Below are 251472 nucleotides of genomic sequence, written 5' to 3'. Positions count from 1 at the left end.
GTACACAAAAAGCACTAGGGGCCTCTACAGCTGGGATAGCAAGAAGTTCTTTATTGTGAGACCCGACACGGCTCTGTTTCAGTATCTACGCCTGTGTCAGGGTCTGATAAATATAGCTATCCCAACTGTGCATTAATGTGTTGTAGCAACGCCGGTGGAAAGCTTTTCTGGCATAGTTGGGATTTAGCAGCTTTTTGATTTGGATAGCTATCTTTATCTGTAGTGCGTTTTTTTCTAGCAAAATAAGGTGCCGGTACTCAAGTGTTAAGGCTATCATTCAGGGGTGGGGGTGATCACTGAGGAACCCACCCCACAATAGCCAGGCCCCCTACAACCAGTCACAGAATATATGACAAGGCAGAATTTGTGTGTAGAGCCTGAGCTCTTTCATTAAAAACTGGAGTCCGTGGGTCAAGTTTAGCAGACAATGGAAAAGGTGCCGGTACTCAGAACCCCCTCAAAACAAGCCCTGTTTATTGCACCCCACCCCTGACAGACCATACAGTGGTGGAAATGAGTATTTGATCCCTTGCTGATTTTGTAAGTTTGCCCACTGACAAAGACAAGAGCAGCCCATAATTGAAGGGTAGGTTATTGGTAACAGTGAGAGATAGCACATCACAAATTAAATCCGGAAAATCACATTGTGGAAAGTATATGAATTTATTTGCATTCTGCAGAGGGAAATAAGTATTTGATCCCCCACCAACCAGTAAGAGATCTGGCCCCTACAGACCAGGTAGATGCTCCAAATCAACTCGTTACCTGCATGACAGACAGCTGTCGGCAATGGTCACCTGTATGAAAGACACCTGTCCACAGACTCAGTGAATCAGTCAGACTCTAACCTCTACAAAATGGCCAAGAGCAAGGAGCTGTCTAAGGATGTCAGGGACAAGATCATACACCTGCACAAGGCTGGAATGGGCTACAAAACCATCAGTAAGACGCTGGGCGAGAAGGAGACAACTGTTGGTGCCATAGTAAGAAAATGGAAGAAGTACAAAATGACTGTCAATCGACAAAGATCTGGGGCTCCACGCAAAATCTCACCTCGTGGGGTATCCTTGATCATGAGGAAGGTTAGAAATCAGCCTACAACTACAAGGGGGGAACTTGTCAATGATCTCAAGGCAGCTGGGACCACTGTCACCACGAAAACCATTGGTAACACATTACGACATAACGGATTGCAATCCTGCAGTGCCCGCAAGGTCCCCCTGCTCCGGAAGGCACATGTGACGGCCCGTCTGAAGTTTGCCAGTGAACACCTGGATGATGCCGAGAGTGATTGGGAGAAGGTGCTGTGGTCAGATGAGACAAAAATTAAGCTCTTTGGCATGAACTCAACTCGCCGTGTTTGGAGGAAGAGAAATGCTGCCTATGACCCAAAGAACACCGTCCCCACTGTCAAGCATGGAGGTGGAAATGTTATGTTTTGGGGGTGTTTCTCTGCTAAGGGCACAGGACTACTTCACCGCTTCAATGGGAGAATGGATGGGGCCATGTACCGTACAATTCTGAGTGTCAACCTCCTTCCCTCCGCCAGGGCCTTAAAAATGGGTCGTGGCTGGGTCTTCCAGCACGACAATGACCCAAAACATACAGCCAAGGCAACAAAGGAATGGCTCAGGAAGAAGCACATTAGGGTCATGGAGTGGCCTAGCCAGTCACCAGACCTTAATCCCATTGAAAACTTATGGAGGGAGCTGAAGCTGCGAGTTGCCAAGCGACAGCCCAGAACTCTTAATGATTTAGAGATGATCTGCAAAGAGGAGTGGACCAAAATTCCTCCTGACATGTGTGCAAACCTCATCATCAACTACAGAAGACGTCTGACCGCTGTGCTTGCCAACAAGGGTTTTGCCACCAAGTATTAGGTCTTGTTTGCCAGAGGGATTAAATACTTATTTCCCTCTGCAGAATGCAAATAAATTCATATACTTTCCACAATGTGATTTTCCGGATTTAATTTGTGATGTGCTATCTCTCACTGTTACCAATAACCTACCCTTCAATTATGGGCTGCTCATGTCTTTGTCAGTGGGCAAACTTACAAAATCAGCAAGGGATCAAATACTTATTTCCACCACTGTAGATGCCAAATCATGGCCCATGTCGGGTCTCGCAATAAAGAACTTCCTGCTATCTGGAGGCCCCTAGTACTTTATGTGTTTCTTGGTTTGTATTTTGTACTTTGGTTTTCCTCTCTCTGTCTTTCCCTTATGATGTCAGTGTACATACATACACTGACATGTTTAAACCTTCAATCTAGGTGTGATTTCTGCAGATTGGTGCTAGTGTTTTATAAAGTATGAATCCAGCAGGTATCTGCTGTGCAGTCCGGGTCTAGAGTTGCAGATACCCTCTTGGAAAGAGCTGAAAGGAATGAGGCTGAGAAGCAAGATGTCTTCTGTGATGACACCCACTTGGTGGAGCCAGCTTCCCTTGGACTACTACTACTACTCCTCATTTCTATAGCACTACTAGATGTATGCAGCACTGTACACTTTATATGCAGGTACTTTTTCTGTCTCTAGAGGGCTCACAATCTAACGTTTTGGATCTGGGGCAATGGAGGGTTAAGTGACGTGCCCTCGGTCACCAGTGCAGGATCCCTTGCTTTGGCAGTGAAGTGTCGCAGGCCCCAATTGGACTTTCAATCTAAGTATGCACAGCAAGGTGAGGGGTCCTTTAACTAAGCGGTGACAAAAAGTGGCCTAAGCGTGCCTTTGTGTGGGGTTTTCCCGTGCGCCAAGGCCACTTTTACTGCGGCCCTAAAATGGCCAATGTTCTATTTTTTTGTATTAATGGCCATGTGCTAATGTCATTAGTGTGCAGCCATTAAATACAACTAATAATTGCTGTATATTTACTTACTGCCACCCATTTTGTAGGCAGTAAGGATCATGCAGTAATCCTACACTAACCAGTTATAGTGCGCTAATGTGGATGCACTGTTTAGTGCAGGAATGCCCACTCTCCGCCCCTGACACGCCTCCCCCAAAATACAAACACTTTTAGCATGTAGATTAGTGCATGCTAATTTGGCAGTTACCAAGGACATCTGAGCATGCCCTGCAGTACGCCATTTTAAGCGGTGTTAGGTGTGTGTTAGCGCCTAATGCAGGTTAGGCAAAGGGCCACTTACAGAATGCATTTTTTAAAATTAAATTTTCCACTTCCTTTTGTAAACAGTGTACAGTAGAACAAAATGATAATGCAATACTTTCAAATAGTTGCACATTTTTATTTTTATACAAAACATAAAATGGTAAAGACAAAGCATCATATCTCAATATCTTTGGTCATTTTACAAAAAAAAAAAAAAAAATAATGCATGGTCTCTTGAAGGAAATGCATAGCTCGGCTTTATACAGGTAAGTATTTAGAACTGCTGCCTCTCCCAAAACAGGTCTGGAATCATTGAACACAAACTTTTTAGTAACTTAATACCAATACCTTAATGAGATACTCAAACGCTATCGAAGAAGCAAAGTATAGGTTGAGTTGCTGAGAGCAAAGCATGTGAATGAAAAGAATAGTAAAAGCTGACATGCTATTTCAACAGAAAATAGTTCTGGTTCTTTCTTTCTGCTATGACAGATTCCCTGAAATGAAGTAAAGGTGTTGCAAATGTCAAAAAAGATGTACACGTCCTTTTGATTCAGAATCATATCGGCCAGTTGGGAAGTAATATTGTTGCTGCTAGTTCCACTGTACACAAGTACCAAGCCATGAATGACTTATGGGGGCTGCCACATGTGTGATGGATTCCATGGTAGGCCCAGAGCGAGATGGGTTGCTAGTGCCATCCCAGGGCAATGGAGGGTTGGGTGGCTTGGCTGTGGCCATAAGGAGTCACTGTGGGATTTGAACCTAGGCTCTCAGATTCCCAGCCTGCTGCTCTAACCATTAGGCTGCTCCCCCACCCGAAAGTCATATTTCATCTCATTCACAAGGGGGGTTTCCCTCCAGAAATGCTCCAGTATGAGGGTTTGTGCTAATGTGGGGAACATAACTAGGCAAGAGGGAACAAGCTGGGATGTTGTACATATAGTTTAGCCAGAGTCTTGCAATGGATATAATATTTGGGACTCTTTGACCAAACTGCATTAGGCAGCTAGCATGGATTTTGCCATGAAGTAACCATTAGCATGCATTAAAACCCACACTAGCTGCTTAACATGGGTAGGGTAGATTACGGAGGCATAGCAGGCTATGACAGCTAGCGTGCAGGTTGATGCTGAGCACTACTTTGCATGACTGCTGAGAGTGCAGTTGCACTTAATGCAGGCCCTCTACTTCTTATACCCCCAACAAATCTGTGGAGGAGTAGCCTAGTGGTTACTGCAGCGGACTAGTAGCACTATAGAAATGATTAGTAGTAGTAGTAATTCCCACTGCAGCTCCTTGTGATTCTGGGCAAGTCATTTAACCCTCCACTACCCCCAAGTACAAATAAGTACCTGTATATACTATGTAAACCACTTTGAATGTAGTTGCAAAAACCACAGAAAGACAGTATATCAAGTTCCATTTCCCCTTCCCCCTTTTAAGCAAATTGCTCTTTATATGGAAAGATAAACGCTAGCGTTGGTACCATAAATCTACCACTAGAGGTCATCAGTGCCATTTTGACACCTGGAGCCAAATGGGGAAAAAGGATATGAACCACTCTGGTTCAGTTTCTCTAACCTACCAGGGAACCCAGTGAGACGTTGGGGAGTCTGGTATCAGAAGGGGGTGGGGGGTGCGTCACAGCTTTATCATTGACAGCTGGGCAGCACTGGGGAAACCATATTACATGTACTTGTAGGGCAGGTGCACTCATGTCCCCCTGCATCTACTGCATGGGCTTTGTACTTAACTGCAAAAGTTAAGATGCAGTAAGTGCAAAACCAATCCCCCCCACCAAAAAAACCCCAAAACAATAACTTACAGCACTTTAGTAAAATACACCCCTTTATTATCAAACAAAGGATGCAACTACTACAGTGCTTTTCCCAATAACTGTTTAAGGCCTAGCCAGATCACATCAAGAGAGGTAGAAGCCTGTGTGTGCTTGGTTGGGCGGGGGGGAGGGTGATTTACAGGTGCTACATTAAAGTGCTCTCTCCATCCTCAGCCTGTTTAGGGCAAGGATAATACACTTGTGGTCTAAGAGGCAGCAGAAAAATATGCATGAAAATTATTCACCACATGCTGTTTTTTGTTTGACCAGACACTTTCTGTAGGCATGTTTTAGTGTATCTGATCTTATGCACAGCTCTTGGGTGCTAACACAAAAATAAGTGCATAGGTATTAATAGCTTAGCATGTTACAATGAATATGCTGTTAAGAAAGTTTATTAAACTATGGTGAGAGTCCATAAATTCCTATTGTGATTATTGCTTTAATTATTTAAAAAAACTGCATTCAAATTCTAAAACACTTGTATCGTTAAACTTATATTGTAGACCTGTTAACATCCCAGAAACACAATTTAAACCAATGTGCTCAGTCTGTCACCCTTTTCTCTGCTTTACCGCAGGTGCCTTCTTTCTTGAAGGATTGCCTTTCATTTTTAGCCATAACCGAGTGTTTCAATTGCTAAAGGTTTTGGTACACAAAAGCAGAGCATAATGAAACGGCACGTTGAAATAAAAGTCACAATATGGCACTGTAAACAAAATCAAAAACTATTTCTTCTTCATAAGCTGTGTGGAGCAAAGCCGCCCCTGAAAAATACTGCTTTCTAAAGTGATCAGTAGAAATCAAACAAAATAAAACATGGAAAAGAAAATAAGATGGATACCTTTTTTATTGGACATAACTTAATACATTTCTTGATTAGCTTTCGAAGGTTGCCCTTCTTCGTCAGATCGGAAATAAGCAAATGTGCTAGCTGACAGTGTATATAAGTGAAAACATTCAACCATTACTATGACAGTCTAACAGGGTGGGAGGATGGGTAGGAGGTATGCATGGGGACATCAAATGATATGCTTTGATGTCCCCATGCATACCTCCTACCCACCCCCATCCTCCCACCCTGTCAGACTGTCATAGCAATGCTTGAATGTTTTTCACTTATATACACTGTCAGCTAGCACATTTGCTTATTTCCGATCTGACGAAGAAGGGCAACCTTCGAAAGCTAATCAAGAAATGTATTAAGTTATGTCCAATAAAAAAGGTATCATCTTATTTTCTTTTCCATGTTTTATTTTGTTTGATTTCTATTGATAACCTTAAGAGTGGACTAACACGGCTACCACACTCCTCTACTTAAAGTGATCAGGCAATTCTCATTTCACAGAGGGCATTAACAATCAGACCTTTTAGTCACAGATTTATATACAACCTATCATCTTTGAATATTTTCTGACTGAGGCTGCAGACTGTGGGCATCCGATTTTAAGTTGAAGCGGCATTTGGGCAGGCAGTGGATGAGAAGGGCACTTCTATAAACTACACACGTAAAGGTTATACATTAGTAGCATGCACGTAAATGTACACTTAACCTTGAAAGTGCCAGAAGTATGTTTAAGTAAAATTCTGTAACATGGAGGGGACAGGGAATTCTATATATAGTGCCGAAAAGATCAGTGCTGAGGCCCCATTCTATAAAGGCTCCCGACCTTTAAGAATACCTGCATAGTGCGCAGGTTGCGCCTAACTGGGTGCTGGACTTACACTTGATACAATGACAAAAAAAAGAAGGAACAACCCCCAAGCGAAACAGCAAGGCAGGAACAAACAAAAACAGACAAAGAACTGAAAGAGGGGGGAAGGACGTTGGAGAAGTGATGCTTTGGGGTCGTTTGTTGCCAGCCTTAATGACAAGTTTAAGGCGATTTCTCCTAAGCTTATGCTGAGACACTGGAACAGCACTTTCTTCCGAGTTTACACTGCAGCTTTCCTGAGCTTACGTTGCAACATTTTAACATGCTTTTCTGATCATTCTTTTGGACTAGTGAATATCCCATGCTCAATTGCTCATTGAATTGAATTGTGCGACTCCCGAGGCAGGCGCCTTCAGCGCCAAAATGAAAAACTGCGTCAAGTCTTAGATCAAGTATACATATGTAGTATCACATCATACCTTATATGCTATGAGTTTATCTTGTTGGGCAGACTGGATGGACTGTACAGGTCTTTATCTGCCATCATATACTATATTTTAATAAATGTTTGCCCTTTGGTTGTTTTAGTTTATTCCTGCCTTATGCCCGATACGAACAGGTGTAAGTCCGGCTCCCAAAGTCAGGAGCGGATCGGCACTATTCCATAACGTGGTGCCTAACTTTTGGGAATGCCCATGAGCTGCCTAGGCCCCTCGCATGGGCACGTCCCTTTTGGGTTTTGCGTGGAAAATGTTAGGCACAGGGGAGATCTACGCACAAATTCAATTAGTGCCAATTAAGTGGCCAATTGGTGCCCGTTACCTCGTTAAGTTGCGTGCGGATCTGATGCTCACCTCTGGATGACCTATTTAGAATCCGGGGGTTAGAGCATAAATACAAAGGGGTGTATACAAGGGCAGAACATAAGCGGGACTCCCATTTATGTATGCATGCATCCCTGCTGCATTTACATGCTCCTAGTTACACAGGTCAACGGCTGGTGTAACTATGGGCATGTAAACATTAGGTGTTTTCCGATACCAGTTTTTGCTAATATTCTATAACAGAATCTGGGCGCTTGGATTCCATTATAAAATAGGTCCCCATTGTGCATCCTTGGGGCACCTGAATGGAGGTGCCTGGTCATAGAATTGCTCCCTTAGAGCCAGATTTTGTAAATGGCGTCTAAAATCTAAATGCGTCCAGAAAAAGTGCTTACGCTATTCTATAAACTGCACCTAAAGTTAGGCTCGGTTTATAGAACAGCACATAGAGCCATGGAATGTGCCTACATTTAGGCGTGGCCATTTATGCCACTGAAAACCTGGTGTGAATACCCGCGCCTAAACAGACACGTTTCCCTCGAATTCTATAATAATGCACGTAAAATTGAGTAATGCCCTGACACGCCCACACTGTTCACAAGGCCGCGCCCCCTTTAGAGCTACACACATTGGGATTGAAGTGGATTTAACTTGTGCTACTCACCGCATCTTATACAGAATTTAGGGGTTCATGGCTAATCTGTAGGGCCTTATATCACCAGGACATGAATAAGAAAAGACAACACCTAGAGCCCACTGGTCAACAAGATGAGCCACATTTTGTAATTTTTTTTAATTGGGACAATTTAAGCTGCTATGATAACGCTGTTTGCTTCTGAGGTGTTTATTCATCAAACAATAGTAATTATTAATACTAATAAAGTAATAAGAATATTGGATGTCAGCCAACTGACAAGCAGAATGGATGAAAGAACAATCTATGGTTCAGGGCCCCACCCATGAGGTTTAGAATCAAACAGCAGTTCCTGGAAAAGGATGGCAATTAGTACCCTCTGCCTAGCAGACAGAGTTAGCACCAGTGCGGTATAACACAAGTCAACTATTTTCTTCAATTAATCAACAAGAAATTGCACATATAATCAAAGACGCTCCTGCTGTGGCTTTCGGAGTCTTTCATCCAGAAGATTACCTACATCTTGCGGAGTACTTTTAAATGCAACTGTGCAGTGTAAGCTCAAAATCTTATCGCACTTATTCCTTAACATCCACTGATCTTCCATGATGTTGAATGTGTGGGAATTTGATTTGTTTTTGCTCACAAAGCCCTTTAAAAACAAAGCAATGTAACATTTTCCGGGACATCAGCTGAAGGAATCAAAAATCTAAGCAGGTATCCCAAAGAAGCAGGAAAAGCCACTTCACCTTGGTATAGGAGGGAGAGGTGGTGCACCTCGTTCTCGCCTGCTTGAGCCACCTAAGGAGCAAGACAAAGAAAATGCTTTGGCTTTTTTTATATATTAATATTTCAGTTACAATTTATAAAAGAATAGTTTAAAGCAACTTTCATAGGGAAGACAAGTTTTCAGAAAATGTCCAGAATGTATTTACAAACCCATCCCACATTTTTATATGACAAAAAAAATACAAAACAGAGCTTCACCTTAGTTTTTGGCCTTATTTCCCTATAACTGTCACCCTTCATCCTCCCACACACATTCATTTCTTCTTTTCTGATCCCAGGCCTTCTTCCTCCCTAGTATTTACTATCCTCGTCTATTTTCATCACCCAGGCACTGCAGTACAAGTGTTTTGAAACAGAGACCAAAGACTGAGGTTCTCTCTCTATTTCCCTTTCTAATTAGATTAAAATGTTGCAGAAAATGTCTTCATCTGCATACACTACCAGGTGGATGGACTAGGGTTCAATTCCTGGCTGCACTTCCCAGTTCAATCAGGGCTGTAGATGTTGCAGAGGCAGCTTTCACAACCCCTGGGAAATGCCAGTTCATACTCGTTGTGCACTGCTGACACCTAGTGGTTGGATTTTAGGAACCATGATTGCCGGGATCTGTAAGGAGCCTTAATATGTGGCCCCCTGTCAATGACTAAATTAAGTAGAGCTGGGGAGGATATAAAATAGGCTCAAAAAATCCCCAGGTAGTTCTGAATGAAGTGCCAGATTTCAGCCTTGGTTCCTATTAACCTGAAAACCCAAATAAACAGAAAGAAATGGCTGGCTCAAAAAAAAAAAAAAAAAGAGTCTGAAAATAGTTTTAAGTTTAGTTCAGTTTAAGTTTAGATATGCTGCCCTTTGAAGTTGGGTGAGGACACAGCTAGGCAGTTTACAACAAAACAAATGGTTAAAACAAACAAAAAAAAAAGAGTGAGAGAAAAAAAAAAGAAAAAAAGTTACACTGTTAAGAAAACATGGGCAAAAATTGCAGTGACATGCACTGCATCCCCGAGCTGCAGATGAACCCCAAAAGCCAAGCCAAATAAATATGTCTTCAGTGCTGATTGGAATATTCACAACCAAATACTATATTATATTAACATTAGCTTAAAACTACCTCTCCCATAACATGATACATGTGATTTGAAAATATCCTCTCAAGTTGGCCTTTTTACTTTTTCTTTAAAAAGTTTCAGACAGGCAAAAGGAGCATGAGGCTCTGTGAAAAAGAATAAATCATTTCTATTGGTGTGGACTGCTTATATGAATACCTTGAGTCCTAGGGGGCGAAGTTTCTTGTTGAATCAGTTGTAACTAAGGGAACAGTATTATGTCTGGGAGTTGGTACTGGGAGGACTGTGCCAAGGACAGGTTGTGAGCAGGGGTGGCCCAAGGCAATATGCCACCTGAGGCAGGGCTGAAATGCCACCGTCCCCGTCCCCCCCCCCCGGGCCAGGTTCTGGCATTTCCCCCCTTCCTTCCTCCACCCCATTCCCGATTTTACTTCTTTTTATGTTTTTTTAAAAGCTGATGGTGGCAGCAATTCCCATACACTGCTCTGCTACAGGCACAGGCCTCTTTTCTACTGCAGCCGCCTCTGAAGAAACAGGAAGTTACACCAGAGAGGTGGGCTGCAGTAAAGGGTTAGAGGCATTTGGGAATCGCTGCCACCGCTGGCTTTTAAAAAACTTAAAAAGAAGGTAAAATTGAGGAACGGGGTGGAGGAAGGAAGGGGGGGATGGCACTCCCAAAAGAGTACTGCCTGAGGCCCCTGCCTCAGGTGACTTAATGCTCAGGCCGCCCCAGTTGTGAGTTTGCGGAAGGGAGGGGTTCAGGGGGGCACGGTGAGACTGTTCTATGGTCCCACTCATTTGGGTCTGGGGCTTCAAGATAAAGACCCTTGGCCCTAGTGTTTTCGTTGGTACTGTGTTCTGGGAGGTGGGGGTGGGGTGGAGGGAACAATCTTGATGACTGGTTCCTGTATTTTAGGGGTTCTTTGTCTGTTGTATACCTTTTCTGTAGCTGTTATTCTTGCCCTGTGCTTACATTTGCTTGTTTTTGGTATGTCATCAATAAAATTGTTGAAACCTTAAAAAATTTCAGACTCTTAACAAAACTTTCCATTAAAAAGCAAAAATCAATGCAACAAGCTGGAAAGAGTCCTCTGTTGGAAATATTCTCTTTTATAACATTTGTGGCATAACAGGGGTTAAAGGCAAATTGTTAATGGAATAAAAAGTGGTCACTTAAGGCAACAGCTTCTTGGGGTCAGCTGCAGACAAAGCAAAACATAGGTCCTGATTACAAACTTAGAGAACAATCAGCACCCATTTTAATCTGCAGTTTTGTAGAATTTTTGTGTGACGATCACAATTGTTGACTTTAATTTTAAAAATCTTGGGGGAGGAGGGTGGTTGCTAATTGGGGGACCAGGGACGGGTGGTGGTGGTATTATAAGGTTGTAGGTTCGTCTACGGTGCCCACTACCCTTGCACTTGGAACATACCGGACTGCTATTATAACAAGGTCCAGGAACAGGGATCAGATTCAGAGAGCACTGCAAGTTTCGTATCCGCAGCAGCTGAGTGGGTGATGAAAGCAGAATAGTTTGGCTCCGATTCTGCCATTCTAATAGATTAATAATTTCCTATCCTTGGATGAGTGAAAGGTCATTCTACAACATGGAAATAGTGTTGTCTGCTATGAAATCTAGCCACATTATTTACATCATACTCACTTCTGCTCTCATTCCTTGCAAGTCTGCTGGGGTAGCTCTTGTTTATAGGCACATAAGGCTCTGGTGGTGGTAAATCAGATAATGGATGAAAGGAGAATCTACTTTCCCAGTCATCTGTGGAGGAAAAAAGGAAGCCATCTTGTGATCTCTCAGGGAGCCAAATGCCACACAGGCCTCTGGGCACCTGAATGTAATGCTCCTTTAGCATGTGCTAAATTCAAGTAAAATAAATATAACAGTGGCATAATTGGTGAAGGATACAAAAGAAAAACTGGATAGGACAACAGGTAAGGACTGGGGCAGTAGCGGGAGGGGGAGAAGAGATTGGGGGTGTGTGAGGTTTGGCTCCTCATGCTACAGGGGACTAGAGTTGCACAGGGACAGAAACTTCACCCATTCCCATTGAAATCTAACCCATACTCACCCGTACTCACTAAGATGCATTCCATCCTCACCCATCCCCACAATTAATCTCCATCCCCAACCGTACCCCCCCAGGTAGTTCCTTCAACAACCCATCCAAACTTTACTTCAGATTCTAGAGTGTATGAACATTAAAAGAAACAATGGAAAAACATTTCTTTCTTAACTGAAAGTAGTTATTTCTTAAGTCCGTGAGAAACAATAAGTGTTCCAAGCCTCAGTATGGTGTTTCGGTTGCCTCTCTGGGCCTGTGGTATTTTTACAAGAAACACATTTTTTGAAGAAACATGAGGGCTTGCTGTTTCATTCTAGAGATCCTAATGCATAATGTGAATCACACATACATGGGGTGGTGATTTTGTTTCATATAGATGTTCAGGTGCAACATTTGCATGTTAAGCGTGACCCTGAAGGGCGTTATATATTTTTGAAAGTACTATTGGAACAGGAGGAGGTGACTCTTGGTGTATATGCTCCAAATGAACATCAGGATTGTTTTTTTGAACAATTGTTATTAGCTCTTCAGGCTTTTGCTAGGGGGAGGATTATTTTGGATGCGGAATTTAATGCTACCATGCAGCCAGGTTTAGACTGCTCTGTCCCTCCTTCTTCTGCTGATCATACAATGTCCAGAGCTCTGGGTCACCTGGTTGATGGCTTAGGCTTGTATTAGGTGTGGAGATTTGGTCACCCATCTGTCTGAGATCATACATTTTATTCTCATTCCCCTGCACTGTAATCACGGTTAGATAATAATATATATATAATATATATATATATATATATATATATATATATATATTTTATAAAGCACTGCCTGATGTGGGATACTCTTCCTCTATAGGGAATATTATTATTTCTGACCATGTGCTGGTGTGGGCCACCATTCCCTCCTTAAGTAAGTGAGGAGGTTAGAGAACGTAGATGGTCCTCTAATAATGTCTTATTACAAGTCTCTGAGCTCTACAAGGACTTTATAAAAATGCTGAAAGAATACTTTGATCTTAATATGGACTCTGGACCTTCATTGGGTATTGTTTGGGATTCCTTTAAGGCTGTCTCTAGGGGCTTCTTTATCCAGAAGGCTAGTCAACGAAATAAGACTCAGCGGGTCCGTATGGCTCAATATTTTGAACAGCTGGGCATTTTGGAGGCTCAGCACAAGGCCTTAGGGCTGGTGGCAGACCTTCAGAAACTTCAGGCAGTTAGACTGGAGTTAGCTGCTCTGTATGAAGATCATTTGAAATTTATTAATGCACGTTTGAAAAAACTAATTGTGACTGTAGAAATAAGCTAGGTCATCATTTAGGGATTCGGGAGGGTTGTTCCTGACTAAATCTTCTCAGATTAGGGAGAGCTTTCATAATTTCTATTGTGCTTTATATATGGCAGATGATGCCATCCGGTTGGAGGATATAGACAGTTATTTAGCAGCTCAGGCTTTGCCAGAGTTGTCTTCTCAGCAAAGGGAAACTTTGGAGGCTCCAGTTACAGTGCTTGAAGTTCTCCATGTCATTAAAGACCTGCCAACTAGAAAAATCTCCTGGCCTTGATGGTTTCACCAATGGGTTTTTCCATATGTTGGCCGTGGAGTTGGCACCTATCTTGACTTTAATTATTAATTCTGTTAGGGAGGGTGCACCCTTGACTCCGTCAATAATGGAGGTATGGCTGGCCGTTATCCCCAAACCTGATAAGGATAAGACAGATTGTGCATCATACCGTCCCATTTCTATCCTAAACACTGATGTAAAATTTTTTTTGCTAAAGTCTTAGTCAATTGTTTAGCTGGGTTGCTTCCTACTTTGAAAAATCCAGACCAGGTGGGGTTTGTGGCCCAGCATCAGGTGATGGATAATGTGCGTCAGATGGTGGATTTGCTGCATGTGTCTCAGGTCTTAGGTCTATGTGCCTATTAGGCCTGGATGCAGAAAAGGCCTTTGACAGGGTCCATTAGGACTTTCTAGATAAGTTATGGACAAATGCGCTTGGATTGGGGCTTTTTATGATTCGCCCAAGGCTTGTGTCCGGATTAATGGTGGGAACTCTAGTTTATTTTCCCTCCCCTCTCACTCCTTTTGTTTGCTCTGGCCATTTGGACTAATCCTGATATTGGAGAAGTCTGTGTGGGAGATTGGGAATTTAACATAACGTTGTTTCTGGATGACGTTCTATTATCCCTTACACGCCCACTGATTTTTCTTCCTAATTTAATGAAAGAGATTGTGGTGTATTCGGCGGCTTCAGGATATAAGTTGAATGCAACTAAGTCTGTGGGTTTAGCAGCTGGGTTGGCACTTTGCACTCATCTTTTCTGTTTAAATGGAACTCTCAGGAGATCCGTTACCTGGGGGTCCAACTCTTGCGTAATGTCCGGGACCTCTTTGAGGCTAACTATCCTGCTCTTCAGAGGGCATTGATTTGTGACCTGGATCGGTGGGCAACTGTGGAACTTTCGTGGTTTGGTAGGATAGCAACTCTTAAAATGAAAGTACTTCCTCGTTTTTTATATTTATTCCAAGCTCTCCTACTTCATCTACCTAGATCCTTTTTATTTGGTCTTCAAGACTGTGGTTCCACACAAAGTGAATAAGGCAAACGACCTTGTTTACCCTAAGCATAAAGAGCATCTACAAATTAAAAAAAAAAAAGAAAAAAGGAAAGATAACACACAAAAAGAAACGTGCAAACCTTTAAATAAACAAATTATGTTGGAAATCCCAAGTCAAGAAAGAATACCTCACTGAGAGTTAATATTAAATGCAAGCAAAAAAAATGTGTTAAGCAATATCTTAAATTTTTTAATGGGAATTTACATAACATTCTAGCAGTATTTATGCACAAAATATGCATTGGGCATTCCAGATATACATTTCCAATGCACTTAACCTGATATTCACATATTGTGGCATATAGACACGTAGCACTCCTCCAGGTCTTGGTACAATCTCTGTGCAAGAATATTTATTCTGTGGCTAACTGTATAATATGAATGTTAGCATATTCCTATGGTGATTCGCATGCTTTTCGAGTACATTTTTGGTTAAGATATGTTTATTGCATCGGACATAAAATGTTTCACACATGTATTAGAAAACTGTGCTTTGAACTTTAGCACGCACCTCTGCTACATTGCTTATTACATTGGCTCCTCAGCTGAATATGTGAACATCAACGATGCTGTACATTTATAAGGCAGGGGTTCTCAACCGAGTCCTTGGGGCACACCCAGCCAATCAGGTTTTCAGGATATCCACAAATGAATATGCATGACATTGATCTGTATGCAATGGAGGCAGTGCAGTGCATGAAAATCTCTCTCATGAATACTCATTGTGGGTATCCTGAAAACCTGATTAACTGGGTTGAGAGTCCCTGCTCCAAGGTGATCTCATGAATCAACCCATTCTCATACTGGCCACAGTCAAGAGCAAAAATTCTCATGTTTCTGGTGTAAAACATTTTTCTCTTAACTGAACAAGAATCTTGCACATATCTCACCTTCACAGGAAGAATCCTGAAAGCCATTTCTCATCGAGGAGGAAGTTGGCGGTGGAGGAGGAAGAGGTGGGTTTCCCGAACTTGGCCTGTCTGGAGGCAGTGGTGGCCTTGATCCAGTCCTGTGATTTTCTACGCCTCCTCTGGCAGGGGGTGGCACTACCCGTGAAATGCTACCATTTCTGTTCACAGGGGGAGGTGGTGGTGGTAAGGGCCCTAGTGAATAAAAAACAAAAGACATTCAGTAGTAAATTACACCTTGAACATCAGTTCTCTACTAACAATCTTTCCCTGGTTCACAATTCAATCAGCTTGTTGAGGAGTCATCATTAGTTCCTGTACTAAAGGTGAGGGATGGTTCCTAAACTTATGTAAAACTCTGATTCAAGGAAGGAGCTTTGTCTTTCCTCTTCAGGTGCAGAGTGTAAAGCGGTGCTGAGTGGGTATCCTCCTCTGGGGCTCACAGGAGCCTTGGCTCTCTGCTCTAGGGGTGAAGAAGAAGAATCTTTATGTAACTGCTTCATTTTATTTTTATGGACTGTTTGCCTTATTGCGTTCTTATCCCCTTCTTTTGTACCTAAAGGATCCTTCATAAATGACCAAACATCAAAATTTTACTACTACAAGTTAACATTGAACTCTTTTTATTTGCTTACTTTATTCACATTATTACTGTTGAATGTTTTACATTTACCCTTGACCTTTAATGCCTGAATTGAACTGTATATCTACTTCTTATAACTTATTTTTATTTTCTGTACTTCAAATGTAATAATATTCTGTACTTCTCATTCCGAAATGGCGATCACCATTACGGCATAATGTAAGCCACATTGAGCCTGCAAACAGGTGGGAAAATGTGGGATACAAATGCTGCAAAATAAAATAAAATAAAAATACATTACTGGAGAGCCCATTAAAGGGGAGTCTCATTCTCGTTCAGTACAGCCTCCAAGTCCCTTTTTACCTTTTCAATTTACAGTGCCTAATTATTTAAAACTAACCCTTTCAGCTCACTCTCAGGGGACCCTTAACATACTGTGTGCTCTGAGAGAGGTTAGAAAGAACTGGAAGTGCATTTTTGGCCACAGAAACTACTATATTGTTTATACACCAGCCGCTGGGGTATCCATCAGCCTGTCAATCTGAGAGATCCCCTATAAATGCATAATCGAAGAACTCCAGCTCTGGTCAGGGGAGGCTGGATGAAGGTGAAACAGCACAAAAGTCTTTGTGAGCCATAGCCTTTTGCATAATTCAGGTAGTCACTACATGTCCTGCCCTCCTGCACCATCAAAAAGAAAAAAAACATACATAATAAGATCCTCTCTGTCTTTTTTTTTTAAAATAGTATCTTGGAGTCTAAGCTGTATATCCTGCACCTGAGAGTAAAGCAATTGAAGCAGACTAGGAGATTAGCTTCTCCTGTGCTTTAAGGGAAAGAAGGGGACTTGATATACCGCCTTTCTGAGGTTTTTGCAACTACATTCAAAGCGGTTTACATATATTCAGGTACTTATTTTGTACCAGGGGCAATGGAGGGTTAAGTGACTTGCCCAGAGTCACAAGGAGCTGCAGTGGGAATCAAACTCAGTTCTCCAGGATCAAAATCCACTGCACTAACCACTAGGCTACTCCTCCATAAAACATTCAAAGTAAGCACAAGTTATCAATGTACTTCAGGAGGGCATTCTCCTTACTTTCACCCTGCAAAAAGAAAAGTCCGTTCAAACGGACAACAGCTTTGAATTATACTGACAGAATCAAGTCCCTACATAAGGAGCAGGGTTATTTAAAGGCTATTCTCATCTATAAGACACCAGCCCCCTGATAGTCTGCATTATTTAACTAGCCAGGGGGATTAAACAGCACTTAACTGGCTTTCTGTGACTATTCAGTGGATAAAGCCAGCTATCTCCTGCAGAATATTCCCGGTTAGCAGGGGTGGACTGAGGGTGGTGCCACTGCCCAACACCCCCCCCCCCCCGCCGACGCCCCCACTACCTAAGGGGTCCTGGTGGTCTCTGCGGGGGGGGGGGGGGATGTCCTTTCATGCCTGCTGCACTGCCGCTATTTACCCGCATGCTGGCGCCGCCGTGTTTTCAAAGTGGTGGCTGAGACTTCTGCAGGGAGTCTTGGCCGCCATTTTTAAAATACAGTGGTGCCGGGTGGTGGTGGTGGTGGTGGGGGGAATAGCAGCAGACCGGGAAGGAAAGAACATGTTCCCCCCTGCAAAGGCCACTAGATCACCAGCGGTGCCCTGGGCATCCAGGCAGAGCCTCTGGGTCCCCTAGAGCCTCTGGGCCTTTTGGCACTACCCAGTTGCCCGAATGGTTAGTCCGCCCCTGTTGGTCAGCGCTTAGCGACTAACCAGTTATATTGCGCAATATAACTAGCTATCTGCTAATATTCAGTGCATCACTGGCTAAGTTGGGCCACTGAAATAGCAGGCCTATCTTTGGTCAGTTTAAACTCAACTGGCCAGTACGGAACATTGGCTTGGCCAGTTAAATTTAAACCGGCCAAAAATAAACTAGATATTCAATGACAGTCACTGGAAACGGCCTGGCATGGAATATCCGGTCTCACCGCTGACTGCAGGAGTAAGCCAGACTGCCTCCCGCGGTCTGAATATCAGCCCCCAGGAATTCAGATAAAACACTGAACCATCAGATTCTAAATAATCATTTGAGAGGGATATGAAGGTAGTGCCTCTAGCCACTTTGGACAATTCTGGAAAAGTTATATATAAGGAGGTTGGTTTAGGTGCTGTGGTTCATAGCAAGGCTTTGTTTTAAAAAGGATTGGAAACATACATGGATTGGGAGAAAACTGGTTTGAACAGAAGCCCATCGTTGTTTGCAGTACCATCCATCAGCCATTTTGCTTCTACCTCACATGAGAAAAGGCCAATGTGGGGACACAGCTTCACTTCAGTGGAGGCTAGCAGACATCCTACTTTTGATTCACATGCTGTTGCTGAACAAAAAACCAAACACACACATATATACACAATCAATATGTACAGTTTGTTCAAAACATCCCATACCTGATCTACCCGGAGGATCCCTTACTGGTGGAAGTGGCCTCTCAACTGGAGGTGGAGGAGGAAGAGGCCCAGAACGACCAGTCACTGGGGAGGCAGATGGAGAAAGACCGATTAAGGAGGCATTCCTCTGAGTAAGTCGAGGCATTTCTTCATTTCCGCTGGATGTAGGAGGGACTGGAGGTGGGCCTGGCCTGTTAGGGGGTGGCGGTGGAGGAGCAACAGCCTGAGAAGTAGGAGGTGGCCGTGGTGTGGAAGGAACAGGTGGTTTATTGTTTGAGGTATTGGAGGTGGAGGAACATCTCTGTTGAGTGATGGTCTGCCGCCACCTGGAAGAGGTGGAGGTCGGTCATCTGTTGGTTTGCCATGTAAAGGAGGAAGGGGTGGTCTATTCATGAAAGGAACAGGAGATGATAGAGAAATCTGACGAGTAGGTCCTCCCAATCCTGGATTTCGGCCTGATAGGAAAGATGGAGTTGCAGGTGCTGCACTGGCTTGGCGAGTTCCTCCTGGTAGAGGGAGAGGGCCTCTGTTGTGCTGACTTGATGGAAGAGGTCTTGGAGTATTTGGCACTGGAGGGGGAGGTGCTCCATCAGGTTTGGAACCAAAATCTGGTCTTGGAGGTGGTGGCATTCTGTTTCTTTGTGGTTCAGCAGCACTACTTCTTGTCCCCAGTGCTGGTCCTGGCCCCTTTGGTGCTCCAGCTGAAGATGTGAATGGTCTAGGAGATGTTGTTTTTCCTCCAGGGGGTAGAATTGGAGGTCTGCTTCCTCCAGAGTCTTTAAAAAAAACAAGAAGATAATATTAATGGAGTTCACAACAATGGGCTCTTCAATACCACGGAAAAACAAACAGTAATGTGGCCCAGAAAAACATACTGTAAAGATGTCTGTCTATTTGGTACTAATAAGTAAACTTCTTATCAATTAACCATCACGGGGGGTAATTCCATAAGAGGGCATTTCCATTTAGGCACCCCAGTGCTGTGCAGGGAGTATCTATTTTATAACGACATCCCAACACCCTACAGAATACTAGCTTAAATGTTTAAACCTTGAATCTCTTGGCAAGTAAACTCTGTCTCCCTTTTAGAGAATTGCATGGAGACGGAAATCTAACCTGTCCCTACCTGAATCTAACCCGTCCTTGCCCATCCCCACCGCAAGTAATCTCTCCATCCCTACAACTGGCTTGCCCAGCCCCACCACATTGCACCCCACTGCACAGTCACCTTCACTGCCCCCTACTAAGATTCTACAAGCAGTGAAAATACTGGGAAAAGTAACATATATGCATTTTCTCCCGTACTCTGCAAAATACAAAATTAAAAAAGATGTACATTTTCAAAAAAGCAAACATCCATGAGCAGCATATCCCCCTTTCTTCTCCTCTCTATCCCCTTCTATCCCATATGCTCTATTTCCCTTTTCCCTTCCCCCCTCCATGTACATCCCCCTTACCAATCTTTTTTCCAGCACCCCTTCATCCCTGCACCCACATTCCATCCACCCTTTTTACAGCCCCCTCCCATCCATCCACCTCCCCCTCCAGCACAGAGTCAGGGTGTCCTCTCTCAATGTACTTCAATGCACCCTGGTGATCTAGTGGCCTCTTTGGGCAAAAAAGATCCCCACTCTTTCCTGCCCTCTGCCATTGATGCATTTGCTGCTGCTTCTTTAAAATGGCTGCCGAGACTTCAAACGGTGGCCTTGCAAGACTTCCATTCTCAGCAGCCATTTTAAAGAAGCAGCAGCAGCAACACAAAGTGAATTCCTGGTGAGGCCCAGCTTTTACAACATATGTAAGTATGACACGAGGAACTCAGGTTCAATATGGCTTACATGGGAATTAGAAAAAGATAGTAATCATGTACATTTAACTGCAAGTAAAATACATCATAAAGTGGTATGACAAACTTGATAAGAGCAGTATAACTGGAAAAAGGTAATGCTTTGTGATCTCTGGTAGACTAGTAGGATGAGATAGGAGTGGTTCTCTTCTGTTTCTGCCCTATTGGCTCTGGGTCCAAACATGGAGGGCTCTAACCCCTAGTGATATACCAGGAGGGGGGAGAGGGAGGGTGTATGTGTCAGTCTTCTATATAGAGCCATGAGTCTTGGTGAGGATCAGGGAAAGAAGGTAAGGGGAAAGGGAATGGGACTATATAAACTGCTTTGAATGTAGTTGCAAAAAACCACAGAAAGGCGGTATATCAAGTTCCTACGTGCAGGACATCAGGAGGACTCACTGAAACAGAATCCTTCCAGATCAGCAATGTGCCGGAGACCGGCGCTGAAGTGGAATTTGGCTGGCGAGGGTTGGGGACCCCCGCCAGCAAAGGTACCTGACGGCGGTGGCGGGGGAGGGTTGGCGGTGGTGGGAAGGGGGGGGGGGGTAAAAATGTGCCCCCTCACCTCGGGCTCTGGACCCCCCTTCCTGCCAAAGTCTGGCTATGCACCTGGTTGACAGTAGATAAGAACCAAATGGCCCATCCACAGCAACCACTATCTCTTCCTCTCCCTAAGAGATCGCACTTGCCTGTCCCATGCTTTCCTAAATCCAGACACAGTCCTGGACTCCACCACTTCCACCAGGAGGTGATTCCACACATCCACCACCCTTTCCTTGAAAAAGTACTTCCTCAGATTATTCCTGAGCCTATAACCTCTTAACTTCATCCTATGCCCCCTCATTCCTCAGTTTTCCTTCATTTGAAAGAGGCTCACCTCCTGTACATTAAAGCCACAGAGGTATTTGAACGTCTCTATCATATCCCCTCTCTCCCGCCTTTCTTCTAATGTATACATATTGAGAGCCTTAAGTCTGTTCCCATATGCTTTGCGACAAGAGACCATTGACCAATTTTGTAGCCGCCCTCTGGACCAACTCCATCCTTTCTATATCTTTTTGTAGATGTGGTTTCCAGAATTGCACACAGTATTCTAAATGGGGCCTCACCAGAGACTTATACAAGAACACCTGCTGGTAGTAGATTTGGCTTTACTCCTTGGGGAACCGGGCCAGAAATATTTCATAGGAACCACATTTTCCAAAAAAAACCACCAGTTCCACCTTTGCTTACTGTTTATTTAAAAATAGATTAAAGTGTGGGACTCCAGAACTGGTGGCTAGAGATTGGTGATTTGAGATTTGACACTAGGTGAGGGGAGCCATAAGTACTAGCGCTTCCCCTACTCATGCTGGTATTGTCTTCTGGTGGGGGGGGGGGGGGGGGAAGGGATTTTTCACTGATGGAATAGAGGGTAGAGATGGCCATGGGGGGGGGGGGGGGGGAGGGAGAGTAAGAAGTTTTATGACAGATTTTACCATGCTACTGTTCTTGTGTATGCTATCTGACTTGCTGTATACATATATTATTGGAAGTGTTTTCATCAGTGGCGTAGCCAGACCTAACATTTTGGGTGGGCCCAGAGCTAATATGGGTGGGCACTGTGTATATAGGCGTGAGTAGTGTTTCTTGCTACAAAATAATGCATTAGAATGCACTTGATGATGGTTTTCTAAGTAGTATGCCCAGCATCAACATATGGAAAAACCAATATTTTAAAATATAGTTTACACTGTCGCACATCTTAAACTTGACCAGGTGTAAGTCTACTATAATGGCAAACATATCAACACATGACAGGATCCTACAGTATAATTTCAGAAATGATATCCTTCAAACTTTGCTTCCCTACCCCTTCATCCAACGCTGTAGCTCGGCATCAGCCCTTCTCATCTCTACCATACCCCCCCCACACACACCCCAGCATCAGCCAGACTCATATTTGGAAAAGCGAAATATGAAAGCGCCAGTACCCTTAGAAACAAATTACATTGGCTCCCACTAACAGACCGAATTACATTCAAAATCTGCACCCTGGCTCATAAAATCATCCATGGAGAGGCCCCGACGTATATTTCAGACCTTATAGACATACCAGCAAGAAACACAAAAAGTTCCTCACGTACTTTTTAAAACCTCCATTACCCTAACTGTAAGGGACTTAAATACAAATCATTATATGCATCCAGCTTCTCCTACATCTGCACGCAACGTTGGAATGCATTGCCGATTGCCTTAAAAACAACGCACAGTCTGACAGCCTTCCGGGGGTCCCGGCGCCGTGGTCTGTCTCTTTCCTGTTCCTGTGTGCCGGGACCGGATTATCACATTAACGCCATCACCCGGGTCCTGGCAGGAGCAGGAGAGACATAGATCTCAGCACGGGCCCTCCTTGGAGGCTGGGCCTGGGGAATTTTGTCACCCCCCCCCCCTCAGCAGCCCTGGGCAGGGCATGGGAGTGTCCAACATATCATACACAATTTTGTAAACTATGCGCTAAAGTGCCGTGTTGAGGCTCATGCACTGACATGGTATAAGTGGATGCACCTAAATACAGGTCCATAATGCCAGCTTATGCTAATATTCTATCATAGAATCCTGGTACACAGACGGCCTAATGTAATTTGTGCTCCCACCTACGTGGAAAGATCAGTTGAAAATTGAAATGATTTACCATACATGCTTCAGTCTATTTAAACTAATACTAAGCCACTCTCCCTGCCATCTCCCCTCCTATGCTGGAGAGAGACAAAGAGTTAACCCCAGGGCTGTCCCTCTGACCTGATCCCTCCCCCACATCGACAACCTGCTTTTTCACTGTTCTGGGTACATTCTTTGCAGCACAGGAAAAAGAAAACATGTGAAGGCAGCGCTGGCACTGCTGATTGAAAGTAAATCACTGCCCACATTGAATTGAAATAAAACATTTCAAGTTGCAATTAGCTGTTGAGTTCATTGCCCTGATCAGCCAGAGAGCAGAGTTATGAGAGACTGAATCTCTTAGAGTCTAACAGTGTCATGCAAATGTGCTCTCTCACCTCTGTGCTGCGGCTCGGACATGTCTGTGAACCAGGAACCCAGCTCTGCTGCAGAGACTGTAGCTGCCTCCGCTCCTCCAGCACAGGTGAAACCAAGAATTTGTGGCCATTCTTTCTCTCCCTCCAGCCCCGTGCTGCCTGGTATCATCCCCTCCCCCTAGTCGCCCCGCAGCTTCATTGAGAAAGCAGTACAAACACTGCTTTAGACCTGTCCCTGCCTGGAAGCCCTTCTCTCTCCTACAACTTCCCGCCTACACGGGAACAGGAAGGGAAGTTGAAGGAGAAAAAAAAGCTTCGTTCTCGGGGCAGGTGTAAAGCAGCGTGTGTACTGCTTTCTCCTGAGGCGACCAGGGGATTTGAAGGCTCGGGGGACGGGGGGGGCGATACCTGGTGCCGCGATGCTGGAGAAGAGCTGCTCTTTCGGCTGCGGGGCTAAAGGTTGGCTTGCACTGATTGGAGGAGCAGGGAAAACTGAGTGGGCCTAAGCAGAGATTGGGTGGGCCTGGGCCCACCCGTAGCTACGCCCCTGGTTTTCATTATCGTGTCATCAAAATAGATTAAAACTGCTATGTATAGACAGCATAGAAATAAAAGTTTGTTTTTATTACGTTCCACTTCAAGACTTCATGGTAGATATGTAAGCAGATTATCAAACTGAAATAAGAATGTTAGTCCTACCATATTATATTTATAATAATAATCTTAAACACTGGTATTTCAGACTTTGCTTGCCACCCATTGGAGTACCCTTTTGCTTGTGTGTGGATTGATTGGATTAACCACATGATGCAGGGAAACCAAGTCTGCCCCTCCCCTCAGAAGTTACTCCCCAACAGAAAGCTTGAAAATGTTAAAAATAAAATCACCGTTACTTAGCCACTAGGAAGAAGCCTTAATAAGAATGCAGCATCTGTGGTTTTTGTTTTATATAGCAACTTTCACCCAAACCGGATCCCAACAATGTCATGGCTTAGTCCAAAATGGCAGCAGAGCAAAGGCATGGCTGCAGGTTTCTAGGGCCTGGATGGCATGAAAACTTGCAAGGCCATCCAGGGGCATTAAACACAATCCACCCAATATTTGAAACCATTTAACCGGCCAGGAACGGCTCCTGGCTGGTTAAATGGCACTTAACCGGCTATCTGGTAATATTCAGTGGGAGACAGCCAGTTATCTCCCACTGAATATTGCTGGTTAGTGCTTAGTAGATAACCGGATATATCGTGCGATATAACCAGCTATCTGCCGATATTGATCGCATCACCAGCGATGTCTGGTGGCCACATTAGGTGCTGGAATATCTTTGTCTGGTTTAAACTGGTCAGCTGGCCAAAGAACACCCGGATATTCAATGTCTGTTACCAAAAATGAATATCCGGGCTCATCACTGCCGCGGGAGTCAACCTAGCTAACTTCTGTGGTCTGACTATCGGCCCAATGAATGCAACACTCATACAACAAGTGCATTTCTTCTCTTGGACCCTGCAACAGCGGCAGGTTTTATTTTCTAATCTATCTTATTGTCTGCTTTTGAACACTGTGGGGCCTGTTTACTAAAGTGCAGTGAAATCTGGGCTTAACCCATTTTAACATGGGACTTTCCCCGCACACTAAGCCCAGGTTTAATGCAGTAATTATGGGGGGGGGGGGGGGGGGAGATTAAAAAAAAAAAAATGCAGGTCATGCACTAATGTTGTTATTAGCATGTGGCACCTGCATGCAGTTAACATAGGAGCACTTACTGCCTCAAATTTAGGGGGGCACTAAGTGCTTGCTGCAATAACTGTATAATTCATTCAGTGAATGTTCATCAGGAACGCTCATTCTCTACCCACGACATGCCCCCTACAAAAATATTTTTAAAACTACACAGGCTTATATTTGGAAAAACACGTTTTGACAGCGTCAAACCACTCAGAGAAAAATTGCACTGGCTACCAATCAAAGAACGTATCAAAATCTGCACGACTGTTCATAAAATTATTTATGGCAAGGCACCGGGATACATAACAGACCTCATCGACCTGCCAACCAGAAACTCCACAAAATCTGCACAATCATACCTAAACCTTCACTACCCAAGCAGCAAATGACTCAAATACAAATGCACCTATGCAACCAGCTTTTCCTACCTAAGCGCACAACTATGGAACGCATTGCCAAAAGCAGTAAAAACTACACTCGGCCACCTAAATTTTCGGAAAGCACTAAAGACAGACCTGTTCAGAAGAGCATACTCTACCGACCCAACATAAAAATACCTGGTTACCTGTGACGCAATGTAACCAAAGACCGTAACGGACATTATGTGACTCTTCTTCCCCCTTTCCCTTTCTAAGTTCCCCCCCAACTGTACCTACCATACATGTACCTTATTCTACCACAATATCACTTTGTATTCATTCATACCATGTATTTGTTCAGACCGTAATCGGCTAACGCCGTTAATGGTTATATGTAAGCCACATTGAGCCTGCAAAAGGTGGGAAAATGTGGGATACAAATGTAACAAATAATAATTATAATAATAATGTGCGGGTACCGCATGCTAACAGGCAAAACATCGCAAAATACTTTAACCTGTTTTGCAGGAGTCTGTTCTCATGCACTAACCCCACACTGAGGCCTTAGCACCCTTTACTAAAGGGTCCTTGTGAAAATCAAGAGTGCAGAGACAGTTTGTCGGAATGTCACAACATAGTGTCAGCAGACAGTAACAGGGCACAGATGACTGCAGACAAAACACTGCTTCTTTTCAGAAAACAAACTGGAAAAAAAGGGAACAGCTGGTGCCCATCAGAATAGGGGAAATTCCATCGAGTATAAAACCAGTGGGAAAGAACTTGCCATTGTCTCGGCTTGCTGCAGATCGAAGTTTTGGCATGCCTCCTTGAAATAATCCTCCCAAACCTGCTGGTCCACCTCCACCATAACTGCTGCTGCCACCTCCACCACCACCACCACCACCACCACCACCACCGCCGCCGCCAATACTACCACCACTGGATTTCTTAGGAGCTGTCAAAATACAAATACACAAAAAATGTTATAAAAATGTTAACATATGAACAAAATAAGCAGTATATTTAACTGATGAGAGGTGCTGCCTATTACCCCAAAGGGATTCACATGACCTATTCATAGTCCACAGAATAGCCATTTGCATTCCTGTGGTTCTGTGCATTACATGACTGTGGAGAACAGATATGTTGCAAGGAAAATCACAGCTCATGTACAATGCTTGAAAATGAAGGAGTCCTAGTTGGGCAGCTTTTGTATCAGCCTAGCTTATCCATACTGCTCCCACTACAGCGGGGAAATTAATCCACAGTCCTTAATGGCTGTACACTGGTCATGTTTCCAAGAGAGAGAGATCTGCAAATGATGGAGGCAGTGGGTATGCAAATGTCATATGCAGATTTGTTAGGAGTATCTTGACAACTAGTTTGTGGCCCTCGAGGATTGGAGGACTTTATTTTTTAAACAAAATTTTATGTCACCTGTCATTTAAAAGCATAGCCACTTTATACAGACAATAGACAGAATTAAACATATCATACCAGGATAGGAGTGCATGAGATTATACTTCACCTTGAGCGTGAAGTTGGAAAGACAACTACATAAATATAAAAGTTCAAATCCAAATTCAGAAACCACACAGGATTACTACAAGTATCCCTTATTACATTAAATCAATTGTTCTGAAGGTTGCCTCTGAGGAAGCACCAGCCAGTAATGTTTTCAAGATATCTGCAGTCTATATATATGCATTTTATGTGTTGTTTGAATTTACAAGATCTTTTAAATGTGGGTTGGGTAAGGGGATGGGAAAGAATTGACTGGGGATGGTGAGGGGCCTGTAGCAATATGATGGGGATAGGGTGGGGACAGAAAAAAATTGACTAGTGATGGTGAGGGGATGGGCACTACTGCTGCATCAAGGTCTGCTTTTTCTTGCGGGACACACATTTGTGCAGCTCGGGTGTGAAGATGCCAAACATAAGCTATTTTAAAGTCTTTGGCTCAATGTGAGTACAAGCTGGATTATAATTAATGACTGTGTTCTACAAATTCATATGAGCTGGAACAATTACAGTGGTGGAAATAAGTATTTGATCCCTTGCTGATTTTGTAAGTTTGCCCACTGACAAAGACATGAGCAGCCCATAATTGAAGGGTAGGTTATTGGTAACAGTGAGAGATAGCACATCACAAATTAAATCCGGAAAATCACATTGTGGAAAGTATATGAATTTATTTGCATTCTGCAGAGGGAAATAAGTATTTGATCCCCCACCAACCAGTAAGAGATCTGGCCCCTACAGACCAGGTAGATGCTCCAAATCAACTCGTTACCTGCATGACAGACAGCTGTCGGCAATGGTCACCTGTATGAAAGACACCTGGTGTTAAAGGGGCGATCAAGGAGGACAAAGCCGTAGCGGAGAAATTAAATGAATTCTTTGCTTCGGTCTTCACCGAGGAGGATTTGGGGGGGACACCGGTGCCGGAAAGAATATTTGAAGCGGGGGAGTCGGAGAAACTAAACAAATTCTCTGTAACCTTGGAGGATGTAATGGGTCAGTTCAGCAAGCTGAAGAGTAGTAAATCACCGGGACCTGATGGTATTCATCCCAGAGTATTAATAGAACTAAAAAATGAACTTGCGGAGCTACTGTTAGAAATATGCAATCTGTCCCTAAAATCGAGTGTAATACCGGAAGACTGGAGGGTAGCCAATGTTACTCCGATTTTTAAGAAAGGTTCCAGAGGAGATCCGGGAAATTATAGACCGGTGAGTCTGACGTCGGTGCCGGGCAAGATGGTGGAGGCTATTATTAAGAATAAAATTGCAGAGCATATACAAAAACATGGACTGATGAGACAAAGTCAGCACGGATTTAGTGAAGGGAAGTCTTGCCTCACCAATCTAATGCATTTTTTTGAGGGGGTAAGCAAACATGTGGACAATGGGGAGCCGGTTGATATTGTATATCTGGATTTTCAGAAGGCGTTTGACAAAGTGCCGCACAAAAGACTCCTGAATTAATTGCAGAGTCATGGAATCGGAGGTAGGGTATTATTATGGATTAAGAACTGGTTGAAAGATAGGAAGCAGAGAGTAGGATTGCGTGGCCAGTATTCTCAGTGGAGGAGGGTAGTTAGTGGGGTCCCGCAGGGGTCTGTGCTGGGTCCGTTGCTTTTTAATGTATTTATAAATGACCTAGAGATGGGAATAACTAGTGAGGTAATTAAATTCGCCGATGACACAAAATTATTCTGGGTCGTCAAGTCGCAGGAGGAATGTGAACGATTACAGGAGGACCTTGCGAGACTGGGAGAATGGGCGTGCAAGTGGCAGATGAAGTTCAATGTTGACAAGTGCAAAGTGATGCATGTGGGTAAGAGGAACCCGAATTATAGCTACGTCTTGCAAGGTTCCGCGTTAGGAGTTACGGATCAAGAAAGGGATCTGGGTGTCGTCGTCGATGATACGCTGAAACCTTCTGCTCAGTGTGCTGCTGCGGCTAGGAAAGCGAATAGAATGTTGGGTGTTATTAAGAAGGGTATGGAGTCCAGGTGTGCGGATGTTATAATGCCGTTGTATCGCTCCATGGTGCGACCGCACCTGGAGTATTGTGTTCAGTACTGGTCTCCGTATCTCAAAAAAGATATAGTAGAATTGGAAAAGGTACAGCGAAGGGCGACGAAAATGATAGTGGGGATGGGACGACTTTCCTATGAAGAGAGGCTGAGAAGGCTAGGGCTTTTCAGCTTGGAGAAGAGACGGCTGAGGGGAGATATGATAGAAGTGTATAAAATAATGAGTGGAATGGATCGGGTGGATGTGAAGCGACTGTTCACGCTATCCAAAAATACTAGGACTAGAGGGCATGAGTTGAAGCTACAGTGTGGTAAATTTAAAACGAATCGGAGAAAATTTTTCTTCACCCAACGTGTAATTAGACTCTGGAATTCATTGCCGGAGAACGTGGTACGGGCGGTTAGCTTGACGGAGTTTAAAAAGGGGTTAGATAGATTCCTAAAGGACAAGTCCATAGACCGCTATTAAATGGACTGGAAAAATTCCTCATTTTTAGGTATAACTTGTCTGGAATGTTTTTACGTTTGGGGAGCGTGCCAGGTGCCCTTGACCTGGATTGGCCACTGTCGGTGACAGGATGCTGGGCTAGATGGACCTTTGGTCTTTCCCAGTATGGCACTACTTATGTACTTATGCACAGACTCAGTGAATCAGTCAGACTCTAACCTCTACAAAATGGCCAAGAGCAAGGAGCTGTCTAAGGATGTCAGGGACAAGATCATACACCTGCACAAGGCTGGAATGGGCTACAAAACCATCAGTAAGACGCTGGGCGAGAAGGAGACAACTGTTGGTGCCATAGTAAGAAAATGGAAGAAGTACAAAATGACTGTCAATCGACAAAGATCTGGGGCTCCACGCAAAATCTCACCTCGTGGGGTATCCTTGATCATGAGGAAGGTTAGAAATCAGCCTACAACTACAAGGGGGGAACTTGTCAATGATCTCAAGGCAGCTGGGACCACTGTCACCACGAAAACCATTGGTAACACATTACGACATAACGGATTGCAATCCTGCAGTGCCCGCAAGGTCCCCCTGCTCCGGAAGGCACATGTGACGGCCCGTCTGAAGTTTGCCCGTGAACACCTGGATGATGCCGAGAGTGATTGGGAGAAGGTGCTGTGGTCAGATGAGACAAAAATTGAGCTCTTTGGCATGAACTCAACTCGCCGTGTTTGGAGGAAGAGAAATGCTGCCTATGACCCAAAGAACACCGTCCCCACTGTCAAGCATGGAGGTGGAAATGTTATGTTTTGGGGGTGTTTCTCTGCTAAGGGCACAGGACTACTTCACCGCATCAATGGGAGAATGGATGGGGCCATGTACCGTACAATTCTGAGTGACAACCTCCTTCCCTCCGCCAGGGCCTTAAAAATGGGTCGTGGCTGGGTCTTCCAGCACGACAATGACCCAAAACATACAGCCAAGGCAACAAAGGAGTGGCTCAGGAAGAAGCACATTAGGGTCATGGAGTGGCCTAGCCAATCACCAGACCTTAATCCCATTGAAAACTTATGGAGGGAGCTGAAGCTGCGAGTTGCCAAGCGACAGCCCAGAACTCTTAATGATTTAGAGATGATCTGCAAAGAGGAGTGGACCAAAATTCCTCCTGACATGTGTGCAAACCTCATCATCAACTACAGAAGACGTCTGACCGCTGTGCTTGCCAACAAGGGTTTTGCCACCAAGTATTAGGTCTTGTTTGCCAGAGGGATTAAATACTTATTTCCCTCTGCAGAATGCAAATAAATTCATATACTTTCCACAATGTGATTTTCCGGATTTAATTTGTGATGTGCTATCTCTCACTGTTACCAATAACCTACCCTTCAATTATGGGCTGCTCATGTCTTTGTCAGTGGGCAAACTTACAAAATCAGCAAGGGATCAAATACTTATTTCCACCACTGTACATAGACGACCCCTGACATAGGCATACAGCCAAAACATGGCCTATGTCAGGTCTCTTAATAAATTTGTTCCTCATACCAATTCTTGAGGCCCATTGTGCTCTTTTGTTGTTGGACCAGATTATATCCCCATGCACACCTCTACTTTAGACACACAGAGGTAGTGGTCTCAGCAGAAGTGTGTGCACAGATTATATTTTCAAATCTATGCATATTAAATATCTATTTAATATTCCATTAAAAAATATCTACATAAAAAGCAGGGGCAAATGCCTGCAAGTACATATACCCACAGCAAGTTTGAAAAGCAAAGTATGTGAAAATTGATTTGAAGTCCCAATGTAAAAAGCACCCATGCAAAGAGTCCTGGAACATTGTGCTTCTTGGACTTCAGGTGGAGTTAGGTGTTCTAGGTGAACCTCAGAAGAGCTTGTACATTTCTGTACTTCTTAGTTTATGAACTAAACATCTGCTAGTGAGAAGTTCCTTGGCCGCCTTAACCAAGTGAAGAGGAATGAGGCAGTTCAAGCAATAATCAGGAAGTGTTAATGAAAAAGGAAGAAAACTTTCAGACATTTTTGAAAATTTTATGCTATTTGCAAACATATGATATTTACAGATTAAATGGAAGTTTTATGTTTTTTTCCCTTTCTACTGTAGCTCGTCCCCTCCAAACAGATTCTCACTCACAATGAACAATTTAGAAAAATAAAGTTTGAAACTGAAAGGCTATCAGCTTATATTGTCTGCTATCTAAACCTTTGCTGCTTTTCAGATGTCTTTCCTCACTTGGACTAGTTAGAAGCTCCTTGTGCAACCCAAATCTGGTCTATGTATGGTTTAATTCTTCCTGAGAGCTGGGCCTCTCTCTCCTATCTACCAGTTTTATAAGCAAAATATCTGATGTCTGCATCTAACAACTATGGGCAATGAACATTAAACCTGACTCTGGCAGCCTGAGAATGGGTTCCATTCCCACTGCAGATCTTTGTGACTCTGGCCAAGTCACTTAACCCTCCACTGCCCCAGGTACAACATAAGTACTTTGATTGTAACCACAGAAAGGCAGTATATCAAAATCCCATCCACTGTCCCCTGTACTTCCCCTCTCCTACACACTCTACATTCTGGTTCTTATATAGATTGTTTTGTGGAACAACAATTTGATCTTATAGTTTTGCCCAATTTGATAAAGTGATCCTTGCTTAACTCCCACATTCACATCTGATGATACTATCTAAACTCTTCAATTTAACCCCACTTAACTACTTACTTTAAATTTTCTCACACAGGGCCTTGTCATCTTAATTTAGTGCCTCTTGTTCTTTGTCATGTGTCTTGTATGTTGGTGTTGACTAGATAGTAAGCCAAGGACTAGAGTCCGTCCAGTTTAAGGGTCATTTTACACTGAGCCACCTAGTCTTTAGGCCGCAAGACTGTGCGTAAATGCTGGCATTCTAGTCACATGCATACATGAACACACACACACATGTAAATGAGCAGTTCCTGGCTAAAAGGTATTCTGTGCCTAGATTGTTGGTGTGTACTTTGTGGGTGAGCTGGACACATATTTACACATGTAGACCATAAAATCTCAACCAACAGGCGGTCTTGTGCCATCTAAGCAAGTGCAGTTACACCAGTTTCTTGGCTAAGTGTCTGTGCCTTCAATATAGGCTACTTACGTTGGAATTCTATGGAGAAAAATAGGCAACTACTTTTATTTACAGAATAGGCTTCAAATAAGCGCTTTCCTAGTGCCTCCTTACAGAATTAGCCTCCATCCAGGCAATATTTAAAACAATTAAAGTAGGCAGGAGAGATAAGATGTTATATCAGTGGTACTTCACCCCACATAGATTGTCACAAATCTTTAAGATGGGATCAACAACTTGCTGGTGTCAATGCGGGGAACCAGGCACTTTTTGGCATATATGGTGGTCATGTCCTATCATTCATAACTTTTGGACTGCTCTTCATTCTCAACTCCTGCAATGTAGACCAGGGCTTCCCGCCATTAAACCAGATACCTGCCTTTTGAATGTGCGGCAGCTGGGAATAAAGAAGGAACTTCACCAATTCTTACCTCATGTTTACACAGCGGCTCGGATTTGGGTGGCAAAACATTGGAAACAAACTACAGTACCATCTGTGGTTCAGGTTTTCAGCAGGTTTTGGCTGGAGGGGGTCCCCAACCCCCCCCCCCCCCCCAGCTGAAGCGCTTTTTCCATCGCTGGTCTCCGGCGTCACCACCGCATTTCCTGCCCTGCTCTCTCTTCCCCTCATGTCCTGTCCAGCATGCTCGTTTTAATGAAATTGAGAATGTGCGCATGCTCAATTTCACTAAAATGAGCGTGCCAGATGTAAGAGGAAGAGAGAGTAGGGCAGGAAATGCGGTGGCGCCGCCAGAAACCAGTGCTGGAATTAACGCTTCAGCTGGCAGGGCCCCCTGTGCCCCCCGTAGTTACACCACTGATACTTAGAACAATTAGAATTGTGACAGCTATGCTGTAGGTCCTAAACTAAGAACAATTGCTGTACTTACTGTCCAGTACTGGGGCACTCCTGTCATTAGTAACAGCCTTCTTAAGCCTCTTTCCTTTGTTGATGTCCGATAAAAGAGCATTTCTGTTGACTTGTTCAGACTTATTTAACGAGGGCTTTTCTGTATTTGCCTAGAATATAACATTGCAAAATTAATGTTTGGAAAACTAATCAACCACGTACTAATTTCTCTCACTTCAGTGGATCTCATTCTGGACAAGTACAACCCAAGCTTATGGGGGGTGGTGGGAACGGTGAGAGGACGTGTGTAGAGAGATGAGTCCAGTGGCGCCTCCAAAGAAACTACATCTGCTACTTCCTCAGGGATCAGCTGCCGCTCGGAGCGTCAAACTGCGCTATGTTTATTGAATGGGAAAGTTAACAGCTATATGAAGAAATTCTGTGGGGAAGTAAGAAAAAGTTTGGGGACCTTTGCGTGGTGGTGCTGGGTTTGTTTAAGACGCTGTTATTTGTTTATCTGGGAAAGCTGCACAACAGGGAGGGGAGGGACCTTAGAGGGGTAGGTTTGGTGTTCTGATATGCTTGATGGAGGAAGAGGGGAAAATTTAAACCTATATAAAAATGTTAAAAGTGGAAGCTATTCCTGATTTGTCCTGTTTATCTGTCTCAGATTGTAAGCTCTGTTGAGCAGGGACTCTCTCATACATGTTTAGTGTACATCGCTGAGTACGTCTAGTAGCGCTATAGAAATGATAAGTAGTAGTAGCAGGTTATCATTGCTGAAGACAATGTCATGATTGTTTAGCCTTAGCTGGCTTCCACCCTGAAGAGTGCTGTAGCAATTGCTATTTTTCTCAGGTGTACTTATGGCATGCCTTTGGATGTTACGAACATTCATTGTGTTGTAAAGCTTTATTAATATTTTGAATAATGGATTATAAATAAAGACCGCCTATAAATAAAAGAAGCAAGGCTGTGATCTGCTGGACCTATTGAACATAAAGAGGCGTGTTTTTAAAGCACTTAGACTTACAAAGTTACATGAGTCAGTCAAGCCCAAAGTAGAGGCAAAATCCAACAAGAAAGAACAGGAAAGAGAAAGTTGGAAATCAGATGCAGACCACAACAGTATGGTAATCACTTTATTGAAGATAAACCTGATGTGGTCATGTTTCAGCTTATGCCTGCGTCAGGGCCACAGACATCCAAGAATTATGGATGTCATAATTCTTCAGTTATAGATTGTTCTTCCAAAACACTCCTATGGCTCCTTCACACAATGAGCACTGTAAGATAACTATATCCAGTGATTAGCTGTTGATTCTGTATCTTTCGGTCCACCAAAGTTATCTTACAACACTCATTATTTGAAGGAAGCCGAAACGTGGCCAAGTTAGGTTTGTCATCAATAAAGTGATTGGTTTGCATCATTTCTGACTTTTCCTTTCCTACTCATCAAAGATAAACCATGGGTGAAATAACACCCTTATTCCTTGCCCTTCTTGCACCATGGTTACAGGGAGACAAGCAGCATGTGGACAGAGAGAGTAATTTTACAAAATAATGTGTGTTTATAATGCATCTTCTAAAATTACTCTATGAACAATGACAAGATCACACATACTTGTATGCATGTCCTGGGCGGAGGGAGCACAGGCAGAGCTGCTCATACTTTATAAAATACAAATCATGTGTATTATATGCCTGTACAGTACATTTACATCAGCTTAACGGGCAACCATTTTAGGATTGGAAGCAGTATAAGCAGGAGGAATCTCCAGTCGCTCCTGCTTATGCTGTTTCCAATCCCAAAATGGCTGCCGGGACCTCCGCATATATTTATGCCTGCAGTTTCTGTAGGATTTGTGCTGGTACTTTATAAAGAGCATGGGTGCCTATGAGGCATATTTTCAAAGCACTTAGTCTCCCAAAGTTCCATAGAAAACTATGGAACTTAGCCTCCCAAAGTGCTTTGAAAATATGCCTCTATGTGTCTTTATAAGACAGGCATCCTTTTGCCCCCTCAATCCAAGTGACCAGTTATAAATTTACCCCCAGAAAAGGCATGTGCTGTAAGTCTGTCTGCTTCTACCTTAGCTCACAAAAGGGGAAAATGAAGAGAAAAGAAGCACCTGGCATGGGGATATAAGGGGATATATGTTTGATCCCTTCTATGTATTTTGCGTTTTTAGCATTACTTTCCAAAACAGCATCCTACCTACTAAAACTGTATATTTTTATTAGTCTTATTTTAAAACAATTGAGTTATGAATGCTTATGAAAGATGCATGAAAAGTCACAGATGTGAATAGTGGTTATAGTACTAAACATTAGTGGTTGAAAGCATTGGACTTGCAAGAAGGCTGGGGTGACCTGTATGGAGGGACCATGAAGACCTACTTTTTATCCACTGTGGTAAAAGGGGGCCTCGGCGCATGTCAAAAACACACACCGAGGCCAGCATAGGCCCCCTTTTGTCGCAGCTTGGTAAAAGGGGCCCAAAGTTTGCACCAATGCGTACAGTTTAAAAACTGGCCTCTTGCAATAATTTTGAAATCCAATTTTGGTGGTAAAAGGCAATTTGTCTGATTAAAATGACTTATCTGAAAACAAATTACTCTCCTCCACTAAAGATGCAAACGCAGCGGTTTCACTTTGGGTGGGATTGGAAAAGAACGTGCAGAGTTTGTGAGATTAATCGCCACATGTTTTCCATAGAAATTTTATCCAAAGAAAAAACAGGTGCCGCTGGTCCATGTGCACTTCGGGGTCAATATTTGAAGTGATTTAACCAATTAAAAATTGCCTGTGCGGGGCTATCCGCTGATATTCACCAACACTGAACCATATAGTGCTGCTGAAAATCCCCTCTAAGGGGCCCTTTTACTAAGCTGCGGTAAAAAGTGGCCTGCGGTAGTGTGGATGTGTGAAATTGGTGCGCACTGGGCCATTTTTTTAAATCGCGGCTGGGAAAAAAAGCTTTTTTATATGGGGGCAGTAAATGGCTGTGTGCTAAGATTAAAAGTAGTGCATACCGCCTGAGCCCTTACCACCACCCACTGACCTAGCGGTAAGGGCTCACATGCTACTCGCGCAGCTGATGCCAATGTGGCCACACTAACGATTACTGCTGGGAACAGCCACCGCGATAGAAAGCAAAAAAATTACCATCTACCGCAGGAAACAGCGCATGCCAACCTCCGAATTACCACCAGGTGCCCGCACTACCCAAGTGTTAGCCTACTATTACTTAGTAAAAGGGTCCCTAAGAGGAGCATAATCAAACGGCGCCAGCCAAATAGATGGCCAGCCATCTTTGGGGCCGGCTCCGCAAGGGGGCGGAGCCAACCGTATTTTCGAAATACGGTTGGGGCTGGCTAAATCGATCGCGGGTTTAGAGGAGATGGCCGGCTTCGTTTTCCAGCCATAATGGAAACTGGGCCCAGTCAACTCAAACCCGGCGAAATGCAAGGCATTTGGTAGTGGGAAGAGCCAGCATTTGTAGTGCACTGGCCCCCCTCACATGCTAGGACACCAACCGGGCACCCTAGGGGGCACTTCTAGAAATTAAAAAAAAAAAAGCTCCCAGGTGCACAGCTCCCTTACCTTGGGTACTCAGCCCCCCAAACCCCACTCCCCACAACTCTACACCATTACCATAGCCCTAAGGGGTGAAGGGGGGCACCTACATGTGGGTACAGTGGGTTTTGGGGTTTTTTGGAGGGTTCAACATTGAACACCACTAGTGGAACAGGTGGGGGGGGGGGGGGATGGGCCTGGGTCCATCTGCCTGAAGTGCATTGCACCCACTAAATACTGCTCCAGGGACCTGCAAACTGCTGTCGGGGAGCTGGGTATGACATTTCAGACTGTCAAAAAAACGTGTTTTTTTTAATTTTGTTTGGGTGGGAGGGGGTTGGTGACCACTGGGGGAGTAAGGGGAGGTCATCCCCGTTTCCCTCCGGTGGTCATCTGGTCAATTGGGGCACTTTTTTGTGACTTGGACCTAAAAATAAATGGACCAAGTGCAGCCAGCAAAATTTTGAGCCGGCCATCTTTTTTCCATTATGGGGTGAAGCCAGTTATCTCGTAACCACGTCCCCCCATCCCAACCCACCTTCTGTACCCTCCCTTGAAGGTTGGCTGGCTCCACGACGAAAAGCAGTTGGGGCCGGCTAAAATCGGCTTTCGATTATACCAATTTGGCCGGGATCAGGAGATCGCCGGCCATCTCCCGATTTGTGTCGGAAGATGGCCGGCGATCTCTTTCAAAAATAAGCTCATAAGTGTCTCAGCCAAAACTGGCTATATTGTGGGTGGTCTGGGGGCAGCACTGGCGCTTAACTGGATAAAATGGACAGCATTAAACACAGTCCTATCTTTATCCGGTTTCACCTATCTGGTTAAGGGCTGAATACTGGCCTTAACTGCATACGTGCTGGCTGTCTGCACATACCCAGATATTCAATGCTGGCGCCTGGATGTGGCCTGGCATTGAATACTGGACAAAAAGCAGCCGCTGGTTAAAAAAAAAATGCTCACTACAGTGGCTGAGTATTTACACGTTCCAGGGCATTTTCAGAGGGAACTTAATCCTGTAAATCCTGAGTACAATAAAACATCCACCATTTACATCTTATACATAACCTTAAATATCACACCTGGGCAAATGTTGCTGGAGGGGGAGGAGGAGGTGGAGGCGGAGGAACAGGCATTGTTTACCAACTCTGCTTTGGGTTATTTCAGCTCTGAAACCTACCAGTGAGAAAACAAATAAATCAAATTAGTACATTTTTACAATACAATATGGGTATTTCTATATCACAACAGCCAAAAAAATTTAGTTCAGTGCAGATTTACAAAAATGTATGAACCAGCTATTTCTGAGAATTACAAATATTAATATATAATAGTTAAGAACTATCAGAAAAAAGCATACAATGCGCTTCAGATCTAATAAAAGAAGGTAACACATTCCAGCACGTTACAGCCTGATAGGAAAATGTAGAGGAAAATACACATTTGTATTTTTAACAGATGTATAATTCAAAGAAATTTTGTTTTGTAAGCTTTAAAACCTTACAATTAGAGGGAGGGTTTATAAGTTGGTTCATACAGTATATATAGGTCACTATCACCGACTTGCAAGTATTTCACTCTCAAAACAATTAGTTAAATGGGGAGGAAAAGACTTCAGATGCTTGGCAACCACATACACATCTTTTGTTGTAGATACCTTGCTGCTCAGAGTTTACTTTTGAAAATTAGTTTTTTTCGGATGTAAACTACTTGCGAGCGTCGTCATGAGTCAAAAAACCTCTCCATATGTGTCTCATTTAATTTTTATTGTTTTAAATTTTTTTGAAAAGATTTTCTGTTATTATCTTGACTAATACTTGATAAGAGATACAAAAAGGAACTTATCTACCCAGTAGTTTGAGCCACATACCAGATAAGTGCCTTTCTGTATCTCTAATCAAGTATTAGTCAACAGAATAATAGAAAATATCTTTAAAAAATTTTTTAAAACACTCCCAGTGGTTCCCCCAGTTTTCAGAAAGCACTCACGGACCCAATACACAAACCACCAGGATTCTTTACCAGTCCAGACAGGGAGAGGCAATAAATAATTATTTATTGTCTTAAAAATTGAACAATGAACAAAAAATGTGTAATCAGCAAACAATAACAGGTAACTGAAATATGGATCAATTATAAAACTAACTAAATGTTTGCTTACTTTCTAGGAAGTACCTGGGGAGATCAGGGCATATATCTGTTCACAGAGCTTCAGCAAAAAGAGATCTCTTTTTCTCTCTTCTCCTGGGCTAAAACTCAAGCAACAGCCAGCATTTGCTGGGTAATTTCAAACTCCAGGCCAAATCAGAGCCCAGAACAGTCAAGTTTCTAATAAAAACTGGTTAAATCACTACAGGCACTTCCTATTATCTGTGTGCCAACTAAAAGAAAGAGAACTCAGTCCTCTGTAACAGCTTTAAGCGTAAACATTCACCATCTGCTGGCCAAATAGGAGAAATACACTTCAGAACGTAATCAATGCAGGAAAATATCCAATACATTTTACAGGTTTAAAACACTGTTTCTTCACAATATGTACCACATTTAGTGGGCATGTCCCAAGGCACAGTGATATTGAACAATGGTCTTACATTTTATCCAGCAAATGGTGCAAGTATCTTACCCTGCTAAAAGCAGACCATTGTTTGCTACATTTTAAACCATATGGAGTGAAAGTGGAAACTCATCGTTTAGTGACTAATGTGTTTATGGCCAGTAAGTTGGCTTTGGCAGCTGCCTGGAAGCAACCATTTTTGGCCTCCTTTGGACACAATTTTGAGGAAGTTGGATCACAAATGTCTAAATTGACAGAAATACGGAATGGTAGATTGATTTCGTTTCATACAATTTGGGACATTTATTATAACTGAAAACTTCAGAGGGGAAAAATTGTCTTGTGAAACACAACTTATATGGTTCTCCTCTGGGGTTCTTTAGGCCTTGCTCAGGAACGATGTGGCACTTGTTTTGGATCTTGACAGTACTCCTGGGAAGGGGGAGGGGGGTTGGGGAAGGGTTGGTTATCTTTTTGTATAGGTTGATGGCGAATATTAGCTGTCAAATACTTTTCAAAGTTAATTATGCTCTTTGTATTTGACTGGTCTTTTAATCACCTTTAATAAAGAAAAAAAAAGAAAATCAGCATCCTTGCCATATTCCAGAATTTGGTTGGATTTTCTTTTTCAGAGTGTCAATAGGGTCGTGGTTCATCAGCACATGAAATGTTCTGACAACTGGCGACTGCTTTCATCAATGCAGTCTTGATTATCCAAGACGACAATGGCTCCCCCCTTTGTTGGTTGGTTTGATAATATTGACTCTTTCCCTGATGTTGGTAACTGCCAACTTCTCTAGCTTGGTAAGATTATAGTAAATTGTGTGAGGTCGATATTCAAAGCTCCTAGATATCTTGTCCAGGGCTAACTGGGTACATTCAGCGGCACTTAACTGGACAGTGCCACTGAAAATGCCCGGTTAGCACCCAAGTTTAAATTGGCTATTTTGTGGGTATTCTGGGGGCAGAGCCAGTACTTTGCCAGTTAAGTGCCAATATTCAGTACTTAACCAGCTAAAATAACTGCATAAATAGAACCGCCTAAAACACAGTCCAGTCTTTATTCAGTTCTTCTTAACCGATTAAGTGCTGAATATCACACTTAACCGGCTAAGCTTTAGCCAGACACGCATACCCGGATATTCACTGCCGGAGCCTGGACATGTCCCAGCGATGAACATCTAGGCATAAAGCTGTTGGTGGTTAGCAAAATGCTGACTACCACCAGCTATCTACTCCTGTGTTTCCTTCTCTTTAAATCTATAACATCTTTCATGACCATTTGATGAAAAGCATGCACCCAATGAGAATTATGATTGACAACTGAAATATCAGGATAAACAACAGACTGTTTAGAGAAATGGTGATTGACTTGTAATTTCCTGGTGAATTAAACAGGTTGATTCTATTATGTAAAGAGATCTACCTGATGGTTGGTACAAAGACTTTTTTTTTTCTGGATTAGAAAGGGTCATTTTAGATAAGTTTACTATGGGGTGATAAGGTAAATAATGGTCTCCTGATCTCCTTCTGCCATGTACAAGGGAGCTCCTCCAAATTATCAGTGATCCTCCTCTGTAATCCCTATTTCAGGCCATTCCATATTCTCTCTAGAAAATCTTTGTCTCTGTTATCTTAATTTTGAATCAGTGATGGCAAGAACAGAGAAGCAGAGATAGGAAGAGCATCACCTGAATTGCTTCCAATTCTTTTTCTTCTTTCCTCATCCATGTCTGGAATGTCTTCCTCTCTTTCCCTAACATTCCTAAAAAAATCATTCTTTATTTTCAGTATTTAATAAGACTTTCCTATGGTCTCTTAATAACCTGTTTGTTTTGGTGGTTATTAACTCCTAAACCTTCAGTGTTGGATAAACGGTAAATAAAGCCCTTCTGATAGTCTGTCTTGTCTCTTTAGTATTATTTTTACTTATTTTTTTTTTTACAACCTTTTAAAAATTTAACTAAGTTCTTACTAAACACTTCTAGCAAAACATTAATAAAGGCAGCATTCTCCTTAAGATATCTCTTTTTGCTCAAATCCACATGCAACTTTGACCTGACAGTATTTGAGGAGAGTAGCATAGAGAAGCTGTGATCTGATGAGTTGCATCCCAAGGCAAACTTGGTCGATCCCAGTTGGTCATCTTGCTCTGAATCGTCATGAAACAGCGATAATCTCAAGGATCTATCTTGTAATTTCTCTTCATTATAGCTTAAAATATTGTCACAGATTGATGTAAAATAGTTTTCCCCCCTCCTGAATTTCTCTATTACTACATATATGTCCAATCCTTAAATAAAATGTAATATTAGACAAAGGGAACCTGAGCAAACACAACACTTTTAAAATTATTACTTCAAGGTTATCCAATACCCATAATCACCAATATTAAAAAGTAACTGTCCCCCTTAATCAACCATTTGTTGATTAACCAAATTTAATTGATTGAACAGAGCAAGGCTTGATTGCAGCTAGCCCTGTTGAATCGAAACCTCACTATACAGTGAATCTTAACATAAGAGCAAACTAGGTACTACAACGTTTCTTTAACAATGCTATGCCATAATATGAAATATATCAGTCTGGAAAGGGTTACAAAGCCATTTCTAAAGCTCTGGGACTCCACCGAACCACACAGAGAGCCATTATTTCCAAATGGAAAAGACTTGGAATAGTGGTGAATCTTCCTAGGAGAGCTCAACCTAGCAAAATTGCTCCAAAGGTGCAGCTACAATTCATCCAGGAAATCACAAAACATTCCAGAACATCCAAAGAACTGCAGGCTCAGCTAAGTTCAGATTTCATGACTCTACAATAAGAGGGACTGGGCAAAAATGGGATTCATGGGAGAGTAGCAAGGTAGAAACTGCTGCTATGCAACAGTACTATCAACGCTTGTCTCACGTTTACAAAAACACAACTAGATGATCCCCATGCCTTTTTAGATAATGTTCTATGGACACATGAGTCAAAAGTGGAACTCTTTGGACAAAACAGGTTCCTCAATGTCTGGCATAAAGCAAATACATCATTCCATAGTAAGATCATCATACGAGCAGTCAAACATGGTGGTGGTGGTAGTGTGATGGTGTGGGGATACTTTACTGCCTCAGGACTTGGAAAACTTGCTACTACTGAAGGAACCATGAATTCTGCACTGTACCAGAAAATTCTTAAGGATAATGTCTGATCAATTGTCCATGACTTGAAGCTGAAGCATAATTGGGTTATGGGTTATGAATCAAGACAGTGATCCAAAATACAAAAGTAGTCTACATCTGAATGGCCGAGAAACAAAATTAAAGTTTTGGAGTGGCCTAGTCAAAGGTCTGACCTGAGTCCAATACAGCTGCTGTGGCAGGACCTCAAACAAGCAGTTCATGTACGTTTTAGGAATGTGTCCAAATTAAAGCAGTTCTGCACGATAAGAGTAGAGGTTTGGAAGGGGGGGATGTGGTGGAGGTGGGAGGATAGGGGATCGATTACTTATTGTAAAAACTATGTTTTTTATCTTGCTTCTTGTTGAGTTATTTAATCAATAAAAATATTTAAACATAAAGCAGTTCTGCAAAGAAGAGTTTGCTAAGATTCTTCAAAAGTGAAGAAATAGACCGCTATCAAACTACAGACAGAATTTGGTTGTAATTATTGCTGCTGAAGATAGTTGAACCAGTTAAGTTTAGGGGGCAGTTACTTTTTCACATAAGTGATATAGCTGTTGGATAATATTTTTTTGTTAAATAAATGAAATAATGATTTTAAAACTGTGTTATGGATTTATTCAGGTTTCTTTTGTCTATTATTACCTTTTGTTTAAAGACCGAAACTATTCGGTGTAACATATTTGCAATAATGGAAATCAGTAAGGAGAAAAGCTTTTCCATATCACTTGTATGTGTTATCAGAATTTTCTTTTATTTTCCATGCTTTTTATGCATTACTGCTTTTTCTTTTTATATATCTCACGCTTCCATCTTATATTTATGTAATTTTTTTTTCTATAGTATACATCCACCCAGACACAGCATGGCCATGCCCAGTATTATATGCTTTTAGTTTGTATTTATTAGATCTTATATACATCTCAGTTCTGTTATTTTTGACTGTATCTCCTTGATTTGGTCAGGCACTTGCCTCTCTTCTTGACCAAATCCTTTAAAAACAACAGACAGTTGGCAATCCAACCTCCTGAATCCTGAGTACATCTAACAGGGCCCCCCAGGGGCGTAGCCAGACAGCAGATTTTGGGTGGGCCTAGGCAAGAAGTGGGTGGGCACAAAATATTCTCTCCCCCACCCCTACATCAAAAAAATATCTCAGCTGGTAGGAAAAATGCTTCTCTCCAGTCTCCACCTTGGTAGTCTGCAGCAGGCATGTGCTGAAAACTGAGCATGCAAAGGTGCCAGTATTGTGGAGAGCAGCATTTTCATTACCATGTGCTACTGTTGGATGGGCCTGAGCCCTAGGTGGGTGGGCCCTGGCCCACCCAGGCCCACCTGTGGCTACGCCACTGGGGCCCCCCATAAACATCTGGGCTGCAGGCAGGTGCTTAGTTTGCCAATGCCTTAATTCTGCCCTGTCCACAGCAACAGATATTATTTGACAGTGTATATGGCAACCAACAAGAAAATTATATGATCCAGTTATTTGGTTTAACAGACTAAAAACAAAGAAAATGAGACACTGAAAGGAGCATAATCGAATCGGACGCCCAAGTTTTCATAAAGGCATCCTCGCAGGACGGCCCCATCAAGGGGCGGGGCAACCCGTATTATCGAAACAAGATGGCCGTCCATCTTTTGTTTTGATAATACGGTTGGAGACGCCCAATCATGAAATTTAGGTCGACCTTAGAGATGGTCGTCGTTAGGTCGTTTTTGAGATGGCTGGCTCCGGTTTTCGGCAATAATGGAAACTGAGGACGCCCATCTCAAAAACTACCAAATCCAAGCCCTTTGGTCGTGGGAGGAGCCAGCATTCGTAGTGCACTGATCCCCCTGACATGCCAGGACACCAACCGGGCACCCTAGGAGGCACCGCAGTGGACTTCAGAAAAAGGTCCCAGGTGCATAGCTCTCTTACCTTGGGTGCTGAGCCCCCCCAACCCCCTCAAAACCAACCACTGTACACTACTACCATAGCCCTTAGGGATGAAGGGGGGGACACACACATGTGGATACAGTGGGTTTCTGGTGGGTTTTGGAGGGCTCACATTTACCACCACAAGTGTAACAGGTAGGGGGGGATGGGTTTTAGTGGGTCCGCCTGCCTGAAGTGCACTGCACCCACTAAAACTGCTCCAGGGACCTGCATACTGCTGTCATGGAGCTGGGTATGATATTTGACGCTAGCATAGAAGCTGGACAAATATTTTTAAAAACGTTTTTGGGGTGGAAGGGGGTTAGTGACCACTGGGGGAGTAAGGGGAGGTCATCCCCGATTCCCTCTGGTGGTCATCTGGTCAGTTCAGGCACCTTTTTTAGGTTTGGTCGTAAGAAAAAATGGACCAAGTAAAGTCACCCAAGTGCTTGTCAGGGATGCCCTTCTTTTTTCCATTATCGGCTGAGGACGCCCATGTGTTAGGCATGCCCCAGTCCCATCTTCGCTATGCTTCCGATACACCCCCGTGAACTTTGGTCATCCCCGCGATGGAAAGCAGTTGAGGATGCCCAAAATCGGCTTTCGATTATGCCGATTTGGGCGACCCTGGGAGAAGGACGCCCATCTTCTGATTTGTGTCAAAAGATGGGCACCCTTCTCTTTCGAAAATAAGCCTGCAAATCTCTCCAAAACTTTCTGTACCCTATGGAAACTAAAAAGAATTAGGTCATTCTTCCCAACCAAAATGTTTAAATCCATAATCCAATCGCTTGTGCTACCCCAAATAGACTATTGTAATGTGGTATGTGCAGGAAATAAGGAAAGCCTCGTAAGGAAACTACAAACAACGCAGAATACAGCAGCACGTGTTATCTTTAAAGTCACTAAATTTGAAAGACCACCTCCGCTCCTTATAAGACTACACTGGCTTCCAATAAAGGCTAGAGTTATCGTCCAACTTTGTATATTAGTATACAAAATATTATATGGTATGTCCCCAGCTTACATGATTGATTGATCTACCGCTTAGAAATGACTCTCTCATCCTTCATTTTCCCAACTGTAAGAAAGAGTCAAATCTATTCTCACTAATGGTTTTACTTACTAAGAGCCTTGTTTACTAAGGTGCGGTAGCATTTTTAGAACGTGCTAAAAATAAGCATGTGCTAACCGTGTAGATACCCATAGGAATATTATGAAACAACACAAAATCTCCCCCCAAAAACTCTTTAAATATATAATAACAATAAGAAGTCTGAACGTATATAGAGCACGTATAAATAAAGAAAGCAAAGGTATTGCTGTTGGCAGACATCAAGTTAAGGTCTTTGGTTTTGTGATTTATTATCATAGGAATATTATGGGCATCTACACGGCTAGTGTGTGCTAAAAAAAATGTTAACACGCCTCTAGCGAAGCTTCGTAAACAGGGCCCTTAAGCATTAAATGGTGGAATGCATTCTCAAAAATAGTAAGATGCATACCAAATGATCTTCTTTTCCACAAGTCCTTAAAGGCATTCTTGTTTAAAAAGATTTTGTCGTTGGATGCCATTTAATCTGTAACTAATTGAATCTGATATATGACTTTCAGATCAATATATTGTACTTCTATTCATGCTGATTATACCTACTCCTTGTTATTTCCATATGTCCACCAAATTGCACCTATTCCCTTCATTAATTACTTTGTTGCAAACTGTGTATCTTTTCCATATTACTCAATGGTCTGTTCTAATAACATGAAACAACAAAGAAAGCGGAAGAAAAACCAAAATAGACCAGATAAAAACCACAAAGAGAACCAAAAAAAGTTTATTAGGACCCTACACGGTCCGTGTTTCGGCCAACTGGCCTTCTTCAGGGGTCTAAAATGAAACAAAATGCAACATATCAAAATGTATATATAAATATCAAAATGTATACAATCTTACGTATGAGTTTAGACCCCTGAGGTTGGCCGAAACACGGACCGTGTAGGGTCCTAATAAACGTTTTTTGGTGCTCTTACTCTTTGTGGTTTTTATCTGGTCTATTTTGGTTTTTCTTCCGCTTTCTTTGTTGTTTCATGTGATTTTTGCGGGAGACTTGGACCTTCTTTTTGTTGGTTTGACTGTTCTAATAACATGCATATTGTTCTGTATGACTTGTAGAGGGGCAAAATCCGAAAAGGAAAGAAGGTCATTTTCAAAAAAGAAAAACTTTTTTTTTTTTAAATACTGTTTCGAATAAGGTTTGGTGCTTTAGACATTTTTGGTCATTAAAAAAAAAAAAGTCCAAGTGCAACACACAAAAAAAATCAAGCCATCAGGATGTAGGAGGAGCCAACATTTTTAATAGACTGGTCCCCCAGACAAGTACTGCAGTGGATTTCAAATAAATGCTCCCAAGTACACATCTCACCATTGCTCCCTTATCTTGTCTGCTGAGTCCCCCAAAACCCACTAACCCCAACTGTATACCACTACAATAGCCCTTATGGGTGAAGGGGCTCCTATATGGGGTAGAAGGGGGTTAGTGACTACTGGGGGAGTAGGGGAAGGTCATCTCTTATGCCCTTCAGTGGTCATCTGGTCATTTAGGGAACGCTTTTGTACATTGTTATAAAAATAGGTCTAGCTCAAAACCGTTTTAGTCCTGGATGGTTTTGTTTTGTTACATTATGGCAGAAAAATGTCCAAGTGTTATGAACACCTAGATCCTGCCCCTTAACATGTCCCCTTGTGATTTGAACGCACTTCTGATGGACTTCATATAAAAACGTCTAAAAACTGGTTTCAAAAATACCAATTTGGATGTTTTTGTGAGAAAAACGGCCAAATGATGCTTTATGCCACTTTTTTCTCTTTCAAAAATGAGCCCAAAAGTAATCTTTGTCACTCACATTGAACTATTTGATGTTGGATAATGTGGGATATAAGTACAAATAAATAAAATGTTTGTGACCAGTAGAGAGGATGGAAGAGACAATTTAAGAGAAGCCAACTACCTAATTGCTATTTTTCACTGTATTGAGGTCTCTACGTTCCAGAATCCAGACTTTTCCCAAAGAAGTGCACTGGGCAATTTTTTTAGGGAGCTTGTGTCTCTGGAGCCTCCAGTCCAATCTGGCCCATTTTCAAAATTAATATACCTTTTCATCAGTTGTTCTCCCTTGCCAGATTCGGTTCCATTCCATAAACTTTTGAGAGAGTTATTTTGCCCCAAGGCAGGCATTCTCAATACCATATGTATAATGTTTTCCAATATGAGTTGGAAAGAATAAAAAAAAGGCAGAGGGGAATGGAAAGACCAGTATTACTCAGGCTTCTGAAATGTTATGTCTTATTTGATTCCGCTATTCATGAGGATTCAAGTGTGTGGCCTATGAAAAATAAGTTCAATCAATTACTGGTAAAACTGCTTAGAAAAGTTGGTCAAGCACTTTGGCAACAGTTACTGAGGTAGTTTGGAAAGAGCATTATCTGGCAAACAAAATAAAGTAGAACTCCAAAATATTGGAGTACCGTGGAAACCTGTGCCAAGCATTTCCTGGGACTTAGACCCACTATAGCAACAAATCTGGACATCGTGACCAGAGCAGCCAGGAATACAAGGCACATGCATTTTTAATTTATTGCATCACTAGTGAACGACCCAAATTAATTTACAGCCTTAATTGAAACAACTGAAATAAACCAGTGGTCACACACATCCACATTCATAAATATATCAATAGAGGTCTATAAAATAATGAGTGGAGTGGAACTGGTAGACATGAATCATTTGTTTACTCTTTCCAAAAATACTACGACTAGGGGGCAGGCGATGAAGCTACAAAGTACTAAATGTAATACGAATCGGAGAAAATGTTTCTTCACTCAATGTGTAAGTAAACTCTGGAATTCATGTAATTAAACTCTACAAGTCGTTGGTGAGGCCCCACTTGGAGTATTGTGTTTAGTTTTGGAGGCCGCATCTTGCTAAAGATGTTAAAAGACTGGAAGCGGTGCAAAGAAAAGCTACGAAAATGGTATGGGATTTGCGTTGCAAATCGTACGAGGAGAGACTTGCTGACCCGAACATGTATACCTTGGAGGAAAGGAGAAACAGGGATGATATGATAAAGACGTTCAAATATTTGAAAGGTATTAATCCGCAAACGAACCTTTTCTGGAGACGAGAAGGCGGTAGAACTAGAGGATATGAATTGAGGTTGAAGGGGGGCAGACTCAGGACTAATGTCAGGAAGTATTTTTTCATGGAGAGGGTGGTGGATATGTGGAATGCCCTCCAGCGGGAGGAGGTAGTGATGAAAACGGTAATGGAATTCAAACATGTGTGGGATAAACACAAAGGAATCCTGTTTAGAAGGAATGGTTCCGTGGAATCTTAGTGAAGATTGGGTGGCAACGCCGGTAATTGGAAACAAAATGGGAGCTGGGCAGACTTCTACGGTCTACGCCTTGATCGTGACTGAATAGATAGGGATGGGCTGGAGTGTAAATTTTAAGGGGCTTCGATGTTAGCTTCAGAACTTAGAACAAGAACAGTGCTGGGTAGACTTCTACGGTCTGTGCCCTGAGAAAGGCAAGGACAAATCAAACTCGGGTATACATATAAGTATCACATACCATGTAAAATGAGTTTATCTTGTTGGGCAGACTGGATGGACCGTACAGGTCGTTATCTGCCATCATTTACTATGTTATCAGAGAATGTGGTAAAGGCGGTTAGCTTAGCGGGGTTTAATAAGGATCTGGACGGCTTCCTAAAGGAAAAGTCCATAGACCATTATTAAATTGACTGGAGAGAATCCACTGCTTATTTCTGAGATAAGCATCATAAAAGGTATTGAGCTTTTCTGAGATCTTGCCAGGTATTTGTGACCTGGATTGGCCACTGTTGGAAACAGGATACTGGGCTTGATGGATCTTTGGTCTGTCCCAGTGTGGCAATATTTATGTACTTAAAACATCATACATTAAGTACACTATTGACAATTTTTTTCTCCAAACCTCCCCATTCAAACAGTAAATCTCAAACTTCTTTCCTATACCCTACTCCCATTTTGTCTTGGAAGGCCTGCTAGCTCTTAAGACTCTTCCAGTAATGTAAGGTAAGCTATTCTACAGGGCAGGTGAGAAAGATCGCTGTCTAGTCTATTCCAATGTACACACCATCTTTTCCTGGCAAATGAACTTGGTGCAGGGTTGTTTGATGTCTGCATAGCTCCACTGTGTGACACAAAATGTTTGAGAAAGGAAATAAAAAGTCACGTTATTCCCCGTCAGAGAGGCTACATTGGTGTTTTCAACAAACTTCAAAACCAATTTGTTTCTGTGGAAGAAGCTTTTAATCCCTTACCAAAAAAATGGAAAAATTTTCAGACCAGCATAATTATTTAAAGACAAATGTAATAAAAGATATTCTTCTAATCCAAGGAAAATGAACATTCTCAGCTGTAAAAGCAGACAGTACAGCTTGTATTAGCTCAATCAGCATATAAGTACTTCTAAGCAGCTCTGAGAGTTAGTGTACCTGCGGTTATGGATTTCCTGTAACATTTCATATTTCCTTCTGCCTTCATTTTGATTTGCAATTGCAAAATGAGAAAAGAAAAAAAAAAACCTTAATTCATTGTTTTTTTCAACATTAGAGAGGGGAGGGGGAGCTCTCAAATAGACTTATGTTGCTGCTGCAGATTCCACGAACACAGCAAATGATTCCACACACAGATTCAAAGTTCAGCTCCTCCGCCATGCTTGCTCAGTTAAAGAAAGACAGCTGAAAGTCAGTTTACCTCCTCTCTCATAGCATTTCAATATACCCCAAAAGACATGGGATGATCGCTCTGGCAGTGTTGAAAATCCCTGGACAGGATTTTATGAACACTACATCCCACTTATATGTAACTTATAAAGAAAATAAATATATGTGATAAACCAGAATGATGATCTCCCCAGAAGATCATCCATGTCTCTATTTACTAAGCTGTGTAAATGTGGCTTTTGAAGTAATTAACGAAGCTTTCAGGGAGGAGGAAAAAGTCAGGGGCAAGGTGCAGTAGCACAGAGGCCAGTTTATTAAACAGAAGTAAAATTTGCAGTTACTGCATCCTTAACGTGGGATTTTACTGCACGGAAGCTATTGGGGTCATTCATTCCCACTATTTTCTGTTGCAGGTTGTGTATTAACATTCAGACTAACACGCGGTACTGCTCTTCGTTAACCCAGAAGCACACAGTGGCCTTTTTACCGTGTGCCCAGGGTGGTAATTCCATTTATGACATGGGTCCAAAACACGCAGTAGAAAAGAATCCTGGTAGCTTGTGTGTTGGGTCTGTGAGTGCTTTCTGGGAACTGTGGGACCACTGGGAGTGTGGCCTCCAGTAACCTAGAAGTCACTGGGGATAATTTGAGAGCAGGAGACTCGCCCAGAGGTGGTTATGATCCAGTCCGTGGGAGACGAGTGCTAGTATAGAGCACGAAAGGCAGGTGCAGGCGGACCTGAGGCTAGCCGTTTCGTGACACCTAGTAGCTGAGCATGGGCTCCAGAGGCCTGTGATATGTTAGAGCCATAAAAGGACATCTGTGTAGGTATAACTGGAAACGAGAATAGCCCATGCTACTGTAAATGATTATCTTTTAGTCTGCCCGTACCTCCGTTCAGCTTGCAACAAGGCTTTTTTTGGCATAAGCAAGTGTATGAATTTGATCCTATATAGGCACTTATGCGAGGACAGCTCCTACACCAATAGGGCTGGCATCCAAAAGTTTGGTCTTCTTGCTAGGATCAAAGTAAACCATAACATCAATGGCAAGAAATTTTAGCTCAGCAAAAGCATGTTTGTGTTCATGTGTCCATTCCCTCACCTGCACTTTTTTGGTGAGACTCCAGATTCTGTTTAATTGTAGACAGCTGCTGTGGTATGAATCTGCCATAGGAGCTGGCAAGCCCTAACAGGCTGCAAACTTCTGTGGGAGGTGTGGGCATGGAAACATTCTTTTTTTTTTATGTCCAGCATTTTTAGGGTCTGTGAAAAAAACCATACTTGGAAAAATATATTCCAAAAACACTAATTTGTATGTGTTGTAAAATTCTTGCTGGATTGATTCAAGTCAAATGTTATGTTCCTTAGATATGGTTTCAAAGACTATGTCATCACTCACATTAGGAACTTCAGGGAGCTCAGCAAACATCTCCTGGACCCTAAATTGAAAGACTTCTGCAGTTGGAAAAAAAAACTGAGGCAATTGTAGCAACTAAAAGCTCATATGACCAGGATATAGAAAGACTGGAGGTAATCCAGAGATGGGTCACCATAACAGTGCAAATCTGCACCAGGAGTCAAATAAGATGAAGGGCCTAAATATCTCTACCATAGATGAAAGAAGAGACAGGAGTGATACCTCCAAAGGCATAAATAATGCATAAGTAGTAAATCTTTAATCAGAGGAAAGACCACTATAGTAGACTCAAAAGCAACATCAGAAAATATTTTTTCATCAAAAGGGTGAAAGAGCATGGAATGGCCACGACAGAGAAAACCAGAAACAAAATCCCAGAAAACATAAGCTTGTACTTAAGGACATTCTCTGTGCAAAGAACTGTTAGAAAAGCTAGAGATCTACTGTAGTCTATGGCTTTGTGTCTGGGCCAAAATAAGACAGAAGAGATGGACTTGATGTCCCTATCTGAAATTATTTGCTATGCTTCCATGTTCCGTGTGACGCAAGGTGAAGCTCAAGTTGACTGTGTTTTGCTGTGAATTTGGAAAAATACTCTTTCATTCAGATCAGCAAGGTCATCATCTAGAATGGAGGTGATGTGTTGCTCATATATTATGGCCTGTTTTGGTAGGCTTAGGTGAACATATATCTGGATTTTGAATAATTGCTTTGATTTATAAACAACTGGTACGGAAGATGGACACCTCTACCTTGGAACATTCTAAATAATCTATAATGTCACGTCTTTCAAATAGACTTCTTCATATTAGTCACCTAAGTCAGTGTGGCATAACTATCAGCTGCCTGTGGTCAAGTGAAGGAAGGGACAAAGCTAAGCAGTGACTCTTGAGACCTCCACATTCTGCAGGAGATGGTCCTCCAAAGTAGAAGTCTCCTGGTCAATGTGGGATACTTGGTAGGTTTGCTGTAATGTGATGAGTTTCACGGCTACCACACTCCTCTACTTGCAAAGGAGAATGGAAGAGAATCTAGAAGCTGAAAAATCCATGTTGCTTTTTCTGAGTTGCCATCTATCTCACTTCAAGCCGAACTGTGCTTTTTATATGCTCTGAAAATAAAATATCCAGTAGAAATGCCTTTAATTTGGATAATTGGCTTTTTTACATATTGAGTGTGCTGCCTAATAGTGGGACAGGAGTCCAAAGAGCAGCCCAACAGCAGAGCCTTGCAAGCTTGTATATCCCCATCCAACATGGGCCCAGGGGTCAGGGCACAAACAACCTTTGCTCTGCTCAAATAATATTTTAGGATTATACATACGTTATGCATGTTTCATACATAGGGTCCTTTGAAGCCAAGAGCAGCAGGTTAATCCCCTTGCTTGTCTGGTTACAGCAGTGGTTCCCAAACCTGGTCCTGAGGCACCCCAGCCAGTCACATTTTCAAGATACCCACGATGAATATTCATGAGACAAATTTGCATGCACTGCCTCCACTGCATGCAAATATATCTCACAAATATTCATTGTGGATATCCTGAAAACCTGATTGGCTGGGGTGCCTCCAGGAGCAGCTTTGGGAACCACTGGGTTACAGGGGTCACCGCATTTCAGTAAAGATATAGTGAAATTAGAAAAGGTACAGAGAAGGGCAACGAAAAAGATAAAGAGGATGGGATGACTTCTCTATGAGGAAAGAATAAAGAGACTAGGGCTCTTCAGCTTGGAGAAGTGATGACTGAGGGGAGATAAGACAAAGGTCTATAAAATACCAGAGTGGAACGTGTAGACATGAATCACTAGTTTACTCTTTCCAAAAATACAAGGAGTAGAGATTAGCAATGAAGAATCAAGTAGTAAATTTAAAACCAGAGAACATGTTTCTTTTCTTAGGATTAGATTCTATATATGGCACCTGAAAAGCTGGCACTGAAAAAAAATATATGCCTAGGCATATTCTATAAAGTATACCTAAATTTAGATACACTTTATAGAACAAGCCTAAATTTCCCTGCAGATTATAGAATATGCCAAGCACCTGTCTGCATGATAAATTTAGTCGCAGGTAGTTACGCCAAGTTGGTGTAATTGCCAACGCCTAAATTAGGTGCGGACTGGGTGTATTCCATAACAACGCACATAGAATTTAGAAATGGCCATGACCCGCCCATTCCAGGCCCATGACCACACCCCTTTTCAACTATGCGACTTAGAATTTACATGCATCACATTACAGAATATGCTTAGACAGTTGTGCGCATAAATTCTAATGCCAATTAGTATTAATTGCTTAAGTGGCAATTATTGGCATGGACTGGCTTATTAATTACTTAACTTGTGCAAGCAAATCCAGAATACATCTGGATTTGTGCACGCAACTTAAGTTGTGCTATATAAAATCCAGGGGTTAACGTAATTAAACTCTGGAATTTGTTGTCAGAGAATTGGTAAAAAGCAGTTAGCTTAGCAAAGTTTTAAAAAGCTTTCAACAATTTCCTAAAAGAAAAGGTCATAAGCAATTATCAAAATGGACTTCTTTCTGGGATAAGCAGCATAAAATCCGTTTTACTTTTTAGAGATTTTGCTAGTTACTAGTGACCTGGATTGGCCACTGTTCGGAGCAAGATATTGGGCTTGATGGATCTTCAATCTGTCCCAGTATAGCAATGCTTATGATCTAATTATAGTCTCTTTCTCGACTGCATAGGGAGGAAGGTCTTAGGGCATGTGAAATGTCCCTTTCCAACAGTTCCTAAAATATTAAAGCACTAATTGTTCTGTTTTATATGAGTTTTGTTTTTTGGTTAGATTTTCAAGGTTGGTCTCACTCTCCACCCCCAGGGAGATACCATAGTTAGGATACATCATCAGGTCAACTTTTCAGAAGTAACACAGACCACCTGGCTTAGGTCAAAGCTCAGTTCTACCAGTCTTTCACTTCCCTTTTACATTCAGATTAGAATTGTCCTTTTAATTTTATGCAAAGTAGCTGGCCAATGGAAACCCCCCGTTCTTTCATTGGCTGCCCTATTTCCTCTACATACATATTATGAAATCAGTACTTAACAGGCTTCTGCAAACCATGCAGTCAGTGCATGCAGAGGGATTTCCCAATAGGCAAAACAGACCACTGCCTAGGGACCCCTCCCTATCACAGGAGGTCTGGTCCTCCCACTAAAGTGGTGATCCTGCATGGTCCCATCCTCATTTTAGACTGGCTAGCTGACACAAAACCAGTGTTAGATGTGCTAAGGTCCAGAGGCAGGCTCCAAAGCCACCTGGCAGACTATATTTTCTTCAACCATGGGCAAGTTTGGGGCCCCTTATGGTATGAGAGCCCAAAACAATCTTTTTGTTTGCACCCCAATAGGGAGATTTTAAATGGGTCTTGTGTTAAAACAAAAAAAAAAAAACACAAATTACTTAGGGGCCCTTTTACTAATGCTCTAATGCATACTTAGGCTGGGAAAAGCAGGCTATTGCCACAACATGTTAAGGCATTTTGCGGTATTGTGCTTGTTTGTGCAGGCTAAGCCCATGTTTACTTAAAAAAAAAAAATCTATATATCTATCTCAGGGGCATAGCCTGACACCCGGCTACTTTATTTTAAAAGGGTTAACATTCTTTCTCTACCCACAGGTTCCCATTTGCTGCAAATGTAGTTTTCACAGCAGGAGGCATCACCCACTTAAAACATTTTCAAGTGGGCTTTAAGCATATTCATAATATAACAGAATTGAGACCAGATGCTGGGTTCCTGGCGATATGCCACCTACTGGATTACACAGAAGAAAAAGTGGACATCACCAGAAAACATTTTATAAAAGGTGATCTTTAATTAAAAAAAAAAAAAAAAAGTACAAGGACTACGGGACCAAGCTTATTCAGGGGGCTTTTTTCATTGAGATGCAAGTCAGCACACAGCAGCTAAAAATGTCTACAATTTCCTGTCAGCATCTGGCATGGAGAAAGCAACATGGGAAATATAGTTTGGCAGCTCATTTCCACCAAGGGATATTTCGCTTTCTGAACTGCATTTCCCATGTTCTGTCTGCAAATGAAAAGCTCGCATTTCAGGGAGTAGAAGACACTTGGTAACACTGGGGTGGGCAACCTTTATACACAGATGGGCCACATGAATGTCAGTACTATCCCTGGGCAGGCCACAGCATTAAATAATGTCAGAACAGGAAATGTACACAGCTCCACAGCCCTTCTGTGATAAATAAGTAAAAATTTAAAAATAATGGAAATAAACTGCAACAGTGGCTATTCTGAAAATATTTGCAAACTACAGTATTTAGAAATCACCGAAACTGTGGTTAATGATGTTTTCTGTGTATACTTTCCATGGTCTTGCAGGCTGCATAAAATTCAATGGCGAGCTGTGGATTGCCCACCCCTGTGCTAGCAGATGGTGCTGCAGGATGTGAGTACCATGCAGTGAGGTAGACACTCCTTCTGGCTAGGTCCTTGCAGGCTTAGTTCAGCAAAAGCAGGTGGGGAGAGATGTAAAATGCTGATTTGAAGAAAGACTATGACAAGGATACAAAAAGAGAATACCTGAACGAGGAAACCAGTAGCATAGCCAGGGTTTAATTTTTAGGTGGGCCTGGAGGTGGACTGGGTGGGCACAGGCCTCACATTTCCTCTCCGCCCACCAGCTGGCCGCCGCATTTCCTCTCCATCCGCCCGCCGCCACATTTCCTCTCCACCCGCTACCTACCCCCACCCCCCCATGACAGCCCCCTACACATGGTCAGTTCTGGTCATTTTTACTGATCTGAAGCACCGTTCTCCCTCCAGCACCAGCGATTCCCATAGCCAGCCTTCTGCCAGCGCGCGTCGTCGGAGCCTCTTCTCAGGCGCATCCCGCCTACTCTGCAACTTCCTGTTTTCCGCAAAGGTGGGACGCAGGAAGTTGCAGAGTAGGCAGGACGTGCCTGAGAAGAGGCCCCGACGACACGCGCTGGCAGAAGGCTGGCTATGGGAATCGCTGGTGCTGGAGGGAGAACGGCGCTTCAGGGCAGTAAAAATGAGCAGATGGGGAGAGCGGGCAGAAGAGGCTGGGCGGGCCTGGAGCAAAAGTGGCTGGGCCGGGCCCGTCCAGGCTCACCCATAGCTACGCCCCTGGAGGAAACAAGAAAACAGAGGAAAACCTGAGAAGAAAATAGAGAAAGAGGAGGAGACAGAACTGAGAGGGAAAACAGGAACCAGTAAAAGGAAGATTAAGGGATGTCAATGTATAGTTTATGCTGGTAGTTTGGAGACTTTGGAATTTTCTTGGCTCCTTATCGAATGTACAAATAGCATTGGCAGTGGTGCTTTCCTTGGTAAAGAAGTAGCCTAATGGTTAGAGTGGTGGGTTAAGAACCAGAAAAAAAAACAGGGTTCAAATCCCACCGACATTCTTTGTAATCTTAAATCACTTACCCCCAGATTCTGTATAGTGCGCCTAGAGATCTGCGCCAATTCTATAACAATGTGATTACTTAAGCTAATGAGCACTGATAACAGCACTTAGCAAGCAATAATGAGCAGTAATTGGCACTGAATAGAATTTATGCACACAACTCGCTAAGCATATTCTGTAATGAAGTGTGCTGAACTAACGTGTGCAGGCAAAAGGGGAATGGCGGGGAAATGGGCGTTTTGTGGATATTCCAAAATTTTTGCAAATAGTTAGAGAATATGGCCCAGTGTGCCTAGATTTATGCACAGGGATTTATGCCACTTTTTCATTGGTGTAAATGGGTATGCGCTGAGATATCAACTAAGCTTATTCTATAATCGGCACCTAGATAAGAGAATATGCTTAGCTGGCACCGATTTCAGTGCCACTTTTTTAGGTGCAATATACAGAATCTCCCCCTTAACCCTTTGTTGCATCAGGTACAAACTCAGACTGTAATCCCCTCTAGGGGCTGTATCTGAATGTAACTTGCCTTAAGCTACTACCAAAAAAAAAGTGTGAACTAAAGTCAAAATCCTTCTCTTTGTACAGTTATGAAAGATCTGTTAACTTTGGTGTTAGTTTCTATTGTGTAGGCTGTAGCGGTTACAAGGAGAGGCAAAGATTTCAATTACTGCAGAACACAGTATTACAGAAGGCTTGCATTTGAGAACCCATTCTAGCTTTATGCTCCAGCAACTTAACTGGTTGCCTATTACTGGATTTAAAATTATTAATATTAAAGGGGTCCTTTTACTAAGGTGCATTAAACAGATTTAGCGTGTGTTAATGATTAGCAGGCACTAAATGATACGACACTCATAGGAATATAATGGGCATCTTTTCATTTGGCATGTGCTAATCATTAGCACAACCCTAAATGCATTGAATAATCTACATTAATGTGCAATTTAAGAGGAACATTCCACCAAGGAAGTTAAGATCAACAGAAAAATTCTTTTTTTTTAGGGAAGAAGGTAGTCTGATTAGAGTCTCTAGAATGAAGGCCTTTTCAAATGTGGTCCCAGTGGTATGAAATAGCCTGCTTGATGATATTAGATCTTTCACAGAATCATATGCCTTTGAGTCTTCTTGCGTGCTTTTTTTTTTTGTCGAGGTTTTCCTATTAGGTGTAGGGGAAGGGATGAGGGAAGTAGGTTACTGTGGAGTACTTTATGCATGTTATCCTATCCATTTAAAAAAAAATGAAGGTTATGCCATTTTTATTTTTTAGGATTTATTTATTGCCTTTTTGAAGGAACTCACTGACAGCAGTGTATAGCAAGAAAAAGCCCAACATAAGCAGTATACATTTACAGCAGTAAAAATATTCAAATAATACAAGGTGTGGCACACTATGCTACATTACAATGTCAACACAATATGTAATGAAACATTTTATAGAAAGCATATGACGTCAGCAAAGATGGAACATATCGTAAGATAAGGCAGAGTAGCAAGAAGAAAGTAAGGGGACTAATTTAAAGAAAGTTGCACATGAGGTCAGAAAGGTGTTTGAATATTATCTTAGCTAGGGTAGGAGTGGATAAATATATCCTGCTACAGTATGTGCAGCCAGTGCCACTCTGTGTTCGAGACTAGAAAGTTAAGTTTCTTCTTCCATTAAAGGCCTAGGCGATCAGCCAAGCTTTCACCTGCTTCTTGAAGTAGAGATAGCCTTGTGTTAAGTGAAGCCATTCAGGGAGTGCATTCCAGAGTGTGGGGCATAGGCGTAGACTGGGGGGGGGCGAGGGGGGGCAATGCCCCCCCAAACAACGCGAGGCGCCGCTGCGCCGTTAAAAAAAACCAAACAAACCACATGCAGGCACGCGCTCCTCTCCATCCGCTTGGTTTCCCTGCCCTCTCTATCTGCGTCCCGCCTTCCTCTGACATCATTTCCTTTCGAGCGGGACGCACACAGAGAGGGCAGGGAAGCCAAGCGGACGGAGAGGAGCGTGTCCGTCTACCCCTCTCTCTTCCTCCCTCCCTCCGGCGCAGGCAGCAGTCTTTTCCAGCGTTCCTGGCAACGGTAGCATTGTACACGCTGCCTTCGGCTCTGCCCCGAAGCCTTCTCTTCAAGTTCCTGTTCCCGCATAGGTGGGAACAGGAACTTGAAGAGAAGGCTTCCGGGGCAGACCAAAGGCAGCGTGCACATCGCTACTGCTGCCAGGAACGCTGAAAAAGCTGAAGACTGTTGCCTGCACCGGAGGGAGGGAGGAAGAGAGGGGGTAAACGGAGTCACGATCTTGGACCTCGTGGGGGGGGGGGGGGGGAGCAGAGGGAAGATGGATGGGACGGAGGGATGGTGAGCAGAGGGAAGGAACAGAAGATGGCTGGGACTGGGAGCGTTGGGAGCAGAGGGAAGGACCAGGAGATGGATTGGACTGGGAGGGGTGGGGAGCAGAGGGAAGGAGCAACAGATGGATGGGACTGGGAGCGTTGGGAGCAGAGGGAAGGAGCAGGAGATGGATGGGGTTGGGAGAGTTGGGAGCAGAGGGAAGGACCAGGAGATGGATGGGACTGGGAGCGTTGGGAGCAGAGGGAAGGACCAGGAGATGGATTGGACTGGGAGGGGTGGGGAGCAGAGGGAAGGAGCAACAGATGGATGGGACTGGGAGCGTTGGGAGCAGAGGGAAGGACCAGGAGATGGATTGGACTGGGAGGGGTGGGGAGCAGAGGGAAGGAGCAACAGATGGATGGGACTGGGAGCGTTGGGAGCAGAGGGAAGGAGCAGGAGATGGATGGGGTTTGGAGAGTTGGGAGCAGAGGGAAGGACCAGGAGATGGATTGGACTGGGAGGGGTGGGGAGCAGAGGGAAGGAGCAACAGATGGTTGGGACTGGGAGCGTTGGGAGCAGAGGGAAGGAGCAAGAGATGGATGGGACTGGGAGGGTGTGGAGCAGAGGGAAGCCTATTGGAAAGAAGATACTGCATAAAACAGAAGACACTGGGATCAAAGCGAATAGAAAAACTAAATGATCAGACAACAAAGGTAAATACAAGTATTTTATTCATAATTTATTAATTGAAATGTGTCAGCTTTTTGAAATGTGCATCTGTGATATTTTGCCTGTAAATTTCATTTCCTTCCTCCATATTAGCATATTCATTTGCATATGTATATATGCAAATGATATGCTAATATGCTCCGCCCATTCTTTGCCCCCCAAATGAAACAGTCAAACTACGCCTATGGTGTGGGGGCTACTCCAGAGAAGGCTCGCTGGCAAATATCACATTCAGTATAGTCCTTTGGAGAGGGTGGGTTAGGGATACTGCTTTGGAAGACCTTAGTGACCTTGGAGGTGTGTAGAGGCCCCATTTACAGTACTGGGTGCAATTCTGGAGACCACACCTATGGAAGGATATAAACAAGATGGAGTAGGTCCAGAAGACAGCTATGAAACTGGTAAGCGGGCTAGGTCATAAAACATATAGAGACAGGCTTAGGGACCTCAACATGTATACACTGGACGACATACAGGAGAGAAGGGCTATGAAAGAGACGTTTAAATACCTCAGTGATGTTAATGTACAGGAGGTGAGGCTTTTTCAAATGAAGGAAAACTCTGGAATGAGGGGGCATAGGATGAAGTTAAGAGGAAACAGGTTTAGGAGGAATCTAAGAAATACTCTTTCACAGAAAGGGTAGTGGTTGCGTGGAATGGCCTCCCAGTGGAGGTCATGGAGATGGGGACTGAATCAGAGTTTAAGAAAACATGGGACAGACATGTGGGATCCCTTTGGAAAGAGTTAGTGGTTACTGAGGATGGGCAGACTGAATGGGCCTTTCGGCCCTTATCTGCCGCATGTTTCTATGTTGGCACCCCAGCCAGTCAGGTTTTCAGGATATCTACAATGAATATTCATGAGAGCGATTTGCATGCACTCCCCTCCACTGCAAGCAAATCTCTCATGAATACTCATTGTGGATATCCTGAAAACCTGACTGGTTGGAGTGTCTTCAGGACCAGGCTTAGGAACCACTGCATTCAAGGCTTAACGCTTTTAATGCAGTGGTTCACAAACAGGTAAGCTCTGGAACTCTTTGCTGGAGGATGTAGGAACAGCGGTTAGTGTTATCTGGATTTTAAAAAGGTTTGGACAAATTCCTGGAGGAAAAGTCCATAATCTGCTATTGAGACAGACATGGGAAGCAACTGCTTGCCCTGGGATTTCTAGTATGGAGTGTTTGGGTTTCAGTCAGGTACTTGTGACCTGGCTTGGCCACTGTTTGGAAAATAGGATACTGGGCTAGACGGGCCACTGGTCTGAGCCAGTATGGCTACTCTTATGTTCTTATACTTGTAATGTACCAGGATTCTAAATTGTAAATTGCTTGGGGCTGTTTAAATGAAAGCATTTAAGAAAATGAATGGTAAAATAAAAGATGACAAGAGAGATGAGGCAAGTGTTATAAAAACAAAAAGCAGCAACAAATATTGGAAAATATACTAAATTATCAATAAAAGTCAAGAGTAAATAAGAAAGAACTAACATTTTTATTTAATCAATACTTAATATACCGCTGTTAACTGACCAGCAGGACACAGCGGTTTACAGGCGGAAAGGAACTGCAATTGTATAATAGTAGATCAACATGGAGATGTCTTGATAAAATCTGCATAAGGGGTCAACAGGATACATATAAATGTCAATTCTCATCTTCAAACAATTAATTTCTCTGAAAAACAATCAAAAAATGTCTCCACTGTCTCTCCAGTGGCAGTGCCCATACTGCAACTTTATTAATAGCAGCACACAGTTTTTTTGCTTGCAGTTCATAGGTTCATGTCACGGATAGCAGTCACAGTACTATGAACTCACTGCCTTTGGGATATAAATGGATCCATTGTATGCAGTAGAGCAAGCTTGCTGCTGTGGATCAGCTCATGCTGTGGACGGGAAGTGTGCCTTCTCTTCATGAAAGAAATCCTGCCTTTATTAGCAGGTTCAGCCAATATAGTACAGTACAGTCTCGATTATCTGATGTAAACAGGACTGGCCCCTTGTCAGATAAGTGAGAAGTCGGATAACATGGAAAACAATGGTAACCCTTTAAGAAAGGCATATAAAGTTCTCGATTTTCAAAAATTCTTTATTAACATCACTATAGCATAGTCTGCAGCATGATTGGAGCACCAAACATACCATAATCACTGTACTATACCATAAAATAAGACCAATACAGAACTGTAATAACACAATCAGGAGTATGTACTGTAGTAATGCAACTGGTAAACAAGTTATAAAACTGTTTTGTAAAATTTTGTGATTAATGTTTGTTTTCCCATTTTACTTCTCTTCCTCGCAGCAAGGCCATGCCAGCATCTCAACAACATTACATCAGTATTTGTCACTTCATCTTGTTGTTCCACATATACCAGTGCAGCCTCAACTGCCTTGACACCTTCACCATGACTGACTTTTACAATTTTATGTTCAGCCTCACTCGAGGTATGTTCATCACCATCATCCCCATTCACCAGAGAAATCACATCGTTAGTTAGCTCTTCTCGCTCGTTTGCTTGCATGTCATCCTCACAAGCATTCTCACAGCCCAGTATTTTCTGTAACAAAGGAAGGCGATCTTCCTCGGCTGCTCTGTGTTCAGTGTTTATGTCCTTGTTCAATTTCATTCTGAGGAATTAACTTTCTCCCGAATTTTTCTAGCGTTGGAGGCTTGATTTCATCCCATGACGGAGCGATCCAGTAGATAGCACCTTTGATGCTCACTTTCTTTAAAACGTCAATTATTCATAGTAACGTAAAGGGGCATAATCGAACATGTTTTCCTGAGGACGTACTCGCAGGATGTCCCGGCGAAGGGGTGGGGAAAACCATATTATCGAAACATCTTTCGTTTCGATAATACGGTCAGAGACGCCCAAATCTCAACATTTAGGTCAACATTAGAGATGGTCACCCCCAGTTTTCAGCGATAATGGAAACAGAGGACGCCCATCTCAGAAATGACCAAATCCAAGCCCTTTGGTCATGGGAGGAACCAGCATTCGTAGTGCACTGGTCCCCCTCACATGCCAGTACACCAACCGGGCACCCTAGGGGGCACTGTAGTGGACTTCAGAATAAGCTCCCAGGTACATAGCTCCCTTACCTTGGGTGCTAAGCCCCCCCAAAACCCACTCCCTACAACTGTACAACACTATCATACCCTAAGGGGTGAAGGGGGGCACCTACATGTGGGTACAGTGGGTTTCTGGTGGATTTTGAAGGGCTCACATTTACCACCACAAGTGTAACAGGTGGGGGGGGGGGGGGTGGGCCTGGGTCCACCTGCCTGAAGTGCACTGCAGTACCCACTAAAACTGCTCCAGGGACCTGAATACTTCTGTCATGGAGCTGGGTATGACATTTGAGGCTGGCAAAAAATATTTTAAATTTTTTTTTTAGGTTGGGAGGGGGTTAGTGACCACTGGGGGAGTAAGGGGAGGTCATCCCCGATTCCCTCCGGTGGTCATTTGGTCGGTTTGAGGCTTGGTCGCAAGAAAAAAATGGACCAAGTAAAGTCGGCCAAGTGCTCGTCAGGGACGCCCTTTTTTTTTTCATTATCAGCTGAGGACGCCCATGTGTTATGCACGCCCCAGTCCCGCCTTCGCTATGCTTCCGACACGCCCCCATGAACTTTGGTCGTCCCCAAGACAGAAAGCAGTTGAGGATGCCCAAAAATCGGCTTTCGATTATGCCGGATTTAGGCGACCCTGGGAGAACGTCCATCTTGTGATGTGTGTCGAAAGATGTGCACCCTTCTCTTTCAAAAATAAGCCTGACAGTAACATAGTAGATGACGGCAGAGAAAGACCTGTATGGTCCATCCAGTCTGCCCAACAAGATAAACTCATATTTGCTACTTTATGCGTATAGCTGACCTTGATTTGTATCTGCCATTTTCAGGGCACAGACCGTAGAAGTCTGCCCAGCACTAGCCCTGCCTCCCACCATTGGTGCTGCCACCCAATCTCCGCCAAGCTTCTGAGGATCCATTCCTTCTGAACAGGATTCCTTTATGTTTATCCCATGCATTTTTTAATTCCGTTACCGTTTTATCTCCACCACCTCCCGCAGGAGGGCATTCCAAGTATCCACCACTCTCTCCGTGAAAAAATACTTCCCGACATTTTTCTTGAGTCTGCCCCCCTTCAATCTCATTTCATGTCCTCTAGTTCTACTGCCTTCCCATCTCCGGAAAAGGTTCGTTTGCGGATTAATACCTTTCAAATATTTGAACGTCTACCATATCACCCGTTTCTCCAGGGTATACATGTTCAGGTCAGCAAGTCTCTCCTCATACGTCTTGTAATGCAAATCCCACACCGTTTTTGTAGCTTTTCTTTGCACTGCTTCATACGGCCTCCAAACTTGAACACAATACTCCAAGTGGAGCCTCACCAACGACTTGTACAGGGGCAGCAACACCTCCTTTCTTCTGCTGGTCACACCTCTCTCTATACAGCCTAGCAATCTTCTGGCTATGGCCACTGCCTTGTCACACTGTTTTGTTGCCTTCAGATCCTCAGATACTATCACCCCAAGATCCCTCTCCTCGTCTTTGCCTTCAACAAGTGCACAAACGTTGTAAGAAGCTTACAGCAATATCTTTTAAGGCTTCCAGTACGCCCTGGTCCATTGGCCAACACACTGACATGACATTGGGAGGCAGAAAAAGCACTAATTTCAGGACTTCTCAGTTCGCCCTTGTCAGGATGAGATGGTGCACTATCCAAGAGAAGGATTGCTTTCCTAGGCAGGTTTACTATTCTCAAGAGGTTTTCTACTGATGGAACAAATTCTTTGAAAAACCAGTTAAAAATGTTCCTCTGGTTCCTATAGGACACTAGAAGAGCAGCAGAAGCCATGTCTTTAAAGGCCCTAGGATTTTTCAATTTTCCAATGAAAGTCAGTGGTAATTTATGATTACCAGTTGCATTGCTGCAGGCCAGAATAATCACTCTCTTTCTTTACTCCATTTATAATATGGAGCTGAGGTCTTGAGCTGTGATGCAAGAGGTTTTCATGGCAACATCTTAAAATTTAACCCAGTTTCATCAAAGTTGTATATATCTAGTCCCATGATACACTTTCAATTTTAAGCAGCCGCTGAAATTTTGCTTTGAATGTAATAAATTCTTCAGAATTCGCAAACAACTTTCCCCCACCAATGTAGAGATGCCTTATTTCATATCTTTTCTTCCAACGATCAAGCCACCCGATACTAGTAGTGAAATCAAGGTCACCTTCACTGAATTTCTTTAAAAAAAAAAACCCCCAAAACAAACAGGGCTTTCTCTTGCGATATAGGCATGCCCTTGTCTCTTTGCTGTTTGAACCACAGGAATAAGGCTTTGATCACCTTCTTGTATTCATATTTTTTCATAGCTTTTCTAGTGTCCAATGAAAAAGTATAGGCACAATTTGAGCCCCATTTCTCCAGTTCACTGCATTGCCGTTTCCACTGCAAAGCGCAAGAATTGCTGATGTGGCAGCCAAATGGGTATGTGCAGATACACCTCCTTGAGGTCCAAAGCGGTAAGAAACTCTCCCGCCTGAACTGAAGCAATGACTAAACGCCGAGTCTCCATGCAAAAAAAAAAAAAAAAAGTAGGAGACGCGGAGGCAACGGTTCAGGCTTTTGAGATCCAAGATCAAACGCACCATGCCCTCCTTCTTCCAGACAACAAAGTAGACGGAGTAGCTGCCCTGTCCCCGCTCTGCAGGAGGAAACGGCACTAATGCCTGAAGGACCTGAGCCACCTTGGCTCCCTTTGACACAGGGACTGCAGGAAGGAAGGAGCGACTGGAAGGGAGAACTCCAACTTGTACCCGCCCCCCCGCCCCCCCAGAATATCCAGTACCCACTGATCTGAGGCAACAGTGGCTCACTTCTCCTAGAAAGCCTTAAGGTACCCCACCCCAACAGGAAGGGAAGAGAGGACAAGCCTGGCATCACTGCAACTGTCTAGAGGTGCTAGGTGCTCTTGCGGCCTGCAAGGCGGGCTTCTTGTCCCTTTGAAAGAAGGGCTGACTGGAAGGAAAGTGGGACCTCTGATGTAAGCCTGTTAGCCCAGCCTGTACTTCCTGCTGTCCCGAAACCTTGCCCGCATTGGTCCCGCTGAGCGAGCCGAAGGTTTTGGTTTGTCCTCAGGCAACAGTTGAGGCTTAATCTTACCTAGCTCCTTAACCAAATTGCTAAGGTCCTCTCCAGCCACTTGACCCTAGATGGCAACTTCACCAGGCAAGCCTTAGAGGCAGAGTTTGCCAACCAGTTCCTCAACCAGAGCTGTCTCTGGGCTGTAACCATGCCCTTGGTAAATATCCAAAACATATCACACACGGCGTCTGCCAGATAGGCTAAACCAGCTTACAACTGCATAGCATAGGCAACCTCCTGCAACCTTGCATGGCCTGAGCCACAAATGAGCAGCAAACTGCTGCATGCAGCCCCAGGGCTGCCGCCTCAAAACATTTCAAGGCATGTTCCAATTTCCTATCTTGCGGATCCTGAAGGGCAATGCCTCCTTCAACTGGAAGAGTAGTCTTCTTTGTGACTGCCACCACCAGGGAATCCACCTTAGGCAGCTGTAGCTTGTCTATCTCCTTTGGTACAAGGGGATAAAGGTGTGCCAAGGCCCCCCCTCCCCCCCGAAGGCTAGTGTCCAGAGCAACCCATTCAGTGGAAATCAAGTCCTGAATATCCAGATGCATGGGGAACGCTTTTGACGGGTCCCTAAAGACCCTTCATAAGAGTAGAAGACTGACACCGCTCCCCCCAGTGGGAGTCCATGAAGGCTCCTCAATGGAGAAGACTGCATCTCAGAAATAAGTGAGCGCACCTCTTCCTGGTGAAATAACTGGAGTACCCTCGGGTCATCCCCTTCTTCAGGAGGGAGCTCACTCCCCTCCAAGGGCTCCTTCAGAGAAGGCCCTTCCGAGGATAGGGAGGCCACCTCTAAAAAGGGGGACACCTGGGAGAACAACTCCTCTTGCTCCTCCTAAAACACCAACCTGGATCTGTAAGGAGCTGAGGGAGTAGCCTGAGCCCCACAGAGACTGGCAGCTGAGCCCCCTGCTTGAGAAGAAAGGCCTGGTGCAGCAACAACATGAACGGCAGAGAAAAGGAAGTTCCCTGCACCAGTGCCGAGCCTGCAGACTAAAGAGTGACTCAGGGACAAAGATTCATCCCCATTCCCTCCCCGCAACCAAATTTTTTTCCCATCCCCACAGTCAAGCAGACTTTCTAACACCATCTCCACATTCTCCTTCCCCGTCCCCTCACTAGTTTTAATTTTCTTGCCCGCATCTTCCCACTCAAAGCTTTGAAAATTGACTCCAGCATAGATAAAATAACCCATATATATATATATATATATATATATATATATATATATATATATATATATAATACTAATAATACTACCAATATTATAACACAGCAGAGTTTAATTTTACTTCCAATTACAATATATTCCACATCTTTATAATACCAGGCTTCCCAAGGCAGATTACAACAACAGCCAGGAAACAGGATATCTTTACTTAAATTTGGACAAGCATTACTGTATTCTATAGAACAGTGTAGAAAAATGAGCACGAAATACAGTTTATTACTGTTGTTTCTACCAGCTACAATAATTTTTGAAGCTGTTTTAGTGATATACATCATGAAATAAAATTTGATATCTAGATATGGGAAGCTGTCAAAATAAGCAAAAAAAAAAAAAAAATTCTTTTATCCTCTACCTTTTAAGGCACTGCCTATCCAACTGGAACAGCTTTAGACTTTTTACAGATGGACCACACATAGGCAGTTCCTTATTTCTAATAATAATTTGCTATTAGTTTGGGTGAACTAAAATGGCAGCAACATCCACCTTCTGCCAGCAAGCTCCAGCTACTAGCTTCAGCCCACATAATGGGCTAGATAGGCTCATGCCGTCTCCTGTCTCAATCTAACCTCCTTGAGTAGCCTCTTCAGGGCAGGAAAAAAGCCCATTCTTTCCTGTCCATTGCCACTGCCTGCCCGATACCGCCGCTTCTTTAAAATGGCTGCTGAGACTTCCGCTTGAAGTTTTGGCAGCTATTTTGAAGAGACGGCCCGTATTGGACAGAGCAGCAGCCCCAAAGAAGCCACTAGACCACCACAGCAAGTTAAGGTAGGCTCAGGGGCGGGGCAGAGCTGGTCAGCCAGATCTTTATCCCTATTACTGCGGGGATAAAGTAATGGCAGTCCCCACTCCCACGGCCCTACCGTGCAATGTCTTACCATTAGTACAGTAGTACTGTACTGCCCCCCTCAGAATGCTGGCTTGCACACCTTGCAGCAGCCAGAGGACAAGAGGTGGCCTCCAGAATGGAAGAAACATTTCACTCCCTCTGCTGGCACTATCACACCATGTGATCTGAGCTCCCTCTTATTTTTTTCTACTGATGCTGAAGCACAGGCGTTAGCGCTCCTCACACAGGAAAAACTCAACCTTGGTTCTGAGTCAGGACCTCTCCCTCGCACCCCGCACATGCTCTCCACCAGGACTCCTGAGGAACTGCTCTTACCTCGCAGCCCACCCCCTCTCCCCGATGAGGACTGCACCGGAGCTCCACACAAGCGCAGCCCTGTACTGTCCTGCTTTGCTCCCTGGTAAGCCGCTTTAATTAAGGGTGCAGGCAATAAATTTAAAATTTGATCTGTTCTTTTTTTCCAACTTTAAAGTTGTTGCAAGGCTGCCAGAAAACAGAAGGGAGACAAAGGGTAGCGAGGGGCTCTATGTGAACCAGAGACCGAGATCTGGCACCACTAGATATAACTCCCACTAGGATGTCACCTACTAGGCTCGACTGGGAGACCAGTTGACCAAATGTGCCAGTAGCAAGGACCTCAGAACCAGGAGTTGAACAGCATGTCCATTCACCTGCTGAAGATAGAAAACCCAGAACTGAGCTGCCACAATATTTTCTATCGATGGACGTAACTATTCCCACGTCCTAGAATAGAGGGAAGTAACATAATGGCAACGGACATTTTCCTTCCCCACCCCCCCCATATGCTACTGTATATCTACCCTACTCAAAAGGCAAATGTAGCCTAGTATTCTTATATGCCATACTTTTTTTCCTAGAAGAAAAGGTAGGGATACTCGTGTGCAGTGTGTTCTTAGGTGGGGCCCCACCGCATAGCAGCCATGTTCCTTGCAACTGGATCCTTTCCCTTTATTGAAAAGAACACATTAGCAAAATCCCTCCCCCTGAAATGACATGCACAGAACACAAACAGATTCTCAAATACAGAATAAATGAGTAACTACAAATTAGAAACAGAAATATGCAGACAGAAACTGAACTGGAAACCACAGGAAGCCAGATTCTGCATACAGTGAAAGGCTGGATAAACAAGCAGAAATGCATTTCCTTCTCCAACATGCAGATATGTTACTCGCATTCCCAAAACTGACTCATTTGAATCATTAAACAAAATATAATGGGGCCGATATTCAGCCAGCATGGTGAATGAGTAAATATAAACGCCAAACCTTTAACATAATCCATTTATTCGGTTCCACTATCTGCATAGGTAGCTGTGCTGAATACAGGGGTAGTGCAACCACTGTTCTGGCGTTATCCATTTAGTTTAGGCCTGAATTAAATGTATAATTGATTAGGATATCAGCTGAATACTGCTCTTACTCATGCAAATGTTTTTGCCCACCCTTGCCCTGTCTCTTTTGTATACACATTGCATCAGGCTATTTAGCAATTTAAAATAAACAGGTAGGCAAGTTATACGTTCACTAGCAGCCAATAAATGTATTGCTTACTAGGATATCATCCTGAATGTTTCTCTATCTTTGTCTGAACATTTTGGGTCTTAACTTACTCCCTTCCCACAATAACAAGGGCTTGGCAGCCCTAACTTAACACCTCTCCCCTCCCCCCTTCCACTTATACAAACAACAAGGACAACTAGGCTTGGTGGTTCCAACATACAATCTTCTGCTCCACACACAAAAGAATGCTGTGGCCTTGTAGGCCCCAACAAGATCTCGCCCCCTACACACAAATGGAAGAAAAGAAGGAGAGATGGATGAACTCTCCTCAAAAGGCACTATTGCTTAAGGGTAAAGGGGGTCATGGATTTGATATACTCCTTTCTGTGGTACAACCAAAGTGGCTTATATTTATTACTAGCCGTTAAGCCCGTAACAACGGGCTAGTTTTTTGTTTTCCTATGGCCTCCCTCCGTCCACCAACCCTGCTCTCTCCCCTGCCCTCCCCCCAGCGTTTGTTTCCTTCAGTTTCGCCCCCTCCTCCTCCGATTTCCACGCCCATGTCCAAGCCCTCCTCTCTATTGGGCTGTACTGCTGGTGGAGGTGGGGCTTGGACTTCTACACTCTCAGCGTTCCGACTCTACTGCGCATTTGCAGGTGAGTCGGTCACTTGCCGTTTATATGTTTGATATGTAGGTACTTTCCCTAATCCTACTGGGCTCACAATCTAAGGCAGTGTTTCCCAAGTCTAGTCCTGGAGTACCCCTTGCCAGTCAGGTTTTCAGGATATCCACAATGAATATGCCTGAAATAGGATTTACATATAATGGAGGCAGTATATGCAAATCAGGTTCATGCATATTCATTGTAGATATCCTGAAAACCTGACTGGCAAGGGGTACTCCAGGACCAGACCTCGGAAACACTGATCTAAGGGGCCCTTTTATCAAACTATGGTAAAGAGTGGCTTTGGTGCGTGCTTACCCGGGTCATTCCTGTGCACTAAAATGTGTAAAATGGCTAAATTTCTGCTTTTTTCTATTAATGGCCACGCGCTAATTTTCCTATTAGCCCGTGAGCCTCTACCAGCGCCTATCTTGTAAGAGATAAGGGCTCACGTGCAATGTGGTAATTGGTTAGCACATGGCAATGTAGCTGCGCTGATTAGTGCGGAACAAGCTTACTCTCCGCCCTCCATCTCACCCCCAGACCTGCCCCCCAGCGCTAACAAATAAAATCTATTTTTTAGCACATGGGTTGGGCATGCCGATGTCAAAATTACTGTGGGATGCCTGAGAGTGCCCCATGGTAAGGCATTTTAATCTGCAGAAAGCACACAGTGTTTACTGCAGCTTGGTAAAAGGACCCCTAATTATATTTTGCCCAGGGTCACAAGGAGTAGGAATCAAACCCATTTCCCCTAGGCTCCTTAGACCCTAACCATTAGGCTTCTCCTCCACACCTACAAATAACACAATAAATTAATCAACAAAAAACCCAACATGGCCATGTTTTGCGCCTGCATCAGGGGTTTACAATATAAAAATTATATAGATGCTCAATACTAAAAAGTCATATATACAAGAACAATATCACATATTCTCCTATAGAAGAAAGAAACGACAAAAAGTATTACACTCTAGACAGTAGTCCATATCTCAAACATGATGTTAAAAATGACTGAATATCATATACTGTACATATGCATGAAGCATAGAGAAAGCCATGTTTCTAGAGCCCATTGGTCCTAGGTCTGCAGATACACTGAAAAATTCCTACTAATCAAAAAATACAGATGAAAGGGTGCAAGTGAGACATGAAGAATCATCGTCAGATTGCCACAATCATTCAACTCATTTGGAAGAATGTGTCACTTGGCTACATACACAACAGCGTTTTGCAAAAAATCCTGGTTTGCAGGAAGTGGTGAGCTAAAGCTGTTCATTCTCTATAACAAGAACAGCAAATAAAATAATGATCGGATTTATGTCAAGCAAGGTTAATATTATAGCTTCAGCATAGCAGCCATCTGCTTGCAGGCCACTTTGTTAAACCATATAGGTAAAAGTGTTAACATCAAAGGGCCCTCCACGGCCAGCAGAGCATAATTAAGGGGCCCTGTTTACAAAGGTGCACCATGCTAATTTTTAGAGCACAAATAGGGCCCTAAGTCTGAAGTATCCTTAAAAATGCCAAGTCTCTTCATGGACACTCAAGAGGCCAAGTTCGGATGTGGCGACAATACATGTAGTTCACAAGAGCTTGGCAGGTTACTGTATACAAAGGCAAATGGATTCTCAAAGATTTCCCAAGATTCAGGGATCCCTACATTCCCTTGGACAGTGATGTGCCAATACCAACCCAATGTACTGTACCACTGAAAAATCCTCTTCTCAAGTACCTTTGACAAACTTTTACTAAACTGCAGCAAACTTCTGCAGTTACTGCACAGCAATTCCCAGATTCTATATATGATGCCTAAAGTTACATGTGCAAATTTGGCAGTGTGGCCAAATTGTGTGCGCAACTTAATCAACAAAGCAATTGGCACCAATAATCGGCCACTAACAATTATTGATGCTAATTATGCATGCAGCTTTCTAAGCATATTCTGTAAAGTAGTGCGTGTAAATTCTAACGCTCGGATCTCAAAAAGAGGCGTAGCCATGGGAGGGGCATGGACATTCCTAAAAATTACATGCATGGTTATAGAATATGCCTGATCCACGCTTAAGTTAGACATGGGCATTTACACCAGATTTTAGTTGGTGTAAATGGTAGCGCCTAAGTTTTAGTCATGGGAACTGGTATTCTATAATCCGCAGCTAAAAAAAGCATTGACTTCCTATGGAAAGGCAAATATAAAGTTGCTCTGAGCACATTTAAAGCTTTTCGAATTGATACTCCTAATTTCTTGTCCTGTATGACTATCCCTTATTGACCTTCTAGGACCCTTTGGTCCATCAATGATCATCAATTGGTTTTACCCAGTCCAAGGTCAACCCATCTGAAATCTACGCGATGTAGTGCTTTTTTCTTTTTTTTCTCCACATACTTGGAACAAGCTCCCCCTTTCTCTTCATGGTAACACTTCTTTCAAGAATTTTAAGCCTGAATTAAAAACTTGTTTTTTTAAGCAAGCATTCTGAGAGACTGACTGCTAATACTAGCTACCTATTTTTACTCTATGTTGTTTTCTAGACTATATTGTTTAAATGTTTATACCCTACCTACCCTGACCTTTTTCTTTTCCTTTAGTTTGACTCCTGGTGTGATTGTTAAGCTTTCCTATTTTTTAAATGAAGTTCCTTTCTTCTTTCATTTTAGCCCGTTCACCGCACTGCTAGTCTTTTAAGAGCAGTATAGAAAGTTTTGGAAATCAATAAAGAAACTTTAGGCGAGGTTTATAGAATAGCGCTAAACACAGGTTTTTTTCAGTGCCATATACAGAATTCACCCCTAAGCGGGTAATGATATGTTTAGTATAAAGTGCTATTCTGTATACACATATCTTCAACAGCACTTAATTTGCAGGTGGACATATACATGGGTTGCACCTTGCAGAGCATGGACAAGTCACACCATTACACACGTAACCTACAGAATATTCTAAGTTCTGCACATCACTGGAACTTAAGGCACGAACATTTACACCAGCTCTATGGCTGGCATAAGTGTTGTACCTAAGGATAATTAGTCCATTAAGAGGAATCAATTGCATTACTGGTTACCCCTTTTTGGAAAGCAGAAAGGACATAAAGGACTAAGGAGCATCATGGCCATCAGGCTGGCCCTAGCACTGGGCTACTGTTCTTTTAGTTTAGTTTACTGGTGCTGGATATACAATCAAAGCGGTTTACAAAAAATAAAAACCAGCATGAAATGAAAGAAAGAAAGAAACTACAGCCGATGACAAGATAGAAAAGCTGAAAATGGGGAAGAAGGAGTAAAGTAATAGAGGGGAATAGAATGCACTCCATTGCATCACTGTGAGCTTGTCACCCAATCTATGGGACACTGTCAAATGCCATAATGTAGGTTGTAAGAGAAGGCTTAAAACACGAATGGAAAACCTCAGCTTGGAAGTCAGGTGGGACAGAGTTCCAAAGTTTAAGGGCACTAAAGAAAAAAAAGCAGAGTGGGGCATGGATTCAAGCCTAGAACAGGTGACAGAAGGGATGGATAAGTGGTTAACAGTAGAAGATCAGAATGGACAAATCAGTTACAACAGATAAGTTTTGAGTTATTGTCAAAATCTAATGCTATATTTGGAAAAAGAGAGAGAAAGCCAAGGAAAAAAACAGTGGTGAGATATGATCAAAGTGACAGGCACCTGAAAGTACATGAATAGCAGTATTTTGAATTATCTGGAGTTTTTTTTTTTTTACGAGAAAAGCAAGAAGACCGCTATATATGATATTGCAATAGTCAAGTTTGGATGTTACAAGAGTATAGAGGAGAGTGGCACAGGCATCCAAGTCTAAGAAAGGACGGATAGATCGTATGGTCTGCAAAGACAAACGACAATCACAGAAGAACAGGAGTCCTCCGCACAATCACACTAGATAGGCAAACACAGCGGGGGTGACACGAAGGATGATGCAGAACTAACACTTCCAATGGACTAAAAGGTTCACATCAGATGCTTTATTCAAAGTAAAATGGACCAGACACGAATCGTGTTTCGGCCACAATGGCCTGTTTCAGGAGTCCCTGTAGGTTGAAGATATATAGCGTACTGCAAATACACTATATATTGTACTATTGCACAAAGCCACAACTTTATGCAACACCGCTTCTGCATTTTTGTATACTTAGCTGAGGATTTTTGCTTCTGTGATTTGCAGTACGCTATATATCTTCAATTTACAGGGACTCCTGAAGCAGGCCTTTGTGGCCGAAATACGATTCATGTCGAGTCCATTTTACTTTGAATAAAGCATCTGATGTGAACTTCAGTCCACTGGAAGTGTTTGTTCTACATCATGCAAAGACAGAAAACAGGACCACACTACAGACGCAAGTAGCGAGAAGGAAAGCTGGGAGTCAAAGATTACTCCCAGGTATTTGAAGGACTCCACTGAAAAGAGAGGAATATTCCGAACAGAAGGAACAACAGTAGCGTGAGTAGCATGACCAGTTATCCAGAGCAAGATGGATTTGGAGGGATTGAGGATCAAACAGTTGGAGCTAGTCCATTGATCACAGAATCAAGACAGCTTTGAAGAGCAGAAAGATCAGGTGAACAGGGTCGAAACCAGCAAGATGTCATTCACATAGATATAACTCTCAAACACAACTCCACTCCACTATATCACCCACACTACAATCCCTTCAACACATCTCTTATCACTGTCCCACTCAATGTAATTATCCCACTCTATGAAATTATGCCGTCCCTGCGACACTTTGTTCTATACTTTGTATCATTTCTGTGACACATCGTACCATACCGAACCTAATCTAAGTAATTATGTCAACTCTTTGATACATTGTTTCCATCCCCGTATTATCTCTATGATACTTTGTACCATACTATGTAAGCCGCATTGAACCTGCTATTGAGCGGGAAAGAGCGGGGTATAAATGCCACAAGTAAGTAAGTAAGTAAATAAATAAAACTAACACCTGCCACCTCAGCCACTTGGATTAAATTTGCTAATGGCGTTAGAAAAATATTAAAGAGAAGTGGAGATAGCAATGAACCCTTTCAGCCCCTACTGAATAAAGCAGGAGAGGCCCGGCAACTAGGATTACCATACATCCTCTTTTAAGAGGACATGTATTTTTCTTTTATGTTTCTGCCTATGACCCACATAATGAAAGAAACCATCTCTGGACACATGGGGGTGCTAATGAGACTGAAAGGAATTGCTGATCTCTCAGTTTCCCTGTCGGTTGAATCTGTCAAAGGAATTTTGTTCATGCAGCACAACTTTAAGCCAAAGTTGTTGAGGGATATCCGCTCTTCTGATAAGTACGCTTGGGCTCAGACTCAAGTCAAACTCAAATCTGTAAGTTTTTGAAACGCACATGGTCTACTGCTGTACTGTAAGTCGGTCACTGTTTGATGTGTGTTCATTAACTAAAACCCATTTGCTATAAGTTAAATATTTCTTTAGCAAAAGCAGCAACCATTTTTTGTCTCCTTTTTAGTCTCTGCAAATATGGTAACCCTACCCACAGTGAATCTCTGCATGTGGCCCTGCATTCCTCCGCATCCCCCATGGGCTACCCCGATGGCCACAGTAGGACCACAGCATTCTCTAGGCCAGGGGTTCTTAACCAGTGGGAACGTGCAAAGAGGTCAAATAGGGTAAAGAGAAGGGTCTTGAAATCTGATGCAATTTATCAAAACTTTCTAGACAGAGTGAAGGCAGTTATTACTACTACTTAACATTTCTAAAGCACTACCAGGGTTACGCAGCGCTGTACAATTAGGACAGTTACTGTTAGTATAACTGTGTACCACTGTAATTTTGACGTGGTAGCAGTTAGCACTGCTAGTAGCTAACCAACATATACAGCTGTCAGTATTCACTTGTGGACACATGGTTTAGGAAGTGGGTGCGAGGGTTTCATTGTTCTGTTAAATGGGGTGTGAGAACCAAAAAAAGGTTAAGAACCCATGCTCTACGTACAGAATGTAAACACGTTTGCCAACAGAAATGAGGTAATCTGGGGAGAGGAAAGGCAGAAAAAAAAATTAATAAATGGGATGCTAAAAATGAAACAAAATAAAAACTGTCCGGCTTGCAAATGGATTTCATTGTATTAGGGGACACCAGAGGCCAGGAGTCTGGGGCATAGTTTTAAACTGGAGCAATATTAAACAGGGCCTGGCAGCCTCAGGAAATTTTAGTGATTCTTAGTAGACAGGGCGACACTGAACTCATTCATGTGGATTCCCAATTTGGCACAAAATTTTACACTAAACACTAACAATTTAACACAGGTGAATATTTAGAATGTGTGCTAACAGCATCCTTTAGTGATGCAGCCCCATAATTTAATTTATATCAAGCCAGGGGATGCTCAACCCAGATTGAAGGTGTATCTATAGTTTCACTATTATTCTAGGTTTCTCTCTCTCCCTACAAAATAAGCTCATATGTATTAGTATAGAATTTGGTTGAGTAAGGCTCCCTCCCCCCCAAAAAAATAAATCAGCAAAATCAGAGCTTAAAAACATTCCTGACACTTTTTACATCTTCCATCTTCTATAATCCAAATCTTCAAATCTAATGGCTGCACTTTAGGCCCCTGACTGCAGGAATCTGGAAGGAGCCCTGAGACACAATCCCTTGCTCATGACTGTCGCTACAATGATGGACAGTGCAGTAGCCCAGGGCACAAGAGAGATAGGAACATAGAAATTGTTCCCCGCCCGTCTTCCCTGTGGTAGCTGTGGCATATTGGAAGGGGGGGGGGGGGTGCTAGGATGTATGTCACACAGGGTGTAATTCCAGCTCAGGACGCTCATGAAATAACACAACAGAATCACTGTTTTGAAAAATAATAAAACTACAATACAGAAATAATCTGCAGTGCTTTCAATTTCGGGTACAAAATTCCCTCAGTAATTAGGACTTCAGGTTTCTGGGGCATTCTGAACTGCAGGCTGTGCTGCCGATACTTGTGGCAATGCTGTAGTGTCTGTGGCTGCTGCTATGGATACCAGCAGTTGCAAGAAGTCAGAGTTTTCCGGAAGCTCAGAAAGCAGCTACAGTCCTGTGGATGGCCCAATTCAAACGCAATTAAAGTAGAAGCCCTAAGACAGGAAGCCATCTATTCTCAGTCCACTTCCCATGCTCATCATCTCCTCCCACTCTATCTCCCATGTTCTCTCTATATACTCAGCTTTGACTGTACCAATCTCCCCTCATGATCTCTCTATCCTCAGCCATTCCCACTATTTCTCCCCAGCCAGCCCTCTCCAATCTGTCCTTCCTAGCCAATCATTTGCTCTAAACTAGCCAGCCTGCTCCCTCCCCCTTGGAGTTGCATTCAGTCTCTTCTGCAATGCCCCTATAATACCTCATGCCTTCAGAAACCATAGGACTCTTACAACAGAGTAACGTGATGCCTATTCTTCAGACATACCAAATCACACACATTAAGCACATTCAACCACATTCACCAGCTTACATACCAAGGCCCCTCCTCTCATGCATTTGAGGGGATGACTTTTCATCGGTGAAGGTACTTTCTCAGCTGGCCTCCTCTCCCGTCTTTCCCCCTTCTCTTTCTCCATCTTTCCCAGCAGACCTTTAAATCTTGCCTAAATACACACTGTACACTCTGCCTCCAACTAGCCTGGGGCCTTCCCTTGATGCATCATCCTGTTTTTGGTTGGGCAGGATGCATCAGACAGAAGATGCCAAGGACTGCCAGAGTAGAGCGAGGAAGAGACAATGGGTTTGAGGAAGAAGGGGATGAGATGTCGGGATCTGCAGGGAAAGGATGGAGAGATGTTTAACTCACACGGGTGGTGGGAGAAGAGAGTGCGATACATGCTGGATTGCAGAGATAGAGGCAGGGAGGAAAGAGGAAGAGATACTGGACCCCTGGAGAGGAGGGGAGGATGGGGGAATGCGAAAGGGGAGGAATGAGGGGAGAAGCTGGAAATGGGGAGGGATAGGGACACAGAGAGAGGGTAAGGCCACGAGGATAGGGACAGAGGCAATTCTGAACATGGGGGGGGGGGGATAGGGATACAGAAGAGTGATTCTGGACAATGGGGGAGGAATTTCAGACAGAGGGCAAGAATAGGGGACACAGAGGGGAGATGCACAACATAGCAGGAAGATAGAGGCAGGGACACAAAGGGGAGATGTTGACAGGGGTGGATAGAGACAAACATCAAGAAAAAAAATGCCAAATGGACAAGGAGATCCTGAAAAGAAAGAGTTAAGAGAAGACAGAGAGGAAAGCAGAAACCAGAGACTGCAACCAACACGATTAGAAAAATAAAATGATCAGATAACAAAAGTTAAAAAGAAGAATTAAAAAAAATGTATTTATGGATTAAATGTGTCAAGTTTTGTGTCAATAGCAAATTTAATTACCTCATTAGTTATTCCCATCTCTAAATCATTTATAAATATGATTAAAAGGAGAAGTCCCAACACAGACACCTGGGGAACCCCACTCTTTATCACTCTGAAACCTTCATGCAATACCATAATTATTCTTCTCTACCATGTATGTACGCACATGGTATATATATATACCATGATCTATTCAATATATGTTATGCTCCATGTATGTTATCATGTACGTATGCACCGTACGCAATAACATTTGCAATTCTATTACCCGGAAATGGCATCCGCCATTACAGCAAATGTAAGCCACATTGAGCCTGCAAATTGGTGGGAAAATGTGGGATACTAATGCTACAAATAAATAAATTTACTCTTCTCCATTGAGAATACTGACCATTTAACCCTACTTTCTGTTTTATATCTTTTAATCAATTTTTAATCCACAATAGGATATTACCTCCTATCCCATGACTTCTCTGATCACATATGGTTGGCACTTCTGTTAGCAGAGGATCCTGGAAGGCATTTCACTAGGTTGGGACCCTTGATCTGTGTTCCTGTTAATGCCTCTTATAATGAAGTCTCCTAGCAGTATGAATTTTCTGCTTTGAGCTGATCTGCCATTATTTTTTTTTTGGGGGGGGGGGCTTTGGATTGAGTTATTTTCCTTGCCTCTGGCTCCACCTCCGTACTTTTTTTTCTGAGCATCGTAATGCTCCATTGCAGCAAAGGAATTATATAGGGGACAAGGTTGGGAGGGTGAATGCCTCTGACACAGGTCTTAATCTGCCTGAGCCTACTGTGACCCATTTATTTCTCTGTTGCTTTATTCTCTGTGGCAGAGCTGCTGGTAAATTGACAGGGAATTATTGGGTAGTCCTGGATGCTTCCTTAATTGCAGCCAATTCCTTCTAGAGTTTATTGATTTCATCTTTCATAGCTGATATTTGGAAACAGATGGGGCAAGCTCTAAGGTTCCAGATGGTTTGCCTTAGGACTAAAGCACAACATATATTGCATTGAATGAAAGTCTTATTGATATGATTAACAAGTATGAAAAGATGTATTATGTTAAGGCATATCAATGACCAGGATTGTCCATATAGGGATTACTGAAGATAACTGTCTCTTGGTTTTCCTATATAGGGAGAGCTAGCTGGGGGGGGGGGGGGTAGGGAGGGACTATAAAGTCAGAAGGAGGACAGAAACAAAGAAGCCAGCAGCTGCATAGGATAGATGGAGGTAAAGGCAGCAGATTATCAAGGAAGACATTAACAGAGAGGGACACACAGATACGAGAACAGTTTAGAATCTATGAATCAATTCAAAAAAACACACAAATCTGAAAATATATAGATTCAGAAAAGCTTAATTTTTAGGCATGCAGTACTCCAAAACACAAGTGTGTGCGCTTCTCAAGAATTCCCAACTTTCCAGGAAGCGTCCCTTCCTTAAAAGACAACTGCTGTTTCAATGAGGTGATCAGGAGGGGACAGATGCCGGAACACATGAATAAGGCTAATATTACGGTAATATTGAAGCCACATAAGCAGGCACACTTACCGGAATCTTACAGACCTATATCTTTGCTGAATTCGGAGACGAAATTTTTAGCTAAGATTCTGGCGAATAGACTGGCACGGTTTCTGCCGACACTGCTGGAAGAATCACAGGTGGGTTTCGTGCAAGGTCGAAAAGTGGTTAGGAATCTGAGACGAATACTTGGGGCACTGGAGCGAGTGAGGGACGCAGGCTTGCAAGCCATGTTAATAAGCTTTGACGCCGAAAAGGCCTTTGATAGAGTGGACTGGGGTTTTATGTTTGAGACCTTAAAGGCCTATGGCATAAAAGGCTTTTTTGGAAAAGCGGTAAAGACGTTATATACAAATCCTAAGGCGCGAATTAGTGTCAATGGGTTATTCTCTGACTGGTTTGATATAGGGAGGGGCACCCGGCAGGGATGCCCGCTCTCGCCGCTCCTATTTGTATTAACACTGGACCCGCTATTGCGGGAAATTAACAACAACGTAGAAATTAAAGGTGTCCGGATCCTGGATCAGGAATTTAAAACTGCAGCATTTGCAGACGATTTACTGGCTCTGATAACGGAACCGCAGAAATCGTTGATCCGGTTGTTGGAAAATATGAGGGAATACGGGGAATTTGCGGGCCTTAAACTGAATCTAGAAAAGTCAGAAGCCCTAGTTAGTGCGGGGGTAGACCCAGAGATATGGAGTCGGTCACAGATCCGCCAAGCACATACGGAATTTAAATACTTGGGAGTGCAACTGTCAATGGACCCGGCACAACTATATAGAATTAATGTCCCTCGTTTAATTGGGGAAACTAAAATACAACTGTCAGCTTGGGTTTCTCTGCCGCTGTCTTTTCTAGGTAGAATTCATTTATATCGCATGGTCATATTCCCGAAATGGCTGTACATGTTGCAGATCTTACCTATCAGGCTGTTGGTCAGAGATTTGAAAACTCTGCAGAGGCACATAGCATGGTTCTGCTGGGCGGGGAAAAAATCGAAAATGAAGTGGAAATATGTGCTTGGGGCTCAACGTGAGGGTGGGTTGGGCATGCCTGATTTAAAAGAGTATAACTGGGCTTGTATGGCCAGACACTTACGAGATTGGGTCATGCATTCGACAACATACACTGACATAGGATGGGAACAAGCTTTGTTTCGACCATGGTCTTTAAATTGCTTATTACACATTAGGAAAGCGAAGATACCAACTCCTTTTCAAGATAGTGTACTTTTACAGCCTCTACGCTACGCCTGGAGGTTGTTGCTGGATATCTGGGGGCAAGACCCGGAGGCCAGTGTGCTGCTAACGTTAAGGGGGAATGTAGATTTCCAGGCGGGCAGGGAGAACCGAATTTTCAAAGATATGGAACGACAGGGAGTGACACTATTGGAGAATTTTCTTCAGATGGATGGGTCGCTACTGCCCTATAGGGAATTTGAAAGGAGGTGTGCGGGAGGTCCACTGGCGAGATTGGCCTATTTACAATTGGAACACTATTTCAGAAGCTTACCCAGATCTGCACTCACATTGGAGATTGGGAAGAAGGTTCGGGATTTTCTGAAAGGGGGTGAATTAGAACAGACATCAATCTCCTGGTTTCACAAGGCGCTGAGGGATTTAAAACCCCCCAAAGATGTCACAGAGGTAGTGGGGAGATGGGAGCAAGAGCTGGGAAGTTCCTTTGCTATAGAGAGGGTGATGACAGCACTAAAAGGGATGACAGGGGTAGTGCATAGTGCAGAACTGCAAGAATGTCATTTTAGAACAATACATAGAGCATACTTTTCGGGCAAGCAAGCATGGCATGCAGGGATAGTGGAGGCTGATAGATGCCGGAAGTGTGGAGTGGGCATGCCTTCCTTGGCACATGGCTTATGGCAGTGTCAGCGAATTCGGGGTTTCTGGACAGCTCTCGCCCGGTCTGTATCAAGGATCTTGGGGTTTAGAATACAGTTCACTTTTGAGCGAGTCATGTTTAGCTCGCCAAGAGTGTGGACACGGGGAACAAAAGAAGAGAAGCTATTCCTGAGTAAGTCTTGCATTCTGGGGAAGAAATGCATACTGAATCATTGGTTAATGGACATACCGCCCTCCTACTGGTACTGGAGGAACAAATTGCATGCGCTTATGTTGTGGGAGGCCAGAGGTGCTCGTCTCACCCCCAAAAGAAGGAAACATTTCATAAAAATTTGGACAGCATATTTGAATGTAATAGCGCCCAGAGTTAGAAGTCAGGTGTTGAATGAGTTGGAGTGAATGGGGATGACTGTGGAGATAGAGCGAATGATGAGGTAGGAAGAAGTACTGGGGGGGGGGGGGGGGGGGGGAAGGGTGAAGAGGGAGAGAAGAGGATGGGGGATAATCCTGCGACAAATACCGCCGACAACTGATTATAGGGAAAATGTTTTAGTTTTTATGGGTGCTGATGTCGGAAATAAAGTTGTATGGTTCATGCATGAGGCGGAGAAGCTAGATGAAGGGTTATAAGAAACAAGGCCCTGTGCGGCAGATCTTGCCATTAATCTACTGTCTCATGATGAAGAGTATTCCTGCGATCAATACCCTGAACAATGTACCCTATGGGTGGTAGCAATGTAAGAAGTTGATGTCGTGCATAACTCGAGGGGGGAGGGGGGGAGGGGAGAGGGGATGGGAAGGGGGATAAAGCCAAAACATTATTAAGCTGAGTTGAGATATCACGTTGATATTTGGATTTACATACTTTCAGTGTAAAATGTACATGTTTCGTTGTTCTCAATAAAAAAGATTTAAACATAAAGACAACTGCTGTACCAGGCACCAGGTACAACAGGAGCCAAATTAATTAAACCTGAAGTCAACTCTGCAATAGGAAAAAGATTCAAAGACAGATCTGGAAATAAAGCACCCTTACTGAAGGGTCAATTTCAGCATAAAAACACAAAGTCAGGAGGAGGTCAGAAGTATAGCAACTTATAGGAACCAGCCGCTCTGCAAGTGAGAGGAAAGGAAGGGTTTTTTTTTCTTCTGTATAGGATAGATGGAAGAGAGAGGGACACACTGGTAAGAGAGCAGTTTAGAATCAATGGCTCAACCCAAACACAAAAGTCTGAAATTCCTAACCTATGTAGTCACGTGCACATATATTCACGCAAGTGCTAGTATTCTAAATATTCACATGCATGATGTGAGCCCTTAGGTTATAGAATTGCCCTTCGCATATCTAGATATCATGGACTTTGATACCAGACTAACTTAATCACACCTAACAAATAAAAATGTAGAGTTTCTTGTAAAGAATAGCAGCTTGACTTAGCCAAGTGGATCAGTGGTAATGCTGCTTTATGGAAGGACCTGGGATCAATTCCTAGCTCCTGTTTCCCACTGCTTGAGCTAGTTAGGAGTGCTGCAGAACTAGCATTCACAGCCCCTGCAAAGACTAGACCTTGACAACATTCTTCTGGAATCTAGGAGTCAGCCCAAAAACTTTAGAAGCCAACTGTCAAAAGCTCTCTGAACTTCTCCATCATTCCCACTGAAGCTGAAAAGCAGGGACTGGACAACGGATAGGTGGGGAAAGGATGCAAAATTTGTTCCGCTAACATTGGGTTTCCCCCTTTGAGGTCTGTCGCAGCTACTTTAGGATCTGATTTTTAGTTCTGTATCTAAGGGGCAAAATAAGCTTACTAAAACCAGCCCTTTATTGCATTACTGCTTCACCTATCCCCATGCCCAGATCCCCATCAATATCTCTCTTTCGTCTTCCCTTAACCTAACCAGTCTTCCCCCTTTCTCAACCCCTCCTATCTGCCCCGTCCCAAAGCCTCCACCCTCACTCCCAGCACTTTCAACCTTACCAACTCCAGACAGCCCCTTCCTCCGTCACTCAGCCAGCCCCCTCCCTCCCGCTCAGTCACAGCCAGTCTCAATCACCTCCAGTCAGTATGAGTCAACCACCCTTTACTTTGTAGGCTGCTACTGCCTGCTCCTGAAAACAGTAGCTCTTTTTGGTTCAGTACCGCACAGCTCTGAACCAGTTTGGACCATGTGGGTGCTCAAACTTCCATGCAAGTCTTAAGTCTCATGTCTTAGAAGACTGCAACATCAGTACAGAACATTGTCGACCATGTGGCTCTAACTGACTGACAACTGTGCAGTTCTGGGTGGCAGGGAGCAACAGCAGCTACTGCAATTATGGATATGGATTTCAAATTTTTTCCTGTAGGAAATTCATGCTCAATCATCTCTTATATTCTCAGTATACAATGCTTCCAGAAAAAGCATCACATTTAAAATCTGTGAACCATTTCATCAGTTCAGAAAAGTTTATACACATGGACCAAAAAAAGGGCATTTCCAAAGCAGAAAATAAATACCGAAGACAATGTTAAACACAGAGATGCCAAGTCTCACTCATCAGGAGTGTGTCTCATTCATTTAGGGGCCCTTTTACTAAGTCGCGTAGGCCCAACGCACTTCAATTTGGAGTTACTGCGAGGCCCGGGTGGTAATTTCATTTTTTACATGTGTCTGAAAATAATTTTTAAAAAATTTTCCTTGATTACCACACAGTTACCACCTGAGACGTGGACGCTGTTCAAAAATACCATCCTGGAGGCCCAGGCCATACATATTCCGCAAATTAGAAAAGAAAGACGGAAGTCCAAAAGACAGCTGGCCTGGTTGAAAAGTGAGGTGAAGGAAGCTATTAGGGCTAAAAGAAACGCCTTCAGAAAATGGAAGAAGGAACCATCTGATGGATGACCGAGGGGTAAAAGGGGCGATCAAGGAAGACAAAGACGTAGCGGAGAGACTGAATGAATTCTTTGCTTCGGTCTTCACCGAGGAAGATTTGGGTGGGATACCGGTGTCGGAAATGGTATTTCAAGCGGACGAGTCGAAGAAACTTACTGACTTCACGGTAAACCCGGAGGACGTAATGAGGCAGTTCAGCAAACTGAAGAGTAGCAAATCTCCTGGACCGGATGGTATTCATCCTAGAGTACTGATAGAACTGAAAAATGAGCTTGCGGAGCTACTGCTAGTGATATGCAACTTATCCTTAAAATCGAGCGTGGTACCGGAAGATTGGAGGGTGGCCAATGTAACGCCGATTTTTAAAAAAGGCTCCAGGGGAGATCCGGGAAATTATAGACCGGTGAGTCTGACGTCAGTGCCGGCCGGGGAAAATGGTAGAGGCTATTATTAAAAACAAAATTACAGAGCACATCCGAGTACATGGATTACTGAGACCGAGTCAGCACAGCTTTTGTGTGGGGAAATCTTGCCTGACCAATTTACTTCAATTCTTTGAAGGAGTAAACAAACATGTGGACAAAGGGGAACCGGTTGATATTGTGTATCTGGATTTTCAAAAAGGCGTTTGACAAGGTACCTCATGAAAGGCTACAGAGGAAATTGGAGGGTCATGGGATAGGAGGAAATGTCCTATTGTGGATTAAAAACTGGTTGAAGGATAGGAAACAGAGAGTGGGGTTAAATGGGCAGTATTCACAATGGAGAAGGGTAGTTAGTGGGGTTCCTCAGGGGTCTGTGCTAGGACCGCTGCTTTTTAATATATTTATAAATGATTTAGAGATGGGAGTAACTAGCGAGGTAATTAAATTTGCTGATGACACAAAGTTATTCAAAGTTGTTAAATCGCGACTGGATTGTGAAAAATTACAAGAGGACCTTACGAGACTGGGAGACTGGGCGGCTAAATGGCAGATGACGTTTAATGTGAGCAAGTGCAAGGTGATGCATATGGGAAAAAAGAACCCGAATTATAGCTACGTCATGCAAGGTTCCACGTTAGGAGTTAAGGACCAAGAAAGGGATCTGGGTGTCGTTGTTGATAATACACTGAAACCTTCTGCTCAGTGTGCTGCTGTGGCTAGGAAAGCGAATAGAATGTTGGGTATTATTAGGAAAGGTATGGAAAACAGGTGTGAGGATGTTATAATGCCGTTATATCGCTCCATAGTGCGACCGCACCTTGAGTATTGTGTTCAATTCTGGTCGCCGCATCTCAAGAAAGATATAGTAGAATTGGAAAAGGTGCAGCGAAGGGCGACTAAAATGATAGCGGGGATGGGACGACTTCCCTATGAAGAAAGATTAAGGAAGCTAGGGCTATTCAGCTTGGAGAAGAGACGGCTGAGGGGAGACATGATAGAGGTATATAAAATAATGAGTGGAGTGGAACAGGTGGATGTGAAGCATCTGTTCACGCTTTCCAAAAATACTAGGACTAGGGGGCATGCGATGAAACTACAGTGTAGTAAATTTAAAACAAAATCGGAGAAAATTTTTCTTCACCCAACGTATAAATAAACTCTGGAATTCGTTGCTGGAGAAAGTGGTGAAGGCGGTTAGCTTAGCAGAGTTTAAAAAGGGGTTGGACGGTTTCCTAAAGGACAAGTCCATAAACCGCTACTAAATGGACTTGGGAAAAATCCACAATTCCAGGAATAACATGTATAGAATGTTTGTACGTTTGGGAAGCTTGCCAGGTGCCCTTGGCCTGGATTGGCCGCTGGCGTGGACAGGATGCTGGGCTCGATGGACCCTTGGTCTTTTCCCAGTATGGCATTACTTATGTACTTATGAGCCCTTACCTCAATGGTTGGCAGTAAGGTCTCAGACCCAAAATGAACACGCGCCAATTTTTATTTTGGTGCACGTCCATTTTTGGCAAAAAATTTTTAAAAAGGCTTTTTTTTTACAGGCATGCTGAAAAATGGATCTGTGGATGCCCAAAACACACGCCTACACTAGCACAGCCGATGTTTCAGCGCACCTTAGTAAAAGGACCCCTTAGAGAGCTCTTTAGCTCTCACACACTAAGCCTTATTTCTCACTCAGAACTTCAGTACCAGTGCACTCATCTTGATCACCTGCTTTCATGACATGGGAAATCTAGAGAAGTAAACCAAGTGGTCCAACCAGTAAGAAATCTGAGTGCACCTTCCTGTCAACTGTCCCTTTTCCCTATACTGCAAATACATGTGCTCTGAAACCGCTGTACATACCTTTAACGATTGGGTGGAAGACAATTTTCAGCTCAAAATCTACCCAAATTGCTCCCCACTTTTGTCTGTATTCTTTCAGAGGCTCCAAAGAACAGCCAATATCATCATTTAATGCTGCCTTGATTCATTCCAAAACAATACAATACTTAATCATTCTAGATTTATACCCTGGATGTACAAGCTGAAAAATCTCACTCTTTCGCCTTCAATCTCACTCCATGCTTGGCTTGGTAAATCTCATTCTTTGATATAGTTCACCCTTGACATCTCTGTAAACAGTGTAAAAGTAAGCACCATTTCAAAATTAAGAGCAAACTTTTTTTGTATGAATTAACAGATGAGTTATTTTTATCAAAAGCCATACATCTATGGGCAGATTACAAACCATTAGTAACGCCTAAATCGACTGCTGTACAGAAAAAAGGCTTTCTTTATAAATATCAAGTAATTCCTTTTTAGAAGTTATTAAAAAAAAAAAAGGAGAGATGTATAACCCACTGGCAGTTTTGCACTGCTCAAACCTTCCTGTTACAACAGTTACTCATGCAAGTTCCTCTAGACAACTTGTGGCCAGAAAGCAGAGGCCAGATAAAGGGAACGCTGCAGACAACAATTTAGAAATGAAAGGCCTTTAAGAAAAGTTACAGCCATCCACCCAGTCTTGAGAATGCTGTAATGGAGAAGGGTCAACATGCACATTCAGAAAAGACTAACCTGCACTTCAGCTGGATTGATCCTACAAGGTTGATGCTGTAGAACTGAACATGTAGCCTGTTTCCTGTAAAAGCTGCATGTGATGTCACACTTCCTCACCGCACCTTATTTAAACTTGCTTATTTTTTTTCGCTTTGTTAGTCAGATGTTAAATAGAACTACTTCCCTTTATTTTTTTAAGCAAGCAAGCATGCATGCATAAGAACACACACACATTGGAGAGTTGGAACAATACAATTCTTATAGTAGAGGTGTTGAAACTGCTTTCTAACTGGTATATTACAGCAGCCTGCACTTTGGGGGCTAGCCGAGCACTCTCCATACCCTTAATTCAACTGCTGTGGAAGGGGCCCTTTTACTAAAGCATGTTAGAATGTGGATTTAGCGCATTTTAAAACCTGACTATCCCATGCACTAAGCCCATTTCTAATGCGGTAGTATTTAAGGCAATTTTACATTTTTTTCAGGTTGTGTGCTAAGGTTCATATTAGCTTGCATTACCTAAAAAAAGTTAATGCGGGAGCACTTACTGCCTCCCATTTAGAAGGCCTTAACTGCTCCCATGTTAATTCCATGTTAACCAGTTAGCATGTGATAATGCGAACTTGCTAGCTGACTAACATTTATGCAAACTTGCTAGCTGACTAACATTTCCACTCCCATTCTCCATTGCTGGCATGTCCCCTTGGGGAAAAAATTATTTATATATATATATATATATATATATATATATAACAAAAAACTCACCACCACCAGCGGAATAATCTACCCCTACAAAAAAAAATGGCAATATCAAAACCTTATAAAATTTTTTTGTTGTTTTTATTCTGAAAACTCCACAAAGCCTTCCCCCCCCCCCCCCCCCCCCAAATTGTACAGGTAAATTCCATAACTGAACAGCCCCATGTTCTTGTGACTTCCTTTGCGCACTTTAGAGAATGAACTACCAGAAGATCCTGTCACTAACCCTGGATTCTATAACAGTGACTGAAGTTGTGTGCACAAATTAGCGTTAGAATTTACACGTGCAACTTTCTAAGCGTATTTTGTAAAGTGGTGCACGTAAATTCTAATGTGTGGATCACAAAAGGGAGTCTGGCCATGGGAGATGCATGGGCATTCATGAAAGTATGTGCACCTTTACAGAATATGTCCAATCCGTGCCTAAGGGCCCTGTTTACTAAGCAGCGTTATAGGCACGTTAACATTTTTAACGCACGTTAACCATGTATGTGCCTACCATATCCCTATAGAAGCCTATATGGTTAGTGCGTGCGCTAAGTGTAGGAACGTCAAAAACACTAATGTGTCTTAGTAAACAGAGCCCTAAATTAGGTGTGGGCATTTACACAAGGTTTTAGTTTGCATTTTTTTTTATTCAATTTTTATTAAATGTCACAATCAGAACATTTTTAGCAAATTGAAGAAAATATACAGAACAATAAATCAATTCACATTATTCAATCTAGCTCACATTATGGAGAACTCCCTAGAACAAATCAAAGTTGTCCTTTTACTAAGGTGCGCTGGCGTTTTTAGCACGTGCTAAAATAGGCGCACGCTAAATGCTAGAGATGCCAATATATTCTTATGGGCATCTTTAGCGTGCACTAAAAACGCCAGCGTGCCTTAGTAAAAGACCCCCCACTATAGGAATAGATAATAATATTCTCTTACTAAAGCAGGTACAACATCAACGGCAAATTCGTAAACCCTATAAGTTATCAACCTATTGGCATATCTAAAACAAACAAAAACAATTCTACATGGTCTTAGATGAAAGAAAACTCTAAATGACAAGGATTTAAGAAAATTGCTGTTACCTTAGCTTCACTTGAACAGTTGCTAATTCTTAAAGCTCCCCCCCCCACCCCACCCCAAGAAAGTTCTTTTTTGTGGGTAAACAACAACTACGTTTCCTGATGTAGCAAAGTCTACCCAATTGAGGAGGAAGGCTTTCCTTCAGCTAAAAACTAATGTTTTGGCTGAGGGGGGTACTTTTTTTTCTTAAAATTTCCTTATAAATGTTTGGTTACAATTGAAAATAATTACTAAATTTTCTCAGTTTGCATAAATGGTTGCGCCTAAATTCTAGCCGCAGGGACAGCTGCTATGTGTATTCTGTAAACCAAACCTAACTTTATGTTAACTTTATAGAATAGCACTAAGCACGTTTTTTTGGACACCAATTTTTTAGGCACAATTTATAGAATCTAGTCCTAAGAGTGTAAACTACAAGTATAGTCTTGCAAGTGCAAAGATAGCATAAGTGGTCTAGAGAGTCTGAGGGGCCCTTTTATTAAGCCACGGTAGGCTCTACGCGCATGCAGCGCACACCCAAATGAGACTAGCGCCAGGCCAGCACGCCCTCCTGGCAGTAATTTCAGATTTGGCACACACCCTTAATGCGTGAATGAATTATTTATTTCCTCCCACACGCGTGACCCTTTACCGCCAGATCAATGGGTGGCTTTAAGGGCTCAGGCCGGTTTCGGGCGCGCACCAGTTTCATTTTTACCACAGGCCCTTTTCCTACCCCATTTAAAAAAAAAAATCCATTTTTTGTAGATGCGGTAACAACTGGCCCAGTGCACACCCAATACACGCGCTTACACTACCACAGGCCCCTAAGAAACTGAATTTTAAACTTTGCACATCCCCATCATTTGCAACCAAGGAAGACTGAAACCAGAATAATATGCTCTCCATAAGCAGTTCCTGCTATATTAGGAAGACGGACCAAATGTTAAAAATACAACATTTCAGAAAATACACAAAAAGAAATCCAGTTCTAACACATTCCGAGCCATAAATTTGCTTAGCTTGTTACCTTCAATCACCTTCACACAGTTTCCCACCATCACTGAAATGCTTTTCATGATTCACTCTGATTTTCAAGCAATGTCACTTTCGGCTCATTCTATTCTGACCTAAAGAATGTCAGCTCCTCAAACCTAGTCTAGAAACATATTAAGTTAGTTAAAAAAAAAAACACATTATTTTGTTTAACCTTCAGTCCACTTCAATGCAAAGAAACAAAATGATAAACATCTAACAGGAGATAGAGTTTTACCTTGAACTGCTTCTTTTTACAGAAACTTTAATAATTAAAACCACCCAATTTGCACCCTTAGCATACAGGGCCAGTGGTAGGGGCTTCTGGCATCTTCTTCCTCCTCCCGCCCAGTACAGCATTGCAGAGAACGTGGTTAGCTTGGCAGAGTTTAAAAAGGGGTTAGATGGTTTCCTAAAGGACAAGTCCATAAACCACTACTAAATGGACTTGGGAAAAATCCACCATTCCAGGAATAACATGTATAGAATGTTTGTATGTTTGGGAAGCTTGCCAGGTGCCCTTGGCCTGGATTAGCTGCTGTCATGGATAGGATGCTGGGCTCGATGGACCCTTGGTCTTTTCCCAGTGTGGCATTACTTATGTACTTATGCCCTAACTCCCCCAGCAGGTTCTTCCATCGGGCTCTGCTTTATTCTCCCCCCTCCACACACTGCATCATGGACCCTTCTCCCGGAAGGACGGCAGCGGTGGCTATAATCATGGGCCAGTACTCCAGCTACAGTTTGTTTCACTACCAGGATGGTGCAAGTGAACAAAGAGTGAAGGCTGAGCCCCCCTTCTCTCCCATGTTGGCTCTCCAAGTTGTGTTGTGCCAGCCCAAGCTTCTCTGGGTCCCTAACATCAAAATCCCTTTTGGGAAGTATGAACTCCCCCTCAAATCACAAGTCAGGAACCTTGGAATACAGTTAGATTCAACACTTACTCTGATTCCCCAAATCCAAGCAACCTTTAAGAGCTGCTTCTACTATTTGCGACAGCTACGCTGCCTCTCTCCTTACATCGAGAAGGTAAATCTTATTCCAGTTGTGCATGCCATGGTAACATCAAGACTGGATTACTGCAATGCACTATACAATAGTCTGACTACAAAGGGCCTGCACCAGCTCCAGTTGATTCAGAATGCAGCAGAAAGACTCATAGAAGGTTGCAAGCGACGTGATCACATCACACCATTTTTGCAAAAACTTCATTGGCTACCTGTACAATACAGGGCTAAATTTAAAACTCTTATGTCTGATCTTCAAGGCCCTGAAAGGAAATGGCCCTGAGTATCTGAAGAATAGGATGATCCTCCACACACCGGCAAGGACACTAAGGTCCTCCCAAGGACTTTCACCAACTACACCCTCTCCAAAAGGCATTGCACAATCTGATACCCGCAAGCGAGCCTTCTCTGGAGTAGCCCCCACACTGTGGAATGCATTGCCTGAAAAGCTCCGCTTAACACAAGACTCTCTACTTCAGGAAGCAGGTGAAAGCTTGGCTCTTCAACCAAGCCTTTAATGGAAGTAACAACTAACTTGTTACCACACACACAAGGATTGACTCGGGCTGCACATGTTTATCCACTCCTAGCCTGAGATAATATTTAACCATCTCTCTGACCTCATGTGCAACTTTCCTCAAATCAGTCACCTTACTTTCAAATTCTTCCTACTTTCTTACTCATCTATATGTTATAACTTTGCCTTACTCTTCACTACCAATTATAATGTCCTATTACGTATTGTGTTGTCATTGCAAGTAGTATACCATGCCATACTTTATATTGTTACTTGAATATTTTTACTGCTGTAATTGCCTATTGCTCATGTTTGATCTATTCTTACTGTACACCGCCTTGAGTGAATTCCTTCAAAAAGGCGGTAAATAAAGCCTAATAGGACTTTTCCAAAGGACCCTCTACATCAGGGGATCTCAACCCAGTCCTCAGGAAACATCTAGCCAGTCAAGTTTTCAGGAACTCCATGATGAATATGCTTGAAATAAATTTGTAAATCTCTCTCATGTATATTCATTGTGGATATCTTCAAAACCAGACTGGTTGGGTGTGTCCCAAGATTTGGTTGAGAAACTCCACTCTACATGATTTGCTTTCCAAGTACTAGCTGTCTTTCCCTGGGGCTGATTACTAATTTTGAAAGGACTAGCTTCTCATTTCCTTCAACTTCACATACATGATATGTAAGATTCTGTCACACTTCCCCTTTCCTTCAGAGCATTTATTTTTAAAGATCCATTTGAAGCCATCCATCAGTAGATAATATACAGATACTCTAAGGATTTGGATCTTAAGAAGCTTACACGTCTTTCATTTATAAAGTGAAAGCCATAAGGATTTATTGGGGGTATGCCCACACTCAAGAAGATGTCCCATTAACTGTTTAAATAAGGGTCTCTTATCAAGCAATGCTAGCGGTTCCCGCACAGCAATGCCGACGGAGCCCATTGAGTGAATGAGTTTTGTCGGCATTACCGCACCAGGAGCCGCTAGCATGGCTTGATAAAAGAGGCCCTAAGCTTTTCCACTCTAAAATGACTTCAGATTAAACACTGTTTTTGGTGTAGAATGGCAACTGCTTGCTGTTGATCCATATGGTGTTCATCGTTTTTCTGCTTTAGTTTGTCATTTGCCAGCAAATTCATTCAAATCTAGTATTTATACATTTTTGTGGTATGTTACTCTATTCTGTCAGTACACCAGCCCAATAATCTTGGAAGCAGGATTTCAGACTAGCTGTCCTCTCAAATCTGAAATAGGATGTTGAGGGGGAGACACAAAAGAGGCTTCTAAAATACAGAGTGGAGTGGAACAGGTAGATGTGAATCGCGTTTACCCTTTCCAAAAATGCTAGGACTAGAGGGCATGCAATGAAGCTACTAAGCAGAGGCGTAGATAGGTGAGGTGCAAGGGGAGTGACTGCTCCCCCAAACAGATTTTGAATAAAACGTCGCCTATAAGGAGCAGCCCTTCAGCTTCACACCAATGCCTATTTTACAAGAGGTTTGCTCCCCCGTCATCAAAACCCGGCTATGCTTCTGCAACTAAGTAGTAAAATTTGAAACAAACCAGAGAAAATATTTCTTTACTCAATGTGTAATTAAACTATGGAATTTGCTGCTAGAGAATGTGGTAAAAGCAGCTAGCTTAACAGGGTTTAAAACGGTTTGGATAATTTCCTAAAAGAAAAGACCATAAGCCATTATAAAGATGGACTTGAGAAAATCCACTGCTTATTTCTAGGATAAGCATCATAAAATCTGTTTTACACTTTTGATATCTTGCCAGGTACTTGTGACCTGGATTGGCCACTATTGGAAACAGGATACTGGGTTTGATGGACCTTCGGTTTGTCCCAGTATAGCAACGCTTATGTTCGTATGAATCATTTTATTTGGATACACAAACTCTTCAACCTCGTGAGCAAACTGCTAGACACCACACCAGTTACAAATAACGGCAAAGATATACCAGATGTCGACAACCTTGCGAAATACTTCAAGGAGAAAATTATACTATTATGACACAAAATACCCGCTAGTCCTATAGAATATGCCACTCTTCTAGACTGACTAGATCCAGAAGAAGGAACACACCCAGCAGACAGAACCTGGACCGAATTCGAACTACTATCAGAAGACCTCATCTCTAAAACTCTCAAAAGATATGCCAAATCTAACTGCAAACTAGACACATGCCCAAATAGCCTCATGAAATCTGCTCCTCAACAATTCATAATAGACCTAACGAACCATGTAAATTATATGCTACAAAACGGACTCTTCCCAAAAGAAAAAGGAAAAATCTTACTCACCCCAATTCCTAAAGATATAAAGAAAAACACGAGCGAAATAACCAACAGGCCAGTAGCATCCATACCACTAATAACCAAGATAACCAAAGGAATGGTAACTAAATAACTCACAAACTCAAACACTCAATACTGCATGATGCCCAATCAGGATTTCGGTCGAACCATAGCACAGAAACAGTATTAGTCACCCTTATGACCAAATTTAAACAAATAATAGCAACTGGTAACAATATACTCCTACTACAATTTGACATGTCAAGCACCTTCGACATGGTCGACCACGGAATCCTACTACACATACTTGAATACTTTGGCATTGGAGGAAACGTCATGAACTGGTTCAAGGGATTCCTAACCCTGCATTTGTATCAAGTCACATCAAATTCAACCACATCCAAGGCATGGACACCTGAATGTGGAGTTCCACAAGGATCACCTCTCTCACCAACTATCTTCAACCTAATGATGATCCCTTTAGCAAAACTTCTATCAAACCATAGCCTCAACCCATATATATACGCCGATGATGTGACAATATACATCCCTTTCAAACAGGACATCAGAGAAATCTCCAACGAAATCAATCAAAGTCTATACATCATGAACACATGGGCAGATGCATTTCGTCTGAAATTAAATGCAGAAAAAACTCAATGCCTGATACTCACCTCCCAATACAACACAAATGAATTCAATGCGATAAACACACCAAGCCTAAACCTTCCAATCTCAGAAATGCTAAAAATCCTTGGAGTCACTATCGACCGCCACCTAACACTCGAAACCCAAGCAAACAACACAACTAAGAAGATGTTCTACTGCATGTGGCAATTGAAGAGGATAAGACCATTCTTCCCAAGATTCGTCTTTCGCAACCTAGTGCAATCCCTCGTCCTCAGCCATCTGGATTACTGCAACTCACTATACGCAGGCTGCAAAGAGCAAATACTGAGGAAACTTCAAACAGCCCAGAACACAGCAGCCAGACTCATCTTCGGAAAACCAAAATATGAAAGGGCAACACCACTAGTCCACAAAATCATTCATGGCGAAGCCCCAGCCTACATGTCCGAGTTGATAGACCTACCACCCAGAAATGCTAAAAGATCATCCCGAACATACCTCAACCTCCACTTCCCTAATTGCAAGGGCGTGAAATACAAGACGCTACATGCGTCAACCTTTTCTCACGTGAGCACGCAGCTTTGGAATACACTGCCGCGCAACTTAAGAACGATTAACGAACAAGCTTCCTTCCGCAAATTATCGAAGACCCATCTGTTTGAAACAATTTACGGAAAGAGCCAAAACACATAGAGTCCACACTCACTGTTCATCATGCATCATACATCCACTTCTGATATCTCAACCCCCGTAATTCCACATCACTCATACATTTACTCACAGAAATATATACACCATATGTCTTTGTGTCTTAATACTGCCCTTTATGCTTCCCATTGTCTCCTTCCAATGTATCAATGTTGACATCCCATTGTTATATTCCTAACGATACTTCGATGATCTCGCATAACTTGTACAATGTAACCCATAACCAAATTGTAACAAATGTATTTCCATTATTCATATCTTATTGTAAGCCACACTGAGCCCGCAAAGAGGTGGGAAAATGTGGGATACAAATGCAATAAATAAATAAAATAAATAAACGCTTATGTTCGTATGAATCATTTTATTTGGAATGTCTTGCATCTGCAGATAGGCTATCAGTATGGGGCGTAGTGTGTTTGGAGTATCTATTATTGCTGTTGCAATTCTTGGCTCTGGACCTGTTGCTGATGGACCAGGATTCTAATGTGTTCCTCCATCTTGCCTTCACTGAAACAGAATAGAAATACTAATTCCAATATACTGGAAGTAGATCTGTACCAAATAGCATACTTTAGTATTCGACAGAATACGAATACCAAATAAAAATAGTGGACACTGAGCTTTAACTCATAATAAAGAAGCAACAAAGAACCAACATGAAATCACAGATCAAGTGTTTATTTCAGTAGAATTTAGAACAGTAGAGCCCTGGATTATTCATATTTCACTTTAAAGCACTATTTCCCTTTCTTTTGCTATGTAACCTCTCCTTTTCCCATCATCCTTTTGTACTGTCATCTTATTATGTTGCCCCCCCCCCACTTTTTTATTATATTATTGCATTTGTATCCCACATTTCCCCACCTATTTGCAGGCTCAATGTGGCTTACAAAACCTGTTATGGCATCGCCATTCCAGGAGACAGGTACAATTGGTGTTAAGATCATGGAAGAGGAAAAAAAGGGGCTGAGCAGTTATAGAAAAGTGGCTATCAGAATAGGATGAAGTGGTTAGGTGTTATAATAGGCTATGAATTCTCATTGTAGGCCTTGTTGAAGAGATAGGTTTTCAATGATTTACGAAAGTTTGTTATTTCGTTAATCGTTCTCAAGTCAGTTGGTAGTGCATTCCATAGCTGCGTGCTCATGTAGGAGAAGCTAGTCGCATGTGTTAGCTTGTACTTTAAATCCTTTGCAGTTGGGGAAGTGCAGATCAAGGAATTTGCGGGCTGATCTTTTGGCATTTCTAGGAGGGAGGTCACGAGGTCTAGCATGTAGCTCGGGGCATCTCCGTGGATGATTTTGTGAACAATCGTGCAGATCTTGAACACGATACGCTCTTTGAGTGGGAGCCAGTGGGTCTCTCTCTTAGGGGTTTTGCACTTTCATATTTTGCTTTGCCAAATACGAGTCTGGCTGCGGTATTCTGGGCTGTTTGAAGTTTCTTAAGTCTATTCTTTGCAGCCTGCGTATAATGCATTGCAGTAGTCCAGGTGACTTAGCACCATTGACTGTACCAGGTTACGGAAAATGGATCTCGGAAAGAAAGCTTAGATTTCTTTATAAAAACTTTTGGTATATCAAATAACTTGAACTTACAAATAATGTAGTCGGGGCCACATTGAATCGAATATGAATATTCGCTACAGCTTTAACTGGAACATTTATTTTGAGGCTTGACTAGCCCTGGGTATCTTTTAACCAATACTGGACATTTATTTATTTAAAATATTTATACCAGCTTAAACCTAAAACATATATAAAAATAAACAAATCACATAACCTCCAGGAGTCACAACTTTGACTGTACGTATCTTTCCATAAATTTCCTGAAATGTTTTTTTTTTTTTTTTAAATACAATATATTCCCTTCCTCTGGAGAGATTTTGGCAGCATTTTCCATTCCCAAGAACCCTTACCATATGCCAAGAGAACAGCAGACACTTCAGTGTCCAGGGCTATCTGCAGAGAGGAGACTCAATGCCTCTGAGGCTGGAGATGCCACTACAGTACTCTTAGTGCAGAAATCTCCAGGAGTTTGAAGGACAAGCAAATCCCACAACTAGCATCAGTGGTGCTAGTTACAGGTTTCACGGCAGGCAGTAGAACAGGGGTGTCCAACCTTGGCCCTCCCCAGGTCAGGTTTTCAGGATTTCCCCAAGGTATATGCATGAGAAATATTTGCATACAGTGGAGGAAGTGCATGCAAATAGAACTCATGCATATTCAACAGGGGAAATCCTGAAAACCCGACTGGGATTGCAGCCTTTGAGGACCGAGCTTGGACAACCCTGCAATAGAGTATGCTAGCTCTGGCTGTATTCTTCACTAAAGACAAAAACTTTATGAAAATAAATTACTACTACTTACTACTACTTAACATTTCTAGAGCGCTACTAGGGTTACGCAGCGCTGTACAATTTAACAAAGAGAGACAGTCCCTGCTCAAAGAGCTTACAATCTAATAGACAAGTGAACGGTCGGTCCGATCGGGGCAGTCAAATTGGGGCAGTCTGGATTCACTGAACGGTAAGGGTTAGGTGCCGAACGCAGCATTGAAGAGGTGGGCTTTAAGCAAAGACTTGAAGATGGGCAGGGAGGGGGCTTGGCGTAAGGGTTCAGGAAGGTTGTTCCAAGCATAGGGTGAGGCGAGGCAGAATGAGCGGAGCCTGGAGTTGGCGGTGGTGGAGAAGGGTACTGAGAGGAGGGATTTATCCTGTGAACGGAGGTTACGGGCGGGAACGTAAGGGGAGATGAGGGTAGAGAGGTAGTGAGGGGCAGCAGACTGAGTGCATTTGTAGGTAAGAAGGAGAAGCTTGAATTGAATGCGGTATCTGATCGGAAGCCAGTGAAGTGACCTGAGGAGAGGGGTGATATGAGTATATCGGTTCTGGCGGAATATGAGACGTGCAGCAGAGTTCTGAACAGACTGAAGGGGGGATAGATGGCTAAGTGGGAGGCCGGTGAGGAGTAAGTTGCAGTAGTCCAGGCGAGAGGTAATGAGAGCGTGGACGAGAGTTCGGGTGGTGTGTTCAGAGAGGAAAGGGCGAATTTTGCTGATGTTAAAGAGGAAGAAGCGACAGGTCTTGGCTATCTGCTGGATATGCGCAGAGAAGGAAAGAGAGGAGTCAAAGATGACTCCGAGGTTGCGGGCAGATGAGACGGGGAGGATGAGGGTGTTATCAACTGAGATAGAAAGTGGAGGAAGAGGAGAAGTGGGTTTTGGTGGAAAGACGATAAGCTCGGTCTTGGACATGTTCAGTTTCAGGTGGCGGTTGGACATCCAGGCAGCAATGTCGGATAAGCAGGCCGATACCTTTGCCTGGGTCTCCGCGGTGATGTCTGGTGTGGAGAGATACAGTTGGGTGTCATCAGCATAGAGATGATACTGGAAACCATGAGATGAGATCAGGGAGCCCAGGGAAGAGGTGTAGATTGAGAAGAGAAGGGGTCCAAGGACCGATCCCTGGGGAACACCAACAGATAAGGGGATGGGGGTGGAGGAAGATCCATGAGAGTGAACTTTGAAGGTGCGGTGGGAGAGATAGGAGGAGAACCAGGAGAGGACAGAGCCCTGGAACCCAAATGAGGACAGTGTGGCAAGAAGTAAGTCATGATTGACAGTGTCAAAAGCAGCGGATAGATCCAGGAGGATGAGGATGGAGTAGTGGCCTCTGGATTTGGCAAGGAACAGGTCATTACAGACTTTAGAAAGTGCTGTTTCTGTCGAGTGAAGAGGGCGAAAACCGGATTGAAGCGGATCAAGGATGGCATGAGAGGAGAGAAAATCAAGGCAGCGGCTGTGGACTGCGCGCTCAAGTGTCTTGGAGAGGAAGGGTAGGAGGGAGATGGGGCGGTAGTTGGAGGGACAGGTAGGGTCTAGTGATGGTTAACAATAAAAATAAATAAGGAAAATAAAACCAGAAAGGGCAGATATTCAGACCACTGGGAGGTAGCTAGGCTGCCTCCTCCAGTCAGTGTTAAGCCCATTTCCGGTGATCGGCGTTGAAATATCTGGGTATATCTTGGCTGGTTTAAATAAGCCGATATTCCGCGCTGGCTGGTTAAGTTTAAACAGACAGTGATATACCTTCTTTGGCTGCCAAATTTAGCCAGCAATATGATGACTATGGGCGGACAGCCTGTTGCATCACACAATATAACCGGCTATCCACTAACCAGCCTGCTATTTCCTGTTGAATATCGCTAGATAGCTGGTTAAGTACCGTTCCTGACTGGTTACATGGTTTTAAATATCATCCGGCAAGTGCCTACAGTTCAAAAGCAAACAAAATGTAAACACACACCAAGTTTAACAGCAAGAGGATAATTTTATAACAGAGCACCTAGGTTAACAGAGCAGGAAGGCATCTACTTTACTAAGACACATGGAGGGGCATAATCGAAAGGGAAACCCAAGTTTTGTTAGGATGTCCTCACAAAACGTCCCGATGGAGGGGCGGGGAAACCCGTATTATTGAAACAAGATGGACGTCCATCTTTCATTTCAATAATACAGTCGGGGACACCCAAATCTTGAAATTTAGGTCATCCTTAGAGATGGTCGTCCCTAGACTTGGTCATTTCTGATTTTCGGCGATAATGGAAACCAAGGACACCCTTCTCAGAAACGACCAAATGGAAGCCCTTAGGTCGTGGGAGGAGCCAGCATTTCTAGTGCACTGGTCCCCCTGACATGCCAGGACACCAACTGGGCACCCTAGGGGGCACTGCAGTGGACTTCAGAAAATGCTCCTAGGAACATAGCTCCCTTACCTTGTGTGCTGAGCCCCCCCCCCCAAACCCCCCTAATACACAACTACCATAGCCCTTACAGGTGAAGGAGGGCACCTAAATGTGGGTACAGTGGGTTTCTGGTGGGTTTTGGAGGGCTCGCCGTTTCCTCCACAAACATAACAGGTAGGGAGGGGGATGGGCCTGGGTCCACCTGCCTGAGGTGCACTGCACCCACTAAAACTGCTCCAGGGACCTGCATACTGCTGTGATGGAGCCGAGTATGACATCTGAGGCTGGCACAACATATTTTGAAGATTTATTTTGAGGGTGGGAGGGAGTTAGGGACCACTGGGGGAGTAAGGCGAGGTCATCCCCGATTCTCTCCGGTGGCCATCTGGTCATGTCAGCCACCTTTTTGTGCCTTGGTCGTAAGAAAAACAGGACCAGGTAAAGTTGTCCAAGTATTCGTCAGGGACACCCTTTTTTTTCCATTATGGGTCGAGGACGTCCATGTGTTAGGCACACCCAAGTCCCGCCTTCGCTATGCCTCCGATACGCCCCCTTGAAACTTTGGCCGTCCCTGCAATGGAAAGCAGTTGGGGACGTCCAAAATCGGCTTTCGATTATACTGATTTAGACAACTATTTTCCGATTTGTGTCGAAAGATGGGTGTCCCGAAAATGAGCCTGATAGTTGCCTACGCGTCCTTCTAAAATAGCAGCATAAAGTCTGCAGAAACTGTGCCTAGATTAAAGGCTTGAGAGCAGGTATATGGACATGTCCATATTTCTTCCTGTATAATATGGATCATAAGGAAGGTAAAATTATGTATCATACCTGATAATTTTCTTTCCATTAATCATAGCTGATCAATCCATAGACTGGTGGGTTGTGTCCATCTACCAGCAGGTGGAGATAGAGAGCAAACTTTTGCCTCCCTATATGTGGTCATGTGCTGCTGGAAACTCCTCAGTATGTCGATATCAAAGCTCCATCCGCAGGACTCAGCACTTAGAGAATTACACCCACGAAGGGACACTCTGCCCAGCTCACCACCACCGAAACGGGGGAGGGGAATTAACCCAGCTCATCCCCACACAAGTGGGGGAGGGGAATCCGTCCAGCTCATCCCCGCGGAGCGGGGGAAGGACACCACACCCGCCGATGCGGGGGGATCTGGCTTATCCTGCAACCGCAACCGCGGGAGGAGCTGACTGACCCTAACACCGCTGAAGCGGGAGGGGTACAAAGCTGCCCTACAGCCGCACGAAGCGGGAGGGAGTGCCGGCAGAATTTAAATCTCAATCCAGCCCCGTAAAACGGAGGGGAGAGGAATGCAGCAGCTCACTGTAACACAAACTCGTCTCAACTCTTGAAGAATCCAAGTGAAAGAAGAACTTGAACACGAAGTCCTCCTGAAGTAACTGAAGGCTAAACTTGAACCTAAAATTCAACCAGAATATAAACAGTACAGATATCTGGGAGGGGCTATGGATTGATCAGCTATGATTAATGGAAACAAAATTATCAGGTATGATACATAATTTTACCTTCCATATCATCAAGCTGATCAATCCATAGACTGGTGGGATGTACCGAAGCAGTACTCACCCAGGGCGGGACATAGAAATCCCTGACCGCAACACTGAAGCTCCAAACCGGACCTCCGCCCGAGCAGCCAAAGTCAAGCGGTAATGCCTGGCAAAGGTATGGGCCTTCCCCGCGGCCACCCAAGCCGCTGCAATGGCTTCCTTGCCCATCTTGCCACTGTAGGCTTAGAAGCCTGCAGACCCTTACGAGGACCTGTAAACAGGACAAACAGATGATCCGATTTCCGGAAATCATTGGTCACTTCCAAGTATCTGATGATGACTCGTCTCACATCCAGAAATTGAGAGCAGAGTATTCCTCTGGGTAGACCTCCCTACGAAAGGAGGGGAGACAAAGCTGCTGAATCACATGGAAGCGAAAAACAATCTTGGGCAGGAAGGAAGGCACTGTGCGAATAGTCACTCCTGCCTCAGTGAACTGCAGAAAAAACTCTCGACATGAGAGTGCCTGGAGCTCGGAAACTCTTCTGCCTGAAGTGATAGCCACCAAAAAGACTGCTTTCAACGTCAGGTCTTTCAGAGATGCCCTCGACAAGGGTTCCAAAGGCGGCTTCTGCAATGCTCTTAGCACCAGGTTGAGATTCCACGCAGGCACCACTGAGTGCAGAGGAGGGCGCAGGTGATTAACTCCCTTGAGAAAGCGCACCACATCTGGCTGCGAAGCCATGGAAGCACCCTTGAGGCGGCCCCTGAAGCAAGCCAGAGCCGCTACCTGAACTTTCAGGGAACTGAGCGACAGGCCTTTGTCCAGACCTTCTTGCAGGAACGCCAACACTGAAGAAATTGGAGCAGTGAAGGGAGAAAGTGAGCCTGCTTCACACCACGCTGCAAAGATACGCCAAACCCTGGCGTAAGCAGTAGAAGTAGAGCGCTTCCTCGCTCTCAGCATAGTGGCGATGACCTTGTCCGAGAAGCCCTTCTTTCTCAGACGCTGCCGCTCAATAGCCAGGCCGTAAGACCAAAGGGGGAGGGATCCTCCATCACCACGGGACCCTGATGTAACAGGCCCTGCTCCACTGGCAGCCGCAGAGGATCGCCGACTGAGAGCCTGATCAAGTCCGCATACCAGGGACGTCTGGGCCAATCCGGACCCACCAGGATTACCCTGCCGGGATGCTTTGCCACCCGGTCTAGCACCCTGCCCAACATGGGCCAGGGCGGGAACACATAGAGAAGCTCTTGTGTCGGCCACCGTTGGAGAAGAGCATCTACTCTCAGGGATCGAGGGTCCCGTCCTCTGCTGAAAAAGCGCGGCACTTGGCAATTGGCCGATGACGCCATCAGATCTAGACTCGGCTGGCCCCAGCGCTTCGTGATGCCCAAGAACGCCTGAGCAGATAGCTGCCACTCTCCGGGCTCCAAGGTATGGCGACTGAGAAAGTCTGCCTTGACATTCATGACTCCGGCAATGTGGGCCGCTGACAGCTGTTCCAGGTTCGCTTCCGCCCACTGGCATAGATTCATGGCCTCCTTGGCTAGAGGGGCGCTCTTGGTACCTCCCTGGCGGTTGACATAGGCCACAGCCGTGGCATTGTCCGACAGGACCCGTACAGGCTTCAACACCAGTACCGGGATGAACTCCAACAACACCAACCGAATGGCTCTGAGTTCCAGGAGGTTGATAGACCACTTGCCTCTGCAGGAGACCAGAGCCCCTGCGCTGTCCTTCCCAAGCAGTGGGCTCCCCAGCCCATCAAAGAGGCGTCTGTCGTGACGACAATCCACTCCGGGGTCACCAGAGGCATTCCTGCAGACAACTTGTCTGTCTGCGTCCACCAGCTCAGCGCCTTGCGCACTGCTGGGTCCAAGGGAAGGCGCACAGCATAATCCTCCGACATCGGAGTCCAGCGCAGCAGCAGAGATTGTTGTAGTGGTCTCATATGAGCCCTGGCCTAGGGCACTACTTCCATCGTGGCCGTCATAGAGCCCAACAGCTGCACGTAGTCCCAAGCCCGAATAGGAGAGGCTACTAGGAACTAGTCCACCTGAGCCTGAAACTTGACAATCCGATTGTCTGGCAGGAACACTCTGCCCACTTGGGTGTCGAATCGAACTCCCAGATACTCCAGGGACTGAGTCGGGCGCAGCTGGCTTTACTCCCAGCTGAAGATCCACCCCAGGGAGCTCAAAAGAGCAACCACCCGGTTCACAGCTTTGCCGCACTCTGCATAAGAGGGGGCTTGGATCAGCCAGTCGTCCAGATAAGGATGGACTTGAACTCCTTCCTTCCTCAGGAAGGCCGCGATGACCACCATTACTTTGGAGAAGGTCCGCGGAGCAGTAGCCAACCCGAACGGGAGGGCTCTGAACTGGAAGTGTCGGCCCAGTACTGCAAAACGCAGAAAGCGTTGATGAGGAGGCCAGATGGGAATATGCAAGTACGCTTCCTTGATGTCCAAGGATGCCAGGAACTCTCCTGCCTTCACTGCCGCTATAACAGAGCGGAGGGTCTCCATGCGAAAGTGCCGAACTTTCAAGGCCCGATTGACCCCCTTTGAGGTCGAGGATAGGCCGTACAGAACCTCCTTTCTTTGGTATCACAAAGAAAAAGGAGTAACATCCCTTGCCAAGTTGATTTTCTGGCACCGGAACGACCGCCCCCAGGCGGATCAGATTGTTCAAGGTCTGCTGCACTACCACAGCTTGACCGGAGACTTGCAGGGAGAGAGTACAAACCCGTCTTTTAAGGGTCGGCAGAACTCTAGCTTGTAGCCGTCTCTGATGACTTCCAGCACCCAAGCGTCTGAAGTTATTGTGGTCCACTCGCCCATAAACGAGGACAGCCGTCCTCCAATCTGCACTGGGGCGTGGACCAAGGCCCCATCATTGGGTACGAGACCCTGGGGGAGGACCGGAGGGAGCACCTCCGGGACGGCGGTCTCTGCGAAAGGAATGCTGCTTGGGGGAGAAGTTCCTCTTGAAGGAAGAGGGGGCAGAGGAGCCTGACCTGCCCGGGCGGTACCGACGGGCTTCCTGAAACCGTCCTCTGGAGGTACCAGGGCGAGTACTAGCCCGAGCCCTGACCTCTGGTAACTTCTTGCCCTTAGACGTGCTGAGATCGGTCACGATTTTGTCCAGCTCGACCCCAAAGAGCAGCTTGCCTTTAAAAGGTAATCTAGCCAGGCGGGATTTAGAGGCGTGGTCAGCAGACCAATGTTTCAGCCAAAGCCACCGCCGCGCAGAGATTGTCTGAGCCATGCCTTTCGCTGAGGCCCTCAAGACATCATACAGCACGTCTGCCAAATAGGCTAAGCCCGATTCCAGGGCCGGCCAATCAGCCCTCAAGGAAAGATCCGAGGGGAAAGCCCGCTGCACCATAGTCAGGCACGCCCTGGCCACATAGGAGCCGCAAATTGAGGCCTGCAAACTTAAAGCAGCTGCCTCAAAGGACGACCTTAAGGCCGCCTCCAATCTTCTGTCTTGGGCGTCCTTTAGGGCCGTGCCACCTTCCACCGGCAACGCCGTTTTCTTAGTCACCGCAGTGATTAAAGAATCCACGGTAGGCCACAGATAGGCCTCACGTTCACTTTCAGTCAAAGGATAGAGGCGGGACATAGCCCTAGCCACTTTAAGGCTCACTTCCGGGACATCCCATTGAGCCGCAATTAAGGTGTGCATGGCATCATGCACGTGGAAGGTTCTAGGCGGGCGCTTCGTCCCCAGCATAATGGCAGAGCCAACAGGGGCTGAGGGAGAGACGTCCTCCGGAGAGGAAATCTTCAAAGTGTCCATGGCCTGTACCAACAGGTTGGACAAATCCTCTGAGCTAAAAAGCCGCGCTGCAGAGGGGTCATCCGCTCCATCCGAGCGGGGATCCGTCTCCTCCAAGGAATCCGCAAAGGACCGTTGGGAGACCTCAGATACGCTGCCCTCATCTACATCGGAGGAGACAAAGTCCTCCAAGGCCTGGGAATCAACCCGAGGGCGTTTACCTCTGGGAACCTCAACCTCTTTACCAGACGAGGGAGCAGGGGCAGCGTTTTGCATAAGGAAGGCCTGATGCAGCAGCAAAACAAACTCGGGGGAGAAACCCCCCAGACTGTGTACTTCCGCAGCCTGGGCAACAGCCCTAGACGCACCCTCAACCGGCGCTCGCAAGAGTGGGGGAGAGACATGCTGCGCATCCAAAATGGTGTCCGGCGCGACACTCCGCGAAGGAGCCGCGCGGGAAGAACGGCGCTTAACTTTAGCCGCTTTTGTGCCGTCGCCCAAATTAAGGGCGTTCATGGCATTAATGTCTCCAACCTCAAGGGCGGCCCAAGAAGAAGCCGTCCGAGCCGCGTGGCCGGCCAAGATGGCGGAGGCGAGGAGCGGGGGATGGGCGTTTATGGCGGGAAAAATCGCCACGCCGGAGGAAGGACCGGGACATTCATCGGCCACGAAACTGTCACCCAACAAGGGCGAATCAGGCTTTAAGACCCCCGCATCCCCTCTAGAAGCGCCCAAGCGATCCGGGGAGCGACTCTTTACGCCCTCGCCCTCCGACGCCATATGCCACGTGGAGATAAATCGGGGAACCCCCTGCCCGCTATAAAAAGGTAAAAATTACCTGCTGTCCGCTCCGAGCTGTAACGACCTGGTGTCCCAGTGAGTAGCTGCAATAAACGTTTAAATAAACGTCGAAATAAACGCCTTTAAGGACGTTCAAAATTTTTTTTTTTTTTTTTTTTTTTTTTTTTTAACGGAGCCAGCGGGAGGGGGGAGAAAAGGAGGGACCTGGCACCACCAGGTTTGCACTTGCTCAAAAGAGCCCTCAACCCCAGGCACTCAACAAAACCTAAAAATTAGGCTTGGAGGCCTAGCCAGAGCTGCTGCTGTGTGTGACCACCACCTGCTGAGATAGAGAACATACTGAGGAGTTTCCGGCAGCACATGACCACATATAGGGAGGCAAAAGTTTGCTCTCTATCTCCACCTGCTGGTAGATGGACACAACCCACCAGTCTATGGATTGATCAGCTTGATGATATGGAATGTGCTATTTTAGGTTTAAAAATGAAAGATATGATTAAAAGATTTCCAAGGAGCATGGAAAACAAACAAATCCTTAATACAAAACAAAATCTAAAAATAGGTAAGCAAGAGGAACTGATGTCATTCATAGGATGTGTCATCTCTAGCGGAAAAAAATGTAAATTCTGGTTCCCTATACAAATTCTCACTAAAATCTGTCTTGCTGTTATTCAGCACTCATGTACAGAATTACTCATTATAATGTAGAAAGACTCATGGTATATTTCCAATTATAATGGGATTTGTTATCAAGGTAGAGCCTGCTAGTTCTGAAGCCCTCTTCCCAGTTATGGCTGTGAATACATTTTCGTACAGGGCAGAGGAAAGAGTGCCATTCATTGCTGGAGAGATTAAAATTTGGCTGCTGCATTTAAAAGCAGAAGTATGTAATCTGTTATAATGCTCCTCAGTGGGGCTGGTTTTATGACGTTGACTGTGGTGCGTGTTGCTGTGCTAAAAGTTCCGTTTTTAAACCCAGTTTCTGGTTCTGGGGATGCCGCAGCCTTGAGAGGGGGAGTTTCAGCCAGCTGGCGAGCACGTTTTAGAGCTATTTGGCAACATAATTTAAATTACTCCTCCCATTTCAGCTTTCACAACACCTACACTTTTAGCCAGAATAAAGAGAGGCATTCTCTTATGTGTGTTTAGGTTGCAGGAGCAAACATGTGCATTTTGAAAATGCAGGTAAGTTTTACCCAGTGGGTATTTTTTTGTAGGAAGAATGGCACGGTACTCAGACAGGGCAATTTTAGGGGCGGGGGTCACAGTCTATGGCCCCACCCCTACAGAAGCCACACCCCTTTTACCAGACATGGAGCATATAAAAAAGCATCATTGAAAATATTACACCAGTTCCTAGAATACCAACACATTAACTAGGAAAATAATAAACAGAATTTTCTACATAAGAAATTACATTATCAGCAGAACACTGCACCTCAATACACAGAACATGGATAGGGCCTCACCAACTACAAAATAAGTGACCACAAATCACTTTGTGCTGCTGTTGCCATTAGGAGAACAGTCTTGCCAAATCTGAAACACAATATTTTACCAAATCTCAGTACCAAACAAACCTCACATAGAATGAAAGCACTAACTTCTGATTCAAGGCAAAAGGTTTTATTTTAGTTGGACAGTCCAACTAACTCTCAGTACTTAACAGCAGCAACTATAGGAAGCACTGTGAATATTACATGGTCTATATACTTTGCTTTTCTACATGGGCCATATCGTACACATTTGTGCTTTCAAATAAGAAGTAAATTAAAATGAAAATAATTTACCACATGACCCATTCCAAGTTTCTTTTTTTCTTACCCGGGCTGCAGAAGAGACAAACTTCAAACAACAAGGCAGGCAGAGCAAGGACAGAGCTGCACCAGGTTCACAAAGGGCCAGTCCTTCTCCATCAGCTTTTCAATGCTGGTGATGCTGGGATGGGTCCTCAGTACAGAGGATGTGAAGGCAGGACTGAATGCCGTCCTGTTCAGGCACTGGTTTGGGCAGAGCACAAGGGGCTTCAAAATGGAGGCTTGATGCTTGCAGTGCCGGAGGTGTGTTGTGTGAGGCCAAGGCTCAGACAGACACACAACACAAGGAGCCGGCTGGAGCGGGACACAACATGCAACTGTGACTGGTCACACAGCTGAATGTGGCGCTTAATAGGATGCCCCTGATTGCTTACTGCTGCTGGATTGTGAATTGGGTCTCGCTATTGATTGCTGTGGAGCCTGCTCAACAGTCAAAATAAACTTGATTGACAAGGAACAGGTAAAAAAAAAACCAAAAAAAAAAAAAAACTACTGGTATGCCGTACTGGCACAAAAAAGCCCTGGTTTTACCCCAATTGGCCACAGATTAGCACTTATCAGGCCCTAAGCAAAACACTTTTATGGGCCCCTCCTTATTTCTTTTGAGCCAACTTCTTGGCAGTCTCATTCACTCTGCCCCCAGGATCCTCATTTATGGCCTTCCCCTACTCCCAATGTTGCCCCCTCCCCTTCCCCCACCAAATTCCTTCTCTCTTGGTGGCTTAAGGGCTGGTTCTGAGTGTGGCAGGAGCTGTAGGCTAGCAAGCAAATGCTTTGAAATATATGCCCCCCCCCCCCCACCTTGCTGAATTATCAGTGTTGGAAACTGATGAATGTTTAATGGAAGTAGAACAGCCAATTTCTTGAAGTGGAAACCAGTTTTGCTGAGATCAGTAGGGTACTATGAGAATCATGGCTGTTGGAACTTATGAAGAGTCTGCGCAGTGAAAGGTTCCGGGGCTATGCAGGAAGGACTAGGCCTGTAGACCTGACAATGCATTCCAGGCTAGGTGTCTTGGAGATGGCAGGATGGAGCAGTAGTACAGAACTTTGACATCTTCACCACCAACAAAAATGCCAATCTGAGGCGTCTTCCATTCTTGGAAAATGGAATAAAAGAAACAGTTTTTCCAGAGACGACTCCTGAGGTTGAAGGTTTCTGCTGAGCTTGAAAGCTATATGGTTTTGCTCTTCCAGGATATAAGCCACTTGAATCTGAATGTGATTACAAAGTCCCAAATTCTTGCTGCTTCTCAAGCACAGGAAGCAGAGTTTTAGTATGAGCATCCCAGCCCAGGGTCGATGCATCTGTAGTCAGAACTGACCAATACTGGTTCTGTGTTTAAAAAAAAAGCAAAAAAAACCAAAAAAAAACCCCAACCCTATCAGAGAGGTTGGTCTCAGAAGTAATATCTCTAAATGGTTTAGTTTTACACAAAAAAAACAGACGAGAAAAACCCCTATGTAATAAGTCAGCAAAACATAAAAAGGAGTAGGGGTGGACCAATGGCTCTCTAGTTCAATTAAAATGAAGGGACACCAGTGGATAAAAGATGGAAGCAATTTATTGATATTAAACAACAAAAGCAAAAACCCCAACACACTAACAACAATAATCCAAAGGGAAATAATAATGAGAATTCAGATAAAAATATGCACTCAAAAGTGCCTGATGAATCATCGGTGTGGCAGCCTTGTAGAATTCATGCCATGTGTTGGATGTCTCGGACTGTGACTCCTGATGCAGGCGATCACCACCAAACACGGCTCCACGTTAAGTTTAATGAGTTCATCTGTGTACATCTGAACATATTTGCTTTTGAACCTCCTATTAGCCCACCTGGGCACTTTTAATTATACACTTTTTATCTGGACTCTCAATATTATTTACATTCTGACTATTGTTAGTGGGTTTTTTTTTTTTTTAATATACCAAGATATTGCTTCCATCTTTTATCCACTGGAGTCCCTTCCATTTCAATTGAACGAGAGGGCCACTGGTTCACCCCTACTCCTTTTGTATTTTGCAACGACGACTCTCACTCCCGTCAAGATACATGGAGTATAATAACAGTAAATTTGACAGACTGAGAAATCATACCATAGTACTTGCATCATGCCAAAGAACTTCATTCAAGACTACATATGATGTAAAAATGTATAGGCAACCTATCCCGGTGCTAATGAAAATGTTTAAAAAAAAAAAAATCAAAACCTGTGGATCCCAAAACAATGAAAAATGTTTCTGTATCTTTCTGCCCCATTCTCTTGCTCTCCGACTGCATTTCTTGGTACTTGAGAATTTTCAGTAGAATGAGTGTGTTTGTTTGAATTTCTCCTTGTGCAAGAAAAATCAAGATGTCTTGAGATCCAGAATGGGATGCAAACTTCCTGACTTCTTTGGAAAAGACTTGAGGATTATGGGAAATGAGTGTAGGTTTGACTGGTACATGGTTTTTCTTCTTTTGGTATATCCTAAGAAGGGCCATTGCTGGGATCCTGTGGATGATGTACCACCTTGCCTCTCTTGTTAAAATGTTATATTGTCGATGAGCAATGTACCCGATACAGCATGTCAAAGAATGTGTTATCCGAGTTGAAACTTGAATTTGAGCAGGTTTACTTTTTTTGTGTATATTTTGCAGTTAAAATAAACATTTTTTTTAACACACACAACAACAACAACAACAACAAAGTATCTGGAATTGAAACCCCAATTTCTCTCCTGTGGAGGGACAGGTTGTATGGCATTGGAGGGCAGCAAAAGAAAAACCTCCTCTTGCAACAGTTGACATGAGAGTTGGGTCCAGTGCAAAGATTGATCTGGGGGTCCACCAAGGCAGTAACCTCTATAGATTATATTCCAGATGCCAGAAATGTATGCAGATGGTCTGCCAAGCCTGAAATACTAATAAATCACCTGCCATTCAGTGTTAGCATTTAAACCCCTGGTTCCTTGGAAGTTACGGTAATCATATTTCTGAAACAAGTGGATTTCTTGTAAAATTATGTTTATAGCTTAATAAAAATAAAGTTTTTTTTAAAAAGGGCTCTGAGGGTGGGTGGTAGGTGCCTAGGCACAAGCATAACCCAAAATTGACACCATAGAGCTGGCACTAAAGTGGAGATTCCTAAATGCAGCAGAGATGTGCATAACTTACACGTACTTAAAATTATATGGGTAGGTGGGGGCCCTGCCTATGTATATGCTCCCTTGCAAATACTCACTATGGAACATAGTTGTATATTTACAGAATAGCACTTACACAGCATACTGGCATATATGTACCTGTGTGTGCATACATAGTATTCTAAACATTTACGTTTATAATGTGCGTATAAATGTTAGCACCCAGTTTATAAGATTGCTCTTAATATGCTGAAATCTTCTGCTCAGTGTGTGGCAGCGCCCAAGAAAGCAAAACATTTAGGAATCATTAGAACAGAATGAGATAAGAGTGTATCATAATGCTTCTGTATTGCTTCATTGTCTGACCACTTTTTTAGTGCCGTGTGCAATTCTTGCTGATGCATCTCTAAAAAAAAAAAAAAAAAGATGCAGCGGAATTAAGAAAAAGGTACAGATAAGGGTGACAAAATGATAAAAGGGGATGGAGTAAGCACAGGCTAAACAGCTTAAAATCATAAGTGAAGTGGAACAGGTAAACACAAATCACTTATTTACGTTTTTATAAAGTACAAAGACTGGGGGGACACAACATGAGGTTACTATGTAGTACTTTTAGAACATATTACAGAAAATACTTTCCCCTCTATGCATATACTTAAGCTCAAGAATCTGTTTCCTGAGAATGTGGCAAAACAGTTAACATAGCTGCCTTCAAAACAAGGTCTGGACAAGTTCCAGGAGAAAAGTCCATGAACAGTTATTAAAAGACAGCCTTAGTGAAATCCATTGCTTATCCTGGGGGGGGGGGGGGGGGGGGGGTAAGCACCACAGAATCTACTTTTTGGGATCCTGCCAGATACCACTGACCTTGATTGGCTACTGTTGGAAGTAGGATACTGTGCCTGATGGACCTGTCGTCTGACCCAGTCTGTCGATTCTTATGTTCACCTCTTCCCCTTCTCCTCCTGTGCCTTTGTAAAGTGCTTCAGAGCACAGTTGCTTCATTCACACCACCAAAAGTCAAAGCAGGTCAGCCACTGGGAGCAAGAAACCACCGTGTACTCAGATATCTTTCACCAAACCTGGTTTCCTCTTTAGCTTTCCTGTCATTAGGCCAGAATCAGGGCACATGAGGATCTGATGCACGAGAGAAGGGTTAACTGTGTGCAAATATGAAACATTCTCCAAATTCATATATGATAAGAGGCCTAGTACATGAGACCTGGCATGTCTGGGCTTTTCATCCTCCAGAGAAGCTGCACAGTAGCCTATTTTTCTATAAAAGGAGCTCTCAACCTCTAAATTTCACCATTTAAAAACCACAAGGACTTCAGGTGACATCAAATCTTAAGTCTCAGGGTTCTTTTATATCCCTGCATTACAGTAATAGTGGATCACATTTTAGTGACAGGGCCACACATGTAGGCCAATGCACAAAATAAAAATCATCCTGGAATAGGTGAAGAAATTTGAAACGTTACGTATCTGTACTGCACACTGCAAGTCTGTTAAAAAGGCTCAAACTTAATCTGCTTTTCTAATATTGCCCAGAATAACAGTAGCTCCAGCTTCTGAGCTTCTTAATGGATTAGAAAGAGGATAGCACCGACTGAGAAAACAATGATTCATTTGTACTGTTTCATACCTACTACAGCAGCCTTCCAAAACAGTCAACACAAAATAAAACAATGACAGATTTAAAATCTGAGCCCAGGCCCAACAAGTAACTGCGGTGGTGAATCATTTTCCTCCTCTTGCTACAATTCAGCATAAATTATATCCGCACATCTGAATAGTCTCTTGTCTGCAGGGAATGGAAAACAGAGACCCGGTTAACTATGCAGACGTAACCCTTTCAGACGTTCGCCTTTCCAAATGAGGAAAACAAGATCAAATCGAGGCTTATTAGTTCGGCATCCTCTAGTAAACTTTCATTTTATTATAACTAAGACAGCTTTCTTTTTTTAAAAAATAGGGACTTATGGAATGGAGGGGGCAGTGGACTAACCCAAAGGATTCAGAAACTCTACTCCAGCTGAGCAGTTCAAATCTAACTCAGTCGCAGCTTGGTCCTGTTTATGAAATAAGTTGGTGTCTGTTACTTCTCACTGCACAACATGCCTAAATCTACACTGTGATTTGTGCATGTGCAATTCTACTTGCCCCATCTCAAACATAAAACAACAGAAATAAGTTAAGGTACAGAGAATGGCAACAAAATTGAACACAGTTCAGAGTGATTCCCTTATAAAGGCAGGATAAGCAGATTAGGACAAGTCAGCTATATGAGAGGAGACAATGGCGAAGGATGAAAGTTGTGAGTAGAATGGACAGCTTAATGGGAACCAGTTACCCTTTCGGATAGAACCAGGATGGGGGGGGGGGGGGGGGGGGGGGGCATTACCACAGAACTTGGTTTTATCCAAATTTTAAGGTGGTTTTTTTTCCAGTCAACCCTGAACATTTAAACAAATGCATGTTGTGGAATTTGTTGCCAGAGGATGTGGTGGGGCTGAAATATACTTGGGTTTATTTGGACACGTTTCTGAAGCACAAGTCACTGGTGCAGTTTATTTGCCTACTTTGGAGGGAGGGGGGAGGCAAAAAGTAAGGAAGTCATAGTGCCAGAGGGAGGGACACAAATTCAACATTAGTACTCATAACATTTAAGGAGGGTGCCCGCTATATTACACCTAGGGGACAGGTTCATTAATAATTATTAGTCAAGTAGATGTGGATATTGGTATCACCAATGTCTGGAAATGGCCAAGAGGGTAGATTTGCTTCCAAGTGACCTGGACTGGCTACTACTGGAGAAAGGAAACTGGGCTCAGTTGATCTCTGGTTTGATGCAGTATGGCACTTCATATGGAGGAGTAGCCCGATGGCCAAAGCACTGGCCTGACAACCAGGGGAGCCCTGTTCAAATCCTGCTGCTGCTCCTTGTAAGTCACTCATTTCCTCAGGTACAAACTTAGGGCCCTGTTTACTAAGGTGCGCTAACGTTTTTAGTGCGTGCTGCGTAGGCACCCATGGGAATATTGTGGGCGCCTACATAGTTAGCGTGCACTAAAAAGCACTAACGTGCCTCTAACGTGGCTTAGTAAACAGGGCCCTTAGACCATGAACTTTCCAGAGTCAGGGAAATACCTTGAGCTATTGCTGAAAAAGGTGTGCGGTACATCCAAATAAAACATTTTTGCATTATTTCCAGATTTCCTAAGGTTACAAATGTTTTACTTCTCATCATTTACTGTGTTGCTACCCAACAGATCTGTTCCCAGGTCAGGTCCACCACTGGGAGTTCCTAACATAAAAATCCTCCTGGCACCAGTTGAAGACATTTGAAACTTTCTGTACCTACACTATAAACTGCAAGTCTGTTACATAGGCAGAGATTTAAATATCATGAACAATATATCTGACAAGCAGACTAACTCCAGATTTTAAACTTGTACACTTAAGCAGATAGTACCTTGATAATAAGTTTCTATAGGAAAGACTGTGGCAGTTCCTTTAATATGAACTTACTGGTCAACATTCAAACTGATTTAAGTGGCCAGAAACGGCTGCTGACAGGTTAAATCGCTTGTTTGGGGCTGCCCATTAATTTTCAGTGGCACTTAATCCGTGGTTAGTGCCTAAGTACTAAGCCACTTAGATTACTGCAATGGAATCTACGCGGGATGCAAGGAACGGACCTTAAAGAAGCTTCAGACCGCCCAGAACACGGCAGTTAGGCTTATATTTGGAAAAACGCGATATGAAAGCGCAAAACCCCTCTGCGATAAACTACACTGGCTCCCAATCAAAGAACGCATTACCTTCAAAATCTGCACCATGGTTCACAAAATAATTTACGGAGAAGCCCCTGGATACGTGACGGACTTGATCGACTTACCAGCTAGAAACACATCAAAATCAACTCGAACATATCTAAACCTACACTACCCAAGTTGCAAAGGCCTCAAATACAAATCAACCTACGCATCCAGCTTTTCCTACATAAGCACACAACTATGGAACACATTACCAAAAGCCATGAAAGCGACATACGACCACCTAACATTCCCGAAATCACTAAAAACTAACTTATTAAAAAAAGGAATACCCCGCTGATCCAACCTAAATGCTTGATCTCTGTGACATCAAAATTAAAGCACGTAATGGACATAACTCAACTCCTCCGCTGCACAATTCCCAAAATATTTTATATCCTACCACAGTATCTGTACTCATCGGAGCTGACAAACGCCTCCCAGTACTATGTAAGCCACATTGAGCCTACAAATATGTGGGAAAATGCAGGATACAAATGCAACAAATAAATAAATAAATAAATAAATAGTGAAAATCAGCTATTTTGGGGACAGAGTTGGCAGCTGGCCAGTTAAGTGTGATATTCAGCACTTAGTGGCCCTTTTACTGAGCTGTAGTAAAAAGTGGCCTGTGGTAGTTTAGACGTCTGAAACTAAAGCACGCTGGGCCATTTTTTTACCGCTGCTGGGGAAAAAAAGGGTTTTTTTTGTTTATTGGGGCAGTAAATGGCTGTACGCTAAAATGAGAAGTAGCATGCAGCTATTTAATACCCGAGCCCTTACCACCACCCACTAATCTCGCAGTAAAGTCTCACACACTACTCAAGCGGTAATCATGTAGCATGCGCTAATGCGGCCGTGTTGTTGATTACCGATGGGAACGCCCCCTGCGGTAGAAATTAGAAAAATATTTTCTACCGGGGGAAATAGTACACACCAACTTCGAAATGACCACTGGGTGCCGGTGCTAGCCGGACAGTAGTGTCGATTTTGCGCACGCTACCTGAGCGTTAGCCCTACTACAGTTTAGTAAAAGGGCCCCTTAACCAGCCAGGGTAAAAGTATAAATGGAACCACATTAAAAAAAAACCAAAAAAAAACAAAAAAACAAAACAGTCCTATCTAAGGGCCCCTTTTATTTATTGCATTTGTATCCCACATTTTCCCACCTTTTTGCGGGTTCAGTGTGGCTTACAATATGAGTTAAATGTTAGAAATACAATTTGTTACAGATTGGTTATGGATTACATTGTGCAGAGTTATGCGAAACAATTGAGGTGTCATTAGGGAATGTAACAATGGAACATAAACATTGAAACTTTGGAAGGAAACACTGGGAGCTTGGAGGGCGATAAAAAGGCATGAGGACATATGGTATATATCTTTCTGTGAGTAAAGGTATGAGAGATGTGATATTACGGGAATGAGAATTCAGAGGTGAATGTATGATGCATTAGTGAACATTAAGTATGGCCTTTATGTGTTTTATTTCTTTCCGTAAATTTTTTCGAAAAGATGGGTCTTCAATAATCTGCGGAAGGAAGCTTGCTCGTTGATTGTTCTTAAGTTGCGCGGCAGTGTATTCCAAAACTGCGTGCTCATGTGAGAAAAGGTTGACACGTGTAGCGCTTTGTATTTCACGCCCTTGCAATTGGGGAAGTGGAGGTTAAGGAAGGTTCGGGATGATCTTTTGGCGTTTCTGGTTGGTAAGTCTATCAACTTGTACATGTAGGCTGGGGCTTCGCTGTGAATGATTTTGTGGACTAATGTGCATATTTTAAAAGTGACGCGTTCCTTGAGTGGGAGCCAGTGCAGTTTCTCTCGTAATGGTTTTGCACTTTCATATTTTGGCTTTCCAAAGATGAGTCTGGCTGCTGTATTCTGGGCTGTTTGAAGTTTCCTCAGTATTTGTTCTTTGCAACCTGCATATAGTGAGTTGCAGTAATCCAAATGGCTGAGCACGAGGGATTGCACTAGGCTGCGAAAGACGGATCTTGGGAAGTATGGTCTTATCCTTTTCAGTTTCCACATGCTGTAAAACATCTTTTTTGTTGTGTTGTTAGCGTGAGTTTCAAGCGTTAGGTGGTGGTCGATAGTGATTCCAAGGATTTTTAGCGTTTCAGAGATTTGAAGGTTCAGGTTTGGTGTGTTTATGGCTGTGAATTCTTTTGTGTTGTATTGGGAGGTGAGAATCAGGCATTGAGTTTTTTCTGCATTTAATTTCAGACGAAATGCATCCGCCCATGTGTTCATGATGTGTAGGCTTTGATCGATTTCGTTGAAGATTTCGTTAATGTCTTGTTTGAAGGGGATGTATATTGTCACATCATCAGCGTATATATATGGGTTGAGGTTATGGTTTGATAGGAGTTTTGCCAAAGGGATCATCATTAAGTTGAAAATAGTTGGTGACAGAGGTGTTCTAGCATTTTTAGCATGCGCTAAAAATTAGAGCATTCTAACTATGTAGATGCCCGTAGGATTATTATGGGCATCTATATGGTTAGCACACACTAATGTCTAGCGCATTCTAAAAACGCTAGCACACCTTTGTAAAAGACTCCCTTTATGCAGTAACCCAGAGTCGCTTAAGTTCTAAATTTCGACTTAAAACTGGCACCAAATAAATCAGAGATTCAATGCCGAAGCCCAAACATGGCCCAGAACTGAATATCCAGGAATAATGCCAGAGGAGGCGAGCAAAATGCTAACTACTGTTGGTTGAATATTGACCCCTTAGTATTTATTTGCATATTAATGAAATATGACGTGGTGATCCCTTGCACGGGAACCTTTACTTGTTAAGAAAACAAAGAACCCTTTTACTAAAGGATGTTAAGCCTGAGCACACGCTTAGCACATGGGAAAATGCTGATCGCAAAGGGGCCCTTTTACAGAGCAGCGGTAAGCCCAATGCAGGCTTACTGCTCACTCTTCCGGGAATACCGCTGACCCAACAAAGCTGCTGGCAGTAGTCCCGCCCTCAGCACGCACCATTTCCACGGGAAAAAGAAAATCCCCGGAAATGGCTTGCGCAGAGGTAACCCTGCGGTAATCGGGCATTGCTGCACGCTGCCAGGTTACCGCGGGTGCCCGTATCACCACCTCAATAGGTGGCGATAAGGGCTCCTCGCTGCATGGCCACGCGGTAAGAGTTTTCTCACCGCGTGGCCATTTTGGGGGGGGGGGGGGGCTTTTACTATTGTGGAAAAAAAGGGCCCTGGCGGGCAGGAGAAACAGCCCCTGCTGCTACCGCAGGGCCATTTTCCCTGCAGCTTAGTAAAAAGGACCCCAAAATGTGTTAAAGCGTTTTGTGGTAATTTTGCATTTTCCCTGTATCATGCCCATGTTAATGAATTTTTGCAATTATTTTTTGGAAGTGGGCATGCCACAGGTAGGGCACAGACATGTCTACGTTAACCAGCTGGTGCGTTTCAATTAGCAAACACTAAATGGCAACCCAGAGTTAAAGTGAGAGCACACAGCACCTCCTAAAAGGAAGGCAGTAAGTGCTCCCACATTTTTGTTCTAAGTCTCATGCACCAATGGAAAATTAGTGTGGGACTTACAAAAAAGCCCTATTTTATGGCTATGTTCAAAATGGATTTAGCACATTTTAACATGGGATTTTTCCACATGATTTACCAAAATGCATTAAAAAATGGACTAAGGGCCCCATAGTGTGCCCATAAATTGCCTCACAAAATGAAAAGTACAGTTTTAAAGCAAAGCAAAGCAAAATCCAGATAGCTTTGTAAAACATCGTTAGAATATATGGTTGGATATGGATTAGAAAATTGTTATTAAAGTCCTAAAGCAATCATAATATAGTCATGTAATCTTTACAATGAGAAACTCTAAGAAAACGCAAAGGAAATAAGCTCTTTTACATATTACAGTGCAAAGTACTTGTCACTACAGCACCTTTATTAAGCCAAAAGGAACAGCCGTCCATTTTTAGGGATTGATCAAACAATTTACCTGGAATATTACAAATCCCCATCACACAGACCTAAGTATCCTGCCCTAAAAGCATATCCTTAGCATCCCGCGTCACTTTCTAATTACCATCTTTTACTGTTCTTTCCTAGGTCTTCAACGTTCTGACTGAAAAATGGAAAGAGAACTGTCAGTATACAAAAAGGGTAACTAGATCTGATGGTGCACAGCCACCCAAAAATATTGAGCCTTGAAGGTATCTATCTCTTAAAATGAACCCCCTTTTCCCCCTTAAGAAGGGAAACTTCAGAAGCAAGTTCTTTGGCAAAATGCAAGAACTACAGCAAGCCCTAGCAGTAAATTTGAGAGCCTGAGATCATACCAAAAATATTCTAGAAACTACAGGCCATTCTGGTAGATTCACAGTAGTGCTGTTTACTCCCATGAGGACTGGGGTTCTGATCCATGGGATGGTTGAGGATTGGGATGTTGGAAGAGCACACGTAAACTTCAGCCATGAGCTACCTTCCCTCTCTCCCTCCCCAAGGGCAGTTCAAGGCAATCTGTTGCCTGAGGTAAGAGATGAGATGCCCTTCCCTTCCTACACCCAAAAGGGACTGTCCCCTAGGAGCAGGCAGAGAAAGTCCCCTCCCTCAGAATACCTGCTAGGTGGCTGCCGTAAGAAAACAGAATGGAATTTATATTCCCAGGCTATTTAAAAAAAAAAAAAAAAAACCCTTTCCATTCACTGCTTATATTCAGCAAAAACTGTAGCAGTTAAACTATGTAGCCTAGGATTCTAGCACTTTATAAATGCTATTAGTAGTAGTAGTAATAATAATAAAAAAAAAAAAAACTGACCTCTGATCATACCCACTGAACTATTAAAGAAGATATTTTCACAATTGATACCGTTATCTACAGAAGTTAGCCTTGTCCAAAAGTGGGAGTAGAGCAGAACTAGAACACGCCATACCAAAAAAACAAACAAACAACTGTTTCTGGCTTCATCTCAGTAACAAACCCATTCCAGTACCAAACATACTGTAAAGTAACAAAGCTCTAAAACAAAACAAAAAAAAAAAAAACAGGTCACTCAGGATCAGAATTCCTACAAGGAGCCCACACAGAAAAGGGCAGCACCATAAATATTGCAATGGCTTCTACAGCATCCATACATCTAGGAGAAAAACTGAACAAATTCACTACATAGCGCTATAAAAGAAACTTTATGCTAATGCAATATCTAGCCTCAGTCACACATGCTGACAGACAGACCCTCTCCAATTACCATCAAACTAAAAGACATATGTGGGTCATTCCGTGCCAAGTGGTCTAAACCTTTCCACCATCATGTCTCCAATTTTGTTCAAATTTTATCTGTTGTGCGAGTCAGGTGTTAAACAAAGTTTCCCAAAATTTGAGGTCTCTAACTGCAATAGTTGCAGATCTAGACCCCCTTTTCTGAAAGGTTGTCAGTCCATGAGCACGCGACATTTACCGAAATGCCATTTTTGGGGTCTAATAAAATCCAAACACATTTATAAGAATGGCTAAAAAATTCAAATCCTGTACAGTTTTTGATGCTAATTCCGATGAAATACATTTTAACATTAAGGATGCAAAATCCAGTCAAATAAGTTGACTAAAAGTGTGCATCAAAATTGGTTGCGAATCATCGGAACATATTTGGACCAATATTCAGACCGCAACAACTTCCATGCAAACAAAGATATGGACTTGAAATTTTGAACAAGCATTATGCTTGTGCTGGACATAATACTTCCAGATTTGCAACTAACCAGCATTTATAACCACCCTGCAGGATCTCTTCAAAGTTGGCACTGTCAGCGCAAATGGTAAAATGTACCAAAGTTCAAAGCCAATTATTAAAAAAAAAAAAAAAAAAAAAAAAAAAAAAAAAAGAGTCTGCCTGAATCAGCTTGTGAACAGTATAATCTGAAAGAGAAAATTGTGCTCTACAACACTGATATGTTTTTGTTTTGCAATGCCACCATTAAGTAGCCATTTACTCAGGTCAAAGTATGTTATAATTAGTACTCTTGTGCGCTAATTTTTCTTCATGTCTAGGAAACTGAGTCTTAATAGTCACTTAAAAGTATTAATATCATTATTTATTCATTCGTATTTTATTCGTTGATTGTCCAATCGTTTACTGTGCGCTGTTATCAGTTTGGTCGTGCCATCTCGGGTGAATATTCCAGCTTAATAAATTAGTGATGCTGAACAAATAGATAAAGTCACAAATCTTCAGCCTGGGCAGTATGTTGCTTGCATTTATGGTGGATTGGAAACGATTGGACTGGGGTGGGAGTGAGCCTTTTTAGTCCACTCTAGTTTTTAGGTTAGCCTCTATTTCTACTCCCCCGCGCAGCCGTCATTGCCATACACTCAAATCAAGCAACAAACCTGTATGTTGCTGATCCACGTTGTCGTTCGCCATTGTTGGTCCATTTGTGGCAAAAGTATATATGATGTACTAAAGGTTGTCAATGATGAAATCTCTCTTCTATACTGGACATAGAGCCATTTGGACTCCTTATCCATACTAGGCTCCTCCCAGCTCTGTGCAAATTCCGGCACTAGAGGCAAGAGCATATCCTATTGTGTGGAGCGGCTTGTGGTTTTTCAGGGCTGCAGAGGCAGTCTGATGCATTTCAGGGGGGGTGGGGGGGGGGAGAGGGGTTTAGGCTGGGAGGTTTAGTGGCTTGGGAGGGAAATATAGGTTTATTCTTCCATTCACAAAATGCTATTATGTCAATTGTCATTGTTTCATTATTTAATAAGAATACATTTACCAAAAAAAATTAATAATATAAAAAAAAGAAGTATTTGCGGTTCTAGTTCTACATGGTTTTTAAAACGTTATTGAACTCGTTTTCATGATGAATTTAGAAAAAGGAGTTAGTAAGGATTGTGGCTTCCTATATTTTCTCAAGCCATATCTACATGTTTTAGCAGCTAGGGCAGGATGCAGTATCTGTGCGCCCCCTGCCTTCATCCCAGTCTCTGCTTCTCTCTTCCTCTGCTTTGAGCACCCCCACTTTCTTACACTGATCCTTTCCTCCCCACCCTGCAGCCTGGATGGTAGGAGATAGCGTCATGCTTTTTGGCTTTTCATCCACTACCAGCCCCCACATGTATTTTTCTACTCCCCAAAGGCTTTGTGACCTGGGCACTGCCCCTCTTGCCCACCCCTTGCTTGGCTTTGCCTCTTCCCTCTAGAAGCTCTTTGTTATAATAGAAGCTCTTTGTTATAATAGTCTTCATCTTTGCCCTTTCAGCTATAAAGTTGGTCATTGCAACATACCCTCACTTATCTTTGTATCGGAGCTTTTAAGCTTCTTTCTCAAAAGTTTGCAAGCATGTAACTACCTTTCTTCCAATTCCACCTTGCATGTTTACATTCCTTGTAATATAACCTTATTCCAGTAGTAGCAGTAAGACAACTGCTGCATGAATAAACTTACAAAAGCCAGTATTTTCCCACATTTCATTGCTCCCATGATAATTTGGAAAAATAACTACCTGACATCAGGAATCTGCCACACTTACTGATCATTTTCCATATCAGGCAGGACCAGAGTAACAATTGGGCAAAATGTTAGTACAGAAACAGAAATGGTCTATGCTCAGAACTACCTTGAGGGAATCGAGCAGGAACAAAACATTTCTGCTGCCTTCAGCCGAACTGTTTCCTGTCTGCCTCTCTCCTCTAATCTATTACATATATGGCATAATCTTGACAAAATATGTAAGCAACTTGGGTCCAGTACAGAAAAACATTGGAGTGGAAAGTAGCCAGTAATGGTGCAACAATGTTCTGCAGTCACTTTAAAAGGAAAGTTTTATATCTTTCACCAGCAGACTCTTAATGCATTGCTAAAAGCATTTTCAGACTTGGGTTTGATTGGTAACTGAGGTTACCTGTGTCATGATCTTAATATCTTCCTGATAAACTATTGACTCCTTTATTCTATTTCACCCCCTTTTTATTCTATCCTATTAACACACAAAAAAAACCTGTCCTTTCACTTCCTCTGTAAGTTCCTTATCTGTCTCTATCCTATTGCCTATATTGCACTGTAATTTTATATTTTTATGCTGGTATTGTCTTAAAGGGATTTTAGAGAATTGTGTTTTGAATATCTGTGCTAGTGATTTCATCTTTTTATGCTGTAATTGTCTTAAAGGTGTTTTCATTGGAACTGTGTTTTAACCTGTGCCAAGTGTTTTAAACCTGTGACTTTGGGCCAGATGCACTAAACTTAACGAGCAAGTAGTAAACCCCGGCATGCACTAAAGGCCATTTTCCGACGACGGTAGCAGCTAACGAAAACAGAATGCAGATGAGCAAATTGTGTAGAAACCCCACTATAATAAGATGCACTAAACTTTTCCGATTGCCTTAACGCTGGAAAATCTAACGCGAGGTCTGTACCTGTCGCTGGGGCTGCGCGGGATTGAAAGGTTACAAAAAAATGGGGGAAAAAAGTTCTCGACCTGGAAGTCTCACAGCGCGTTTAACTCACCCCACCCCAAGATCGTCCTTCACTATATATATATATATATATATATATATATATATTAGCTGTGCCTATGGACGACATCCTTTATGAACGTCCTTTGCCCCCCCCCTCGAGATTGCCACCCATCCCCCCTTCCCATGCATTGAAATGATAGCTTCCCGAAGCCCCGGCCTCCCCGCCATCCGAGGCACCACCCCCGCCGCCCCCCTTGAGGTCGTCGCCGCCGCCGCTCCCCCCTTCTGCCACCGGGCCAGGCCCTCACAGCGCCTCTCACCTCCGTGTGAAGACGCTGCAGCAGGCAACAGCTGATCCCTTCGGACTTCCCTCCTTTCCTCCCTGGCTCGCCCTCATCTGACGCAAGATGAAAGGAGGTAAGTCCAAAGGGATCAGCTGTTGCCTGCTGCAGCGCCTTCACACGGAGGTGAGAGGCGCTGTGAGGGCCCCGGCCCGGTGGCAGACGGAGGGGGAGCGGCAGCGACGACCTCAAGGGGGGTGGCGTAGGCGGTGCCTCGGATGATGGGGAGACCGGGGCTGCGGGAAGCTGTCAGTTCAATGCAGGGGGGATGGGCGGTGATCTAAAAAAAAAAACGTTTTTATTATTGCCGGGGGGAAGGGGGGGAGATGACAGCCAAAATGGACGCCCATCCAAAAAAACGTTCCCCCCCCCCGCAATAATAGAAACGTCTTTTTTGGCAGTGCTTCACTCAGCTGAGAGACCTGGAAGTCTCTGAGCCAATCACAGCGTGTTTAGCTCAGCTCTTGTAAAATCTGGAGGAGGATGATCTTATAGATAGGCTGATGTGTTGCTCATCTACCAGTTCCCCTGAAGACGCCAGTATCTCTGCGAAACATGGCCCATGTAGGGAACCAAAGATAGAGATCAAGGAAGATTGAACGCTGTTCATTTGATGTATCATGGAGTGTTTTGAAATATATAAGCATTACTTTGCACCGGGGCTTGCATCGTTTTCTGCATATGACACCAGTGTTCACATCAGCCTAAGCTCATCCTCCTCCAGATTCTACAAGAGTTCTCTTCCCACGATTATACAAGCTAAGTAGTTGTTTTTTATGACTGTTTTCTTTTTTGGCAGCCATTTCATAGGTTTGGAGGCAGGGTGTGCGATGATGCTGGAATGGTGTTTTTATTTATTTATTGCATTTGTATCCCACATTTGCAGGCTCAATGTGGCTTACAGAGTTTTGTTATGACATATGCAGCCTTTGGGTCGCTGTAAAGTGCCAAAAAAAAAACTGAGCACAATTCACTGTATATAATTTTAATATCTAATTTACATTTATATATTTTATTAAAGTGTGATTAGCTTTGCATATCACTGTTTTTTCTTAAACACATTTGTATTTTGGTTTCTGGAATATTAGCAAGTTAAAATTTAATGCCAAGAAGTGTAGAGTGATGCACTTGGGGTGCGAAAACCCAAAAGAGAGATACCGGATAGGAGGGGAGAGATTAGTAAGCTCGACTCAGGAGCGAGACCTTGGAGTGTTGGTGTCGGAGGATCTGAAGGTGAAGAAACAATGCGATAAGGCGGCAGCCTTGGCCAGAAGGATGCTAAGCTGCATAGAGAGGGGCATAACCAGCAGAAGAAAGGGAGGTGTTGACGCCCCACTTGGAATATTGTGTTCAGTTTTGGAGGCCGTATCTTGCTAAAGATGTAAAAAGACTGGAAGCAGTGCAAAGAAAAGCTACGAAAATGGTATGGGTGCAAACCATACGAGGAGAGACTTGCTGACCTGAACACGTATACCTTGGAGGAAAGGAGAAACAGGGGTGATATGATACAGACGTTCAAATATTTGAAAGGTATTAATCCACAAACGAACCTTTTCCGGAGACGGGAAGGCAGTAGAACTAGAGGACATGAATTGAGGTTGAAGTGGGGCAGACTCAGGACTAATGTCAGGAAGTATTTTTTCACTGAGAGGGTGGTGGATATGTGGAATGCCCTCCCGTGGGAGGTGGTGGAGATGAAAACTGTAATGGAATTCAAACATGCGTGGGATAAACAGAAAGGAATCCTGTTTAGAAGGAATGATTCTATGGAATCTTAGTGGAGATTGGGTGGCGACGCCGGTAATTGGAAACAAGACAGGAGCTGGGCAGACTTCTATGGTCTATGCCCTGATCGTGACGGGCTAAAATGTAAATTTTACGGAGCTTTGATGTTTTGCTTCAGAACTTAGAACAGTACTGGGCAGACTTCTACGGTCTGTGCCCTGAGAAAGGCAAGGACAAATCAAAATCGGGTGTACATATAAAGTATCACATACCATGAAAAATGAGTTTATCTTGTTGGGCAGACTGGATGGACCATACAGATCTTTATCTGCCGTCATTTACTATGTTACCATGTAAATGCAAACATGTGAACATTACAATGGAAGAACTATATCTGAAACTTTTTTCACCCAAAAAATGGTATCAAATGGGGGTAGGGTCCACTATATATATATATATATATTTTTTTTTTTACAGAGAATTACTCCAGTTTCTGCTCTATCATGTTTTGAAAGGGAAAAGGGGAGTCATGGATTTAATATACCGCCTGTCTGTGGTTACAATCAAAGCGGTTTACATAGTTTAAAGAAGCAACATCGTCATGCGTGCGTCCCAGATTGCTGGATACCAAACTGATGGCAAGCACACAGCCTTTTAAGGAAATCATTAACAACTCATCCCTTGCAGAACTGGAGAAGCATTTAAAAGAAACACCATTCAAACCTCCTACATTTGAAAGTGCAGAAGGGTTTCCAAGTTACGACACGGCTTCTGAACAGCTTCATGAAGCGGGCTACGATGCATACATCACAGGACTCTGCTTCATCTCCATGGCAAACTTCCTAGGTTCCTTCCTCAACCCTCCCAAGCTCAATGTCTCTGCTCGATCAAAACTCATTGAACCTTTTTATAACAAGTTATTTCTTATAAGGGTTATGGACATACCATATCTATTAGATTGTAAGCTCTTTGAGCAGGGACTGTCTTTCTTCTATGTTTGTGCAGCGCTGCGTATGCCTTGTAGCGCTATAGAAATGCTAAATAGTAGTAGTATCTCAATCTACAAGGGCCAGACTTCCAACCAAAACGAGATCATGTCCTTCATGTTACCTTTCCAAGAGAATGGAAGACAAGTGATCTGTATCAGCTTTTCAGTGCATTTGGTAACATTCAAGTATCCTGGATTGATGATCCATCAGTGTTTGTGTCACTTAGCCAGCCTGAACAAGTTCAAATAGCCGAATTCAAACCTACGCAGAGTATGTGGAGAAGAAGTATGAGCAGAAACAGCCAAAGAGAAAATGGTCTGAGAACAGCTGGAAAGAAGAGGAAGAGCGTCTCAGCATCTGGAATTTCCCTCAGCCTGGCCTCTCTCAGAAAGCCAACTACAGAACTGCCACATACTACCTACAGTCCATCCTAACATGTCCAAGGACCTTTTTAGTCTCTAACTCCCTTTCCTTTCTTCCCAGTTCCTTCTATCCTATTTTATGTAATTATAATTGTATATCCACTGGTCTGGCGATGGCCTTATCAGTACATTGTAAGCCACTTTGAGTCCGCATGCAGGTGGAAAAAAAGTGGGGTATAAATGTGCATAAATAAATAAATAAATAAATTATATACACCTACTTATTTAGCCGTCTTTTTCAAAGAGAAAGTCTAAGTTACTTTTCCTGCTTCCTTTAATTCATCCATGCCCCCCAATCCCTCTACCCTCTGCACCAAGTGGAGTTCTTTTCAATTGCCTTCCTTTACTACTTCCACCATTCTGCTCAGTCATATGTGCTTAACAAGCTGTTCCCTTGATCCGCTACCCTGCCATGGTCTCATGCCTCTTCTCTTACACCTTGTAACACTCAGCCTTACATCTGGAACTATCCCTGCATTCTGGGGGAAAAAAAAAAAGCAATCAACAAACCATTTTTCAAAAATCCTTCAAGTGACCCCACTGTTCCTGCCCATTATAGACCAGTTTCCAATGTGTGCTTTGCTTAAAAAAAAAAAAATCACTGAAAAAATTTTGATTTGACCAGTGAATTTCTTTCACGTACAGCCTTTCGAAAGGCTTGCAGGGGAGCTTGATCCAGAAGGTGGCACTCCTAGGGTGAGGCTCAGCCATTGTATTAAAGCTGTGCTGACCCCTGCGATTTCCCCACATGCGGGAAACTTGACTGCATAATTTCTAGATTGGGCCAGCCTTTCGATCTTACACCTCAGACAAACTGGTTTTTGTTCTAATCACAATACCGAAACAACCGTTCTTTCTATGCCCCTGATCTGGGCACATTACGCATTGCTTTGAAGGCTCTTTCAGATTGGTTCTTTAACCATCAGCTTGTTCTTAATCCCAGTAAGACTACTGCTTGCTGGGGTCCTCATTCCATTCATCTCCAGTTTTTCAATCACCCCATTAGTCCAGTTCCTTTTTTTCAGTATCTAGGATTCATTATCAATTCCCACCTTTCATTTGAACAACAGGTTTCTTGGACGGTTAAATTAGGTTTCATTTGGTTGCATCGTCTTAGGTCAGTACACAAACGTCTCAATTTTTCTGCATTGCGTACTTTAGTTCATGCTTTCATTATATCCCATTCAGATTATGGCAACCCTGTATATGCAGTTTGTCTTTTACTTCACGAAAGAAGTCATGATCACGTTACTCCCTTGTTTCTTCAGTTACACTAGCTTCCTATCTTATTTAGGCCCTGGTTTAAGATTTTAGTTCTCACCCTCAAAATTCTTTGCTCCAGTAGTCCAGCTTATCTTTCTTCTGTTATCCCCTACATCCCGGACTTTGCTCCTTGGACGGGCACTGCCTAGTCCTACCCTCCCCGTATTTTGCCCACTATGAATCGACCAGGACAACAGCCTTTTTCTATCTAGCCCCTAAACCACTGAATGATCTACCGCCTTCTCTTCGATCTGAAAATTCCTTCCCTAGATTTAAAGCATCTCTAAAAGCCCACTTCTTTAGCCAGGCATTTGGTACTGGATAAGCTTGGCCTGGGGTTTATTATTCTCTATGAGGAGAAAACGTAAAAAAAAACCCCAGAAACTGATATTTTAACATATGCTTTTATTTATTTACTAGTAATGAAGGCCCGTTTCTGGCAGCAATGAAACGAGTGCTAGCAAGGTCCTCCGATGCCTGGCATAGGCCCCGCCCATCCCGCGGACGTGCACGGCGGCCCCCCTCCAAAATCGGCAACCCCCCCTCTACTACCCTCCCCTACTCTTACTGGGGTCCCAGCCGCAGCGACAGAACTGAAGGGCAAGGTAGTTCGGAGATTCTGCTGCCTTCCGTTGTGTTCAGTATGAGCTGTGTGCCCTGAATGTCTGGTCCCGCCCTCATTTCCTGTTGGGCGGGACCAGAGAGTCAGGGCACAGAGCTCGTAGCGAAGACAACGGAAGGCAGCAGAATTTGCGAGCTACCTTGCCTCTCAGTTCTTGCGCCGGGACCCCAGTAAGAGGAAGGGAGGGTAGCAGATGGGGGCTAGCGATTTTGGAGGGGGGCAACCGTGCACGTAGGGGGATGGGCAGGGCCTATGTCGGGGAGAGGAGTGTCATTGTGCGGGTGGAGGGATGGCTGAGAGACAGATGGGAGTGGTTTGTCATTTTTGGAGGGGGGTGATGTGCAGGGGTATCTCTGAGAGTAAGACGGGGGGGTGGATTTTGGAGGGGGGGCGACGCGTAGGTACTGCATGGGAATGACAGCTGCGTTGGGGAGTGGAAAGAGAGATGACAGAATGGGCTTCCTACCTTCGTGTACTTCTGTTCATTATGACCCGCCCTCGACATCATAACGTTGTGACGTGAAGGCGGGGCACAGATAGATGGTTACTAAAAGTGGTTCCAGAGCTTCGAACTTACGAACCCTGAAGCCACAAAGTGAGCCTTAGAACGTTGAGGTTGCTTTTTATGTGCAGATGGGGCGTGGCTGAGGGCGATAGCCTAGCCTACAAACAGTACAGGAGTTCAGTGCTTCAGTGTCAGGGAGTGAGCTTCAGAACGTTTGAGGGGGGATTTGAGCTTCAGAACGTTTGAGGGGGGATTTTATTTATATAGATTTTTTTGGTTTATGCATACATATCTGTAGTGCTAGTCCTGTCTTTCTTTGGCATTCTTTTCCTCCTTTTTATTTTACCGAATTGTGAAATACTTTGATCTTACCCATGTAAAGGCAGTATATCAAGCAAAGAAATAAACATAACAGACTTATTTTGTACCTGAAGCAATGGAGGGTTACAAAGAGCTGAAGCAGGCAGTTCTCCTGGTTCTCAGGCTACTGCACTAACCACTAGGCGACTTGTCCACTCCTTGATCTCTCTTGCATGAGAACTATAGACCTCACATGTTTCTAGATAAAGGTTATCGCAGGCTAATAAGAAGCAAGTATTTTCACTCTCCAACAATTACTATAGTCAAAACCATTTCCTGCCTGATTGGCAGCCTCAAAATATACACCATTGGAATCAAAAAGGTTAGAGAACAAAAGGGGCCAATGCAGAAAGCAGCCATGGGGTTAGTGCAAGTTGAACACAAGTTGTATGTGACCAGCGATGCAGAGTGTAATTTATGTGCGGGTGTTAACTCATGTAGGGAAGACACACAGCGCAAGCTTATTAAAATGCACAGAATATGTTAATTAGCTTGCATGCTAATGCCAAGAGTACGCCACCCACTTTTGGCGTATGCACAACCTAAGAATTTTTTCACCAGACCTGGGGCAGTGTAGAAGGTTTTTGAGGAGAGGATTTCTTGTCGATCTTTCACACGCAAGTGCTGGTTTGGTCTTGTTTTGAAAGTGGATGGAAGCCCATGCAAGTTTTAAGTGCGGATAGTAAGCAAACGTACATACGTCAGAACAAAACTGAAACTGTCAACATACATGGCACCTGTTCTTCTGCCCCTAAACACGAGTCTTTCAAAAACTGTTTGCAACTGAAATTTTTGAAAGGCTCATATTTAGACGCAGAACATGTTCCAATGTGTGCTGACACTTTTGGTTCAGACATGTGCACAATGAACTGTGCTTACTGCGAAACCCTACGCACATGCATCTGGCATACTCTCCCCTTCCCCATTTGTGGTAGGATTTCAGTGCATAAACTGCATTCCTAACTATTAGGCTTGACGTGGAAGACACACGCTCAGATATCTGTGCGTGGCTCTACCATGAGCCTTCCTGAATTGGTCTCAGAGAGGGAAGAAAATCAGAAATCGGCTAAGATCAATCCATAATATAAATATCTACGCATGAAATGTGAGCATGTGATCCAAGTGGGTAAGAAAAATAGCTTTATGTAATAAAAGTACTAATTTAACCTATACAAGCCAAGCAGAGAAGGCCAATGCAGAATGCCCCGCAACCATGGTTGATTACACAACTTCTACCATGAAATAAACAAAAAATGTGGAAGGACATTTGAGAGGACATCTGACTGTGGACATTTTGCTCAAAATGTCCAGAATCCAAATAGCAAGTATAGCGATTTTCAAAATGTCCTTTTTTTTTTTTTTTTTCCAAAAATTGCCACTTGCTATATGTTTTCGTGCTCTGTGCATTTATCTTTTTGGTCCATTTTCGAAAAAAAGAAAAAAAAAGAGTCCAAGTGAAAAATGTACAAAACCAAGCCACTAGGATGTAGAAGGCACCAGCATTCTTAGTAGACTGGCCACACAAACATCCCAGTAGTGCAGTGGGGCACCTTAGGGGGCACTGCAGTACACTTCACATAAAAGCTCCCAGGTACACATCTCACCGTTACTCCCTTATATTGTACGTGAGCCCTCAAAAACCCACCCAAAACCCACTCTACTCAACTATAGACAACTACAATAGTCCTTACATAGGTACATAAGTATTGCCATAATGGGACAGACCGAAGGTCCATCAAGCCCAGTATCCTGTTTCTAACAGTGGCCAATCCAGGTCACAAGTAACTGGCAAGATCCCAAAAAATTACAATACATTTTATGCTGCTTATCCTAGAAATAAGCAGTGGATTTTCCCCCAAGTCCATTTTAATAATGGCTTATGGACTTTTCTTTTAGGAAGCTAGCCAAACCTTTTTTTAAACCCTGCCATGCTAACTGCTTGTACTACATTCTCTGGCAAAGAATTCCAGAGTTTAATTACACGCTGAGTGAAGAAATATGTTCTCCGATTCGTTTTAAAATGTACTACTTTGTTGCTTCATTGCGTGCCCCCTAGTCCTAAAGGGTAAACAATCGATTCACGTCTACTCATTCATTTTATAGACCTCTATCATATCTCTCCTCAGTCTTCTCTTCTCCAAGTTGAAGAGCCCTAGCCATTTTAGCCTTTCCTCATTGGGAAATTGTCCCATCCCCTTTATCATTTTCGTCACCCTTCTCTATACCTTTACTAATTTCACCATATCTTTTCTGAGATGCAGTGACCAGAACTAAACACAATATTCTAGGTGCGGTTGCACCATGGAGCGATATAAAGGCATTATAGCTAGCGTCCTCATTTTTGTTTTCTATTCCTTTCCTAATACCTAACATTCTATTTGCTTTCTTAGATGCCACTGCTGCACGCTGAACAGCGAGTTTCAACGTATCATCAACAATGACACCTAGATCCCTTTCCCGGTCAGCGACTCCTAATATGGAACCTTGCATTACGTAGCTATAGTTCAGATTCCTCTTTACCACATGCATCACTTTGCATTTGCTCATATTAAACGTCATCTGCAATTTGGATGCCCAGTCTCCTAGTCTGGTAAGGTCCTGCATGCAGATGTCACCTATAGGTGGGTATAGAAGGTTTTAGGTAGGTTTTGGAGTGCTCAAACTTTCCACCACATGTGTAACAGCTAGAGTTTACAATGGGTTGCTGCTCTAATAGGATTGGCCATAACATCTGAAGCTGTCATAGAGGAGGCTGGTATGTACTGTTTCTTTCACATCTTTGGGGGGTGGAAGGGGGGGGGTCATTCCTTTATTCCTCCACTAGTCATCTGGTCATTTGGTGCATTTTTGTGTGTCTTATTTGTTATTAAAACAGGTCTAGCTCAAAACATCTTAGTTTTATACTTGGACATTTTTGTTTTGTTCTATTATGGCAGAAAAACATTCAAATGTTAGGAACACCCTAATCCTGACCTTAACACGTCCCTTTGTGATTTGGATGCATTGCAGATGAAATGCATAGATAAATGTCTGCAAAATAGGTTTTGAAAATAGTGATTTAAACTTTTCAGAAGCAAAACATCCAAATGCTGCTTTATGCCACTTTTTAAACATTTTTATCTTCAGAAAATGAGCCCCATAGCATGGCAATACAATGAACAAGCAAATTCCTGCCATGCTAAAAAAAAACCAAAAAAAAATGCAGCAGTAACCATAGCTCATTGTGAATTAAATGTCCTTTCTGTCAGTGCATGAGTGGCTCACGCACTGAGTGACTTTATAACACTCCCCCCCCCCCATGACAGTTTTCTGCATTGGTCCCTGATATCTAGGACACCCCCTCTCCCTCCCTGAGCCCCCCCCCCCACACCACCATAAAAAAAATATCCCTGGTGTCTAGAGCACCCCCAGCTGTAAACCTCCTAGCTCCTCTATACCACATATTTTTGAAGAGGCAAGGCCTACTCGCTCCTGTCTCCGTGCTGCCATCTTGAAACATGGTAGCACCTGATGCTGTGTGGCGCACATACACTGACCCTGCTGGGTGCATCCTAGGATGCACTGCACAAGGTAAAGCACCACCATTTTTCAAGTCAGTGGTGCAGAGGCAGGAGCAAATGGCCATCACTCCCGTCTCTGAAGGTATGCAGTGGGGGGGGGGGGGGGGGGTCCAGGGGATATTGCAAGGAGCATGGGGGTACTTATATATTGTTTTTAATGACAGGGCAGGGGGTCAGATTGAGGGAAGGGGTACCCCAGATACCAGGGATATTTTTTGGAATCATTCTTGGGGGGGTTGGATTCATCACAGGAGGGATGGGGCAGGGGGATAGGAGTGCTAAGGCTTCTCGGAGTGGTACAGGAAGTGGCTATTAGCCATTAGCCCTGTGCAGAGGGTGACCCAATCCTATGCTACTTTAGACTGGCAGTAAGATTTTCACATATTGAGCTCCTCTTAAAAAAAATAAAAAATCAGCGCTGTACGTTTTTGCATCAGGGTAGAATAGCTAACAGCCCAAGGCTTAGCATCGATCGATCTACCAAATTAACCCTTGCGCTACTGTTTCTGCATCGTGTGGCCGGTAACCTACACGCATCGGATTTAACCCTGCCATAGTGAAGGAGTGGAACGCCGGTACTACCTGAATACTACTGAGTAACAGGACAACCTCATGTTTTGTACCTACTGATGGACTTTTACTTATGCACTCTACCTCTGCTTTTGGCTGTTTGGCCACACCTTATTACTGCACTGGACATTTGTGCCTTATCCAGTTTTACTGTTTACTAACAGTAAAAGAAGTTTGCTGTTTACTAATGTACAGACAGAATGCAGGGCTATTAGATATATAGCTTGTAACAGTAGTTTGCAAGGCCTATACAAGACCAGCTTGCACGTAGCAACGCCATCTGAATAGGCGACCTTGGAGGGTGCTGACACCCCCCTGCATTCCTGAGCCGCACCTTATCTCCTGTGCTAGAAAGGAGCATTGTGTGTGTACAGAATAAGCTGCTAAGTTTCGTTTTTCTTGCCAGTATCATTTCAGTGTTATGACGTGTGTACGTACTGGGACTACAATTTTGTACTGTAAGAACTACAAATGTTTACTGCGCATGACAGGTATGACGTGTAAGGGGCCAAATGCGCAGGCCCAGTAGGGAAGTATAAATGTAAGCGTCAGATGATTTATGACACACAGTGTCCCGAGGCTACTCGGTGCTGTTCACTTGCTAGCAATAAAGTTGCCTTGTTTGGAACCAAAATTTGCCTTTCGTCTCCTGATTTCCCACCTGTTTCATTGGCGACCCAGATGGGACAGAAGTAGAAAGGGGAATCGGATTATATTCTTCCCCTCCCCCACTGCAGTCGGATCGGGTCATCGATTCCCACCCGAGGAGGTGGTGAGTGGCCACCGCTGATTTCAGCGTCCATCTCCCGGAGGAGGGCCGATCCACTCCGCCTGACTGCAGAGAGGGCTGTGTGGTTCCGACAAGGCACCTTTTTCTATTTCAGAAAGAAGCGTACGACGGCGCAGCCTGCGACCCCGGCGGACAGGCGAGTATACTCTACGTAGTGACCGGCCCAGTAAGGACCGAAGAAGAGGCGTGATCACCCTCTTTTAGCCAGTGACTAATACGGACTATTGGTATCCGACTAGGTCCCGAAACTCACTAGGCTCCGGCGACGAAACCGAGCGGCGAACGAACGGGGGGGTTTCTTGTGGCGTATGAAAGTGTGTGAGTGGGCTTGCAGTTCCAGGCCGGGCGACCGCGTCCTGGTCAGGCCGAGTGTTGACCCTTCTGTGTCTGGTGGAACGAGACCCCTTACTCCTCCACCTCCCCTTTCCCCCTTTGTCCGTCACCTGTCCTTTGGCACTCAGGTTAGGATGGGCGGGGGTGGGTCTTCACCGTTAGATTTAATGACGGAACACTTTAGCGAAGTGTTCGACCTCGATAAATGTAGCAGGGCCGGGATGATACAGAGATGTCAATTTATGTGGCCAGGGCTAGGAATTGCTGGATGGCCCCCGGAAGGGTCATTCGAGTATGAGAAAGTGGCGGCGGTCATGAATATTGTTATAATTGAGGGGAACCCAGGCTGTCCAGAGGACATTCCATACATAGAAGCGTGGTTGGATGTAGTCCGGGATCCGCCGGCCTGGGCCCAACGGAAGGTAGAAAAGGCCGCCCTTATGTTGGTAAAGCAGAGAAAAGGCCGGAAAACCAAACTTAGAACCCTGCCGACCCATGCCTTCGCTCTCCAAAGCTCGGCAACCGCTGCCGTCCCGAAGGCCGCAGGGACCGCCCCCATACGGCCTACCGCCCCTAGCACTGAAGCCACTGAGGCCACGCCCCCTGCTACCAGAGTCAAGGCAGGAACTACGCCCAGTACTACCAACACACTTTCTAGAAAAAAACCCCCAAAGAAAACCACAGGGAAAGTTCAGGGTTTGGCCGAGAAGAAGCCTCCAAAAGCCCCGATACTTGCTACGGCGGAAGCATACGAAGACGACATCGCGCCACCGCCCTATGCTCCTATGTACCCTGACCTTACGGGCCTAGCAGAAGGCCCCGCTGATGCCGGGACTTCCGGGTCAGAGTCGGATGCCGGGGAGACGTCCCGCCCAGCCTCACCTGAGTCACCTGGCCCCGCAATCACACGGAAGAGTAAGCGGGTGGTGAAGAACATTACTCGGTTCCCCCAATCGAGTCCGCAACAGGCCCTTCCGTCCAGCCGAAAAGAGGGAACCTCCCACTTATTCCCAGTTCGACAGTCCACCACCTATACCCCTAACCCGGCGGAAGGGGGGGGCCAGCCCATCGAATCAACCGTCTATAGCCACGTTCCCTTCTCAAGTGCCGATTTGTATAACTGGAAATTCCATGGGCCGTCCTACGACCAGAAACCCGAGCAGCTGATAGAGCTGGTGGAAGGTATTATATACAGTTATAATCCAACTTGGGCAGACCTTAGGCAGTTGAGCGCCCACATCCTGACCTCTGAAGAACGCCGCCTTTTACAACAAAATATGGAGCAAGCCATCCGGGATGCGAATCCGGCTCATGCCAATTTACAGAACCTACTAGAAACGGAGGCGCCCATCGCTGCCCCTACGTGGGACTACCGAACCGCCGAAGGCCAAACCTTTATCCGCCGATACCAGCAGGCGTACCTGGCCGCCTTAAAGAAGGGGAAGCAGAAGGTTACCAACATGGGAAAAATCCACAGTGTGGTTCAACAAAAGGACGAGAGCCCAGGGGACTTCCTTGAACGACTTATGGAAGCCTTCAGGAGGCACAGCCCGATAAATCCCGAGGACCCTAAGAACCTCCCAACCGTGGTTATGAGTTTTGTTAGCCAGTCGGCACCGGATATACGAAGAAAGCTACAGAGAACAGAGGGGTTCGAAGGGATGAGCCTCAGCCAACTGAAAGCTATAGCTGATCGCGTATTCGGATATCGCGACCAGGAGGAGAAGGTGGAGGCCCGGAAGGAATCGACCAGACGGATGCGGGAGAAGGCAGATGTGTTGGCCACGGTGCTGGAAGAACGAATGAGGTCTAGACCAAAGGGGAGGGGCAGGAGAACAAGAGGAACGCGGTCCCCCATAGGGCGTAACCAGTGTGCAAATTGCCGACAAGAAGGACACTGGTGGGCTGATTGTCCAGAGGAGATACGGGACAACCCGAGAGAAGAGGAATCATGGGACCGGCAGAGAGAGGAGGAGACCGGCGACCGCACGGGGGCCCCTAGGCGAGGCCGTGGAAGGGGCCGAAGAGAGAGAGGACGGGATGACCGGAGGGAATGGCAGATGGCTGTGGACGCTACCCGAGACGGCACAGCATGAAGAAACCGGGAGGGCAAAGTCCCCACTGACCCTCTGGTGGAAATTCGGGTGGGGACAGAATCTATGAAGGCCTTACTAGACACGGGGGCCCAGCGATCTGTTATCACCACTGCCATAGCCCCAGCCACGAAAGAAACTATACCAATTGTGGGAGCCTCCGGGAAATCCCTTGCGGCCCCCCTCCTCAAAGAGCGCCAAGTCCAGATCGGAGGGACGATGGTGTCCCATCAGTTCATACACATCCCTGGATGCCCGGTCCCCTTGATTGGTCGAGACCTACTCTGTAAGCTCCAGGCCACCCTGAAGTTCAAGACTACGGGTGAAGTGGAAGCTCGCTTTGAAGATCGGCCAGTAACACTTATCTGTCCAGTAAGAGAAGAATGGAGACTACACGCTCCCCCAACTGTGGGACCCGGCGACTGCCGTTACGACCAGAACACCCCTTTCGCCCAGCAGAGGCGGGCCATAATGGATGAAGTGCCTGATGTATGGGCGGAATTGAACCCCGGCGGAATGGCCGTAAACGCTATCCCCATCTGGATTGAGCTCAAACCGAATGCTCAAGTTGTTAACCAAGGACAATACCACATCCCCTATGCAGCCCGGCATAGTATGCACACACATCTACAGAAACTCCTTCAACAGGGAGTCCTTAAACCAATCAGATCCGCATGGAACACCCCATTGTTGCCCGTTAAGAAACCAGGAACATCCGAGTACAGACCCGTCCAGGACCTGAGGAAAGTCAACAACCAGGTAGCCGACATAGTTGCCCTCGTACCAAATCCATACTCCATCCTAGCCCAAGTGCCATCTCAGACCAAGTGGTACAGTGTCATTGATTTGAAGGACGCCTTCTTTTCCATCCCTCTTGCTGTCGACAGCCAAAAGTTGTTTGCCTTCACGTGGGAAGACTTGCAGACGGGAACCAAGCAGCAATATACATGGACCCGTCTTCCCCAGGGGTTCAAGAACTCCCCCACCCTCTTCGGCGACCAACTCGCCCAGGACCTGAAGACGTATCAGGACGAGTATGGGCCGGTCGTCCAATACGTGGATGACCTGTTGGTGGCCCGTGAAACGTACGCGGGCTGTGCAGAAGCCACTTTTTACCTCTTGAAGACCCTGGAAGCCCAGGGGTACCGGGCCAGTCGCAAGAAGGCACAGATATGCGAAATCGAAGTCGAGTATCTGGGGTTTCGCCTCCGAGAAGGAACCCGAAGGCTCGGTATCCCCCGAACCCAAGCCATCCGCAACCAACCCACTCCTGCAAATAAGAAGGAACTCCGGGCACTCCTCGGAGCCGCTGGATATTGCCGCATTTGGATCATCAATTTTGCCATCCTGACCCACAGTTTGTACGCCAAACTGAAAGGACCTGAACTCGAGGGCCAAAATCTCCAGTGGGAGAAACACGAACTGAAAGCCCTTCAGGACCTCAAGGAGGCCCTTGTGGGCCCACCAGCGCTCGGACTGCCAGATGTGACTAAGCCGTTCTACTTGTTCATCGACGAAAAGAAGGGATTGGCACTTGGAGTCCTCACCCAACTGGTCGGTACCTGGCAACGCCCTGTAGCATACCTCTCCAAGAGCATGGACAACGTGGCACGAGGATGGCCGGGCTGCCTACGAAGCATCGCGGCTGCTTGTCTCCTGATACACGAGGCCAATAAACTCACGTTCGGCCAAACACTTTTTGTGACCACACCCCACACCATCCGCGGCCTACTCGAGAGCCACGGACCCAGATGGATGACCAACTCCCGATTGGTCAAATACCAAGCCCTCCTGTGCGAAAATCCGGAGGTGCGGATCCTGGACACGACCAACCTCAATCCTGCCACCCTCCTTCCGGCCCCTGAACCACCACTCCACGACTGTGAAGAGGTAATGGCCACTGTGCACTCGAGCAGACCTGACCTGAAGGATCAACCCTGGCAAGGGGGCATCACCCTTTTTACCGATGGAAGCAGCCAGGTGATAGAGGGAATTCGAAGAGCTGGCTATGCGGTGGTGTCTGAGGACCATGTGATCGAGGCTATGGCTCTGACACCCGGAACATCAGCCCAGAAAGCGGAGCTGATCGCCCTCACCAGAGCCCTCCTGTGGGCTGAAGGGAAAGTTGTCAACATTTACACCGACTCCAAATACGCTTTCCTCACCCTCCAGGTGCACGGAGCCTTGTACAAGGAGAGGGGATTCCTGACAGCTGAAGGGAAAGGACTTGCAAATGCCGCTGAGATCTGCCAATTACTCGAGTCGGTATGGAAGCCGAAGAAGGTGGCTGTGATGCACTGCAGGGCCCACACTGGAAGAACGGACCCTATCGCCCGGGGAAATCAGCGGGCAGACGACGCTGCAAAAAGGGCAAGTCAGCTCCCCTACTCCTCTCACCCTTCTGACCCCGTACTCGTCGTCCAGCTCCCTACGGAGACCCCTATCTACACCCCCCAAGAAACGGAATGGGCCCAACAAGAGGGTCTACAGTCACGCAATGGCTGGTGGATACTACAGGATGGGCGCATATGGATACCCGAAGCCTTGGCCTGGACGGTGGCCAAGGAGGCTCACGACCGCACACACCTGGGAAGGGACGCTCTGGGGCGCTTACTGGAGAAGACCTACTACATCAACAAACTATCCCTGTGGACCAAAAACGCTTCCAGCCGCTGCGCGACTTGTGCCCGGAACAACCCTCGAACGGGGCCCGGCCCTATGCCAGGACATGTTCTCCGAGGAACCAGCCCTTTCCACGTGTGCCAGATTGACTTCACACACATGCCCCCGGCGCGCGGCTACAAAGCCATCCTCGTCGCCGTGTGTACCTACACCGGATGGATTGAAGCCCAGCCCACTAGAACGGAAATGGCTAAAGAAGTCACCTCCCTACTGCTTCATCAAATCCTACCCAGATACGGCCTCCCCAAGCAAATAAATTCTGACAACGGCCCCGCCTTCGCTAGTGAAGTAACACAACAGCTCAGTACCAGACTGGGCCTCGATTGGAAGTTGCATTGTGCCTGGAGACCCCAAAGCAGTGGAGTAGTGGAGAGGGCTAACCGATCCCTGAAGAACCAGCTTGCCAAGCTATGCCAAGAAGCAAAAGCCAAGTGGCCCGACCTGCTTCCACTGGCCTTGCTGCATCTTAGGTGTACCCCCAAGGCTACAGGCCTTACTCCTTACGAGATGATGTACGCTAGGCCACCACCACTACCCTCCTTTCCCGACTCCTTGCAGATACAGGGTGAGAGTTCCTTAGTAAAACAGATGAGAGCCTTACACCAGGTAGTGCAAGACATCCAGCAGTACACTGAAAGAGTAGCTCCCTTGGTCCTCACCAATCCGACGCACAGGTTCAGGGTGGGAGACGAGGTATGGGTAAAAGAGTGGGATGAATCTGACTGCCTAAAGCCAAAATGGAAGGGGCCCTCCCTTGTTCTCCTAACGACCTCCACCGCTGTTAAAATTGCAGGAAGCCCAGTGTGGATACATTGGACCCGATTGAAGCCTGCTGCTCCCACTAGCAGCACCCTGAAGCGTTGGACTGCGCACCAACATCCTGACGCTCCATTACGGCTGACTCTAAGAAAGACGTGAACCACCAGATTCATGCCTGCCCAGCGACAGGAACTCAGTTTCTGGACCCACTGCGTTTTTGGCTCTCTCTTTATCGCAGCCATAATCGTAGGCCTTATCATCTTCTTGCTGCAAAGGCTCGGATACCTTCCACCGCATATATGATGCTTAGCCTACTACTCCTCCTTTGCTCAGTCCCGAGCTCTTACCCCTTGAGCCAGAACTGTACTGAATGTTTGCGCCTCGTGCGCCACCGTATAGAGGGAGGATATCACCTAGTCACTACCCTCATTCACCAGACGCAGCCCCCGGAAGGCGGTTGCCAGTTTCTCCCGACCTGCGCCCTCATCACTCCGAATGGCCTCCAACAGTTCCACAGATGCCTCCAAGGAAATCTCACTATCTGCCACAGCCCTACCAAACCAAGATACTACAATGTCACCCTCAGCGTAGGACTCCCTGCGTATGTGGCCGGACCTCCGGGAGTCGAGGGAGATGGCATCCTATATTACATTAATTCCACTCGTATCCTTGTCGGTGGCATCCAAACTGTGGCAACCCTCACCTTCGACGTCTGTGCCGCCATGGACAAGCACCCTTGGTCTCGCAAGTGTGGTAGCCAGAGTTGGCGAGAGGCATACGTTAAGGACCACAAGTATGTCTGCCCCTTCAGTCCAGACATGAGATGCTGCTCCCCGTGGGTGTGGCTCCCATGCGCCGGCGACACTCGAGCCTCCGGCTGGGACCGAGTATGTGCTTATACGGGAGGAGGATATGCCGGATGCGCCGGCCTAGGTGAATTTCGTCGAGGTTCTGGTAACTATGTGTCCCTAGACTGGCCCATCCGAGGACACGACATGCCCTGGAGAGGAACGTGGGGCCTCGGCATTGACGGCGGAGGAATGGATCCGTTGACATATATTACCATATATCAGAGTCTCGAAACGAAGCCTCCTACGCACTACCAGACTACTGTTGTCGGCTACCAAGACGTATTTGATGAAATTGCTCGTGCTGAGCAGACCGAGACTAAATTCCCCATCTCCCCAGAAGCCCGAAATATGTTCCTCAATTTGGCTGAAAACATCGCCCTCTCCCTCGGAATTGCCAACTGTTTCGTCTGTGGAGGCACCGACATGGGTGAACAATGGCCCTGGGAAGCGAGAGAGATCCGACAACACACATGGGATGCACTCAACACCACTAACATTACCTTTCCCCAACGGCCGAAGCCGTACGAATGGGCCCTGAGAACAAATATCATAGGTACCCTCTGCGCTAGTCGAGCGCCATCGAAGCGTTACTCTGTACCAGTGGGAGACTCTGCCTGTACGGGGGTTCTTCACTATAATGGCAGCCGGACGACCTGGTGGCAAACGGACAACCTGCCCGCCCCGGAGCCTATCTGGACAGAACCCACCTTGAACATGACATGGACCTACGGAGGGAACGCTTCCCTCAAGTGGGTAGCCCCGGCGGGCTACTACTATATCTGCGGCCGCAGGGCCTACGAACAGCTCCCGGCCCGCTGGTATGGTACCTGTCTCTTGGGCACTGTCCGCCCTAGTTTTTTCCTTCTGCCCATACAAGTCGGCGAAACTTTGGGTATCCCCCTTTACGTGGAAAAGGGGCCTGATAATCCTACCCGACGACGACGGTCTTTCCCACCCGTCAAGCCCAAGGTCCAAATTGGAGACTGGAAAGACAATGAGTGGCCGCCTGAACGCATCATTCATTACTATGGACCGGCCACGTGGGCTGAAGATGGTACATGGGGGTACCGTACCCCTATCTATATGCTAAATCGCATTATTCGCCTACAGGCCGTACTCGAAATCCTCACTAACGATTCGGCCCTGGCCCTCAATATCCTAGCTCGACAGAACACTAAGCTCATTACCGCCGTCTACCAAAATCGCTTGGCTCTTGACTACCTCTTAGCCCAGGAGGGCGGGGTGTGTGGCAAGTTTAACCTCAGTAATTGCTGCTTACAGATTGATGACCAGAGCCATGTCATCAGAGAAATAACTGACCGGATGGTCAAACTAGCCCACGTCCCCGTCCAGACCTGGAACAGTGCGTGGGATTGGACTTCCTCCCTCACCAGCTGGCTCCCAACCTCCGGGAGCCTGCAAGGCCTCCTCGTCATGGGTGGCCTGTTTTTGCTGTCCTGCCTAATAATACCTTTGTCTCTCCCCTTAGTTTTCAGGTGTCTCCGCTCCACCATGGAAAGCATCGCTGACCGCCGTGCTGCTGCCCAACTTATGGCTCTCCAGATGTACTCCCCCATTCCCCAGTCTGATGAAGCTGACGATGAAGCACCTTGTGGCTGATGTGCACTTTGAACCCCCTGAGTCACTCAAGGGGCCATCACCCTTGTGCCAGCAAAAGACCGGCTACAAAGGGGGGGGGATTCCACTAGGGGCCCTCCGTCTCAACCCCGGCGAAGCAACCTACGGCTGCGCAAGGGCTTAGGGCTCGCTTGTTGCCTCCCTCGCTAACTATCCTTGTCCTTTCTTTCCGTTTCAGGGTTCATGGAGGTGATACTCTCCACCAGAATGGATGTTCAAGTATCAAAAGGGGGGAATGAAGGAGTGGAACGCCGGTACTACCTGAATACTACTGAGTAACAGGACAACCTCATGTTTTGTACCTACTGATGGACTTTTACTTATGCACTCTACCTCTGCTTTTGGCTGTTTGGCCACACCTTATTACTGCACTGGACATTTGTGCCTTATCCAGTTTTACTGTTTACTAACAGTAAAAGAAGTTTGCTGTTTACTAATGTACAGACAGAATGCAGGGCTATTAGATATATAGCTTGTAACAGTAGTTTGCAAGGCCTATACAAGACCAGCTTGCACGTAGCAACGCCATCTGAATAGGCGACCTTGGAGGGTGCTGACACCCCCCTGCATTCCTGAGCCGCACCTTATCTCCTGTGCTAGAAAGGAGCATTGTGTGTGTACAGAATAAGCTGCTAAGTTTCGTTTTTCTTGCCAGTATCATTTCAGTGTTATGACGTGTGTACGTACTGGGACTACAATTTTGTACTGTAAGAACTACAAATGTTTACTGCGCATGACAGGTATGACGTGTAAGGGGCCAAATGCGCAGGCCCAGTAGGGAAGTATAAATGTAAGCGTCAGATGATTTATGACACACAGTGTCCCGAGGCTACTCGGTGCTGTTCACTTGCTAGCAATAAAGTTGCCTTGTTTGGAACCAAAATTTGCCTTTCGTCTCCTGATTTCCCACCTGTTTCAATAGGGACCGATGCAGAGTCTGAAACTAACAGCCGGTGCAGAGCTTTTGGTGCCCGTTTACTGTAATTGATCGAACAAAAAAAAAAGGGGGGGGGGGATGTCAGGAAATTCCGCAGTCCTGCCCACCCCACCCCTCCCCCTCCAGAGGAAGAGAGTTCCTGTGGGCTCTCATGTCTTAAGTTCAGACACATATGAGTTTGTTTTCAGTCTCTTAACAAGGACGTGGACGTAGCAGGCAGTACCCAAAACAAGCCCCTCGCTGCCTGCCAGGGAGAACACGGACAACCAGATGAATGCCCAAACTCCAAGAAAAGTACATGTCGAAATGACTCCCCCCCTCCTCCACCCCTTTGCAAATGCAGCAGCAGTGGTCAGGAGGGCGGGCGATTTGCACAGCAAAAGTTTTCCATCAGGTAGCAAAGTTTGTGGGGCGGAAAGAGAGCGATGCTGCCAGGCCTGCCACAACCGCCCCCCACCCCTGCGCTACAGATTTCTCCCATCCCAAAATCTGACGCCTCAACTCTTGTTTCTCCAGACTTTCAAGCCCCACCCACGCACGGCAGCAGCAGAAACCACCCGGGGTCGACAGCATCGTCTTCCTCCCCCCACCCTTTGCAGAAATGGACTGTCTGACCTGGCCGGCTTCTTCTAGGTTCGCTTTCTTCACATCCCCGGGGACCGAGTGTTCGTCTTTCCCGGCTGCTTTAAGGCATTTCTGCTGCAAAACTATTTATAGCGGGCAGGAAAAGTTCAGGCTGGCCGAGCATCCGGGCACCCGGCACCATGTGACGCGGCACTTCCCACATGTGGCCGTCAGATGCTGCTGCTCTTCTGGCAGAAGGTTGGAAGTTTCCTTTCTTGCGGGGGCTGACGCCTTTTGTTTTGCTCCTCTCCTTTCTGAATGCCACGTGCTGGGGTGGAGGTCAGACACTGTGTCATTTTAATGAGGGGTTTCCTTCATCACAGACCAGAGACACCAGGGAAGAGATGGGGGAAAAGAGGGAGAAGGCTAGCCACGTTCATGCTGAAAACCAGTGGCAGCCGATGCAGAAAACTGCAACAAACACCTAAACCCTAAGACAACGCAGTCCACGTCCGAAATGTCTCCTCCCCCCTCCTCGAAATGCTGCAGTTCTCAGGAGGATGGGAGTTTTCAAGTAACCACGAGCGATTTACCGTGCGCGGATGTCAGCTTCAACCGCGAGCCTAATTCTATGGCATGCAGAAAGCTATATCTATGCAAATTTAATGTGCGCAGAATTTGCATGCAAACTGGAGGGAACCTAGTTTTGGAGTAAGCACAGCCGCTTGTGCACCTGCAGGGCAAAATCGGAAGTGCCTGCACACATTGGCCTTGTTCTTCTGTGCATAAATAGGAGCCTCACAAAAATTTCTAGCACATAAAACTTTTGCAAGGCAGATATATATGTGCAGAAGGCTAGGGGCCGATGTGTACTGATATTTTTATTTCTGTTAACCTCCCATCAGCCTTTTAAAATTGCAGGTACTTCTGATCGTAGAAGACAAAAACTGTCAGTTAAATCTTAAAACCTGGCATTAAATTCCACCAACCCTACTGTGCTGCCCCAGACCTGGAGAAAATTTTTCTCTGGTTGTCGAACTGCAAAAGCCACTAGTCCCTTCTCTGCCTGCTGAGGTATATTTAATTACCTTATTACCATACATTGTAATTCAATCTGCAGCCATGTCTTCATTGTGAATTGGCATCAATGCTCGAACCCCTCTGTGTATTATTCAGTCATTAACACACATGTACAACCCTGCAGCTAGGCTTGCTGCAGCTTTCTGCATTGGCTTCCAAGTCAGAGACTGACAGCCAGAGTGGAGCTGGCCTAATGCTCAGAGCAGGAAGGAAGTAGTGCGAGGAGGAGGGGAACAGTGGCACTGTATTTATTTGGCTGGCGGGGTTTCAGTATCCCTGGCAACAAAAGTATGGTTAGCATGCTGGGGGGAGGGGGAGAGGAATGCATTGCCCCCCTGTCCACCCCCAGAATTGCAGGGCTGGCTATGCTACTGAGGAGGAAGCCTGTGTAGCTTCTAAATGCTGATAGAAACATATGAGTGTGAGTGTTAGTGTCTGAGCAAAAGCAAAACTGAAAGCACACACCAGTGCCTGTTTTTCTGCAGTTAAATATGAGCCTTTGAAAAATTTAATTGCAAATTTTTAACAAGCTCAAATTTAAGGCACAGAACAGTGCCGATGTGTGCTTGCACTTCCCATTTTGTGTGGGCATGTGCACAAAAGCCATGCATACTGGAAAACTTTTGTGTGCATGCACCAGATACATTTCTTCTCTTGTTTTTGGTTTAATAGCACAAATTATATGTGCATAAAATTTGTCATTTGCTTTGAGCATCGGTTAGGTAGTTTTTTGCGCTGTTGTTGCACTATGGGGTTTGTGCTGAGGGCTTTGATGCCCAGGCTTTGAAAATCAGCCCCTAAGAAAGAGAGAGAAATAAATCCTCCTATGGTTTTCCAAGAGGCTCAGGAACGCAGAGCAGCCTTCCAGCTCATGCCTCCGGAGTCTCTGTATGAAAGAGTCAAGCTAGAAAGTTTTCTGCAATCACTCTGAAGATTCAGATGTAGGGGTCCCCCCTTATTTCCCTTTTGTTCTATTGCCATGATGTTATTAGAGTCAGTAAGATTGGGGCGGGGCAGCCCCACCATTAGGCCACCTGAGACGGGGGCCTCAGGCGGCACTCTTCTGAGGTGGCATCATCTCCTGCTCTTACTTCCCCAACCCCTTTCCACCAGTTTACCTTTTCTTGTTTTTCCAAAGGTGGCGGCAGCAATCCCCAGAGACTGCCCTGCCGCCGGACCTGGCCCCTTCTCTCTACTGCAGCAGGCCTTTCTGATGTAACTTCCTGTATCCTCGGAGGTGGGCCACAGTAGAGAGAAGGGGCTGGGAATCGCTGCCACCGCCTTTGGAAAAAGAAGAAAAAAAGAGTAATTTGGTGGAAAGGGGTTGGGGAAGTAAGGGTGGGAGACAAGCATGAGGGGAGGGAGATGAGAATAAAGAATATAGATAGGATAAAGGAAAACTCAGGAAAAAGGGAAAACAAAAGAAGTGGAACCTATAACATAAGCAAAAAAAAAAAAGATGACAACAGATCTAGAGGAAATGCTGAGAATGATATGAATAACAAGAAAAAATGTAGAAATCAGAGGAGAAATATAGAAAATAAAGATATAGAGGTCATTTTCCATATGACGTCCAAATCTGATTTTGGATGTTATGCAAAATATGTCCAAACCTCCAGTGCCAAACGTGGTCATTTTCAAACCAGAAAAACATTTATCAAAAATTACCGTATTTTAGATGTTTTTGTACTCAGTGCGTCTTTCTTTAAGGGCCATTTTCAAACAAAAAACGTCCAAGGGAAAAACACAAAAATAAGCCATTGGGGACATCTGGGTGCCAATAATCTTACTAGACGCCACAGACATCTCAGCAGAGCAGTGGGGCAGCCTTCTACAAATGCCTGTTCCCATGGAAGAGTCTTTGTGGCCAAGTGGTTAGAGCACTGGTCTTGTTATCCAGGGGTGGCTGGTTCAAATCATACTGTTTGGATCCTCAGGAGCTTAGCTGAGATTGGGAGGCGGGGCTGGTGGCTGGTGGTTGGGAGGCGTGGATAGTGCTGGGCAGACTTATACGGTTTGTACCCGAGCCGGTGGTGGGAGGCGGGGCTGGTGGTTGGGAGGCGGGGATAGTGCTGGGCAGACTTATACGGTTTGTGCCAGAGCCAGTGGTGGGAGGCGGGGATAGTGCTGGGCAGACTTACACGGTCTGTGCCCTGAAAAAGCCAGGTACAAATCAAAGTAAGGTATACACAAAAAGTGGCACATATGAGTTTATCTTGTTGGGCAGACTGGATGGACCGTGCAGGTCTTTTTCTGCCGTCATCTACTATGTTACTATGTTATACAGAGGACGACTTAACCAGAGGATTGAGGTCACATGCCTCAAAAAAGACATTGTTTGCAGTGATGCCCATTTTATCGGCTTGATCAATTATTGCAGAGCTAAAATGATACTGAGAGGGCTTAGAATTGTTAAAGCACCATGTATGTCGGGTCATATACCTATCTGGTGCTGAATAAAATTACTTCATCCTACCATTGGCTGACGAAATTCTTTGGTCCGTCCCTACTCTTCTGTATTGATTTTGGACTATATGTGCTTTGGGTTTTTTGTGGGGTTTTTTTTTACCCTGACCTGTTGGTTGTTTGTTTTGACTTAAAAAAGGTTTGGACAAGTTATTGGAGGAAAAGTCCATAGTCTGTTATTGAGATGGACATGGGGGAGGAGTCACTGCTTGCCCTGGCATGATTGGTAGTAGTGAACGTTGCTACTAATTGGGTTTCTGCCAGGTACTTGTGACCTGGATTGGCCAATGTTGGAAGCAGGAGACTGGGCTAGATGGACCATTGGTCTGACCCAGTATGGCTATTTTTATGTTCTTAAAACAGTAGTATCTTACAGGTGGGGAGTGTCTTGTCATAACAATAGTTTTGTGTTACATTATTGTTCTTAGATTCTGTTCACATTGTTTTTGTATTCTGCTGCCACCTGTTGAAATTCTTAGAAAACTGCATCAACAGCTTTATAATGTTTACTCTGATTGAGGGAAGTGGCTAAAAGAATTATGAAATATTTTCGTGTTAATATTGGAGCATGACTACTGAATTATACAAGAAAAACAATGTCCCCTCAAGGCTCTGGACAGGCAGTCAGGTGAGGATGAGTTGCATGGCCTTTAGAGTTATATGCCATATAATAGAGAGTCTGATTAACGGGAGAAATATACTCGTCATATGTACTTTAAGGACTTTTAACAGCTCCTGACAGCTTGAGGATGTGGATACTGTTATTTATTTTATCATACAGAAAGTTGTATTTTTTCAAGATCCTGTTACTGTTTGATAAAATTGCAGATGTTAAGAAGTGATCCAGGTTACCTCTCTATTAACCAGCATCCGGAAACTGTTATATCATGAGGACACATTGAAATATGCTATTGAGTGATTGTATATGCATAAAAACCTAATTTTCCATTGTTATTTATGTTTTTGCAACCCATGCAACTATACTGACATAATCATATACATTATTTGCAAAGCTGATATCCAGGTGATATAGTAATTGGAAAGTTGATAATTCACGGAATTAACCAGATAAATCATTTTTTTCAAAAGGTTTTCTGGGCTGCTGATTGTACCAGACAACTCATCAACTCATGGTATGATGTACAGAGATGGCAATTTACCCAGTTCCAGAGATTTTGGAACAGTTCTGGATTTCTGACCACCCTATCCTGGTGCATTATTGGTCTTGCAGCACTGATTTCAATGGGCAGGTTCAGGCACTACAAACTCCATGCTGCTTTGGGATGTAAGTTCAACACCAGGGCCATAGGCGCCCCATATAAGAGGCTTGGGGAGGCTAAGCCTCCCCAGCCCAACTGTGACCTTCTTCGCCTGCTGCCCCCACCCCGCGATGAGCTGCAGGCTTCCCCGCTCCCCAGGTCGTCCATCCCGTCTGCCCTCAGCTCCCCCCTAGCCCTCGTTTGCTTCTTGCCGCTGCCCTACCTTTAAATATTGCATTTTTCTTCCAGTCGCGGTGCCATTATTAAAAGCAGAAGCAGGCTCGGCTCCAGCCTTCCCTCGCATGGCTCCGCCCTCTTCTGACATATTTCCTGTTTGCGCGAAGGCGGAGCCATGCGAGGGAAGGCTGGAGCCGAGCCTGCTTCTGCTTTTAATAATGGCGCCGTGACTGGAAGAAAAATACAATATTTAAAGGTAGGGCAGCGGCAGGAAGCAAACGAGGGTTAGGGGGGAGCTGAGGGCAGACGGGATGGACGAGTGGGGGATCGGGAATTGGGGGGGCTGGAAGTTAACATTGCTGGATGGAGGGGATGGCAGGGGGGGAGAGGAGGGTTGCTGGACATGGGAGGATGGAGGGGAGGGCAGGGGAGAGAAGAGTTATTGGCTCGACATGGGTGGATGGAGGGAGGGGCAGGAGAGAGGAGAGTTGCTGGCTGGACAAGGATGGATGGAGGGGAGGGGAGAGGAGGGTTGCTGGACATGGGTGGATGTAGGGGAAGGGAGAGGAAGGTTTGCTGGACATAGGTGGATGGAGGGGAGGGCAGGGGGGAGAGGAGGGTTGCTGGACATGGGTGGATGGAGGGGAGGGCAGTGTTTGGAATATGTCCACTTTGAGAATTAGGTGCTCAACATTAAAAGTTTAAATTTATTTACTTATTTATGGCATTTTATCCCACATTAAACATGAATTAGGGTGTTTTGTGGCTCTATATGAGAATTGTGATATTATGATCCCTTGTTTCATATTGTTGATGGTCTGCATTTTCCGTGTGGGTGGTATATTGGTGTATTAGGTTCTGCCCAGTGTAATATTTATGGTACAGTAAGGTTCTGAGTGTGTTTTTGCACAAAGTTGTGCATAGTGTTTTGCAGTTGAGCGATTGTGGTTAGTATATGCTTTGAGCAACCACTTTATTCTTTGACATATGATACATATCTAATATCTAAATTTAATAAAAGGTATTGTGACTTTTATTTTTTTTTCTGTGTTATCAGACAATTATGGATTTAAGCCCCACCCCTAACCCCGCCCCCTTTAGCCTCCCCAAACAGTTTGGCCACCGACCGCCTATGACCAGGGCAGTCCAAAAATCTCCAGCCTGGAACTGGGTAACTTGACATCTCTGTGAATTTAACTGATAAAGGAAGGGTGAAGGCCAGTGCCGTGGGTGTGGCTAAAAGTTAACCCAATAGTGCCGATATTTACTGCTAACAGGTTAACCATAATCTGTTGTCTGGTTGCAAAAATATCAGGGGCATTTTCGAAAGAGAAGGGCGCCCATCTTCCGACACAAATCGGGAGATGGGCGTCCTTCTCTCAGGGTCGCCCAAATCGGCATAATCGAAAGCTGATTTTGGGCGCCCTCAAGTGCAGTCTGTCACAGGGACAACCAAAGTTCACGGGGGCGTGTCGGAGGTGTAGTGAAGGTGGGACTGGGGTGTGCTTATTAGATGGGCGTCCTCGGCCAATAATGGAAAAAAGGGCATCCCTGACGAGCATTTGGTCAACTTTACTTGGTCCATTTTTTTCACGACCAAGCCTCAAAAAGGTGCCCAAACTGACCAGATGACCACCGGAGGGAATTAGGGATGACCTCCCCTTACTCCCCCAGTGGTCACCAACCCCCTCCCACCCTAAAAAATTTTTTTTTAATTTTTTGCCAGCCTCTATGCCAGCCTCAAATGTCATACCAAGCTCCATGACAGCAGTATGCAGGTCTCTGGAGCAGTTTTAGTGGGTGTAGTGCACTTCAGGCAGGCGGACCCAGGCCCACCCCCCCACCTGTTACACTTGTGCTGGTAAATGTGAGCCCTTCAAAACCCGCCCGAAACCCCCTGTACCCACATGTAGGTGCCCCTCTTCACCCCTTAGGACTATGATAGTAGTGTACAGTTGTGGGGAGTGGGTTTTGGGGGGTTGGGGGGCTCAGCACCTAAGGTAAGGGAGGTATGCACCTGGGAGCAATTTGTGAAGTCCACTGCAGTGCCCCCTAGGGTGCCCGGTTGGTGTCCTGGCATGTGAGGGGGACCAGTGCACTACGAATGCTGGCTCCTCCCATGACCAAATGCCTTGGATTTGGTCATTTTTGAGATGGGTGTCCTCGGTTTCCATTATCACCGAAAGGAAACAACAAGTCAAGCGGAAGATATCCAGAAGGACCAGACTGAAGTCACAGATGTTAACAGCCAGAAATAATTTATTGGGACCCTACACGGTCCATGTTTCGGCCGAAAGGCCTTCTTAAGGGGTCTTCAAATTGGCAAATACAGATAATCCAATCGAAAGTGCTATGGAATAAACCAATCTGCACAGAATTCAGAGTAAGAAGCGCCGAAAACCAGGGACGACCATCTCTAAGATCGACCATCTCAACATTTAGGTTAACCATCTCTGTCGACCTAAATGTTGAGATTTGGGCGTCCCCGACCGTATTATCAAAACGAAAGATGGACGTCCATCTTGTTTCGATAATAGCGGTTTCCCCGCCCCTTCACGGGGCCATCCTGCAGGGACGCCCTCAGGAAAACTTGGGCGCCGCATTCAATTATGCCCCACATGTCCTAAAGTTAACTGAATAACATTGTCCAGTTAACTTTAACCAGATATTTTGAAAATGCCAGATGTAACTGGTTATCCAGTGGCTGAATATCGGCCTCTGACTATATTCAGTATTTTCTAATATAGCAGTGTTCGAGGCAGTGTACATAGTTACAACGCTCCTTCCTGACAGAGTTTATAATCTGAGATTGTTTTAAGAGAAATGCAAGATGGGGGCAATTTTGAGTAACCTGTATTGTTCCAATATATGCTTGCACATACATTTTCGTTAATTTTCAAAAGTACACTACTTAGCCAGTTTCTCTTTGAAAACTGCCTGTTAGGTACATGTGTATAAAGTGTTTGCATAAATAGTGGATCTATGTAAAACAGCTTTTGTACATTTGAAAATGCAAATGTACATGCACAATCCATTCTCCCGAATTAAAACTACCCCTTTACCCTAGATGCTTGGTTTTAATCTAGCTAAACGTTATGTGTTACTTGAAAGCCCCCTGTGTACTTTTAACTGTAGTGAAAGGAACAGTTTCAGACAAGGCAGTCTCTGTGGGTAACTACTTATTTACCTGCTTATATTGCTCTGAAAACTTTCATCCCTAGGAATGAGGCAAACAATAGCAAACTTGCTGTTTTTAGTGCCAATTGAAAAGTTACCTGCAGTACTGCGATTGGCCACCAGAGGACAGAATGTAATTTTCTTGAGTTCATTTTTGTCACGTTTTTCTTATATTGTGGGCTAAAAAAGCAACAGTTATTCAGATTCCCTTTTGGTTATCAATAGAAATCAAACAAAATAAAACATGGAAAAGAAAATAAGATGATACCTTTTTTATTGGACATAACTTAATACATTTCTTGATTAGCTTTCGAAGGTTGCCCTTCTTCGTCAGCAACCTTCGAAAGCTAATCAAGAACTGTATTAAGTTATGTCCAATAAAAAAGGTATCATCTTATTTTCTTTTCCATGTTTTATTTTGTTTGATTTCTATTGATAACCTTTAAGAGTGGACTAACACGGCTACCACACTTCTCTACTTAAGATGGAAGATTCCCTTTTGGAAATCTCCTGCTTTAAATTTATGATTTTTGATGCTGAGGAATGCAATACAATTTAGCAGTAGCGACAATATTCTACCTACTTTAATGCTTACAGTGTTGAGGTTGCATTTAACCCATTCTGCTTGGGTAGCTATGCAAGACTGACTGCCATCTCAGTTCTGAAACACACAGATATATACATATTGTCTTGCCTACACAATTTTAGCATGCCAGTTAAATCACGATAAAGGGTCAGGAGATCCTAATAAACAAACTTCAGATTTAATATTAGAGTCCCACAGGTATGACACGTCTAGCTCTAAGTTGTGAAGTACGGTTAGGATCCTGATGATACCTAACTTCCTCACCCCGTGCACATAATTAATTTCTTTAGCAGCCAGTATACACAGCACACAGTCTTGCACTAAAAATTTCATTTTAGCTTCTTTAGTGCCAGATCGGAACTCAAATCATTTTCCTCACACATAATATACAGCTGTTGTGAAGCTCAGTACATAAGTAGATCCTGCCAGCTGAAATATGTGGTGGAAAGCAGTGGGATTAGGAATTCATGGAGTTGTGGTGGACACACCCCTCATCCCACAACAGATGCACATTCTAGAAACTAACATCAGTTCCCATAATTCTGGTAACCTTAGACAGCAGTCAACCAACCGATTAGAGAACTTGAGAGAAAACAGGATCCCAGTGACACGTGAATGAATGCGTGGAATTCAAAGAATATGTGGATCCTGTTTTGCCCTGAAACAGCCTAGTTGGTGAAACTAGTTGGCTGGATCATATCTTGTACTACAGCTACCATAGACAGCATACCTATTTACAGGATAGTATACATATAAAACCTTACACAGCATACACCAAATAACCAGCTTGAATCTCTGAATTGTGTTTAATTGCTGCCATTTTCTGCTATGCGCTGAGCTTTTTAAATGACCTGCTAACCTACTTTTTAAGTTTTGGAAAGTAAACAGGACTACAATTGAGACTAATTGGGCAAAGCAGTACAACAGAGGTGTCTATCCTCAGCCCAGTTGCATTTTCAGGATTTCCACAATAAATATGCATGAGATCTATTTGCATACAATAGAGGCAGTGCATGCAAACAGATCTTACGTGTATTCATTGTGGAAATCCTGAAAACCCAACTGGGTTGCAGCCCTTGAGCACCGAGATTGGACACTCCTGGATAGGATAATTAGGAATAAGGGGGTGGGGGTTTTCTTTGCAGAAGGTTTAATTTCTCACTTTAGTAATGATTGTTTCATTCTGGTATCATCAAAGTCTCAAATTGTTCAGGTTCTTAGTCTCAAGGGACCATCTTTGTCTCAAATTGTTCAGGTTCTTAGTCTCAAGGGACCATCTTTGGCTCAAAGCTCAGACTTTGTGCTTGGCTCTTAGCCTAAAAGGAGACTGAGGGTGATCCTCTGCTCAACTGAATCTCATGAAAAAGCATAAGGTGAGGAGGCTGTTATTGATGCTGACAAATATTCCCTTTACTTCTCAATGGGGATGGAATGGTAATAAAAAAGGGTCTTGTTGGCATTGTGTATATCTTGTCATTGTGATAGGCCTGTCCGGGTTGTAGATAGCCTTCCTTACCACTGGGTGGCATATTTAGTTTTTATTAAGAAGCTCTTGCCATTGTTTTGCTGTTTACTTTTGTGTACAAAGTCTTTAAGAGACTACACATATGTAAATCAATACGAAATATCTTCACTGCAAAAAGGCACTCTGCTTGTCCAGTGATAGGTTGCAGGTTTGCCTCCTGGCTCATCCTTGCTGATTTAATTCAATGAGACGGCCGGCAAACACTGCTAGTGTTCCAATAATACAAATTAGCATGAAGACTCCAAGGAGGATGTGATCCAGCACCATTGCCACAAACTTCCACTCTTCTGCAGCCTGGGATAAAGGAACAGAGACCAGGTTACAGGCAGCTGCATCTGGTAGCATTTAATGTGTCTTTAAAAATGTAGTAAACTAAATACATTTAAAGTGCATTGACCGGAATCAACATATGTTAAATTGATTAATGCTCATTTAGAAATGTTTATTAAGAGAAATGTGTGAAATGAATAAACGTTCAAAAACGGAAACAAATCTGAAAATGAACATTTTTTTTCCCATGCACATCCCAGGCCTGCTAAGCTTTGTTTAGTTCAGATGTTCATTAAGGGGCTAATTTTAAAGCCTCTTTTGTATGCAAAGTGAAGGACAATTCTATAACTAGGCACCTGTGGTAAGGCATCTCATTGTATGTGCATATGTGCTAAAAAGTAGCACTTGTGAGCACTGTACCTTTAAGCTGAGCAGGAGTCCTCTAACTGCATTGCTGCCGGTGGGAAGTGGTGCTTCAATATTGTGTTTTAATCGCTGGGGACAACCAAGTTCCCTGGATTCCTGAAGAGCTTTCCTGCCCCTCACTATTGAAATTGTGATAGTGAGACAGTGCCCCCTACTGGCAGAACTGTAGGTGGAGGACTCCCGCTCAGCTTACGAGTGTAAGCGTCCTGTGTTCTATTCTATGAGGACATGTGTAAGTGCTATAGAATGCAGATGCAAAGGGGCATACATGGTGTAACATGGGAAGGGCGTGGGTGCCACGTAATGAATACTGTAATTTGTGTGTGCCTTTGCTGCATTTAGGTGCCTGCAGTTATGCCAGGTCTATGGTTGGTGTAATGTGGGTGTGCCTAAATGTAAGCCATTCCATTACGGGTTTTCTATCATGGAATCTGAGCACCCAGATGCTATTACAGAATAGGCCAAGGGTGGGCAACCTTGGTCCTTGAGGGCCACAATCCATCGCGTTCCCAGGATTTCCCCAGTGTATGTGCATGAGATCTATTTGTATACAAAAAGTCTCCACTGGAGCATACAGTGGGGGAAATAAGTATTTGATCCCTTGCTGATTTTGTAAGTTTGCCCACTGACAAAGACATGAGCAGCCCATAATTGAAGGGTAGGTTATTGGTAACAGTGAGAGATAGCACATCACAAATTAAATCCGGAAAATCACATTGTGGAAAGTATATGAATTTATTTGCATTCTGCAGAGGGAAATAAGTATTTGATCCCTCTGGCAAACAAGACCTAATACTTGGTGGCAAAACCCTTGTTGGCAAGCACAGCGGTCAGACGTCTTCTGTAGTTGATGATGAGGTTTGCACACATGTCAGGAGGAATTTTGGTCCACTCCTCTTTGCAGATCATCTCTAAATCATTAAGAGTTCTGGGCTGTCGCTTGGCAACTCGCAGCTTCAGCTCCCTCCATAGGTTTTCAATGGGATTAAGGTCTGGTGACTGGCTAGGCCACTCCATGACCCTAATGTGCTTCTTCCTGAGCCACTCCTTTGTTGCCTTGGCTGTATGTTTTGGGTCATTGTCGTGCTGGAAGACCCAGCCACGACCCATTTTTAAGGCCCTGGCGGAGGGAAGGAGGTTGTCACTCAGAATTGTACGGTACATGGCCCCATCCATTCTCCCATTGATGCGGTGAAGTAGTCCTGTGCCCTTAGCAGAGAAACACCCCCAAAACATAACATTTCCACCTCCATGCTTGACAGTGGGGACAGTGTTCTTTGGGTCATAGGCAGCATTTCTCTTCCTCCAAACACGGCGAGTTGAGTTCATGCCAAAGAGCTCAATTTTTGTCTCATCTGACCACAGCACCTTCTCCCAATCACTCTCGGCATCATCCAGGTGTTCACTGGCAAACTTCAGACGGGCCGTCACATGTGCCTTCCGGAGCAGGGGGACCTTGCGGGCACTGCAGGATTGCAATCCGTTATGTCGCAATGTGTTACCAATGGTTTTCGTGGTGACAGTGGTCCCAGCTGCCTTGAGATCATTGACAAGTTCCCCCCTTGTAGTTGTAGGCTGATTTCTAACCTTCCTCATGATCAAGGATACCCCACGAGGTGAGATTTTGCGTGGAGCCCCAGATCTTTGTCGATTGACAGTCATTTTGTACTTCTTCCATTTTCTTACTATGGCACCAACAGTTGTCTCCTTCTCGCCCAGCGTCTTACTGATGGTTTTGTAGCCCATTCCAGCCTTGTGCAGGTGTATGATCTTGTCCCTGACATCCTTAGACAGCTCCTTGCTCTTGGCCATTTTGTAGAGGTTAGAGTCTGACTGATTCACTGAGTCTGTGGACAGGTGTCTTTCATACAGGTGACCATTGCCGACAGCTGTCTGTCATGCAGGTAACGAGTTGATTTGGAGCATCTACCTGGTCTGTAGGGGCCAGATCTCTTACTGGTTGGTGGGGGATCAAATACTTATTTCCCTCTGCAGAATGCAAATAAATTCATATACTTTCCACAATGTGATTTTACGGATTTAATTTGTGATGTGCTATCTCTCACTGTTACCAATAACCTACCCTTCAATTATGGGCTGCTCATGTCTTTGTCAGTGGGCAAACTTACAAAATCAGCAAGGGATCAAATACTTATTTCCCCCACTGTATGGTGGGGAGCAGCATTCCTGGTAGATTGGCCACACAAACATCCCAGCAGAGCAGTGGGGCACTCTAGGGAGCACTGTAGTAGACTTCACATAAAAGGTCCCAGGTACACATCTCACCATTACCCCCTTATGTTGTATAGTAAGCCCCCCCCCCCAAAACCCACTAAAAAGCTACTGTACCCAACTGTACACCACTACAATAGACCTTATACTGCAGGTGTCACCTATATGTGGATACAATAGGTTCGTGGTGGGTTTTGGATGGCTGACATTTTCCAGCACAAGCGTACCAGTTAGTGGGATATGGGCCTGGGTCCCCTTCTCTGCAGTCCACAGGTCCTAGGCTACTACTCCTGGACCTGCTTGCTGCTCTAATAGGAACGAACATTATATCTGAAGCTATCATAAAAACTGGTATGTACTGTCACTCACATCTTAGGGGGCTGGCATGGGGGGGGGTCAGTGACCACTGGGGGAGTAAGGGGGATTATGTCTTAATCCCTCCAGTGGTCATTTGGTCATTTAGGGTACCTTTTGGTCACTTCCTTGTGATTGAAACAGGTCTAGCCAAAAAGTCTTCATTTTAGCCCTAGATGTTTTCATTTTGTTCCATTATTTTATAACTAGTAAACAAAGGCCTGTTTCTGAGCGCAATGAAATGGGCACTAGCAAGGGTTTCATGGCTGCATGGCTCGTCGTGGTTTTACCTGGTTCGTGGCGTGCACCGCTGTTGTTTCCGTTGTAGCTCTGTGTGGGTGGCGGTTTTCGTGCCCCACCCTCGACGTCATCGCGTTTTGACGCAAGGGCGGAGCAGAGCTACAGTGTGGAAATCCGGAGTTTGTGGCCTGAGTAGATCGTTGGAGGTGAGAATCTGCTCCGCCCTCAACATCATAACGTTTGACGTGAGGGCGGGGCCCAGAGTGTGATTTTCGTGGCTTCAGAGCTTCGAACATACGAACCTTGGCTTCAGTGACGTCAGCAGACAATAGAACGTTGAGGGTGAGTTTTATATATATAGATATCTGTTTGTTTTTAACTTTTACCATATTACTCTAATTCTCTATGTAACAATAAGTAACTATGTTCTAATCCACTACCACCAAGAACGACACATTGTAAGCCACTTTGAACCTGCAAAAAGGTGGGAAAATGTGGGATACAAATGCAATAAATAAATAAATAAATTATTGCAGAAAATCACAACTTGGATGTTTTTGAGAGAGAAACGTCCTTCTGCCATCTTATGACATTATTTTTGATTTTTTTTTTTGTTTTGAAAATGAGCACCACAGTATTTTATAAGTTATCCCCAAATTCTATAAATGGTGCCCAAATTTGTGCATGATCCTGAGATCTGCATGCAAATAAATTAATGTCTTGTTATCTAATCAGTTATTGATATGAATTGGCAGTCATTTGGATTTACACATGAATCTGCCTGTGCGCAGTTCTATAATGATGCACACTCAAATCCCCTCACATGCAACCCAAAAGGGGGCATGGTCATGGGAGGGGCATGAGCGGGTCAGGGGCGTTCACAAAAGATGCGAGCAGTGTTACAGAATTCCAAGGATCCGTGCCTAACTTGTGCACCAGGATTTACACTAGGTGGAGGGTGGGGGTGTGTGTGCTGGGGGGTCTTGATTGGGGGGATGTGATGGGGTCTGGATTGGGGGTGAAGGGATATGCTTGGGGGGGAATGTGATGGGGGGGGTTATTGCAGTAGCCCATTTATGCTATAGTTCAGGAGCATTGGCCTGCTGCTTTGAGGTCCGATGATTCTGGCATGGTAAAATAACCCTGTTTTTTGGCCAGGGTAATTTTACTGTCATTTTATGCCCATAACACGACTTGAGATATGTCACTGCAAGTTATGTTATGGTTTTTTATAGTAACTAGTAAAAAAGACCCGTTTCTTACAGAAATGAAATGGGTGCTAGCAAGGTTTTCCTCGGAGTGTGTATGTTTGAGAGAGAGTGTGTGTGAGAGATGGAGTGTGTGTGTCAGAGAGAGAATGAGAGAGAGACAGAGTGTGTGTGTGTGTTTGTGAGAGGCAGAGTGTCTGTGTGTGTGTGTGACAGAGAGATAGAGTGTGATAAACAGAGAGTGTGTCAGAGAGAGTGTATGTGAGAGACAGTGAGTGTGTGCCCCCCCTTGCAGGTCCCCCACCCCCCTCTCAGGGCCCCCCTCTCACAGGGCCCCCTCCCCGCCCCCACCTCTCTGGTTTCAGGACCCCCTCCCCACCTCTCTCTCCCCTGCCCCCCTGCAGCCACCCATGTCCAGCAACCCTCCCCTCCTCCCCTGCCCCCCTCCAGCCACCCATGTCCAGCGACCCTCCCCACCCGCGCATCAAACCCCCTCGCCACCTGCAGCTGCCACTGGTAACGCTGTCCGACTGCTTGCTGCTTCTCCTGTTGAGCAGCAGCGGCCGCTACGAAAGAAAAAAAGCAATAAATGTTTTTAAACCTCAAACACGCCACCGTAGACAGTCATCAGGCATTGGCTGTCAGTTCTGCAGCCGCTCCTCCTCTCGCCTCCATGTCACTGCCCCTGGAGTAAGACCCCGGAGGAGCGCAGCGACGTGAAAGGCGAGAGGAGGAGCGGCTGCAGAGCCGACAGCCAATGCCTGATGGCTGTCTATGGTGCTGCGTTTGAGGTTTAAAAACATTTATGGCTTTTTATCTTTTTGTAGTGGCCGCTCCTGCTCAACAGGAGAAGCAGCAGCAGCCGGACAGCGTTACCAGTGGCAGCTACGGGTGGTGAGGGGGTTGATGTGCTTCGGGGGGGGGAGTGTTGATGTGTTTCGGGGAGGAGGGGGTGTTTGATGTGCCGGGGGGGGGGGCTTGGGTGATGTGCCGAGGGGGTGTTTGTGCGGTGCACTCACAGCTTATTCCCAGGCAGGGGGAGGAGTAGGGAAACGCGGAGCAACTTGCTCCGTGTGTTTCCCTACTCCTCCCCCTGCCTGGGAATCAGCTGTGAGTGACGTCCACCTGGCTGCAGAGCCTAGCTCAGCAACTCCAGGAGCCACGGACACAGGCAGTCACACATTAGAATTATTATATAGGATGACCTGCTTTACATGCATTTTCATGTTTTGCATATCATTACTATGTAACCCCTGGCTACCTAAATATTGCACAATTTTGTATTGGAGTATTGTGTTCAGTTTTGGAGGTCGTGTTTTGCTAAGGACAGAAAAAGACTTGAAGCGGTTCAGAGAAAAGCAACCAAAATGGTATGGGGTTTGCATTGCAAGATGAATGAGGAGAGAATTGAGGACATGAGCGTGTATACACTAGAGGAAAGGAGAGACGGGTGATACAGATGTTCAAATATTTGAAAGGTATTAATTTACAAACAAACCTTTTCCAGAGATGAGACGGTAGTAGAACCAGAGGACATGAATTGAGGTTGAAGGGGGCCTGACTCAAGAATAACACCTGAAGTTCTTTTTCACGGAGGGTGGTAGATGCCTGGAATGCCCTCCAATGGGAGGTGGTGGAGATGAAAACGATAATGGAATTCAAAAATGCATGGGATAAACACAAAGGAATCCTGTATAGAAGTTGTGGAACCAAACAAGCTTTAGTGGTGATTAGATTGCAACACCAGTAATTGGGAAGCGAAGCCAGTGCTGGGCAGACTTCTATGATCGGTGCCCTGATTGCGGCTGGACAGATTCAGCTTCAGTAACTGGAGAACAAGGCCAGTGCCGGGCAGACTCCCATGGTCTGTGCCCTGAAATTGGCAAGGACAAATCAAGATCAAGTATACGTATCTAGTATCACATCGTACCTTATAGTGAGTTTATCTTGTTGGGCAGATTGGATGGACCATACAGATCGTTATCTGCCATCATCTACTATGTTACCATGGGCCAAATTCTATAAATGGTGCTTTAAAAATCAGCACCACAAAACCACATGCTTAGCATGATTCCATAAACTATGCCTAAAGTTAGGTGTAGTTTATAGAATATGCTTAGCAGTTCTTGCGACTAAAATTTAGGCGCACCCATTTAGGCCACCTAAAACTAGGCCTAAATACTTTAGGGGTATTTTCCTGCTGTCTCATCTTTGCTGGTCAGCGGCCTGGTAAGCTTGAACCATCTTGCTGAACTAATATGGATTCTACACCCTGTGGCCTGAATACATCAGAAACCAGTTTTCTACAAATGAAAACTACTGCTTGGCATAGCATTGCTGGTTTCATCCAAGGACATGTATTTACATGCACTAGCCATCCACCTTATCTCCTGGGAGGTGTGGAGGAGCAGTTTTTATAGTGACAGTCTGTGGGTGCATCTGTGAGCCATGAGGGAGGTTGCTACCATCAGACTTGTGACTGATAAGAGTTTCTTTGCTGCAATTACAAGGCTCCTCATTGTCATCACCATTAATTCTGCTGGACAAAAGTACACTTGGTGATTGGCCCATATGTGTCACCTGCATCGAGAGGGATGCCAGGTTTGGACAAAAGAGAAAGAAAGATCAGAGGAAAAAAAGACTTGTTGGTGGATAGATCTCTCTCAGTGGAACTAGAGAGACTGATTTCCCAAAACACCAGTGAACTGAATTCCTTGTGTGAGAAGCTGACAAGGTCAGTTCAGCTGGAGCTCTGTAGCTTCCCCAAAGACTGTGAACCAGTGCACAGAGCAAGGACCTTGGAACTTTATTCCTGAGCAGGGATAGACTCGCAGGTACCCTGCTAGAGTCTCAGTGGAGGAATTTAATTCTTCACAACACCAGAAGTCTGGAACCTACGGACTGCAAGGGGTGAGAGAAGCAGGATTTTCCTTCCTATAGTTCAGGGGAGCTAGTCTATGGTTTTTGACTGCAACTTGGGTTATAACAGGACCTGTGGTTAGACTAACTTGCTGCTAAGTGTTGGTAATATTTTCTCAGGATATTATAGTTGTGTAATTACTCATTCAACATTTGTAGTAGTAGTAGTAGTAGTAGTAGTATATCTATATTCATATATCCATTGGTATAATAATTATTACTTTGTAGTGCACAAATATATTTTTGTAACTTGCTTTGCATTTTGCCATATTGTTATTTTTTGGCATTATTCCTTTCATTGGTAGTCAACCTAACAGGAACCTAAGGGCCAAATAAGAGGTACTGTCATAGTCCTTATTAAATGAGTTCGGAACAATTGCTATTTAGTACTTTTCTGCCCATCTAAGTACTCCTACAATACCTGCACCTAACTTGGGTGCAGATTGGGTGTATTCCACAACAGTGCACATAGTTTTTTGAAATGTCCACAACCCGCCCTTTCTCCACCCATGGCCACACCCCCTTTTGGCTGCCCACGATTAGAATTTACTCGTACCACATTATAGAATACGCCTAGAAAGTTGTGCACACAAATTCTAATTAAAGCAAATTAGTGCCGCTAATTGGCTGTTAAGTACCAATTATCAGTGCTGATTTGCTTGTTAATTAAGTTGTGTATGCAATTTGACTGTGTGGCCAAATTAGCGTTCAGAACTTAAGGCGCCATTTATAGAATTTGGGGGTATGTTACTGTGTTTTAAACAAGCTGCATTAGGGCCCTTTAAGTCACGTTAAGGAACAAATAACACCACTTAAAGCCTAATGCAGCTTGAGAACTTCTCGCCTTATTGTTTGGAATGAAGCAGGGTCTTACGTTGTTGGATTCCTGGTCAGATTTCATGGTCTCTGCAATGTATTTGACTCCTTCAATAGCGCTCTTTACATCAGGGTTTTTGGTAAGTGGTGATTGGTAGGTGACAGTAGCAGGTCCTGGTTTTCCAGAAATATCAGATATGTCAGTGTCCTCAGTGAAAATCTGCTTTCCTTGTTTATTTCTGGATGGTCTTTTCATTGTGGAGAAAAACATAAGGTTTGGGATGGTATCAATAAAAACCTACAACAACAAAAATAAAAATAAAACTAGTCAATAATTTTTCTGAAGAGTAATCCACATGGAAGTTACATTTTCAATCTTTTTGTTGGCTAGAACCTTAGGACAAACTAGGAGCATTGAAAAATTCAATTAAAAAAACCCAAACAAATTGGGATTCTGACTTCACCTCAAATGGGAAATCTGTCTTTTCACGTCACTCTGAGATATTTGGGAAAGAAAGCTAGCCCTCACCGCTACTGTTTTAGTATATTTTCCACAAATGTAATAAATGTAACTGAATAGCAAAAGTGCAGCATAATGTAGAGCTAAATTTAAGCAAGAAATTGCCAATACCAGAACTGCCAAGTGTTCCAGGAAGCAGACATTTTGGCCAGTACTGATTCTGAACTTATGTCCTAATATAGTGATATTCATTCCTAGTTCTCAAGAGACACAAAGAAGTCAGTTTTTCAGAACATCCCTAATGAATATTCATGAGAGAGATTTGCATACAACACAGGGCGGCATTACAGCTGTCCAGTAAAGTACTTGTAGAGAATGTATTTCTCATTTCCTGCGATAAATACAAAAAAACAGAAGAAACCAGTCTTTGCAAAAAAATAGATAACAAACAGAAACAGCAAAGACGACTATGGAAAAAGATTTTGGCCAGGTGTTTAGGTGTTGTCAATACAGTTTGTTATTTGCTCCTAAAATAAGTATGGAGCTGAAAATTAAGGACTAAATTATCAAAGTCTGTAGCATTTCCCTTTGAAAAATGCCTTGCCCAGTGGGGACTGCAGATTCAAAAGTACCTGGAGAGTTTGCAGATGCAAACTCCTCACTGCCAAGTATGCACAGGAAATTAGAAAAAAACAGAAACAGCAAAGACGACTATGGAAAAAGACGACCTTGCAGAAATACATTTTTTTAAAAGTTTAGTTCCTCAGATGCAAAACGCTGACCAGAGCTTAGTTCATTGATACAGCTTTCGCTGCACCTTTAACGAGAAACGCTCTTACAAGAAAACCTGAAGAATAGACCGAGCAGAAGCTCCGGTACAAGTTTTTCAATATAAGTTTTCGTGAATGAAAACAAGATTTTCTGTATGGTGAAAAGACTCCTGATGCAGGCCTGAAAGGCCGAAACACAGCTGTGTCGAGTCCCAATCACCTTCCTTTTTTAATTTTTATGATCAATAAACTTTTTAAAAAATGTATTTCTGCAAGGTCGTCTTTTTCGATAGTCGTCTTTGCTGTTTCTGTTTTTTTCTAATTTCCTGTGCATACTTGGCAGTGAGGAGTTTGCATCTGCAAACTCTCCAGGTACTTTTGAATCTGCAGTCCCCACTGGGCAAGGCATTTTTCAAAGGGAAATGCTACAGACTTTGATAATTTGGTCCTTAATTTTCAGCTCCATACTTATTTTAGGAGCAAATAACAAACTGTATTGACAACACCTAAACACCTGGCCAAAATCCCCATCCACAAAACATTGACTGCGACTTAACCGATTAATGCACAGAATCTTGTATCTTGTCTCTCATTGCAATGTTTCTTACACAATTAAAACTATGAACATTTTCTGCATACCTTTCTCATCCACTGAGGCATGATGTGAGTGCTTGGAGAACGATGGTGTGTGTTGATGACAATCACGGTAACAATGATAGACATGATGACAAATACCATAGTAAACAGCATGTATTTTCCAATCAAGGGTACAGCACTGGAGGTGGAAGGAATCAACTCAACGATGACCAGAAGGAACACGGTCAACGACAGCAATACGGAAATACTCAGCGTCATTTTCTCCCCTACAGTGAAGAAAGATAACAATGAGGTACACCAGTTCCATTAATGTTATAAATGTTATGCAAGGGGGAAGATATCAATGTGGACTACTGTTAAGATGTTTTATTTTACTGTTAACCCCAGTTATTAGTAACTAGTTGGTCAATATTCAAAAGAGTTTAATCAGGCAGGAGAGGCTGTTGCCCCAGGGGTGTAGCCAGAATAACAGATTTTGGGTGGGCCTTGGCAAAGTGGGTGGGCACCAAGTGTTCTCTCCCCCCCCCCAAAAAAAAATATCTCAGCTGGCATAAAAATGCTTCTTTCCACCTTGGCAGTCTGCAGCAGGCATGCGCTGAAAACTGAGCATGTGCAAGTGCCGATATCGTGGAGAGTAGCATTTTCGTTACCATCAGTCTTCAGCTGGCAGAGCTTGGGATCCCCACCAGCATACCGCTAAACATGTGCCTCTGTTGGGTGGGCCTGAGCCCTTAGCAGGTGGGCCACGGCCCACCCAAGCCCACCTGTGGCTACACCACTGTGTTTTGTCCAGTTAAATCCTGGCGAAGTAGCCGGTCACTGATATTCAGTGACACTTTACTAGTTAGGACCAGATTCTATATATGGCGCAAAAAAAATGATTTTAGCGCTATTCTATAAACCTTGTCTAAAGTTAGATGCATTTGTAAAATATGCGTAGCAGCCATCCTGCAACTCAAATTTAGGTGCGGCCATTTATGCCAAATAAAACCTGCTGCAAATGCCCATGTCTTATTTAGGTGTGGATCAGGCATATTCTATAACAGTGCATGTAATTTTTAGGAATGACCATGACACGCCCATGCCCCTTCCCATGGTCACGTCCTTTTTGTGATCTGCGCATTAGAATTTACGTGCACCACTTTACAGAACGCGCCTAGAAAGTTGTGCACATAAATTCTAATTAGTGCCAATTAGTGCTGATAATTGCTTGTTAGCAGCCAATTATCGGTGTCGATTAGCTTGTTAAACAATTAAGTTGCGCACACAAATCGGCTACGTGTGCAGATTTGCACATGCAACTTTAGTTGCCGTTTGTAGAACCTGGGGGATCAGTACCACTGAATAGTAACGCTAACCAGACACCCCCCTACCAACTAGGTTAGGGGCAGGCCAAGGGCGGAATTAGGGCAGATTGACAACTTAGCCAGTTAGTGGCAATATTTAGTCCGAGTAACCACATAAAGTTAGGACAGAAAGGGGCCCTTTTACTAAGCCACATAGGCGCCTACGTGCGCCCAACGTGTGCCAATTCGGAACTACTGCCCGGCTATCGCATGGCCCAGGCGGTAATTTCATTTTTTAAGCGTGTCCACTCTGCGTGCCAGAAAATATATTTTATTTTGTGGCGCACAGTGCTAACCAGTTGGTAATCAGCATTGTACACGCGCTGACGATTACCGCCCAAAAGCTAAGTGAATGGGTGGCGGTAAGGTCTCAGGGCCAAAATGGACGCGCAACAATTTTCATTTTGCCCCACGTCCATTTTTGCTCCTCCCCCCAAAAAAGGCCCTTTTTTGCAGGTGCACTGAAAAATGGATCTGCGCACGTCCAATACACGCGTCTACACCAGTGCAGGCCACTTTTCGGTGCACCTTAGTAAAAAGACACCTGAAACAATGAATATCATCCAGTGCCCAATTAACTTCCAGTCAGCAGATATACTCATATATTCAATGTTGGAAGCCACACATGCCCCAGTATTGAATATCTGGGGTTAGGTCAGCCCACAGCTGGAAGCAGCTTACAAGCCGCTTACCGCTGAGGCCTGACTATTACCCCTCAAGTCTCATTGTGTAAAATGTGACCTGTGCTAAAAGAGCACGAGTTAGTGGTAAAAATAACATATCTTGATGGAGCTCACATTGATAACTATGTCCCTAAGGAGGAAAGTTATTAATGTGGGCCACTATTAAGGAGGGAGGTTATCATCCTTGGGCTACCATTAAGACATATTATGAGTGACTAGCCACCTTATAATCGAAAGAGAAAAACGCCTAGATTTCGACCCAAATCGGGAGATAGACGTTTATCTCACAAAAACGAATAAATCGGTATAATCGAAAGCTGATTTTGGACGTTTTCAACTGCACTCCGTCGCAGATGCGGACAAAGTTGATGGGGGCATGTCAGAGGTGTGGCGAAGGTGGAACTGGGGCGTGGTTATCGGCCGAGGAGAGATGTACGCGTTAGGGCGATAATCGAAAAAATTAAGGCGTTTTTAGCGAACATTTAGGACACTTTTGTTGGACCCTTTTTTCACACGAACAGGTCCCAAAAAAGTGCTCTAAATGACCAGATGACCATCGGAGGGAATCGGGGATGACCTCCCCTGACTCCCCCAGTGGTCTCTAACCCCCTCCCACCACAAAAAATGATGTTTCACAACTTTTTATTTTCACCCTCAAATGTCATACCCACCTCCCTGGCAGCAGTATGCAGGTCCCTGGAGCAGTTGTTAGGGGGTGCAGTGGACTTCAGGCAGGTGGACCCAGGCCCATCCCCCCCCTACCTGTTACAATTGTGCTGCTTAATGCTTAGTCGTCCAACCCCCCCAAACCCACTGTACCCAATGTAGGTGCCCCCCTTCACCCCTTAGGGCTATAGTAATGGTGTAGACTTGTGGGCAGTGGGTTTTGAGGGGGATTTGGGGGGCTCAACACACAAGGGAAGGGTGCTATGCACCTGGGAGCTCTTTTACCTTTTTTTTTGTTTTTGTAAAAGTGCCCCCTAGGGTGCCCGGTTGGTGTCCTGGCATGTGAGGTGGACCAGTACACTACGACTCCTGGCCCCTCCCACGAACAAATGCCTTGGATTTATTCGTTTTTGAGCTGGGCGCTTTCATTTTCCATTATCACTGAAAAACAAAAACGCCCAGCTCACAAATTGTCGAATAAAACATGGACGTCTATTTTTTTCGAAAATACGGTTCGGTCCGCCCCTTCACAGACCCGTTCTCGGAGATAAACGCCCATGGAGATAGACGTTTTCGTTCGATTATGCCCCTCTAGGTCTCATTGTATAAAATACAACAGTTTCATTGTGTGACAATTGTAATCACTGCTATATGGTTGTATCGTTCATTTGTTTAAACGTTTTGTAATGCATGTGCACCGCCTACTCCATATAGTGGCTTTGACTGATACTGACCCCTGCCGCAGGCATTGTAGCAGAAACACGAGCTGTTTTGGGTCCTTTTCCTATAGTAGTTCACCAACCTCTGCCTGGGCCTGTTGCCTTTTCTTTGGTTTTTGCATTTATTCTGTACACCATGGAAGCATCAAACTGCTGGTGTACGCCAAAGGAATACTTCTTTGGTCAATCCCTTTTTGAGTAGTTTAGCTGCCATCTGTTGCCATCATCATTTATGGTTATTTTGGGCCACCTTTGTGTCTTGATGACCTTCTTTGCTCCCTCGGTCAAAGCCAACCTTTCATATTTTTGTTCCAGATCCAACTTCTAATCCAGCAACCATTGCCGCCTCCTTTTCATGTGTCCTGGCTAATCCCTGCCCGGGCTTTCTGAGCATTCAATTGATCAGGATAAATGCATCCCAATTAATGAAGTTACTGAGGAAGACAAATTGCGTACTCTTGCTATGACAGAGGTCTTGCTTAAGGAAGGTGAGGCTACGTATATTTAGCAATCATACACCTCTCATTTCTCCGTTCTATAGGAATAGGGTTGCTAGGCAACGTGGTGCTGTAGCATTGCTTTTTGCCAAAGGTTACCCTTTATCTGAAGTTCTTCTGGGCTTACTTAAATACTTAAAAGCCCTTCTTGTTAAGTTTGATTTTCTTTCCTTCACTTGCTCTTATGGTATGTCACCCCCTCAGTCTTCCCTCTTGCTACCTCAGCATCTCTTGAGGAGCTTCAAGCATTAGTTTTGGATTCTTCCCATGCTTTGCCAATGTTGGGGGTTTTAATATTTATACAGATGATCTCCTTAATCCTTATTGTAACCCGAGGTTAAATGTTACATTTTTTTTTTAACATTCGAGGGGAAGTCTGGACCCCTCTGGGCGGCAGTAGAGGTGATTGCCGTGGTGGTTGCTCAGTCAGTGCGATTGCAGGCATTCCGGACTGGCAGGAATTGCAGAGAGGCTGCAGGAGCCAGAAAACGGTGCAAACATTCATGCATGAGCATTGGTGTCCACTAACACTAGCAGGGACACCTGATGTAATTAAAAGTATGTTTAAAAGAGAAGAAGAGCCCTGGCCAGCAAAAGTATATGTGTTGGGGTCTGCAGAGGTGGCCGATGTGGGCTGTGACCTTTTTGGTGCGGTGTTTGTGCTCCAAAAGGTGATAAATATCTTTCATCCATATAAAGTGAATTTGTACTTTAAAAGTTGTGATTGTTGTGTGATTCTCATAAGAAACTCCTAGCGGCATTATGTCATGGAATCAAAGTGAAAAATGACATTTATTTATGTATAAAAACTGTAGCTTTATGTATGTTTTAGTTATGCAGGCGTAGTTTCAGTGTTATGAGAGCTGGAATCTGATTGGCTGGACAAAGTCACATGGGGACCTGTTTTTTTTAATGGGGAAGATTCTGGGGATCAGATTCAGGAGGAGAAAAAGTAGGGCTGAAAGGAGGCAGTTTGGGTATTTGTATATGTGAGACTGTAAGAACTGAACATATTTAAAAATTGTCATATTTGAGTAAGGTTTAAGAGAAACTGTAAGATTTAGGGAGGAGTGATACTAGTTTTGTGTAAGAAATATTTTTCTAAGCTGAAGTTAGTGTAGAAACTGCAATTTGAGCCAGGACTTGCAAATGTTCTGAGAGAAAGGAAAACTTGATCTGGTTTAACATTGAATGCCTCGTGGAAAAGTGATTTTCAGAGAGTTCCACTGAGTGAAGCTGTATAAATCTTGAAGTCTGACTCTTATATTTGAAAGTGATTTGTGTGTTGCTGCACTGTAAAGGCATTGAATGGCTTTTTATAAAAAATATTGCTGAGTGTTTTTGAAAGAAGAAGCTGCATGTGAATCCTAGTAATTAATCCTGAACCTAGCAGGATTGTAAGCAAATCTGCCAACTCCTCTGGTTTTTCTCAGTCTGTTTAAAAATACTCTAGAAAAAAAAGAGACTTTAATTTGAACTTTTGAGTTAACTACAACTTTCTGAGTGCTCTAACCTCTGAGGAAAGAGGGAAATTGTATAGGCACTTGTAAGTAACCAAAGGGTCATTTTACTGAGGTGCGCTAACAGATTTAGCACGCGCTAATGATTAGCGCGTGCTAAATGATAAGATGCCCATAAAAATATAATGGGTGTCTTATCATTTAGCGTATGCTAATCATTAGCACTCGCTAAATCCATTAGTCCACCTTAGTAAAAGGACCCCTAAGAAAAATAGAGCAAAGGTTTAAGAGTTCTGTGAAATTTAAGGAATTGTCTTTTGTTTTATCCAGAGCTTTTCTGACTTAAGCTTGGTTAGCTTGGAAAAAGAAAAAAGTAAAAGCTAAATTTTCATGCCAGAGTAAAAAGGACATCTCTTAATGGAGTCAGCTCAGAGTTTTTATTGCTGTACATGTTAACCTAAGAGAAATACTTTCTTTTTGGAAGAAGCCTCCCTAACAGGAAGAAACTAAAATAGTAACAGAAATAAAGTACAAAAAAGGAATTCTAGAGAGGGAATTAAGAATTATTGGTTTATTTCAAGTAATCAGGTTGTCTCACAGTGTAGGTATCCTGAGACTTCTATAGGAACATAAAGGCAGTGCACACATTTACAGGCGGGCAGATAGTTTTTGTTGTTTATTTCTTTATAGTTCCTTACAGGACTCAGCTGGATTCTTCAGCATCTGGAAGAGAAGAAGGCCCCCAACGTTAACCAAGAAAGGAGAAGAAACAAAGTTTAAAGAGAGCTGGAAGCAGATAAATGCTGCTGTCATCTACACTGCACGAACATCACACTTGAGGACTGTTCTGAGTGTGATGACTGTTCTAGAAAAACACTGTAGATATTTTTCTGATCCACTAAAAAAAAAAGTGGAAAATTAAGTAAAGTTGAAGTTTTATTTGAATTTATACTTACCTGAGAGGTATTGCCATTCACTAGTGGATCCAGCCACCTAGAGTAAAAGCAAGCCAAAAGAAGGAGAATTGGTTCTTAAGGGTAAACGATATTGTAAAGAAAGCAGAATATAGAAAGAAATATTGGTTTGAGAGATAGTCATACTTACCTTATGGGAGGTGCAAGGGTTCCTAAGTAAAAGTTCTTGAAGCCTATAGTAACTGTAAGAAAGAAGGAACTTATACATATACCCTCTATTTCTACAAAAAGTGCACCCAATTTTATTTATTAGGATTTATTTACCACCTTTTTGAAAGAATTCACTCAAGTCGGTGTACAGTAAGAATAAATCAAACATAACCAATAGAAAATTACAGCAGTAAAAATATTCAAATAACAACACAAAGTATGGCATAGTAATTTAATTGAATAACAAGCTAATTAGTGCCAATAATTGGCTTTTAACAACAATTATTAGCACTAATTAGATTCAATTAACACGTACGTGTGTAAATTTAGGCGTGGGTCGGAAATGGGGGAGCAGAAATGGGAGGCCCAGTAGTCGGATCAGAGCATGACTTTTAGTTACGTGCGTAATTATAGAATAAGGGGGCTCCACACCTAAATATAGGCACAGGCTTTTGCACCACATTTTCGTTGGTGCAAATGGCCGCACGTAAATGTAGTCATGATCCCTGGGCTTAAGCGCTATTCTATAAAACATGCCTAAATTTAGGCGTAGTTTATAGAATACTGCTACGTGCTTTTATTGTGTGTGCCAATTGTTTAGGTGCCATTTATAGAATTCCCCCCATACTGTGAAACTTCAGCTGAATTTATTTAAGAGAGAATTGATGCCTAAAATAACTTTATAAGATGTTCTACCTTGTATTTTAGAATTTTTATTATGTTTTGAACAGTTTCAATGAGTTCAGTTAATTTAAACTTCATAAATAAATTTTTAGTTATATCCATAAATATCTGCTGACTTTTATTACCATGCCATCGTATCCAGATATCTATGTTTAACAGAGTATAACACCTTTTCTCTGTCTGCACTAAATTCACTGGCAGCAACAAACTAATTTCAAATATTTCTTCTTATTATTTTGAGAGAGAAGGATGAGATTCTTTTTTTATGAGGTGGATCCTCCAGTTCCAAGGCACCATACCTGAGGTAGATCTTGGCCCTGTGATTTTCATTATTTCAGATCTGGTAAATTGTAGGGTAAGGTCAGCTCACGGGTATGGGGATCTCTTACATTATTTCCATGATTTTTTGCTCCTCATGCGTAGTTTGGGTTTCTACCAATTTGTTTTCTTCCCCCATGCACATTTCAGGTCTCTCTTTAGACTTGATATTGTCTTCTAATTTGCTTCAGCCCCTCTCTTTGCCAGTCTTGTTTTTTTTCTCTCTCTCTCTCTCTCTCTTGGATGGACCATTTATTGATCTCTTTGTGCCTTGTCTTGCCCCATCTTCAAAATTTATTCTTAGGATCACTAGGAAACTACAACTGGTGGACCTTGAGGCTTTGGCTTGTTAATTGTCAATCTTCCTCCCTGCTTTGCTGTTCTTCTTGGGAAGAGAAGGATTGCTTTTTGCTTAATACTCTTGGTATTATCTTTAAGAGCTTGCATCCCCCAAAGATTGTAAAGTCTCTATGTCCCAAGGCCATCCATGGTATCATCACAGCCTTTGCCTCTTAAAAAGTCAGGCTCACTTTGCTTAAAGAGCTTGGTGTAAATGTAAGTCTGCCCTCAAACATCCCATCTGTAAACAGCTGTTTATGCTGCCAAGAGAGATTTCTACACAAAATTGATTCAGTTTCAGTCTCAATTAAAGTTATGCTAAGCAGCTGTTTAAAGCGACCTCTGGACTCTTGGAATCAGTCTCTTCTACTAACACCCAACAGTCTTTTCTTCATTCTTCTGATGCTTTTATATCTTTCTTTTTCAACGAAGACAATAAGGTCAGGAAGGAGTTCCTTTCCCCAATCTGCTTTGGTCCCCTTTCATCCTTTGTTGATTGCTCTTCCCATTCTTCTTTCCTGAGCTCTTAGCATTCTTTCCATCTTTCTTCCCCCACTAGTCTTGGAAAAGTCATAAAGCCTAAGAACATAAGCGTTGCCATACTGGGATAGATTGAAGACCCATCAAGCCCAGTATTCTGTTTCCAACAGTGACCAATCCAGGTCACAAGTACCTGGCAAGATCCCAGAACAATAAAACAGATTTTAAGCAGTGGCTTTTCCCAGGTCCCTCTTAATAATAGCTTATGGACTTTTCTTTTAGGAAATTATCCAAACCTTGTTTAAACCCTGCTAAGCTAACTGCTGTACCACATTCTCTAGCAATGAATTCCAGAGTTTAATTACATGTTGAGTGAAGAAATATTTTCTCTGGTTTGTTTTAATTTTACTACTTAGTAACTTCATTGCGTGCCCCCTGTCTCCTCTTTGCAGAACTGTCTATGGTTCTTTTACTTCCCGGCCTTTCACCGTAAAGCCCTAGCCATATAGACTCAGAAATACTAAAGACTTTTATATCATTCTACCTTAGTTGGTATAAAGAGGTCATGTGGAGGGGCATTTTCAAAAGAAACGTCCAAGTTGCAATTTGGACGTCCATCTTTCGTTTTGAAAGTACCGTCAGAGACATCTAAATCCTTAAATTTGGACGTCCCTAGATTTGGACGTCCTTGGATCTGGACATTTCTGACTTTCAGCAATTTTTGAAACCAAAGACGTCCATGTCAAAAATGTCCAAATGCAAGCCATTTGAACGTGGGAGGAGCCAGCATTTGTAGTGCACTGGTCCCCATGACATGCCAGGACACTAACTGGGCACCCTAGAGGGCACTGCAGTGGATTTCATAAATTGCTCCCAGGAACATAGCTCCCTTACCTTGTGTGCTGAGCCCCCCAGAACCCACTACCCACTACCCACAACTGTACACCACTACCATAGCCCTTATGGGTGAAGGGGGGCACCTATATATGGGTACAGTGGGTTTGTGGTGGGTTTTGGAGAGCTCGCTGTTTCCTGCACAAATGTAACAGGTATGGGGGTATGGGCCTGGGTCTGCCTGTCTGAAGTGCACTGCAGTACCCACTAAAACTGCTCCAGGGACCTGCATGCGCTGTCATGGACCTGAGTATGACATCTGAGGTTGGCATAGAGCCTGGCACAAAATATTTTTAAAGATGTTTTTTAAGGGTGGGAGGGGGTTAGTGACCACTGGAGGAGAAATGGGAGGTCATCCCTGATTCCGTCCAGTGGTCATCTGGTCATTTTGGGCACCTTTTTGTGCCTTATTCGTTAAAAAAAAACACATCCGGGTGAAAATGTCCAAGTGTTCGTCAGGGACGTCCTTGCTTTTTTCGATTATGGGTCAAAGATGTTCAAGTGTTAGGCACACCCAAGTCCCGTCTTCGCTACGTCTCCAACGCGCACCCTTGAAATTTGGACATCCTTGTGACGGACTGCAGTTGGAGATGTCCAAAATCGGGTTTCGATTATACCGATTTGGACGTCTCTGTGAGAAGGACGTCCATCTTCCATTTTATGTCGAAAGGTGGATGTCCTTCTCTTTCGAAAATGAGCCTGAAAGTGATTCAGGACTACATAGGAGACAGAAATTGCTTAAGCATCTGCTCTGTTGGATGCCTCAGGTAAAGGGGAACCTTCTACATCCCTTCTGAGAAATTGAGGAGAAAGGAGAGAGTGGGCTACAGGTGTATTTTCCAGCAGGGTTGACTTGGAGTTTTCTTAACCATTGGTAGCCCAGGAACATCTACTGGGCAGAAGGAAACTCCCATCCCCCAACACCCCAAACAAACTCTATGGTGATCTAGTGGATCCCCCCTCCCCAACACCCAAACCAAATAGTTCCTGTTGGTACAGTGGACCCCTATCTCCATCCCTCATGCACCTGGAATATGGAAGGCAGAAGCAATGCCCACTCACCCCCACCTCTGCACTGCCATCCTGCAATAAGGGTATCTTTGTCCCATTTTTCAGAATAAGGCACCCATCCACTTAGAAGGCAATTCTATAAGGCATGCTTAGAGTTAGGCTTCAATTGCACACCAAAGTTCATAAAATAGTGGCACTTCTACGCAGAATTGGCAGCAATAATTGTCTGTTATGCACCACATTGCTTGGAGATATTCTATAAAATTGGTGTTCAAGTTGCATAGTGCATAACTAAAAGTGAGCCATACCGGTAGGCAGTACATGGGGGCTGTGTCATCAAGAGAGGTGTGCACTTGTATTTTGTAACAGGTTAGGTGCTCCCAAAAGCCATTATGGAATTAGCACTATGGGCTAGATTCTATATATTATGCCTAGAAAATTGGAGCCGAAATGAAAAAAGCCTAAGTGTATTCTATAAAGTACACCTTAATTTAGGCATACTTTATAGAATAAGCCTTAATTTCCAAGCGGTTTATAGAATACACTGAGTGCCCATTGACGCGACTAAATTTACTTGCGGCCATTTATGCTACATTGTAGTGCAGAGTGTACCCAGTGGTAATCGAGCAGTTGTGCGTGCTGCCCCAATGGGTGCGGTAAGGGCTCCCCCCCCCCCCAAAGTGCTTTGCTTGCCACATGGCCATTTCCTGCAGAAAGGCGAAACTTCCCTTTTACCAGGTGTGCTAAAAGGGGCCCTAAATGTTGTGTACTGTTATGCCTATGAACATTTTGGAGAGGAGGTGATATGGACAAGTTTTTGCTGAGAACTGAACAGAGATGCATATTCATATTGTAAACAGTGACACTGAGAGGTCTCAACATGGAAATGGACTTACCAGTATTCCTTTAAGTTAAGACCCTTTTTATGTTTTATGTCTCAGTCACATCTTTTATCATTTAATTCTGTGTTATTATTAGGATAGTTTTATTATATATGTACTTTTTATATTTTTTCAAAGACCCTGCCATATTAAGTGGTATTTAATTATTATTTTTTATATATCTTTTATTGTTTGTCATAATTTTCTATGTTTTGATTCCTTTTAGTATGCTGTTTCAATCCAATATGATGTTTAAATTAGGTTTTCATGGTTTATATCCATTTTATTAGTGGTTCCAATGCATATTTAATCTTTAAAGAGTGTCTACAGACCTTACCTCGATGTTACAGGGTCCGAAGGTGTCACTTCCAGTTAGTGATATCATTGAAATGCACACAGTGAAACACATAGTTCCCGCAGGAGTTTTCAGTGATTTTAGGTGTTATACTAGCAGTAAATCTCATCAGTTTTGCTATAAGGCAGGCTTTCAATCATCTACAATCGTACATTCACTGGAGCCCTTGTACAAAAGCGTGTAGGCGCCTCGCGCGTCCAACAGGTGTCAAATTTGCACTACCGCCCAGCTACCACATGCCCCGGGTGGTAATTCCATTTTTGGTGCGTGCCCAAAACACACAGTAGAAAATATTTTCTATTTTCTACCATGGGGCCCTTACCCGGTGGTAATCAGCAGTTGGCACATGCTGCACGCTTACTGCCCGGTTACTGCGTGACACCTTACTGCTAAGTCAATGGGTGGCATTAAGGTCTAAGGCCGAAAATGGATGCGAGCTGGTTTTCATTTTGCCACACGTCCATTTTCCGGCACATTAAAAAAAATCCCCTTTTTTCCAGGCGTGCTCAGGAAATGTACCAGCGCACGTCCAAAACACACGTCTACACCAGCGCAGGCCACCTGTGGGCACATCTTAGTAAAAGGGCCCATATTTCCTAGTGTTTCAAAATATTGGGCCGTTTTTTTATCCCGAGAATGCTTTTAACTTTTGTAATTTTTTTGGCAGCATTATGCTTTTAATTAGTTTACAGCTTAGCTTCTTGTTCTTAGTTGCTGAATAATGTCTTTTTGCTATGCTATGCTATATGATTCTTATATTCCGCTAAGTTCAAAAGAGATTCTAAGTGGATAACAAACAATAAGTCCTTCTTCAGGAGAATTTACAATTGCTTAACTAGTACATTGAAACTAAAAACAAACAAAATCTTTCTCAGTTGCACAACTCAAACATTAATTGCAGTTGCATATCTAATACATTGAAACCAAAAAGCATCTTTCTCATCAAACAAAATAAGACTTTAACGCTTTCCTGGAGAAATAATATTGTGTTATTCTCCAAATTTCTAAAGGCAGTCTGTTCCAAAACGTAACTCCCTGATGATAAAAAGGAACGCTCTAGCATGGATTTCTTCCAAACACCCTTAGAAGATGGATAATTTAATTTCAAACAGCATTTCGATCTACTGAGGAAAAAGACAATGGGAAATCTAGATAATTAATCAGTATACCAGATCTGACTCTGTACAGCATTTTGTACATCATGCATGCTTGCTTAAACTTCAATCTTGAAGATACCAGAAGCCAATGTAGCTCCTTCAACGGTGGGGATGCTCTTTCATACTTTCCCAGGCTGTAAATCAATCTTGCTGCTGTATTCTGCAGAAAGTTAAGTTTTTGTAGCAGTTTTTTTTAGTAAGGCCCCCAAATAGTGAGTTACAATAATCTAAGGGGGTTGTTTTCTAAAGCTTAGCTTGAGTTATCTGCAGCAAGGCTCATAGGAATAAAATGGGCCCTGTTGCAGATAACTCGAGCTAAGGTTTAGTAAACAGGGGGGGAGGGGGGGTAAGTATGGAATCAGGACTGCCTGTGCCACTGTTCTAAAGTTGTCTGGGTGTAATTTAGATTGAATTGCTTTCAGCTGCCGTAATTGGAAATAAATTTTAAGCCTGAATAAATAATGACTCCTAACACTTTTGAGTGGTCCTCAGTCATTAGTTTCTCACCTGTACCCAATTCCAAACACTTTGCTGTCAGCTTCTCATAATCTCCAAACCAAAGAACATTAGTCTTTAGTCTACTTAATTTTAGAAAATTGGCTTTAGCCCAATTATCAGTTTTGATGACAATCTCTCTCAGGTGCTGATTTTCTGATTGCTTTGTTTATGTTTTGATAGTTAAATGTTCTCTGTTCTAAGTCACCTTGGGTACTTTTAGGTGGAGGGTACAAACTGAATTTTTAGGTGGAGGGTACAAATTGAACAAAAATGATACAATCAAAGTTTGCTAACTTTTCAGTACTTGAAAATTTCCCATTATTTGGTCATTCAAAGCCGCAATGATTTTGGGTAAATTCATTCCTAGAATGTTTTTGGATGAATCACAGGATAGATTTAATTTATTGACCAGAAAACACTGTAGCAACATCACTGGATATCTATCTGTATCTAATAATGGCTTTTCAAAATTAATGGCAAAAATATGTAAGTACCTGACTCTGTGGGCAGATAGAAGACTAAACCTGTTAAAAATGAGAAGAGCAGACAAGGAATGATGACATTCACAATGAAGTAGAGAGGTAGGCGCTGCATCAGGAAGTGATAAGTGATATCCAGATACGGAGTGTCCGGACAGCAGGAGTAGTCTACGCGATGCTTCCAGCCTCGGTAATCTTTCATTACCCACTCTCCACTCTCCATAAAGTTGCTCAAATCTGGATGATCACTCTCCTAATTAAAAAAAAAAGAGCAACAAAGAAAAAAAAAACAATAAAACAAAACAAATAAAATATAAAATCCAGTTGGGTCAACATTGAGCCGGTGGTGGTAGGAATTAACCCTGGATATTTAATACCAGGCCGCATCCGGGCTCCAGCTTTGAATATCCGGGTATGGGCAGTCACCTGGAAGTTAACCAGGCACTGGCCAGTATTCCGACCGATGCCCAGTTTGCTTGGTGGATAAAGTTAAGACAGCCTTTTAGCCATCCTAGCTTTATCTGCTTATATAAGTGGTTAGAAGACTAAATAATGCCACTAACTGGTTAAATCCAAAATACCAAACTCCCTGTGTCAAATACTAGGGTCTTCTAACCAAATAGTAACAGGCGAGAACTACATCTAATAACAATATCTAATTTTATAATAAAACCTCTCTGTGTGTCACCTTTGGCCCATCGTGGTGATTTCTTACAACAAAGCAAATAAACAACCTCAATAGTGTAAATGTAAATGTCCAAACGTGCTTATAACTTGTAAACGTGCCCATTCATCAGTCCAAACATTTTCAAGAAGATGATCACTAATTTCACTATCTTCCCAAGACGAGAAGTACCCAGCAGACTCTTTAATTGCGGCCTGATGAGGTGCCCCATTTCAAGTCTTCCTCAGGAGCCGTTATCTCCAATTCTCCTGGTCTGCCCGCTTGATAGTATTCTTTCAAAGGTGCTATGTTCAAGGCTTAAACTTGCACATAATGGGGATCCCTTTTTATCCCTTATTTTGTAACGGATGAAAAACGCTATAGAGAGCTCACCCTTCACCTGTCGTCAACAAATTGACATCATTAATGTGTGTCAGATCTCACCAATGCATCAACTTTCTCAAACTCATAAACGCATTTGGACATTTACACTTTAATTACACGCAGTTGCCGATATAGATTGCACTTAACTTTAGGTAATCTATAGAGAAATACCCCCTATTCCCCTAATTCTATAAAAGTCGCTAAAAATTGTGTGCACAAATTTGGGTACGCGCTCAGTTTGTGCAAGCAATTTAATTGAATGACTAGCTAATTAGCGCCAATAATTGGCATGTTAACAAATTATTGATCCTAATTAGAGCTAATTGAAATATACATACATAAAATTAGGCACGGGATCCACACCTAAATTTTACATGCAATTTCAGAAAGGGGCGTGGAAATGGCAGTGTCGTGGACAGAAAGGGCACATTCCTAACATTTACATATGTTGTTATAGGATGAGGGAGGATACATGACTAATTTAGGCACGTACATTTCCACCACGTTTCAGCTGGTTCAAATGACCACTCCTAAAGTTAGTTGCAATTCCCAGGCATAAGCGCTGTTCTATAAATAATGCCTAACATTAAGTGCAGTTTATAGAATAGCAATTTTTTTGGCTCCATAGTTAGAATTCATCCCTATGTGTCAGTAATGTTCCTATTTTTACCCATAAACTGTAGAGGTAGGGGCGAGAATAGACCTGCACATCAGTAGCGTCGCTAGAGGGCTGATTTGAGGTGGGCTTGAGCCCAAGGAGGGTGGGCCTGAAGATTCATCTCTTCTTCACCCCCCACCCCCCCCCACCCCCACTGCTGCAGCCGCCGCAAAAAAATGCACATCTTCCTACCCGCCACTGCTGTACGGAACCAGACAATCTTCATCTGCAGGGTAGTGAAGACGTACTCTCCCATTTTTAAGCTTGTGGCTCTTGTTGTGTTGTGGGCTCCCACCTTGTCCCGCGAGTCCGGCACTTCAGTTTTTTTTCTTCCCTGCTTCTGCCACGGTGCTTCTTAGTACTGGCATGCTGCGCTACCAGCGATTCACAGACACGGGCTTCCCTCTGCCACGTGCTTCCTGCCCTAACAGGAAGTTGCATTGGAGAGGGCGGGATGCGGAAGAGCAAACGCTGAAGCCAGCCTGTGTGTGTGCGAATCGCTGACAGGTAGTGCAAGTGCACACTAATAATCTTAAGCTGGAACTTGGAAGCACCGCGGCAGAAGGACAAAAAACCCCCAGAACTGAAGGACTCGCCGGACGGGAGTGGGAGCGGAGGGAAGGGAGCAAGCCAGCTAGGGATGCGGTATTGGTTGGGGACATCGAATGCACCATTCCTGGGTGGGCCTTGGGCAAAAGTGGGTGGGCCTGGGCCCACCCAGGCCCACCCGTGACTACGCCCCTGCTGCACATACAGTTTTAAGCTGAAATATTCTGTGTAGGGAAAGCAAATGCAAATCTCTGATGTCAACTTCCTGTTCCATGGCAGGGGAATGGTAGAGCCGACAATTGCATACCTGCTCAGTGTACTCCCTTACTTGAAGGAGGGGGGTGCCCCATCCTGTGTGGCAACTAAGGGGCCCTTTTACTAAAGGCTTACTGCATGGCAACCCGGAACTACCACTGGCCCAACACGGCCTCCAGCGGTAGTTTTGCCTCAAGCACGTGCCATTTTGGGCACAATGAAAAATTTTTACCACGCCACTAACCTGGTGGTAATCGGGCAGTTTGTACACTGCCATGTTACCGCCAGGTTACCATGGGAGCGCTTACCACCATCTCAATGGGTGTCAGTAAATGCTCCCCACCGTATGGTCATGTGGTAAGAGTAATTTATTTATAGCATTTATATCCCACAATTTCCCATCCACGGGCAGGCTCAATGTGGCTTACAACAGTCGGTAAAAACATACATCAAGTCAGCAAACAAACAATCAATCAATTTCTTAGAAGTGTAAGAGAGAAAGGGGAATCTTACTGCATGGCCATTTTTTTAGGGGCTTTTTACCTGCTGTGGGAAAAAGGGCCATGTGGCATGCAGAAAAAAATGGGCCCCCACCACTACCACAGGGCCTTTTTTCCTGCAGCTTGGTAAAAAGACCCCTAAGGTAGGTACGCCACTGAATCCAGGGTTAGATCAGCCCAGAGCTGGAAGCAGCTTACTGCCATAGGCTGATTATTCCCCATTTACTTTCCTTTATAGTATAGACTCCTATTAAACCTAATTCTAGGTGCCCCTAGAACTGCCCTCCACATTTCTGGAGCTACTTATTAATTTAAATGTTAAACCTGACATTTTAAACCTAGAAAACCCTCCAGTGGAAATGTGCTTTTAGAAATAGTTTTTCTGTAACACTGAATCTTACCGGATTGATAATTACTAACTTTCCATCGTATGTCCAAGTGCCCAGCTTCATACTGCAGTTCTGCAGGTCAAAGGGGAAGTACGTGACTCTTATTTCACAATAGCTTTTGAAAATAGCTGGCGGGGTCCACGTGATTAAGCCGGTATATTCCAGGAGTGCTTTGGTTTCTTGCATGATGGCAAAATCACCATCAGCACTGCAATAAGAAATATTTAACAGACATGTTTTAACATGAATGATCGGAACTCAATACAATTGATTGCTTAATTCAGTGCTTCTCAACCCTCTCCTGGAGGCATGCCTAGCTGCTTGGGTTATCAGGATCCCACAATTAATATATATAGGGGTCCTTTTACAAAGCCACGGTAAAAAGTGGCCTGTGGTAGTGTGGGCGCGTCTTTTAGTCGCACGCTGAGCCATTTTTTACTGCAGCTGGGAAAAGGCTATTTTTTTAATGGGGCGGGAAATGGGCCTGTGCTAATATTAAAACTAGTGCGCAGCTGTTTACGACCTGAGCCCTTACCACCACCCATTGACCTAGCACTACCCATGCAGTAACCGTGCAGCACACGCCAACATGGGCATGCTGCCAGTTACTACCAGGAACGCTCCCCGCAGAAGAAAACAGAAAATTATTTTCTACTGCTGGATTTGGTTCACACCAAACTCAGAGTTACCACCAGACGCACATGCTACCCCAGCACTAGTGCCGATTGGGTGCAAGCTACCTGCGTGTTAGCCCTCCCACACCTTTGTAAAAGGGCCCCATAGTAACATAAGGGCAAAGTTACCATCTGTGGGATTATGACTGAATACCTGTAAACCCATCTTCACACCAGCTGCGTATATTGACCATAAACATCACAGCTGTCACCACTGGCTTAACACTACCATACACTTAGTGGTGGAGAAAAAAAGCCTCAGTAACGCCACCCAGCCAGCCCAAAATCAGACTATAAGGCGTGGGTCTGGCGCACCATCATCTGGCTCAAAAAAAACCTCCACAATTACTCAGTGTTTCCAGGCATATCTTATAAACCGTTTTTCCTACAAATTTCTTTCACAGTGACAGACCTGTACATATATTCCTTAGAGCACAGAATTTCAATCAGTACAATTCATGCAGTTTATAATAGTTCAATATCCAATCAATCCTGCATTTATACACTCCCAGTGATTCCAGCCATAAACCACTTATCTTCAATCCAGTCGTTATTGTGTTTACTCTGTCCAGGAAATCACCGGCTTTAACCCAACAGGGAGTCCCCGTTTCGCTTCCGCTGCATCAGGGGTTCAATGCTCCATCTCAGATGCCAATCCTGTGACTCTGCTGTACTCGAAAAACAACCATGTAACTGACACAGAGATGCCTCCATCCTTCTATAAATGGATCAAGCTCCTCCTTTTTCCAATTCAAAACAACCAATTAAAAGTGGTGCTGGCCTCTGACGTCACTACTCCACTGCTGCTCATCCTGAATCACAAAGAAAACCCCATGGTCCCGTAATAAGCTCTTTACTTTGTAAAGACAGCCTTTCTCAAAAAAAAAAATGCTGACCACTCTACCTTGACGTTAAGTCCATTGGATTCCGTCGAATTAAAGAAAAATATCCACTTCTGTTCAGACTGATGCAATATATGTCTCATATCTTTGTGAGGGCTTTAAATGCTCTAATACTGTGCATCGTAGATTGTCAAACTGATGGTGCTGTGTCTCACAGTGGGTTACTAACGGAGACTCACGTTTCAAGAGTTTCAAACAGGAGTGGAGCTCCATCAGTCTAGTTTTTAGATTCCTCATAGTTTGCCTGTGCCTGAAGTGGGAATTGAACTCAGTTCCTCAGTTCCCCAGTCCACCACCCTAACCACTAGGCCACTCCTCCACTCCTCCATATTAGGTCGCAGGGGCACTTAATGACATATACCACCCCCATTGTTTCACAAGTTGTGTTAGATTTCAAAACACATCTCTTTCCCATTTTAGAATGAGTAAAGACACTTCCTTCTTCCATAATCTGACACACTGAGCAGTAGCCACATTTCTTATGGGACCCCCATCCTTGGGGACCAAACATCATTCGGGCTTAAAAGATCACTCAGATTACAACCTCTCTGATAAGAAAACAGAATGTTTGATTTCGCAAACACAGGATGTGTTTTCAATAGATCATAGTGTCTCCTCATTACTTTACTGAACCTCGTGGTGTTGGCATTGTACTTAATCACAAAAGGTAAAATGTCTTCTTGTTGCTGAACTGCTTTATATAGTAGTAGTGACTCCCTCGGATTATGCCAAGCGCTTTTAGCTGCCCTCTTGACTAAGTGATGGGGATATCCCCACTCTATCAATTTATGACTCAATATACTGGTGCAGCTTTTAAATTCCTGATCCGTTGAGCAAATTCTGCAATAACATAAAAACTGGGCAAATGGGATGTTCTTTTTCATATGCGGAGGATGCATGCTTGAAAAATGTAGTAGAGAATTTCTATCTGTGGGTTTAGAAAACACCATAGTTGCAAAGCCATCCACCTTCTTCTCCACCCATACATCCAGAAATGAAATACGCTGCTCATTCTTCTCTGTTTCAAATTTAATCTGTGGGTGACATTGATTTAAGAAAACCACAAACTGTTGCAACATATCTATCGTGCCCGTCGAAATACAGAAAATATCATCTATAAAGCGTTTCCAACACTGAACATGCTGGAAGTAAACCGACGGGTAAATCCATTTCTCTTCAAACATTGCCATGAATAGATTTGCCACTGTGGGGGCAAAAGTGGCCCCCATCGTTATCCCTGATTTTTGCTGAAAAAACTTACTCATGGCTATATTGCTCTAAGTCAGAATCTCCCCTAAACGAAACAATACTGCAGGTCGTGAAGCCTTGATTGGCCAGGGGGGCGGCCACGGCCACTGGACCACCGGACCACCAGGCAGGGACCATTTTTGGGGGGGTTGGGGGGGGGGCTGGAGACCCATCGGATCTCCAGCCCTCCCTGAACCTGGGGGGGTGGGATCGTCGGGAAGGACCTCCAGTCCGCCGGACCTCCAGTCCCCTGTCGCTGGGGGGGGGTGGTTTGCATCGTTGGGGGGAATGGGGGCCTACCAACATGCAAATGCATGCTGGCCAGGGCTCACCATTCCTCCCCAATGATCTGCAAACCCTAACGCCAGCTCGGAGCTGGCGTAGGGTTTGCCGCGGCCAGCGACCCAATATTTGGCGTGCTGGTCGCTGATCATTGGGGATGAATGTGTTAAGCGCTGATTAGCATGAATTAGCATGCTACTTGCGCTAAGAGCCCTCGAGTGCGTTGTTTTATGTGCGCGAAGGCTCTGATCATGGGGCAGCAGCAAACGCTGACGCTAGTATGGCGTTAACAGCCTCTAGCGCCGGCGTTTGCTTTTGATCATGAGGGTAACAGTATCCGTGTGTCAATCAGTTAGCATGTGGTAATGTAAATGCGTGTCATGGGTGGAGAGTGGGTGTTCTGGCGCTAATCGGTTAGCACCTCTACATTACCACACACTAGCTGGTTACCATAGTGATACCACCTGAGCCTACAAAATGGGTGGCTGTAAGTGCTCGTCCGTTAATTTTTTTTAAATGGCCACACGCTGGGAAAGGCCTATGTAAGGATCCTGAGTAGCTTGCAGCAGAGAAATAATGATAATCAAAATAGATCAAAAACACAATGGGCCTGATATTCAGACAGTGGGAGTTAGCCGGGCAGCCTCCCGCAGTCGACGCTGAGCCTGGTGACCAGCACTGAATATCCGGGTGTATTTTGGCCAGTTTAAATTTAACTGGCCAAGCCGATATTCAGCACCGACCAGTTAAGTTTAAACCGGCCAAAGATACACCTGTTATTAGAGGGCAATGCGCTGAATATCTGCTAGCATGAACTTACTCCAGCTTAAAATGGCTTACTGTGAGATGCGCTCAGCATCCTGCGGTAATGTCTTGATCTGTGCACTCAAATCCCATACTAAAAAAATATTTTTTGCATTATTGCAGAAGGGGCAGAAGGTGGACGTTTCTGCACCAATCAGCATGTTCACATCACCATGTTTTAACTGGTTAGTGCTGGATTACTGAATGAGCCCTTACTGCCTACAAAATAGGTGTGGTTAATGTAACATAGTAACATAGTAGATGACGGCAGAAAAAGACCTGCACGGTTCATCCAGTCTGCCCAAGATAAACTCATGTGTATACCTTACCTTGATTTGTACCTGTCTTTCTCAGGGCACAGACCGTATAAGTCTGCCCAGCAGTTTTTCCTGCCTCCCAACCACCTGTCCCGCCTTCCATCACCGGCTCTGGCACAGACCGTATAAAAGTCTGCCCTCCCCTATCCTCGCCTCCCAACCACCAACCCCTCTTCCCCCCACCTGCTCTGCCACCCAATTGTAGCTAAGCTTCTGAGGATCCATTCCTTCTGCACAGGATTCCTTTATGCACATCCCACGCATGTTTGAATTCCGTTACTGTTTTCATCGCCACCACCTCCCGCGGGAGGGCATTCCAAGCATCCACCACCCTCTCCGTGAAAAAATACTTTCTGACATCTTTTCTGAGTCTGCCCCCCTTCAATCTCATTTCATGTCCTCTCGTTCTACCGCCTTCCCATCTCCGGAAAAGCTTTGTTTGCGGATTAATACCTTTCACATATTTGAACGTCTGTATCATATCACCCCTGTTCCTCCATAAGGGCAAAGTTACCCACGCTCTAATATTTTTTAATTGCCATGTGCTAATGGCAACATTAGCACATGGCCATTAATAAGAACAATAGAAAATTGGCCATTTTACTGCTGTGGTAAAAATGGCCCTGGCGTGCAGGAAAAACTCAAGTAAGGGTGTGCTACGGCCACATTTTATCACAGCTTAATAAAAGGTCCCCAATGTGTTTTAGGTTGTTTAGCCTTAGGTTCCTGATCAATAATGGACATCTTACTTGTTGTAAAGCACAAAATCTGGGTGCCAAATTTTACTGGAAGGAATACGGATCTTTTTTATGCCTCCATAATCTTCTGGCTTCCACATCAGGTTGATATCCTTCCATTTCTAAAAAGAAGAAAATGTTCAGGCAATAAAAATACAAACTAATGATATACCTGGTATCAAACCCAATGGAACCAGTTCAAGCTTTCAGGCAAAGTTGCAAAGGCTTCTATCAGTGTATTCTATAAGTCTGCTGGTTGTAGCAAGGCAGTGTTATTAACCCCCTGGGGAATTCCCAGGAGTGTGCTGCTCTGGTTTTTCCGAATGTGGACCCTGAAGGATCTTCACATGTAGAGGAAAGGTCCCACTGAACTTTTTTTCTGAGAAGTTCCGAGAGAAGAGGACATTTCTCTGGTAAGTGAACACTATTTTGCTTTGTGCTTTGAGAACTTAAAGATTGGGGTCTAAAGGAGGAATTGTAGGTTAGTGATAGGCAGAATAAAAATATTTAAAACAAGCAAATTTTATCAACTAATCTCCATAGGCTTAGTTTTTTTTTTTTTTTTTTTAAATTCTTTATTTATCAATTTTAACATTCATAGTATTTACTTATGAGTGATAATACACAGGTATGAAAATTACAAAGAAACAAATAGAGTCTGCAAATTAACATTGCGAAAATAATATTCATACTAACGCCCACAATTTAGGTAATCGATCCAAGACATTAGGAAATACAATATAATACCAAAACATGTTAAATCCAAAAGAACAGCTTATTTCCCAATCGGGTGACTCAGCTCTACCATACAGTGTTGCATATGTGACTAAACTTGTACATTTACCTCTTCTCTGCTTATCAAAAAATCCTCCAACTGTTTTGGGTCAAAAAATTGATATTGCTTAGACTGAAGTTTTATCCTACATACACATGGGAATCGTAAAAGAAAATCTGCGCCTATAGCATTAACTCTAGGACGTAAAGATAAAAAAATCTTACGTCTCTGTTGAGTATCTCTAGCTAAATCAGGGAAAACTCTAATCTTTGAACCCAAAAACATGGAGTCTAAATGCCTCAAAGAAAGCTTAAGGACTGCGTCCCTATCCATTTCCATCGCAAAAGTTACCAATAATGTGGTTCGTTGAGTAATAACCTCTAAAGAGGACTCTAGGAATGCCGTAAGATTCATTGCATCTTGTTGTAAATTTTCTGGTGGTTTCCCACCAGTTTGAATATAATAGGCACGTGTTATAGGTGGCAACGAAGTCTCCGGCATTCCCAGAGTCTCCATAAAGTATTTTCTAACCATTTGAATTGGTACCACCAAAGGAGACCGAGGAAAATTTATAAAACGCAAAGTCAATCTTTTGGATTGATTCTCCAAATACTCCAGGCGTCGTGAGGTAAAGTTCTTGTCTTTAATCAAGGATTGGCCCAAAAGTTCAAATTTTTCAGTTTTCTCTGTCAATTTTTTAACCTCAGAAGCTTGGGTTATATTAGTTTGTATCTGAATTAATGCTGTCTCTGAAAGGACTTTTATGGTCTCCATATTTTTCCGAATTAAATTTTCTAAAGCTGATTGAGTAGTCGAAGTTAAGTCCCACAGTGACTCTAATGTCACTACAGCAGGTTTTTTAATATTCCCAACCAAAAAATCCGGAAGAGGGGCCTTAGAAGCTTGCTCCAAGGTACTCACTGTTTTTTCTAACATCTGAGCAGCTGTTAATCTTGGACGAGCTTGGGCTCCAGTTGTCGGTTCGTGCAGGCTCCCTCCCTGTTCGCCCGGCTCTTTTTCTGTGGCCCTGGCTCCAGGACTTGCTTCGAACGCTTCACTTCCGGGTTGCGGGGGTGCTGCACGCTCGACGGGGCTCAAGGAAGCCCCGTCTACGCTGTTGTCTAGTGCCGAAGCGCCAGTACAGGGAGAAGGAGTCGATGCCGACATGGGACCGGACCCAACACAGAACTGCTCCAGCGTCGTCTGGCGTGACTGGGGCATCCCGCCCGATACATGGGGAGCCTCTCGGACTTTGCCTCTCCTCTTACCCATTTACAATCGGGTAAGGTTCACCACCAGATTAGCTCACGAGCAGGTCAGGAGTGCGTCCGTTTAGGCTGTTCAACAAGTCGCCATCTTGGATCGTACTTTAAAGAGCATTTAAATGTACTCTCCATAGGCTTAGTTTTAAAAACTTTGTATCACAGCATTAACAAATAGACTCTAGCAGGCACTGCAGGATCTAGGTTTCTGTACAAGTATATTATTGCTTGTTTAATAATAGAAATGAATAAATTAAAAGTTTTTAAAAAATTGCAGCAAAGGGATTCTCAGGTTGCAGTTTGTCACTCTGCGCTTGCAGCTGTTAATAAGCTGTGAATAAAGATAGTTTATTCACCATAAGATGGAAGTATTTGAGAATGCTACAAGGGTATCCAACCTGAGGCTCTTGAATTTTCCGATTACCTATTTTCTTTCCTCTCATGTATTTTAAAGATATTTTGAAGTTAAATTATGAAGATCTTGAGGTTAAGAGTTGTTATTATTTGCCAAGAGGAGTAAGATCTAATAATGCTGAAGGGGAGTTTGATATTTTGAACTCCCCATACACCTTGGACTTCACGAAGTTCCTTGAGTTATCCGATGAGAATATTGCTAAAAGAGCTACGTTGCTGATTTCATTAGGTTCTACAGAACAAAAAATGTTGATTTTACTACTACTACTACTACTATTTAGCATTTCTATAGCACTACAAGGCGTACGCAATGCTGCACAAACAGTCTTTTGAGATTATATTTTTAAAAGAAGAATGTACCTTTTATGGTCAGGTATTTAGTAGATTTCTGGAGGTCGCCAGGTCTACACAGTTGAGATGTAAATCATTTTTGTTGTTAAGACCTAGAGTATTGGGTGCTGGAGGCACATTTTTTCTAAAATTCCCTTGTAAATGTTTGGTGACCTCTGGAGGTAATTATATTTTTCTAGATCCTGCTCACTTGGAGAACTTTTTGTTATCCAAGAATGGTACCAAGATTTCTTAAATTGATGTGATAACAGGTTATTATTAGTGTTAGAAAAATGTTTGCCTCCAGAAGCAGTTAAATATTTCTGAGATGTTTTAATTTCTATAGTTCCTCCCTTAATGTGAGCTAGTAGTTAATAATGTGCTTTGTTATATTTTTTCTTTCTTGATGCATGTTTTCATTTCTTATGTTACTTCTTGATTGTAACATTATGCATTTCAATTAAAAAAAATATAATCAAGAAATTAATTCTTGCTAATTCATACTTAATTCCTCGGAAATAAGTCAGGAAGTTGTAGCATGCAATGCGCATACTAGCAGGAGCAGTCACCAGTGACATTAGTGAATGTAAAGTGCAAACCTGTTTCAGACGCACGTTGGTGGTCACAATCTGATTTACTTCATCCTGTAAAAGGACAAATACTAAGGTTAGGGAAAAGAACTTTACTAGATAAAAAAAATGTTGGCCTGATTAGGCACTTCCCGAAGGGCTTTGCTCAACACTAAACTGTCTCTACTTCAGGAAGCAGGTGAAAGCTTGACTCTTCTCCCAGGCCTTTAATGGAAGAAGCAGCTAACTTGCTAGTCAGGACTTGCTTATCCACTCCTACCCCTGCCAAGATCATATTCATGCACCTTCCTGACTCCATTTGCAAATTTCCATTGTTAGCTACCCTTATTTTCTAACACCTGTTATTCTGTTTTATTTGTCTATCTACAGTATATGATCTGCTTCTGGTGACACCCCAGATGTCAGCCCAGAAGGAGCAGAGAAAGTACCTGCCTGTAATGTGTGTAAACCGCTTTAGTTGTACCACAGAAAGGCAGTATATCAAATCCATGACCCTTTACCATTTTAATAAAATGTTTTAATGTGCATTTTGATGGCATTGTAAGTAGCTTACTATGCCATAAGGTATACGGTTGTTGTTTAAATGTTTTTACTGCTTGAGGGGCCTTTTTACTAAGCCGTGTAGGCACCTGCCTGTGCCCAACGCACGCCAATTTGGAATTACCAACCGGCTACTGCGTGGCCTGGGCGGTAATTTCATTTTTTACACATGTCCACTACGCGCACCAGAAAAAATGTTTGTTTTCTGGCGTGCGGCGCTAACCGAGCAGTAAAAGGCATTCTATGTGCATAGACCATTACCGCCCAGTTAACGTGTGAGACCTTACCACTAAGTCAATGGGCGGCAGAAAGGTCTCAGACCCAAATGGACGTGCGCCAATTTTCATTTTGCCACATGCCCATTTTCGGCCAAAATAAAAGAAAAAGATTTTTTACAGGTACGCTGAAAAATGGATCTGCGCACATCCAAAACACAAACCTATACCAGCGCAGGCCATTTTTCGGTGCACCTTAGAAAAAGGACCCCTTAATTGTCTATTCTATTGTCTGTATCCGGCTTAATCTTGCTGTATAATGCCGTTAGTGAAGTTCATGCATACATAAGTAAGGGCTCCTGACTGGGGCCGTAAACATATTTGCATACAGTGGAGAGAGTGCATGCAAATAGATCTCATGCATTTTCATTGGGGAAATCCTGAAAACCAACTGGTTTGTGGCACTCGAGGACCAAGGTAGTCCACCCCTGATCTAGATAATACTATTAAGGTGCAGTAAAGTTTTGCAATTACTGCACAGTAATTGCAAAAATTAATGTGCGATAATTGCAAGACCTTTGTGCTCACTGTTGGGGGCGTTTCTGGCATTTTTGGGAGAACTGCATGAGGAAAACAGTAGATACCGTGCATGAACTGTGTGGTGGAGAAAATGTCATGCAGTTAGCTACACCTCTCAAAGTATCATTAACTGCTTTGCAGTATCTGCTCTATTAATAATTAATCCATGGTAATTATCTCTGTGCTAATTATAAGGCACAACTCCCTGTCCGTTTCCTGCTCCAAAATGGCACTTTTCACATTAGCTGTTTAACATGGGAATTATCATGTAGTCATAGGCCTGCATTAACTGTTAGTGCACTGTAATTCCCACATTAAACAGGGACTACAACATAGTAAATATACCCCTGAGTTGTTAAGATCAGGTTATAACTTGCCGTACCACATTAATAAGTTGAATAAGCTGCAGTCCAACTGTTACCACCACTGCTTCCTTGTAATATTCCACAGGTCGGACAAATTTGTTATAATTCTTTAATAGCTTTGAAAACAGACGAGTTTCATCGTCCGAGCAGAGGACTGATAAAGCTGTATGTGGACAAATAAATTGTTAAGGAAGAGATGACACAGTGCAACAATGGCACAGATAAGAACATGTGAAACCTGAACATCAATATCTCCATTTCATCATCATTGACAGTAACGTTTTCAAGAAAACTAACCAGTCGATATTCAGCCTTCAGCAATCTGTGTTTTTTTGAAATGCTGACTGCCGCGGGCAGAATTAGTCCCGGATATTCAGTGTCAGGCCATGTCTGGGCACTGGTACTGAATATCCAGGGTAAATGAGCATGCAGTGGCCACCGGAGCATATGCGAGTCCCACCCAATATTCAGCCAGGGCCTGCATGAAACAGTTATGTGAGACCTGGCTGAATGTCAACAGGAGCTCACATAAAATAAAAAGGTGCCTGTGTTTCTCTGATCTCTCCCAACCCCCCTCCCCCAGTCAGTATAGGCCCTCCGGGGCCTACCTAAATTCCTTGGTGGTCCAGCTGTGTGATGGGGACAGGAGTGAATCCCACTCCCTCCTGCCTTTAGCAGCTGCCTTGATCTCTAGTGGCAACCCCGTGGTATTTTGGTAAGGGAAGGGATTTGATATATTGTCTTTCTGTGATTACAATCAAAACGGTTCACATTTTATATTCAGGTACTTTTTGTGTCCCTAGTGGGCTCATAATCTTGGTGGGGTTTTTTTTTGTACCTGGGGCAATGGAGGGTTACAAGAATCACAAGGAGCTGCAGTAGGAATCAAACCCAGTTCCCCTGCACTGACCATTAGGCTACTCCTCCAATTGGTATTTCAAAGGGAGTTGGGGGGGAGGTCCTAGCCTTGATGTGGGTTTGGGAGGGGGGGGGGTCTAGGCTTCACTGGGGGGGGGGGGGGATTGTGAACAGAGTGGTTAGAGGGGGGAAGGATTGGAGGAGCAGAGGGCACCTTTTAATGTTGTATTGTAACCCACATTGAGCCTGCAAAGAGGTGGGAAAATATGGGATACAAATGCAATAAATAAATAATAAAAAAAATACAGGTACTAGTTCATAGTGCTTTTGAGCAGCCCTAAATTCTCCCGGTTGGCTGTATGGGAGCTGGCACTGAATTTTGCTGTCACCCACATAACTCCCAGTTCTTCACCTGACCTGCCAACTTCAAACATGGCTGGTCAGAGCCGATATTCAGAGGCACTGCCCAGTAAGTGCCGTTGAATATTGGCAGCTAGGCAGCCACAAGTGATTTAAGTGGGCAGGAGGCTTTCCTGCCTGCTTAAATCGCTTTGAATATTGACTGGATAGGAATCACAAAAAAACATGAGCGTGGTGCATCAAAGAAACAGCATCAGTCATAGGATGGAAGCACTAGGCAATGTGTGGCAGCCAGCAAGAGAGAATGTTTGAAAGAGGTTAATGTTTATATATTTCTAATTTTTGAAACATTTTTGGAATATTGGACTATTGTGACAGAGAAATTACGGTGTAGAAGTGTGTTTTATACATTCAAATGGGAGTCACTTGTCTTGGAATATATGTACAGACACATGCCTGCCTCCCCCCTCCCCCCCCCCCCCCCCCCCCCACAGTTTCCCCTGGATGTGAGGCATGACGTATTTTTTTCCACCCAAGGGAATTGGACTTCCTTGGGCTCCCCCTGGCTGCCAAACCAGGTAACTCTACTCTATTTTGGAAGGAAAAATCCTAATCCTTTCTTCCTGAGGGCGTTCTGTTTTTTCTTTCCCTCCCTTAGATCTAAGGCCAGGAGCATTATCCCTGAGGACTGTGTTTTACCGGGAATCCGCCCTCTAGAGGAGCTCTCTGGGACTGCCTGATCACACTTGGTGACGTCAGTGTGTACATTTAACCGCCAGATAAAGCCTTAGTGTTATTGTGTGGGCGATTTCAACTCACCAATGTGGAATTACGCCCAAGAAGCTGTAATATTTCCACAATTGAAAAAAGCTGTCTAATTGTTCATAAGACTTGAGCATTTTATTGAGCTCTGTGGACTCCAGAGGAAGGCAGGTGTGCCGAAACACAGCCCGTGTTGAATCCTTTCTAAAAGCTAGAGACTTTTGAGTGAATTAGCCTACATTTTAATAAAGAAGTTTATTGCTTGGACTATACGCTCACTTGCCTGGTGATTCCCACTGCCTTTTGTTGTTGCTAGTACCATCAAAGAAGTATATATCTATATCTATGTAAATACTTGGAGCAGTCATTTTACAAAACAACATGTTTATAAGGAGAGAAAGGTCACTAAGAGGAGCATAATCGAAAGGGGCACCCAAGTTTTCCAGGACGTCCCGGCAAAGGGGCAGGGAAACCTGTATTATCGAAACAAGATGGGCGTCCATCTTTTGTTTTGCTAATACAGTCAGGGACTCCCAAATCTTGACATTTAGGTCATCCCTAGAGATGGTTGTCCTTAGACTTGGCTTTTTCTGATTTTTGGTGATAATGGAAACTAAGGACGCCTATCTCAGAAACGACCAAATGCAAGCCCTTTGGTCATGGGAGGAGCCAGCATTCATTTTGCACTGGTCCCCCTGACATGCCAGGACACCAACCGGGCACCCTAGGGGGCACTGCAGTGGACTTCAGAAAAAGCTCCCAGGTATATAGCTCCCTTACCTTGTGTGCTGAGCCCCCCAACCCCCCCCAAAACCCACTACCCACTACTGTACACCACTACCATAGCCCTTACGGGTGAAGGGGGGCACCTAGATGTGGGTACAGTGGGTTTGTGGTGGGTTTTGGAGGGCTCACATTTACCACCACAAGTGTAACAGGTAGGGGGGATAGGCCTGGGTCCGCCTGCCTGAAGTGCACTGCATCCACTAAAACTGCTCCAGGGACCTGCATCCTGCTGCGATGGACCTGAGTATGACATTTGAGGCTGGCACAAAATATTTTTAAAGTTCTTTTCTGAGGGTGGGAGGGGGTTAGTGACCACTGGGGGAGTAAGGGGAGATCATCCCCGATTCCCTTCATCTGGTCAGTTTGGGCACCTTTTTGTGCCTTGGTCATAAGAAAAACTGGACCAGGTAAAGTCATCCAAATGCTCGTCAGGAACGCCCTTTTTCCATTAATGGTTGAGGACGCCCATGTGTTAGGCATGCCCAAATCCCGCCTTCGCTACGCCTCCGACATGCCCCTGGGAACTTTGGTCGTCCCCGCGACAGAAAGCAGTTGGGGACGCCCAAAATCGGCTTTTGATTATAACGATTAGGGCAACCCTGTGAGAAGGACTCCCATCTTCCGATTTGTGTCGAAAGATGGGCGTCCTTCTCTTTTGAAAATAAGCCTGAAAGTGGTTTACATGTGTATGAAGAGCTACATGCTTGTGTAAGTGACGGTTTTATTACATCTAAGTGGTTGTTTTAGCAAATCTGCATGTTTGCAAGGAACTGATTATAGAGCCATCCTTCAAAAGTCAAATGTTTTGCTGTTGAAGATGGTCTTGAATACCAGAGATGTAAACACAATTGCCCCATCAAGTTCTCATCCATATCCCAGGTCCAAACAAGAGGTTTTCTGTGACTCAAAGCAGATGCAAAAGCCAACATTTTCTGTGGTACATGCATATTGCCATTCTAAAATGTGGAATGCGTGTATACTCTGAAGGACCACCTAAACCATGCTCATAACACAGATCCTTTAAATCTCTGCTTGGCACCTCTTCCAATAGAGAGATACATACACGCATGTCAATTTCCACGTGAGAATATACTTCACATAGAGTGTAAACAGGGTGTAACTTCTGTTATCGTCTTCATAGTGCCTATTATTTGAACAATATTACCCCGATTCTGTATAGGTCATCCAAATTTGGGCACGGATCCCAAGTGCTCTTTTCTGTACAGTCTGGATAATAAAACCGTCCAATGGTAAAAGTACCATAGTAACATAGTAACATAGTAACATAGTAGATGACGGCAGAAAAAGACCTGCACGGTCCATCTAGTCTGCCCACGATAAACTCATGTGTATACCTTACCTTGATTTGTACCTGTCTTTTTCAGGGCACAGACCATATAAGTCTGTGCAGCAGTATTTCCCGCCTCCCAACCACCAGTCCCGCCTCCCATCACCGGCTCCGGCACAGACCCCGTATAAGTCTGCCCTCCCCCATCCTAGCCTCTCAACCACCAACCCCTCTTCCCCCCGCCACCCAATTTCAGCTAAGCTTCTGTGGATCCATTCCTTCTGCACAGGATTCCTTTATGCCTGTCCCACGCATGCTTGAATTCCATTACCGTTTTCATCTCCACCACCTCCCGCGGGAGGGCATTCCAAGCGTTCACCACCCTCTCCGTGAAGAAATACTTCCTGACATCTTTCCTGAGTCTGCCCCCCTTCAATCTCATTTCATGTCCTCTCGTTCTACCGCCTTCCCCTCTCCGGAAAAGATTTGTTTGCGGATTAATACCTTTCAAATATTTGAACGTCTGTATCATATCACCCCTGTTCCTCCTTTCCTCCAGAGTATACATGTTCAGGTCAGCAAGTCTCTCTTCATACGTCTTGGAACGCAACTCCCATACCATCCTCGTAGCTTTTCTTTGTACCGCTTCCATTTTTTTAACATCCTTCGCAAGGTATGGCCTCCAAAACTGAACACAATACTCCAGGTGGGGCCTCACCAACGTCTTATACAGGGGCATTAAAACCTCCTTTTTTCTGCTGGTCACACCTCTCTCTATACAGCCTAGCAACCTTCTCGCTACGGCCACTGCCTTGTCGCACTGTTTCATAGCCTTTAGGTCCTCAGATACTATCACCCCAAGATCCCTCTCCCCGTCCGTGACTATCAGGCTCTCCCCACCTAACACATACGCCTCCCTTGGATTTCTACTCCCTAAGTGCATCACTTTGCATTTCTTCGCATTGAATTTTAATTGCCAAACGTTAGACCATTTTTCCAGCTTCTTCAGATCTTTTTTTCATGTTTTCCACTCCCTCCGGGGTGTCCACTCTGTTGGAAATCTTGGTGTCATCCGCAAAAAGGCAAACTTTACCTTGTAACCCTTCGGCAATGTCACTCACAAATATATTGAACAGAATGGGCCCCAGCACCGATCCCTGAGGCACTCCACTACTCACCTTTCCCTCCTCCGAGCGAACTCCATTCACTACCACCCTCTGGCGTCTGCCCGTCAACCAGTTCCTAATCCAGTTCACCACTTCGGGTCCTATCTTCAGCCCTTCTAGTTTATTCAAGAGCCTCCTGTGGGGAACCGTGTCAAAAGCCTTGCTGAAATCTAAGTAGATGACGTCCATAGCACGTCCTTGATTTAATTCTCCCGTCACCCAGTCAAAGAATTCAATGAGATTCGTTTGGCACGACTTCCCTTTGGTGAAACCATGTTGTCTCGGATCTTGCAACTTATTGGCTTCCAGGAAATTCACTATCCTTTCCTTCAGCATGGCTTCCATTACTTTTCCAATAACCGAAGTGAGGCTTACCGGCCTGTAGTTTCCAGCTTCTTCCCTATCCCCACTTTTGTGAAGAGGGACCACCTCTGCCATTCTCCAATCCCTCGGAACCTCTCCTGTCTCCAAGGATTTATTAAACAAATCTTTAAGAGGACCCGCCAGAACCTCTCTGAGCTCCCTCAGTATTCTGGGGTGGATCCCGTCTGGCCCCATGGCTTTGTCCACCTTTAGCTTTCCAAGTTGTTCATATACACTCTCTTCCGTGAACGGTGTTCTATCCACTTCGTTTTCAGGTGTACTTTTGCCAGTCCCTCTCGGTCCTTCCCCAGGATTTTCTTCAGTAAAAACAGAACAAAAGTATCTATTTAGCAAATTGGCTTTTTCTTCATCATTTTCTACATAGCGTTTTGCTGTATCTTTTAGTCTCACAATCCCCTTTTTAGTCTTTCTCCTTTCACTAATATACCTGAAGAAGTTTTTGTCTCCCCTCCGTACATTTCTAGCCATTTGTTCTTCCGCTTGCGCCTTCGCCAGACGTACCTCTCTCTTGGCTTCTTTCAGTTTCATCCGGTATTCCTCCCCGTGTTCCTCTACTTTAGATTTTTTGTATTTCTGGAACGCTAACTCTTTAGCCTTTATTTTCTCAGCCACTTGCTTTGAAAACCATATCGGTTTCCTTTTTCTCTTGCTTTTATTTACCCTCCTTACATAAAGGTCTGTGGCCCTGTTTATTACTTCTTTTAGCCTGGACCACTGTCCTTCCACTTCTCGTATGTCCTCCCAGCCCATCAGCTCCTTCCTCAGGTATTCTTCCATTTTGTTAAAGTCAGCTCGCTTGAAATCCAGGACTTTGAGTTTGGAGTGGCTGCCATCCACATGAGCTGTTACATCAAAACAAACCGTTTGATGGTCACTGTTTCCCAGGTGTGCAGCCACTCGGACATTTGACACACTATCCCCATTCGTGAGCACCAGATCCAACGTGGCTCCCTCCCTCGTGGGTTCGTTCACCATTTGTCTGAGCAGAGCACTTTGGAAAGCATCCACAATCTCTCTACTTCTTTCCGATTTTGCAGACGGAACCTTCCAATCTACATCCGGCAGATTAAAATCTCCCAACAGCAGCACCTCTCTTTTCTTCCCCAACTTTTGAATATCAGTGATCAGATCTTTATCTAGTTCTTCCAATTGTGTCGGGGGTCTATAGACAACACCCACGTGGACCAAGGTTCTATCCTCTCTTTTTAAGGTGATCCATATTGCTTCTTCCTTTCCCCACTTCCCTGTCATTTCAGTTGCTGCGATATCATCTCTCACATACAGAGCTACTCCTCCACCTTTACGTCCCTCTCTATCCTTCCTAAAAAGATTATAGCCTGGTATGTTTACATCCCATTCATGGGAACCATGGAGCCATGTCTCTGTGACTGCAACTATGTCCAAGTCAGTCTCCAACATCAGGGCTTGAAGGTCATGAATTTTATTGCTTAGACTGTGAGCATTTGTGGTCATTGCTTTCCAACTACATTTCCTAGTATGTGTTTTGGGTTTAGTGATTTGTGAGTGTCTTTTGTCTTTGGGTACCTTCTCCTCTACCAGAAGACATTGGAAAAAAAGTGGTCTTTAAAAAGACCTTACGGAGGAAAACCACAACAGAGCATGATTGTCCGTCCAAAAGAGTTGCATTTTGAACGGTTTTATTATCCAGATTGAACTCTACTCTTTAAAGCATCTTCAACTAGTACAATCTACAGCTGTTCGCCTTCATCATGTACAACCTTTTGACTACATTACACCTTTACATTATCAAGACTGTTGGTTACCCCCTTCTGTACATATCCAATATAAGCTCCTGATTCTAGTCTGCAAGTCTCGCCTTCCAGCTGCCCCGGATTACCTTTCCCACCTTGTCATTGCCTATACACCTACACGTTCTCTTCGCTCAACAGTTGCTAGCCTGCTTCCATTTCCACTCCTCTCTGTTATCAGAATAGAAACCACACATGCATCTGCTTTCAGTTATGTTGGACCTAGGCTTTGGAATGATTTGCCCACCCACCTCTGTTCTGAACCCTCTTACACTAAATTCAAGTCCTCTCTGAAAACTCACCTCTTTTCTCTCGCCTATTCTGTCTGCTCTTAAAACCTCATCTAGTCCTCTCTAGCAGCATGCCATTATTTTATTGTAAACTGCCTTGAAGTCATGTTTTGGTGTAAAGCAGTATATCATGCTTTGTGAAATAATTAAATAAATAAATGTCTTCTGGTACATTTACTATTGGATGGTTTTATTATCCAGACTGAACAGAAAAGACTCCTGAGGCAGGCCTTTGGCCGAAACACAGTGCTGTGTCGAGTCTTTTACCAATAAATATTGCTTCATTAAGAATTTGAAGTCTGCTTGATTTGTCCCTGGAGCACATGGTCTTTTTCCCACTGTTCCTGTTTTATAGAATAAAGCTCCAGCAGAGAGGTTGCTTGTAAATTTAGTTCCACCATTCGCACCAACGAAAACGTGGTGCAAATGCCCACACCAAAATTTAAACATGACGCACCATTGTTCTATAGTTATGTATGTAACTCAAAACCATACCCCTGATTCACCCCGAAACATCCATGACCCTCCCATTTCTGTGCCTCCTTTTTCAGACCTTGTGTAAATTTACATGCATAAGTCCTAATTAAATCTAATTAGTGCCAATAATTGCTTGTTAAAAAGCCAGTTATTGGCACCAATTGACTTGTTATTCTATTGAATTGCACGTGCAAATTGGGGGCATGCCTACATTTGCAAACACAATTTTTGGCGACTTTTATAGAATCAGCGGGTTAGTGTATCTAGGTTTAAGAAAGGTCTGGACAAGTTCCTGGAGGAAAATTCTATAAACTCCATGGAGAAAGCCACTACTTATCACTAGGATTGACAGCATGAAATCTTTTTACTCTTTGGGATTCTGCCAGGTATTTGTCACCTGGATTGGCCACTGTTGGAAGCAGGACACTGGGCTATGACCATTGCTGTGACTCAGTATGGATAGCCTTATGTTCTTAATATGTACATCTGTGCCTATTGTTTCCAGTATATATATATGTACAGAATTACACCTACCTCAGAGCATATGTAAATATATGCACTTACTTTCTCTGAGCTAAATTTACAAAGGCACATTGGTGCATATGTTGCTTTCATAAAACAAGCATAACATATGTGCCTATGTGCCTTGATAGCCTAGGCACCCTGCTATAATATTACCCTGCATGTGTAAAACTTTAGGGCCCTGTTTACTAAGCCGTGCTATAGGCATGCTAGTGTTTTTAGCGTGCACTAAAATTTAGCACATGCTAGAGAATATATGGGTGTCTCTAGCATTTAGCACGCGTTAAAAACGCTAACGCCTTAGTAAACAGGACCTTAGTCTGCAATGGGGTCTTTTTAAGATCTCTGTTATTTGACTGTTCTAACGCATGCCTAGTCAGGTGTTTCATTGGTACTATACTGACATTGTATTATTTTTTTATGTTATATGAATGTGCTTTCAATGTGGCCTATTATAATATATCATTAGTCATTTATTAGTGCTACTTAATTATGTATATTTCTGATACTATGTAATTTTACTTCTGTTTCTAGGATTCAATTTGCCATCTTCAAGTTTACCTCATTGATTGTATTTATGCTTATGTTTGATCATTTCACTATTATTATATTGTTAAAAAAAATTGTAAGTTGCCAAGCTGGGCAGATCTCTTCATAAAGGTGGTCAATAAATCCCAATCAATAAATAAAATGCATATAGGACTCAATTCAATAAATGGTGCCCCCAAAAAATCAGTGCTGAAAAAAATAGCGCTTAGCTTGCTATTCTATAAATGATGCTCTAAGTTAGCCGCCATTTATAGAATACTGCTTAGCACCAGGAACTGCAACTACTTATAGGTGTGACCATTTACACTAACGAAACTCTGGTGTAAATCCCCGTGCCTACATTAGGCAAGGATCCCCTTTTTTCTATAACAAAATGCGTAAATTGTGGGAACACCCCTGATCCACCCATGGCCACGACCCCTTTTTGGATCTGTGCGTTGGCTGCGCAAATTTTTAATTTATGCCAGTTAGCACTGATAATTGATTGTTACAGCCCAATTATTGGTGCTAATTGACTCATTATTCATTTAAATTGCACACTCCCAAATTTGTGTGTGCAATTTATAGTGCCATTTATAGAATTGAGGGGACAGCATTCATTAATACACTTTATTATACTAGCCTGTTAATTACATTATCCTAGGCATCTCTAACTAAAATAATCCTTTTGCAGTCCTAAGTTTTCTTTCCTCATCTGGCTTCTTATTTTTGGAGGCAGCTGATGACCAACTGTAGCAGCAGCTGAAATAGACATATGATGACAAAATATCCAAAGTATGCCCACCCACAGGGCTTCCATGCCTGAATATTAAACAGAATTAAAAAGTTTCTTTGTTCTGCCTGTCCTTGAAAATTAGCACTGCATTTTCAGAATCTCCTGTAAGATTTGGGCTAAGATATCAAATGCTCATCTTTAGTGATTCTATAAAATAATCTGTCCTACAGAGATAGAGGACTTTTCTTTACAGGCAAAAAGATAGATGACTGATAAAGAGCTATTTCTCATTCTTCGCTAATGGGAAAAATTCATGAACAATTCTGGCCCAGAATTCTTAAAACATTCATAAAGCTGGAGCTTTCCAACTGCGCATATGTGCTTGATTTTTATGCTTTCCAACAAATGAAATGTTGGAAAGAATGATATAAGAGTGATAGAGGTCTGTCTGTCTATCTGTAGGCACTTTTCAGAAGGAGCACAGATTCACCAAATTTGGCTTGTAGAAAGAAAATTTGACTGTCTTGGATGAAGTCAACAAACAGAAACATTAGGTTTGCATTTTTTGCGAACAAAGCATCTATAAAAATTCCGTTGCTTTCTATGGAAGACCTTTAGAAACTATTAGAGTTTGACGAATGCTGACCACAATTCCATTCCAAAAGCCTCCTCCCCCACCTTCCCCTCACTCGTCCATCAGTTTGGCACAGAACAGCACAGGTAGACAGATAGGGAAATATAATAAAATAAGTGGCACCAAAAGGCCATGTATATCACATTACAACCCCCCCACACACTCCCACAAAAACATACAACTCACACACTCCTTTACCCACACAGCCGTACATACCAAATGCGTGCTCACACAAACATGCTTATGTTTATTAAAATTTGTTATACCACCCTTTCTGAACAATCAGGTCAGGGCTAAAACACAAAAAACCCTAAAAAACAGATAAGGAAATCCATTGCTGATAGAAAAGGGTCAGGTAAAACAAGAACAAACATACCTTAAATAAAATAAACAGAAAAATCACAATTGCTGAGTTCCAGAGGTTTGGGAAAAGGAAAAAAAACTTAAGCATGCTCAGCCACATCCCTTTACATACACATACACATTCACTTGTCACTCATTATGCACATGTCCCATCCACACCTCCGCTCACCTACCATCTACACACATTCACCCCACAATTATTATTATTATACCCCTTCTACCAGTGTACTTTACATCACTCTGACCCAGATACCCACCAGACACATACCCACACACCTACACTTTTCTATGCCTCAGTTCCGGGCTTCCTTTCTGCTTCCCTTCTCTCTTTCTCCTGCCTGCAGATCTGCGAGCAATGCGTGGGGGGGGGGGGGGGGGGGGGGAGGGTTGATAGCTTCTGCAAACAGAAACAACCAGTGTTGCGGAGGTGGAACCCGTTGCCCATTCAAATTCCATCCCACACACACACAGCGAGCCAGCCAGAAGACACCAAGCACACAGCACGCGCCCTGGAACAATCCCTTACCCCACTACAGCCAGCAGTCAGAGAAGAACAGCAGCTCACACAGTCGAGGCCAAGCGCCGAACAGCCTGCACCACACACCGGGACAGACTGGATTGACGGATTTTACATGCTAATGGCTCCAGCGAGAGGACAAACAACATTGGCGACAATGGGCACCCCTGTCTCGTCCCCCTTTCCAACGTGAAAGAGGGAGTGAGCTGTCCGTTCACCAGGATTTGCACTGTGGGGCAAGTATAAAGCACCCGTATACCAGTAAGAAATTCTCCCATGATTCCAAATTGGGGGAGTACCCAGAACAAGTAATCCCATAGGATTTTGTCAAATGCCTTTTCAGCATCTAAACTAGCGATGACAGCATCCCCAGGCTTATTTCCTTTTGCTTGAATTGCATTAGTGCTCTCAGAATATTCGCAAATGCATACCTCCCTGGCACAAACCCAATTTGATCAACATGCACTAGCCCGGGCAACACTTTGCCTAGCCTCGAGGCCATGATGCTGGCAAACAGCTTGAGGTCCTGATTCAGCAGGGATATAGGCCTGTATGACCCCAGCAGTTCTTTGTCCCTGCCCGGTTTGGGAAGAACCACAATAGTGGCATGCGCCATCCTACCAATGTCTTGTCCTCTAGTGCATAGCGCCTGACATAGCATTTGAAATGGGCCAGCTATATTGTTTCCTAGAATTTTATAGTATTCAGGGCCTAGCCCGTCCAGTCCCGGGGCTTTTGCCAATTTCAAGCGTTTCAAGGCTTGCTGTATTTCCCTCTCAGTAACCGGGGCATTCAAATGCTGCATTTTGTCCTGAGACAGGCTGGGAAGCTCCAACCCTCCAAAAAACCTCTCCCTTTTCTCCACGTCACAACGACCTTTGTCGTATAAGGAGCTATAAAAATCAACAAAGGCCTCTTGTATGTCCTTCTCTTTGGTTGTTAATATGCCGGCTTTGCTCCTAATTTTAGTAATCACTTGCCTAGGGGCTCTGGTGCGAATCAGTGTAGCTAGAAGTCGTCACGCTTTGTTTCCCCACCTACGTAGCTGGTATTTGTATAATTGTATATCCTTAATGGCTCTCTGATTTGTAGTAGATTGTTCTTGTGCCTGGTATCCATATACTGCTGCCGAACCTGCTCTGGGCCGTCCCTCATCAATAATGCCCTGATGGAATGCAATTGTCTTGAAGAGCCAGTAATTCCCGCTCTTGTGTTTTGCGCTTCCTGGAGCTATATTCAATTATCTTACCTCTAAGAACCGCTTTCCCTGCCTCCCAATATACCACGCGGTCCACCTCATCTGGATCATTCTCCTCTAAATAGTGCTTCCAATCTTCTCCTAAAAAACTCTTAAATTCATCATCTAGATAGAGGGAAGGATTCATCCTTCATCCTCCTGGTTGTCTCCTAGGGGAAAGACCCATCACCACCCATATCATGCTGTGGTCAGAAACCATCCCATCCTCTATATCTGCTTCCCTGGCTAATGATAGGGAAGGTTGGGAGATTAATATGCAATCCAGCCATGCCTGCACTTTATGAACCTGAAAGAAGATGGTGAAATTGCATTCGTCCGGGTGAAGTACCCTCCAGATATTAAGGAGATTCAGTTCTTGCATTAAAAGTTTTACTCCCCATGCCTTTTGGTCTTTGGGCCTTTCTTTGGGGGGCTGCAGTCAATTAGTGGGTCAGCCATGATATTAAAGTCTCCTCCCACTATCAGTGGATACTCATGCCAACAAAGCTATCAGTTTGGAGAAGAAACTGTGTGAGTAAACATTGGGGGCATAAACAGAGCAAATAGCTATTTTTTTCCCTTGCAGTTCCCCTATCCAAACCACATAGGTGGTCCAATTTCTTATGGATCAGAATTGCCACCCCCCCTCTGCCTACCATTGTAAAATGCAGATGCCAGCTCTCCAACCCAATCTCTTTTCAATTTAGCCTGTTCATGTTGAGTTAAATGGGTTTCCTGCAAGAGTAAGACCTCCACATGAGAATGTTTGACATTATTCAGGATCTTGGTGCATTTTACAGGAGAGTGTATTCCATTCATGTTTAGTTTGGCAATTCGTAGGTCACCCATTCCACCACTCTAATAGCGGTCTATTGTGATGGTGCAAGCCAGCCATTTCAGAGGCTAGGGACAGCGTCCCAGCTGCGCTGCCCCCGCCCGTGTAGGGCAAGCCCTCTCTCGAGACAGAACTAAGCTTCAGCATTTTCAAGAGCGTGGTGGAGTCTCTCCCTTCCCCCCCTAAATCCCAGAACCAAACCAAAAACTTATCAATCTCCCCCTCTCCCTCTCTCCAACCATCCACCACAACTTCCTCACCCCTCACATGGAACCCCCCTCCTCTCAAACCCCATACACATCCTCCAGTTGCCCCCACACACTCAATCACCCACGCATATGCAATCGCCCACAAAAACATTTCCCCACCCCATCCTCTCATCTCTCCTCTCCCTCCACCACCCCCCTTCTCCCCTCTGACCCAAGCCCCTCCAACCTGTTTCACTGCTATAGCTTCCCTGCTCCCTCCCCGCCCCCCTCCTTCCCGTCCAGAGAATACTAAGCAGTTACAGTACAGTCCCCCTGTCATAAAGGGTGTCTCACCAACAAACATAAGTCCCTTACTATAGTTCCAATCAGGGCCACCTAGAGACTAGACCGGGCCCGGGGCAAGGCCGGCCCGCCTCCGCCCCCCTGCCGCTGCTGCCCCCTGTCGCTCCCCCCGCCGCTGCCACCCCCCCCATCGCTCCCCCCACTGCTGCAGTCCATGGTCTCACCTGCCTGCCTCCACGGCTCCGGGCCCCCTGCATTCAAGGCGGCAGTCGCAGATCGCCTCTCTTTTGGCCTTCCCTCCCTGTGTCCCGCCCTCGTCTGATGTAACTTCCGGTTTCAGCGAGGGCAGGACACAGGGAGGGAAGGCCCGAAGGGAGGCGATCTGTGACTGCCACTTCAAATGCAGGGGGCCCGGAGCCGAGGAGGCAGGCAGGTGAGACCGGGAACTGCAGCACCGGTGGCTTGATCCTGGCGCTGGGGCCCCCTTGGAGGCCCGGGCCCAGGGAATTTTCTCCCCCCTGCCCCCCCCCTCTCAGCGGCCCTGGTTCCAATGAACAACAACAAATGTCCAACATTTGACCAGGGACTCCCATAAGCGATCTGTCTTTAGGAAAATACCTCTGTCACGGCCTGAACTCACAGCACTTTACTCTGCCACAGGCCTGGACTCTCACTCACATGGAGGCAACTTCTCTATGAATGCCCGGAGCTCTGCAGCTGCTGTGAAAGTTAGGTTTCGGTTGTTATGGAGCAGTCTCACCCTCGCCGGGTACTGGAAAGCAAACGATACCTCTGCTGAAGAGTTGAGAGCAGAAGGGCGCCAACACCCTTCGCTGCTCTGAGACATGTGGCGAAAAGTCTTGAAACAGAAGTATTTTAGAACCTTTGTAATCCAAATTGCCTGTGCATTTGTACAGTTCCAATATCCTGGCTTTAGTAGCATAGTTTAGGTAGCGAACTATGACTGGGCGTGGTCTGTCTGATTCCTCTCTCAGAGTCCCTACCCGGTGCACACTCTCCACGTGGATTGGGTCTGCCTCCAAAGGGAGCCCTACCGCCTCTGGCAGCCATTTTTCTGTGATTTCTAGCAGGTCCAATTCTTTTATAGCTTCAAGGAGGCCAACTATTCGCAGGTTGTTTCGCCTTGCCCGGTTCTCTTGGTTCTCCACCTGTTCTACTGGATGCGCATTCTGTGTCTCCAGCATTCCTATTTTTTCCTCCATCGCTTGCACACGATCCTTATGGGCGGAGATACGTTCTTCCGCTTGTTGTATGGGTGCCGCCTGGCCAGCCACTGAGTCTTTCAGCTCATCTATAGCAACATGTAGCTTGGGAAGTTTGTCATCTAAGAGTTGTGACATGTTTCGCATTGAGAGTTGGATAGTATCGTCATTGGCCTGTGGCATCAGAGGATCCCACTGCTGGGTCGTCATCTTGTGTGCGTTCCCTGCAGCCTGCTCCCTGCCTGAGTGAGCCGCTTTAATCGGCATAAAAACCTTTCCCGGCTTCTTCCACCGTCAATTTGTTGTCAAACGAGTCCCCCCCCCCGAATTCTAGCGTTTTTGGGTCAATGTTTGGTTGAAAAATTCACCGCGGGGGTGCCATAAGAAGGGCGTTTATTGGAATGAGGGAGTGGAGCCGAGCTTGTAGGTGTCTGCTATTCTGCTGCCATCACGTGACCCCCAGCTATACTTATTCAGTCATTGACAGTCCATTTTATATGCATATGGTATGCAATTAATTTACTTCATGGATCCTAAAGCAACTGATGTGAAACTATTGAATCATTGCCTATCTTAGATTGTTCACTGGCTTGATACATACCATCTTAAACTTAATCCCAGAAAATGTGCAGTGTTCTGTGCGTTACTGAGTGGCAATTCATTCCAAATGTAGCTTCAAGCATAGACTGGCAGGAACTGACTTAAATCTCTTCAGATTTTGAGATCCATTTTTTGTTTTGGTTTTACTTTTGATTTATAGATTGTGACTCTTGTTAAAGCCTGTTTTTATGCATTTTTTTTGCACAAAGATGTACTGCTTACATTAACTCATATCCAGGTAAGTAGTTGCTTGGATTATTGCAATGCTCTTTATAATGGTATTCAACAATCTTTCCTCCAGAGACTTTAACTCATTCAGAACATGGTCATTCATCTACTACAGAATCTCAGATTAGTGGATTATGTTTCTTCTTTTGTTAAGGAGAATCATTGGTTATTGGTGGCTTATGGAATTAAGTTTCAATTACTTGTGCTTGTTTTTAATCTATACAGACTGGCCAGCTTGTGACTCTGTTTAATGTTTTGATTCCCTATACTCCATCCTGTGTACTGTAGTACTAGGATGATAATCTATTTGTTCCACCACCAGCTAGAGCACATCATGAAAGTAGCCATAATGCTGTTTTCTACATATTAGTCCGATTACTTTGGAACTTTATACCTACAGTAAATATCTGGAGAGCCCTCTAAGTAGATTAAAACAGGTCTTAATGCCTACCACTTCTCCCATGTGTTTGAGGGGTGAGTGCCTCCATTGTGTTGGATGTGTTGGTTCTTGGTAAGACCCCAGGCAACCTTTTCTTTTCCCCTCTCTCTCTCTCTCTCTCTGTCTTCTACCTACCACTTCTGATTTGATTGTTGATGTAAACCGCTCTGATGTTTTAAAGGATAGTGATATACATGGTTTTGTAATAAAGATAAATATAAGTGCTGCTAAATAGCATCATTCTGAAATGTTTTGGTGCCCGTGAATCCTGTGTGCTTCTAAAGTAGATTTTTGAGTTGATTTTTGTAGAACAGTGGATCTCAACTTGGCCCTGTAGACCCACCAAGCCAGTCAGTTTTTCAAAATATCCAAAGTGAATATTCGAGATATATGTGCATGCACTACTTTCCCGTATTTATTGTAAATATGCAAAGAACCTGGCCAGGTGGGTCCCAAGAAGAAACACAGGAAGAGGAACAAAATGTTCTGCAGTGCAGAAAGTAGTCCAAAGAAGAGCAGAACACATGGATCTGTGTCAGGGGCTAACACAGAGTTCTCTTGAATGAGAGAGATGGTTGCTATGTTTCTATCTATCCTGCGAGCTGCAAGGCTGACTGTTGCTGCCTTCATTGGATTTTAGCTCTATTGCAGGTTTGTGTCCTTTGGGACTGCAATTGCTGTTTTAGCCCCTGACACAGCCTCTATAGTGAGGCAAAACGTGGCCACATCGGGACATTTTACAGAATGGCACAAATAAAGCCTATTTATCATATGAAGACGTGTGTTCTGCTTTTCTTTGGGCTACAGGTGGGTCCCAAGGACAGGGTTGAGAACCATTGTGGAATGGTGATAAAACACAATTTGGACCTGATTTATTCCAGGTTTTTCCAGAGGTACTACTGAAAAACAGGGTAAGCCAACAGAAAGCGACACAGAATAGCAGAAACACAATAAACAGAAGCAGTCCTGTGGAGCACTAGAAAACATCTAATCAAGATGGATTATTCATAATCTGTGTCCTTAATTAGATTGAGAATACTATATTTAACTACAGTCATTCATACTCTGTAACTGGGAGACTGCATTATTGATGGGGTTAAGAAAAACACAATTAAAGGGCAATTCTATAAGGCATGCCTGAATTAAGATGCCAGCTGCATGCTAATGTTTACAGAATACTACATATGGGATTTGTGCTCTTAATTGGCAAATACATGTGTAAGTGGTAGGCACTATTCTGTAAACATGGTACACATGCCACTTAGCACGCAACTGCAAATAGGCCATACCTGTGGGCGGATCATGGGCATGTTATGGACATTCCGCCTAGTGACACGCACACGTTATAGAATACTATGAGTTGTGTGTGCAGCAACTAACATCTGCCATTGACATGGAGTAAACAGTCACATCTAGATATCGGTACGCCAAGGTGCTTTGCATTAGCATTCTATAATGGGTTAGACAAGCCTTAACACTGTTGTAGAATTGGCACAACTTTATAGATTGGCACAACTTTGTAGATTTGCCATCTTAGACTACAGTTGGTGCAGAATATCGTGGCTTGGATTTTGCTGGGCCCTCAAAGACTTGATCACATTTCTTGGCAGTATGTGAGTTACATAGAGGGGCATAATCAAATGTCGCCGGTGAAATAGATCGCTGGCGAAATATATTGGTGGCGGTGCAACAGCTGGCGCGGAACCGTATTATCGAAAAAGATGGCCGGCCATCTTTTTTTTCAATAATACGGTTTAGCCCGGCCAAATGCCAGAGTTCGCCAGGTTTGAGATGGCCATTTTTTTTTTTTCAGCGATAATGGGAAAAAATGCCGGCGATCTCAAATCCGGCGAAATCCAAGGCATTTGGTCATGGGAGGAGCCAGCATTTGTAGTGCACTGGTCCCCCTGACATGCCAGGACAGCAACCGGGCACCCTAGGGGGCACTTCTAAAAATTTTTAAAATATACAAATACCTCCCAGGTGCATAGCTCCCTTACCTTGGATGCTGAGCCCCCAAATCCCCCCCCAAAGCCCACTCCCCACAACTCTACACCACTACCATAGTCCTTATGGGTGAAGGGGGGCACCTACATGTGGGTACAGTGGGTTTTGGGGGGGGGGTTGGAGGGCTCAACACTTACCACCACAAGTGTAACAGGTAGGGGGGATGGGCCTGGGTCTGCCTGCCTGAAGTGCACTGCACCCATTAAAAATTGCTCCAGGGACTTGCATACTGCTGTCAGGGAGCTGGGTATATCATTTGAGGCTGGCATACAGACTGGCAAAAAAGGTTTTTATTTTTTTTTAGTGTGGGAGGGGGTTGGTGACCACTGGGGGATTATGGGGAGGTCATTCCCCATTCCCTCCGGTGGTCATCTGGTGAGTTGGGGCACCTTTTTGAGACTTGGTCGTGAAACTAAAAGGACCAAGTAAACCCGGTGAAATACTGCTTAACGCCGCTTTTTTTTCCATTATCCGCAAAAGCCGGCCATATGTTAGCCACGCCCATGCCTGCCCATGCCCCGCCTTCGCTACACCGCCAACACGCCCCCTTGAACTTTCGCCGGCTCAGCGACTGGAAAGCGGCAATGCTGTCAAAAAAAGCAGCTTTCGATTATACGGATTTTGCCGCTTTTGAGAGATCACCGGCCATTTCCTGATTTATGTCGGAAGATGCCCGGTGACCACTTTCGAAAATAAGCCTGAGAGGCTGTCAATAGAAGCAAGAGTGGAGTTTGAAGTTTTAGCCTTAACTTTAAAATTTTTTTGAGTCTTCATGCTATTTAAAAAAGAAACTGCACAGGTATGTTCCAGGGATATTGTTATTTTCGGAGCAAAGATAATTGTTGATGGTTCCAACATATAAATATGTAAGCAAGTCCAAAAGTTGGAATTTATTAACTGAGATGTGGAGGGGCATTTTTCGAAAGAAATGTCTAAGTCTGAATTTGGATGTTTTACAAAGACGTCCAAATTCCGAACCGAGAAGATCATTTTTGAAAAAGATGAATGTCCATCTTTTGTGTTCGAAAATACCATGGACGTCCTGTGATTTGGATGTTTTGCAATTTGGACGTCTTTGATTTTCGGCCATTTTCAAAACCAAAAATGTCCAAGTCTAAAATGTCCAAAGTCAAGCCATTGGGACGTGGGAGGAGCCAGCATGGAGGAGTAACCTAGTGGTTAGTGCAGTGGACTTTCATCCTTGGGAACTGGGTTCGATTCCCACTGCAGCTCCTTGTGACTGTGGTGGGCAAGTCACTTAACCCTCCATTGCCCCAGGTACAAAATAAGTACCTGTATATATGTAAACCGCTTTAAATGTAGTTGCAAAATACCACAGAAAGGCGGTATATCAAGTCCCATTTCCCTTCCCTTTCCCTTAGTAAATTGGTCCCCCTGACATCCCAGGACAGCAATTGGGCACCCTAAGAGGCACTTCAGAGAATTTCATAAAAAGCTCCCAGGTACACATCTGACCATTGCTCCCTTACCTTGTGTGATGAGCCCCTCAAAACCCACTACCCCCAACTGTACACCACTACCATAGCCCTTACGGGTGAAGGGGGCACCTATATATGGGTACAGTGGGTTTCTGGTGGGTTTTGGAGGGCTCGCAGTTTCCTCCATAAGTGTAACAGGTAGTGGGGGTATGGGCCTGGGTCCACCTGTCTGAAGTGCACTGCACCTACTACTAAACTACTCCAGGGACCTGCATGCTGCTGTAATGCACTTGAGTATGACATCTGAGGCTGGCAAGTAATGTTCTTCAACACACTTTTTGGGAGTGGGAGGGGGTTAGTGACCACTGGGGGAGTAAGGGGAGGTCATCCCTGATTCCCTTCAGTGGACATCTGGTCATTTGCGGCACCTTTTTGTGCCTTATTCGTATTAAAAACAGGTGTGGCTCAAAATGTCCACGTTTTAGTCCTGGATGTCTTTGCTTTGTTCCATTATGGCTCAAAGACGTCCAAGTCTTAGGAACGCCCAATTCCTGCCTGATACGCTCGCTTGAGATTTGGAAGTCCTTCTGATGGACTTCGGAGAAAGACACCCAAAATGAGGTTTTGATTATACCGATTTCGAAGTTTCTGTGAGATGGACGTTCAAATGCCGATTTATGTCACTTTTTGGACGTCCATCTCTTTCGAAAATGAGCCTGATAATTTATTCAGGACTTTCTTCATTTCAGGCAATACACACAAGCATGGTTGTTTAATCAGAAATGAGAAGGCAGGTAGGAAGTAAGGAAGTATGGGAGGCTGTTGATGCTGGAGAGACTTAGTCCTCTATACTGGAATGGGGTTTGATCATTTGGCTGCTATCTCTGTGAGTTTATTATGGTTTGTGCAATGTATTATACTGTTTTATGTTGTCATTATTATAGATGTTTGTTTTATTGTGATTATGTTTTAGAACTTGTATATGATTTTATATTTTATAATTTTAAACATAAATGACCTTTTAGCCAATATGACCCCATTTTAATAATTAAAAATTCCTGTGAACCCACTTCATCCAGCTGCTCCTCCCTCACTCATCCAAGCATGAAGATAGCAGGGGCAACAGTGGTGGCAACAGTAGCAGCAGTTAGCCCTGTGTGTCTGTGTATAGTCATAGACCCCAGCAGTTTGCATGGGTTTCTAGTTTAACAAGAAGACCATATGGGAGAAGAGGCAGAGCCTGTGAATATTTACTGACTCACAGGTCCTGTGGTGAGTGCCAGTACTGGCACAGATCACAGTGAAAATCTAGAGGGAGGGGAAGCAGCCCTCTGCCTATGACCTCATCCACTAATGATGTAACCCCACTGGGAACCACTGACCTAGAGCTTGTGGGAATATTAGGTGATTAATAAATGGAATAAATAAATAAATAAATAAATAAATACATATTATCTTAACCCCCCCACAGATATTGTAAAACAGTGCATATATTTATACAAGAACAGCCCTATGTATATTCACCATTTCAATTACAATGCATCATCTAATGAAATCACTGATTTCTTTGCACTATGCAATGCAGCGTTTTTATATTTATCATTAGTTTGTGATGTTTGTATTTGTTATGTTTATGATATTATGCTTGGATTTCTGTAATCTTCTTAGAATATCTGAGATAATACAGAATATAAGATGTGTTCAATAAACTACTGCATTGCTGAATTTGAAAAGAATTGTTTTTCCCTTTTGCCAAGTCACAATAAATATGGATTATGGGAAAACTGTATCTATTTTCTCAGTCCAGTATGACACCCAGTCATCTCAAATTTAAGGCTCATTGTATTAACTTAGGTGCACTAGTGTTTTTAGTGTGTGCTAAAAATTAGTACGCGCTAATGCTAGAGACACCCAATTTTTAGTAAACAGGGCCCTTAAGCAAGTTCAGATTTTTAAACATTTTTCCGTTTTTATTTTTGAGGGAGAACCCAGCAGCTTTCATCTGTTTAATCAGAACTCGCCTCTAGTAAAGCTCTGTTGCCATCAGTCTACATTCCCAGCTACCTTTCTTCCCATGTTAACCATTTTCTGCCACCTGTCTAGCCCAGAGACTTTTACCACATTCAAAATAGTTTCTAAAACATTTCAGGGCATTATGTGTCATAGCCATGTCCTCCGATTGCCCTTGGCCGGACGTTTTAGGGAATGGTATTCGGTGTGGTATTTCAGCCAGTCAAGATCTTCAGAGTTTAGAAGTCACACTGACTTCTGCGATTTAAATAATGCAAGAAAAAAAAATTATTTTTGCCTGCTAACAAGCTAGTAAAACTTGTGTAATGATTGACTTCTTCAAAGAAAAACTTTTAAATCGCTTCAAAGCATTTCATACCAAGGTTTCATCGACTTTCTGCTTCTGGTAAATGCACGTAAATAAGAGGCTTGGTGTCTCTAGAATTAGTAGTATTAATAACATAACATATGTTTCTGTCAATCATTTGTATCACATTGAATTCCACAGTCAATATACGATCTACTGTTAAAAGAAAACATCCTTTTAAAGTTCCCCAAGTTCCGTCCCTTGGGAATCATTTCTGTTGTAAGACTTTTCTCCTTAGTATAATTTTTAAATTTGGTCCTGATGATGTTCTTAGAAACACAATTCACTGCAGTTTCTTCCTTGTATGCTACAATGCATGCATATTGTAAATGAAGGTACATTTGATTTAAAGGCCTGTAATGCGAATGAATCTCTAGCAAACTTCTTTTAAACATCTGGAATTCTATAGCACATTTACATGTCTTTACATGCCAGAAACCAATTTGAGCTCTGATAACTAGAAAAAGTAGTAAAACCACAGAGTACAATATGGTGCTTCTGATTTTTCATTTTGCTATATCAAATTATAAAACTATATAGCTGAGCCTGAGATAATTAGCACACAACTTGTCCCATGGAAATGGAGAGAAGTCAATAAATATAAACAGTGTTACCTGAGAAAATGAAGATAGGTACGGAGATAAAATACCAATGCATTTCCTCACTGCTCAGTCACCCAGTTCACGGTAGACTTGGCTTAGAGGAGCAGACTGCAGTGTGAAAAGTCACTCCACTGCTTCCTGCTGCACTGGTAGGAGCAGGGTTGGATTAGTGGGGAAGGAAGGGCCTAACTCTGAATGGCATAAGGTGAAATATTTTTGGCTATGGATTACGATGACATGATTCATGATTTCGCTACAGCTAAAGCTGGGAAAGATATTTGCTTGTAGCTATAGTGAGGAGGTCATTTTAGAACAGCTGCACAGCAGCAGCACATGTAAACAGCAGCATTTACAGGTATAAATGATACACGTGTAAATACCAATTTTACAATGCCACTATTCACATGTGTCTATGCAAGGGGAAGCAAAGATTTTAAGTGGGCATGTTCTGGGTGTGGTTTGGACACACCCATGACTCACTCATGCCCCTCCCATGTCCACACCCCCTTGTACTTACACACTGAAGCACTTAGGGGCCCTTTTACTAAGATGCTTAGGTGCCTATACGCATACAACGTTGGTCGCTGATCATTGGGGATAATTAGGTTTAGCATGCATTTGTATGCTACTTGTGCTAAGAGCCCTGTTTTGCATGCTAGTTGCGTTCAGAGCCCGCGAGCGCATTGTTTCAGGAGCTCGGGGGCTTTGATCCAGGTGTGTAGCCAGACTTCGGTGGGAGGGGGTCCAGAGCCCAAGGTGAGGGGGCACATTTTAGCCCCCCTCGGCACTGCTGACCCCCCCCACCGCCACCACCAACTTTGTCCCCCCTTGCCGACGACCCTCTCGACCCCCCTCCCGCCACCAACCCGCCGTTGCCTACCTTTGCTAGCGGGGGACCCCAACCCCCGCCAGCCGAGGTCCTCTTCTTCCGGCACAAGGCTTCGTTCTGTTTCTGAGTCTGACGTCCTGCACGTACAACGTGAAGAACATACAACAAGAAGAGGACCTCGGCTGGTGGGGGTTGGGGTCCCCCACCAGCAAAGGTAGGCGACGGCAACTTGGCGGCAGGAGGGGGGGGGGTCGACTCTTAATATAAGGGCCCCTTAATTATTACTATTGTCCTGTTGTATTCCAATATGTCTTCATAGTGTAGCTGTGTTTGTCCAGTAGATGTTATATTGTTATTATTTTCCATAAGCTTTTGAAATATCCAGAGACAGCAGTGCAACAAAATGTATTTTAAGAGAATTTCGTTTTCTGGAACACTAGTAAAATCACTTGTTCGCAGTAATGGACAGCCCAAAGATTTGTTAGCTACACTTTCTGTTATTGTATTTCATTTCATTACATTCTAAGACCATATTCAAATTTGAGGGGAAAAAGGGCAGTAAAATCTTAACATCAGTGGCTTGCACTGAAACTCATAATAGGGGATTGTGGGGTCCTTTTACTAAGGCATGCAGAAAAATGGTAGGCACGTGTTTGGACGCGTGCAGGTCCATTTTCAGCACGCCTGCAAAAAAGGCCTTTTTGTTTGGCCGAAAATGAATGCGTGGCAAAATAAAAATTGACGTGTGTCCATTTTGGGTCTGAGACCTTACCGCCACCCATTGACTTAGTGGTAATGTCTCACGTGTTAACCAGGCAGTAATCATCAGCACACGTACACTGCTGATTACCGCTCGGTTAGCGCCGTGCGGCAGAAAATTTAAAAAATATTTTCCAACGTGCATGTTGGACATGAGTAAAACTTTGAATTACCGCCTGGCATACGTGGTAACTGGGCAGTAGTTCTAATTTTAGGTGCCTTAGTAAAAAGGGCCCCTCAGTAAATATGCTAAATATTAATACCAAGAATTCCATAAAAAATAAAACTCCTGGCTCTGGACCTCCCTGTAAGAGGCAAGAGGCCACATTGAGCTGTTGCAGAGCCTGGACAGAATTTTCTGTAGCCCTGATTATCAGGATTCTTACATGGGGAGTAGCTTATGCCGCAGAGGCAAAGGGGATCACTTTTTCAGTCTCTCAATAATAAGTCTCCAAACCCAGAATGTTATTTTGAATTAAAAAAAAGTTTACTAAAGGACATAATGGAGTTTCAGTGGTACAAAACTACATAAAGCAGTTGCAAGAATTCAGCAGTCCATGAGACAAAGAATGCGCAATTCAAATACTGAGCCATGATGGAGAACTAGCTTTTAAAATGCTGGCTGCAGCAGTAATAAAAGAACACATATATTCAGCGGCACTATCTAGATAGGCAGCGGCACTCTTTATAACAGTGACAATCAGGGGAGATCTATAAATGGCATTTAAAATTTCATGTGCACCCAATTTAATTGAGTAACGAGCGCCAAGAATCAATTTTTGCACACATCATGCTAAGCACTATTCTATAAAGATGCATGAGCAAATTCTTTAGTGCACAACTGAAAAGGGGGCATGGCCATGGGAGGGGCATGGGTGGGTCAGGAGCATTCACTACAGATGAGTGCACTATTACAGAATGTAGGGGATCCATGCCTAATGTAGGTGCAGGGATTTACACCAGAGTTCAGCTGATGGAAATCCTCGTGCCTAAAAGTTGGGCGTGGATCCTGGTGCTATGTGCTAGTCCAGTGGTTCCCAAACCTGGTCCTGGAGGCACCCCAGCCAGTAAGGTTTTCAGGATATCCACAATGAATATTCATGAGATAGATTTGAATGCTGTGGAGGCAGTGCATTCAAATCTCTCTCATGAATGTTCATTGAGGATATCCCGAAAACTTGACTGGCTGGGGGTGCCTCCAGGACCAGGTGTGGGAACCACTGTGCAATTCTATAAACGCACCCAACTTGGAGTACCATTTATAGAATAGTATTCAGTGCGCATTTTTCAGTGCCCATCCAGGTCACAAGTACCCAGTGGCATACCAAGGGGGGGGGGGGGGGGGGGGGTGGTCTGCCCCGGGTGCACACCGCCGGGGGGTGCCGCGGCACACGCCTGCTGCGAGAGTTCGCTATCTTCTTTCGTTCGCTGCAGCTCCCTCTGCCCCAGAACAGGTTACTTCCTGTTCCGGGGCAGAGGGAGCTGCAGCGAACGAGCAAAGTTAGTAAACTCGCAGCAGACGCCTGCGGCACCCCCCCCCAGCGGCATGCACCCGGGGGGGCTCTTTCACAGGGGGGGTCTGCGCTGCATCGGGGGGGGGGGGCACTGCACCCGGGGGGGGGGGGCGGGGCGCCGCCCCCCTAGGAACGCCACTGCAAGTACCTGGCAAGATCCCAGAACAGTAAGATCGACCTGAAGTGATTTTCAGAAGGCTGTGCTCATGAGGGGATAGTGAAGAGTAAAAGTAGATAAAGCGATGGGATAAAATGGCAAATAAAAATATTTGCCTTACCTTCTTTTGACCTTGTAATGGATGAATTGACTGCTTTGTTTTTATAAAATTTGACAGTACATCATTGCACCAGAACATACCAAAGTGCAATTTTTGTAAGTGTTTAAATTTTTTATGTGATGTTTCTGTAAAGATTCTGAGCTCAGACAAGCGTGCTATGGAGAGATTATGATGAGCTAAGGTTATAAACTGGCCAATTACTCACCATGGCAGAAGGTTTTTGCTGATACTTTGAGTAGAAAGAAGCACTGTGACCATCCTTCTGACTCACCAGCTACAGAGTTCTTTGTTTGCAGCAAAGGAAATAATTCACTTTTTACAAAGAAAAATGAGATTAGCTAGTGATGGGATTGTTGTTTAACTAGATTTTCCTTTACAAGATTATTCTATAATCCAATCATGTACCGAGATGTTGGTGGAAATTAGGACGAGATGTACAGACTGCAGTCTTCTTTTGGGATATGAAAGAGACATTGTTATAATACTACCTATGGATCACCTTGTAGAGGATTTTTAAATTAGAGTTCATGACGATTCTTTGCAGAGAATATTTGATTTGAATTGATGGCTGATGTCTGCAGCATCTTATAAAAGTCTATAGAACTTGCAGATATGCTTCAGATTTGATTATATGTTTCATTCACATCTATTCTGTAGATTTCCTTGTTGCATGATACATTGATTTTGGAATCAAGGTAGTATTTTGGGGGTTTGTCACAATAGAAAGAGTATATGATTCTCGCACAATAGTCTAAAGTGCTCCACTGTTTTGAAAATTTACAAGCCAATGAGATTGCTGCGGCCAAAAAGCACAAGGTTCCTGTCAATACCATCTCTCAAGACAACCAGATGTTGTGACTTCTCTTTTGCTGGCCTAAAAGAATTGAATCAAATAAATCCCAATTCATCTCAGGTTGCTGACCAGTATTTGCACTTTTAGGAAGCAGCTGAAAGCTTTTTTAGTTTTGAAAAGTTATGAAAGAATATAATTTAACAGAAGAGAACTGTAAATGACAAATGTATCAGATGTTTTTATGGAATTGTATATTTTTTATGATGTCCATTTTGTCTAAATGTTGACTTATAGGACCAGATTCTATATATCATGCCTAAAATGTCAGTGCTGAAATGAAATTTTCCTAAGCGCATTCTATAAAGTATACCTTAATTTAGGCGTACTTTGTAGAACAAGCCTAAATTTCCACACGGTATAAAGAATGCGCTGAGTGTCCATGACAGCTGTTAACTCCAGGCACACCCATTTATGCCAAGAAAAACTTGGTGTAAATCCTGGCACCTAAGTTAGGCACAGAGCAGGTGTATTCTGTAAACCTGCACGCACTTTTCTAGAATGCCCACGACCTGCCCATTCTACGCCCATAGCCATGCCCCCTTTTAATTAAGTGCACCGCTTTGCAGAATACACTTAGCAGGTAGTGCATAGTAATTCTAATTAATGCCAGCTATTGCACTTATCAGCTAATTAACTAATTAATTTATGTACATTGTTATGGAATATGCTTCGATTTCCATGCGGAAATCTCAGCACGATATGTAGAATCTGGGGGATAATCCAGCTCATTTTCGAAGTGATCACCGGCCATCTTCCGACACAAATCGGGAGATGGCCGGCGATCTCCTGAAGCCGGCCAAATCGGTATAATCGAAAGCCAATTTTGGCCGGGTTCAACTGCCTTCCATTGCGGAGCCGGCGAAACATCAAGGGGGCGTATCGGTAGGGTAGTGAAGGCGGGACGGGGGCGTGCTCATGAGATGGCCGGCTTCACCCAATAATGAAAAAGAAAGCCAGGCTTGTAGAGCATTTCGCCAGCTGTACTTGGGCCCTTTTTTTTCACGACCAAGCTTCAAAAAGGAGCTCCAACTCACCAAATGACCACTGCAGGGAATTGGGGATGACCTCCCCTTACTCCCTCCAGTAGTCACCAGCCCCCTCCCACCCAAAAAAAAAAAAATAAAAAAACATTTTTTTGCCAGCCTCTATGCCAGCCTCAAATGTCATGCCCAGCTCCATGACAGCAGTATGCAGGTCCCTGGAGCAGTTTTTAGTGGGTGCAGTGCACTTCAGACAGGTGGACCCAGGCCCATCCCCCCCTACCTGTTACACTTGTGGTGGTAAATGTGAGCCCTCCAAAACTACTACTACTACTACTATAAATCATTTCTATAGCCCCCCAAAACCCACTGTACCCACATGTAGGTGCCCTCCTTCACCCATAAGGGCTATGGTAATGGTGTAGAGTTGTGGGGAGTGGGTTTTGGGGGGGGGGGATTTGTGGGACTCAGCACCCAAGGTAAGGGAGCTATGCACCTGAGAGCTATTTTTATTTTTTGAAGTGCCCCCTAGGGTGCCCAGTTGGTGTCCTGGCATGTCAGGGGGGCCAGTGCACTACAAATGCTGGCTCCTCCCACGACCAAATGCCTTGGATTTGGCCGGGTTTGAGATCGCCGGCATCATTTTCCATTATGGCCGAAAACCGATGCCGGCCATCTCAAACCCGGCAAACTCTGACATTTGGCCGGGCCCAACCGTATTAGCGAAAAAAAAGATGGCCGGATATCTTTTTCGAAAATACGGTTGGCTCCGCCCACTTACGGCCCCGAAGATGGCCGGCCAGCTATTTGGCCGGCGCTGTTCGATTATGCCCCTCAATGTGACTATTTTTATGTATTCCACTTTGGTAAAGGTGGAATATAAAGAAATAACAATAACAATGGTCCAGCTCCATTAGAACATGTGAATGCTGTAAGAGACTGCTGAGGTGTTGTCTCCAAACTGAAGTATGAAGCTTTGTGAACAGCACAGCATGTTTACATGATAATCGCCTGATTGCTCAAGGAGCGCTAATCTTTAATCTGTGCCTCAAAAGCCCATTTTGAGTAAAACACACTTACCTGCCTTCTGTGAGCCTGAAGAGCTTTGAGAAAGGAGTTGTGATACAATTTTTCTAAAGTGCATTAGATTCTGCAGTTATTGTACCCCTTAATGCAAAAGAATGAATGTGCAATAAGAGCATATCTAATGCACTACCTACTGGTGGCATGCTCTGCACATCCTTTGCAACTCACCGGTAAAGATCAACTTTCTCTGCCTCTATCTGCTAGTAGGAGGGGATAAGACCACTTGTGCAGAACGGTAGAGCCAAGGAAAGGAAATTATTGGGTAAGACAGAATTTCACCATGCCAGCAGAATACAAATGATTGACCACAATAGACAGCATAGTACAATATCGGCACAATATAAACAAAATACCTTAATAGGCAACACAGTAGAATATTTCATAAAGCATAGATTGAGGCTCATGATGTTAGTACAGTACAATGAGAATATCTCTTTGATGGTTTTTCAGAATTTTTCTACAATGTGTACAGCACCAACTATAATAAAATTCTGATATATTCTCAGTGTTCTCACACCAAAATGTAACTTATTCTGTCATTGAAATACTAATTATTTTGTTACTGGGGGAAAAGACCTCAGTGGCTTTTAATGGCCTTAATTTAGGCACATTAACAAGCCTCACAAGAGATCGTTATCATAGGTCAATTAAAAATAAACTTTTTTATATTGATTTTAATATTAATATTACCTTAATACAAAAAATGAATGTGTGATAAGTGCATATCTAACGCAGTAACTACTGGTGGCATGCTCAGCAAATCCTTTGCGGCTCCCATATTAAAATGTCCATTAGCACTGAGTACTTTGGTTGCAATTAGTAAAGGTGCACTTAGTGCCTCCCGAGGCCCCAAGTGGATCCGTGCTAAGTGCAGAAGTGCCAGTTACTGTGTAGTATGTGCTACATACCAGGGGCGTAGCCAGACAACAGATTTTAGGTGGGCCTAGACAAGAAGTGGGTGGGCACCAATTGTTCTCCCTCCCCCTCTCCACCAAAAAAATAACTCAGCTTGCGGGAAAACACTTCTTTCCACCTTGGCAGTCTGCAGCAGGCATGCGCTGAAAACTTTGCATGTGCAGGTGCCGGTATCACGGAGAATAGCGTTTTTGTTACCATCAGGGGGAAATCTTCAGCTGGTGGAGCTTGGGCTCCCCACCAGCTACTGCTAAATGTATGCTACCTTTGGGTGGGCCTGAGCCCTAAGTGGGTGGACCCCGGCCCACCCAGGGCCACCTGTGGCTATGTCACTGCCACATACTATCTTCAGTTTGCTCTCCATGCCCATTCTCTGCCCAAGCCCTGCCTAGTTACCGCTCCTAACACAAAATGCTCTTAATGCGTGAATTTGTGCATGCTAACTGCTAACCCATATGATAGTTGTCATGGTTTTGCGGTAGCAGTCGTGAGCTGATTTGCACACTAACCCCCAAATTCTAAAAGAAGCCCTATAAATTGTGCTTGCAAATTTGGGTGTGCTCTCAATCTGTGTGCACAATTTAATTGAATAAGCTAACTAGTGCCAATAATTGGGTTTTAACAAGCAATTATTGGTACTAATTAGAATTAATTCAAATGTACATGCGTAAATTTAGGTTCAGGATGCGCACCTAAATTTTACAACCAAGTCGAAAAAGGGTGTGCGGAAATGGGAGGGTCATGGGCGGATCGGGGGCATTCTTTTCAGTTATGTACGTAATTATAGAATAAGGTGAGATCCGCACTCAGTGTGTTTTTTCTAGCAAAAAAGGTGGTGGTACACAAATGACTGGCTACCTTTCAGGAGTGGGGTAATCACTGAGGGACCCACCCCATAATAGTCAGGCCCCCTGCAACCAGTCACAGAATCTATGGCAAGACAGAATTGGTGTGTAAGGCCTGAGCTCTTTCATTAAAACTTGGGGTCCATGGGTCAGTTTTAGCAATTCCCAGAAGCCGGTTTCAACTCAGGTGCTAATCGCAAATATTCAGAGGCAGTAACCTGTTAAGGGGTCCTTTTATTAAGGTGCACTGCGCTGGTGTAGATGTGTGTATTGGACGCGCGCAGGTCCATTTTTCAGTGCACCAGCAAAACAGGCCTTTTTTTTAACAGAAAATGGACGTGCAGCAAAATAAAGATTGGTGTATGTCCATTTTGGGCCTGAGACCTTACTACCCATTTACTTAGCGGTAACGTCCCATGCGTTAACTGGGAGGTAATTGTCATACACTGCCAATTACTGCCCGGTTAGCTGCACGTAGTGGATGGGCATAAAAAATGAAATTACCATCTGGGCCACGCGGTAGCCGGGTGGTAGTTCCAAATTGGTCCGTGTTGGGCGTGCGTAGGCGCCTACGTGGCTTCGTAAAAGGGCCCCTAAGTGCTGCTGCATATTTGCGGTTAGCAATAGACAAGCGATTTAAACGGCCAGAAGCCTCTCTGAGCTGTTTAAATCACTTTGACTATCGGGTAGTGTAAAAATATTATGCGCTTTTTATATGATGTGGCATTAGGGATATTAGAGTTCCCAACTTTAAATAATGGCACCATGCATATAGTTTGTCTCAAGAGATATGCAGTACTATGACAGTTTTGCAGGTCTTTAAGGAGGTAATTTTCAAAAGACATCTACATGCAGTGATACATAGTCCACTTCCCTAAAAGGTTTTCTGTGTGTAAATGGGTGTGTTATATTAATGCATTTACATGTAAGCCTAACAGTATGGGAAAGTGTTGCTCTGCAATACAAGGTGTGTAGACCAAGCAAAACATCTTTTTAAACAGTTTCAGCAAGTTTAAAAAACAGCTAAATCATATTTGATTTTTAAAAGCTAAATTTAATAAATTAACACATGCATGCCAGGCGAAAATACAAAATTACAATGAAAGAACTGCTGAATTGTTGCAAATCTTTAGTGCAACTACCATATATGGCATGGATAACTTTTAGAGCTTACACCCCATGAAAAACTAATGAGGAGATAAAAGAATTGAAAGATCAGAAAAAATATAAAATAGTGAAAGGACACATCTATGTAGCAGCTGGAGACACTTTCACGAAAGCGGCTCTTCTTCTGTATCACAATCCAATTTACGCAGAACACCAAAGTAAGGTCACAAGAGGTTTACATCGGAGGAACGTGCTGCTGAAGTACTATCACAAGCATCCAGATGAAAAGTCCTGCATTAAGAGGAGATCCCCCGACAGAAACGAGGGAGTCTGGCATGCAGCACTTTATGTTTTCTACGTCACGGTAAACAGCTGGTGCTAATAGTACTGAAAGGTATATGTTACTGCTTTACGACAACGGTTGAGTGCTGCTATTTAAACAATATAAAATTCCTTGTTTTGTATTCTGTATACAATGAAAGCACTAACAAATTAATAATCTAGCCACAAGAGCTAGTTAAATTACTATAAAACATTGCCTTATCAATAGAATACTGCTTTTTTCTTTATAAGAAAAAAAAAATCAAAATAGAATATCTTCATTTTTGATGAGCATCTCCACTACCAGCCTCTGATAGCGGATGTCATTCAGAGCTGCCATCGCGTCCAATTCTGGTGCTCGCATTAGTGTAGGCCCAAAGACAATTCCCAGATTTTCGGCACTCATGAGATTATCTTTTTCATGAAGAGTCACTCTGAAAGAAAACAGTCCATTGAATACAAGTAATAAATACATCATAGAAACAGAAAAAATGACAGCAGATAAAAACCATATGGCCTATCCAGTCTGCCCATCCATATGATCTACTTTCCCTTCCTCTCCCTTAGAGATCTTATTTGCTTGTCCTAAGCTTTTTTGAGTTCAGATACACTCTTTGTCTCCACCGCCTCCCACCAGGAGACCATTCCATGCATTCACCACCATATCCATAAAGATGTATTTCTTTAGATTACTTCTGAGTCTGTCCCCTTTCACCTTCATCCTATGCCCCTCATTCCAGAGCTTCCTTCCAGTTGAGAGCAGTGATGTGCTGGGAATTTTTTAACAGGTTCTCTCTCTCTGGGCATAGACAGTCCTGGGGAACCCCGAGGTGGACTAAGGGGGCAACCCATTCCTCTCTCCCCCCCCATGTGGGCACACTAGGCATACTTGTTCGAGAAGTCCTGGCATGCTGCTCAGAGCCAGAAACAACCAGTGAGGAACAGTGGCAGTCCATTTATTTAGCTGGTGGGGCTTGGTATCCTTGCCAGCAAAGATAAAAGGAGTTCAGAGACGCCAAGGGTGGCTCATCTCAAAGCTGGAGTTTTACCAACAATATTCTGGAGATTGAAGGCCAATGAGTGAGGTTTCATTTGTGGGCATTCATACACATATTGCAAAAGTAAACAACAACTTCTACAGAGTACATTATTAATTATTTTCTCATTTCCATCTTCCAAAATTCCAGACAGCAGATGTACAGATCAGCAGGACCCAAACCAGTCCAAAACAAGTAAAGTCAGAAATACAGTTTATACCTAATTTTTCAACAACCTTAGGATTCACCTTTGGGTTTATAAAGCAAAACCATGTGCATGTAAGAACTGGATAAACAAATTAAAACAAGGTTTAAAGCAAATGCCCTTAATACATAATTATTGGTAGCAATAATGGAACAGTGATTGAATATTCAGATAGCAAGCTGCCTGAGCCAACATATTTATTTTCCATTGAACATAATTAACTTTGCATGAACTTGGTGGCTAATAGTGTGCTAAACTGGACAATGTTGGCACATTTAGACTGACTCTGGACAGAACTTCTGCATGATGGAAGCCCTTCCCTCATTATTCAATACCTCTCTGTGAAATAGAAGTAATAAAAATAGGCAAGTGCATTTTTATAATATACCCTGCAATCCACAAAAGAAAAAGAGCAAGTTCCCACATGCCATCTTTGTCTTTTGATGTAAATGCTCCTAGGTTTTTTCAATCTAATTAATTTTGTTTTTTAATTGTACTTATAAATAGTAAGTCTGATTGTTAAGCACCTGATTCTCATAACATGTCTGTTTTGGTGGCCCTTTATTAGGTGAAAACATCTCTGCATGAATATAGGGAGTCCCTATAACGGGCCCCTCCAAATGACATGATTTAAAATTTATAATTAGTACTCTAACTGATGAAACCAATACTTCCTATGTGTACATCCATATACTGCACAAGCCGACATGTTTAAAAATATAAGTGAAATCAAATAAAAATGCCACCAACAATAAAGAATGACAACATGGATAGAGCAGCTCATAGTTCTCCTGTTCTTAATCTAACCTCCTTGGGCTCCCACCACCTCCTGCTTCAAACCCGCAACCCGGCCCGCCCCTTCAAACCCACGGCTCCTTCCTGCAGCGGTTCTGAGCACTAAAAAGAAAAAGAGCTGCCGGTACAGAGCCATGTACTGCAACAGTCACAGCCAGGCTCTGCCAGAACCTCTCCCGCAGCAGCAGCAAATGTGCCACAGGAGAAGGTTCCAGGCTGGCAGAGCCTGGCTATGAGTGTTGCAGCATGTGGCTCTGTACCAGCAGCTCTTTTTCTTTTTAGTGCTCAGAAACGCTGTGGGAAGGAGCTGCGGGAGGGAGGGAGGGAAATGGGTCTTGGGAGGTGGGGGAGCCAGAACAGACAAAACAAAAAAGGAATTTATGCTGGGGCACATGGGGAAGGGGAAAATGAAGGAGGCACCCGGTTCAGTAGCGTTTGGGAGGAGGGAAAATGCCTGCCCTCACCCCTCAAACTACGTCCATGCTACCAATAATAAAGAATCACAGAATGGATAGAGTAGCTCACCCGCACCTCCCTTGCCTCTTTTTCTGCCGCAATTAATCTTTTTTAAGTAGTAGTAGCACATATCAGCAACAGTAGGCTGCTTCACCCAATCCCAGGGGCCTTCATTTAGCCTTTCCCGCCCTTAAGGGCTGAAGGAAGGCCCCCAGGATTGGTTGAAGCAGCCTGCTCTTGATTACGTGTGCCAGCACTGCTTAAAAAAAAATGAACCGCAGCTCTGGCAGAACAAAAAGAGGCAAGGAGGTGCAGGGGCAGGGAGGGAGGGAGGACAAAGAGAGCGATCGCAGAGAGGAGGGAGGAGAGAAGATGCCTAAGCCACAGGGTAGGCCTATGCCAGGAAGGTACCCATGCCCAAACTTTGGGAGCCAGTTGTTAAAGTAGCTACTTTAACAACCGGCTCTCAAAATTCTTAAAACTCTAACAAACGGCTCTCGCGAGCCAGTTCCAGCACACCACTGGTTGAGAGAGATGTCACAGAGATTTATGCATTTATGTCACAGAGATATTTAAAAGTCTCTCTCATATCTCCCCTCTCCCACCTTTCTTCCAAAGTAGTGGAGTGGAAGAGTGGCCTTTTTTCTTCAAGGACCCCTGGCCGAAGCAGCGAGCAGCCTCTGCTGACGAGTACCAGAGGTCTGTGCACAGAAAAAGTAGAAAGAGGTCTTTTTGATGCTGCCATTTGGGTGCTGAAAATTCCAGCGGCCAATAGCCTGGCAACTAAAACTCTGGCATCCTAAATGTGGTGCCCAAATGGTGGCGCCAAAAGGGCAGCATCCAAAAGTCCTGCTAACCTAAGTCCTTTTCTGGGCCTCTTAGGCATTAGTGTCTGTTGCTGTTTTCAGTCAAATAGCTGCATGGGGTTTTGGGATATTCCATATAGTACATATTGTTTATTAATGATCTGACCTTGAAATAATACAGAATCTAACATAATAAGCCCATTAAGGACCTAAAATAAAAAATATTCTAGTCAACCTACCTTTTCAAATGTGCTATGAGATACCGTAGGGATTCACAATGTGCAGGTGGCAGTAGCTTTAAAGCTTCATGAAGAGTTTCCAATTGTTCATCGAGATCCACAGTCTCTGAAACAGGAAGCATTCAGCATCACCCTCAGTCAGAGGCATGTTCTAATTAATGACCAGTCCAGTAAAAACAATATCCAACAGCTTGGGTACTATCCATTCAAGAGAGTCTCTTGTCGAACATTTCAGGTAAGCAATATTTGCTGCCTTATTTGGCAACTTGACTCCTTGTAGTAGTACTACAAGACTACCACTAGCGGTTGACTAGTACCATGTTGAAGCTGGCAGCCTATGGGGCAGGTGTAACTGGAGATCAATCCTCCCTCACTCCCTATTCACTGCTAGAACAAGGGAGCCTCCAGTTATGTGCTGGACCAGGGGTCTGGGGCCAGAATCAAAAGGGAGGAGGGGTTCTGGATTAGGGGGTTCATTGTTTGGAGAGTTCTGAATTAGAATAAGGGAGCTGATCTGAAGTGTTCCTGGACTGGAAAAGGACATCAGGGTGTGGACAGAACCATCTGTAGACTATCTGTAGACTACCAGCCCTTTTAAAAGCTAGCAGGCCCAACATCTGTGTATTACTGCATCCAGGAATGTGCAATGTTCCCAGTTATCACAACACAAATTTATATTTGTTTTGGGAGTCACTAACCTAAAGTCCTGATACTAATCGAGATAGTGCAGGTTAGTGATTCCAGTGGTAAAATGTTAACTGCAGCTTAGTAACTACCCTCTCCAAAAGAGGAAACTTTAAGCTGAAGTGGAGGAGTAGCCTAGTGGTTAGAGCACTGGGCTTGATAGCCAGGGACTCATTACAGGAACTATCATCCGAATATGCACAATTGACCAATTCCACAGATGGGGTATATCGCTATCAAGAAATACCCCCACCATTCTCTGAAGGAAAAGACCTGGTTATCCTGAGTTTCTGCTCGGTGCAAGACAGACCAGTCTACTATTCCCTGAACATCATGCACGTGAAGTGGACTCCACCAATTTCCACTTCCCTAGACAGAACACTTTGTTTACCTACCACTCCTCCTCCCACCTCCCCTACCACTCCAGTTCCTCCTATTCTGTACCTCTCAGATATTAATTTGTTCCAGGAAGGAAAACCATTTCAGATTAAATACGATGCACCCCATGATGTGTTATATGATGTAGAATACCACTTTCTTACTTGGCATCTGTATCCTAAAGTATTTCTAGTCACTACCAAATATCCAAACTGCTCTCAATTTGTTGCCAACCACATACATATACTTAATACATGGTTGGATATGCAGTCAGCCACACCCCCAGCCAAACCCTCTAGATACAAGCGGGAATTATTAGACACCATTTTAGGAGGCACAGGAACTGTACTGGGAGCCCTTAATACAAATGATATGGAAGTGCTCCGGAATCAGAGGGGATCCACAGCACAACATGCTTCTGAAGGGTTTACATCACAACATATTATTAATGAGGCTTCAGCTAAACTATCTAATGTAATTGTAGATACTTTTGCTCTTATATCACCCATTATAGAACAATTGTGACGCTAGCACATGAAGAATACAGGTTGGGAAAGAATATTTCATGGGCTATGGCCTGTGATCAAATACAGATCGAGCTTATTACTATCTTAAAGGAAATTCTAATCACATCTAAGTTAGGCCACTGGCCACCATCTCTTGTTCAGATGACTAGCACCAAATTACTAGAATTTGCTATAGCTCACCTTGATTGGTGGACGGTTAGTGTTCCAATCTGTTCACAACAAGGATGCTCTATCTGTATTTTGGTCCCATGGTCAGGACAACATACAGTTATTTACCCTGTTGTTAATATTGGTGTGCAAATTAATAATCTGATAATGTATCCTCTGGACCATCTCGCATGGGTGCAGCCCCTGGACAATGACTGGACATCATTCAGACCAATGGACCCTAGCCTGTGCCAGCGGACACCCTTTCATTTCCAGTGTGAACCTCATCAGTTTAAAGAGAGTGACAGCTCTTGCTGGAACAATTCATCCTCCTGTACTCTGACTGCTGAACTTTTGTATTCACCCACTGTCTCACATAGGGTGTACTACCTTGGAGCTGGACACTTTTGTTTTAATCTGTTCTTTCCTCAAAATATTTCCTTTTCTATTGCTCCCCAAGTACATGACATCCGCCTCCCTAAGAACACTTTGCTGTACAGTTCGAACTATTTACAGAACAATACTTGGTGCAGTCATACACCCCTGGTGTCCATCACCATTAATGAGACAACATATTCTGCACCTCTGGTTACCAATGACTCTATTGACATTCCAGATTTTATTCCATACGCTGTACATCCACTCCCTCTGGGCATGGGAGAAGAGACTTCACACAAAATACTGAACTTTACTGAACTCCATGCCTATATGGACCATTTGAAAACAACCTCCACAGAAGTGAATCATTCCATCACTTATGAGAATGGACAAATTAGACAAACTGTTCAAAATTTGGTACAAGACTCCCATGTCTCAGTATGGGAACTATTCTTTGGATAGTCACCTACTGCTGATCATGTCTTTAATGTCTTAATTCACCCTATCATTATTTTAACTAGTGTACAAGTATTGCTATGCATTGTCATGATTTTCATGTGTTGTAAACTTAGACATATGTACAACTCTGTGCAAAGTTTAACCTATAAAATACCCTCACCCCTTTAAGGCAGCTATACATACACACACACACACACACACTACTTTCCTTCCCATCTGAATTAAAAAAAAAAAACCTACTTTCTTCCCAGCATTTACATTTTTAATCTGGCATGGTAATTTGGCTTTTTTTTAACAGTCCCATCATCAACTTTGGAGCCACTCTAGTCTGGCAGGTTAATTTGAGCTTTGTATACCGGGCATCCTGGTACCAGTATGCCTTAACCTCCCAAATGCCTGCATCCCTTATGCACTGTCCATTCTGCTCTAAGACGGGTAAGGTGGCATATTAAGGACTGCCCAACCTAAGACACGAGGTTGGACTCATATTGGGATTTAAACATCTCACTACTGTGGAGATATGAATGAGCAGGAACAAATATAACTGGAGGTATGAGAACAGGAATAGTGTGTCACTATAGTGACAGATCAGGTACCCAGGTTTGCTTCCATCTTGCCTCCCTGGAAAAAAAAAAAAAAAAGAAAGAAAGAAAGAAAAAAGAGGTGTGGAGATGTCAGGATTGCAGGAGGTCAAAATTATTGCTGGACATACTTATATTAATATGAAATCAGTTTGACAATATCAAACCACCTTCTGACCTCTGATAAACTCTCCCCCTCCCCTTCAGGAACCATTGAGGATGAAATGGACCAAATGGTGCTCAGAGAGGCCTGATAGCCCTTTGGTTTCTCAATTACTCCTGATTAACATACCTTTTGTTCCATCTGGGAGCAGGGCTTCAGAGCAACCAAAGCCAGACATAGAGGCTCCATCACTAGGGATTTCACACAGGACAACCTGTGAAAGTTGTCACCTTTTCTGACTTCAGAAAGTATCTGGAGTTCTGTAAAGGAAATAACTGGGAAAGAGAGAAGTTTTTGATCTCTCTCTGCTCCTGTTCCCTCTCAGTTCTTATTAGGTATAAAGCAGAGCTCATGAGGGCACTACGGCTCTCTCTCTCTCTCTGTCTTTCTCTTTGCAGCAGAGCACAGAGCTCTGTTCGGGGTCTACTGTCTCTCTCTCTGTCCAGGGCACTGCTCTCTGCCCGGGGGGGGGGGGGGCACTTCTTGCTCTGTCTCTTGGCAGCAGAGCACAGGCCTTTGTTTCTTCTTTTTCTTTCTCTGCACACCTCCATCTTTAGCCACCAGAGCACCTGGCTCTGCTCCCCCCACTTCTCAGACAGCCCTATTCCCAGACTTCTCCCTTCCTCTGAACAAACACCCTATCCTTTCTTTCTCCCTCTAAATACACACCCTGAGACAGCTTGTACCCTTTTTCCTGTACTAAGTGCTGTGAGCCAATGCATATATGCAAATATAATATACTTTATATATATCCAAATCCGTGTGGATTGCGTATTCTTTGGGAACCCACTGCCTCTGTGAACTGGACCCCGGGACCAACCCTAGACAACGAAAGCTGACACCCAGTTCAAATCCTCCATTGCTTCTTGTGATCTTGAGTGAGTCATTTAACCCTCCATTGTCTCAGGTACAAAATTACAACTACCTAGAGTACCTGAATGTAACTAACCTTGAGCTAGTACTGAAAAATCTAAATAAAATAAATAATACAAACTAATATCATGACAAATATAATTTATTTATTTATTTGTTGCATTTGTATCCCACATTTTCCCACCTATTTGCAGGCTCAATGTGGCTTACATTATGCCGTAGTGGAGATCGCCATATCCGGGATGAGAAATACAACGTGATATTGCTTTAGAGTTCATAAGTGACAGAGTAGAATAAGCATTCAAGTATAAAAAGTTCAATTCCAGAATAAGAAATAAAGTGGAACTGCGTTATCATTGATATAATTGCAGAAGACACCTCCCCTTCTCACCCAGGATTCTGGGCATCATCTACCTTATCCAACACTTCTCCTGGTTCTCACCGGGAAGTATTTTTTGCCAACATGACCTTTACTTCAAAAATAGTGAAGATCACTAGCCTAGATAGTGTAGGAGCTCGGAGATTTTCTGTTGACTGCGCTTAAGGATCTGTTCAATAGATCCTTGGAGCTGGGAGTGATTTGCTGGACTACAGAAAAGCAAATACGTGCCTTGCTCCATTAACATGGTAACACGGTGGGGGGGAGGGGCTGAAAAATACAGGCTGGTTAATCTTATGTCTGTGGTGTGAAAATTAAACTCTACGAGAGGAAAGATTGATGAAGGATCTAGAATCCAGACAGTTGTAGGATCTGAAGCACCATGCTTTTTAGCAGCAGGCATGGTCAAACATGACAAGATTAAGAGAATGTGCTTTCAATACTGTCCAGGCTCATAAATAAACTGAGCAGCCCAGGGCTAAGCTTCAGCATGGAGGACTGGATTAAAAATTTCTTAACAGCAGCCATACTAGGTCATTTAGTTATGAATGATGTCTCTAGATGTGCAGTCCTGTAGAGCTTGATTCCAAAACAAAGTGATGCAGAAAACAGTGAGAAACTGCTGAGAAAAAAGTAAATAAATCAAACTCCAAAAACCAAAGAAACATGCAGTGAGACACAAATTGAGAAATGTTCTGAATCTGTTTTTTTTTTCCGGCATAGCAAATATATCACTGTTGAGTTGCATCACATCCTACTGCAATCCCGAGGGACCTTTCTTCTAAAAATAACATGCCACATAAAACTCCTGATGTACACATATAAGATGACTTCCCATCTCGTCCTGTGTGAATGCCTGGGGGACGGGGGGAGTCATAAAAGTCCAGACCCTCTGAGGCTATTCCTGGGATTTTTTGAGCTTTTTCTTTTATGAGGGGGGAGGGGGTATTTGGGGACTGTGGTGATTATGGGGGAGGGTGGCAAAAGAGGGGAGCTGACATTTTTACAGTTTCTTTGTTAAGTTAGGTAATAACACCGTGTTATTGGCAGTGTTGATATTTTCATCTTGTTTATTTACAATCTTTGTATAATAATACCAGGCAGGGGCGTAGCTAGGTGGGGCCTTGGGGGCATGGGCCCCCACAGATTTAGCCGTGGCCCCCGCCGCTGACTCTTCCCTGCCACTTTCGATCTCCCCAACCCCCACCAGCTGGTCTTCTTCAGCGCCGGTCTCTGGCACCTTCGCTGATCCGTTTCTGTGAGTCCTGACGTCCTGCGTGCACGCAGGACGTCAGGAGTCAGGACTCACAGAAACAGATCAGCGAAGGCGCTGGAGACCAGCGCTGAAGAAAACTTCGGCTGACGGGGGTTGGGGACCCCCACCAGCAAAGGTACTAAGCAGCGGCGGGGGAGGGGTGGCGGCAGGAAGGGGAATCGAAAGTGGCAGGGAAAGGGTGACGGCAGGGGGGGTCGGCAGCTGGGGGAGGTGAGCTAAACTGTGTCCCCCCCACCTCTGGACCCCCCCTCCTGCCGAGGTCTGGCTACGCCCCTGATACCAGGTGATGGGTTGGGAGGGGGGTTGGATTGTATATAAACAAAATCGAACGACTCACAGTTTCCTAATCAAGATGTCATTTTATTTGTTCGTTCAATAAAAATTGTTTAAACATATAAGATGACTTCCCTATCATGTGACTTGTAAATTTATATATTGCACCATAAGATATAGCTCTTGGTGAAGTCATTTTAACTGTGGTATATGTTCTAAGCTTTAGTTATATGATACAGTTCATAATGAAGCACTGACTATATGCTGTTACAGCTCTCTAAAAAGGTTAGTTAGTATTTAATACCAGTTCACAGGCTAAATCACAGGAGTCGCACTTCTAGAATTTATACTTACTTGCAGAATCTATGAATTTAGAGTAGGCGTCGTATGTGATGAGTGGAATGGGCAAATCCCTGAAGTACAATTTGAGTGCGCCGGTTATAATATTGATATCTTCATACATATTCACAGAAATATCTGCCTTTTCTCCATCTGTAGGAAAAAGGTTACTGATTATCTGTATTGAGCTATCTCATATGACGAGTTTTGCACAGATTTTTTGCTCCATTATTACTTATGACAAAACAATGCAAACAATACTCTAGAAGAAACTTGCAGGTTTCATGCATTCCTGGCATGGCTCCGACAGCATTATGAAGCATGTCAAAATGATCGTCAACTAACATGAGGGCTGATGCAGATATCCTCTCTTGTGTTACAGCTGAGTACTAAAGCTCAGCGCACAGCTTCCTAACACAAATGTAATGTAAACATTTTGCTCTCCGATGCTGTAAGTAAATAGCATGCAAATAGGCTGTGTGTAAAAAATGTACACAGACATGGGAGGACATGCTGGCTACATGGGTCTGTGTTAGTGGCAACTGTCTTGCATTCAAAGGGGGTCTTTTACTAAGCCACGGTAGTGTCTGTAGCTCGTGGTAGAAATCATCTGGTGGTAAACACAGAGACGCCCATAGTGGGCGTCTCAGCATTTACCACCAGCTGATTTCTACTTTGAGCTAAAAATGCTTCCGCGGCTTAGTAAAAGACCCCCCCCCCCCACAAAAAAAAAAATTGTATCAGCACTCAGTCTGCATGGACATGCATCCGCATATATGCTGGAGTGCTATTCTGATAATAACAAACATAACCTCCCCCCCCCCCACACACACACAGATAGTATACATGCATTTTAGGCCCATCATACAGCTTACTTCCCCTTATTAATATAGGGAAAACAGAGAAATATAATCATTGGTCCAAATGATTAATAAATAATTGCGATTGTGAAGAAGATTATTTCCAAAATATTCAAAAATAATTGACAAAGGGGTCCTTTTGCTAAGCTGTGCTAACTGATTTAGCATGCACTAACAATTAGCTTGTGCTAAATGCCACGCAACCTATTGTATACATGTGGGCTGTATAGTACTTAATGCACACTAATTTCTTAGCGTGTGCTAAATCCATTAGCACTCCTTAGTAAAAGAAGCCCAAAATAGCTTGTAGCAGCAGAAATGCTGAGTAATGCTCATAGTAGCTCCTTGAGACAGCAAAGACACCAAAAAAGTCTCACAGTGACAGCCTTTTTTTGGCTGGTCGCACAACTTCTCTAGCCCCCTCACTGCCTCTCTGTTTCTCTTTCCTGCTGTGTACAATCGCTGTGGACCCAAGTTCTAGGTTCTCGGGCACCAATTAGGCAAGAGGTATGTGTGTATGTGTTGGGGAGGGGGATGGTGGTGGTTGTTCAAGGCATGTGACTAGCCTCCAAGGCCAAAGTAGACCATCCCTGCCTCCTGCCTATGTCATAAGCATAGAGGCATGTGCCATGTTAAGTCTCTGCTGATGATATCAGTCTTAGAGAGGTAACATAAGTATGTATCCCAGTGATGGAGCGTCAGTAGACCTGTAAGCATGCAAATTTTACAATCCCTGGGTAGCTAAATGACAAAACCCCTTGGATCTTATGTATTTGCAAGTCCTAGATTGCGCATCTCTGCCCTAGCATGTAAAGATTTTACTAACCACTCGACATGTTCTTTTTGCTAAATTATTCATCTACATCAAATACCCCTAAAAACTGTTTATAGGATACCTATCCAGAATGACTGGGTGAGTGTTTATTTGATTTTATTGGGAAGTGCCTGAGGTTACTCCACAAGCCTATTGGCCTTGAAAGATTGTCATCCCCCCTGCCAGAAAAGGATCCAAGTGCAAGGGTTGTATAACAGTCCCTGAGCTCTCTGAAGAGCCCCTGTCCCCAATACGAGAATAGGGCAAGGGTTACATGTCTATATTACATATGAGTATACAGAACGTTCAGTTATAAATACACAATGCAAAATAAAATTATAATGTATTATATTGGAAAAACCTACAGAGCAATAAATCAATCTGGCTCTTAGGTAGAAAGCTGAAATCCAGATCCTCCAGGGTAGCATTTTCTGAAATGCTACCTGTGCCACGCGCAGGGCCCAAGAGACAGGCAGAGCTCCAGAGTCTCAATGCGTGGATGAGACGATGGTGCAGGGAGGAGGGCTTTAGATTTGTTAGGAACTGGGCAACATTCTGGGGAAGGGGGAGCCTATTCCGAAAGGATGGGCTCCATCTTAACCAGAGTGGGACCAGGCTGCTGGCATCGGCGTTTAAGAAGGAGATAGAGCAGCTTTTAAACTAGAAATGGGGGGAAGGCCGACAGTCGCTCAAAAGAGCATGGTTCGGGATAAGGTATCTTTCAAAGATATCACCATAACAGGGAAGATAGAGTATCCTGATAGTGAGGTTGCAAAAGAGATTGTAGTAGATCGGGTATCTTTAAATAACAATAAAAATCAGACAAAAGATTGCCAATTAATACTGTCAAGTACTAAGCATGATGTACTTAGGAACAACAAACATAGTTTAAAATGTCTATATGCGAATGCCAGGAGCCTAAGAAATAAGATGGGGGAGTTGGAATATATTGCACTAAATGAAAAATTAGATATAATAGGCATCTCTGAGACCTGGTGGAAGGAGGATAACCAGTGGGACACTGTCATACCGGGGTACAAATTATATCGTAGTGATAGGGTGAATCGGATTGGTGGAGGGGTAGCATTGTATATTAACGAGAGCCTTGAATCAAATAGATTGAAAATTCTGCAGGAAACAAAACACTCCTTGGAATCACTGTGGATTGAAATTCCATGTGCAAAGGGGAAAAGGATAGTGATAGGAGTGTACTACCGTCCGCCTGGCCAGGACGAACAGACGGATGCGGAAATGTTAAAGGAAATCAGGGACGCAAACAAACTGGGCAACACAATAATAATGGGGGATTTCAATTACCCGCATATATAGACTGGGTTAATGTAACATCTGTACACGCAAGGGACATAAGATTTCTTGATGAAATCAAGGACAGCTTCATGGAACAGCTAGTTCAGGAGCCGACAAGAGAAGGAAAAATACTAGACTTAGTCCTTAGTGGTGCTCATGATCTAGTGCAGGGGGTAACGATACGAGGGCCGCTTGATAACAGTGATCATAATATGATCGGTTTTGATATTGGCATTGAAGGAAGTGAAACTAGGAAATCAAGTACGCTAGCGTTTAACTATAGAAAAGGTGATTACGACAAAATGAGAAAAATGGTGAAAAAAAGACTGAAAGGAGCAGCTCGCAGAGTAAAAAACTTGCATCAGGCGTGGATGCTGTTTAAAAACACCATCCTGGAGGTTCAGGACAAATATATTCCACGTATTAGAAAAAAGGGAAAAAAGACTAAACGTCAGCCGGCGTGGCTAAACAGTAAGATAAAGGAAATCATTACAGCCAAAAAACAATCCTTCAGAAAGTGGAGAAGAGAACCAACTGAAAGTAACAGGATAGATCATAAGGAATGCCAAGCCAAATGCAAAGCGGAGATAAGGAGGGCAAAAAAGGACTTTGAGAAGAAATTAGCGTTGGAAGCAAAAATACATAGTAAAAATTTTTTTAGATACATTAAAAGCAGGAAACCGGCCAAAGAGTCGGTTGGGCCGCTGGACGAAAATGGTGTTAAAGGGGCGATCAAGGAGGACAAAGCCGTAGCGGAGAAATTAAATGAATTCTTTGCTTCGGTCTTCACCGAGGAGGATTTGGGGGGGACACCGGTGCCGGAAAGAATATTTGAAGCGGGGGAGTCGGAGAAACTAAACAAATTCTCTGTAACCTTGGAGGATGTAATGGGTCAGTTCAGCAAGCTGAAGAGTAGTAAATCACCGGGACCTGATGGTATTCATCCCAGAGTATTAATAGAACTAAAAAATGAACTTGCGGAGCTACTGTTAGAAATATGCAATCTGTCCCTAAAATCGAGTGTAGTACCGGAAGACTGGAGGGTAGCCAATGTTACTCCGATTTTTAAGAAGGGTTCCAGAGGAGATCCGGGAAATTATAGACCGGTGAGTCTGACGTCGGTGCCGGGCAAGATGGTGGAGGCTATTATTAAGAATAAAATTGCAGAGCATATACAAAAACATGGACTGATGAGACAAAGTCAGCACGGATTTAGTGAAGGGAAGTCTTGCCTCACCAATCTAATGCATTTTTTTGAGGGGGTAAGCAAACATGTGGACAATGGGGAGCCGGTTGATATTGTATATCTGGATTTTCAGAAGGCGTTTGACAAAGTGCCGCACGAAAGACTCCTGAAGAAATTGCAGAGTCATGGAATCGGAGGTAGGGTATTATTATGGATTAAGAACTGGTTGAAAGATAGGAAGCAGACAGTAGGATTGCGTGGCCAGTATTCTCAGTGGAGGAGGGTAGTTAGTGGGGTCCCGCAGGGGTCTGTGCTGGGTCCGTTGCTTTTTAATGTATTTATAAATGACCTAGAGATGGGAATAACTAGTGAGGTAATTAAATTCGCCGATGACACAAAATTATTCAGGGTCGTCAAGTCGCAGGAGGAATGTGAACGATTACAGGAGGACCTTGCGAGACTGGGAGAATGGGCGTGCAAGTGGCAGATGAAGTTCAATGTTGACAAGTGCAAAGTGATGCATGTGGGTAAGAGGAACCCGAATTATAGCTACGTCTTGCAAGGTTCCGCGTTAGGAGTTACGGATCAAGAAAGGGATCTGGGTGTCGTCGTCGATGATACGCTGAAACCTTCTGCTCAGTGTGCTGCTGCGGCTAGGAAAGCGAATAGAATGTTGGGTATTATTAGGAAGGGTATGGAGTCCAGGTGTGCGGATGTTATAATGCCGTTGTATCGCTCCATGGTGCGACCGCACCTGGAGTATTGTGTTCAGTACTGGTCTCCGTATCTCAAAAAAGATATAGTAGAATTGGAAAAGGTACAGCGAAGGGCGACGAAAATGATAGTGGGGATGGGACGACTTTCCTATGAAGAGAGGCTGAGAAGGCTAGGGCTTTTCAGCTTGGAGAAGAGACGGCTGAGGGGAGATATGATAGAAGTGTATAAAATAATGAGTGGAATGGATCGGGTGGATGTGAAGCGACTGTTCACGCTATCCAAAAATACTAGGACTAGAGGGCATGAGTTGAAGCTACAGTGTGGTAAATTTAAAACGAATCGGAGAAAATTTTTCTTCACCCAACGTGTAATTAGACTCTGGAATTCGTTGCCGGAGAACGTGGTACGGGCGGTTAGCTTGACGGAGTTTAAAAAGGGGTTAGATAGATTCCTAAAGGACAAGTCCATAGACCGCTATTAAATGGACTTGGAAAAATTCCGCATTTTTAGGTATAACTTGTCTGGAATGTTTTTACGTTTGGGGAGCGTGCCAGGTGCCCTTGACCTGGATTGGCCACTGTCGGTGACAGGATGCTGGGCTAGATGGACCTTTGGTCTTTCCCAGTATGGCACTACTTATGTACTTATGTACTTATGTACTTATGGTTTAAGTGTATTATTCAATTAAGGCAGAAGATAATTCTCTTGGTTTTTAGTAATACCCAATAGAAATCAAACAAAACAAAACATGGAAAAGAAAATAAGATGATACCTTTTTTATTGGACATAACTTTTTTTTTTTTATTTATATTTATTAAGATTTTTCATTATATTACAAGACAATCTTCTTGTTCAGGTAAAGTATCTAATAATTTACAAAATTGTAAAATAATAATGAAACAGGAAATAAAAAAAAAAAAAGTGAAGGTTAAGCTTCACCAAGGAGAAATTATACTCAAGTCCATAATTATGATCCAAGATTTCAGGGAAATAACGGAGACAAATAGGAAATTATCAATAGAAATTATACAAAAGCTGTTAAGTAGAGCACAATTATATTTAACGCTTTTCCATTTTCACTGAGGTTATAAGCGAGGACACATGAGACGGCTCTGTAAATACATATTTTTTCTCCTTAAGCCTTACTATGCACTTGCAGGGGTATCTTAAAAAGAAGGTACCCCCCAAGTGCAAAATCTCAGGCCTAAGGAGCAAGAATTGTTTCCTTCGTCGTCGAGTCTCTTTAGAGACATCAGGAAAAAGTAAAACTTTTAAACCCAAAAAGGGTTTATCTTTATTACGGAAAAACAAACGAAAGATCCAGTTCTTGTCTGGTAATAATGCCACCGTGGCCACTAATGTACCCGCAGTTGCCAATTCGGTATCAGAAGTCTCAAGTAAAAGAGAGACATCAATCGGAGCTTCGGGTAATGAGGTTCCTTTCCCAGGAATATAATACACCATAGACATTGGTGGCAGATTCTGTTCAGGAATTGATAAATTTTCACGCATATAGCGTTTCAACATATCTATAGGAGTTACATTTTGAAGTCGAGGAAAATTAATAAATCTGAGATTATGATTTTTGGTATAATTATCAAAAGTTTCCATTTTGTCTCTAAGGCTTGTCAAGTCTTTCACCATAATGGGTTGTAAAGTTTCAAGTTTCACAAGTTTCTGATCCAAGTTGGTAATTTTCCCATTTAAATCTTTAATCTGTTGCTCTTGTATCCCTAAGTTACTTTCCAAAGATTTTACTTTAGGGTGAAGATCATTAACCTGCATAAGGAAAACTTGTCCCAGATTGGAAACCAAATCCCACAAAGCTTCAAGTGTCACATCTTTAGGTTTAATCATAAATTCTTTAGGTAATTCAAACCTTACAGGCTGGTTTGTGTCTTCGCTTTGTCCCTCGGCTTCTCTCCCCTCAGTTTGCAGCATTTCCACAGGCAAACTGATCTCCAGTCCTACCTCCGTAGTAAGGGAGGCTTCGATTCGGCGTTCTTCTGGGCCCCTAACCTCTGTGGGAGTAGACCCTGTCGAATCCAGGAGGAAGGAACTGGCGCCAATCGGCTGGGGAGGAGGAGTGCGTTCAGTGGGGCTTAGAGTCACTTCAAGTCCAGAGAGCGCCAAATTCTCCGTTTCGCCGGCGCGTACATCTGGTATCAAACCTCCTACACGATGGGCTCCTTGCGATCTCAAGTATCGGTCCAACGGACCAGGTAAGGAGGGTGTTAGCGGGGAAGCCCTGCCCGCTGTTCGTCCTCTCCGTTTCGGAAGGTTTAGGAGCTTGAGTCGCTGCGACCTATCAGCTTGCGGCCATGTATTGGACATAACTTAATACTTTTCTTGATTAGCTTTCGAAGGTTGCCCTTCTTCGTCAGATCGGAAATACCCAAAAACAGCTTTTTTGGAGTTGACGAACAGAGTAGAAAATCTCATGATAAAGATTACTGAACGTTCCAGTGATGCTATTGGTAGAGAGTTAATTATTGGTGTTGAAAATGCTTAGACTGAAATTAGGTAATGCTCCTTGACAAGAATATCTAAAATTGTGTAACTGCACTGGTGATCACTAGCAATTTCTGTAAATCAATGGGATAGAAAAAATTTATCACCTGCAAAATTACTGTATAACCAGAAACCCCATAACAGAAACAACATGACTATAAAAACCATCAACAGTGGAAATAATTTACAGCAAGATACTGTGTCAAATTAAACATACCTCTGTCAAAAGCCATTTTAACATCTTCAATCAGATCACTAAAGCCTGAAACTCTGTACAGTCCTTCAGAATTAAGACCTATTAGAGAAGGAACAATCAAGATTTGTGTTAACAATATCATCTCACTGGAATTTGGGTTCAGCTCCCCCATCTCACAACATTCCTCTTCATTCTGTGAATGTGTAATAGAGAAGCTACAGATCAGGCCCATGGGTTGGCTCTGGCCCAATAAGCCTCTACATCAGTCCTGCAGGAATGTACAGGAAAAGCACAAGAGCTTACTCCTGCTGATCCAGTATTTCCCTTTCCCCAGACCCTCTCCCAGTCTAGCAGCTCCTTCCTCTGGATCCCTTTTAGGTCCATCACCTCCCTGGGACTGACTGTGGCAATAAAACATTAAGGGCCCGATATTCAGACTGTGGGAGTTAGCTGGGCTGACTTCTGTGGTTGGAGCTGAGCTCTTATATTCAATGCCGGGTTGTTTCTGGTGACCGGCATTGAATATCTGGGTGGTTTTTGGGCGGTTTCAACTTAACCGGTCAAGCCGATATTCAGTGCTAGCCAGTTAAGCTGATACTGGCAAAAATAGGCCTGCTATTTCAGCGGCTGAATTTGGCCGCTAAACTTAGCGGATAGCCAGTTATATTATGCGATATAACTCGTTATCTGCAAAGCACTAACCGGCAATATTCAGTGGGCAATAACCAGTGATCTCCTGCTGAATATTGCCGGATAGCCGGTTAAGTGCAATTTAACCGGCCAGGAGCTATTCAAATGGTTTTAAGTATTGGGCGGTAAGACAGCATGAGGCTTATGAGCCCATGAATGCATTGAAAGTGCCGCTGCTTTTGCCCCTTTGAGTTCTGTCAATATTAGTTACAAAGAAAAGAATTAATTCAGCTATGAATGAATTATATCTTACCTCTAGATTCGATTTCCCGTATGCACATGTCTACTACCATTGGTCTTTTTGTGTTATGGGCTTTCACCAGAGTGGTAAGGTCACAGCTGTACACTTTTTTGACATGTTTCAAATCAGGCTTGCAGTCATTTGGAACCATCTTGGAACACTGTTTGTGAACGTTCAAACCACAATCTGAGAAGACAAATTGCAAACACAATATGTTCATTGATGGATGAAAGCAGGTGGAAGACAATTCTGTAAAGGGGTGCCTACATTTAGACACCTACCTCCAGATCCTATATAGGTCACACAAAGTTGGGCGTAGATCCCAGATCTGTGTGCAAACTAATTAATTGAAGAGGTGCAAATCAATAGTGTTAATTGGAGGTCATTAAGATTTACATGCAGATCTGCTCTGTGCACTATTCCATAACACGGCCATGGGCGGGTCAGGGCATTGTTAGGATTTAGGCGCTAAGTTACGCATATGCAAATGACGTTTGTTGGGCACTAGCATTGATACCAGCTTTTGGCAGGTGTAAGTGCCACACCCAAATTAGGTGCAAGATCCGCATTGAACGCGCCCTTTGCAGAATACTAGTTCGTGCAGATCTTGGGGCCATTTATGGAATTCCATCCTTAGGGGCATTTCTATAAAGGGCGCTAAAAGTTATGTGTCTAGTATTTTATAACAACAAATGTGTTCACCCAATGTGTTATAGAATACTAACCTAAGTTGGCAATTAGGTGCCACCACTTACACCTGCTTCATGGCAGGTGTAAATATGAGCGCCTAAATGTGGCAGTTAGACGTCTGATAGTATTCAATTAAATGCATGCTGATGTGGTCAGAACGCCTATGATCCCATGACCCTGCCTTGTAAATGTCCACTTTGCAGTTATGCACTAGAATACGCAGGCGCACAGTTATACAATAGTGCCTATGCACTTAGGTGCCTAACTGCTATTTTGGCATTTAACTACTGCTAAGTTGCATTTGAGTGCCAACATTTAGGTGCCTAATTGGCAACTAACTTTTGGCACACTAAATAGATTTATTCTACTAGAGGATGCCTATTTGAAGCCTATTCTATAAAGGAATATAGGAGTCTTCTCTCCTTTATACAATACTAGTTCTCCTTTGTGAATATAAAGAACAATGTAAGTATTACACAGAAAAATGCAGGAAGATAAAGACCATATGGCCTATCCAATCTACCCACCCATGCCATCTACTCTCCCTATCACTCCCTTAGAGATCCTATGTACTTGTCCCAAGCTGTCTTGAATTCAGATACTGTTTTCATCTCCATCACTTCCACTGGGAGGCCGCACCATGTATTCACCACCCTTTCCGTGATGAAGTATTTCCTCAGGTCACTTCTGAGACTATCCCCTTTTGTCTTCATTAATAAAACAACTGGGTGTATATATATATACATTATCCCCTGGATTCCTTATAGGGTGCCTAGGTTTGTATGCCAAAATCTGGGCATGCTTCTGAGATGCACGTGCAAATTAACTGGCTGAGCCAATTAACATCAGTAATTGAGTGCTAACAACCAATCATTGATGCTAATTGGCACCCATTAAAATTTGGGTGCACATCTGGCTGTGCGCCATTCTATAAGGCATATTGCTTAACTCTATTAGTGTGTAAGGGGGCGTGGTGATAGGAAGGGGCATGGGTGTTCCAAAAAGTTACGTTTTTACATAGTACTGCCTCAGCATGCCTAACTTGTTGAACCAGGCATCCCAGATAGTTTTTAAATATCTAGGGGAGAGGGAATTGGTCACCAGTCAGCCTTTTTTCTTTTTACTTAACCAGCTAATGCAGATTTATAGTACTAACTGTGTAATTTTGACTGGAAGGAGCTCAGCTAAATATATCAGTTAAAACTTGCCCAATTGGAAGTTTGGCAAGATTTTGGAACAGTTTTACTACTACTACTACTACTTAACATTTCTAAAGCTCTACTAGGGTTACGCAGCGCTGTACAATTTAACATGGAAGGACAGTCCCTGCTCAAGGAGCTTACAATCTAAAAGACAGGTGTACATTCTAAAGACAAGTGTACAATCTAAGAGACAAGTGTAGAGTCAATCTGATAGGGCAGATAGATTGGGGGGCATACTATATTTCTCGAAAGGTTAGGTTTTAGCTAAAAATCTAGCTGGTCAGGTTTAGATTCTTTAGCTAAAATAAAGTGGTTGTCTTAACTGCTCAGCGGATTTTGAATATTTATTTAGATTTTGCTCACACCTTTTTCAGTAGTAGCTCAAGGTCAGTTACATTCAGGTACTCTGGATATTTCTCTGTCCCAGGAAGGCTCACAATCTAAGTTTGTACCTGAGGCAATGGAGGGTTAAGTGACTTGCCCAAGATCACAAGGCGCAGCAGTGGGATTTGAACTGGCCACCTCTGGATTGCAAGACTGGTGCTCTAACCACTAGGCCACTCCTGTTGACAAAATAGTTGATTTATCATTACAGATGACTAGCATGGAGTAGAAGGGTGGGGGAAGAAGAACTCAAGCTCATAATTAAAACTGGTTTACACTTTTACTTTGTACCATTTGTACTAATAAACTACCGCTACTCGTGACCGGACCACTGAATTTGACTCAGCAACTCCAAGAATAAGGGAAAGATGAGCTGTAACATTCCCAAATACTCCAATATGATGGTGAGAGATCCCATACACCATCTACAATTCCAAAGAAATACACAACTGCTAAGCAACTCCAAAACACTTTCAAAGTACTTATGCCTCAATATTTCCAGTTTCCAAAGTCTATTATAGAAAGTGTTCATTTGATATTTTATTTGTATTTGTACTTAATTAGGCTATTTTGGTGTTTTAATTGCCAGAGAATGCACAGGAAATTTCCGGATGCTTTAGGTTTTGGAAACAGGCCAGCTAATTTCATTAATTTTTCATTACCAAAATATTCTGCAATCTCACTAGGAAAACAAGGGTAAACATAATTCTGTTACCGTGAATTCACAGTAAAATAACAATTATCTGATCATGGAGCACTTTCTAAATTAATACAAACAAGCGTTAGATTAAAGAAGTTAAACAGTAATTAGCTTGATAACAGATCTTGCTGCCAAAGTTCTAGCTTTTTCTTGGGAGAAGAGAAAAAGAGGCCAATTGAGGATCACTTTCAGGGGCCAGCATTATTTTTCTTTAGATATGGCTTTGTCTCTGCTCTTACTGGCTTACTTGTTGACATTTGGCATGGGTTCTGAATGAGAACTGACACTGACATGCTATGGAGGATTTTCCATTCGCTTCATAAAACAAAGATGCCCTTCCCTGCATCGCGTACTCATTGCTGAACAGGAGAACTAGCAGTGCTAGATAACTTTAAACTACCTCATTTTTCATTTTAAAAAGATAAAAGGCGAGAGGAATTTATTGAAGGGAAGGATGTGCTTTAAGAAGAAAAACCCTCTAGCCTTTGATGACAAATGATTTAAAAGAATGACATTACATTAGGGAGTTTATTACTGTATGAAACACTTATTACACAGTTCCATGAGATGCATTATCTGCTTCAGAAAGAGCTCAAGTAGGCAGCAATATATCTATATCTATATACATACAGGGTGAGGCAAAAAAAAAGTAACCCCCTAGAGATTTTTGCCATTTTCTTAGCAATTGCTTTGAATTTCAATGAGAAATTTAATGTATTTATTTAGTCATCATACTTACGCATTATTATTAAACAACATTTAATTATCTTTGCCTATGCTGATGTTACTGACATTTTAGAGTTATCACCTAGCGATTTTTGCGCGTTAAAAATGTTCAAGGCAAAACACAGTAAAATAACATCATTCAAATGATACAATTAGCAGTGTGTCAGAATTTCACAGTCACTATGAATGCTCAAAGAGTCCAACCCCAGCTTTAACACAGGCCTTCAGTCACTATTTGAGTCCTGGAAGTTAGTTCTGCTTTATTATAATAGGTTTGGTATTCTGCTGCCTTGTTGATTAGTCCCTGCGGCAGGCTGTCCCAAATCATCTGCAGTGCTTCCTCGAGTTCAGTGAGTGATTGTGGCTTTGGGTGGAGCTTATGATAGGCCTCCAGCATTACTCCCCAGACAAAAATCTATATCACCGTGATGTCATTAACAGTAAGCTGATGTCCCATTTTTTTTTTCAGATAATGGAAGTTTTACAGTGCAAACATTTTTGAATGCATGACAATGGCTGGGTGGTCATGCTAAAATGTCTGTAACTTTGCAGTATTTAAAGATAATCTCATTCCACTCGCTACATAAACATAGATAGTAACAAATAAAACTGTAAAATTTCACATTGAAATTTTGAGTGGTTGCTGAGAAAACAGCAAAAAAACTGTAGGGGGTTACTTTTTTTTTGCCTCACCATGTATATACTATCCCCCCAATATTCAGCTAGCGTCAGACTGCCTGCTGACTGCCCGACGCCAGTGCTCAGACCGGATATTTAATTTCAGCCTGTATCCAGCAACCGGCATTGAATATCTGGTTTCACTTTTGACCACGGCAACTTAACCAGTTAAACCGGTATTCAGCGCTGACCTATTTTAACCGCTAAACATGGCTGGTTTGGCACTGAATATCTGCACCTAACTGGCTATCCAGCTCATTTTTGAAAGTGATCGGGAGATGGCTGGCGATCTCCTGAACCCGGAGTCGGCGAAAGATCAAGGGGGGTAGTGAAGCTAGGACGGGGCGTGCTCACAAGATGGCCGGCTTCGCCCGATAATGGAAAAAAAAAAGGCAGGCTTGACGAGCATTTCGCCGGCTTTACTTGGTCCCTTTTTTTTCACGACCAAGCTTCAAAAAGGAGCCCCAACTGACCACTGGAGGGAATCGGGGATGACCTCCCCTTACTCCCCCAGTGGTCACCAACCCACTCCCACCCAAAAAAAAACTTTTTTGCCAGCCTCTATGCCAGCCTCAAATGTCATACCCAGCTCCCTGATAGCAGTATGCAAGTCCCTGGAGCAGTTTTTAGTGGGTGCAGTGCACTTCAGACAGGTGGACCCAGGCCCACCCCCCCCTACCTGTTACACTTGTGGTGGTAAATGGGAGCCCTCCAAACCCACCCAAAACTCACTGTACCCACATGTAGGTGCCCCCCTTCACCCCTTAGGGCTATGGTAATGGTGTAGAGTTGTGGGGAGTGGGTTTCGGGGGGGGGGGGATTTGGGGGGCTAAACAACCAAGGGAAGGGAGCTATGCACCTGGGAACTATTTTTATTTATTTTTTAATTTTTAGAAGTGTCCCATAGGGTGCGCGGTTGGTGTCCTGGCATGTGAGGGGGGCCAGTGCACTACAAATGCTAGTTCCTCCCACGACCAAATGCCTTGGATTTGGCCGGGTTTGAGATCGCCGGCATTATTTTCCATTATGGCCGAAAACCGATGCCGGCCATCTCAAACCCGGTGAACTCTGACATTTGGCCGGGCCCAACCGTATTAGCGAAGAAAAAGATGGCTGGCCATCTTTTTCGAAAATATGGTTGGCTCCGCCCACTTACGGCACCAGCCCCGAAGATGGTTGGCCAGCTATTTGGCCGGCGCCATTCAATTATGCCCCTCCACGTCATGCAATATAGCCGGTTAGCAGCTAGCTAGCTAGCTAACTGCTAACCATGATTATTCAGCATAGATAAACAGTTATCTGCTGCTGAATATCCATGGTAAGGAACTAGGGGCCTCTTTTTCCAAGCTGTGGCAAAAGTGGGCAACGCGTGTTGAGGCCCCCTTTTACTGCAGTGGGTAAAAGGGAAGGTCTCGCTTTCCTGCAGGAAATGGCTGGGTGGCAAGTAAAGCACTTGCTGCATAGCTATTTCAGGGGGGAGGGAACCCTTACCGCCACTCATTGAGGTGGCGGTAAGGGCCCCCATGCTAATCCGGCGATAACCAGACAGTGTGTGGCACTGCCTGATTACCATTGGGTACAGTTGGTGCTACAAAAATAAATAAATATTTGTAGCACCGGAAATGATGGCGTGGTAGGGGTGGGAAGTACCATCAAGCTGCTGCGGTAGCCTGGCGGTTCTTCCATTATAGCGAGCGGTAAGCCCGCGTTGGGCTTACCGATGCTTAATGAAAGGAGTCCTAAAACACTATTTAACTGGCCAGGAGCTGTTCCTGGCCAGTTAAATAGTTTTTAATATTGGCCAGCATATATATAAAGGATGGACACTGAACACTTTCAGAATCATTTCATCTTATTGTATCTCTGGCAAATATACTTTATTCTTCTCACCATCAGCAAACATCTCACAACGTAAATTATAAATTTTTAAAAAATCTAATTTCATTTCAGGGTCGTAGCCAGACACCCAATTTTGGGTGGGTCTGGGCCCAGGATGGGTGGGCAGAATAACTTTGCCCTGTCCCACAAGTGATTTGGTCTCTCCCTCTCTCGCCTGCATGCCATTTGGTCTCTCAAACATCCTCCCTCCCTCCCTCCCTCGCATGCAGCAACTAATACACACTGCTCATGTTGGCCCCACAGCCTTCTCTCTGATGCAACTTCCTGTTTCCGCATAGGTGGGAATACATCAGAGGGAAGGCTGTGGGGCTGGTGCGAATAGTGTGTATCAGTGGCTGCTCGCTGCAGGCGAAGATCTGCTATTTAAAAAGGTATAGAGGAGGGACAGTTGTTGGGAGTTCTTGGCTGGTGAGGCTTAGGGATCCCTGCCAGCCACATCATAGGTGTGCTGCTACTGGGTGGGCCTGAGCCCAAAGTGGGTGGGCCTGGGCCCATCCAGGCCTACCCTTGGCTATGTCACTGTTTCATTTGTTAAGGCATTTTATTTTCTTGCATCCAAATTTATCCTATCTACTGCTATCCACTTATTCTCATCCTACAATACGGACCCTGTACCAATTGCCCCTGCAGTCTCATATTCAGTGAAAACTCCATCTCAATGGACCTTCTAATTTACAGCACAAACTCTGATTGTATGTTTTTCACACTTTGTCCCTAGTTTCAGGATTGCCTAAGTGCTTTGCCAACTCATATCTTAAACACACAGCCAGAATTACTAATGTGCTTAAGTATGTGCTAATGCTGTCACCACACTTATAAGTAACTAGGTCCCACTGCATAAAATGGGAATCTGAAGTAAAGTAAGTACACTTTAACATTATTATTGAGTGCTAACATGGTAACACGTTAGAAATTCTAGATAATAGTCCCACAATGGGCATCAAACCTTGCCGAACCTCAGTTCAATTACAATAAGAGCTATTATGGTATAAGCAACATAAATCAACTGAGATGCAACAAAATGCTTCCTTATTCTTAAAGGAACACAGTTTCAATTTTTTTCTATAGAGACATCTGGGCTGTATCAGAGTATTTGTGCTGTGATCTGTTTGTACCCCTGCAGTTTCTTGAACAAGGGGAAGGCTCTTTGGACCAGTTAGGTAATGGTGGAAGATACCCTAGGACTAGTATGCAACCTCAGC

At 43.8% G+C, this 251472-nt stretch overlaps 2 protein-coding genes, 1 long non-coding RNA gene and 1 pseudogene across 4 annotated transcripts; 2 read left to right on the top strand and 2 right to left on the bottom strand.

The window, feature by feature from the left end:
* Positions 1-8236: 8236 nt before the first annotated feature.
* On the bottom strand, positions 8237-145695 carry WIPF1 (WAS/WASL interacting protein family member 1). The gene is given in 10 exon segments (XM_030210023.1): positions 8237-8868; positions 11585-11698; positions 15509-15721; positions 18555-18830; positions 18833-19330; positions 26286-26456; positions 33502-33631; positions 38123-38216; positions 113085-113254; positions 145534-145695. Coding segments are annotated over 8 exon segments (1512 nt in total). The 5' UTR covers positions 38177-38216; positions 113085-113254; positions 145534-145695; the 3' UTR covers positions 8237-8812.
* LOC115475207 lies at positions 128610-128762 on the top strand (annotated as a pseudogene).
* An 8365-nt stretch (positions 145696-154060) lies between the features above and the next one.
* Positions 154061-155587, top strand: LOC115474475. The gene is made up of 2 exons (XR_003942863.1): positions 154061-155440; positions 155483-155587. It is a non-coding gene; the product is annotated as an uncharacterized LOC115474475 (long non-coding RNA).
* Positions 155588-155679: 92 nt separating this feature from the next.
* Positions 155680-216125, bottom strand: CHRNA1 (cholinergic receptor nicotinic alpha 1 subunit). 2 transcript variants are annotated; one of them, XM_030209956.1, is made up of 9 exons: positions 215999-216125; positions 193086-193231; positions 191379-191423; positions 188011-188120; positions 183047-183242; positions 179651-179888; positions 166087-166310; positions 164276-164515; positions 155680-156046 (listed from the first exon to the last, which is right to left on the bottom strand). In XM_030209956.1, the coding sequence occupies exons 1-9, from the start codon at positions 216039-216041 to the stop codon at positions 155915-155917; spliced, it is 1374 nt and encodes a 457-aa protein (XP_030065816.1). In that variant the 5' UTR covers positions 216042-216125; the 3' UTR covers positions 155680-155914. The 2 variants fall into 2 exon arrangements, with proteins under 2 accessions (XP_030065816.1, XP_030065817.1); XM_030209957.1 differs by lacking the exon at positions 193086-193231 and having other exon boundaries at positions 215999-216082.
* Positions 216126-251472: the final 35347 nt, after the last annotated feature.

The sequence above is a fragment of the Microcaecilia unicolor genome, chromosome 7, assembly GCF_901765095.1.
Source record: "Microcaecilia unicolor chromosome 7, aMicUni1.1, whole genome shotgun sequence".
Lineage (NCBI taxonomy): Eukaryota > Metazoa > Chordata > Amphibia > Gymnophiona > Siphonopidae > Microcaecilia > Microcaecilia unicolor.
This window is presented reverse-complemented; position numbering and strand designations above follow the sequence as displayed.

Excerpts from the sequence above, each read along its gene's own strand:
- CHRNA1 (XM_030209956.1), bottom strand. The coding sequence starts at position 216,041 with ATGCATTGGTATTTTATCTCCGTACCTATCTTCATTTTCTCAG. Across the intron at positions 191,424-193,085 it reads TTATTCAACTTATTAATGTG|GATGAAGTAAATCAGATTGT; the intron begins GTACGGCAAGTT and ends GTCCTTTTACAG. Across the intron at positions 188,121-191,378 it reads CCAACGTGCGTCTGAAACAG|AAATGGAAGGATATCAACCT; the intron begins GTTTGCACTTTA and ends TCTTCTTTTTAG.